At 40.8% G+C, this 288,358-nt stretch overlaps 3 protein-coding genes, 2 non-coding genes and 1 pseudogene across 16 annotated transcripts; 3 read left to right on the top strand and 3 right to left on the bottom strand.

The window, feature by feature from the left end:
* Positions 1-16,960: 16,960 nt before the first annotated feature.
* Positions 16,961-18,322, bottom strand: TRH (thyrotropin releasing hormone). Its single transcript, XM_036267610.1, has 2 exons — positions 18,109-18,322; positions 16,961-17,481 (listed from the first exon to the last, which is right to left on the bottom strand). The coding sequence occupies exons 1-2, from the start codon at positions 18,320-18,322 to the stop codon at positions 16,961-16,963; spliced, it is 735 nt and encodes a 244-aa protein (XP_036123503.1).
* A 35,301-nt stretch (positions 18,323-53,623) lies between these two features.
* LOC118633698 lies at positions 53,624-53,729 on the top strand. The gene has a single exon (XR_004960241.1). It is a non-coding gene; the product is annotated as a U6 spliceosomal RNA (small nuclear RNA).
* Positions 53,730-68,411: 14,682 nt separating this feature from the next.
* On the bottom strand, positions 68,412-68,771 carry LOC118633352 (40S ribosomal protein S20-like). Its single transcript, XM_036267190.1, is given in 1 exon segment — positions 68,412-68,771. A coding segment is annotated over 1 exon segment (360 nt).
* A 4,751-nt stretch (positions 68,772-73,522) lies between these two features.
* TMCC1 (transmembrane and coiled-coil domain family 1) lies at positions 73,523-280,350 on the top strand. 12 transcript variants are annotated; one of them, XM_036266467.1, is made up of 9 exons: positions 73,523-73,626; positions 82,548-82,662; positions 108,916-109,161; positions 117,056-117,177; positions 126,761-126,821; positions 130,975-131,246; positions 250,269-251,203; positions 266,964-267,099; positions 279,080-280,350. In XM_036266467.1, the coding sequence occupies exons 6-9, from the start codon at positions 131,016-131,018 to the stop codon at positions 279,392-279,394; spliced, it is 1,617 nt and encodes a 538-aa protein (XP_036122360.1). In that variant the 5' UTR covers positions 73,523-73,626; positions 82,548-82,662; positions 108,916-109,161; positions 117,056-117,177; positions 126,761-126,821; positions 130,975-131,015; the 3' UTR covers positions 279,395-280,350. The 12 variants fall into 12 exon arrangements, with proteins under 12 accessions (XP_036122360.1, XP_036122358.1, XP_036122359.1 ...); XM_036266465.1 differs by having other exon boundaries at positions 130,547-131,246; XM_036266466.1 differs by lacking the exon at positions 117,056-117,177.
* On the bottom strand, positions 142,165-142,268 carry LOC118633710. Its single transcript, XR_004960250.1, has one exon. It is a non-coding gene; the product is annotated as a U6 spliceosomal RNA (small nuclear RNA).
* Positions 235,178-236,957, top strand: LOC118633480 (annotated as a pseudogene).
* Positions 280,351-288,358: the final 8,008 nt, after the last annotated feature.

Genomic DNA, 288,358 nt, shown 5'->3' with positions numbered 1-288,358 from the left:
CTAACCACTGAGAAAACCGGCTAGGGTTATATAAATTTTTTTTTTTTTTAATTCCTTACCTGAGGATATTTTTCTATTTATCATTAGCTAGAGTGGGAGGGAGGGAGAGAGAGACAGAGAGAAACATCAGTGTGATAGAACCACATCAACTGGTTGCCTCCCACATGACCCAACCAGGGCTAGGTCGAACCACATCCGAGGTACGTGCACTTGACCAGAATTAAACCTGCAACACATTGGTCCACGGGGCCGACGCTCTAACCTCTGAGCCAAACCGGCAAGGGCAGTGTTACATAAATTTTTTATGATATTCTATTAATGTATTACTTGACTAAATTTAAAATATTAAAAATAATATGCTTGAGGGGAAAAAAAGAAAGAACAAGGCAAACTAAGTCAACACTGCTTTGGCTGTGGGGTAGGTGAGGGCTGTCTAATCGGAGGAGAATCCGATTTCAGAAAACATTTGGACAACTGAGACCTCCACAGCTTTCTGAACCACCCTGGCAGGGTGCTAGGCAAGAGAAGAGGAGAAAAGAAGTATTTTTCTGGACAATACTTTGTGTGTCTGTGAGGAGCCACATAAAATTTACAACTTTCCTGAAGAGGCTGATGACCAGTAGTTTGATTTTCAAGCCCAGCAGGCCCCAGCCTGGCAGGTTTGGGATAGATGAGAGGTTGATGAGAAATAAATGAGACAGGTACTGAAATTTCTTATTTGCCAATAAAAGAAAGTTACAATTTGAAATTGGTTAAGTGCCTCCAAGAAGTGGAAGAAGAAGATGTAATGGGGAAAATTCTTGACTGTAACAGCTCCATCAGCTGCAGGCACCCAGGGGAGCCAACCACTCATCTGGGACCCTCCCTTCTGAGCAGGTGTTGGAGTTGGGACCATGTGGCAGTTGATATAATGAGGCACTTTATTTTTTTATTTTATCCTCACCCGAGGACATTTTTGCATTTATCTTCAGATAGAGCGGGAGGGAGAGAGAGGAAGAGAGAGAGAGAGAGAAACATTGAAGAAAGAGACACATTGACTGGTTGCCATTCACACAACCCCAACTGGGGCCGGGGACAAACTGCAACCAAGGTATACATGTCCTTAGCGGGAGCTGAACCCGGGATTCTCTGGTCCACAGGCCGACGCTCTAACCTCTGAGCCCAACTGGCTAGGGCTAATGAGGCACTTTACACGCAGAAATCTAGCATGGTTCCAGAGATTAGACTGGTGGTTCTCAAACTTGAGTGTCAGAACTTCCTGGAGGGCTTTTTACAACACTGGGTTCCCAGCCCAGATCCAGTAGGTCTGGGGTGTAGGGGACAAGAATTTGTATTTCTCACAAATTTCCAGATGATGCTGGATCACACTGAGATTCACCGCTCTAGATGAACCCCAGGATTCTGGAGCTAGGTTCATCCAGCTCTTGTTGGTGGGAATCCCAGAGGAGTTGTCTGGTATAATTTGGGAGATCACAGAAGACTTCCTGAAAGAGGAGGTACCTAAATTAAGTCTAAAGCTGGGATTTTCCAGGACAAAAATAGAGATAGGAAGAATTCCAGGCAAAAAGGAAGTATTGTGTTGGCTAAGAAGAGAAATAGTTTAGTCTGCACAGTGTGACTGGAGGGGGTGGGTGATGGGAGCACTGGGCGCCAGGAGCACTGGGCAGCCTCCATTCCACAAAGGCAGACCAAGGAACTTGGCCTTTGTCCTGCGTGCTGGGGAGTGCTGCTGAGGGATGTCAGCCCGAGGGTGGCATGATCAGGCTGACTTTTGAAATGATTTCTCTGCAAGGTAGGGGAGTAGGGCTTCAAGTATGATTGTCTATCCCCTCCTTAGAGATGAGGAAACTAGATATAGAGAGTAGAAATAATTTGCCTAACACCATGGCTTCATAATGGCAGAGCTAGGACCCACCCTGGATTGCCTGACACCAAGTGTGCACTTCTGCTCACCACCCTATAAGGGTTTGGAGCACAGAGACCCGGAGGTCTTAATCTTGGCTCTGCCCAAGCTCCATGGGGTCTCATGTTCTGATCCTCCCTCTCTGGGCCACTAGGAGGACCAACTAGTAAAGAATTACAGGTAGTTGCCCTGACAGGTTTGGTTCAGCAGTTAAAGCGTCGGCCCGTGGACCGGAGAGACTTGGGTTCGGATCCCACTAAGGGCATCCTACCTCGGTTACAGTTTGTCCCCGGCCCCTGTTGGGGTCGTGTGGGTGGCAACCAGTTGATGCGTCTCTCTCACACTGATGTTTCTCTCTCTCTCTCTTCCTCCCTCTCTCCCTCCTGCTCTATCTGAAGACAAATGCAAAAAAATGTCCTCAGGTGAGGATTAAAAAAAAAGAATTACAGGTAGTTTATTATAAATGCAGCTCAGAAAGAGGGCTGGGGCTTGGGGCTGGGGAATCATGGAGGGGCGGAGGGAGAATGGTGCTAGCCCAGAGGGCCAATGCCGCAGCTTTGCATTGACAACACTATCTTCAGAAGGGTCATCAGGCCCAGACACAAAGGAGCTGCAGCCCCTGCCAACCCCGTCAGAGCTGCCATTTCTCTCTGCCCTAAAGAGGGGCGTTCTCAGGAGAGGCAGCAGGAGCCCCACTTGCTGGCTGTGCTCTCAGCCAGTGCTAATGCGTTTGGAGAGTCCTGAGGTCAATGGGATCCAGCGCCTTCAGGGAGGGATGATAAAGGGGGAACTCATCATGGTAAGATTCGGGCATCAGGTACCCTGATCCCACAGCGGAGTCAAGCACCTGGTGCTCTCCTGGCAGACTATACAAAACCAAGATGTACACACTTATCATGATATCCCCACACCAGAGGGCAGGCCCACCGCTCCTTTTATTCCCAAACCTTTTATGATAAGTGGTTCTTAGCCTTCCTGTATCATAGACCCCTTTGAGAATTTAATGAAAGCAAAACTCTTCCCCCAACAAGAATTAAGCCCGGCCTGTGTGGCTCAGTGCCGGTTGAGCATCGTTCCAAGGACTGAGAGGTCCCAGTTCAATTCCTGGTCAGGGCACATGCTTGGGTTGGGGGGTTCAATCCCCAGTAGGGGGCGTGCAGGAGGCAGCCAATGATTGACTCTCACATAGATGTTTCTTTTTTTTTTTTTTTTTTTATCCTCATTCGAGGACACTTTTCCATTTTTTGTACAGACAGAGTGGGAGGGAGAGAGAGGAAGAGAGAGAGAGGGAAACATCGATGTGAAAGGGACACATCGAGTGGCTGCCACCCGCATGACCGACCAGGGCCGGGGACAAACTGCAACTGAGATACGTGCCCCTAGCGGGAACCGAACCCGGGTCTCTCTGTACCGAAGGCCGAGGCTCCAACCGCTGAGCCAAACCGGCCAGGGCTCACATAGATGTTTCTATCTCTCTCTCCCTTCCTCTCTCTCTAAAACATCAATAAAAATTATTTTATTAAAAAATTTTTTCTATTGATTTTAGAGAGAGAGGAAGGGAGAGGGAGAGAGAGAGAGAAATATCGATGAGAGAGAACATCGATTGGCCGCCTCCTGCATGTCCCCCACTGGGGATTTGGCATGCAACCTGGGCATGTGCCCTGACCAGGAATTGAACCGCTGACCTCTTGGTGCATGGGTCAATGCTCAACCACTGAGCCACACAGGTCGGGCTAAAAACATTTCTAAAAAAGAATTAAATGCAAACTAATAAAAGAATAATCCCAAGAAAGGGCATTTATAAATAATTGACTATGTGCCTGGCATTGAGTTAAATGGTTCACATACCTCATCTCATTTAATCTTCACAATGTCCTAAGTTTAGCTCTCTCTCCCTCGCAGGTGGGGGACTGAGACACAGAGAGGTTGTTAGTTGTTGAAGTCCACACAGCTAGTTAGTGGTTGAGCTCAGACTCAGACCGCGGTCTGTTGGATTCCAAAACCTACTTTTTAACCTGCTCACTTTACCACACAAATACACATGAGCGAACTTTGGAGGCAATTTCAGGACATGACATACTCACAAAGGACTTGAGAAGCATCCTTCCTGAGTGCTAGGGACATAACCCTGCCCCTCAACAATCTCTCAGTTCAGTGGGGGAAAGACATGCTTCTGATGTTTGGTATTGTAAAGGGGGAGCTGGAAGCTTAGAGGAGGGTCATTCAACCCAACCAGGGGTATTGGCAAGGATATCCCAAAGGCACTAATATGATTGAGTCACGGGATTTTAAAGAATAAGTGGGAAAAGGTACTAATTCTGCCTATTCCTAATAGACAGAATGGTGGGGGCAAAAATGATAGAAGCCAGAAAGAGTATAACATGTTTGGGGACAGTGCACAGTTAAGAGAAGTGGCAGCAGAGAGTGGGGAGTATGAAAGCTGGGAGGTGGCAGATAACAAGAATGAAATGTCAGGTTCTATAGCAGGTAGAATGCTTTTGGCCACAAGTAACAGAAACCCAACTCATTGCTTTAAACAATGAGTCATTTTTTGTTTTCCACATAACAAGATGTCCAGAGGTGGGGTAGCTTAAAGGTTGATTGATTCTGTGTGATTCAATGATATTGTCAAGGACTCAGATGTAATCTATCTTTCTGCTCTGCCTTCCCCAGTGGGTTGACTTCTGTCTCAGGCTTGTGCCCTCATGGTCACAAAATGGCTGCCAGAGTTCCAGATATCACTTAAGAACATTATGACATTAAGTAGAAGAGGAAGGATTATTTATTCCCATGGTGCCTTTGTTTTATCAGTAAGGAAATCTTTCCCCAAAGTCTCCATCTTTTCCCACTGACATCCCATATTTTACTGGATGACACAAACATCCCTAAACAGATCACTGGCAAGAGAATGAAATGTTCATGATTGGTTTAGATCCATTGAGATTCACCTCTCTAGAGATGCATGGCTGCTTGATACCTAAACAAAACCAAGAAGAAATGGGAACAATGTTTGTTGAAAAGGCAACTAACAATGTCTGCCATGGGTCCTAAACATGAAAAACTCTTATCAAGAAGGAATTAAGAGTCATCAGGGGTTTCAAGCAGGGAATCATAGTAAAATTCATGTTTTAAAAAATCACCTTGATAGCCAAAAAGAAGGATATTCAAAAGTCAAGAGACGTGATGGGGAAATAGAAATAGTAACAAACCAGGTAGGGAGAAGGAAGAACTTCCCTTGATTTAAGGCTGGGGCAATGGGATGGAAAAAAGGTAGGTAAATTTCTAAGGTGTTTGGTGCTCCCATTTTTAATTTCCAAGTTTTTCTTGTTCCCTGACTGATTCAATTCTATATCATCTTGTACTCGTTTTATGGATGCTATATTTGATCTTATCTGCCTGAAGATATCAATTAGAAAGTATTTTCTTTCTTCTGTTTTTTTAAACATCTATTTCTGTTTTCAGAATCATCTGTTTCCTCTGGGGCCTTTTTTCCCCTCTTTATCTTAGTCTCTTGTTTGGGTTTCAAGTTTTCCCAAAATGTCCTTGATTGTTCATTCAGAAAGAAGAAGAGATAACCATGTGTGATCAATCAGCCCTTTTCAACCAGAAATCTCCTGAAATATTTAAAATATAGAATCAGTTACTGGGTTAGAGAGAAGCACAGATGCACAAGCTCTGAAGAGAGAAGCACCCAGGCTGTCTCTAAAACGAAACTGAGTTATTAACACTTTTGCAGTACTTGACCCTCTCCACAGAGCCCTTTAGGTAGAAGACTTCAAACACACAAGACCTCGTGAGGCACATGAACAGAGACAGCCTATTCCTGGTGACTGTACCTCTAGGAACTGCTTCCTCAGCTGTGACTCACTAGGAAACTATGTCTACATAGTGGTTGAACCTCTTAGAAGTCAAATATATGGTGTTAGAAAGACTAGAGACACGAGTCATCCCTGGGTTGCTTGGACACGGTTTTGAGCTCAGTTTCCCCATCTATAAAATGGGATAACTGTAGTACCTAAATTGCCTAGCTTCTTGTGAGAATAAAATGAAACACTGCATGTAAGTTGCCTAGCAGGGGCATTGTATGTGATCAATTCACGTAAGCATTACTATTCTTGTGGTTAATGTTAAGGCACGGCTCTTTCCTCAGATAAAGACTGAGCCCTGTTGAGAAGGCAAGCTTTGGGGTCATGAGAGGAACAGAAGGGACATGGAGAGGAGCCCTCTCTCCTTCCAGAGGTTGCCCTGGGCTTGGGTTTGAGAGGCTCACATGGGAGCAGGAGCTGGTGCTGTGGAGAAAGAGGAAGGCTCTGTTAAGAAGCAATACCAAGTGATAATAGAAAAGCTGCTGGGAAGGCAAGACCGAAGAAGAACTTAAGTCTCCAACTGGTCCAGCCAGTGTGGCTCAGCGGTTGAGCGTTGACCCATGCACCAGGAGGTCACCGATTCGATTCCCAGTCAGGACATATGCCCAGGTTGTGGGCCTGATTCCTGGTGATGGGCATGCAAGAGGCGGCCAATCGATATTCTCTACCATCGATGTTTCTCTCGCTCTCTCCTTCCTCTCTCTCTCAAATCAATAAAGGAAAAAAATGTTAAAAATAAAATAAAATTAATCTCAAACTGAAGTTAGACTCTGGACTCTGTCACACAATCTGTAGTGTAGTGGTTAAAAGCCTGGGTTTTGAGATCATATAAAACTGGGTTTTAATCTTGGCTTAGCAACTCACTAGCTGTGTGATCTTCGGCAAGTGTCTTCTCATCTCCGAATCTCAGTAAAATGGTAATAATCTCAATACTTAATTGACAAAATCATTGCAGGGATTACATGTGATAAAGATGTAAAGTTCTGCCCTGGCCAGTTTGGCTCAGCGGTTAGAACATCAGCCTGCGGTCCTGAGAGACCCGGGTTTGGTTCCCGCTAAGGGCAAGTACCTCGGTTGCAGTTTGTCCCTGGCCCTAGTTGGTCATGCGGGTGGCAGCCACTCGATGTGTCCTTTTCACATTGATGTTTCTCTCTCTCCCTTCCTCTCTCTCCCTCCTACTCTGTCTGAACCAAAAATGGAAAAATGTCCTCAGGTGAGGATAAAAAAAAAAAAGATGTAAAGTTCTGAGTTCAGTGGACAGCACAGAGTGAGTGCTCAGTAAATGTAGCTGCTATGATAATATTTCCCCTTGGTATTAATGGAGATAAGGAGGCTATTAAAGTCTTCCACTATTCCGAAAGCCAGACTGGCCTCTGTCTTCACTTTGGTACTGTTCTTATGATACTAGTAAGGCTGTATCCATCAGGGCCGTGGCAGGAAACAGCTTCCCACTCAAGGGTTACCTAAAGAGAGCTTAATGATGGGACTTTTTATCCTGGGAGGGCAGAGGTAAGAGAAGCACATGAGACAGGGCAGCACCCCAAGGCGAGGAACAGTGAGGAGCCTTGCAGGCCGAGGGCAAGGAAGAGGACAGTGTTGCCAGAACCCAGAGAAGGCTGGGGCTTTGGGGATGGGCAGCCCCACAGGAGCTGTGGCTTAGGAGGAATGAAGCCCAAACTTCAGCAGGGAAGGAGAGGAGCAGAAGCACCCCAGCCGTCCTCTCCCCCCTGCCTCTGATCTCTTGAACCACACCGGAATCTGGAGGAACAGGGAACCTACATGGAGCCGTCTGTAGAGATCAGACTGCTGGATGCGGACAGGGCAGAGAAGGGGTCTGGAGGGCAAACAGGAAATTCCAAAAGCCAAGGAAGGCAGTATCTGGAGCTTATCAAGCAACGACCAGAGGTAGAAAAGTGCCCAACTGGACCTTAAGAAATGTTAGTTATTGACAAGAGCAGTTATGGCTTTGGAGGAAAGGGTGACAGGGAAACTATACTACACAGTGATTGGAGCCCTCCCCAACATACCTCTATAACCTGGGCAGCGACCTCAGCAAATAGTTGGCAGGAGGAGGCAGGGTGAGAGAATGGAAGGAATATTCCCCAGTTGAAAATATGCTAAAATAGTGTGACATGTATAGACTGTGTGAAAACTTGTGTTATATTAGAAAAAAACACAAATGACTTGAGTAAAAGTGGAATTTATTGGCTCATTTCACTGAAAGGCTAAAGGTATCATGTATGACTGGATCTATATGCTCAAAGTCACCAAACATCCGCCTCTCTCTTTCCATCTCCTGATTATCTTCTGGTTGGTTTCATTCTGAACTAGGTTCTTTTCCTGCACTAGCACTTGCAATGGCCTCTAGCAGCTCCAGGCTGACATCCTACCAGTGTGACATCCTACCAGTGTAGCATCCCAAGGAAAGGAAAGAGAGAACCTCTTGCTAAAAATTTCAACAGAAGTCTTGGAGCTGACACTCATTGGCCTGGCTTAGCCCACACCTGAGCCAATAACGTTGGCAGGGGTTGGGAGGTGGCGCCTGGGTCCAGCTTTGAGCTGGTGAGTAAGGAGCCCCCATCCTTGCTTAGTGATCTGGGCAAAGCACCACATCTCTCTGTGCAGAAATGACCTTATCATGGGCAACTTAGGATGATGCCATCAAAACAGGTAAGCTATTAGCTCAGATGCCTCCCAGTAAGTAGGGAGTAGAAGTAGGGTGCTGCCTAGAAGTAGGGTGTAGAACCTTGGCTAAGAGAACAGGCCTCTAGCTCTACCCAGTGTGGCTCAGTGGTTAGAGTGTCGGCACAGGCATCAAAAGGTTGCAAGTTTGATTCCTGGTCAAGGGCACGTACCTGGGTTGCAAGTTTGATTCTCAGCCTTGGTCTGGCTACTTGTGAGAGGCAACCAGTCAATGTGTCTCTCTCACGTTGAAATCTCTGTCACTGTCTCTCCCTCCCTCCCTTCTTTCCACTCTCTCTGGAAATCAAGGTATCCTGGAGTGAGGATTAACAAGAAAAAAAAAAGAGGACAGGCTCCAGAACCTGGAGGCATGGGCTGGTGGCTGAGCTCTGCCATGTCCCAGCTGTATGGCTTTGGCCAAGAGACTTAACTTCTTCATGCCTTTGTTTCCTTGTGGGATAATTATAATGGTTACTTCCTGGTGTGAAGACTAAATACGTCAAAATACATAAGGCACTTAGAAGAGTGCCAAGCACACAGGAATGCTAACTATCTGTTCTTATGATAGTGTATAGCAACACTTCTCAATCTTGATCTCTTTATGCTTTTAAAAAATGTGTCTGTTGGTATTTGCCATATTAGAAATTAAAATGAGAATTTTAAAAATATTTATTTGTTCATTAAATAGTAACTAATTAATCCAGTATATGCTAAGATAAGTAAGATCTTTTTATGAAAAATATAATTTCCAAAAAAGAAAACAATTTAGAGAGAAGAGTTGGTTTACATATTTACAAATTTTTTAAATGTCTGACAATAGAAGACATCTGGATTTTCTCTCTCTCTCTCTCTTTCTCTTTTGTTAATCCTCATCTGAGGATATTTTCTCTATTGATTTTTAGAGAAAGTGGAAGGGATTTTTAAAGAGAGTGGAAGGGAGGGGGTGGGAGAGAGAGAAAAAAACCCAAAACATTGATGTGAGAGAAACACATCAATTGGTTGCCTCCCACTTGCATCCTGACAGAGCCAGGCCGGAGATCAAACCCGTGATCCTTTGGTATGCAAGCCGATGCTCTATCCACTGAGTCACACTGGCCAGGGTGACACCTGGATGCTCTTATCAGCTTCTGTATTTAATCAACAGATTCTATTTTGGTTGAAGTAGATGAAGAAAACCTGGCCTCACGCAGATATGTAGTTAGTAAAGTGAAGATCTTATAGATCCCCTAGAATGGTCTTAGGATCCTAGGGATCTTCAGAGCACTTGGGAAGCACCAGTGTACATAAAGCATGGAAGCCAGCACTCTATAGCTATTCAACTGTCTGAAGGTAAACCTCAAATGTGTGCGCAAATCACCTAACCTCTCTGTGCCTCGGTTTCCTCCTAGAAAGGTCTGAATGACTTGCTTCCTGTGGAGTGGTTAGAGCAGTGCATGGCACATAGTAAGTGTTCAGTAAACACCCACTGTTATGATAATTAGGTCTGAGTCTGGCACTACTAGGGGCTCCCTTTTCTTCCTAAGCCAGGCATCCCTTCAGAGACAATATTCAACCACTCAAGAATGGCCTGAGACCCTATGCATCTCCGAAGGGAAACTAGGTTGAGCCCAGTGTGTGCCCTGTGCCATCTCTCCAGCCACAGGCCCAAAGCAATTGTGCCCATGGGTGCCTGCCAGCCTCTGGTGCCTCCTCTGGGTATACCACATTGGTGCCGGGAAGCGCTCCTCCCCAGCAGCTGGTGATTAGGAAGTCACTCTTCATAATGGACGAGGCCTAATCAGCCTGCCAATAATTACCAGGCTCAGAACGTGGCCATGATTCAGGGAAGCTGATACCCGAAGACAAGAGTCACTTAAATTCTGGCATTGACCACGGGTCCCCTTGGTAACCCGTAACTCTCAGAACAATTTCACCGCTCAGCTAATTGATGTTCTCCAAGGCAGTCAGCTCATATCGGCCAATCGAAATGGGCTCTAATTGCCAACATCCTTCAGGTAAGAAGCCCTACATGTTCTCATGCCACCCAAGAGGCCCAAGCAGGAACTGAGTCTCTTGGCAAACCAGTCCTCTGATTGCATTTAATTAATCAAAATACGGTTTGTAGAAAGGATTAATTAAAGAGACTATTAGAGGAAGTTGTGATATTGGGATATTTTATAGCAAAGCAGAACAGGCTGCTTCACTGGATTCATGAGAAGCAGTTCCTTAAAGAAATGTTTCCCAGCTTTTTAAAGCTGCCTGAGTCAGGAATAGCAGGAGTAGAGGAAAGACCACTGGACTTGGAGTCTTACAGAACCAGAGTAAGACCAGTGGTGCTATCCACGCAAGACGTTCAGCTTTAGGAAAGTCTCTTCACTTCCCTAAGAAATAAAGTGGGGGTACCAATGGAGGGTGGAGAGTGCCTTGCACAGGGTCCTACACATAGTGGGTTCTAGGTGATACTGTGCAGAGATGAAAACTGGCACCTGAAGAGGGCCATTTGGTGACCTCTGAAGTATTTTAAAAGGCAGAGTATTGGGTAGATGTTACTCTGGGTTGCAACATTAACTGTCAGCTCCGTGGCCTTCTTTGGGGCCAGCTTCGCAGGTTTTTAGTGACTGCATAGCGCCCTACAACTCTTGGGTTTGCCACACCACCTCCCTCTCAGGCCCGGCGATTAAGGAAGCCCTAGTTGCAAATCTCAGCTCCACCTTCACTCATGTGGCCTTCATTCATACACCCAACACTGTTTACTGTCCTCAGTGCCAGGGGTAGCAGTGGTCGGCTTCATGGAGCACAGAGTTTGGTGAAGGAGGAGCCATTTATGAAAAAATAGCCCAAGAAGACTGTGGCAGATGCTGCTGGTACCTTACTCTGTCCCCTCCACTGTCACCTTTGCGGTACACACAATGTTATCGGGAAATCCTTCACCTAAGGGCCTACTTGTGGTCACGGCACAGGGCAGGCTGGAAGTGCCAGGGCGTTCACATCCCCAGGAGCAGCCCTCAGCTCCTGATCGATGGAAATCAAAAGAAATGTCCAGTTTCCTCACCCTGTGGAGCGGGGCAACTCTGAGGCCTGTTCTACAATTTCCCAAGGAAAACCTGCTCTCTAATGCATGCTCTGTTCACTTCTTTCCCTTCCCTGAATCACTCCCCCACTCCCAGACCAGTGCTTCCTGGGATCACTCTAGTAAACTACTTGCACTCAAATCCTGTCTCACTCAGGGTCTGCTGCTTGGTGAACCCAACCTAAAACAGACATGTTTCCAAACTGGGACAGCTGCAAGGAAGGAGCGGGATGCAGTGCCACACCCCACGAAGTGTTGTGTGAAGTAACAACTAAGGAGGAGGAGGAGTCACCTAGTGTGAGTCATCAGGATCCAGCAGAGCAAACAGAAACCATTTTGGAAATATTAAATGAAAAGGGTGAACACAGCAAGTATTTAGCTCCTTGTACTGCTGTGGCCTCACAGGTGTGTCAGAATCCATCTATCCTGACGGACATGTGATCTGATGGGCTGATAGCTGTGTTGTACCAGTTTTTGAATATTTTGACTATTGCTCTTGGAATTAGACACTTATAAAATTATCAAAGGGCTTGGGGAGCAGACCTGTAGAATGACACCCAGAAGCAAACTGCCAGGGAAGCTGTTTCTCTGCTTCCAATGAGGACGGTGGGATAAGAGGAGGCTGCATAGGGAGTACTGAGTTCAGAAGCTCACTACCTGGAATACACCAATAAAAAGGAACAAACTACTAAAACATGATGCTACATCATGAACGATTCTTTTCTTTTTTCTTTTTTTCTTTCATCCTCACCCGAGAACTTTTTGCATTTATCTTTTGATAGAGCAGGAAGAGAGAAAGAGAAACATCGACATGAGAGAGAGACACACTGACTAGCTGCCACCCACACGACCCCAACCAGGGCCGGGAACAAACTGCAACCGAGATACGTGCCCTTAGCGGGAACTGAACCCAGGTCTCTCTGGTCCGCGGGCCGACACTCTAACCACTGAGCCAAACTGACCAGGGCATGAATGAATCTTAAGACATTATGCTAATTGGCAGAAGACAGGACAAGAAACCGCATATTATATGATTCTATTTGTATAAAAGGACTAGAAAAGGCAAAAACTTTTAAAATCTGCACCTGAGGATTATTTTTATTGATTTTTATTGTTTAAATGTTTTTATTGATTTTTAGAGAAAGTAGAAGGGAGAGAGAGAGAAAAAGACATCCATGTGAGAAAGAAACATCAATTGGTTGCCCCCCATACATGCCCCGTCTAGGAGTGAAACCCTAAACCTAGGCATGTGCCCTGACCAGGAATTAAACCCACAAACATTTGGTGCACGGGATGACGCTTCAACCAACTAAGCAACCCGGCCAGGGATAAAAAGCAAATTTATATAGAGAATATAGTTGGTGGTTGCCTGGGGCAGACAGTGAGGAGAAAGAGTAATTGTAAATGGGCAAATGGGGTTCTGAAAATGTTCTAAAACTGATTTATGGTCATGGTTATAATACTAGGTAAATTTACTGAAAATTATTGAATTGTATACCTGAAATGAATAAATATTATAATATAGAAAATAAAGTTTTTAAATAATAAAAATAAGTTGCTTAAAAAGAAAAGAAATAAAAGGGGACATACTACAGTAGCTGTGAAGCTGGCCAGAAAGCTGTTATTAGCAACTGACTCTAGATATTCCCAGAGTTGGACACCAGAAAACTGCTGCAGAAACACCACGCAGCAGAAACAGTCAAAGCAGCCTTCTGTTTTATTTTTTAATTTTATTTTTGTTACAGATGTTTCTCCTTTTTTACCCCATTGACACCCTCCTCTTCATCCCCCACCCCCACCCCATCCCCGGTTTTGTTGTCCATGTCCATTGGTTATGCATACATGCATATATGTTCTGTGGTTTATCTCTTCCTACCCTCCACCACCCCCTTTTCTGAGGGTTGTCAGTCTCAAAGCAGCCTTCTAAGTCTCACATGAGAGTGTCTAGCTGCAAGAGAGTATGGGAAATGTAGTCTTTGCTTTCCAACCTCCACAATACAGAAAACCACCTTAGCAGGCACTGTGGGGAATATGAGAAGTAGGAGAAAAGAGGGCTTTAGGCAGAGGGAATAACATGAACAAAGACCCTAAGATCTGTTCAGGAAACAAAAAAGAGGCCCCTTACCCTGGCCGGTTTGGCTCAACGGTTAGAGCATCGGCCTGCGGTCCCGAGAGACCTGGGTTCGGTTCCCTCTAGGGGCATGTACCTCGGTTGCAGTTTGTCCCCGGCCCTGGTTGGGTTGTGTGGGTGGCAACTATTCGATGTGTCCCTTTCACATCGATGTTTCTCTCTCTCTCTCTCTCTCTCCCTCCCACTCTATCTGAACAAAATATCCAAAAAAAAAAAAAAAAAAGAGGCCCCTTGGGTGGGCCATGGGAAGGAGTTTGAATTTTATCCTAGGTGAAATGGAAGCCACTGAGAGGCCTTAAGCAGGATGGTTGCCATGGTCAGATTTGTATCTCAAGAAGGTCCCTCTGGCTGTGCAGGACAACAGTGGAAGCCAGAGACAGTGAAAAGGCCACTGTAGTCTTTTCTTTTTTCTTTTTCTTTTTTTTTATTGATTTTAGAGAGAGGAAGGGAGAAGGACAGAGAGATAGAAACATCGAAGAGAGAGAACATCGATTGGCCGCCTCCTGCATGCCCCCCACTTGGGATTTGGCCCACAGCCTGGGCATGTGCCCTGACTGGAAATCGAACCAGCAACCTCTTGGTGCATGGGTCGACGCTCAGCCACTGAGCCACACCAGTCGGGTAGGCCACTGTAGTCTTGAGATGAAGGATGATGGTGTCCAGGAGCAGGGTGGTGGCAGAGGACCTGGAAGTAAATGGGTAGATTTGAGGTGTGTCTAGGACATGGTAAAAATTGGATGATAGGAGATCAGAGGCATAGTTTCTGACTCTTGAGCTTAGAAAAGTCGCCTTACTTCTTTTTTAGTTACTTTTCTATAAACTGGGGATGACTATAATGGGTAAATTCATTCATTCAACAGATAGTCACAAATTACCTACTATGTGCAGTGGATGTAAAAGTGCTTTTCCCGATGTCTGGCCCCAGAAGAAATACTTGGGAATTTTTTTTTTTCTTTTATCCTTCAAAACTAACCCAAGTGTTCCTTTCCCCAGAAAGGCGTCCTCAGTTCCACCTCAAAACCCACTTTTTTAATGCTTCTAGGCTGTGACAATTAGAGTGACTGTGTGGGATCTGGACTGAACCAGGATGAGGGGGAGAACAGGATAAGGCACAATACCTGGTCTAAACAACGGGGTGGTGGGAAGTGGTGGGGAGGGAGGGTCCACAACACGCCAAATTTCAAATGTTAGCAACTCCAAGATCGTGTTATTTCTTTCCATGGGGCCTTTGTTAATGCTCTTTCCTTCTGCTCAAAATGTTTTTCCTCGTATTTATCCTTTGGTTCAACTTGGATGTTTCCTCCTCCAGAAAGCCTACTTTGCCCAACCATCCCTCATCCATGTTTTCCTTGTGTGCTTTGCTCACCAAAATCAATACTTCTCACACTAATTGGCCATCATCTGTTTACTTCTCTGTCTCCCCACTGGATGGGGACTCCCTTAAGGGGAGGGAGCCTGGAGAAGTCAGGCTAGGGAACTAAAATAGAAGTGACTTGAAGCTTTCAACATCCATTCAACAAATATTTATGGAGCACCTACTTTGTGCCAGGCCCTGACCTAGGCAGCTTTGATGAAGGCAGAAACATATGCAAAGAGAAAGATGAGAAGGACTTTAATGGAAAGAGAACAATTTATGTTAGTCAGAATTGGCCAAGTTTAGCTACAATAACAAATAAACCCTTTAATCCCAGTGACTTAATACAATACAAGTTTATTTCTTGCACATAAGAAGGCTGACGTGTGTGAACAGGGCCTAACTTCTGTCTGGTGATTCCAGGGTCTGGAATCCCTCTGCCATTTCAACATGTGGTCTCCCAGGCTTTGGTGGCAGGAAGAAAAGGGTAAAGAAAGTTCATGGATTCTAATGGTCTCAGCCCAGGAGTGACACCCGTCCCTTCACAGCCCATTGGCTAGGGCTAGTCATATGACTCCACCCCAACTGTGAGGGAGGCCGGGAAATATAGGGAAACACATAGACCATCTCTGCCACAGCATCTTAGTCTGAGCAAAAGTCATGTGTGTGAGAGGGGATACAGGGAGCAGCACATAGGCTTAAGAATAAAGCCATAATGCCTGGCATTGACTCACAATAAAGCCCCAGTAACTGGAATTTTGTTGTTGGTTTTGTTTTTTATTTTTCTGCGATTGAATTTAAGTGCCTTTAGATGACCTATTCAGTTTGCCCCAGTCCCCACTACTCCTTCTTGTCCTGCACCCAGCCTGCCTCCCTCCCTGGCCCCAGAAGTCCCCTGGTTTGAGTCAAATGGGTTTCAGAGTCCCTGTTCACCTCCCAAGCTTGTTCTGAGATGGGGGCAGTGGAGAGGACTTTTCATCCCCAGGGTCCTTAGTTCCCTTCTTAGCAGAGCTGGGGAGCTCTAGTCCTGCCCCCTCCCCCCCCTTTATTGATTTTAGAGAGAAAGAGGAAGTAATAGGGAGGGAGAGAGAGATAGAAACATCAATGAGGGAGAACATCGATTGGCCCCTCTTGATGCTGAAGAGAAACCCCACATCAGCTGAGACAGAACCACAACCACAGAGCTCCATGATTATCTAGATGTGTGTTTTATTATCTTTAGGATAATTGTTATTGACAAGGAGAAGGTGTCTAGCAGGTTATATACAAGCCATAACATCCAGGATGATATTTACATATTCCCCCACACACATTTATCCCACAACTTCCAGGGTGATGTTTACATATCCCCCACACACATTTATTCCACAGCTACCGCACAACACAGCACCACAGGGGATCTCCACCTAAAATGCTTCTCACAAGCAGAACACAGCTGTGGATCAGGTGCTCACACACACACACACATGCACACACACACACACACACCCATTCAAGAAACCCAAGAAGGAGAGGAGATCCTGGGTTCTGGGGGCAAGTTTACATGTGGTGAATTCTGACACATGGGGTGGGGGATGGAAGCTAGATTTGGACATCACTGCTTCAATTCACCCCTCCTTGCTTGCCCCAAAGGCATTCTGCCCCTCTCTGGGAATCCCTTAGAAGACACAGAAGGGTCATCTTAGCCAGGGCTAAGGCAGGGGAGCAGGCCTGCGGGGTGGGAGAGGGTCTCTGGGATCTGACCCCTTGCCAGTGATGCAAAGTGGAGTAATATGGGGTTTTAACTCATGGGATGGCTTTCTCATGTCCCTGAAGGAGAGGAGCAAGGCCAGGGATTTGGGTGTGTGCATACAGGGGGGCTCAGGTCTATGATCAGGGATCTAAGAAGGAGGAAAAGAAGGATCACAAAGGGATAGGGCACACAAGGGCTCAAGACATTCTCAGACCCCAAACTCAACTTAATGAAAAACTGGGCTCACTTTTCCAGGGGCTCCCTGGCCCAGGCCACCCGCCGCCCAGGGTGCTGCCGCTTCTCTTCTGACCCCTGGCTCCTGCCCAGGTCATCCAGGAGCCCCAGCAGGAGGCTGGCTTGACCACAGGCTCCCTGGAGCCCACATGGGCCTCCCAAGGCTCTCTTGCCAGGATGCTGGCGTTTCTCAGGCATCAGCTCTCCCTCCTGCTCCTCTTCTTCTTCCTCCTCCTCCTCTTCCCAGTTCCTTTGGGCCTTGGGATCCACTAGCCTTCTGCCTGGGTGCTGCCTCTTGGTGAAAGTATACTCCAGCCAGGAGGAGCGCCGGCCAGGGTGCTGCCGTTTCTGTTGGGTAACATCCACTGACCACATAGCTGCATCCTCCCGCCGGCCTGGGTGCTGCCGTTTGTGGGGCCCCACAGCCCCTCCCTCTTCCTCCTCCTCTTCAACTCCCTCTTCTGCCTCCTCCTCTCTTTTGCCTGGATGCTGACGCTTGGAGAGCCAGTTGGACTGAAAGACCTGGGACTCTGTGGAAGGAAAGAGGCCAGTGATGGACCCCCTGACCCCTGAGTGCCTAATCCAGCTTTCCTCCCAGTCAAGGTAGAAATTCCTGCAGCACTCACCCAGGGGTATGGCCTTGCATCTGTCTCTGAGGACTCACAGACACACTCACACAGATGGTCAAAGACATGACTTCTAGTTCCAATCCAACTCTGCCACTCTGCTTAAGTGACCATAAAGCAACTTACTCAAACTCTCTGAGCCTCAGTTTTCTTCTGTGTAAAATGAGGATAATGACAGTACCTGTCTATAAGTTTGTTAGGAAGATCAAATAGTGTGACAAGGTGTTTGAAGTGTTTAGAACAGTGAGTACCTGGCATATATTTGTCTCATAAGTAGTAAACACTCAGACTCTCTCTCCCCAGCACAGAATCTTCCCCACCGAAAGTATGCTTTCTGTGAAATATTCCCCGACTGAGATGCAAGAGGAATCTGGTCCCAGTAAAGGGTCAACCAAGGACCCTGCGGAGGGTGTGGCCAATAAGAGTTTCTGAGCAACAGGTTAGATTACCAAGTCGCCCCCTCTCTTCTGCTCTGGGTTCCCCCCAGCCCTCTCCTCAGCCTCATCTCACTCGGACAGCCCCGCCTCTCACCTGACTCACGATTTCCCTGGTCCCCTCGCAGCCGCTGGAGGTCCTCCCGGAGAAGGAGGAGGCGCTCAGTCTGACGCAGGAGGGCGTCCAGGCCAGGGTGTTCTGCAGCCACCGCAGCCTCCTGCTGGTCCATCTCGGGCTGTGCGCGGCCTCCAGGGACACCGGTCAGGGTCAGGGTCAAAGCTATGGCGAGCAGCAACCAAGGGCCAGGCATCGTGGCGTCTGGGGTCGGGAGGACAGACAGCATAAGCGCGCTGAGCCCCCCTCCCAGTCCGCTGCATCTCCTTCTCTCCTGTCTCAGCGGGTCCCTGAGACCAGAGTAACAAACCCTTTAAACTATACCTTTCGGGAGCAGGGCCACCTGCCACCAGGGAGTAGAGGGGCTGGGGCAGAGGGAGGATCTGACTCCAGCTCTAGGTGTCCTCACCCATAGAGAAGCTTGGAGCGCCTGCCCGCGCCCAGTTCTGCCTGCACCAGCCAGGAGGCTGTGGGAACCCGGTTGCCACCGCCACTGCTCAGTGTTCCTCGGAGCTGGGGCAGACCTTGCAGGAGTATAACCAAGTCTGCAGCGCCAGGATGCTCACTGCCGCGCCTCAGGCTAAGGTTCTTCCCAAGGTTCCCAAAGCTACATTCTAATTCCAACACTCCTTCGCCAACGTTCTAATTCCAACGCTAAGATCCTATTTCTAATGCTAAAATTCTATGACTAAATTAGGAATCGAATTCTGACGCTAAGATCCTAATTTCAAAGTTAATTACAACGCTAATTTCTGGCGCAGACACTGAGATTCTAAAGTCAAATTCGATTCTAAATTCGATTCGAAAATTCAGTTTCTAACGTCGGGATTCGAATTCGAATTCCCGGGCTCTCACGCTGCCGCCCTGACTGCCGAGTTGCGACTCAGGGTCCCGGCGCGGACCTGCTGCTGGCTGCCAGGCAGTGCTGGGTTAGCAAATCTTTCATGCGACGCCCAGATGCCGGGACGTGAGTGCAAGGCAGCGACTGCCACTAGTGTACCAGAGACAAGGAAGACCGGTACGAACGCAGCGCCCCACCTGCGTGCAGATGCAGCGGCTTCTCCTGGGACGCACTGGAGAGGGAGAGGAGGGGGCCCCCTTTCCCGGACCCCGCCTGCAGGAGGAGAGGGACGAAGGTGGTTACCTGCGGGGCGAGAGCTCCGCGGGACCGGTCCGGGATCCTGGGGTGGCTAGTCCCAAGTTTCAGGGTATGGAGGCTGCGGGTCAGGAGTTCCAGAGCGCTGGCAGGACCGCGGACACCAGCGCCCGCTGCTCCGCGGGACGCTGCTTATATCCGCTCCAGGCAGCGGAACGGGTGAGGTCAGCGGGGAGGGGTCGCGGCCACCGGGAAGGGGTGCTGACGGCAACCAGCTCCGCTAGTACCCCGCCCGCCGGCCCGCCTGCCTTCGGGCTCCACCGGAAATCTGGGGCGGGGGTGGTGAGGAGGGAGGGAGAGTGAGCTGACACAAGCTGCAGGATGGGGCGCTGGTGCGGGGTCACTTCTGTACCCAGCTCTGAAGGTCGGTTGTCTAAGAGAACATTCGTGTAGCGGACAAAGAGTCAGAGAGACACAGAGTCACACAATCAAAAAGAGATACATGGGAGAGAATAGGAGATCAAGACTGAGAGATGCATACAGAGAGAAACAGAGAGATACAGAGCAGATACACATCAAAGAGACAGAAAGACACAGAGATGGAGACAGAAAGGGAGAAAAGGAGGAAGAAAGAGGTAGAGTGAGAGAGGGAGAAACTAGGGGACAAGTAGGATCTGGGTTCTGATCTTAACTGCGTCACCTCTAGCAAATGCCTCCCGCTCTCTGGGCCTCAGTTTCCTCATCTGTACCGTGGGGGAGGAGGACAGTTTTCAGAAAGCCAAAACTGGTAATCTGTGGGTCACCACCAGTTTACAGATTGTTTTGTATGACTCTACAGTTTTTGTTGTTTTTTTAAACTCTGAATAACCAACATTTAAAAACCAGGAGAACTCAAGAAAAATGTAGATTTATGACTTTTCCTTTTTTTTATTATTAATTAATTTATTTATTTTTGTTACAGATGTTTCTCCCTTTTTCCCCCTTGGTTCCCCCCACCTTCTCCCTCCCCGCCCTGTGCCCAGCTTTGTTGTCCATGTCCATTGTTCATGCATACTGCATATAAGTTCTGTGGTTTACCTCTCCCCCACCATCCCCTCTTCTGGGGATTGTCAGTCTGTATTCCACTTCCATGTCTCTGGGACTACTCCATTCTTCAGACTGTTATGTTCATTATATTCCACAACTAAGTGAGATCATATGATATTTGTCTTTCTCTGCTTGGCTTGTTTTGCTTAGCATAATACTCTCCAGGTCCCTCCCTGTCGTCTCAAAGGATAAGAGATCTTTCTTTCTTATAGCTGCATAGTACTCCATTGTGTATATGTACCACAGTTTTTTTTTTTATCCATTTGTCTACTGATGGACATTTGGGCTGTTTCCAGATCTTAGCTATTGTAAATAGTGCTACTACGAACATGGGGGTACATATATTCTTTCTGATTGGTGTTTCAGGTTTCTTAGGGTATATGATTTATGACTTTTCTTGAAAAACTATTAGAAAAGAGTGGACCTACACTTACTCCTGACAACAGCCAGCTGGAGCTGAGCCTGGCTGCCCCTGGTCACCACACTCTCCACCACTCCTTACTGTCTCCCAGTGTGTTGCCCCAATCACCAAGAAAGGACATTGGAGTTTGTGGTGGACTCTGGACCAGAAATCTGTTGGGGTCCACCTTACCCCAAGCAGAGAAGCAGGAATGTTGACAGAAGGAAAACACAGAAGCCAGGGAATGGAGCTTGTTCCCCAGTACTCCCCAAAGTTATAGGATACCTTGGAAGAGAACTCTTCCACATCTAGTCCTGGTCACAGCCTCCAATCTGAAGCATTTAATGGCTCCCTTGTCAGTTTTTGAGACACAGAAGTTAGCCAAGCCCACTTAGAGGGAACCACGTTTTAAACAGAATAGTATCTGTGAAGGTGTCTCCTACCTCTGGAAAATTCTAACATTATTTTGTCTCCACACCAGCCTAATACTTTCAGTATCTATTGTATGCCCAGACCATGCTAGTGGTCTAGCAAGGGATTCCAAAAAGTTTAATTATTATACCTTCCCTTGGTAGAGCACCCAACCTTCCTGGCACGTCCACTATCTCATTGCATTCTCACATCACCTGGCAAGATAAACAAGGTCAAGACTATTAGTCCCACTTTACAGATAGAGACACAGAGGCCTGGGAAGGCAGAAAGATTTTTTTTTATCCTCACCCAAGGACATTTTTCCATTTTTTGTTCAAATAGAGTGGGAAGGAGAGAGAGGAAGAGAGAGAGAGAAACATCGACGTGAAGGGAGACATCGAGTGGTTGCCTCCTGCATGACCCAACCAAGGCCGGGGACAAACTGCACCCGAGACACGTGCCCCTAGCGGGAACCAAATCCGGGTCTCTCTGGACCGCAGGCCAGCGCTCAAACCGCTGAACCAAACTGGCCAGGGCAGCAGAAAGATTTTGAAGGGTAGAAGGGAACTTTCAGATTACCAGCTAGAGTCCTCTCCTCATTTTTTTGATTAAGAAACTAAGGCCTGGAGAGATGGCCTGAGTGGCTTCCCAACTTCCAGACACTTTTTGCCCCCAAGTTCAGATGGTTGACTGGGGTAGATTACAAACCTGAAACCCCAGGCTTGCTCTTCCAGCCAGACTCCATAATTTGAAGAATTGCCAAACTAGCTAAGCATTTAGTCAGACCGACAAACAGACCTGTTATCTTACACATACAATGGTGGAAGTGGGAATTGATACAACCTCTTTGAGTGGCAACCTGAAAATTTAAACACATAGGTACCTTCCATAAGACAATTCTATTTCTCAGAATTCATCCCATAGACACCCACACCTGTGCCTGAGGTTGTGCACCCAGGGTATATTCAGTGCAGCATGGTTTACAGAAGCCCATACTAGAAACAGCTTGGGTGTCTGTCCACCAGGAGATGTCTGCTTCAATCAACTAGGGCCCATACAAAACTGTGGGGTACTATTGTAACTTTAGAAGAATGCAGCTGTTCCATGTGTACAGATATGGAACAAGCTCCAGGAAAAAAGTGAGAAAAGCAGAGCGGAGAACAATGTGTACATTATGTACATCTGTGTGGTGGTGCAGGAGATGGGCCGGTGTGTTGTAATACAGGGACTCTGTTGGGGTGCACAAGCACAGTGCAGAAGGGGAGCTGGGGAGCCCAGGCAGAGGAGGATAGTGCAGAGGGGCTTGCTTAATGCTGTTTGAATTTTTTCTCTGTGCAGCATTACCTAATCATAAACCAACAAATAGCACCCCAAAAAAACTCTCCCTGAGACTGAGGCTTGGGAGTGATAAGTGTGGATGGATAGAAAAGTTGCCTGGTAGAGAGTGTGGTGGCGGGAACATCGCCCCCTGGTGCGCCCATTTGATGCATTTATATAATCAGGGATTTGAGCTGCCTGTAAGGAGAGTTCCTAGACAGCTGGGGAAGGGAAAGGGAGTTCCCACATAGCTCAAGGGGCCAGAGAAGATGATACAGGCATCTGAAGTGTCCTCAGCAAGCCAACTCTCTCCCTCCCTCCCTCTTTCCCCCTTTTCCCTCTCTTCCTCTGTCCCTTGTCAAATATTCACTAGTAGGTAACAGGACCTGTTCTAGACCTTGGGTACTGTATTGACCATGTGTTTTGGATGCTTTGACCTCTGGGGTCTTGCCAACTCTGGAGAGACTGCCTATCCCAGAGTTAGCCAATTCCTAGAGATAAGAACTCACCTGGAAGTACCTTACATATTCAAACAAACCAATCCAGAGTCCATAGCCCTACCAATCTCTAGGCTACTATCTTCTTGCCCTAATCACCCAGGGCCAGGTATTAGGCAACTAGGGAAAGCCCCTATGCCCCAGAGCTCTCTGAAATTACAGAAACTAGCCAATTCTAAACCGTCTGACCCCATCTGGTCCATTCCTTCCTGCAGAAACCGCAGTAAAGGATCTTGCCCATCTTTCTCCCCACTCCCTGATCCCCATATGGCCCAGCATGGTATGGTTTGCACCCTCCTCTTAGGAACAATGAGTAATAAACTATCTTTCCAATAGCAGTCATCTTCTGATCCATTGGCCTCACCATGTCTGAATAATAATAAAATCTACATTAAAAACAGGGAGCTGAGCCCTAGCCAGGTGGCTCAGTTGTATTGGAGTGTTGTCCTGTACACCAAAATGTTGCAGGTTTGATCTCTGGTCAGTCAGGGTGCATATAGGAGGCAATCAATAGATATTTTTCTCTCACTTTCTCTCGCTCTTTCTCTTCCCCCCTCTAAAAAAATCAATAAAAGCATATCTTTAGGTGAGGATTAAAAAAAACAAACAGGGAACTGAGAGTCCAGTCATTATGTTGCATATTTTATACTTCTTTTTTTCCTCTGACAATACAAATATGTTTGTACTGTAGTTGCTTATCAGATTAATACGGCTATGCTTTTGAAAATAAATAATGGGATAATTTAACGGCGAGTTTGTGCACTATTTTTAACTCCCAGTGCCCATCCCCACCACAACACACACCACACACACACACACACACACACACACACACACACACACCTTCCTGCAGGAGGAGTGTTGAGTTTCTGGGTGGGCTCTGATGTTTCAGACCCAGCTTCCCCTAAATTCTCTCTCAAAGCCCCTCTGCTCCCTGTTCAGAAATGTCCCTCAGATTATTTTAGGATCTTTATTAACCCTGAGCTACAGAAGGGCCTGGAGCAGCCCCTCTCAGCTTACCTTTCAATTTAAAAAATGTTTGTATTGATTTTAGAGAGAGAGGAAGAGAGAGGGAGAGGGAGAGAGAAATGTCGATATGCTGCTTCCCCCACGAACCTGCAACCCAGGCACGTATTCTGACCAGAATCGAACCAGTGACCCCCAGTGCACCAAGTGAGTCACACCTGGCAGGGGCATATCTCGGGCATATCTCTCTCTCTCTCTCTCTCTCTCTCTCTCTCTCTCATCTCTCTCTTGGTACGTGTTCCTAGTGGGAACTGAACCTGGGACTTTCTGGTCTGCAGGCCAACGTTCTAACCACTGAACCAAACTGGCCAGGGCTCTCTTTCTTTTTTTAATGGGTTTTTTTTTTTGGTTTGGTTTGGTTTTTCAATCCTCACCCGAGGATATTTTCCCATCTATCTTCAGACAGGGTGGCAAGGAGAGAGAGAGAGAGAGAAACACCAGTGTGACACATCGACTGGCTGCCTCCCGCATAGCCTCGACCGGGTCCAGGGACCAAACTGCAACAGAGGTACATGCCCTTGACCAGAATGGAACCCACAACTCTTCGGTCTGCAGGCTAACTGCTGAGCCAAACTGGCCAGGGCTTTTATGGTGTTTTATAAAATTAAACTTTCTACTTTGAGATCATTATAAATTCACATGGAATTGTAAGAAATAATACAAAGAGATCGTGGGTACCTTTCACCCAGTTCTCCTAATGGTAACATCTTGCAAAACTATATAGTACAATATCACAATCAGGATGTTGACACTAATACAATCCTTTGATCTTATTCAGATCACCCTAGTTTTTACCTGTACTCATTTGTGTGTGTGTGTGTACGTGTGTGTGTATATGCACACACACATGTATGCGGTTTGTTCTATGGAACTTTATCATGTGTAGTTTTGTGTATATACCACATGGTGGCTTTTTAATTACAAAAACCGGTATCTTTTATATACTCAGTTCTGTCCTTTACAGTCGTTTTTATTGTCAAAATAAAGAAAGCCTTCTTTCTTCCAAGATCATACAACTATCTCAGGAATTCAAGAAGATGAATCCATTTCGTGTCTGCCCTTTCTCTATCGAAACCTGCTCCAGGTATCTCTCTAATCCAGATTCCCTCTTACCTATCAACTGTGTTGATGCTGAATCCACTGGAAACTTTGCAGTTCTCATTTCAATCACTGATTTATTTCTTGATTCAACAAGTATTTTCAGTATATGCACAGGTGTCAAGTATGGTTCTAAACCTGGGGTGCACAAATGGTGTAGGTTGGGGGTAGTTACAAGATTAGAAAAAGGATTCTAGCCAGTTTGGCTCAGTGGTTAAAGCATCAGCCGGCAGACCAAACAGTCGGGAGTTCGATTCCCAGGCAAGGGCACATGCTGGGTTGCCAGTTTGATTCCCTGTCCCCATCAGGGTCATGCAGGAGGCAACCAATTGATGTGTCTCTCTCACATCAATGTTTCTATATATATATTCCCCTCCCTCCCTTCCACTCTATCTAAAATAGAAGTCAATGGAAAAAATCCTCGGGTAAGGATTTAAAAAAAGAAGAAGAAAAAGGTAGGAAGGGATCAGATCTTATGGGGACTTGTTGACATGGAGAGTAAGGAGTTTGGTTTATTCTCAAGACAATGGGAAAATAGAGGGTTTAAGGCAGAAGAGAGATGTGATCTGATTTAATCTCTCAGACCATCCTTCTGGCTGCTCCATCCCTCTGGCTGCTTGGTGAATGATACAGGGGTAAGAGGGAAATACCCAAGCCAAGTGAGAAGTCTCCAGGAAACCTTTGCCCCTGCCTCCCTCACCCTTTTCTGTTCACCTCTCCTCTTGGGCTCTCCTACTCTGCCTGCCTGGGAAGTGAGTGTGCTCCACCAGGCTCTCACCCCATGCACCTCCCCCAGGTCTCTTTGTCCCCTACACTGTGCTTGGCCATATGCAGATGCCTCTCAAATCAGCTTCTCCATAGAAAACTGCACAGTCTTCAGAAAGAGCCCCCTCCCTGGGAGAGTTCCCTTACCAGCTGCAAATAAGAGAAAACACAACCTAAACTGGCATAAGCAAAATAAAAAGGGGATATAATGCTACATGTAACCAACAGCATAGACTTAGGACTAATTGCAGGTATGCCAGGATCCTAAGGCTTGAGTGGCGCCATGAGTAGTCTGTCCCTTTTTTTTTTCATTTGTTATCTCTACTTTCCTCTAGGTGGTTTCATTCTCAGGTTGACTGTTCTCAAAGGTGAAGTGGCCATAGGCATTCCCAGGATCACATTTTCCCAGCAGAGTTACCCTAAAAGCAAAAGGTTCCAGGGTCAGCTCTCCTTGGTCCAGTGAGTCACATGCTCATCCCTAGACAGGTCCCTAAAATTCAGATTGGCCAACCCTAGGGCTGGGGGGCGGGGGAGGGTGGCACGGTGTATAGAGTCAATCTCATCTGAACAGCATGGACTGAGGAGCTCCTCCAAAGGCATATTGGGGTTCACCTTCTAAAAGAGGAGCTGAATGCCGAGCTGGTACAACAGCACAAGTGTCCTATGTACCCATGGCATGGATGAGGAAACCAAGACTCAGAGAAGGGATAGCCTTGCCTGCGTCCCTCAATGAATTAGCAACAACCTCAAGACCAGTGCCCTACCCAATGTCATTTCTTCACACTGCCTGGGTCAAGATTTACTCTAAAAAAACTAAAAGTCACCAAACTCTGGCTAGAAAAGCGGGTTCTACCTTTCACCCCACATCCCATCCCTGTCCCCAGGATCTTGTTCTGGTCTTGGTGGCCATAAATTGCCATTAAGAAAGTATCATCTTTTCTGGAAACTTTGGTGAATCTTTCCCCCAAATGACATTAAGCCTCTGAGAAACAACCCTCTAATGGAGAGATTTCAGACACTGTGATGGGCAGGATTTACTATTTGGATCCCAAGAGGACACCTGGCAACTGCTACTTTGATTACATGTAGGCCACCCTTGGTCACTGTCCAGGTGCCAGCAAAGAAGAGCTGACTCAGTCTATTCTCTCCAGGAGCCTTCAATCCACACATGTTTTTTAAGGGCCAACTACGGCCCTGGCCGGTTTGGCTCAGCGGTTGGAGCGTCGGCCTGCGGTACAGAGAGACCCGGGTTCGGTTCCCGCTAAGGGCACGTACCTCGGTTGCAGTTTGTCCCCGGCCCTGGTTGGTCGTGTGGGTGGCAGCCACTCGATGTGTCCCTTCACATTGATGTTTCTCTCTCTCTCTCTTCCTCTCTCTCCCTCACGCTCTATCTGAACAAAAAATGGAAAAATGTCCTCGGGTGAGGATAAAAAAAAAAAAAAAAAAAAAAAAAAGGGCCAACTACGTTCAGGAAATGCAATCAGTGTCATAAAATACAGGGGGAGCAAACCTTGTATGATTCCATGCTGCTTGTAGGATGAAATCCTTAACCGGACATTCAAGACCCTTTATAATTTGGGCACAATCTAGGCTTCTTTCCTGACAGCTCTCCCCTGACTCCATGTCCAGATCCCTCCCAACATCAACCAATGAAATCCATTTTACAGCCATTCTGTGCAATTCCACACCTCCTTGTTTTTGCCTCTCTCCTTAACCCCTGCCACCCGTGAGCCACTTACTCATTGTTTTGTTTTGTTTTTAATCTTAACCTGAGGATACTTTTTTCCTTCAGGTAGAGTGGAAGGGAGGGGGAGAGAGAGAGAGAGAGACATCGATGCGAAGGGGCACATCGACTGGCTGCCTCCCACAAGACCCCAACCAGGGCCAGGGACGAACTGCAACCAAGGTACGTGACCTTGACTGGAATTGAACTCGCGACTCTTTGGTCCATGGGCCGACACTCTAACCACTGACCCAAACCGGCCAGGGCCTACTTACTCATTCTTTTAATTTATATATCTTTCTTTAATTTATATGTTGATTTTAGAGAGAGAGGAAGGGAGAGGGAGAGAGAGGTAGAAATATCAATGAGAGAGAGCATCAACTGGCCACATTCTGCATGCCCCCCACTGGGGACTGGGCTCACAACCTGGGCATGTGCACTGACCAGGAATCGAACCCGCGACCTCTTAATGCATGGGTCGTCGCTCAACCCACTGATCCACACCAGCCAGGCTATACTTACTCATTCTTAAGAGCCTATTGCAAATGTCCATTAATTAATTAGTTCATTTATCCTTTCATTTGTTCATTCAATAAACATTCCCTGAGAAGATAATGTGTTGAGTTTTAGGCTCACTGAGAGGATCCAGACAGGAACACTGCTGTAAAGATGTGAGCAGTCCTGCCTGGCCAGTGTAGATCAGTGGATTGACTATCGTCCCATAGACTGAGAGGTCCCAGTTCAATTCCTGGTCAGGCACATGCCTTGGTTGCAGGCTCAATCCCCAATAGAGGGCATGCAGGAGGCAGCCAATCTATGTTTCTCTCTCACATTGATGTTTCTCTCTCTCTCTTCCTCTCTAAAAAAAAATAAATAAATAAATAAAAATGTATTTAAAAAAAAGATGTTAGCAGTCTGGGAAGGGAGAAGGATTGTTCACATAAATCACATTACAGTGTACCATGTGCTCAAAGGCCCTGGGGCGGGGCAGTGGGCATAGATCCAGCCTGTGGGGTCAGGAATGACTTGTTGGACAAGTCTTGGAGTTACTTTGGATGAAAGGGCACGCCGGGAGGGATAGGTGCCCATCACATTTTCTCTATTTCCCCAGCCTTTATCAAGTACAACTGGGTATATCCCTATTCCTTATTTGTTATCTACCTTCCACACCAGAACTTCAGCTTCATGTGGAGAGCTGCTTGTTCCCTACTATTTCTCCAGTTCCTGGCACATAGATGACACTTAATAAGGAGTTGTTAAATGATGACTGTCATAAATAAATGCATTTAGCCTAGAGCAAGTGAGCACAAGCTGCCTGGCCCTGTCTTTTGAGGTGAGAGAGCACAAGAGTAGACTCCCCCTATCACCTCTAGACAACACATTAGAGTCAAGATGTTAACCAGATGGAGAAATAGACAAACTAGGGAGAAGTCTTGGAGGTGTTCAAGGAGAGACCTGAAGGCCAGAGCAATCAAAGAAAGCTTCTTGGAGGCAGAGGGGCAGAAGTCAGGCCCTGTAGTATGGGGAGAGTCAAGACAAGCAGAATTGGAAGCAGATGAAGTCAATCAGATCGACTTTCCTAAGCAGAGCTGCCTGGTCCCCTGCCCCTCCTCCCTAGAGCAGTGTGGTCCAGAGATAGATAATGTCCAGAGACTGTTGTGGCTGCTGCTCACTCACTGTGAGATTCCAGGCAGAGTCTGCCCCTGTCTGGGCTCAGGGCCAAGCCAGGCTTCCACACTCAGTCTAGACTGACAAGCCGAAGCCATGAACCCCCACCAACCCAGAACCTGTACCCACCATGAGTTCTTACATTCACGCTGAGAGGACAATTTCAGGTCAGTGTGGGCCAGATTGCTTCCAAAGAGCAATTTTCTGCCCAGCTGGAGATTGCTAAGAGGAGCTCATGCTCAGGGTGGGCACTGGGGGCTGCAGGGACACTGCCCTGTCACAGGGCTGGCACGGAGCTGGATGAAAGGAGAGATTTCTGAAGTGTGTTGTCTGATGTATTCAGCTGGCATGGACAGGTACATATATGTGTTTGTGCACATATCTCTGCTTGTGTGTTCCTATGCACAGTTTATGTGTATGGTGTACACACATTCATACATATCTATGCCTTGTGTGTACATGTGTACATGTGTATATGCCTGTGTAGTATGCACGTGTGCAATGCATGTGTGTTTGTGCCCATGTATACAGGTCAGTGTGTACATGTGTGGCACATGTATCTGTGGCTTAGTTTGGGGCAGGGTCTAGTGATCATCTTCAGTCTAGTTGGTCACCAGTGACCCTATCTAGTTAGGAAACATGGCTCTAGGTCTAATGTTCCACCTGTGAGTAGGACACCTTCACTGCCTCCTTCAAAACTTACCTGTTTGCTCTTCCATTCCCTGTTCTCTGTAAATTAATTTCATTAACTTACCAGTTAGTCTGGTAAATTAATATGCTACCACAACAGAAGGAATCTCCTTGAGGACAGACTAGGTGTGTGTTCATCTGCCACAGAGCTTAGCACACAGTGGGTGCTGAGGAGAAGATGAACACTGGAGAGGGACAACAGAGGACTGGTGTACAGAAACCAACTCCTGGATGCCCTAAACACATTTTCTCAATTCACACAGCCCTATGAAGTCACAATGACCCTGCTTATTTAAAGAAACAAAGGCATGTAACAGAGTTATACACTTGGAATCTATATAATCTTATTAACCATTGTCACCCAATAGATTTAATTTTAAAATAATAATAAATAAATTTTATTTTCCAATTACAAAATAAATAAAGAAAATAAAGAAACAAAGGCTCAGAGAGGTGAACTAACTTATTCAAAGTTACACAGCCAGAAAATAGAGGAACTTACTTGGATTTGAACTCAAGTATGTGTTACTGCAAAGTTTTGTTCCCTCTACCCCACTGGAACAGAATATACTCAGATGAAGATAACTAATGTGTCAAAATGATGATGACTACAGAGAATTTTTTTCCTTTTGTAAAATTCTCTTTATGTTTTGGTTATATCTTCTCACTAAATTAACGAAACTTTTATTTTTAATAGAAAGTATTTTGAAGGAACAAATATCTGAAGCCACCCTTCAACCCAGTAGCTGATGTCTTAAAGCCCATAATAAAGAAAGTGAGACTCTGACTTTTGAAATATCATGATGCTTATCTTTGGATCATCTCCAGAGGATATATGCTAATTCTAACGAGGACGGAAGTGCTTTGGGTGGGCTGGGGTAGGGGTGGGTGATAGATGGCTTGCTGCCTATGAGCTGTAGTCACTGGTGGATCAGACACCTCCTCATCCATCAGACCCACTAGAGATAACAAGTCCCCACCCCTTCTATCGCCTCTCTTGTTACAGAAGAAAAATGATAACCAACTCCAAATCTCCTTGCTCATTTAGACATATTTATCTCGTTGTCAGCCACAAGTAAGCTCTATACCAATGTCCTGAGCTAATTAGAGCTTGTTCTCAGAATAAATGGAGTCCACACCCTGAATATTGCAAGTGGGGAAGTAGTTATTAATCTGCTACTAACACTGGGACATGAGTCAGGTGACAACAGGTGGAGGGGAAGCAGCCCAGTGAGTGCTGACAGAAACCTTCAGTTTGGCCCAGCAAGATGCCTGCTGCCTCTCCTGAGAATCCAACTGTTCCTTCTCATTGTCCCCTGAGAACTACTTCTTGGTGTGGAGTGAACGCCATAGTCCTTTGGCTGCCTGCATCCACCTTTGGACTTCCAGTCAGCAGAAGGACCCCTCTTTCCTTCTGGGGAATAACCTCATCCCTACCCTGTGTGGCCTCGATGGGATGCCAGTCACACTGCCCACCTACCAGTACAAAGGATCAGCGTGTGGTCCAAGTTTCACCTAGGGAACCCACTCTTTCCTGGGACTTAGACTCTGGGTGGAGAGATGCCAGAGTCGTTGGGAGAACATTTGTGCCAGTAGCAGCAACAACACTGGGAAAAAATGGTTGAAAAGTGCCTGCTGCCTGGACCCTTGCAAGGCCTTCCTATTGGCCTCAAGCCTTTGGTCTTCCTGGGGAGCAATAAATCCCTTTTCAGCTAAGTTAGATAGAGTTGGGTTCTGTTGTTTGCAATTCTGACTGATAAGACCTGCTCCTTTGTACTGTGATCTCATGAGATCTCCTGGCTGTGATTTCAGGAAAGAGAGACAGAGGGAGGAAAGTGGTTGGAAGGGGAATGCTGCGGACTGGGGAGGGGAAGGAGGTACAATTGGGGCAAATGGATGTCAAGGACAACAAGAAAAAATATCCCACTTAGGGGCCCAAAGGTACCAGAAATGTTCTCTACAGGATCATAAATTATCACACAAGAAACTTGGAAGAAAGTCTCCTTATTCCTGTTTGTATTTTTGTCTGGTCAGCCTCAAGCACCCTCTCTTCTTATAACAGGAACCTTGGTTTATAAAGGAGAACCTGTTGGTGTGGGGGGGGCTGGCACCACCTTGGGACCAAGGCCTGGCCAGTCAGGGTGTGAGTCTCCCCAGCTACACAGATTGGTTCAAGGACAAATATCTGGCCAAGCTGGACCAATAATACTCAAACATGAAACGTTTACTGAACCTATGTGGGAAGAGGTGTTCTTTTCATGCTGCGGTTGTGGAATGTAGGCCCAAAACCACTGGGGGTCATTTTTGCCACCTCATGGAAAGATTCTGCTTGTGAACATTGTCACCACAAAGTTAATTGAACCAGGAAACAGAAAGTAACTGGTATTTCATGACATTGTTTGGACATATCACTGGATGGAGCTATGTTTAAGTCAGTTTGGGCTGTTCTTTCTGTTACTTGAAACCTGATGACGAACAGATGGAACTCAAATTGGTGAAGGGATCCCAGAGTTGGGCTATGCCTTATCCCATGCCAGGGTGGGGAAGAAGGACCACATAACAAAGCAAATTCCCCTCCTTTAGCCTATGCTCAAACTCTGAAGTCCTGTGTGTGAGTACGAGTACCAGTTCAGCCACTAGTTCACTGGGGGCCTTAGGTACAGTGTTTAACATCTCTAGGGCTCAGTTTTCCTTTTGTAAATTGAGAATGATAATAATGCTTCAACATTAATAATAAGTTTTCAACCAACCAATTGTTTTTTTGTTTGTTTGTTTTGTTTTGTTTTCTATACTCACCCAAGGACATATTTATTGATTTTTAGAGAGAGAAAGGGAGAGAAAGAGAGAGAGAAACATCAGTGTGAGAGAGAAACATTGATCGATTGCCTCCTGTACGACTGACAGGGGATCAAACCTGCAACTTAGGTAATGTGTCCTGACCGGAAATCAAACCTGCCGTCCTTTGGTATATGGGATGATGCTCCAACCAATTATTTACCACATGCTAGTTTGTATACAAAGTGTTTTCCGTGCATTATTACATTAAATCCTCATTAAAATTGAGTGATGTAAGTATTATGGTTATTCTCATTTTACAGAAGAGAAAGCTGAGACCCAGAAGGTTGGAAAACTTGTCCAAGGTCACCAGGTGAAAGACCAAGTCTTTGACTCTTAACCACAATGTTACACAGCCTCTCAGATGTTGAAAATGCAGCTAGCCATGAGGGAGCAGGGTGCAGGCAGCTTTGCTCTGCCTGCGGGCTCACTAAGACCCATCTGCTTTTTGAGCTATTGTACACCTTACAGGGGGAGCTCCAATTCCACCTGAGAAGTGTCCTTATGAGGAAGTGACCCAAAGTCTCATGAGTGTCTGAGAGGACAAAGCAAAGTCAAGGTCATTGTAAGGTTAGTGTCATGGGATTCATCCTGGCCCTGTGGATGACATCTGAACTGGATTTTCAAAAGATGGGTCATTTTCCCTGGTCCATATATGGCCAAAGGGAGTTTAGAAAGAGGAAGGGAGAGAGAGATAGAAACATCGATGTGAGAGAGAAACATCGATTGGCTGCTTCCTGCATGCCCACTACTGGGGATCAAGCCAGCAACCCAGGCATGTGCCCTGACCGGGAATCGAACTGGAACCTCTCAGTCCATGGGCTGATGCCACACCAGCCAGGCTTTTTGTTTGTTTGTTTTTAATATAGAAAGCTTTTAAGAATAATAACACTTGAAGGGATTAATTGAATGAATGAGTCAAAGAGTGAGTAAATAAGTGATTAAATCTATTAATGAGTAAGTGAATCAATGAGTGACTGAGATAGAAGTCAACATATGTTTCTCCATAGAGCTCCAGGGCAGCTGGGAGACAAGGCAAAAACAATATAAACAACTAGAAAATAGTTATGTGCCAAAATACATATCATGTGTCATGTAGGAGGATGTCTCTATGAACTGGAGATGTCTAGTCAAAAACTTGAAGTGGGGCTGGTCAGGACCCTAAATAATGGGTAATATCAGAACAGCTGGAGAAGAGGGGTGCATAGGGCTCTCAGGAGGGAGCACCGTGCGCAGGTGGAGGAGTGGAGCTGGCCAAGGGTAAGACTCACTTCCTCCCTGCGGATACACCTATCACTCACCATTTCTGATGCCTCCATATCATTTAGCCAGGATTCACTTGTGGGCACAGATCTAGGACACAGATTCTGGGGGGAGAAATCACAAGTAAGGGCTGCTCTTAACTCTAGCCCACAGCTGGGGCAGAGAGGTGAGCCAAAGCCATCTATCACAAGCATCATGAGTCTGGCCATGCCAAAGGCCGAAACTGGGTACATCTCCAGGGCTACTCTGAGGGCCCATCTGGCTACAGCAAATAGATTTTCCTTTATTGGTTTTGGGGCCAGAGAGCTATTCAGGACAATCATGAATGATGCTCAGATAAGCAAGGGCTTTTGAGGATGGGGACAGGGCCACAGAAAGGACTCTGGAATCTCACAGACCTGGTTTTCACTCCTAGGCCCACTACTACCTTGATATGTGACTGTGGGCAACTAAATGTCTCCTCGGAACCACAGGGGCAGTGAGACATACCTGACAGGATGTTGCAAAGAAATTTGGAATATGCCTCACATCATGCTTGCCTGTAACAGTAGGTATTATAAATGACTGTTTGTTTGTTTGTTTTTTGGTTAATCTGTGGACATTTTTCTATTGATTTTTTAGATAGAATGGAAAGGATGCAGGGGGAGAGAGAGAAAGAGATACATCAGTGTGAGAGAGACACATCAATTGGTTGCCTCCCACGCGACCCTGAATGGGGCTGGGGATTGGACTTGAAACCTAGGGACATGTCCTTGATTGGGAATTGAACTTGCGACTCTTCGGTCCGTGGATTGATGCTCTAACTGCTGAGCCAAATGACAGCTTTTTATTTTCTGACTTTTCTCCAATGGGCACTTTTGTCATCAGACACAAATATCATTAATTAAAAAAATAAAACAAAACAACAAGAGTGTGTCTCCTTATGGTCTAGGGAGAAAGTGTATTGGTGAGAGTCCTGCCAGGAAATACATGGCACCCTCGAATAGTTTGAGGATGATTTAATAAAAGGGCTATTTATAAAAGTATGTGCAGGGTGCACAGGGATAGTGCAGTACCCAGGAAAGGGTGAGAGGAGACTTGTTGCACCTCAAGAGGAAGCAGCAGTTACCATAACCCAGAGTAAGAGGGGGCTGGATGGAAAGGGTCTTGACAGAAGCTGTAGCCTCCTCCACAGAGAAGGAGCCAGGGAATTAAATACTACTACAGCCTCTTTTTTCTCCCACCTTCTGATCTCCTCTGAGAATCACTATTGATTGAACCCAACAAAAAACCAGGGGCTAAAGGAGCCATTGATAAATGTTGTCTTGCCCTGGTCAGTTTGGCTCAGCAGCTGGAGCATTGGCCCATGGACCAAAGAGTCACGGGTTCGATTCTGGTCAAGGGCACATACCTTGGTTGCAGTTCAGTCCCTGGCCCTGGCCAGTCGATGTGTCTCTTTCACATCAATGTTTCTCTCTCTCTCTCTCTCTCTCTCTCTCTCTCTCTCTCCACCTCCCACTCTACCTGAAGATAAATGGAAAAAGATATCCTTGGGTGAGGATTAAGAAAAAAAGTTGTCTTTCCAGGCCTGGAGCAGGGTGGGGAAGGTGCGAGAGTGGATCTAGGGAGGTCAGATAGATCTAGCACAAAGAGTTTCTAAATGCCTTGTTCATAATAAACTTGAAGACCATTCCTTGTAAACATGCTCTCAAGCACCCTCTGCCACAATATAAGCCCAGCAATTACAACCAATGTTCCACAGTGCAGAGAGTAATGCAGTGATGACAACATTCTGATGAACAATGAACTTGATCTTTTCAGGTACGCAGCCTGGGGTGGGTATGGGACATTAAGACGCCCGCCGCCTGTTCTAAGGGGAAGGGTGTGGCTGGATGATGTGTGACAATACTGAGGATGCAATTCACACTGAAGATGCCCCATGATTGATGAGCCAGTGACTTCAACAGGGAAATTAAAAGAAATTAAAAAAAGAACGTTTAATAAATTCTAGCTGGAGTTATGCAGAGAGACAAGCCCTCCCTACATTATTACTGACAGTCATTTTTCAGTTTGTATCCAGAAAAGTCACAAATGGATTCACTGCAACTGTCAGGATGATAGGAATTCAGGTTTGAAGCACCCTTTACAAAGTCCTGACACATTCACTCTGGACTTGGGATGGAGGGCTGAGTGCCGAGCTGCCTTGGCCAGGTCATAGCTACCAGGCTGGTCCATGCTGGACAGAAGCCAGGTTGCCATCTCCTAAGAGGGAGTAAAGTAAGCAAGACATGGGGTGCTGGAAAGATGGTGAAAATGTCACATATTCAGCATACACAGATGTATACATGTGGAGACTAATATGGGTACTCAGATACACACAAGGACACATATAAAGATACCAAAGATATATAGATACACATGGAGACATACAGAAACACAAGACAGACACACAAAAACATACAAGGTTACACGTGGATGCACAGAGTCCCAGATAAAGAGGTAAACGCATTCAAAGACACGCGGAGGGCCATGAGGACTGAATGGGACAATGACATCAAGTTCCAAGTAAGGGGTTTGATGGGCAGGACATCTACTGTCTGTTGCTTCTCTATATCAAAAAGGCAGGGAAGTCCATTAACAACATAATGAACTATATTTTATTTTATTTTATTTTTTTAATCCTCACCCAAGGACACTTTTGTTTTTTTGCATTTATCTTCAGACAGAGTGGAAGAGAGAGAGGAAGGAAGAGAGAGAGAGAAACATCGATGTGAGAGAGACACATCGAGTGGCTGCCACCCACACGACCCCAACCAGGGCCAGGGACAAACTTTAACTGAGGTACATGCCCTTAGCAGAAACTGAACCCAGAACTCTCTGGTCCGCGGGCCGACGCTCTAACCGCTGAGCCAAAACACCCAGGGCATGAACTATATTTTAAACAAAAGAATGGCTAGTGGTCCAGAAGGGACTACCCCGGGTCTCAGCCAATTGAACAAGAGTCGAGCTCAAAGTGGGGCCACACTTACAACTCGCTGACCACCTCTGTCTCCAGGCCCAGAATTCAGTTTTTGTGGTCAAGCCCCTCAATCCCACTCTACCTCATCTCTAGCACTCCTCCCCCAATATTTCAACTCCAGTCCTACAGTTTGCCCAATTTCCTAGACATGCATGTTGTTCCTGCCACCAAGCCTTTATCTGTGCCATCCTTTCCACTGAGGATGCTTATTTCTTCCCTCTGCCTCTACAAATCATATACCTCCTTCCAGCACTTGAGTCCTACTTGTCCAGGAAGCTCTCCCTGATAGCACTGACCCCTCTCTGTCCTGCTCTATAAATTCATGAGTTTTCCTATCCTTCCTTCACACCTGAGGCTCAGAGAGGTGAAGTGACTTGCCTAGGATCACACAACTCAAAAGTGGTAGAGCTGGGATCTGAACCTAGGTTTAACTGAATCCAAAGCCTGGCCTCTTTCTACCATACTCTCTAAGGCCTGAGAGTGGAGGCTACACTTCATGCATATTTAAATAGTTTCCAGTGTTTCATGATTATAAATACTGCAATAATCTTCACACTTTAGATTATGTCTTTAGTATGAATTCTCAGAAGTAAAATTAATGGTCAAGGTATGTCTTAGTCTTCTTAAGCGGCTATAATAAAATACCATAGACTGGGTAGCTTATAAACAACAGAAATTTATTCCCCACCGTTCTGGAGACTGGAAGTCTGAGATCATGGTGCCAGTATGGTCAGGTGAGGGTGCTCTTTTAGATTGCAGACTTCTCACTGGGTCCGCACATGATGGAAGGAGGCAATGGAACTCTGCAGGGGTCTCTTTTTTAAGACACCTTCTGTTGAAGGACTCCACAGAGAAAGAGCCAGGGAATTAAATACTACAGCCTCTTTTTTTTCTCCCACCCTCTGATCTCCTCTGAGAATCACCATTGGCCGAACGCAACAGAAAACCAGAGGCTAAAGGGGCCATTGGTAAATGTTGTCTTCCCAGGCCTGGAGCAGAGTAGGGAAGGTGGGAGAGTGAATCTAGAGAGGTCAGACAGATCTAGCACAAGGAGATTTTAACTGCCCTGCTCATTTTAAACTTGAAGACCATTCTTCGTAAACATGCTCTCAAACCCCCTCTGCCACAAATAGGCCCAGCGGTTACAGCCAATGTTCCACAGTGCAGAGAGGAATGCAGTGATGACAACATTCTGATGAACAATGAGCTTGATCTTTTAAGGTACATATCCTGGGGTGGATATGAGACAATTTCATTCGTGACAGCTCCACCCTCATGACCTAATTACCTCCCAAAGGGCCCGTCTTCTAATACCATCACATTGGGCATTAGGATTTCAACATAAGAGTTGAGGAGGGGCACAAATATTCAGACTATAGCAAGGTGTATGAGTGTTTGTTCATCTAACAGATATTTTTCATCACTTCCATTGTTACCAGTCTGGTCCATACCATCATTATTGTACACCTGGATGTCTGCAGAGATCTCTTAATGGGTTATATTAACTCCCCACTTTCTCTGGTGGTAATTGAGAATTGGTTCCAATTCTCCACCCTTTCCTCCACCACACCCTTGCCAAGACTTCATCATGGATGAAATGGGTTTCCCTGTCCCTTAACTTTGGCCTTGGCCATTGACTTGCGTTGGCCAATGGAACAGAGCAAAGTGGGCCAGTTCTAAGCCTGAGACTTGCCTTCTTATGCCTCTGCCATGACCATGGAAACATGCCTTAACTTATCCACTGCTCTTGGGAGAAGGATGAGAGACATGTGGATCAGAACCACCCCAACTGCACACCTGCAAACATAATCATGTTTTAAGCCACTGAGTTTTGGGGTGGTTTGTTATATAGCATTATTGTGGCAAAAGCTAACAGATATACCCCCTTCTAATCTATTCTCTGGATACTTCCAGAATTCTTTTTAATCTTTTCTTTCATATAATTTGTGTTTTGTGTGCTAACCTTTTACCATTAATCTGCCTATCCACACCAAAGCCTTGCCACTCGATGCCCCAGGACCCCAGGACCCTAGGAATGAACTGAGGATACAGAATGAAGAGGTGACTAATCTGACCACAGTATTCCCAGATCTCTTCCAAGTTCATTAGGGTGGACCATGGCCAATGTGCCTACAAGGAGGAAGTGAAAGAAGCCTGAAACTCTCACAGAAATGGGAAGAGGATGAGCCAGTCCATACCACTTGCCAGATCTCATTTTATCCTCCCAAATATCTCACTATGGGTTCACTGTCCCCATTCACTCAGGAAGAAACAGGCTCAGAGAGGTGCTGTGACTTGCCCAGGGTTGCAAGGTGAGAGCATGGCAGTAGTGGGATTAGCACTCTGGCTGGTCTGTTGTCAAAGCAGTTCTCACCCTCCAACCTTGCTGGCCCAGACCCTGGCTTATCAGGTGAGACCTTCACCCATGACCACCCTTTCTGCTTCTGAGTATCCCACAGATATGGCTACTTACTGGCTGTGTGACCTCAGAGAAGTGACAGCACCTTTCTGGGCCATTAGATTGTAACCTCTGTGAGGGTAGGGCCTTCCTTTTGCTTATTGCTCTATCCCTTCATCTGAAACTTAATAGGTTCTCAGTGAACAAATGAATAGATTTGTTTGCCTATCTCTTCATCAGAACCACAGGATATTTTATGGAGCACTGGACAAGATGGTGCTTGAATTTGGAGGCTATTTTAATAGCCCTTGAATGTAGGGAGCCCTGGGAGTCAGGCTGGCCTGATTCCAGCCCAACTGCACCCCAGGAAAAGTTATTTATTTGCTCCTCAGTTTCTCCTCTACCAAACTGACCTTATTATAGGGCCCACCTCAGGGATCTGGTTGGGATCATCTGAAATGGATGTGTAAATTGTCTGGTCAGTGCACAATCAGTGCTAATAAATGGGTCATTGTTATCTGGACTAATGATAATTGTTTAGGCTAACTGAGCAGCTTTAGAGGTGACCGACCAAAAGCCTCAAAACCCCGTAGAGAGTAAGGCCTGTGTCTCCATCCAGGCCCTGCCCTGTCAGAGGGGTCAGTATGAGCAGCCAGGTGTCCTGCTCTGGGTGGGGGATGGGATTAGAGCAGATTTCTGGTTGCTTTATTCCTGCCCTGAATTAAGTACCTGCTGAGCTGTCCTTGGAAAAGAGGTGGCAGGAACTTTATAATGAGCAGAGAGCTCATCCAGGCAGGGCTGGCCATTGGTCACCTGGCTTCTGGCTCATTCCAGCACCAAGGAAGGAGGGAGGGAGAGCATATGTGTCCCCAGGAGCTGTATACACGTGTTCAGGTGTCAGAAAGACCCTGGCGTAGAGATGAAGGATGGCAGGGGAGATGGCCAGGGTGTTCCCCTCTGTGCTCAGCCATGAGGGAGGGCAGCGGTTAAAACACAAGGAGCACCACACCGCAAGGGGGAGGCTTACCCCTATCAAGATGGAAGCTCAGAGAGGAAAAGTAATTTGCTTAAGGTCACACTGCTGGCATAAAACATGACTTTCAGACTAAAAGCCAAATATGCAAAATTGTGACTTTCTAGATTGAAATTTCATTTCTATCCCAAGTTCCCTTTCTGCCAAGAAGTGAAAACTTAACTTGATCATTTCAGAATCTCCCCATCCCTACTACTCAATCCCCACCTGGAGTTCCCATCTGTGCTGGTTTTCTACTGTTGCATAAGGAATCACCCCAAAACTTGGTGGCTTAAAACAATAACAATCTATTATTCTCTTGGCCAATTCTGGGGGCCGACAAGATTCAACTAGGTGGTTCTTGCTCAGGGTCTCCTGTGCTGTTACAGTCGGACGGTGTCTGAGGTTGGAGGTATCTTGAAGGCTTCTTCAGTCAGCAACTGATGCTTGCTGTTGGTTAGGACCTTAGCTGGGACTCTGGCCTGGAACACCTAGCTACACGTGGCCTTTCCAAGTCACCTGGGCTCTCTTACCACAGAGATCTTCAACAGGTGTGCAAAAGAATTTTTAAAACATGCAATACCTGACTGTTTGGTCAGGGGCACTGACCTCTTTTCCCTTAGATTGCCAAATAAAAAAATGACAACAGCAACATCACAACAGCTATCTGGTGTGAATATCCTGTCTTGAACCATAAATATATGGTCATATAATAGAGTTGCATCTTATTGGTCATGTCACATAATAAGGTTGCATCTGATTGGTTAATTCTTGGTACAAGAAATCTTTATATACAAGTATAGGTAGGTACCTGATTTTTTTAAAAGTCCCTTTGGCCCTCCCAGAGTGGCTCAGTGGATTGAGGGTTGTCCCATGGCTGAGAGGTCCAGTTCAATTCCTGGTCAGAGCACATGGTTGTGGGCTCAGTCTCCAATAGAGGGCAGGCAGGAGGCAGCCGATTGATGTTTATCTCTCACATTGATGTTTCTATCTCTCTCTCTCCCTTCCTCTCACTCTAAAATATCAATAAAAACATATTTACAAAAATAAAAAATCGCCCTGGCTGGTTTGTTTCAGCGGTAGAGCGTTGGCCCCTGGACCAATGAGCCATGGGTTCAATTCCGGCCAAGGGCATGTACCTCGGTTGCAGTTCGTCCCTGGCCCTGGTCGGGGTCATGTGGGAGGCAACCAGTTGATGTGTCCTTTCATGTCGATGTTTCTCTCTTTCTCCCTTTCTCTCTCTCTCCCCCACCCACTCTGTCTGAAGATAAATAGAAAAATATTTTTGGCCAATGTTTCTCAGTGGTTAGAGCACTGGCCCGCGCACTTTAGGTTGCAGGTTCCACACCCAACCCCAGATGGGCATGTGTGGGAGACAACCAATCAATGTGTCTCTCCCACATTGATCTCTCTCTCTCTCTCTTTTTCTCTCTCTCTCTCCCCCTCCCTCCCTCCCTCCCTTCCACTCTCTAAAAAAAAAAAATCAATGAAAAAAATATCCTTGGGTAAGGATTAACAACAACACAAGCCAAAAGGGTAGGCAATAACTATTATTATTTTTTGAAAATGAATCAAAATTATACCTATTTTTTGCTGTGCTACAGAATTTTAGTAATTAGTTTGAGTGTGCCATGAGATGAAAAAGGTTGAAAATTGCTGCGTTGCAGCATGGTGGCTGGGTTCCAAGAGCAAGTGATCCAAAAGAAGCAGGCTAAAGCTGTGTCACTTTTTGCAATGGCCTTAGAAGTCACGTAGCACCCTCGAGCCATAGTCACCTGCCACACTCAATGGAGGGAACTTAAGTCCTACCTCTCAATGAAAGGAGTGGCAACATCTCTTTGTAATACGAGCCTGTGTGATGGGACAGCTTGTGGCCTTCTTGCAAATACAATCTGCCACACTATCTCTCCCCTGAGCTGGCCTTGTGCCTGCACACTCTGCAGTCATGGTGTGCGGGGTCTGTGAGCCCTGTGCCCTCACTGCAACATTCCCTTGCCTGGGCCTCTGGGCCACATCTATGTCTCTAGGAAAATGAGGATCATTTTCCTGCTCCTTACACCAAACTGAGCACCCAGGGACCTCATAAGGCTACCTCAGAGTCCACCCCACCCCACCCACATTTCTTCCACTTCCTCTCCAGGCTGCAAAGAGTGGGATATGGGGCCTATAGCAGTGAGGGTTAAGATAGGTAACAGATGGTCCAAAATATAGTAAGTACTCCATAAATGTTACCTTCTGTTCATATAATTATGATAAGTTATTGTGGGACACAGGGGAGGGAGAAACCACTTCTGCCCAAAGTGTAGGAATAGTTAGGGCAAGTCTTACAGAAGAGGCAACATGAATTGCATTTTATCAGCTGGAGAAATGAGAGGAGGGAGAGTCAAGAGACAGAAGACTAAAAGTGCAAAAGGTGTGGGGTATGAGGGTGCACAGAACTCCCATCTATGAAACTCAGCCAGGGAGGGGCCAGAGCCTGCAGGCTGGGGGCTGGTTGGGAAGGCCCCACCTACCAGGTCATCACCGGTGTGTGAGCCCAAAGCAGGGAACAAAGGCAGGCTGGAGAAGAAGCTCTTTATGCAGGTCCATTTTTGACCCTGCACCCTGTCACCATCCCAACTCTCCCAGGGCGGGGCATTGGAAACTCTAGTATCTTGGTGAAATGAAGCAGGTAGGTGCTCTATGGAGCCCTTCTGGCAGGGTGAGGGTGGACCACAAAGAGTGTTCTCGGTGCCTCCCAGATTGGCTGAGTCAATTAGAGGCTTTACTAGGAGGTAGTGGAGCATGTAATGACTCTGTTGTTTTGTTAGAAGCACTGTGTTTCATTTAAATAATTTGACTGCTTGGCAAAGGAGGAAACTACAGCCCTGGGGGTTGGTGAAAGACATGTCTATTCAGTTTTGACAGAGTCCCACTATCTGGGCACCAGTGTACGCCCTGCCCATCACCAGTGCCTCCCATTCTCTGAACTGTCTGCAGACCGGGCTCCTCAAACTCCCTGAGATTCTGACTCATTAGGTCCGGGTGATTCTGGTGCAGGTGACCCAAAAACATACTTGAGAAGCCCGGACGAAGGTTAGGGCAGTCAGGGTAAGGTCTCAAAGGACCTCGAATGTCACTTAAAAAAGTTCTACTTGTCTAACTCTAGTCCACTTGATTTGTACTGGCTGAATGTGGGGGTTTGTCTTGGCAAAACACATTTGTTCTTCCAACAAATGTTCATCAACACCTGCTCAGGACCAGGCCTTGTTCTGAGAACCCTGAAGGGGACAGACACGGGAACAGGAAGCTGATCTGTGACAGAGAGCTGCTCTCCATGCTGCCAGAGCCCAGGAAATGCAAGAAAGAACTCTGCTTCTCAGGGGTGTGGTCCTTTGGGCTGAGCCTTGAAGAACAAATGAGAGTTCACCAGGGAAGCCAACAGGAGCGTGAGGATGGGGTGGAGGGAGGCAGTTTGGACTTGATTCTTTTCCCACAGGGTATGGTTTATCCTAGTATGGTGCCCTCTTCATACTTCTATTTCACAGAGCCCCATGGTGGCCCAGGGACCCTCTTTTCTCCTGGCTCCCTGGGCTCATCCATTGCCATGTCCCGTCTCCCCTCACATACATTCAAAGGCCTTGGGTCACTGGGCAGAGTGAATATCAGGGTGACAGCCTTTCTCATTGTCACACAATTAAGGTTTCCAGCTACTGTAGAGTCATGTAAAGGGACTTTTTTTCTTCCTTGGGCTTTATAATTTTTTTTTCCATCTCTAGCTCTATTATTCTCACATTTAATTAACGTTCCACTTGACTAATAAGATATAACAGAAGCAGCTGGGATTGCCTGGAGGCTGGGGACCAGGATAATTGCACATCTCAGGACGGAGGGGAGAGCTTCAGGGGCCGCAGCCTTCCGGTGGCGGTGGCGGAGGTTAGATGTGGATGGGGGCTCAGCCACACTGCTGGGAAGAAACCCAGGAGGGTGAGCTCAGCCCACTCTGCACCTTTTCCCTGGCTGTACTCCTCTTAGAGCTGCTTTCCCTCCTCTTCAATTCCCACCACCTCTGTGGTCTCCTCATCCTCCACCTCCCAGTACAGTTTGGCAGTGGTTCTCATAACTGAGCAGGGGACAGAGACACCTGGGTGTGTCCTTAAAAATGCAAGCTCCTGCCTGGCCAGTGTGGCTCACTGGTTGAGTGTCGACCCACGCACCAAGAAGTCACCGGTTCAATTCCCCATCAGGGCACATGCCCAGGTTGTGGACCCGATCCCCAGTGTGTGGGGCATGCAGGAGGCGGCCAACCGATGTTCTCGCCAATGTTTCTATTTCTCTCTCCATCTCCCTTCCTTTCTCTCTAAACCTCTCTCAATAAAGAAAAAATAAATTCAGGTCCCTGGCCCCGCTCCAGGAAGCCAGTAGGTAGAAGCCCAGGAATCTGCATTTGGCTGGTCCAAGTGCTTCTGATACAGGCCGAACTTGAACAATCTTTGGGAAATCATAATTTGGACAATGAGCCTTGATTTGCCTCTTTTATCAAAGGAGAACAATCAAAGCATCACCCTATAGCCATTATAAGGATCAAGATCAGGGTCTGTCCACTGTTAGTATTCAATAAGCATTAGCTGCCAAAATCACTGTCATTGGTTCCGCAGGACCATGTCTGTCTGGCTCCTGCTGTCCCAGTGCCTGGCTCCAAGTGAGTGATCAAGAAGCATTTGGAGCTTCAGGAGGCAAAGTGGGCGAGAAGCTGAACGTTATTACCTCACCCTCCTGTGTTTGAATGTTTTAACGTGAACCTGAAAAGTACTATCTTTTATCATTTAAAAAATTTGTTTAATTTTGTATTAATTTGTTACGTGACCAAAATAACCTTCTTGAAGATTTGGATAGATAAAATGTTCTCTTCATAAGGTTTTTGAATTAAGAGCAGAGAGTACAGAATCGAATTCAACAAGGCCTATGGACACTGCCCACCACCATCCCCTGGGAATTTCTTTAACTGCAGGTTCCTGAGCCCCACCCTAGGCCTCTTGAATCAGAATTCCTGGGGCTGGCACTGGTCTTGCTAACAAGCTCCCCAGCCATTGTGTTGCAGGTGGTCTGTACCCACAAATGCTGAGAGAAACGCTGCCTCGAGGCTAGAAGCAGGTATCTGACACCCTCAGGGCAGAGACAAACATCCCCTCCCTCTCTTGTACCTGCCCCAGCCTCCAACTCCAGTCTAGGAACGCACTTGGGAACTCAGAAAAGACTCATTGATCAATTAAAAGTGCACTGAGGCCTCCCCTGGCCGGTTTGGCGCGGAGGTTAAAGCCCCAGCCCGAGGACCAAAGAGTTGTGGGTTCGATTTCGGTCAAGAACACATACCTCAGTTGTGGTTTGATCACCGGCCCTGGTCAGGGTCATGCGGGAGGCAACCAGTGGGTCGATGTGTCTCTATCACATCGATGTTTCTCCCGCCCTTCCCTCCCACTCTGTCTGAAAACGGGTGGAAAAATATCCTTGGGTGAGGATTAAAAAAAAAGTGCATTGAGGCCCAAAGAGGAACAGTGACCTCCCTGAAGCCACACAGCAAGCAAATGGAAGGTAACAGAGGAGAATAGTTAAGACTTAGGCTTAGAGCTAGACATGCCCCGGTTTAAAACAAACAAACAAACAAAAAATAGCCCTCCCTTTGATCAAGCATTTCATCCTTCACAGCCCAATGGCCCATTTATAAAATGGAGCCATACACCCCTATCTCAGAGAGCTGAAATGAAATAAAGTAGGTATAAAAAGGAAATTTGCACCACACCTGGCTCCTGCTAACGTGCAATACATGGAAGCTGCTATTGTTACTATGGATACCATAGCGTCAACATCTTTATCACTGAGAGGCTCCACAGCAGGGACTAAACACACAGGCCCTGGAACTACTGACCCAACTTATTATTTGCGTGAACTTGGACAAGTCATTTCACTTCTCTGGGCCTCTGTGGCCCCCTCTGTAAAGTGAGGACAAGGATAACCATGCCTACCTCATAGAGCTGTTGTGAGTTGATACTGGTAAAGCTCTGAGGGTGGCGCCTGGCACAGAGCGAACCCGAAGTGAATGCTGGCTGTTATTTCAGCAGCCTGGATGCGAAGCCTTTTGCACCTGGGGGTGAGGAGTGCCTGCTTGCTTCACTCCTCATCCCCAATCCCTCTGGAAGTCCCAATAAACGCTGTCTCCATAATGAATGTACCTCTCAGCCAAGCACGGCTGTGATCACACCGCTCTGTGTGACGAACGAGGCCTTGGCGGCAGCACCAACATCCATACAATTAAGCAGCTTGATGGTGCTGGGGAGGTGGATGACAGCTGACTGACTAGTCTCGATTTCCTGGTGGGACCACAGCCCAGGCCAGACAGAGGCTTCTGCTGAGACGAGAGACAGTGAGCAGAGCCAGAACCAGGGGAGGGGGCTGGAGTTGAAACCTCCCAGGCCAGGGTATCCTAGAGGCCTGGGCAAAGAAGTCCCTTTCCCTCCGGAATGGCCACATACATGGCCATGTTTCATGATTACGTTGGTGTAACAGAGGAGCTCACTTTTTAAAAAAATATATGTTTTTATCAATTTTTTTTTTTTTAGAGAGAGAGATAGAAGCATCAATGTGAGAGAGAAACATCAACAGACTGCCTCCTGCACGCCCCCTACTGAGAATCAGGCCCACAACCAGAGCATGTGACCTGACCAGGAGTCAAACTGGGACCTCTCAGCCCTTGGGACGACGCTCAATCCACTGAGCCACACTGGCAGAGCAGGAGCTCACATTTAATAATCAGTTAGAAAGCATCACTTAATGTTCAACCATAGATGCAATGACAACCCATTTTATAGACAAGGAACTGAGGCCTAGACAGGAAGAGGTACTGATGCAAGGTCACTCAGCTGGGATTCAAGCCCAAGTCTGTCTAATTCCAAAATCTTTCTCTTAACCACCATTTGCCTCTCATTTATTACTTGAGTAATTTTCTTGCTGGGACTCAGTTTCCCCATCTGTGAAATGGTCATGGAGGACTGGAGGGCTCATTCCACATTTTTGCTTACGGTAAATAAACTCTTCTGGGGTTTTTGGTGTCAGCCAGAAGGATGAGTAGGGACCAATCTGTGAACTGAGCATGAACCATGCTACTTCTCAGACTCTGTCAGAGCCACCAGAGCTCAAAAATAAGCTAACATTTCCAAAGCACTTACATGTATCAGGCGATGTTCTAAGAATATGAATTATTTTATTTCTTACCTCTCCCTAATGTAGGCACTCTATCACTCTTATTTTCCAAATGAGAAAACTGAGGCATAGAGAGGTTGAAAAATTTGCCTGTCCAGATGCTATGGGTACTTCACCCAGGTCCCCTACACTGGGCCATTGCACCCATCCCCCAGCTGCTGTGAGTGTTGGCTGCTAAAGAGCACAGCTGCCCGCTTCTCACAACTGTCTTTGGCTGATGGGAGCCACTTCACCCCAAAAGGAACAACCTTTGGGCAATGATTGTCCATTGCTACAAGGAACCTGTTATGGGTTGAACTGTGTCCCTCCAAAAAGGATATATTGAAGTACTAAGCCCCAATATCTCAGAATATGACCTTATTTGGAAATAAGATAGTTGCTAATGTATTTAGTTAAGATGAAGTCATATTGGAAGACAGTGCACCCTTAATCTAGCATGAGTGGTGTTCTTATAAGAAGGGGAGAGGAGCCCGGTGGTGTGGTTCATTGGATTGGGTGTCGTCCCAAGGACTGAGAGGTCCCAATTCAATTCCTGGTCAGGGCTCATGCCCAGGTTGTGGGTTCTATCCTCGGTGGGGGGGTGTGCAGGAAGCAGCTGATTGACGTTTCTCTTTCACATCAATGTTTCTATCTCTCTCTCCCTTCCTCTCTCTCTAAAAAAATCCATAAAAACATTAGAAAAGGGCGGGGGGACACAGAAACTGAGACACACAGGGAGATGGCCATGTGACAGTGGAGGCAGACTTGGAGAGAGAACAGCTACAAGCCAAGGATTGCTGGCCACCACCAGAAGCTAGAAGAGGCAAGAAGGATCCCTGCCCACCCCCTCACCTCCACACCAGTTTCAGAGGGAACATGGCTCTGCTGACACCTGGTTTTCAGACTTCTGGCCTCCAGAATCGTAAGACAATACACTTCTGTTGCTTTAGCCACTCTGTTTGTGGTACTTTGTTATGGCTGCCGTAAGAAACTAATACAGAGCCCTTGGAGCCCCTTGCCACAAGGTGGCACAACTCCATAGTGTCATGCTTCGGAGTGTTCCCCCACTCTCCCCCAGGGATCAGGCTGAAGCTAACCTGCTGTCAAACTGACATCTTTGCCCAGCTTCTTCCCCTGTCCTGTTGTTTTCTTCAGCTCCTTCTAGATGCCTCCTGAGAGCTCATCCTCCCCAATTCAAGCTCTGCTTCTAAGAATTTCACATGGCTCGAGGTCATCCAGTTGGCAAGGAGCAGATGTGGGCTTTGAACCAAGGTAGTCTGGCTCTAGAGACAAAGCTTTTCAAAACCACAATGCTCTGCCTCTGAAATGAGCAGGATAAGATGGCTGGTGACATTGCTACCCCCTCTATGACCCCAGGCTTGAGAGGTGCCCATGCCTGTCACCTCTCTGCCTCTAGAACTGGACCCTGGCTCTCCTTGGGAAGACCCCTCTTCCATAATGAGTTCCTGCATTTCCTGAGGCCTGACTGAGGTGGGTACATAGCCCAGGCCTGGTCAATCATAAAGCTCCACCACCCCACCCTCACAATGATTGGCTCAGGGATGAGTACATAACCCAAGTCCATCCAATGAGCTTCAACTTCAGGACTAACTTTTAAAGTGTTGGGAATGCTCAGGGTGTGGCTCAGTGGACTGAGCGTTGTCCCATGGACTGAGCGTTGTCCCATGGACTGAGAAGTCCATTTTCGATTCCCGGTCAGGGCACATGCCCAGGTTGCAGGCTCTACCCCCAGTAGGAGGCAGCTGATCAATGTTTCTCTCTCACATCAATGTTTCTATCTCACTCTCCATTCCTCTCTCTCTCAAAAATCAATAAAAATGTACTTAAAAAAAAAATGGAAACAGCCCTGGCCGGTTGGGCTCAGCGGTTAGAGCGTTAGCCCCTGGACCAATGAGTCATGGGTTCGATTCCAGTCAAGGGCATGTACCTCAGATGCAGTTCATCCCCGGCCCTGGTCAGGTAGTGCGGGAGGCAACCAGTAGGTGTGTCTCTATTACATTGATGTTTCTCTCTGTCTCTCTCTCTCCCTCCCTCCCACTCTATCTAATGACAAATGGAAAAATATCCTCGGGTGAGGAATTAAAAAAAAGTATTGGAAAGAACTTTCTTTCCTCCCTCTGAGGTTACAGAGTGGGCAGGAATGAACCTGAAGATGCCTTTGTGTCATTGGGAGGAAGGAAGGCCTGAGAAACAGAGAGGGATTCCTGAGGATGTCCAGAGCGGCCATTTTGAAGTTTAGGTCACTAAACTCTTCTGCCTTCCTTCTGCGGCTCCCCATCGTACCCAGAGTAAAACTCAAAGTCTTTACCAGGACACCAAGAGCCCACAGAATCCAACCCTATTACTCTGCTCCTCCTGTTTCTCACTCACTTGTCTCCAGCACACCACCTCCTGCTCCAGTCTCAGAACCATCACACCCACTATTCCCTCCACCCAGACGCTAGACTACTCCATGGCTCACTCCCTCTGTTCACTCCAACCTCAGCTCAGATGTCACGGCCCTAGAGAGGCCTCCCTGGGCCACCCAAACTAAACTAGCAGCCCCCATCACTTGCTTTCCCCTTAGCTGGCTTTATTTTTCTTCATAGCACCTATCATTATTGACACTGTTAATCGCCATAGGCAAGACTTCTTGGTTCTAGTTCGATTCTTATCCTCATCCTGAGTAATAGGCATGCATTAAGCACCTGCTGGATACAGGCCCTACTGATGGCTAGCGATATAATCAGATCACAATACTGTGTCTTTGGATTACTTTCACAACTTTGTGTACGTGCCTAGCACCCCACGGGAGAGCACAGCAGGGACTCAGTCCATGCTCTCCACATACATGAGGCTCCATGTTGCTGTAGTGAGCTGAGTTCCTTCCTCTTCAGAAGTGCATGCCTTGGCCACCCTCCTCCTTCTCAGATTTTTTGAATGAGACAGAAGACACAGAAACTTCCAGAGAAGTGGGTCATGTAAGTTCTGAAAAGTTCTGGAAATTGATAGCTGTGGATTTGATTTCTGACTGTGCCCTTTGTTAGCTGTAGAAAAGGGGTCTGTTTCAGTTATTTATTCCCGAGTAACAAATCCCCTCAAACTTCTTGGCTTAAAATGAAAATGACTATTTTATTATTTGCTCCTAAGGGTTGGCTGAGTTTAGCAAAGGGGGGGGGGGTCTTGCTTAGGGTTTCTCATGTAGCTGCTATTTGAGAGCTTGATTTATTTTAAAAGCACCCTTATGCTTACATAAGTTCATATACCTTGTTGTTGGGCCGTTGTTGGGCGTTGCCTGAGAACTCAGCTGGAGCCACACGTGTCCTCTCCATGTTGCTTGAGCTTCCTCACAGCATAGAGGCCGAGTTCAAAGGACAAGTGTCCTGAGAGAACCAGGTGGAAGCTGTGTCACCTTCTATTACCTAGCCTTGAAATCACATAGCATCCCTTATGCTATAGTCACAGGTCAACGCTGATTCAAGGGCAGAAGACATGGACCCCACCTCCCGGTGGGAAGGCTGCCTGTGCATGCCACGTTGCAAGAAGAGCACATGGAGTGGGAGATGTAGTTGTGGCCACCTTGGAAAACATCATCTGCCACAGTGCCTTTAGGAGCTAAGCTATAAAGAGAAATGTGGAAAGCTAGGTGGTATTTTATTATTATTATATTTATTATTTTAATATGTTTTTATTGATTTCAGATAGAGGAAGGGAGAGAGAGAGAGAGAGATAGAAGCATTGATGAGAGAGAAACATCCATCGGCTGCCTCCTGCATGCCCCACACTGGGGATGGAGCCCACAACCTGGACATGTGCCCTGACCGGGAATTGAACCAGTGGCCTTTGGTTCATGGGACAACACTCAACCAATGAGGCCACAGTGGGTAGGCTATGTGGTATTTTTATTTAATGTGAGACGTGGTAAGGTCTCTGGCCCCCCTGGAGATGTGTGCCCCCTTCTAAGAACAGTCAGATTAGAGAAGCCACAATATCCACTAAATAAAACAAATCTATGGCTGGCCTTAGCAAAAGGTCATGAGTTTGAAACTCCTGTCCTGGTAACTCACTATAGGGAAGGAGATTCTCACCTCCTGAGCAACTTCTAAAGGCCAGGGACTGTGCTGGACCCTTCGCGTGTGCCACGATGATTGTGACGTCCATCTCCCAGCTGAGGAAACTGGGGCATCGAATCTGACAAGTCTTGCCCAGAGTAAGAGGGTTAGGAAGTGATAAAGCTAGGCTTCTGCCCTGGTGTGTCTTTCCCCTAAAGAACACACTTTCCTGGGCTGTGAAATGGGTGGGTGGATGGTGCCAATTGTAAAGTCCAGTGCGCACATTGGGTGTCATTCAACTCGAAGATTTAGGGAGAAGGATTGAGATGACCAAGAGTTTGTTTTGTTTTGTTTTGTTTTGAGGATGGAGAGGTGAAAAGCAGACTTGGGGCTGCAGGATGATGTGAGGGTGGGAGCCCCTCCCTGCTACCCTAGAAAAAGCTTTGGAAAGTCACAGCCGGAGGGACAGGCTGCATTGGTAGGCGAGGGCTCTGGACCAACAGGATATTAGCAAGAGTGGGTGGCTCCCGAGGCAATAGAATACCCGGAGATGGAGCTGATTGTAGGGAAATGAAGGGTGATGTGGCAATTAGCGGCAGAGTGACAGTCACTGATGCAGTGGCAGGGGCTAGGGGTTGAGAGTTCCTGGATGCAGTGCCTAACCAGCCCCTGGAGAAGGATGGTGATGCTGCTGTGTCCTAATGTGCCTCTCACATTAGGTTAGTTTCCTGTCCCTATTCCTCTGTCCAAACTCTTCCAGGTGAGCATCACCATCTCCTACCGCAAAGCCTTCAGCAACTTCCTTGCTGGCATCCCCATTCCCTCTGTCCCTGACGATCTGCTCTACGTGACAGCCAGGGTCCTAAAGCAGATCCTGCTGAAAACCCTCCAGTGGCCCAGCTAGTGTGGCGCAGTAGTTGAGCATTGACCCATGCACCAAGAGGTGGCCAGTTTGATTCTGGGTCAGGGCACATGCCCAGGTTGTGGGCCTGATCCCCAGTGGGGGGCATGCAGGAGGCGGCCAGTTGATGTTCTCTCTCATCTATGTTTCTACCTCTCTCTCCCTCTCCCTTCCTCTCTCTTTCTCTAAAAATCAATAAAAACACACACACACACACACACACACACAAAAAACAGCCCTGGCAGGTTTGGCTCAGCATTAGAGTGTCAGCCTGCGGTCCACAGAGACCCGGGTTCGGTTTCCGCTAAGGGCATGTACCTTGGCTGCAGTTCGACCCTGGCCCTGGTTGGGTCGTGCGGGTGGCGCCCACTTGATGTGTCCTTTTCACGTCGATGTTTCTCTCTCTCTCTTCCTCTCTCTCCCTCCAGCTCTATCTGAATAAAAAATGGAAAAATGTTCTTGGGTGAGGATAAAAACAAAAACAAAAAAACAAAACCCTCCAGTGGTTTCTGGTTACTCTTACAATAACATGCAGACTCCTGTGACCCTGTTCTAATCTTCTGTGGTCTTCTAATCCCTGTGGTCTTCCTACTACCTGGTATCTTCTCATGTACTTACTTGTTTAGTGGTTATTCTCTGTCTCTCTTGCCTAGCTCCAGAACAAGGTTGGCTTGGTCACAGGCCAACTCCTGGACATAGTGGGTTCTCAATATATGGGGACTGCTCCTCTTTCAGTCTTTCTGTCTCTGAAAAGACAACTCTATCTTAATAGTTGCTCAGGCAAAACAAAACTTTGGGGTCACTATTGATTCTTCTCTTTCTCTTATACCCCATGACCAATCCATCAGCAAATCCTATTGGCTCATCCTTCAAAATATATTCAGAATCTCACCTTTTCCCCCACCATCACCCTGGTCCAACCACCACCGCCTCTCACCCAAAGAGGTCAACTGCAACAGCCTCCCACCAGTCACCCTGCTTTCACTCTTGTTCCTGGTGACCTATTTCCTATCTGGCTGCCAGGTGTTCTTTCAAAACCAAAGTCAATGCTCACTTCGGTAGCACATATACTAAAATCGGAACCATACCGAGAAGATTAGCATGCCCCTGTGCAAAGATGACACACAAATTCGTGAAGTATTCAGTATTTTTGGCCAGTGTTCCTGCTCATTGATGTTTCTCTCTCTCTCTCTCTCCCTCTCACTTCCTCTCTCTCTGAAATCAATAAAGGAAAAAGTAATAATAAAGTGGATGTCTCTTTAAAAAAACAAAAAAACAAACCAAAGTCAGATCATGTTCCTCCACTTCTCAGAACCCGCCAGTGGCTCCTTGTTTCAGGGAGTAAAAGCCAAAGTCCTTAGAGTAGCCCACAGACCCTTCATCTCCTGCCTCTGGCTCCTCTACTGAGAGCCAGGAGGACTTTTGTTATTCCTTGAAAACATCAACCTCTTTACCGCCTCGGGGCCTTTGCACTTGCTATTCCCTCTGCCTGGAATGCTTACCTCAGATCTCAGCTTGGCTCACTCCTCATCTCCTTCAGATCCTCCTGCTGACTATCCTGTATGGAATATCACACGTGCACATACACATGCACCCATCGCCCTGCCCTTATCTTGCTTTATTTTTCTTCACAGCATTTAATAATCATCACAGGGCACATTATGTATTTAGTTGTCTCCTTGTTTTTATCCATCTGTCCCAACAGATTATAAACTCTAGGAAAGCAAAGACGTTATCCCTTATTCATTGCTATGCCCTCAGCTTCTAGCACGGCACCTAGCCCGTGGTAAACGTCACCAGCTAGTTATTAAATGAATGAGTTCAGGCTGCAGCTGTCTAAGTAAAGTACATTGGAGGTCTGGCCAGGATGGAAGCCATAGACGTGGCTTTAAAACAACCATTCATACATTCACATTTAATAAGCAAAACAAACAAATAAACAGACAACAACAATAAACCCACCCTTTGCTACCCCACAATTTTTTATTTACCATCCCTGAGATAAGAACCTAGTATAAAGACCCCTCCTCTTTTTGTCTACCTGGCACCTGTGGTCCCATCTTCTGAAAAGAACATCTCATCTTGCTTTTCTTTTGGAGACCACCCTCTCTCCCAATATCAGTCCAAGGAGTTGGGTGAACAGATCCACCCTTCATGCCAGGGGTGGTCTGTGACTCAGACTATGTCAACCAGAGTTATAGCAACTAGTTTCTGGATGGGCATATGACACAGTCCAGGCCAATCAGAGTAACCCCAGACGTCTGATGCAATTACTGTCTAGGATGTTTTAGGGGGTCTGTATGGAACTTCCAGTAGCCATCTTGCCACCAGGAGAAGGAAGTTGCCTGAGAAAAAAAACCACCACGGAGAGAGGCAGAGCCAACAGATGGAGAGCTGCTGGGGCAGTGATATCATGTGAGTCCCTGGATGCAGCCGTGCCTAAAGGCTGCCTTCTCCTGGACTTTTTAGTTACGTGAGAGAATAATTTTCTTAAGTCAATTTAAGGTGGGTTTCTGTCACTAATATCCATGAATAATGACTAAAACAATGGCTTGAGGTATTTCAGAATTTCTGACATTGTCATACTGCCTCAAGCCAGGCTACATCCCCTGTGCAAATCCATTCCTCCCTCTATGCCTTTGCTCAAGTCATACCTTCCTCCTTGAAGGCCCTTCTTTACTGTCCAAATCCTGCCTGTCTTGAAGGCCTGATTCAAGGAGTCTCCTTTCCAGGAGCCTTCTCTGATCACACCCACTACAACCTTTCTCCCTCTGGCCTCCTCTTCTTGTTGGACAGAGTCAGGCACAGTGCTCAGCTCCTCCCTCCTTCTTTCAGCTTCCTTCCCCTCCTCAGCTCCAGGCCCTCTTAGTCCCCCCTGACCCCTAGGTCCTAGCTGAGGACTGATCCTGGACCTGGAAGACTCAAGTCAATTTTGCAGTTCTGCTGCCCCCTGGTGGTAAAAATCAGAATTGCATTTAAACTTGTGGTCCTTGAGGCCAGGCTCCTGGAAGGGGCAAATGCCCAGTCTAGCCTGGAGTTTTATTTGCTAAATTTGGCAATCCTACCCGACCTCCTGAAATCATTTTTCACAGAAACTTATATTTTTGAAACAAGCCTTTGGAGTTGCATAGGTTGAGCCCCTGATGGTGACAGGAAACCTTTAAAGGAGGTAGCCACAACTTTGCCCAGCCAATCACAGCTGTGAGGGAATCAGGACAGGCTTCCTGGAGGGGGATGAGGCGTGTCTGGGCCTAGTGTTGGGGAAGGAATTGAGTTTTCCAGATAAAGGGAGTGTTGGTGGGGAAGGAAGGGAGATGGAGGAGAACAAGGGCAACGTCTGTGTGAGCAGTGGGGTGTCTATGTGGGGGGGTTATGGATTGAATTGTGTCACCTCCAAAATTCATGTTGTAGTCCTAACACCCAGTACTGTAGAACGCGACCTAATTTGGAAATAGAATCATTGCAGATGTATCTTTTGACTACCTTCCTCCAATTCTCCCACTTCCCTATCTCCCCACCTCTGGTAACCACAAATCTAATTTCTTTTTCTATATTTTGTTTTTTAATATTTCACATATAAATGAGATCATACAATATTTGTCTTTCTCTGTCTGACTTATTTCACTTAGCATAATGTCCTCAAGATCCATCCACATTGTTGCAAATGCAGAATTTTCTTCTTTTTTATGGTTGAATGATATTCCATTATATATATCACATTCTCTTTGTTCATTCATCTGTTGGTGGATGCTTAGGTTGTTTCACATCTTGGCTGTTCTAAATATTGCTGCAATGAACATAGGGATGAAGATATTGCTTCAACATAGTGATTTCATTTCTTTCAGATTGTTGACTCATATGGTAGTTCAATTTTTAATTTTTTGAGGGCCCTTCATGTTGTTTTCCATAGGGACTATACCAATGTACATTCCTGCTAACAGTACACAAAGGTTCCCTTTCTCCAAGTTCTTGCCAGCATTTGTTATCTTTTGTCTTTAAAAAATTTTTTTTTATCCTCACCCAAGGACATTTTTTGCATCTGTTGAGCAGGAGGGAGAAAGAGAAACATTGATGTGAGAGAGACACATCAACTGGCTACCACCCACATGACCCCAACAAGGACCAGGGACAAACTGCAACTGAGGTATGTGCCCTTAGCGGGAACTGAACCTGGGACTCTCTGGTCCGCGGCCGACTCTCTACCCGCTGAGCAAAACTGTCCAGGGCTCTTTTGTCTTTTTTTTTTTAATCCTCACCCAAGGACATTTTTCCATTTTTTGTTCAGATAGAGTGGGAGGGAGAGAGAGAGAGAGAACGAAACATCGACATGAAAGGGGCACATCGAGTGGTTGCCACCCACACGACCCAACCAGGGCTGGGGACAAACCAGCCAGGGCTCTTTTATCTTTTTGATGCTCAATCTTAATTATTTAAAAATATGCAGTCGAGTTCCTGCATATTTTTATGCAGGGGGCACATGCCTTGGTTGCAGTTTGTCCCTGGTCCTGGTTGGGTCGTGCGGGTGGCGACCACTCGATGTGTCCCTTTCACATCGATATCTCTCTCTCTCTCTCCCCCTCCCACTCTATCTGAACAAAGAATGGAAAAATGTCCTTGGGTGAGGATTAAAAAAAAAATGCAGGCAAAAACATATAACAAAGTAAAAATGTAAGTCAGTAGCATTAAGTACATTCATAATGTGTGTAGTCATCACCACTATCTATTTCCAGAAAATTTCTTCATTCCAAGCAAAAACTCCATATTCATTAAGCAATAACCCTCCATTCTTTTTCCTCCCCATGTCCCTGATAACTACTAATCTTTGTCTCTATGAGTTTGCCTATTCTGGATATTTTATGTTGGTGGAATAATACAATACTTGTCCTTTGCATCTGGCTTATTTCACTCAGTATAATGTCTTCAAGTTTCATTCATGGTGTAGCATGTGTCAGCAGTTCATTCCTTTTAGGGTTGAATAAAAGTCCATTGTATGTATATTGCATTTTTGTTTATCCAGTCATCTGTTGATAGACATTTGGGTTGTTTCTTTTGACTAATGTAAATAATAGTTCTATGAACACTGATACATGTATCTGTTTGTCTCCCTGCTTTCAACTCTTTCATGTACACATCCAGAAGTGGAATTGCTGGATCATATGGAAATTCTATACTTTGGGGAACTGCCAGACTGTTTTCCATGTAAAATGGCTGCATCATTTTACATTCCCACCAGTAATGGGTCCCAATTTCTCCACATCCTCACAAACATTAGTTGTTTGTTTCATTATGGTTTTGATTTGAATTTCCCTAATGATTAATAATTTTTTGTTTGTTGCTATGAGCACAAACTGGTTTGTTGGGTTCACTGTTGAGCAGCTTTTCATTTGCTTGCTGGCCATTTGTGTGTGTGTGTGTGTGTGCATCTATATATCTATATCTGTATCATCTATATATTTTTGAAATGTCCAGGGAGGAGTCTTTTCTAGTTGAGAGATGATGTCAACGCAGACCAGAGTAAGAGGAGGAAAGGTAGTGTGAAGTGGTCAAATTCTAGAGAGCTTTCAAAGATGGAGCAGACAGGGTTTGCTGATGGACTAGACATAGGACACTAGACATGGGAGAAAGAGAGAAGACAAAGACTTCTCCAGGGTGACTTTAGTGTTTAGGGCTGGAGCAATTCCTGGTATGGGGAAGGCTTCGGGGGAAGCAGGCTTAAAGGGAGGGAAGGGAATTTGGTTGGAGTCTGAGACCCTTGGAACCTGAGAATTGAAGCCTTGGGAGGAATTTAATGCTTCAAGAAAGTGAACAAAGGGAGAAGAGAGGTTTCCTCATCAGGTTGCTTGTCAGAATCCTCTGTAATCACTCCCTCATTTTATAAATTCCTGAACAGCTGGGTTCCCCCCAATCCCATTCCTTGCTTGTTCCTGGGGTGTAGATCCATTCAGAGCCTGTAGGTGACAGTATAGGTCCAGAAATAGTCAGAACCCTGTGATTGTGTAGACTGGGAACCCAGATCCAAGAATTGGAGTTTTCAAATCATTGAATTGTGTACACTTCTAAAATCTAAGCGCCAGTGAATTTGAAAATTTAGGACAGCAAACACCACACCTGAACTTTGCAAAGAGAAGGTCTCTGTGGGTAGCTAGTTCCAAGAGGTATTTATTTCTGTGGCATATACATGAGTACATTCATTGTCAGAACAGTTATTCATTGAGCACCTGCTACATGTCACATGCCATGAGCTGTATTACATGCTGTGGATTCAGGTAAGACCAGAGTACTTAGTACTTGCCTCAGAGGAGTTTGGAGGTGGAAACAACAAACTAATAAAAGAATAAGATAATTACAGATTGTGTTATCAAGGAAATACACAGGATTATGTGATGAAGATAATGAAGGGAGGGAACGAGGTGAAGTTCGTGTGGAGGCCTGAAGGATGAGAATAGGGCTGCCACCCCTCCAGCTGGGGTTGAGAGGGGACTCTCTTGGTTTCCATGGTTGCACAGCTAACCACTCCCAGGATCACTACTTGAAGTCAGGTCTGTCTGATTGCATGGGGCTTACTACTGGCTTTAGGGAGGATTGGGTGAGGTAATATATGGGCAAAGCCCTCAACATAGTGTCTAGTTCTAAAACATGGGAGCTACCCTGTCACTCCTCAAATAGGAGCAGGGTTTTAAAAGCAACCTCGCCCTAGCTGGTGTGGCTCAGTTGGTTGGGCATCATTCCGTGCACCAAAGGCTTGCCGGTTTGATTCCCAGTCAAGGGCACGTGCCCTGGTTACAGGCTCGATCCCCAGTGGGGGCTGGGGGGTGCAGAATGCAGTGTATCAATAGATAAATATTATTAATATCTCTCTCTCTCCCTCTAAAAATCAATAAACTATTCTTCAAAAATTAAAATAAAATAAAAGCAACCTCCACAACATACCTGCCTTTTGCAATGAAGCCAACGGGATAAGTTTAATGGTGCCAGTAAAACATGCTCTACCTACATTACCAAGACAGCAAACTTGGGGGCAAAGGTGAGATGTAAACTCCAGGCTTCTTGGATTCTCGACTCTCGACTCTCAAGAAGACAAGGCACAGCCAAAAGACCATCCAGGAAGCCCTACCCTGCCCCCCAGGAGTGTGAGTGATGGGGGAGCAGGAGGTCAGGGCCCTTAGAGCCCAGTAGAGGCACTGGTACCATGTGGAGACACCTGCCCTCTGTATCTCAGGGGAGAACAAGGACTTCTTCTCCAAGCTGTGACTGAGCACTTGCTAGCCTCTCCAGACCTCCAGATACCCTCTGCACCTACACTCACACACTCACATACACACTCATACATGTGTACACTCAGGCTCATGTACTCATACACATATACATGTGCTCATATCTTACACACTCAAATATTTATATCCTCATACTATTATACTCACTTATTTACTCACCTTCATATAGTTACACATATGCAAACATACATATTCGTATAGTCAGTTATTCTTACATACTCATATTTAAATGCACACTCAATAATGTAGTCATACACTAATGCGCCTCATACACTCAAACATATATATTAAATCTGCTCATACATACAATCCAGTATTTATACATATTCCCACTCATACCCATATTCATTCATACACAATACTTAATGCACAAACTCAAACATTTACACATGCAGATATATTTGTGCACACTGACATACATTTAATTAACACACACTCATAAACTTGCACATACACTTAAATATTCACACACACATGTGCACTCACAACACGCTTATACTTTCGCATGCATTCACACACCCACAATGTGTCGAAATAAGAAAGTCCAAACCTATAGAAAACTGTGTAAGAGTGTATTAGAGCCAAACTGAGGACATGTCCAGAAGCAAGATCTCACAGAACTGAGAAAATGCTCTGGAGAATAGCAGTTTTGCAGTTCATTTTATGCATTTGGAGTGAAAGGAGGGAAATAAGGAGGATTACATGAACACCATTGATGGTAAATTAAGGAGATGGGAGAAGGAAAGGTGGGTAAATCACTATGACTGGGTAAGAAGTAAAATGGAGAGATACATACTTTGGGTGCAGGATAGTTACCATTCAACATTTCGGATGGTAAACAAGGACCAAGATCATTTGTTCCCTTGATGGCTGTTGTGCCTCTAGGGGTCTGAAAGAGGATTACTCTGACATTTCTAAGGTGTGTTAACCTAGATGCATAAAAACTATGGACAGGGCTTGCTTAAGACAAAGATGAACTTTTTTTTTCTTTATTGATTTTAGAAAGAGAGGAATGGAGAGGGAGAGAGAGATAGAAACATCGATGAGAAAGAACATCAATTGGCCGCCTCCTGAATGCCCCCCACTGAGGATTGAGCCCACAACCTGGGCATGTGCCCTGACCAGAAACCGAACTTGTGACCTCTTGGTGCATGGGTCGACACTCAAACAGTGAGCCACACCAGCTGGGCAACAAAGATAAACTTTTCACTAGAGGAGTTATAGGCCTGAGTCATGACTGCCCACCATGACCTTGCCCAGTCAGGAATTTATGATCAGATCACCCTGTGAGGTTATGTTTGGTCACTGAGCTTGTCAGATTTACTACATAGACCCTTTTTAATTCAGGATGGCATTCTCTTACACACATGTATTTCACACAGTCATACACATGCATAAACATTCATACACACATTTACATACTTACCAATATGTTTTCTTACACACACAGCCATACACTTATACACACTCAAACATTCACATATACTCATACGACATATTTACACATACAAACCTAGGCGCATATACTCAAACATTTACTTACTCATACTCACATACACTCACACAAACATTCATGCTCACACACTCAAACATTTATACAGTCACATATTCACTCATAAACCAGGAAGATGTGCTCAGTCTAAGCCAGTGATTTTCAACCTTTTTCATCTCGTGGCACACATAAACTAATTACTAAAATTCTGTGACACAACAAAAAAAATATTAAATTTTTGCCAATCTGACAAAAAAAATAGATAATTTTTTTCTTTTTTTTTTTCCCTTTATTTTTTTAGAGAGAGAGAAAGTGAGAGGGAGAGAGAGATAGAAACGTCAATAGAGAGAACATCAATTAGCCACCTCCTGCATGCCCCCCATTGTGGATTTGGCCTACAACCTGGGCATGTACCCTTGACCGGATATCGATCCAGCGACCTCTTGGTGCATGGGTCAACGCTCAACCACTGAGCCACATCAGCCGGGCAATAGATAAATTTTTTATTCATTTACACCAAGTGGTTATTGTTGTATTGGCTGTTGTCATTTTTTTTTATATGATAGTCTAAGGGGAAAGAGGTCAGTGCCCCTGACTAAATAGTCAAGTATTGCTTGTTTTCAAAATTCTTGCAACACACCAGTGTGCCACAGCACACTGGTTGAAAATCGCTGGACTAAGCAATCAGTAGCATCCAAAGGACACCTCCTTCTGTGCCACCCGTATCACAGGGTCAGTGTGCTGATCGAATGATGAGAAACTGCCAAGAAAGGCTGCTGGACTCTGCAAGGCTCTGTACCCACTCCATCTCCCTGAACAGTGTTCTTCTCAGGGACAGTCCCCTCATTGTCCACCTCAGGGGACCTGAGAAAAACCTTGGATGAGAGGTCATAGAGCAGGAACCAGACCCACTGGAAATGGCCATAATGGTCACAAATCCTGGCCAAGGGCTGGGCATGTGGTCTGATAAGCAGGAAGGGACAGAAGAGAAAGTCACAACCAAAATATCATAGGGAATCTTGGGACCACATTCTGTGAAATCATTGTTTAATGCCCATTCCCAATTGTTACAGCTTTCCACAAATAAATTAACATCTTTAGAGGGCTTCTTTTTGGGGTCAGAGACCATAAATCTGATGGCCCACACACCATTTCAATCTACAGAATCTTTTTTTTTTTAATCTTTACCAAAGGACATTTTTCTATTTATCTTCAGTTAGAGTGGGAGGGAAGGAGAGAGAGGGAGAGAAAGAAACATCAACGTGAGAGGGACACATTTATTGGTTGCCTCCAACACGACCCTGACCAGGGCTGGGGACCAAACCGCAACTGAGATATGTGCCCTTGACTGGAATTGAACCTGTGACTCATTGGCCCAGGGGCCAACGCTATAACCACTGAGCCAAACTGGTCAGGGCTACAGACTCTTTTTATTTTATTTTTTTATTGATTGATCGATTGATTTAGATAGAGAGAGTGGAAGGGAGAGAGAGAGAGGGAGAAATATTGATTTGTTGTTCCACTTCTTTATGCATTCATTGTTTGCTTCTGTTATGTGCTCTGACCTGGGATCAAACCCTCAACTGGGCATGTGCCCTGACTGAGAATCAAACCTATGGCCCTTTGGTGCATAGGATAACACTTGAACCACCTGAGCTACACTGGCCAGGGTTGGGTTGCACATTTAAAATTTTTGAATTTTGAAGTCTTGGGGGGAGAGGAGAATGGTGGGGTAAGGACTGCTGAACTTTCACTGCTCCATAAATCCAATGAGAACACTGGCAAAATTATCAAATGAACTTTTTATGTAGTCTGAAAATTAACCAAAGGCTCATAACATCCAAGGAACATTTATTTAAAAGACAAGAGAAAAGATGGACTCTCAGAACTACAAGCTTTGTGTCATTCTAACTTATTCTATCCTATTTTCCTTGTCCCAGCTCTGCAACAGCCTTGAAAACCAGGAGTTTTACAATTATGATAGCCAGACACTTAGCAGCCACTGGAGGGGGAAGAAGGGTTTGGGGCTCCTTAAAAAGTCCTATCTTCGTAGAGTTGCCATTATTTGACCTGTCTGGAAGGTCCTTGGAAATATCCACTCCCAGAGTTTGCCTTTATTTGACCTGACTCAGCTCAGTCAGTGTGAATGGCCTTTTCCCTGGAGGCATTTGTCAAAAAAATAAAAAATAATCAGCAATAATAGTTTTACACAGAAGCTGCCCGAGGCAGTGATAACAGATGGGACAAAAATGAAGCTGACCACAAATTTTAAAAGAAAAGCTGGGAACAGAAAAAGACAAATACCACATGATCTCACTTATTTGTGGAATATAATGAACATAACAGTCTGAGGAACAGGGTAGACCCAGAGACGTGGAAGTAGAGTACAGACTGACAACCCTCAGAAGAGGGGGTGGGAGGGGAGGGAAGAGATAAACCACAGAACTTACATGCATGTACGCATAACCAATGGATACGGACAACAAAGCTGGGGATGGGATGGGGAGGATGGGAAGGAGGGTGTCAATGGGGGAAAAAAAGGAGAAACATCAGAAACAAAAATAAAATTTAAAAAAAAAGAAAAGAAAAGCTGGGGAATGAGATATACACAGAGGGTTTTGAAAAGCTCCAACATATTTCAGGGGCTCCAGAAGGCCATGCATATGGAAAGAGCTGTACACTTGTCCAGAAAATGCCTGAAAAAGCCCTAATCTCTCACCTCTAGCTGACCTTGAGGTATTGCTTTAGCAGAAAATGAAAGCTAAAGTAGTGCTGTAAACTGCCTGATGGAACATTAGAAGCATGCCCCAACACACGGAGAGCCTCTCATCAAAGGCTAGGAGACATATGCCCTGGTTAAGTAGCTCATTTGGTTAGAGTATCATCCCAATACACCAAGGTTGCAGGTTCAATCCCTGGTCAGGGCACATACAATAATCAATCAATGAACGCATAAACAAGTGGAACAACAAATCTATGTTTCTCAGATACATTTTTTTTAATTTAATTAATTAATTTATTTTTGTTACAGATGTTTCTCCTTTTCCCCCCAATTGATTCCTCCCTCCTCTCCCTCCCCACCCTGTACCCAGCTTTGTTGTCCATGTCCATTGTTCATGCATACATGCATATAAGTTCTGTGGTTTATCAGATATATATATATTTAAAGCTAAGAGATTTATGGTTCAAGGCATTTAAAGAAATCTCTGTATAATTATTAACTGACCAACTAGACATAGACTTTAGTGGCCACATAGGATAAAGATGTTACAGAATTTGTTTAGGAAAGTCACTAAACAAACAAACAATAAACAGCAACAACAAGTCCTGGAGGTGAGGGAGATCTGGTTTCTAGAATTACCACAATATATTATTTTAAATGTTAAATTTTCAACAAAATTACAACACACAAGGAATAGGAAAGTATGACCCACACACAGGGAGAAAAAGCAGCCAATAGATACTGTCCTTGAGGAAGAGCAAGGACTTACTAAACAAAGACTTTAAATCAGCTATTTTAAATATGTTTAAAGAACTAAAGGAAACCTGTGTTGATGGGCTTATAATGTATAAAGATGTAATTTGTGTGCCAATACTGGACCAATAAGGGAAGAGAACAGACCTGTATAGGGGTCCTGAACACATAGGTTGGCGATCCCAGCCAACCCCAGAGCCTGACTGAGGCGCTGGCTCCCTATTCAGTCATTTGAACTGTATTAGTCACCTACTCTGGGAGCTCTATTGGTAACCAAGGCACACCCAGCTGTCCCTGCCTTGCAGAACTCTAAGACCCACAGCAGGGATCAGATGGCATGGCTCAGCATCTGCTCACAGGTCTGGAACCTGCTTGTGAGTTTTAGAATTTTGTCAGGTTTCAGTGGTAGGGAGACAGTTTTTAAGGTGTCAGGCCATCTTTCACCATCTTCTGCACTGCACTTTCCCCCTTGTTTCTGTTCTCCCTCCCCTACCATTACCTTTCATATATTTTGTTATACAAAGCAGTTTCTCTCTCCCCTGGCTGGTTTGGCTCAGCAGTTAAAGCATCAGCCTGTGGACCAGAGTCCTGGGTTCGGTTCCCGCTAAGGGCACATACCTCGTTTGCAGTTTGTCCCCGGCCCTGGTTGGGGTCGTGTGGGTGGCAACCACTTGATGTGTCTCTCTCACATCGATGTTTCTCTCTCTCCTCCTCCTCCCTCTCTTCCTCCGACTCTATCTGAGGTTAGATGCATAAGTATCTTTGGGTGAGGATAAAAACAAACAAACAACAAAGCATTTTCTTTAACCTTTTTCAGTGACCTGAGAGCACAGGGGTTGGGCAGGGGGAGTAGGGCTGGAAAATTATAAAAGAGTGGAATGGGAAAGGAGAGGGCACTAGAATGAGAAAGTCCAGAGCCTCAACATTTATTCCCAAGCCAGCTCTCCAGTCTGCTCCCTGTCCAGACATACACAGAACTCTCCCCACAAAAATTCAGTGGTATATCTGTTCTCTATCTCTTTGCACATATAATTGTGTGTGTAACAGGATGTTAAATTGCAACTTGCTAAGGATTCACCAAAATAATATAGATAAGACATTCCAAACCAAGATGCAGATGTTCAAAGGAAATAAAAACTTGTTATAAGACCCTAAACTATTTCACATGCTTCGAGACCCTAATGCTCTAATTATTGGAGATTTAAAAAATTGCGAGAACTTCTTTAGAGAGAGTAGAACTTTGACTCCCCCCACCCTCAGTCCCATCCCACCCACGGGGAGAACTGAGGGTGTCCTTAGGCCAGATGAGAAGCCCCAACAGGACCACTTGGAAGCTAAATATGGGCCCCTCACGGGATGAGGGATACTGGACCCAGTCTCTGATTCTCACTTCAGCAATCTAAAGGATGGGAGAAAGGAGCCTCAGAGAGGTGGCTGAGCAGGAAGGAGGCCTCCCTCCCTGAAGATGTCAGAGGAATGAGCAACCAGTTTCTCAGTTCTAGATGTCAGGGTCTCAGATGTGGGCCCTCAGGAGAGCTGGCCTGATCATGCCCCAGAGGACACCTAGAGAAGTGATGTGACACCTGCACAGAGTCTGTGTGGTTTGTGCACCATTGTGGGCAGGGAAAAATAAAAGTAGGAGCTGAGGCCCTGGTTGGTTTGGCTCAGCAGTTAGAGCATCCACCCATGGATCAAAGAGCTGTGGGTTCAATTCCAGTCAAGAACACATACCTCAGTTGTAGTTTGGTCACTGGCCCTGGTCAGGTTTATGCGGGAGGCAACCAATCGATGTGTTTCTCTCACATTGGTGTTTTTCTCTCTCTCCCCTTCCCTCCCACTCTATCTGAAAATAAATGGAAAAATATCCTTGGGTGAGGATTTAAAAAAAAAAGAAAAGGAGCTGAGGAGACAGACGGGTAAATGTTCCTCACATCAGAAAGAGAAAATGGGATGTTCTTTGGGTCTCCAGAATCTATGAAAGCACTCCTGAGAGGGATCAGCTTAATACATAGGTCACATCATCCTGCAGCAGTATCAGTCAAGTAAGGGCTTTCCTGCTCCTCAACATCTCCTCCCTACCTCCTGCCCCAACCATGCCAGGGGTTAGAAACCATCCGAGCAAGATGGAGGGGGAGGCTTTAAGGTAAGGAAAGAGAAAGAAGGATTCACTCTCACTCTATTATGGGGAGGGGCCAACTGCAACTTTTCATTTTTTATGTTATTTTATTTTTTTAGGGTTAAATCTTTTCTTTTTTTCTTTTTATCCTCACTCGAGGACCTTTTTGCATTTTTTCAGATAGAGCGGGAGGGAGGGAGGGAGGAAGAGAGAAAGAGAAACATCAATATGATAGAGACACATCAACTGGTTGCCACCCACACAACCCCAACCGGTCCCGGGGACAAACTGCAACCTAGGTACGTGCCCTTAGCGGGAACCGAACCCAGGACTCTCTGGTTCGCAGGCCAATGTTCTAAACGCTGAGCCAAACCGGCCACGACTATTTTCAATTATATATATATATAAATAAAACAGGATTTCTTTTATGTTTTTATTTATGTATTTTCTTTTTAAACTTATCTTTATTGCTGAAAGTATTACAGATGTCCCTCCTTCCATCCCCCTTGACCTCCTTCTCCCCACTCCCTCCCCCTTGCCTTCCCCACACTATTGTTTGTATCTATTGGTTATGCATATATGCATATAAGTTCTTTGGTTACTCTCTTCCCATCCCACCTCCCCCCTTCCCTTTGAGGTTCATCAGTTTAACAACCAATTTGTACGTCTTAATACCTTCATCTTTTTCACCCAACCCCCTTCCCATCTGGCAGCCAAAAAAATTTTTTCTGTATCTATGAGTTTGATTTTGTTCTGCGTGCTCATTTTATTTATAGATTCAATTGTTGATAAATACGTATTGATTGCTATTTATTTTATTGTTCAAATTTTTTTATCTTCTTCAAGAAGATAAAAAAACATTCCATATAATGCTGGTTTGGTGGTGATGAACTCCTTTAACTTTTTCTTGTCTGGGAAACTCTTTAAAGGGCCATCAATTCTAAATGATAGCTTTGCAGGATAGAGTAATCTTAGTTGTAGGACTTTGCTTTTCATCACTTTAAATATTTCTTGCTACTCCCTTCTGGCCTGCAAAGTTTCTTTTGAGAAATTGACTGAAAGTCTTATGGGAGCTCCTTTGTAGGTAACTAATGGCTGTTCTCTTAAGATTCTCTCTTTATCTTTAACCTTTTGCATTTTGATTATGATGTGTCTTGGTGTGGGCCTCTTTGGGTTCATCTTGTTTTGAACTCGTTGTGCTTCCTGGACTTGTATGTCTGTTTCCTTCACCAAGTCAGGGAAGTTTTCTGTCATTATTTTTTCAAATAAGTTTTCAATTTCTTGCTCTCTTTCTTCTTCTTCTACCATCCTCATGATGCGAATGTTGGTATGCTTGAAGTTGTCCCAGAGGCTCCTTACACTAGCCTCATTTTTTTGGACTCTTTTTATTTTGCTGTTCAGATTTAGTGTGTTTTGCTTCTTCTTCTTTTTTTTTTTTTTTTCAGCAACTGATAGTCAATTTATTTAAAAGTTTGATTTAAGCATCTGCAATGGTGACTTCAACCTCAATTCCTGGTTCAATACTGAAGGAAGTAATCTGCTTAACAATATCGGAAGGGCTGTGCAAGTCAATGAGTCGCTTGTAGATCCTCATCTAAAATCAGTCCCAAGTTTTAGAACCCTCCCCACAGGGAGTTTTCCTTGTAGTGATTCTCAGAGTCTTGGTAGGCATCCGAACTGGTCCTCTCACCTTGAGATTCTTCTCTTTTGCGCCTCGTATCAAGTCAGCACACACCTTCTCCAGAGACTTGACTTTGCTGCTGGTCAGAGTAATTCTAATCCGGTGGATGGCCACCTCCGGCTCCATGGGTGTCTTTCCAGTGTCTTTAAAAACCATGGCTGCTGCGTGGCTTCCTGATCCACTTGTCCCTCGGCGAGAGCGAACAGCAGTGACTCAGAAGCAGGAGCGGGCGGGACGCAGCTGCACTACAGCAGCAACCAGGTCTTCCTCAAAGAGCTGTTTTGCTTCTTTATATTGTAAATTGATGGTTTGTTTCTTGGCTTCGCCTACTCTTACTATTGATTCCCTGTAAATTATTTTTTATTTCAGCTAATGAATCCTTTATTTCTGACTGGTCCTTTTTTATGCCCTTGAAGTCTTCACTAAGTTCTTTAATATTCTCACTAAGTTAATTGAGCATCCTTATAAGCAGTGTTTTGAACTCTGCATCTGTTAAATTGCTTATCTCCATTTTGTTTAGTTCTTTTCCTGGAGTTTTGTTCTGTTCTTTCCTTTGGGATGTGTTTCTTTGTCTCATTGTTTTGGCTGCCTCCCTGTGTTTATTTCTATGTATTAGGTAGAGTTGCTATGTCTCCTAGGCTTCCTAGGGTGACCTGTTGTAGTAGGTGTCCTGTAGGGTCCAGTGGTACAGCCTCCCTGGTCACCCAGCTGGGCCTTTGAGGTGCACCCCTCATGTAGACTTTATACCTTTCTGTTGTAATTGAGTCTTGATTGCTGGTGGCATGTCAATGGGAGGATTTTACTCAGGCTGATCAGCTGCAAGGACTGACTGTGCCCACCAACCACTGACTTCTGACTACCTTGGAGGATCAGCTGTGTGGGGCCCACCACACAGAGCAAGACTTACTTCAACAGGGCTCTGGCACCCACTGAGTCCAGTCCATTCCTTGAGTGTGTCCCTTGTGGAGGTGGTTGGATGATGGTGTTTTGATATGGTCTGAAGCTTTACACTGGGTGTGCTGGCTCTGGGGCAAAGTTAGCCACTGCCTGTGTTCTACCCAGAGCCACCAGGCACAAGCTACAAAGCGATCTGCCAATGGTTGCTTCTTGTGCTGAGCTTGGAGGTGCCCAGACAAAGCCAACCTGTGAACCTAGGCTGGCTGCTTCTGGTGCCGGGGTTGGGGCCACCTAGCAACAGGTTTGGGGCTCACTGTGGCCAGATGCTGCTTGTTTGAGAGAATTTAGGAAAATCTGAGGCAGGAGTCCAAACAGGCCAATCCTGTGGTAAAGCCACTGGAAGAGCTTGGGTGGACCCAAAAGTTGGGTGGGGCAAGGTCTCGGGAAATCACCAAGGCAGGGCAGTGTGAGCAGGTTGCTGGAGTTCCACATATAGTGGCCATCTGCTGGCCTCATGGGAGAGGGGCTCACCAAAGGAACAACGGCCTCCACCAGCACATCTGTCTGGGAGAAAGCTGCCGCTCCAGCCCTTGCCCTGATGCCAAACAACTCAGTTCTTTCCTGTATGTCTCTGGTGCCTTTCAAGCTACCTCCCATCTGATCTGGAGCTCAGAGGGAGAGGGTCTGAGTGAGTTCATGCACGGGCTCTTTTAGAGGAACTGCCTGGGACTTCAGAAGCCTCAGCTTCCCTCAGCCTCAGTTCCCACTGGATTTTACAGTCAGAAGTGATGGGGACTTCTAACATCCTGGCACTGGAATCGTGAGCTGGTGTGGGATGGGGATCCCTCACCCACAGGGAGGGCCTTCCCAGCTGAAGTGTCCTCCTGATTTTTATCCACCACACGTGGGTGTGGAACCAGCCTGTCCACACCTCCATTCCTCCTACCAGTCTCGATGTGGCTGCTTCTTTAATTTCGTAGGACTTCTATTCAGCTTGATTTCAGGTGGTTCTGAAGGATGTTGTTCTGTAATTTAGTTGTAATTTTGATGTGGTTGTGGGAGGAGGCAAGTACCGTGTATACATACCTACACCGACATCTTGACTGAAGTTCCGTCTGTAACTTTTTAAAAAGTTAGAAGCTTTGGTTGCTCCCCAGACTGGATTTTTAAACTTCTGAACTGAGGCTGAGTTTAGGAACCTAAAATAGAGTTTTTATTTGTTTGTTTGTTTGTTATTAACCTGGCATATTTGTCAGGACTCTCCAGAGAAACAGAACCAATAGGATGTATATACATACAGTCATGTGTTAACAACAGGGTTACATTCTGAGAAATACATCAATAGATGATTTCATCATTGTGCAAACATCTTAGAGTGCACGTACACAAACCTAGATGGTATAGCCTACTGCTTCTGTACAGCATGTTACTGTACTGAATACTGTAGACAATTATAACACAATGGTAAATATTTGTGTATCTAAACATATCTAAACACAGAAAAGTTACACTAAAAATATGGTGTAAAAGATAAAGTGTGTGTATGCATGTGCATTATGGGGGAAAGGGGGGGTGGGCTGTGGAGGGAAGTGCCAGTTGGAGAGAGAGTAAAGGTCAGGAGAATGGAGGGAGAACGTGAAGGAAGGAAAGTAAGTTTATACTTATGAGTGTGTATACCTGTGCTGGTGTACAGATGGCTGTACAGTGGATGGACAGCATGCTTTATTTAAAAACCACCCAGAACTAGCAGTAAATTCAACATTGTAGTCAAATCTAGCCTTTTCTTTTAATATTGCAAACACATTTTTTTTGCTTATAATCCATTATAATCTTATGAGATCACTGGCGTACATGCAGTCTGTCATTGTTATATATGGCATAGACTATATATCTATATAAATGTAGTATATATATGTATTAGATAGATGATAGATAGATAGATAGATAGATAGATAGATAGATAGATAGATAGATAGATAGAAAAGTATTTATCATAAGCAACTGGCTCTGGCTCATGCAGTCATGGAAGCTGGCAAGGCTAAAATCTGTAAGCTGGGCTGGCAGGCTGGAGACCCAGGAGAACTGAAGTTCCAGTTTCAGTCTGAAGGCCATCTGCTGCAGAACCAGGAAGGGCTGACGTTGCAGATAAAGACCAAAGGCCATCCGCTGGAGAATTTTCTCTCGCTCAGGGGAAGCTGCTCTTTTTGTTCTATTTAGGCCTTCAGATGATTGGGTGAGGCCCAACCACATTATGAGGACAATCCACTCTCATCAAAGTCCACCAATTTATTTATTTATTTGTTTATTTGTTTATTTATTTAGGTATGTGCCCCTAGTGGGAACCGAATCCGGGACTCTCTGGTCCGCAGGCCGAGGCTCCAACCGCTGAGCCAAACTGGCCAGGGCAAAGTCCACCAATTTAAATGTTAATCTCACCCAAAACACTCTCACATAAAGACCCAGAATAGTGTTTGAGCAAATATCTGAACACCCCATGGCCCAGCCAAGTTGACACATAAAATGAACCATCACACCTGGGGATAATCTGATCCAAGTTTTCATCCAGGGACAGAGGTAGAGCCTCCTCCACTGGATGCATTTAAAAAAGATAATGGAGACAAAATAAGGTTTTATGATTATATTTGTAAAACAAACTCAAATGATCTGGAGGCTTTGGCTAGAAATAAATGATAAAGATTTATTCAAGGGTCTTAGGGTTTGCAAGCAGGAAACACACCTCGACAATACCCAGAATATTCCTAAGAAGAAAGGAAAGCTGAGAGTTCTTCTAGTAAAAAGTACATTCTTCAGAAGAATCAGTCCTGCATTCTTAGCCTATGGATGGTCCGAGATGGTAATCCTCTAGATGACTGGTGGCCTGGACAATGAATGGATACCAGGTGGTCTGGATATGTGAGCATTCTTTCTTTAGTCCTTCAGGGATAGTCAGAGGGTTATCTGGAGGTTTGATGTATATCCAGGCATTGATGCAGGACTGGAAAGTTCAAAAGTATAAGTTCCCAAGCTATTAAAACAAGAATAAAATAGTTTCCTCATGCCTCAACCTATTGATTGGTTGACAATTGCAGCTTGACTGTAGTGACTCCATTTTATTTCTTCACTCTATTCCTCATACCACAGTAGTATATTGCTCAGTATTCAGCTGTTACTTATGTTTTTATCAGGAAATGGAGAGGGAGAGCTGTTCTCAATAGGAGCTCATTTTCCCCTGGTGGCTTAATTTATCTCTTCATCCATGTTTATTTATTTTTAATCCTCACCCAAGGGTACTTTTCCATTGATTTTTAGATAGAGTGGAAGGGAGGGAGAGAGAGACAGAGAAACGTCACTGTGAGAGACACACATGGACTAGTTGCCTCCTGAACTCCCCACCAGGGCTGCAACCCAGGCATGTGCCCTTGAAAGGGAATCTAACCCGAGACCCTTTGGTTCTCTGGCAGGCCCTCTAACCAGCCAGGGCTCCCTTCATCTCTAAAATCAATACAAAGCATATCCTCGGATGAGGATTTGAAAAAAAATAGTAATAATAAGAGCCCATTTCTTTGTTGACACTAGAGTTACCCTTTGGGCAAAGATTGCTCTTTTGTTTGGACAAGCACTTCACAGGGACCTCTGTTATCTAAGATAAAGTGAAAGCCCTCTTCTGGAAGGAAGAAACCTTGGCCTCAGGAACCAAATGTTAATTGCTGTGTTCTGAGGGAGCAGGGAAATGGCAATATTCAAACCAAGAGTCTGCAGGTTGTTCCTTTAGTTTACCTGCTCTGGCTGGGGCATGGCTTAGGAAGTAAATCTGAGGATTCCCAGGCTCTGGGGAGAGAACAAGGGACTCCATGTCAGGGCCTCTAACTAAAATGAGAGGCAAAGGGCTGAGGAAAGAAGCAACCAGAAGGGGCCCCCAGGGCACAGGCATGGCCAGTGCAGAGATAGCTGCTGACTGGGTTTCACTTTTCCTTTCACTCCCTCAGACTTTTGGCAAAACTGTTTAAGAACTTCAGCCTGGACTCGGATTACTTGGGGGAATTCAGCGAGAAAGTGCGAGAAGGTCCCTGAGCCTCTGGCAGGGCAGCCCAGAGCAGCAGGTCAGAGGCAGCGGGTGAGTGGGGTGGACAAGAAATTCCTCTCTTAATAATGATTCTGGGACAATATTTTCCACTGTATGTGGGCAACCTTCGCTATCATGGGGACTAGGGGGCTGTTGGGGCTACTTCAGAAGAGTGGTGCCAGGTGTCCTGTAGCACGGAAGGGTGCCAGACTTTGGAGAAGTGACATAGCATGGAGGTTAAGTTTATTCTCTGGAGCCAGACTGCCTGGTTTGAATCCTGACTCCGCTTCCCATGGCCACAGGCGGGTTAATCAATCTCTGTGACCTCAATTTGCTCATCTGTGAAAGTGAGGCTGCTGGAGAATTAAACGAATCGATATTAAACAATGCTGAGAGTAGAGCCTGGAATGTAAATGTTTGTTAAGTAATAATCAGTGGTGCCGAGTTAGAGTGGATTTGAGCAGTGTGGCCAGCCAGTTTGAGAGGGTGAATGGGAGGAAATTCCTGGTCCCAAATGTGGTATTTGCAGGAGTGCCAACCCGGTCAGGGGTCCTGGCTTTGCTCCTACCTGCTGAGAAAAGAGGGAGTAAAATAGACCAAAGGCTGTTTAGCTTCTTCTCAAAGTATTTTCTTCCCTTTGGTGGAGTTGTCAGGCCAAGCAAAGGTTGTTTCATTTTTGTGTTTCTGTAATCTGCTTCCAGCCCAGGGGCAAGAGCACAGAGGCCTAAAAATACCCTGAGCCGCCAGGTTAGATCACTTCAACCTCTGGCCAGCAGGCTGCCTGTCCCCGTGCTCAGCACTCTGTCCTTGGGCTTCACTCACTAGCAGCTCTTGGGCAACCCCATCTCTCCTCTGAGACTGCAGGTGGGATTTGGAGGACAGGGCCTAAGATATAGGGGGTGAGGCCCTGCCGATGGCCTCAGAACGCAGGGATGGACAGTCTTTCTGAGGTCACCTTACCCAGCACTCCCCTTTGTACTGATGCAAATACTGAGTCCAGAAAGTAGAGACTTTGTGGTTTTCTAATCTGAACTGCCTGCCCCTCTCCCTCCTTCCCAACCCTCTTCAAAGCTCTTATCTTGAAGAAAAGGTTCCAAAGATCCGAGGAGAAAAGGCCCTGGGCTGGGAGTCCAAAGTCCTGGCTCTAGTCACCTAGGAGGAGTGGTGGGCCAGTCGCTCCCCTCTGGAACTCAGACCTTCATCTGTAAAATTGAGAGATGCAGCCTTGAGGTGTTCTGTAAAGATTTGAGGGAGGGTGGCAAGAAAGCTGGGGAGCACTAAGTCCCCCTGAGAACCATCCCCATTTCACTCCTCTGCTTTCATCTAGTTTCTGTTCTAGGTTTTGTCTGAAAAAGAGTTCTGTTACTAAAATAAAGGTTTCAAGGGTGTGAAGGTTCCATCTGGTCCCCATGGTCTGTGAGAAGCTTCAGCTGCTATCACACCCCAAGTTACACTCTATGATTGTCTGCTGTTCCTTCAGTCTGACTCATCCCCAGGCTTTTGCACATGATCCCTGCTCTCCTCCACGTTCTTCACCTGGTCACCCAGTACACTTCTACTCATCCTCTAAGTCACAGCTCAGGTACCATCTCCTGAAAGCCTTCCAGACCTGCCTGAGACCTGCCCAAAGACCTCTGTAGGGCTGCCACAAATTCCAGACTCTCTCCTATCATAGCATTTAGTCCCTTTGTAATTGCCTGTATACTTGTCTGTCTATTTGAATTTAAATTCCAAATCTGCCACTTCCCAGCTGGTGACTTAACCTCTCTGTGCTTGTTTCCACATCTCTAAAATAGTATCGGCAAACACGCAATGCTTGCTATGTGCCAGTCTCTGTCTTATGTGTTTACTCATTTATTCCATATAACATTTCTGTGAGATTGGTATAAAAAAAACATTTATTTTCATTTACTTTTTAACAAATGAGAAAACTGAGGCACAGAGAGGTTAAATAATGTGCCTAAAGTCACACAGCTTATAAGTAACAATGGCAATATTCAAACCATATAGTCCAAATGCAGAGCAGTTCTAATGCCTCTCTGAAGCTATCTATCTCAGAGGGTGTTGTGAAGGTGATATGAGTAAAATACATGTAAAGTTGCTTGACACATGCAGGTGGGGCAAAAGTAGGTTTACAGTTGTTCACATGGAAAATATTATAGTAATTAGTCAATAATAATACAAAAATAAACTCTGTTTCAGCATACTCAGAACTGTAAACCTACTTTGCCCCACTCCAGAGTAAGTACTTAATAAATGTTCATTATCTATGTTTCCCAGTGTTCCCTTCTCTGTCAGTCTATGCTTGGGGATTTAAATCTAGGGAAACAAGGCATATTTTTATATGTTTTTTATTGTGCTCTCCCATTTATTATCATAGGATCATTGCATGCCAGAACTAGATAGGACATGTGAAATAATTATAATAATCATAATAATGAGCACTTAAGATGAATACTTATTATGTGTCATTGTGCTAATACAGCTTTAAAATAGATTTTATTTTTGCCTTGGCTGGGTAGCTCAGTTGGTTAGAATGTCGTCCTGATACACCAAGGTTGTGGGTTGGATCCCTGGTCAGAGCACATACAAGAATTACCCAGTGAAGTCTGGCCAGTGTGGCGCAGTGGATCGAGCGTTGTTCCATAGACTGAGAGGTCCTGGTTCAATTCCCAGTCAGGGCACGTGCCCCAGTTGTGAAATCAATCCCTAGTGGGAGTCTTGTAGGGGGCAGCTGATCAATGTATCTCTCTCACATTGATATTTCTATCTCTCTCTCCCCTTCCTCTCTCTCTCTCTTAAAAAAAAAGAATCAAGCCCTGGCCGGTTTGGCTCAGCGGTTAGAGCGTCGGCCTGCGGTCTGGAGAGACCCGGGTTCGGTTCCCGCTAGGGGCACGTACTTCGGTTGCAGTTTGTCCCCGGCCCTGGTTGGTCGTGCGGGTGGCAGCCACTCGATGTGTCCCTTCACGTCGATGTTTCTCTCTCTCTCTCCCTTCCTCTCTCTCCCTCCCACTCTATCTGTACAAAAAATGGAAAAATACCCTCGGGTGAGGATAAAAAAAAAAAGAAGAAAAAAAGAATCAACCAGTGAATGCATAAATAAGTGGAACAACAAATTGATGTTTTTCTCTCTCTCTCAAATTAAATTAATTTTAAAAATTTAAATAAATGTTATTATTATTTTTATTTTTTATCCTCACCCGAAGGCATTTTTCCATTTTTTTGTTCAGGTAGAGTGGGAGGGAGAGAGAGAAACATTGACGTGAAAGGGACACATCGAGTGGCTGCCACCCGCCTGACCAACTGCAAGCCCACCAACCAGGTCCGGACAAACTGCAAACGAGGTACGCGCCCTTAGCGGAACCGAACCCGGGTCTCTCAGGACTGCAGGCCAACGCTCTAACCGCTGAGCCCAACGGGCCAAGGCTAAATGTTATTTTTTAAAGCAGTTTTAGGTTCACAGCAAAACTGAGCAAATGTTACAGAAATTTCCCATATACCTTCTATCCCTACCCCCACCCCAAACCAACCCCGCTATCAACATCACCTACCAGAGTGGTATGTTTATTAAAACTGATAAGCCTACATTGACACATCATTATCACCCAAAGTCTATAGTTCACATTAAGGTTCATTCTTGGGGGTTGTACTATCTGTGGGTTTTGACAAATGTATAATGACATGGATCCATCATTATAGTATAATATATTTTCACTGCCCTAAAAATCCTCTGGGTTTTGCAGATTCATTCCTTCTTGCCTTTAACCCCCAGCACCCACTGATCTTTTACTGTCTCCATAGTTTTGCCTTTTTCATAAAGTCATGTAGTTGGACTCATACAATTATATAACCTATTAAGATTGGCTTCTTACACTTAATAATATTCATTTGAGGTTTCTCTATTTATTTTCATGGCTTGTTAGCTCATTTATTTTTAGCCTTGAAAAATATTTCATTGTCTAGATATACTACAGTTTATCTATTCACCTCTACCCCCAAAATGATACAACACAATATCCTAGTTGGGGATGCATTACCTGAATTATGTCATGAGGAAACATCAGAAAAACCCACATTGAGATACTTTCTTTAAAATAATTGGTCTGTATTCTTCAGTAATGACAATGTCATTAGAAATAAGGAAAGACTGAGGAACTGTTCCTCTCTAAAAAGAGGCTAAAGAGACCTGACAACTCTAACCTAAAAATAAAAATGCCTTTCAAAGTGAGAGGCAAAGAAGTATTTATTTGAGATCAATAAGAATAGCTATTCTGGAGTTATTAATTTAGGCCTAATCCCAAATAATGTTCTGATCAGGAGACAAAGCAATGGAGATTTATGAGCAAGGGAAGGAGAACTATTGATGTAATAGTTAGAAAGGCATTTCTATTGGTGCAGATAACATAACATAGTGATGTTAATTCTAAATAATGTTTTGAATTTTCAGTCCAGTAGTCATCATCAATCTGGTAATCATAATAACTGCTTTCTTGTTATCTTTGTAAACAGTGTTTTGGGAAACAAGTTTGCTTAGGCCAAGTCCATAGACTATTTTGTCCTGTTTTAACATTCCAAGATTTGAGACATGAGATGTGCAAAGCAGTTCCTCAGTCATAGCAGTTCTGGCTCCATTTGAAAGTGACTCCATTTATGTTATTGTTTATACAACTAGGTGCTATTCCTGCTTCTGGGCTGGAGTCGGTACTGGATGGGAAAAATCTGTAGGCATACTGAGACATTTGGCAACAGTGGAATGTAAACTGCTGATTAGGAAGTATTGTATCAAAGTTAAATTTACTGAATTTGATAACTGTATTGTGCTTATGTAAGAAAAAAATCCCTGTTCTTAGGAAACAACTGTGAAGAATAGAGGAGCAGAGTGAAGAGTAAAATGTATGCAAGGTATTCTCCAATGGTTCAGAAAGAAGAAAGTGACTAAATAAATATGCCGACATGTTAGAAATTATTGAATTTGGATTCTGGGTATACAGGAGTTCTTTGACTTATTCTTGAAAATATTCTGTAATTTTGAAATTATTTTCAAAATAAAAAGTTATCATCATCATTATCATCCTTAAGAATACACAGTTGCTAAGGGTAGAGCTGAGATTTAAATCCAGATTGTTTGGGCATTCAGGGACTCTGCTGACAATCAGGGGGTGGGATGTCTGGCCCTTGGGCCATATAAGGCCCGAGAAATCAATACCAGCTAACATCACACACCTTACCACATTTGTCTGACCAAATATAGCTGGCTAATGTTTAAATTGATAATTTTGTATGGCCCGCGAATAATATTATAAATATTCAAATGGTCCTTGGCAGAGAAAAGTTTCCCCACCCCTGACTCCATCACTCCCATTTTATAGAGGAAGTCACTGAGGCCCAGATAAGGGAGAGGATTTATACTTGGTAGTAGCTTGAGTTGATTGCACTTAAGGACCTATCTCTGGGGTCCCAGCCTGTTGAGTTTCTATTGCTCTTCTGCATCTGTCCTGTTGATAGAGCTGTGTTCTGCCTTGAGAAAGGACCAGTGTTTCTCAGGAATATCTTTGACCACTTGCTGAGCTGGTTGGATCTCAAAGGTAGGACCCTGCTGGCCTCATCTCTGGATCCATGGAGAATGGGGACTGAGAAAGTTATGTTTAATTAGCAGAGTAACCAGACCAGGCTTCATGGATTAAGTTTTGTCCCTCTCTGTTACAACATTGTTCACCCTGCTTATCACTGCTTCTTCTTACCTTCTTTGGGGCTTTATTTCTTTCTACTTTCTAACTACCATGTGGTTCTGCTGGATGTTGTCAATCATGATGTCCCATCCTTATGGCCGCAGATGACTGGTCTGGGGGCGAGGGGTGGGGGTTGGAATCAAACTGAGCCGACCAGAGCCTTCCCTTGAGATTTGTCTGTACTGGATCTAAGGGAAGCAGGATGTAGGCTTTCTGGTGTGAGGCTATCATGTGCGGGGCTCAGCAACTGATGGCAGCCACATTTTCCATTATGAGGAGAAAGAGTCTGATACAATAAAGCTATGAGGAGCAGCGAGGAGAAAAAGAGCCACAGGGTCCAGGTGTCTCTGAGGTCCTGCCATTTCCATGGTTATGTTTTACAAATATCAGCATCCTTCCAATAAATTGCTCTGATTTTACAGAAGCCTGTTTGCTTTGGATTTCTATCACTTGAAACCAAAATAGACCAATACACCTGAGATCCTGACCACTAGCAATCCTGAGCATGAGGCCTCAGCATAGAGTTTATCAGAGTTCTGTTCCCCTGGAACTGACTACACTCTTGGCTCTGCCTGGATGTGGTGGGGACCAGAGGAGTTTGCACCAAGGCCTTATTTCACTGGCAAGCAACATCTGATTCCCAGGGAGGGCCATGGTCCTGACACCATGGATAGAGCCATTTATATTCACACTCCCACCTTACTTGCTGGGCATCCTGGAATGTGGTCTTGTTCTACCCATTTCAAGGTTAAGTCCAGGTCAGTGAAAGGAATATGGTTTATTGGGTATCAACAGAAAGAAACAAGGGGCAAGGGAGATATTAAAATTCATCGATGCTTGCCCGGCTGTTATGGCTCAGTGGTTGAGCATCGATCCATGCACCGAGAGGTCACCGGTTTGATTCCAGGTCAGGGCATATGCCCAGGATGTGGGCCTGATACCTGGTGGGGGGCATGCAGGAGGCAGCCAATTGATGTTCTCTCTCATCAACGTCTCTACTTCTCTCCCTTTCCCTACTTCTCTCTCTAAAATCAATAAAGAAAAATTATAAAAAAATAAAATAGGAAGGCAGGAGTTGGGTGGGAGTGGAAAGGAGGGGGTCAATGGAAAAAAAGGGGGGTGTCTGTAATACTTTCAACAATAAAAAAATGATAATAAGCCCTGGCCGGTTTGGCTCAGCGGTTAGAGCGTCGGCCTGCGGTCTGGAGAGACCCGGGTTCGGTTCCCGCTAAGGGCACGTACTTCGGTTGCAGTTTGTCCCCGGCCCTGGTTGGTCGTGCGGGTGGCAGCCACTCGATGTGTCCCTTCACGTCGATGTTTCTCTCTCTCTCTCCCTTCCTCTCTCTCCCTCCCACTCTATCTGTACAAAATATGGAAAAATATCCTCGGGTGAGGGAAAAAAAAAAAAAAAATGATAATAAAATAAAACTCATCAGGGCTCCCCTTTGAGAGTTTTTTTTTTTAATTCCTCACCCAAGGATATTTTTCCATTGATTTTTTTTTTTTTCAGATAGAATGCAAAAGAGGGAGAGAGAGAAAGAAACATCAATGTGAGAGAGACACATTGATTGGTTGCCTCCTATGCAACCCTGACCAGGGCCAGGGATCAAACCCGCAAACCAGATACACCATGCCCTTGACTGAGAATTGAACCTGCAACTCTTTGGTCCTCAGGCTAACTAATGCTCTAACCACTGAGCATAACTGGCCAGGGCCCCTCTGAGGTTCTTAGTAGGAGGCAGAGAAGGACTTGGGGGAAGTCTTCTATGCCAAGAGGAGATGGGTCACAAGTTCTTACTCCTGCCTAAAACTTCAAGTGAGGTATAAATTACATAAAGTTAAGCACACAAAACTTAAAAATATTTTTTATTCACTGTGTAACCATCATCCAGATAAAGATACAGAACATTTCCAGTACGCAGGAAGATTGCTGTGTATACCTTCCCAGTCAATATGCTGCCCCCATACCAAGACCCTTCCATTCTGATCTACTTCTATTATCATAGGTTAGTTTTGCCTGTGCTTGAACTTCCTGTAATGGAATCACACAGTATGTAGTGTTTTGGGTCTGGCTTCATTTTCATTCAACATAATATTGAGGATACCTCATCTTTAATATTGGCCCCAATACTCTTAATCTTCATGGTACTCCTATATAATAGCCAACCTTTGTTAAGTGCCAGGCACTGTTCAAAGTGCTTACTTGTATATATATCATTGACCCTTGGAAAACGCAAGCTTGAACTACACGAGTCCACTTATACATGGATTTTTAAAAATAAATATACAGTCGACTTTTTGTATCCTCAGGTTTTACATCCTTGGATTTCCAACTGTAGATTGAAAGTATTGTTTTCAATATGCAGTTGAGCCCTGGCCGGTTTGGTTCAGCGGTTAGAGCGTCGGCCTGCGGTCCTGAGAGACCCGGGTTCGGTTCCCGCTAAGGGCATGTACCTCGGTTGCAGATTGTCCCCGGCCCTGGTTGGTCGTGAGGGTGGCAGCCACTCGATGTGTCCCTTCACATCGATGTTTCTCTCTCTCTCTCTTCCTCTCTCTCCCTCCCACTCTATCTGAACAAAAAAAAAAAAAAAAAAAAAAAAAAAAATATGCAGTTGATTGACTCTGTGGATGTGGCAGGCTGACTGTATACATTGTTCTATGCCACTTTATATAAGCAACTTGAGAATCTATGGATCTTGGTATATGCAGGGAGTCCTGGGACCAATTCCCTTTGGATACCATGGGATGATTGTAGTTAAATGTTTGGAAAGTCAAAAGTTATATGTAAATTTTCTAATTTACATATAAAATGGGGGGGATTGGCACCCCAAATCCCTGCATTGTTCAAGGATCAACTGTATTCATTTACTCCTCACAGTGTACATACGATGTTAAGTACAAATGAGGGAACTGGGGCACAGTGGGGTGAGATAACTAGCCCACAACATAGGTCTGAAGTGGCAGAGTTAGGACTAGAAGGCAAGCATGCCGTCTGTAGCCTGTGCTTTTATCTAAGAGATGGGAGATCTCATATGCATTTTAAGGTCTGAGAGAGGCTAACTAGGTAGATCTGGGTCTTTGGAAGTTCAAACAGGATAACAGAAGTAAAAAGGTGTTAAGAATAAAGGGCTGTATAAATATAAGGCAGGGTCATGCTTCATTTAATGTGTATAGAATAATCATTTATTCATTTTTAATCCAATAAACATTTATAGGCATTCCTCATTTTATTGTGCTTCACAGATGTTGCACCACAAATCTGCCACAAGCAAAAAGATTACAACTTGCTTTATTGTAGTGGTCTGGAACCGAACTTGCAATATCTTCGAGGTATACCTGTACTGAGCAACCTAAAAAGGTGAGTTGTTTCAGAACAACAGAGGCAAACTCCTTGCACCATGGGACTCACAGTCTAAAGAGGAAAGCAGATGTTTAAAGGGAAGTTACATGTATGCTAGGCTAAGAAACGGAAACCACAGGATGCTTTGAGTGTTTGATGGGAGAAGATGACCTTTCTGTGGGGTCAGGGAAGGCCTTACTGAGGAAATGGTATTTCAGCTGAGACAGAAAGGTCGACAGAGTTGAAAAGGAAGGTGTACCAGGCACCAGAAATAGCAGAAACAAAGGTCTCAAGGTAAGAGAGAGAAACTAGCACAATAGTTAGAAATTCAAAGTCACTAGCATGTGATAAATTGTTACACAATTACTTGTCTTGCTTTCATGGAGATAAAATTCCCTACGATAGTTTCAATGATTACTTGCTCCAATATGTCATTGTCACTACATTACAGTATTTTTTGCTCACTCTAGAGCTTAAAATTTGTACCAAACTTTAATTTTGTGAATCTACATTTTTTCCTGGTTATTTGTAGCAGCAAAATTAAACACATACTGAGAGACAGAGATTATTTGGAAATGTGATAAATTATTGCTACAAAGATATCACAATACTTTAACAGAAGTTATGTTAGATTTTACCAAACAACTTAAGGTTTTTAGTTCCTCTGCATTCATTTTATTTTTTTAATGATTTTTTTTAAATCCTCACCCGAGGATATTTTTCTATTTATCTTCAGATAGAATTGGAGGGAGAGGGAGAGAAAGAGAGAGAGAGAGAAACATCAGTAAAAGAGGGACACATCAACTGGTTGCCTCTTGCACAATCCTGACCAGGCCTGGAGATGAAGCGCAACCGAGGTCCATGCCCTTGGCCGCAATTGAACCCGTGACTCATAGGTCCATGGGCCTATGCTCTACCCACTGAGCCAAACTGGCCAGGGCACTGAATCCACTTTCCATTAATATTATCACTAATATTTGTTAATCAATTTTAAATGTAAATTTTAACAGTTGTTGCAGTTCATATTCATTTTTTTGTAAATCTTCAAATTACATATGTCATCTGGTCCAGTGCTTTTCAAATTATAATATTCATACAAATTGCCTGCAGGTTATGTTATATAATAAAGACTTTGATTAAGGTGATCTGGAGCAGGGCTGAGATTCTACACTTTTTTTTTTAATCCTCACCCGAGGACATTTTTGCATTTATCTTCAGATAGAGCAGGAGGGAGAGAGAAAGAGGAAGAGAGAGAGAGAAAATCGATGTGAGAGAGACACACATCGACTGGCTGCCACCCACACGACCTCAACCAGGGCCGGGGGACAAACTGCAACCGAGGTACGTGCCCCTAGTGGGAACCGAACCCGGGACTCTCTGGGTTGCGGGCTGACGCTCTAACCGCTGAGCCAAACCGGCCAGGGCAAGATTCTACATTTTTAACAAACTCCCAAGTAATGCTGATGCTGCTGGTCTAAGGACCACATTTTGAATAATAAAAATATAGATTACAAGACTAAAAAGATCATTATTTTCTTTCAGAACTATAAACTTTAATTTTAAAAATGACATTGTAATTTCCAATATAGGATTAAAAAATTGATTTTAAAATTTAGTTTTGGATCCTAGATGGGTTGTGGGATTTGCAACTGAAATCTTCTAATATTTTCTATGTTGAAGAAATTGAAACCAAATGTCAAGAGACTCTTTAACTAATGTAATTTATTTAATAAATTAATTTTTTTTTAATCCTCACCTGAGGACATTTTTGCATTTATCTTCAGACAGAGCGGGAGAGAGAGGGAGGAAGAGAGAGAAACATTGATGTGAGAGAGACACATCAAGTAGTTACCACCCACATGCCCCCAACCGGAACTGGGGACAAACTGCAACCAAGGTATATGTGCCCTTAGCAGGAAATGAACCCAGGACTGTCTGGTTCACGGGCCGATGCTCTAACCACTGAGCACCGGCCAGGGCTAATAATTAATTTTTAATGAATTATAGTTGACTTGCACTATTATATTAGTTTCAGATGTGCAGCACAGTGATTCAATATTTTCATACAGTATAAAATGATCACCATGATAAACCTAGTTTTATCTATCACCACACAAAGTTATCACAATATTATCGACTATATTCCCTGTGCTATACATTACATCCCTGTGCCTTATTTATTTTATAACTGGAAGTTTGTACCTCTTAATACCCTTCACCTATTTTGCCTGTCCCCCCAACCCCCTTCCCTCTGGCAACCACCAGTTTGTTCTTTGTATCTATGAGTATGTTTTTGTTTGTTCATTTGTTTTGTTTTTTTAGAATCCACATATAAGTGAACTCATGCAGTATTTGTATTTCTCTGTCTGACTTATTTCTACTTAGCATGATACCCTCTACATCCATCCTTGTTGTTGCAAATGGTAACATTTCATTCTTTCTTATGGCTGAATAATATTTCATTTTATAGGTATTCTGCAAATTATCTTAAAATTAATAAGCTATTTTTAAAGAATCATCCAGTTTTACTTCAAAGAATTTTTTATTTCCATCTTGGCCGGTTTGGTTCAGCGATTAGAGTGTCAGCCTGTGGACCAGAGAGTCCCAGGTTTGTTTCCCACTAAGGGCACATACCTCAGCTGCAGTTTGTCTCCAGCCCCTGTTGGGGTTGTGTGGGTGGCAGCCAGTGAATGTGTCTCTCTCACATCAATGTTTCTCTCTCTCCCCACCCCCTCCCTCCTGTTCTGTCTGAAGATAAATGCAAAAAATGTCCTCAGGTGAGGATTAAGAAATAAAAAAATTAAAAAAAAAGAATTTCTTATTCCTTTTAAGTTTTTTGAGAGCATTATATACATCAATATATTTTTTTGTACATTGAATTTTCTGTATCATTTTTCTTAAACTAATAATTTTATTTAAAGCATCATGCCAAGTCAGTACACTAAGCTAATAAATTTAGAAAAAGCAGAACTTTGGCTGGTACTTTGGAAACTATTTTCTTTATTAATATCATTATAAAAATACCAACATTTTAATAAATGAGTTTTGTATTTCATCCCCTGAGTAATGTGTAATAATTTTTTGTGTGTTGGTATTTGATTTTGGCATAAATGTTTTGTCATAATATATACACCCAAGTGAATAAGATTCCAATTTTCACACTCTTAAAATTAATTGGTGTCTGAATGGTAGATGTTGCCTCACCGATAGAATCATTTATATATGTTTTCAATAAGAGCACACCAATATTTTTTCTATTTTATATGGTCTCTGTTCTGTAGCACTACCTTTCACTTTGTCCCATATATCTCTGATGTTCTTTTGTTTTCACTCTTTTTCTCTTTCTGTGCTTTAATCCAAATACTTTTTGCTGTCTGTCTTTCAGTTCGTTAATCCTCTGTTCTACTATTTTTAATCTGCTATGAATCCCAACAAATAAATTTTTTAACAACTTTACTAAGATAGACTATACATATACAATAAACTGTAACTATTTAAAGTATACAGTTTGACCCCACCAATGTGACTCAGTGGATTGAACACCATCCCATGGACTGAGAGGTCCCAGTTCGATTCCTGGTCAGGGCACATGCCTGGGTTGCAGGCTCAATCCTTAGTAGGGAGCGTGCAGGAGGCCATCAATGAATGTTGGGATGTTTCTTTCTCTCTCTCTAAAAAATCAATTTTAAAAAAAGTGTATATATATACTTTATATATAAATAAAGTATACAATTTGATGAGTTTTGACACATGTATACACCCATGAAATCACCACCATAATTAAGATTCAGATCATTACCCTCAAGAGTTTCTTTGTGCCTCTTCACCTCTTATCTCTTCTTACTTATCTGTTCCAAGGCAACCACTTATTTTCTGTCATGATATATCAGTTTGCCCTAGCCAGTTTGGCTCAGCGGTTAGAGCATCAGCCTGTGGTCCACAGAGACCCGGGTTCGGTTCCCGCTAAGGGCATGTACCACGGTTGCAATTTGTCCCTGGCTCTGGTTGGGTTGTGTGGGTGGCAGCCACTTGTTATGTCCCTTTCACGTCGATGTTTCTCTCTCTCTCCCTTCCTCTCTCTCCCTCGTACTCTATCTGAACAAAAAATGGAAAAATGTCCTCGGGTGAGGATTAAAATAATAATAATAATTTTTTAAAAAATGATATATCAGTTTGCATTTTCTACAATTTTATATAGAATTATACAATATGTATTCTTTTGTTTTCAGCTTCTGTTGCTCAGTATAATGATTTTGAGATTCATCCACATTGCTGAGTGTATTGGCAGATAGTTTGTTCCTTTTAATTGCTGAGTAGTGTTCCATTGTATGAATTTAACACATACTGTTCACCCATTCACCTATTGATAGGTATTTGAGTTGTTGTTAGTATTTTGATACTATGCATAAACTGCTATAGATTTTCTCGTACAAGTGTCGGTATGAACATATGTTTTCATTTCTTTTGGGTAAACACTTATGGATAGTCTTTCTGAGGTGTCAATTTGGCTACACTATAGTTACCAGTTATTTTAAATTATTCAAAACTAATCTAAGTGTTGCCTATGAAGGCATTTTTTTTGGAAGATATGGGAGATTATCCTAGATAATGTGGTTGGGCTTGATTCAATCAGTGGAAAGTCCTTAAAAGCAGAGTTAAGGCTCTCCTGAAGAAGAAATTCTGCCTTGGGACAGAGGTATTAGCTCCTGCCTGCAAATTCCAGCCTGCTCTTTCTATAATTTGCCCTTCTTATAGCCTATCCTATGGATTTCAAATGTGCTTAACCAGCTCTCCTTCCTACCCATAATTGCACAAACCAATTCCTTGAAATAATCTTTTTTTTTTAATCCTCACCCGAGGACATTTTTTCATTTTTTGTTCAGATAGAGTGGGAGGGAGAGAGAGGAAGAGAGAGAGAGAGAAACATCGAAGTGAAAGGTACACATCGAGTGGCTGCCACCCACATGACCCAACCAGGGCCAGGGACAAACTGCAACCGAGGTATGTGCCCTTAGCGGGAACCAAACCCGGGTCTCTCTGGACTGCAGGCCGATGCTCTAACCGCTGAGCCAAACCAGCCAGAGAGAAATAATCTTTTATTATATATTTCATACTGGTTCTGCTTTTCTGTTTGAACCTTGACTAACAGATTTTGATACTGGAAGTGGTTCTAGAGGAACAGAATCTTAAGGATCAGTTTTTGGAATTGGTTCTGGGTTTTCTTGAACTGGTTCTCTAATCTTGTTTAAAGTCACTAATGGCCCTGGCTGGTTTGGCTCAGAGGTTAGAGCATGGGCCTGCGGACCAGAGTCGCGGGTTCAATTCCGACCAAGGGCACGTACCTCAGTTGCTGTTTGTCCCGGTTCCGGTCAGGGTCGTGTGGGAGGCAACTAATCGATGTGTCTCTCTCACATCGATGTCTCTCTCTCTCTCTTTCTCCCCACTCCTACTCTATCTGAAGATAAATGGAAAAATATCCTCAGGTGAGGATTAAAAAAAAGTCACTAATAACTCAATTTCCAGTGGTAAAGAGGGCACTGGTATTCCATAGCATGATGAAGCATTGGAGACTCCTAATCAAATGCCTATAGAAAGCAAGATCCTGAGTGACCATGTTTTTGAATATTTTAGTCTAACTAAGGAATATAATGGGATTGGTAGGTTTCCCCTAACTGCACTGAAGAAAGTGGTGGAAAAAAAGGATGAGATCAGGGCTTCAAAATCTCAGCTCAAGCTGTGCATAGATGACCTGAAAGCTTCTATTTCTGCTTTGAAAGAAACCTTTAGTGCCATGATTTTTGAAAACAACACCCAGAGCCTCACTCTGCAAGTGTCTAAAGAGATTCTATTTCAAGTCTTTGGCAGGCCCCTAAAGGTGAATCACAGTACAGACACTTAAGATTTTGGAGCAAAGCCCTGCCATTCTCTGTGATAACTACTCTCCTTTTGAGAAACAGCTTTTGGCTTGTTACTGAGCCTTAGTAGATACAGAACTCTGAACCACAGGTCATCAAGTTACCATGTGACCTGAGCTACCCATCATGAACTGGGTGTTGTCTGATCCATGAAGCTATAAAGTTGTGCACATGCAGCAGCAATCCATTATCAATGAAACAATGAGACTGGTCTTGAATGAGCCCTGAAGGCATAAGTAAGTTGTATGATGAAGTAGCTCAAATGCCCATGACCCCTACTCCTGCTATATTATCTTCTCTCTCTCTCTCAGCCCACACATATAATCTCATGGGGCAGTCCTTATGACTGGGGAAGGGAAAATCTAGTCTTGGTTAACAGCATGGTTTATGATGGTTCTACACAATATTCAGGCACTGGGTGAAAATGGACTGTTGCAGTACTATTGTCCCTTTCTGGGATATTCTTGAAGAAAAATAGTGAAGGAAAAGCCTCCCTGTTGGCAGAACTGCAAGCAGCGCATCTGCTTGTTCATTTTGCCTGGAAAGAGAAATGTCCAGCAGAAAAAGCTCTGCTGGTCTAGAGTTCTTAGTTCCAAAAGAAGAAATATTTCCAACAGGAGACACAACAATGTTTCTGCTAAATTGGAATTTGAGACTGTCACCTGGTCACTTGGGGGCATCTCATGCCTTTGAGAAGGCAAAAAAAAGGAGTTACTGTACTGGCTGGTGTGACTGATCCTAATTACCAAGGGGGGAATTGGATTGTTACTATACAATGGACATGTATTAATAATAGTTAATTTCACAGCACAGTATAAGTTATAGGATGTCAAAATCAGAAAGAAAACATCACTTTGCATCTTTTGGGGGGGGAAAGTGTTAAGCGTTTTTGTGTTTAGATTAATTGTATCATGTTAGGTGGAAGTATGACTTTATTATTGTCTTTATTTGGAGTTAAGTACAGTTAAGGAAATGCATAGGAGTGGGACTGCTGGGTCATCAGTCTTTTTAATTTTAGCTATCCTAAGGAGGCTGTAGTGGTATATCATTGTGGTTTTAAATTGCAAATCTTTGGATGACTAAATATGTTGAGCATGTTTTTGTTGCTTATTAGCCATTTTTATATCTTCTTTGGTGAAGTGTTTACTAAACCTTTTGCCCATTGTTTTATTGGATTGTTTTCTTTGTGTGTGTGTATGTGTGTGTGTGTGTATGTGTGGTTTTTATTTTTTAATTTTATCCTCACCCGAGGACATTTTTCGATATTTTGTTCAGATAGAGTGGGAGGGAGAGAGAGAGAGAAACATCAACGTGAAAGAGACACATCAAGTAGTTGCCACCCACAGGACCCAACCAGGGCCGGGATCAAACTACAACCGAGGTACGTGCCCTTAGCAGTAACCAAACCCGGGTCTCTCCAGACCGCAGGCCAACGCTCTAACTACTGAGCCAAACCGGCCAGAACTTATTTTTTAATTTTTTAATTAATTATGTTTGCTACAGATGTTTCTCCTTTTTCCCCCGAGACACCCTCCTCCCTTTCCACCCTCCACCCCAAGCATTGTTGTCTACGTCCATTGGTTACCCACACATGCATATAAGTTCTTTGGTTTATCTCATCCTTCACCCCTGCCTCCCTCCTCTGAAGTCTGCCAGTCTGAACTATATTCCTTTCTATGTCTCTGGGTCTGTTTTGTTCATCAGCTTTTTTTGTTCATTATATTCCCCAAATAAGTGAGATCATATAGTATTTGTCTTTTTCTGATTGGCTTATTACGCTTAGCATAAAACTGCTCTCCAGGTCTCTCCACGTTGTCTCAAAGGATAAGAGATCTTTCTTTCTTATAGCTGCATAGTGTTCCATTGTGTACATGTACCACAGATTTTTTATCCACTCATCTATTGATGGATACTTGGGCTGCTTGTTCACTTATCACTCAGTTATAAGAGTTCTTTATATATCCTAGATACAAGTCTTTTGTCAGATATATTGTTTTGCAGATTTCTTCCTCTTAGCTGTGCCTTGCCTTTTTATTTTCCTCATGTGTCTTTCAAAGAACAAGAGTTTTAAATATTGATAAAGTTAAACTTATTAATTATTTCCTTCATGGTTCATGCTTTTTGTGTCCTAAGAAATCTTTGCCAATCTCAAGATCACAAAATGTTTCTACGTTTTCTACAAGAAATTTACTTACAGTTTTAGCTTTTAAGTTTATCATCCATTTTTAGTTACTTTTCTCAGGAGCCTTCTTCAGTGCTCTTGGGATCTATAACTGCATCCCCCACCAACCTCAAATGTAAGGGTCAAAATTGCCACCTCCCTGGCCTTTATCCAATAGATTATTATGTCCTGTGAAATTTACTCCCCCAAAAGCAATCTTCTCTATCACCACCATTTTACCTTGCCTTATATCTCAAATCCTTACCTTAATTTTTGTCTTCCAACTCTCACACTCTACTCCACATTCAGTGGTCTTCCAGCACCCCTTTCCGTCCATGCCAAGCTCTCATCTCTTGCATCTAACTAATTTCTTCCAAGTCAGCCCTCAGATTTCAGCCTGAACATCCATGACCAAATTGAACTTCACCGCCCTACTCCCACCTCCCATACCGGTTCTCTTAGCACCATGTACTTCTCAGAAAAGATTTTACTAATTTCAATTTTTAATTTTGTGTGATTCTTCCTTTAACGTTTTCCTTCTCCATCAGATCTTTTTCATGAGGTCAGGGATTCTGTTTGATCCCCACATTGTACTCGCAGCAACTCGAACAGGGCCTAGCACAGGGAGGAAGCTTCAATACAGAAGTGATGAATGAATAAATGAATTAGGAAAATGAAATAATAAAGCAGCTGATAGCTGCTTGTGGTCCCTTCAGTGGCAATACCAGACGCGAAATAGTAACAGTCTTTGCCCTTTTCCTAGCAGCAGACGAAAACCTGCCAGATCTGAGTAGGAAGGAAGGCGGTTCAATTCAAGGTAGGAAGAACAGGTATATGATCCAGAGTGGCGGCCAGAAATCCGCTCAGACCTGCACTGCTTCGGGCCTTCCCTCCCGAGAAAGAGGGGCCGGACCAGAGGAGCTTGGTTCCTGGAGCTTTGGCCGGGAGGAGTCCACCTGTAGGAGCCCAGCGACACCTGCAGCGGCCCAATTCAACCTGCCCAGCTCAACGAACCCGGCGCACGGGTTGAAGGCGGGGCCACACCTTGGGGACCTGTTCCCGCCCCCTGCTGCGTGCGCGCGCCCGTCGCGGCCTCGCGCGTGCGCTGCCGGCCGGGGGCGGAGGTTGTGGGCGGTGGCGGCGGGCGCACGCGCTCTCGCCTACTAGAGCCGCTTCACGCTCCCGCGCAGGGGCTGAAGCGGCGGTGGTGGCTGCAGCGGCGACCGCGGTGGCTGCAGCGGCTGAGGCGGCTGAGGTGGCGTGGGGGGAGGGTCAGGAGGGGAGTTGGCTGGGGGGGATGGACCGGGCGCGGCGGCTGCAGCGGCAGGAGCCGGTGCCTGAGCTCGAGGGACGGTGCTGGCGGAGACGCCGGCTGCTCCTCCCCTCCCCGCCGGTGAGTGAGTGCCCCCACCCCGAGCTCTGGTGGCGGCCGCGGCCCCTCACGGCCCCTTCGCCCCCGGCGAGAGTCGTTTGGGGAGTGTGGCCTGGCGGCGCTGCCGACGCGGGCCCGGCCTCCCCCTCGCGGCCTGGAGGGGCTCGGACCCTCGGTCGCCCCCGTTCGAGGCTTAAGCCCCGGGCCTAGGACTCCACCCCCAGCATCCCACCGTGCCGTTTTCTTTCCGGCTGGTTCCGCTGTCATTTTGACCCTGGGTTTCTCTCCCCAGCCCTCTCGCCTCGCCCCCTTCCCAGCACCCATCTCCCGGGCTGCGGGGAGGGAGGGGCGTGTGCGGAGTTGGGCCGAGGCCGAGGGACTGTTTGGGACCTGGCTCGGGTGTGTGGGTGTGTGGGGGGTCTGAGGTCCTGCGAGCCCTAGCTCACCCTGGCGTCCCAGAAGTTGGCCACTAGGGCTCAGCCATTGTCACCTGAAACCAGTTTTTACCTTTTGTTTTGATTTTGAACTTGTCGTTTAAGGGGAGGAGGGAACCTGCTGTACTGGGATCGCGGGAATAGGTGTTGCAAGGTGGGAAGCTAGGCTGGCTGGGTTCGGAGTGCTTTTTATTAGTCCTGTTAGAAAGGGAAAATGGGCTCATCTTCCCTAAAGGGCAGAAATCCATTTACAGCTTGCAAACCCCCTTTTTTTCCGCGTAAGCAAGGTGTGTGTACCTTGTCCAGCGGTTGGTTTGGTTCATTCCTTAGCATCGGTGGTGAGGCTCCCCCAGGTGAACCTGTAGCAGAGTTTCTTGAAGCAGCCCTCTTGAACTGTTGGCCAGTCCACCCTTTGTGGTGACACCTTACACTTTTGTCTTGGTAGATCCCAACCCAATGCTTTGGTAGGCTGCCTTTTCAACCTGACTTGTTATTAGAGGAAAGGAAGATGAACACATAGACACTAATCCAAAATGGATGCTGTAAGTCCGACATACTCATCAGAGGTACCTGTACCATAAGCATGTCTATGAAAGATCTGAATTCCTAAACTAGCTGACTATTTTTTTTTTAAGGCATCCAGGGCTTAAAAAGCAGGTAGCTGCTTTAAAATAAAACGAAACTTTTATTTCTGACCAGTATTTTACATTTTGGAAGTGATTAATTAACTAAATCCTTGACTTTAAAGTACCCGTGTATAGATATTGTTGCAAAGCCTGGAGGAAAGAACCTTATGAAAATGTTAATATGTTACAGACAAGATTCTTTCAGGAGGTAGATACAGTTTTTTCTCCACTGTATATTAGAAAAGTGAGACCCCAATGGGTGAAAAAGGTGAAGGGATAAGAAGTACAAGTTGGTAGTTACAAAATAGTTATGAGGATGTAAAGATCAGCATAGGGAATACAGTCAGTAATAATTGTAATTACTATGTATGGTGCCAGGTGGGTAATTGAATTATCGGGGGATCATTTTGTAAGTTGTCTAACCACTATGCTGTATACCTGGAACTAATATAAAATAATACTGAAAAATAAAAAAAGTGAGACTCCAATTGTGAGTAGGTGGTAGTTTTACTAGTGTCATGTAACAAAAGATGCTTACAGCTACGATTTTAACTCAACAATACCTTGTCCTCCACCAACAGAGTTGAATTGTATTTTTTGAAATCACACACCTACTCTCCGGCTAGTATAGAAAGATTAAAAAGTTGCTTCTGGTCTGTGGGTGGTAACCTTTTGATTTCTAAAGAATAGATTGCTGATCAGCAGCATAGGAAAAATTTAGATACTAAAAATTCATTACTATGTGATCCAGGTCTGTTACAAGTATGAGCATTTATTAAGATTTGGCATGGTGGCCCTGGCCGGTTTGGCTCAGCGGTTAGAGCGGCTGCCTGTGGTCCGGAGAGTGTCGGCCTGCGGTCCTGAGAGACCCGGGTTCGGTTCACGCTAGGGGCGCGTACCTCGGTTGCAGTTTGTCCCCAGCCCTGGTCGGTTGTGCGGGTGGCAGCCACTCGATGTGTTCCTTTCACGTCGATGTTTCTCTCTCTCTCTCTGTTCCTCTCCCTCCCACTCTACCTGAACAAAAAATGGAAAGATGTCCTCGGGTGAGGATTAAAAAAAAAAAAAAAAAAGATTTGGCATGGTGTAGGTACCATATACTATTAGTAGGAAATGAGATTTCTCATATTTGCATTTTAAGATAAACAGAAACACAGAATGTTGTGATACTTTGAAGTAGTTGAAAGAATTTTTTATGAGACTTCCGGTCAAGATGGCGACGTAGGTAAACGCAGTATCGCGTTCTCCCACAACCACATCCAAGTTACAACAAAACTACAGAACAACCATCATCCAAAACCGCCTGAAATCAAGCTGAATGGAAGTCCTACAACTACGGAATTAAAAAAAAAAGGCAGATACATCCAGACTGGTAGGAGGGGCGGCGGCGCGAGGGGCGGCGGCAGCGGCACGGCGGCGGCGCGACGGGCTGGTCCCACACCCAAGTGTGGCGGATAAAAATCAGGAGGCTCCCGAGGCTGGGAAGGTCCTTCCTGAGGACTGAGGGGTCCCCGTCCCACACCAGGTGCCCCGCTCAGGTTTCCAGTGCCAGGAAGAGAAGTCCCCATAACTTCTGGCTGGAAAAACCAGCAGAAACTGAGGCTCAGGGAAGCTGACCTGGCTGGAGCCACAGGCAGCTCCCTAAAGGGCCCGCGCACGGACTAATCGGACTCTCTCCCTCTAAGCTCGGAGGGGAGGCAGCTCCAGGGGCACCAGAGAAATACAGGGAGGAACTGAGCTGTTTGGCACTGGAGCGAGGGCTGGAGAGGGGGCTTTCTCGGGGACAAACGTGCTGTCAGAGGCCTTTGTTCCTTTGGTGAGCCCTTCCCTGGGGCGGCAGACAGTCGCCGTATCTGGGACTCCAGCAACCAGGCTCACACTGGTTGCCCCGCCCTGCTGACTCCCTGAGGCCCCGCCCCACCCAACTTTCAGGCCCACCCAAGCTGTTGCTACTTGCTTAACCATAGGATAGACCTGTCTTGGATCCTGCTTCAGGTTTTTCCTAAATTCTTTCAAACGAGCAGCATCGGGTCTCAGCGAGCCCCATACCTCTCATTAAGTAATACACAGAAACAAACACAGGGAGGCAGCAAAATGAGGAGACAAAGAAGCAGGTCCCAAATGACAGAACAGAACAAAACCCCAAGAAAAGAACTAAGCGAAATGGAGATAAGCAACCTAACAGATGCTGAGTTCAAAATACTGCTTATAAGGACGCTCAATGAACTCAGTGAGGGCCTCAAGAGCATAAAAAAGTACCAGTCAGAAACGATCGCTGCACAGTTAGAAACGAAGGAGGCTTTAACTGAAATAAAGAATAATTTACATAGCTTCAATAATAGAGTACGTAAATCCAAGGAGCAAACCATCGATTTGGAATATAAGGAAGCAAAAAACGCCCAAGCAGAACAGCAAAAAGAAAAAAGAATCCAAAAAAATGAGGATAGTGTAAGGAGCCTCTGGGACAACTTCAAGCGTGCCAACATTCGCATCTTGGGGGTGCCGGAAGGAGAAGAGAGAGAACAAGAAATCGAAAACCTGTTTGAAACAATAATGGCAGAAAACTTTCCTAACTTGGTGAAGGAAACAGACATACAAGTCCAGGAAGCACAGAGAGTCCCAAACAAGATGAACCCCAAGAGGCCCACACCAAGACACATCATCATCAAAATGCAAAAGGTTCAAGACAAAGAGAGAATCCTAAAAGCAGCAAGAGAAAGGCAGCTAGTTACCTACAAGGGAGTTCCCATTAGGCTGTCAGCTGATTTCTCAAGGGAAACTTTGCAGGCCAGAAGGGAGTGGCAAGAAATATTCAGAGTGATGAAAACCAAGAACCTACAACCAAAATTACTCTATCCTGCAAAGCTGTCATTTAGAATCGATGGACATATAAAAACTTTCCCAGACAAGAAAAAGTTAAAGGAGTTCATCACTACCAAACCGTTATTATATGAAATGATGAAGGGTCTTTTTAAAGAAAAAGATAAAATGTAGGAACAAACAAAATGGCAATGAATACATATCTATCAACAATGGAATCTACAAACAAAATGAACAGGAAGAACAGGAACATTTTCATAGATACAGAGAACATTTTGTTGGTTGCCAGTTGGGAAAGGGGTTGGGGGAATGGGTGAAAAAGGTGAAGGGATTAAGAAGCACAAATTCATTGCTAGACTGACAAACCTCAAAGGGAAAGGGGTTGGGGGGGTGGGAAGAAATAAACCAAAGAACTTATATGCATAACCAATGGACACAGACAATAGTGTGGGAAAAGGTGGGAGGGGGGTGGGAGTGGGGAGGAGGGGGTCAATGGGGGAAAACTGTGGAACATCTATAATACATTTTACATCCAACAATAAAGATGTGGGAAAAAAAAAAAAAAAAAAAAAAAAAAAAAAAAAAAGAATTTTTTATGAGCACATGCGCACCCCCCCCCCACACACACAAACAAACTGCATGATTTGATGAAGAAACCCAGTGACCTGGACTAGTTGGTGACCACCATTATTCTGAGCTATTTTGTACAAGAATATTTCCCTTTTCTGCAAGAGTTTTTTATGCCTATCTTATATGTACAAAACCTGTCATGGCTGAGGACTTAAGTTTAAACTCCTCGGTGTGGCGTTTATGGATCACTCATTAATTTAGTCATCAAATATTTATTGAGCCCTTATTTTGTTCCAGGATTTCTTCTAAGTACTGGGCTACAGTGGGGTAACAAAGAAGACAAAGGTCCCAGCCCTCACTGAGCTTTATTCTGTGTATATGAGAATGAGGATAACAATAAGCAAATAGACAAGAGAATTTAAGGTAATGCTAAAAATCAGCTTTGTAAAGGACCAGAATGTAAATATTTATGGGCTCAACAGTCTCTGTTGAAGCTATTCAGCTGTTGTTTTAGTGCAGAAATGGCCACAGGCAGTATGTAAACAAGCTTGTCTATGTTCTGCTTAAACTTTGGACACTGAAATTTGAATTTCATATAATTTTCTCATGTCACAAAATATTTCTTTTGATTTTTTTCAACTGTTTAAAAATGTAAAAGCCATTCTTATCTCATAGGCCATACAAAAACATGGGGCAAGCTGGATTTGGCCTGCAGGCTGTAGTCTGACCCTTTGTAGAAAAGTTTGTTGCCCTGGCCAATGTGGCTCAGTTGGTTGAGTGTTGTCCCGTGCATTGAAATGTTGCCAGTTTAATTCCTGGTTAGGGAATCATACCCAGGTTTCAGGTTTGATTACCCCTTCAGGACGGGAGGCAGTGTTTCTCTCTCACATTGATGTTTCTCTCTCCCACTCCCTCTCCCTTCCTCTCTCTCTAAAATCAATAAAAATATATATTAAAAAAAAAAAAAAAGTTTGCTGACTCCTGACGTGAACTATGAAGAAAATAGAACAAGCTAATGTGACAAGTGAGTGACTGGTTGGGGTGTTGGGGAGGTCTCTCTAAGGAGAAGATATTTGAGTTGTGGCCTAAAAGATGCAAGAGCTTTCCTGGCAAATGGAACAGAAAGTGCAAAGATCCGCAAGTGGAAATGAGCTTCTCATTCCTGCCTTTGTGTCTTTTTTCATTGTGTTGTTCTTAACCAGGTTATCCTCTTCCTGTCAGGTTTTTATTTATTTATTTATTTTTTATCCTCACCCGAGGACATTTTTTGATATTTTGTTCAGATAGAGTGGGAGGGAGGGAGGGAGGGAGGGAGGGAGAGAGAGAGAGAGAGAGAGAGAGAGAGAGAGAGAGAAACATTGACGTGAAAGGGACACATCGAGTGGTTGCCACCCGCACAACCCAACCAGGGCTGGGGACAAACTGCAACCGAGGTACGTGCCCTTAGCGGGAACCGAACCCGGGTCTCTCCGGACCGCAGGCCGACGCTCTAACTGCTGAGCCAAACTGGCCAGGGCATTCCTGTCAGGTTTTTAAAGTCCACTCATTCTAGCCTGGCCGGTGAGGCTCAGTGGTTGAGCATCGACCCATGCACCAAGAGGTTGCCAGTTCGATTTCCGGTCAGGGTACATGCCCAGGTTGTGGGCCAATCCCCAGTGGGGGGCATGCAGGAGGCGGCCAGTGGATGTTCTCACTCATCAATGTTCCTCTCTCTCTTTCCCTCTCCCTTCCTTTCTCTCTTAAAAAAAAAATAAATAAATAAATAAATAAATAAATAAATAAATAAATAAAGTTCACCAATTCTAGATATATCTAAGACTTGGAAGAGATCTTAACTTCTTACCCAATTGCTCTCCTAAAATGTTCTCAGTGATTTTTTAGCCTCTGTTTGAACACCTTTGATGATACAAAATTCATTACTTTGAGATAGTCTGTGCTGTTTTTATTTTTATTTTATTTTTTATTTATTTATTTTTTTTAATCCTCACCCGAGGACATTTTTCGATTTTTTGTTCAGGTAGAGTGGGAGGGAGAGAGAGGAACAGAGAGAGAGAGAGAAACATCGATGTGAAAGGAACACATCGAGTGGCTGCCACCCGCACAACCGACCAGGGCCGGGGACAAACTGCAACCGAGGTACGGGCCCTTAGCGGGAACCGAACCCGGGTCTCTCAGGACCGCAGGCCGACGCTCTAACCGCTGAGCCAAACCGGCCAGGGCGTCTGTGCTGTTTTTAGATAGCTCTAATTGTTAGAGTGTTCTTCATGTTGTAATAGGATTCATCCTCTCTGCCTCCTTTCCATGGTGCTGCCTTACATGGAGTAAGCCTGCACTGGGGTTGCACTTTATTCCCAGGGTTTGATGCTAAAGTCAGGGCATGAGATAAAAATCACATAAGATGAAAGTGATACTTGAAAATTTCTTACATTGCTTAAAAAGTATAGTTTGCATGTTTTTGTATATATAATTGTACATGATTCTTATGCACCCTACAAACAGAGAGCCACTGAGCTTGACTGAAGGAAGGAGCAAGAGGAAATAAATTATGTAGAAATGTAGGCCTTCAGACATTTTTGCTTTTTAAAACAGCTGTCAAATCCTTATCAGTAGGGGAGGGTAGATTATTTTAATGTGTTCCTGCTTCCTTGCAGGGTTTATTTTATTGTTTTTTACACTAAGCCTCTATCACATTAATACATTTTTATAGATGTATTGTGAATATTAAATGAGATACTATATAAGGAAACACCTGGCACATGGTAAGTGGTTAATAAATGCAAGATTTGAATCTAAATGTTTGCTTCATTGGGCTCACATGCATATTGTCCTTTGAAAAGTTGTAGAGAAGAACTAGGCCACCTGCTTCCTGTCTTTCCAAATTGGCATTTCCTGTTGTGGCTCTACTGAACAGCTGTCACTCTCTATATCCTTGAGTGTTGGTCACATTTTACCAGAGGTCAGTTAGTAAGTTAAATGGGTATATGATGTAACTCTTAGTTCTGCTACATGACCCTTCAAGTATTTGAACACCGCTATTAGAACTCCCATTTAACTTCACTTTTCTCAGGGCTAAATATTTTCATTTCTTTTTTTTTTTTTTTTTTCTTATTTCTTTACCTTTTCGGTTGTTGTAACTGTTTCAATTTATTGTTCTTTTTACATCAGTACTCTGAAGTCCATTTAAGATACACACTCAAGTTTTATCTCCCTGATGAAGCCTTTCCTCATAATTCTAGACCTCTATATTTCTAATATATTTTTATTTCTGCATCTCAATTTAATATTTTCTTATTTTTATATTTTATTTTATTCTTATTTTATACTTGTTTCATGAGCATTTGTCTTACAATGAGACAACAAACTTCTTGAGTGACAAGACCATGTTTTAGACATCTTTTATGTCCCAGATATACTAAGTAAAATTTCAGGCATGCAACAGAGCATAAATACTTAAAAAATTTTTTTTTCTTTATTTTACTTTTTTAGAGAGAGAGAGGGAGAGAGAGATAGAAACATCAATGAGAGAGAACATCGATTGGCCGCTTCCTACATGCCCCCAACTGGGGATTGGGCCCACAACTTGGGTATGTGCCCTGACCAGGAATCAAATCGGTGACCTCTTGGTGCATGGATTGATGCTCAGCCACTAAGCCACACTGGTTGGGCAGAGCATAAATATTTTATAATTTAAAAAAATAAACTTAATTTTAGAACAGTATTAGACTTACTGAATTATTGTGAAGATAGTACAGAGTTCTTGTTTCTTTCATACTCAGTTCCCCTTATTATTAACATCTTTAGTGTGGAACAATGTCATAATTAGTGACCAATATTGATAAATTATTGCTAAGTCTATATTGATTCAGAGTTCCACAGTTTTTTCCTTAATGTCCTTTTTTTGTGTTCCACAATCCCATTCAGGGTGCCACAGTACATTTAATAATCATTTCTCCTTAGCTTCTCTTGGTTCTGACAATTTCTCAGACTTTCCTTGATTTTAATGACATTGGCAATTTTGAAAATAACTAATCGGGAGATTTTGTACAATGTCCTTCAATTGAGATTTGTGTAATGTTTTTCTAAGGGTTAGGCTCATATGATGTGAGTTTCAAAGGAAGACCACAGGGATAAAGTGTCATTTTTATCACATATCAAGAGTACATATTGATATGATTTATCAGTGTTAATGTTAACCTTGATCACCTAGGTTGAGGTAGTATTTTCTTCACTGTAAAGTTACCCTTTTGTTCTTCCCTTTCTGTACTCTAGAAGAAAGTCACTATGCATAGCCTACACTAAATGAGTGATGAGTTATGCTTCATCTTAAGGGTGGAGTATCTACATACATTTCTTTGCTCAAATTGTTCCAGCCTTGGTCATTGGGAGCTTTTTCATTTGACTCCTATATCCCATTTTTTTTCTTTTTTTTTTGGTACATGCCCCTAGCAGGAACCGAACCCGGAGCTTTTTCATTTGACTCCTGTATCCCATTCTTTTTTTTTTTGGTACATGCCACTAGCGGGAACCGAACCCAGGACTCTCTGGTCCGCAGGCCAGCGCTCCAGCCGCTGAGCCAAACTGGCCAGGGCTGTATCTTGTTCTTTTGACGTACTCAGATGATTATGTGTTTGTGAGCACTTTTCTTTCTGACAAAAAAATGCTTCAGGCTCATCTTTTATATGTCATGCTCCAATCTTATAATTGGTTATTTTTCCAAGAAGTCCTAGTTCCTTTTATTGGAAATGGTATTAGAAACCAAGATCTGGGTGCTAAATGTGCTAGTTGTTACTAGAGTATTGTTGCTTCTAGGCCCTCTCAGTGAGGTAGCAAGGAGATATATGTGTATATATTAATCTATCTATAAATAGTTCTGTAAGTAACCATTGCTAAATATGAATTCACACTGATGTCTCTAACTGTAATCCCTTAACACATTGACCACTCTGACATCTTCCACTTTACCAGTAAGAAGTTTAGCCATTCATTTACTTAATTCTTCAATTATAGTATACAGTATCATATAGAATAGCGTCACTGCTCTAAAAAGTTTGTGCCTCACCGCTCTGGCTGGTTTGGCTCAGCAGTTAGAGCGTGGGCCCACGGACCAATGAGTCTCCGTTTCGGTTCCAGTCAGGGACACGTTCCTTTGTTGCAATTGGTCCCTGGCTCTGATTGGGGTTGTGTGGGGGGCAACCACTTGATGTATCCCTCTCACATCCATGTTTCCCTCTCTCCCCCTCCCTCCCTCCCACTCTATCTGAACAAAAGTGGAAAAATGTCCTCTGGTGAGGTTAAAAAAAAGTTTGTGCTTCACCTATTTACCCCCATTCCAGCCCCTGGCAACCACTGATCTGTTGATTGTCTCTACAATTTTGCCTTTTCCAGAATATTAAATTTTATTTTATTTTTTAATTTATTGATTTGAGAGCGAGAGAGAGAAACATTGTTTTGTTGTTCCACTCATTCATGTATTTGCTAGTTTCCTTTATGTGCCCTGACCAGGAATCAAAATCCACAACCTTGGCATATCAGGACGATGCTCTAACCAATTGACCTAGCTGGCCACAGCCCAGAATATTAACTTTTAAAAAGTTCTTTTGAATGATTTTTATGAACACAGCATTTTGTTAAGTAGTGGGAGATACAGCTACTAGATAACGAACACTTGGAAACTTTTTTTTTTTTGTATTGAGGTAAAATTCACATAACACAAAATTTATAATTTTAACCATTTAAAATGTACAGTTCAGAGGCTTTTAGTTCATTTGGAATGTGGTGCAACTGCCACCACTATCTAATTTTACAGAACATTTTCATCACTCTTAAAAGAAACCCAGTATCCATTAAACAGTCTTCTCAAAGCCTTGCAATCACTAGTCTGATTTTTTCCCCTGTAGATTTACCTATTCTGTACATTTAATTTAAATGGGGTCACATAATATATGACCTTTGTTTCTGGCTTCTTTTACTTAATATTTTTAAGGTTTCTCCATGTTGTAGCATGTTCTTGTGGTTGAATAATAACCCATTGTATGGATATACCACATTTTGTTCATCCATTCATCAGTTGATGGACATTTGAGTTATTTTTACTTTTTGGCTATTATGGATAATGCTGCTGTGAACATTCAGGTATCAGTTTTTGTTGAGCATATGTTTTAAATTATCTTGGGTATATAAGTAATGCATTTTCTTTTTGATAAGTTTTATTTTGTGTTGAAAGTTACCCAGTGGCTTATTTGGGGTAAAGTGGGTAAAGAATGCTACTTTGTCTCGGCATAGTATTCAACGGTGAATACTGAAATCACATAATTTTCCTGTTGTCATTATGGAGTAAAGAATTTTGGTCCAGGTAGGGTAATAGTAGGTAGTCTTCCCTGTAATTCTGTTAGAAAAATATCCTGAATTATGTTGTGCACCATTTGGTTACCTTTCTGAGAGTAGCAAGTAGTCTTTCACTATGAAGTTAGATTATAACATCTGCTTGTGGTCTTAAGGAATCTGAGTATATGAATTATGTTTAACATTATGTATTCAGAAGGGGTAGCAGGCAGGATTCCCATTCTGTAACCTATTTGGCATCAGTGATATTACAGAGGTTTTATTCTTACTAACCACATTCCCTCTGAGATTTGGACTATAATAGAATGGCATTAAATATTAGTGTTTTCTTTTTCTTATTTCAGCACCCAACCCCAAAGCTTTGTTTTGCAGTTATTGCTCTGACACCTTTGCTTTGATAAATTCATTTTCCTTGGGAAGACTTGGCAAAAGTTTTCTTCTCTTGCAAATTTAACCTGACCCAATTCATTGAAACCCAATGTTTTTCAGACTTCTTGAAAGGACGGAACAGTCTTTGCTGTCTTTATAGCTTACTTCTAAGTGACTTTGGGGTTCCCAGGAGGCAGTGGAAAATAGATAAGTTATCTATTAACCACCATTATACTTCATCCCAAGGAACTTCACTGTAGCCAAGCCCATTAAAAGGGTTTGTGTAATAAACCCTGGACTGGAACAAAGATGATTTTAATTTTACTTCTCTAAAAGACTTACTATTATTGGACAAATAGTTTTGTACCTTGGGACTTTATTTCTCCTCACTAGAGGATCTTTTTCTATTCAATGTTAGAGTGGAAGGAAGAGAGAGAGAGAAAAAAAAACATTGATGTGAGAGAGAGAGACATTGATTGGTTGCCTCCCACATGACCCCGACTGTGGCCAGGGTTCGAACCTGCAACCCAGGTACATCCCCTTGACTGGAATCGAACCCGAGACCCTTTAGTTCGCAGGCTTATGCTCTAGCTGCTGAGCCAAATCAGCCAGGGTGGGACTTCTATTTATAAAAAAAATATGATCGACTAATTTTTGGGAAGATGTATGTATGATGAAAATTCTTGTTATTGCTTTTTCCCCCTTTATTTTAATAATGTAGATGCATCCACTATCTCATTATAATAAAAGCCTCTGTCAATTACTGTATGTGTATTTACCATTTTCAGTGCTCTTTATTTTTTCGTATAGTTCCAGATTTATATGTGGTACATTTTCCTTCTGAATGAAGGAATTTCTTTTAACATTGCTGTGGTGCAGGTTTGCTGGTGATGAATCCTTTCAGCATTTCATGTCTGAAAAAGTCTAATTTGTCTTGATTTACAGAAGGTATTTTTACTGGTTATAGAACTCTAAGTTGATAGTATTTTTCTTTAAATTCTGTCTTCTGTCTTCTTGTTTCCAATGAGAAGTTGACTGTCATTCTTATCTTTATCTTTCTATACATAATGTGTGGTTGCTTTCTTTTGGCTGCCTTTTATTTTTCTTTCAGTTTCTTAAAATTTTGGTATACATACAACATAAAATTTATCATCTTGACCATTTTTTTGTTTGTTTGTTAATTCTCACCTGAGGATATTTTTTCTACTGATTTTAAGAAAGAGTGGAAGGGAGGGAGGAAGGGGGAGAAAAACATTGATTGCTTGCCTTCCTGCACGTTGCCCCCACTGGGGCTGGGGATTGGGGCTGGAGACCGAACCTGCAACCCAGGTACGTGCTCTTGACTGGGAATCAAACTGGTGACCTTTTGGTGTGTGGGCTGACGCTCTAACCACTGAGCAACACTGGCCATGGCTCATCGTGACCGTTTTTATTTTATTATATTTTATTTTTTAATCCTTACCTGAGGATATTTTTCCATCGATTTTTTGTTGTTGTTAGATAGAGTGGGAGGGGTGAATGGAGGGAGAGAGAGAGATAGACACACAGACAGATAGACACATCGATGTGAGAAAGACACATCAATTGATTGCTTCCTGCACAACCCTGACTGGGGCTAAGATCGAAACTGCAACCGAGGTCTGTGCCATTGACCAGGAATCGAACCCGAGACTCTTCCATCATTCTAACAGCTGAGCCAAACCAACCAGGGCTCATCTTGACCATTTTTAATTGTACTGTTAAGTGATATCAAGTACATTTTTATCATTGTGCAAACATCACAACCATCTATCTCTAGAACTCTTCATATTGCCGAACTGAAATTCTGTTTCTATTAAACAAAAACTCCTTATTTCTCCTAACCCCCCACCCCCTGGTAACCACCATTCTACTTTCTGGCTCTATGAATTTGACTGCTCTAGGTACCACATGTAAGTGTAATCATACAGTTATTTGTCTTTTAGTGACTGGCTTATTTCACTTAACAAGTTTTGCTGAGGTTTATCCATGTTGTAGCATATGTAATTTCCTTTTTAAGGCTGAATAATATTCCGTTGTATGTATATACCATATTTTGCTTATCCATTTATCTGTTGGTGGACATTTAGGTTGTTTCCACATTTTAGCTATTGTGAATAATGCTGCTGTTAACTTAGGTATACAAATCTCTCTTAAAGATCCTGCTTTCAAGTCTTTTGACTATACCCACAAGTGGAATTGCTGGATCATATGGTAACTCTATGTTTAACTTTGAGTAACTGCCAGTACTGTTTTCCACAGCAGCTGTACCATTTTACATTTCCATCAACAATGCATGAGGATTTCAATTTCTCCACATTCTTGCCAACATTGTTATTTATTTTTTAATAGTAGCCATCCCTATGAGTATGAGATTGGTATTTCATTTTGATTTTTGACTTGCATTTCCTTAATAAATAGTTATGTTGAGAGTCTTTCATGTGCTAATTGGCCATTCATATATCTTCTTTGGACAAATGTTTATTCAAGTCTTTTGCCCATTTTTGAATTGGGTTGTTCATTTTTTTGTGGTTGAATTATAGGACTCTTTCCATATTATGGATAATAATTACTTATCAAATATATGATTTGCAAATATTTTCTCTCATTCTGTATTCCTTTGGCTGTTCTTTTTTTTCCTTATTGATATTAGAGAGAGGAAGGGAGAGGGAGAGAGAGATAAACACATCGATGAGAGAGAACATCAGTTGGCCGCTTCCTGCACGCCCCCCACTGGGGATCGGGTCACAACCTGGGCATGTGCCCTGACTGGGAATTGAACCGGGGACTTCTTAGTGCATGGGTCGAAGCTCAGCCACTGAGCCACACCAGCCAGGCTCCTTTGGCTGTTTTTAAGATTTTTTTTTCTTATCTCTGGTATTAAGCAATTTGATTTTGATTACTCCTTGGTGGAGTATTAAGTTTCTTCAGGCTTCTTGTGCTTGGTGTGTTTTGAGCTTCTTGGATCTATGAATTTATAGTTTTCATCAAATTTGAATTTTTTAGATATTATTTTTTCAAATCCTGTCCCCCTCCCCTCAAGATTCCAGTCACACACATATTATTTACTCCTTGAGGTTGTCCCATAGCTTGCTGAAGGCTCTGCTTTTTTTCTGAGACTTCTATTCCAGATTTCATTTTGGATAGTTTCCATTCTTATGTGTTTACATTCACTCATTTTTCTTCTGAATTGTCTAATCTGCTGTTATTCATTTTATTTCATTGTATTTCTTTTTTTTATTTTTGCATTTATCTTCAGATAGAGCGGGAGAGAGAGAGTGAGGAAGAGAGAGAGAGAAACACTGATGTGAGAGAGACACATCGACTGGCTGCCACCCACACAACCCCAACCGGGGCCAGGAACAAACTGCACCTGAGGTATGTGCCCTTAGCGGGAACCGAACCTGGGTCTCTGGTCCGTGGGCCAATGCTCCAACAGCTGGGCCATACCTGCCAGGGCCCATTTATTGTATTTCATTTCAGTTCACTACATACAGTGTTGGGCAAAAGCAGATTTATAGTTGTGAGTATGTGAAACAGTTTATTTTTATATTATTAATTATTGTATTATTTTTCTTAAAAAAATTTTTTTTTCTTTTATTGATTTTAGGGAGAGAGAAGGAAGGGGATGAGAGGGAGAGAAAGATAGAAACATCAAAGAGAGAGAACATCGATTGGCCACCTCCTGCATGTTCCCCACTGGGAAACATGCCCACAACCTGGGCATGTGCCCTGACCAGGAATCGAATCAGTGACCTCTTGGTGCACGGGTCAACGCTCAACTACTGAACCACACTGGCCAGGCTAATTATTGTATTATTTTTCATATGAACACCTGTAAACCTACTTTTGTCCCACTCTGTAGATTCTATAATTTGTAGTTTGATGGAAATGCAGTGATTTGGCAGATATCAAGAAATATTGCTTTAATTTGCTGCCAAAATATAATAGATTATTAATTCTGTAAGATATCTAACAAGGATACACAAAACCACCCAGTGTGTCAAATTAACTTTGATGTCCCTTCCTTTCTGCATTAACTTTGTTTTTTTGCCAGACCTTACATTCACTCATTTTTCTTCTGAAATGTCTAATCTGCTGTTAATCCCAGTCATTGTATTTCTTTTCTTTTTTTATCCTCACCTGAGGACATATTTTTTGCATGATTATTCTATATACTATGCTGACATGGACATCTTCATTAGTCACTATATAATATTTGTTTTATAAGGCACCAGAGTGCTTTTTGCCAGACAACCTGATATTATTTGTTTTTGGTTGTATGATATGATTATCATCTTGCTATGAAAAACATGAAATAGCCCAGCCGGTGTGGCTCAGTGGATTGATTGAGTGTTGTCCCATGGACTGAGAGGTCCTAGTTCAATTCCTGGTCAGGACACTTAGTTGGGTTACTGACTTAATTCCCAGTGGGAGGAGTGCAGGAGGCAGCTGATTGATGTTTCTCTTTCACATTGATGTTTTTTTTGTTGTTGTTTTGTTTTTTTTTGGTACATGCCCCTAGTGGGAACCAAACCTGGGACTCTCTGGTCTCAGGCCAATGCTCCAACCGCTCTACACAATCAATACAATTAAAAAATAAAATAGATTTTTATATTTTGTTTATTATTTATTTATTTATTTTAATCCTCACCCAAGGATATTTTTCCATTGATTTTTAGAGAGAATGGAAGTGATGCAGAGAGGTGGTGGGGGGAGAGAGAGAACGAGAGAAAGAAACATCGATGTGAGTGAGACACATGGATTGGCTGCCTCTGGCATGCACTTTAATGGGGCTAGGGATCTCACCTGTAACCCAGGAAGTTATGTGCCCTTGGCTGGAATCAAACCCGAGATTCTTTGGTTCACAGGCCGATGCTCCAACCACTGAGCCAAACCAGTCAGGGCTATTATTATTATTTTTAATCCTCACCCGAGGATATTTTTCCACTGATTTTCAGCCAGAGCGAGGGGAGGGAGAGGGAGAGAGCGCGATACAACGATGTGAGAGAGACACACTGGTTGGTTGCCTCCCATACTACCCCAACCAGGGCCGGGGATCGAACAGCAACCCTTGACCGGAATCGAACCCAAGACTCTGGTCCACGGGACAACACTCTGACAGCTAAGCCAAACCGGCCAGGGCTGCTTCTTATTATTAATCTGAGAGTTGGATCATCTGCTGAAGTGTACTTTTTGTTTTTAAATTTTATTTATTTAAATTTAGCTTTATTGTTGAAAGTATTACAGATGTCCCCTATTAAAATATTATTTATTTATTTTAGAGAGAGAGAGGAAGGGAGAGAGAGAAACATTGATTTGTTGTTCCACTCATTTATGTATTCTTTATTTGCTTCTTGTATGTGCCCTGACCAGAGATTGAAATTGGCAACTTGGCTTATTGGAACAACACTCTAACCAAGTGAGCCACCCAGCCAGGGCTGAAGTGTACCTTTGATTGCTGCTGTCATTGATAATCCCACTGTCAGTTGGCTTGCCCACTTGTATTTATCTCCATTTGCTCTTTTAATGTTCCCTAATACCAACTTGAAAAATTTTGAGACTAATGACTGTTAATTTTTTGCCAGCCAGTCATTTGCATTCAATAGTATTTCTTTCTCCTTCTCTTGCTCTTTTGTCTCAGCAGGTATTACTCTCTCCAGAAGACACAACCACAGTTAGCACTTGCTTCAGATGCTGACACTTGGTAAACAGCTGCTCTTGATTACAAGGTTTAGAAGACATAATCTTCATCCTCCAGATTGGATCTCCTATGGATCATCTATTTCTATGTCTTTTTAAAATATAACTTTTTGGGAAACATTTTGGATTACAACTTTTCATCCTCATCTATGCAAAGAAAGGACAGCTGTTGTGCTGGGATTTTGAGGAGGTATGTCTTTTCTTTTATTACAAAATTGTGTCACTCAGAGCAATATACAATAATGATATAACCTTGACTCTTTCCTCTGTAGAGCTCAGTTCTCAATTCACTTGTTCCATCTTCATTTCTACCATTCTCTCTTTTTTCTAGCAATTGTCATAGCTTAATAAGAATTTCCTTGATGTGCATTATAACAACTAATTTCTTAAATTCTTCCTAAATGTCATTGAACTCTGGGTTATAATTATAAGCAACAAGAAGCACTTTGAATTCTTATTCCTCAAGTTGAGATGGTGACTTTATTTAACTGAGTTTGTTTGTTCCCATTCTTCATAGACACTGAGTGGTTTGGGAAAGCTTAGTATATTCAGCAAAATGTATGACTATGTGATTTTTGTAGTCTGTTTCAATATCATTTGCAAGAGGAGGATGATATTGTAGAAATCAAGACACTTCAGTCTCAGTTTTGACATTAGTGTCATGCTTTGAGGGTTAAAGCATGTTTTCTCACCTCTAAAATGGGCTTTTCGTTATTTGCGTTACACAGACCTCAAAGGATTGTTGAGGATCAGATAAGAAAATTTGTGTGGAAGACTATTTTGTTGATATAAAGCAGTGGTTTTTAACTGGTGTGCCACAAGAATTTTTTTTTATCCTCACCTGAGGACATTTTTGCATTCATCTTCAGATAGAGTAGGAGAGAGAGAGGGAGGAAGAGAGAGAGAAACATCGATGTGAGAGAGACACATCGAGTGGTTGCCACCCACACGACCCCAGTCAAGGCTGGGGACAAACTGCAACCAAGGTACATGTCCCTAGCGGGAACCAAACCCAGGACTCTCTGGTCTGCAGGCCCATGCTCTAACCGCTGAGCCAGACCGGCCAGGGCCACAAGAATTTTTGAAACATACCTGACTATGTAGTCAGGGGCACTGACCTCTTTCCCTTTATATTATCAAATTTAGAAAAGACAACAGCCCTGGCCAGTTTGGCTCAGCAGTTAGAGCTTCGGCCTGCAGACCAATGAGTTGCTGGTTCGATCCTTGTCAACGGCACATACCTGGGTTGAGGTTTGTCCCTGGCCCTGATCAGGGTCACGTGGGAGGCAACCAGTTGATTTGTCCTTCTCACATAGATGTTTCTCTCCTTCCTTCCCTCCCACTCCATCTGAAGATAAATAGAAAAATATCCTCGGGTGAGGATTAAAAGAAGAAAAAAAATGACAATAGCGAGCACAACAATAGCCATCTAACAAAAACTAATAAAAAATTTTTTTAAAAATTTAATTTTTATCTTAATAGTTAAACATAACATAAATTAAAATAAAAAACAAAACAAAACAATAACCAACTGATGTGAATGCCCTGTCTTGAACCATAAATATATAGGTCATATAATAGAGTTGCATCTTATTGGTCATGTCACATAATAAGGTTGCATCTGATTGGTTAATTCTTGGTACCAGAAATCCTTATATACAAGTATAGGCAACTGATTTTTTAAAAAGTCACTTTGGAGCAAAAAGTAGGTAATTACTATTATTTTTGGTAAATAAATCAAAATTATACCTATTTCTTTTTTGTCAGATCGGCAAAAAATATATTTTCTGGTGTGCTGCAGAATTTTAGTAATTAGTTTATGTGTGCTATGGATGGAAAAGGTTGAAAATTGCTGATATATAAAAGAATGAACCACAATGGAGGTATGTGCCCTTGACTAGAATCGAACCCACAGCTCTTTGGTCTGTGGGCTGACGTTCTAACTGCTGAGCCAAACCAGCCAGGGCTATTTCTGCATACCTTTTGATGATACAGTCCCGTCATGAATTGTGAAGCAGATTTTTAAATTTCTGTGCTTAATCATGGATGAACAGTAGTGTTTACAGTGCCTAATTACATAGTAGGGGTGCAATATATTTTAAAAAGTAGATTTGTTTTGCTTGGTCGGTGTGGCTCAGTGTTTGAGCATCAACCCATGCACCAAGAGGTCACTGGTTCAATTCCCCATCAGGGGACATGCCCAGGTTGTGGGCCAAATCCCCAGTGGGGAGCATGCGGGAGATGGCCAATCGATGTTCTCTCTCATTGATGTTTCTATCTTTCTCTCCCTTCCTCTCTCTAAAATCAATAAAGAAAAAAAAAAGATTTGTTTTATGTGATGCTGAGAAAACATCAATTTGCATTTTACACGATTTATTGGATAGTGTTTTGAAGAGAAACCTTATTTTTTACTTTATGCATTTAAAAATAATTGAGTGGTACTGTGTTCTGGGCACTGGGGAAGAAAACCAACAAAAATGTATGCCTTCATACAGCTTATTTTATAAATTATATGGGGAGATAGTCTAGACAAGATAAATAAGTAAAAATGTAGTTTTTTAACCTATGATGACAACTTCTAATGAGAAAAGTAAAAGCAGGAAAGAGGAATAGGGCATATTGAGGGGAAGGATTTAGTATTCTCAGATAAGGTGACATTTCTTTTTTTTTTTTTTTTTTTTTTTTATCCTCACCCGAGGACATTTTTCCATTTTTTGTACAGACAGAGTGGGAGGGAGAGAGAGGAAGAGAGAGAGTGAGAAACATCGATGTGAAAGGGACACATCGAGTGGCTGCCACCCGCACGACCAACCAGGGCCGGGGACAAACTGCAACCAAGGTACATGCCCCTAGCGGGAACCGAACCCGGGTCTCTCCGGACCGCAGGCGGGCACTCTAACCGCTGAGCCAAACCGGCCAGGGCTAAGGTGACATTTCAATGAACACTTGAAAGAGGTGAGAGTATATAAGAGAAAAGCATTCCAGCCATAGTAAATGACAAGTGCAAATGTCCTGAGACAGAAGCTTGCCTGAGGAATGGCAACGGTTGGGGAGGGTAGGTGCTTATATTATGGTGCCTTATGCAGATATTTTTCAAACTTTAATGTGCACATGAATTACCTAGGGTATTCTTAAATTCAGATTGTAATTTTGTAGATCTGAGGTGGGGCCATTTCTAATAAGCTCCCAGTTGCTTCTGGTCCTATTGCTGCTGGTCCTGTTGGTCCTTTTCAGAACTTAAGTTTTTACGCTGAGTGAAATGGGGTCTTTAAAAAAAATGTTTTTATTTCCTTGATTGATTTTTAGAGAGGAAGGAAGGGAGAGGGAGAGAGAAATAGAAACATCAATGAGAGAGAACATGGATTGGCCACCTCCTGCATGTCCCCTACTAAGCACTGAGCCCACAACCTGGGCATGTGCCCTGACTGGGAATCAAACCAGCAACCTCTTGGTACATGGGTTGATGCTTAACCACTGAGCCACACTGGCTGGGCTGAAATGGGAAGTCTTTGTAGGGTTTTGGGCAGTGGGATGATATGATCTGATTTCCATTTTGACATTATTATTACTCTGGCTTCTGTGTTGGTAATAGACTGGTGGTGGATTGAGCATGGGCGAAAGCAGAAATAGCAGATAGGAGGTTATTGCTGGAATCCAAGTGAGAGAAGATCACAGTTTGCACTAGGGGTAGGTAGCAGTGAATATGGTAATACATGGTCTGGTTCTGGATATATTTCTCAAGTAAACACAACTAGCTTTGCTGATTGATTGGGTGTGTGCAGGGAAGGAAAGGAAAGAGTTAAGGATGACTCCAAGGTTTCTGTTCTGAGTTCCTGGAAGGATGCCTTTGCCATTTATTGAGATGAGGAAGCCTGAAAGAGGAATAAATGTGGAGGGAAAGAACAATAGCTCAATTTTGGACATATTACATTATAGATGCCTGTTAGACTTAGTAAGGTATTGATTGGTAGTTGGGTTTATGACTCTGGAATTCAGGAGAAAGGATCGGAGGTGTACCTTTGGGTGTTGTTAAATAGATTGTATTTAAAGCCAGGAGCCTGGATGAGATCACTAAGGGAGTGAGTAGAAACAACAAAAAAGAAGAGATTGAAGAATTTAGTTAACTCTAGATTAGATCAGAATTTAGAGGTCTTATATTATTGTTTTTCAACAGAGCATCTCTTAAGACAAGTCTTTCAAGGGCATAATTTGGGATATGTTATCCTCAAGGATTGTTAGAGAGTTTATAATATATATATTTTTTTTATCCTCACCTGAGGACATTTTTCCATTTTTTGTTCAGATAGAGCGGGAGGGAGAGAGAGGAAGAGAGAGAGAGAGAAACATCGATGTGAAGGGACACATCGAGTGGCTGCCACCCGCACGACCAACCAGGGCCGGGTACAAACTGCAACCGAGGTACGTGCCTTTAGTGGGAACCGAACCCAGGTCTCTCTGTACCGCAGGCCGACAGAGTTTATAATTTTATACAAATAATAAAAAGTAAAGCTTGCTATAATGTAGAAGGCAGGAATTTGTGTTTTTTTTTTTTTCATTATTGCTTTTAGAGAAAGAGGAAGGGGGAGAGAGAGAAACATCGATGAGAGAGAACATCGATCGGCTGCCTCCTGCATGCCCTCCACTGGGGATCAGGCCCACAATCTGGGCATGTGCCCTGACTGGGAACCAAACTGGTAACTTCTTGGTGCATAGGTGGACACTCAACCACTGAGCCACACTGGCTGGGCAAGAATTTGTTAAAATTAGCTTTAGTCTTTAGCTGTGCCACTTGTTGTGTGCAGTGGGAAATTTAATGAGATTTAATTTTCACATCTGCTGTTGGGGACAGTATCTACATTTTAGAGTTGTATATACTGGAAAATACTAAGCTTAATGCCTGGCACAAAGATGACGCATAGTTTTCATAAAATTAATGCTAATTATTAGTAGTAACTATTCTGACAACATTGCTTAAATTTTGGGGTCTTCACATATGTGCAGCAAGGTAAACTTGTGCTGGCATGTTTATAACCCCATAATTGATGATTGGTAAATTATTGTGCTCCTCCATAATTGATTGGGAAAGTCACTGTATGCCTTCTAGCTGAACCTGTTTAGTAAAAAATAACCTCAGTAAATTGGAACACTCTCTGAACCAAGAAATTGTTGGAAGCCGGCTACGTGTCTGACAGAGTCCACGGAGCCTGGAGGTCCTGAGTCAGAGATTCGACCTCCCCCACAATCTCAAGGAATCAGGCTTGCATTGTGTTTGTGAAGCTCGGGGCTAAGCCCCCCAAGAGTCACCTCATTAGCATCAACTCAAGGTACATTGGTACCTTGAAATACCTGAAATACCTGGGTGTTCTTGGTGTTCCTGGGTGTGCCTGGGTGTTCCTAGGTATTCCTCTTATCTGTAAGGCAAACTAATTCTATACAGCATTGCTGTGGCCCTGGCCATTATATCAAGAAGATCCTATTTTCTGTAAGATATAAAAGGCATGTAATAAAGCATATCAGGGCTGATTCCGAAGACTGTCACATGGGCGTTCAGAATCAGACGCCGGTCGGCTAATAAATGGCTCTTATTTAGACTTCAATTCTCTAATGGTCTTTCTTTGACTGTGTCACGCCACAACAGTTGGAGACCCCAGGGCTTGTCTCCAAGAACTCAGGATCAGTAACCAGCCGGCTTTGCTCTCTATTTGGCTTTAATTTAGCTCTGGTGGTCTCTTGGTTCTCTTGTGCCACAACAAACTGAGATTATATCAACAAATCCATTTGTGTCTCCAAGCTTTACAAATGTGGACTAGGAATGAACTACTAGTGTGTTTGTTTTTTTCCACTCCACAACTGTTGTTACTATAATTAGCTAGTTTAATATTAATAAAGAGAAGTCAGACATTGTATGCATTATCACCTGGGAAGTTTCACCAGGAAGCTACAACTTCACATAGTATTGTTCCTCCAAGGGGATTAACACCCTTCCCTTCCCCCATTCGGTACTGGATCACTGAGGGGCTGGGGAGAATGGGGAGATAGCCACACAGGGGAGATGCTTGCCTGTCAGTCTAGCCTGGGAAACAATGGATTGGCTGGGGGGTGTACCCCATCAGAAGCATGTGAAATCTTGGAAAGTCCATTGGTTAGTTTGAAGAAGCTCCTGGTTAAAAATCCCCAGAGTCAAAGAGTTTCTTCTTTCTTTTTTTTTTTTTTTTTTTTTTTTGATCCTCACCCGAGGGTATTTTTCCATTTTTTGTACAGATAGAGTGGGAGGGAGAGAGAGAGAGAAACATCGACGTGAAGGGACACATCGAGTGGCTGCCACCCGCACGACCAACCAGGGCCGGGGACAAACTGCAACCGAAGTACGTGCCCTTAGCGGGAACCGAACCCGGGTCTCTCCGGACCGCAGGCCGACGCTCTAACCGCTGAGCCAAACTGGCCAGGGCTCTTCTTTCTTGTTCTCTCTTGCTTCTGACTACTCCACTGTGAGTTTGCATGTTCTCTCTCCATAGCCATGTGGCCTTAGCAGATGCATGCCCCATGGCTTTGTGAACTCCACACACAGGATGCTGATCTGGATTGTACTTTGTTTTATTTATTTATCCTCACCCAAGGACATTTTTCAATTTTTTGATCAGCTAGAGCAAGAGGGAGAGAGAGGAAGACAGAGAGAGAAACATTGACATGAAAAGGACACATCGAGTGGCTGCCACCTGCAGGACCCAACTAGGGCCAGGGACAGACTGTAACCGAGGTACATGCCCTTAGTGGGAATCCAACCTGGGTCTCTCTGGACCGCAGGCCGACGCTCTAACCGCTGAGCCAAACCGGCCAGGGCTGGACTGTACTTTATTTATTTATTTATTTTTTGTTGTTGTTTTTGTTTTTTTCTTTTTTATCCTCACCTGAGGACACTTTTTTGATATTTTGTTCAGATAGAGTGGGAGGGAGAGAGAGAGAAACATCGACGTGAAAGGGACACATCGAGTGGTCACCACCCACACGACCCAATCAGGGCCGGGGACAAACTGCAACCGAGGTACGTGCCCTTAGCGGGAACTGAACCTGGATCTCTCCAGACCGCAGGCTGACGCTCCAACCGCTGAGCCAAACCGGCCAGGGCTGGACTGTACTTTAATACGGAGCAGAAACTATGGGCAGTGGCCTTTATTCTGGCCCTGCTGAAGACACGATTGGACTTTTTCCATGGCGGCATGGAGGGAGATGGGACATTAAAAACCCAGGGGTTTGTTTCCACCCAAATAGATATTTCCACCAAGAACACAACCAGTTGTCCAGTTCTGTAACACCAACTGAGTGTCCAACAATTCAGTACAATTCTGACTCTATCTATATGTACTTAGTGTCAGATCCTGCAAGTTAAAGGGCTCAGTTCCACAAGGATGCCCCCATTGTAGATGCCAGTTGCAAGTCCTGGGCCACCTGTACTTCACAACAAATTCTGGCCTCACTACAAATTTGGGGGGTTCTCATGACCCCCTCCTCAGGTTTGATAATACCCTGAGATGACTCACAAAACTTGGGAAAAACACTTTACTTATGCTTACAGGTTTTTTTTTTTATAAAGGATACAACTCACAAACAGCCAAATACAAGATGTGCAGCCCTGACCGGTTTGGCTCAGCGGTTGGAGCGTCGGCCTGTGGTACAGAGAGACCCGGGTTCGGTTCCCGCTAAGGGTTCGGCACGTACCTCGGTTGCAGTTTGTCCCCGGCCCTGGTTGGTCGTGCGGGTGGCAGCCACTCGATGTGTCCCTTCACATCGATGTTTCTCTCTCTCTCTCTCTTCCTCTCTCTCTCTCCTGCTCTATCTGAACAAAAAATGGAAAAATGTCCTCAGGTGAGGATAAAAAAAAAAAAGATGTGCATAGGGCAAGGTACAGGAAGCTTCCATGCGCTGCTGGGCCCACCATCCTCCAGTACCTTGGAGTGCTCATCATCCAGAAGTTCTTTGAACTCCTTGTGTAGTGGTTTTTGTGGAGGTTCCATTACCTAGGAATGATTATTTAAATCATCGGCATTGGTGATTAACTCAGTCTCCAGCCTCTCTTTCTTTCCCAGATTGGAGGGAGGGCATGAAAGTTCCAACCTTCTATTCACATGCTTGGTTCCTGTGGCAACCAGCTTCCATTCTGAAGCTGTCTTGGAGCCCCCCAAGAGTCACCTCATTAGCATCAACTCAGGTATGGTTCTGTTACCAATAACAAGAGACTTATTTCTCAGGAAATTCCAAGGGTTTAGCTCTGTACCAGGAACTAGGGACAAAGACCAAATATATATTTCTTATTACACCACACTGCTGTTACATAAAACTAGATCTTGCTTTCTAGAGCAGAGAGCTGATTTCAGAATATCAATATTGAATTTCCTCTAGGTCACTGATATGTTTTTTTTATTGGGCCATGGTGTCATGGTTTTGATTCTTGGTAATGTAAATAACATTTGTTTTGAGATCCTTAGATGAAAGGTGTCATTGAAACAGCTAAATGCCATATTCCTGAGGGGTCTTTATCAAATTTCAGTATTGTTTTTTTTCTGCCTAGACTTTTGTCCTTAGGTGGCTGTACTTTAATCCTGTGACAGAGCTAATTCTTGAGTGTGATGTGACAAAAACAGGTTATTTCCCCAACAGGATAAGGCTCATTTTTCTTAAACTATTGGCTCATGAGATTTGGGTAGACATGTCTTTTGATGGTGTTACTCTTTTTAATGGTAAACAACAGCATGTGCAATTTTATAACCAGGACAGGAAGGGTAAATTGGAATTCCAAATTCTTTTCTATTTTAAAGTTTTTTTCTCTGCCTGCTTATTTCAACATGCTTGTTGGAGATATGGACATTGTCTTGTCCTAATTTAGAAATTTTCTTAGATAAAATGTAAGTTTTAAATGCTTTTGAACATCTTAGGAAGTATCATGATATGCAAGAGTGGGTACTGGTCTAACATAGTGCCTAGTACTCAGTAAATATCTGTTGCTATTCTAGGAATTAGAACCTTCAGTTCTAGCTTTTGCAACCAATATCTGTGTGACCTAATTAGATCTCATTTCTCATCTTTAAAATCATTAGAATCCCTTCTAGCTCTGATTCACTGATTTAGTTCATTCTTTTTGTTTTTTAAATTTAGTTTCAGTGTGGCCTTGAAGTCAGTTTCTTGAAAACTAGCACAAAATCACCCAGTGGACTGAATTGGCAAATTTTGTTGTGAATTAATCTTTTCCTGGCTTCAGTTATTTGCTTGGTCATGTGTTATTTCTTTACTCTGGTAGAGTTTCCTTAGATTTTTCTATTCATACTAGCTTGGGACTAGATAACTTAACAAGCACATTTCTTAGCACCTACCCAAAGAGGATGAAGGGGGAGTGAAACTGGAAAAGTCAATGTTCCTGCTACCTGTCACTACTAGAACCAATAAGTAGAGAAAAGAATTGCTTCTTTTTTAAAAAAATATTTTTTTCTTTATTGATTTTAGAGAGAGAGGAAGAGAGAGATTAAAACATTGATGAGAGAGAACATCGATTGGCCACCTCCTGCATGCCCCCGACTGAGGATTGGGCCCACAACCTGGGCAGGTGCCCTGACTGGGAATCAAACCAGTGACCTCTTGGTGCATGGGTCGACGCTCAACCAGTGAGCCACACTGGCCGGGCAGGATTGACTCTTTATGGGCACTTTATTCAAATGGCTGGCAATCTGAGAGGCTGGTGGTTATGTATCCTAAAAACTATGTTATGCCCTGCCCGGTGTGGCTCACTGGTTAGATTGTCGGCCTGAAGGGTTTCAGGTTTGATTCCTGGTCAAGGGCACATATCTGAGTTGCAGGTTCCATCCTCGGTCCTGGTCTGGGTAGGGCGGGAGGCAACCAGTCAATGTGTCTATCTCACATCGATGTTTCTCTCTCTCTTTCTCAATCTAAAAATCTATGGAAAAATATCCTTGCGTGAGGATTAACAATAACAAAAAAGACCGATTTATATCTCATCTCAAGTCAACCTTTTTTATAAGGAGAAGAAAGGTGTAGGTAAAGAGTTTGGAATTCTGGAAAAAGTAGGTAATGGGTTTGGAATTCAGGGAAAATGTTAATCAGATAAAAGCTGCAGTCCAGTGATATTCCTACCATCCCTTCCTTTATCTGGTGACTGGTGATTTTTTTTTTTTTTTTTTGCTTAATCCTCACCCAAGGATATTTTTTCCATTGATTTTTTTTTAGAGTGGAAGGGAGGGGAATGATAGAGAGAGACACGTTAATTGGTTGCCTCCTTCATGACCCTGACCAGGGCTAGAGATCTACCCTGCAATACAGGTACGTGCTCTTGACTTGAACCCAAGACCCTCTGGTCTACAGGCCTATGCTCTAACTGCTGAGCCAAACTGGCCAGGGCTGACGGTAAGGTGATTTTTTATCTGTGTTCTAGGGAAGAATGTTGTCTCTCTGAAGCACAGTGGCTCAAACACCATCTTGATTGCTTGCAGTCCTCCTGGGGCACAAAGGTTCCTGGAACAATAGCTTTCTACATGCATTAATTACCAAGTCAATTAACTATATAACTAAAGCTAAAAAATTTTAACTTCTTGATTTCTCTATCAGGAGCTTCATGGAGTGACTGGTTATTTTTCCAATCATATATATCCCTAAATATGGTATATGTACAGTATAGTTCAGGTTCAGGAAAATACTATTTAAGCTGTTGTTTTTTAAAACGATTTTTCTTAATTGATTTTTAGAGAGAGAGAAAGGGAGAGGGAGAGAGAGAGACAGAAACATCAATGAGAGAGAACATTGATTGGCCGCCTCCTGCATGCCCCCCCACTGGGGATTTGGCCCACAGCCTGGGCATGTACCCTGACTGGGAATTGAACCGGCAACCCCTTAGTATGTGGGGTGACGCTCAACCACTGAGCCACACTGGCTGGGCCAAGTTGTTGTTGTTTTTTATCCTCACCCGAGGACATTTTTCCATTTTTTATTCAGATAGAGCGGGAGGGAGAGAGAGGAAGAGAAGAGAGAGAAACATTGGCATGAAAGGGACACATTGAGTGGCTGCCATCCGCATGACCCAACCAGGGCTGGGGACAAACTTCAGCCATGGTACATGCCCTTAGCGGGAACTGAACCCGGGTCTCTGTGGACCACAGGCTGACACTCTAACCGCTGAGCCAAACTGGCCAGGATCAAGTTGTTGTTTTTTTAAAAATTGTTTTCTTGAGATAAGTTTTTACAAAATATGGCCAGTTGATGAAACTTTTTTAAGTGTTCATTTATTTTCACTATGTTTTAAGTAGTAAGTCATGTTTAGACAGTGAGTATAAGTATACTGAGGAAGTGTACTGTTATGATTGTCAATTTTCTAATCTTATTTAGATTGCTTAATTTCTTTCTGTACCTAGAGAATTTGCATTGCTCTTTCAAGTAACAATTGCCTTTTTCTCTTTCACTTTGTAAAAATAACTGTTTCTTTTTAGTGTTTTAGTAATTAGGCTTTTCTTCCTGAAATGAGATGATAGACTTGGCCATTTAAAGAGTAAAATAGCCCTGGTTGGTTTTGCTCAGTGGTTAGAGAGTTGGCCTGCGGACCAGAGAGTCTTTGGTTCAGTTCCTCTCAAGGGTACGTACCTCAGTTGCAGTTTGTCCCTGCCCTGAGTTGGGGTCATGTGGGTGGCAGCCAGTCAATGTGTCTCTCACATCGATGTTTCTCTCTCCCTCTTCCTCCCTCTTTCCCTCCTGCTCTATCTGAAGATAAATGCAAAAATGTCCTCGGGTGAGGATAAAAATAAATAAAGAGTAAATAAATGTAAATTTAAGATTGTTGTCAATGTTTACTGGCCCCCCCAATTTTTCTAGGTGGTAAAATGCTAGTAAAATGAAAAAAAATGACACCACCACCCCCGCCCTGGTATATGGCAATGTAGAGGCAGAGGATGATCAGAAAGCTAAAAATCTAAGATACATATTCAGACCTATCATTGAGTTAGTAAGTATTCATTGAATGCCAACTATGTGTTCATTATTTACGGATTTGATATGACACCTCTCTTCAGGAAGCTTGCTTTCCAACATAGAGGAAAACAGCTACCTTTTTTTTTTTTAATCCTCACCCGAGGACATTTTTCCATTTTTTGTACAGATAGAGTGGGAGGGAGAGAGAGGAAGAGTGAGAGAGAGAAACATCGATGCGAAAGGGACACATCGAGTGGCCGCCACCCGCAGGACCATCCAGGGCCGGGGACAAACTGCAACCGAGGTACATGACCTTAGCGGAAACCGAACCCGGGTCTCTCTGGACCGCAGGCAGACGCTCTAACCGCTGAGCCAAACTGGCCAGGGCAAAACAGCTAACTTTTGAGGGCCACTCAATTTGTATTATGTAAATTCAAAGAAAGGAGACAGTAGGTGAGTGTTGAAGAGGTTAGAGGAGGATTTGATCTGTGAACTCTATTTGGATAAATGTTGGAAAAAGAGATAACATTGCGGGTATGAAAAATAACATGAATGAAATCATGGAGATAAATTAATCTTATATTGTGTGTTTCTGCCTAATCCATTTGTTGATGTTTTGAGCTTAGTTTGGTGTAAGATCAGTTTAAGATATAAAGGATGAATTTTGGGAGGTAGAGGTGAAACAAAATAGGAAGGTTGCTCCCCTCCCCCCACCCCACCCCCCGGATTCGTAGGTACGATGAGTTGGAAGGGGAAGAGACTTGTATGTGAAGACTGTTAGAAGTATCTTGTTGTAATTCTGGATTAAGAGAAAAAAATATCCCAAAATAACTTTCCTTGTCCTAGTGTGAGAATAAACATCGGTAAAAACATTGTCTATTGATAAAGAGTGCTCTATCAAAACATTGGTTTTATCAAAAGTATTTCAAGTTTCAAACCAAAACTTTAAAAAGTCACTAGTATGTGGCAAATCATTATTTTATGAGTTTTTCAGCGAATAATACTGATTTAAACCAGTATATAAATTTTGTATGTTTATGGTAAATAATGCAAAGTATATTGAATTTCTGATCTTCCTTGGATCTGTGAGCCCAGAATTCTGTCTGTTGCACATAGTGAAAATAAACTGTGGACCTTCATATCTTGTTAGAAAGCAAATGAAGGATGACTCAAAAGCATAATCTATGTTTAAAAAATCAGTGGGGCAAAGATCAGGTTAGGGTCTCAAGGTACCGGAATTCTGGGTGTATGTCATTTTGACTTGCATATCCTATTCTGCTATTGATTAAGAGCATGAGAATCCATAAACTATGGTGTGTGGTAGCTCTGATCTTTTTATAAGCTTCATATGGTTACTCCTAAATCTGCATCTCCAGTGTAGACTCCCTACTGATTCTTGAAATTTAATATCTTTCACCAAATTCTTTAGCATTTTGCCGTGATCTCTTTGCATTTCCATATACCTATTCTCACACTAGTTTTACTTATCTTGATTGATGGCTTATCATTTACTTAGCCAACTAAACCATGAAACTTGAGGTTATCTTTGATTTCTTTTTTTTTTTCATTTTGTTTTTGTTTTATTTTATTTATTTAATTGATTAATTTATTTTTGTTACAGATGTTTCTCCTTTTTCCCCCACTGATACCCCCTCCCCCACCCTCCCCGCCTTGTCCCCAGCTTTGTTGTCCATGTCCATTGTTCATGCGTACATGCATATAAGTTCTGTGGTTTATCTCTCGCCCCACCCCCTCTTCTGGGGATTGTCAGTCTGTACCCCACTTCCACGTCTCTCAGACTACCCCATTCCTCAGACTGTTATGTTCATTATATTCCACAAATAAGTGAGATCATGTGATATTTGTCTTTCTCTGCTTGGCTTGTTTCGCTTAGGATAATACTCTCCAGGTCCCTCCATGTCATCTCAAAGGATAAGAGATCTTTCTTTCTTACAGCTGCATAGTACTCCATTGTGTATATGTACCACAATTTTTTTATCCATTCGTCTACTGATGGACACTTGGGCTGTTTACAGATCTTAGCTATTGTAAATAGTGCTGCTATGAACATGGGGGTAAATACATTCTTTCTGATTGGTGTTTCAGGCTTCTTAGGGTATAATCCTAAAAGTTGGATCACTGGGTCAAATGGCAGTTCCATTTTTAATTTTTTGAGGTAACTCCCTATTGTTTTCCATAGTGGCCTCACCAGTCTGCATTCCCACCAGCAGTGTACTAGAGTCCCCTTTTCCCTACAACCTTGCCAACCCTTGTTGTTTGATGATTTGTTGATGGTGACCATTCTGACAGGTGTGAGGTGATATATCTTTGATTTCTTAATGTTCCTTGCCTTTGTGTTGATCAGCAAATGTATATTTTACTCCTGAAATGTTTCTACTTCATTGAGCCTTTAGGATATTCATTTGTTCACTCATTCACTCTTTCATTTATTCTGACACATTTATTGAATTTTTAATATGTGCTAGGCACTGTACAAAATACCAGAATATACAGGTACAACCCAAACTTTCTGTTTTTGTTTTTTTTTATTTTTATTTTTTCTTTACTGATTTCAGAGAGGAAGGGAAAGGGAGAGAGAGAGAGAGAGAAACATCAATGTGAGAGAACATCGATTGGCCGCCTCCTGCATGCCCCCCCCCACTGGGGATTTGCCCACAACCTGGGCATGTGCTCTGACCGGGAATCAAACTGGCGACCTCTTGCTGCATGGGTCGATGCTCAACCACTGAACCACACCAGTGAGGCTAACCAAAACTATCTAACACATCACTTAGCCTTTACTCCCTTTCCTATCTATTACAAATGCTACTGGACATATCCTAAGTACTAAAAACATTTACATAAGAGTGTATATAAAATGAAAGATTACAATTATAAATGATCCTTAAGGTCCTGTTATTCTTTGATTTGTTCTATTTTTTTTTTTTTATCCTTACCCAAGGACATTTTTCCATTTTCTGTTCTGATAGAGTGGGAGGGAGAGAGAGGAAGAGAAAGAGAGAGGGAAACATTGATGTGAAAGGGACACATCGAGTGGCTGCCACCTGCACAACCCAACCAGGGCCGGGGACAAACTGCAACCGAGGTACACGCCCTTAACAGGAACCAAACCCGGGTCTCTCCGGACTACAGGCCGACGCTCTAACTGCTGAGCAAAACTGGCCAGGGCTGATTTGTTCTAATTTTTAAATATGTCTTGAAGCTGTTAATGGTTTGCTGAGATATGGAGGATGGTTTGTTTTCAGAAAATTGTAGTTTTAGCATTTTAAAACTTATCCCCATTTAGAGAGGCAGCTGTGGTAGAGTAGTCTGAAGGTTTAAGTTCCAGCTCTTCTACTTGCTGGCTGAGTGACCTTCAGCATGTCACTTAAGCCTCATTTCCTCATCTATAAAATGTGAAGTAATAGCAAGGACCTCATAGGAGTGTTGAGAGATCAAATGGCATGATGTGTTAAGAAGTACTTTGAGTCCATTGGTGTGGCCCAGTGATTGAGTGTCAACCCATGCACCAAGAGGTTGCAGGTTCCATTCCCAGCCAGGGCACATGCCCAGGTTGTGGACCAAATCCCCAGTGGGGGGCATGCAGGAGGCGGCCGATCAATGCTCTCTCTCTCATTGATGTTTTTCTCTCTTTCTTCTTCTCCCTTCCTCTCTCTAAAATCAATAAAAAATTAAAAAAAAAAAAAGAAGTACTTTGAAACTATAACATGCTATACAGATATGAGGTGGTGCTATTAGAGATCTCTAAATCTATAAAGAACAGTAGTTTCATATTAGTATTAGCTTTTGTCTTCAATTTACTGACTCTTCCTACTTGTAAATTTGTTTATAGTTAGGCTCAATTGGTGATTTCCTTTTCTTACCATATTGAGCCAAAAACTATGAGTGGCAAGAACCTCCCACATGGAAGTTAAGATTGTACCAGGGTAATGAGAAACATCTGCTGCAGCATACTGAATGGGAACCAGAGTACTGCCACCATTGCCTATATAGGTCCTGGCATTTCCTAAAATAAGTGTTTTATGTTGTGCTTATTGCATACCAGGCCCTGTTCTGAGTGATTTATATATATATCATGATTTATATATATATACAAATAATTTTTTTTCCTTTTTTTTAATTTATTTTTTTATCCTCACCCGAGGATATTTTTCCATTTTTTGTACAGATAGAGTGGAAGGGAGAGAGAGGAAGGGGGAGAGAGAGAGAAACATCGACGTGAAGGGACACATCGAGTGGCTGCCACCCGCACGACCAACCAGGGCCGGGGACAAACTGCAACCGAAGTACGTGCCCTTAGCGGGAACCGAACCCAGGTCTCTCCGGACCGCAGGCCGACGCTCTAACCGCTGAGCCAAACTGGCCAGGGTTTTTTTTCCTTCTTTATTGATTTTAGAGGGAGAGAGAGATAGAAACATAAATGAGAGAGAGAACATTGATTGGCCGCCTCCTGCACGCCCCCCAGTGGGGATTTGGCCTACAACCTGGGCATGCGCCCTGACTGGGAATGGAACCAGCAACCTCTTGGTGCATGGGTTGTCACTCAACCATTGAGCCACACTGGATAGGCCATTTTGCTATTTATATGTCTTGCTGTTTGGTGATTGTGCTTTCCCTCTTTTTTTTCTTTTTGCATTTATTTGGGTATTTTAATTCTATTTTTTCTATTAGCATAACAGTTATATACTCTTTTACTATTTTTTAAATGTTTACCCTAGAAATTAAAACATGTATTTTCTTTCTTTTTTGAAATGTGGAAGTTTAGTTTTTAAATATATAATATAGTCATAAGGTACAAAATTCAAAATATATGGAAGGTTATATGATAGAAAGTCCTCTCTCACATCTGCTCATTGGCTGCCCAGCTCTCCAGGTGACTCAGATATGTATCCACTATCTGGCCTCTTTATTGGCCCCCAAACATACTATATTTATTGCTCTCTAAGCTGGAAATCTTGGTTTATATCTTCCTGTTTATTCATCTTCTCATCCTTTAAAGCTCAGTTAAAGTCTCTCTCTCTTTCATGAAATTTTTCCAAACAAATCTAATCCTAACAAATTTTCTGGACTTCTGATGGTAATTGCAGTTTTCCTCACACATTTTAGCACTTAATTGTGTTGTTTTGGGCTATTTTGTTTAAGTATGCAAACCTTACTTTCAATGCTAGATTGTGTGTTCCTTCAGGGCAGGAAAATATGCCGTATTTGGTCTATATAATGCTGAGCACATAGCAGATGTCCCCAAAATACTTGTCTAATTAAATTGCTTCTCTGGTAATGGCTGTCACAAGTTGGTTTTCCAGGAAAATTTTAATTTTGGTGCATCTTGAATCTCAGTTGTACATGGTAGATACAGTTTTTAGAGTTGCCTTTTAATGCAAAATTACAAATACAGAATTGGAAGCTACTTGAAAAAATATTTGCTTATAAAATTGTGTTGTTTTCATGTATATGCGTTTCATGTTACTTTAAGATTAGAATTAATGGCCTATCCATTTCTAATTCCAGATCATAGTGTAAAAATACTCATTGCTACTTATGACATGTGCCACTTTCTTTTAAGTATTGATAAGTTAATTTTTTTCCAAAATATCTTTTTTGATTACAATTTTTCTTGATTACAATTTTATATTTTTGAATAATTAGAAAATAATGAAAAATATTGGAGAAAATGTACACTATTTCTACCAGTGAGAGAGAAACGTTAATATTTTATGTATATATTCACTTGTTTTCTGTTAGTATATAATAGATAAGTTCTCCCCTCTTAAGTTTCTCACTTTGTAATTTTAATATTTGCTTTTCAGCTTTTCCTAAAAAGAATTCCTGTATTCTTTAGACATGCTTGAGGAAGAGTGATAAAGACAAGTGAGTATCCAACTCTTTATAGTCAGTGAAATAACTTGGTTCATCAGCAAATCAAAACGTTTCGGTCACCATATCTATCAAAAACAAACAAACAAACAAAAATGAAAAAGAATTTGTATATAATTTAGAGTGGTTTTATCTTGAGCACTCTCATAAACATTTGACAGATTTAAAAAACATACTTTTTAAACTTATTTCCGATACTAATTCAGAACAGCTTGCTTCTTGAATGGGAACTAATGGCATACTGTCTTTGGCAAAACTGTTGTAGAAAAATTGTTAAAAATTCTGAGAATTTAACAAAGTTATCTTAAATGCCTGGTCTGTAGGTGGCCTTTTCTCCTCTTTCCTGATTTTCACTCCTTCACCCTGTTCCCTTTCAGCCATGTCCTTCTGTTCCTTTTTTCCCCCCTACTTTCTCTGGTTTACATACAAGAATTCTACTTTTCCGAGAAGCTGAGTGAACAAAAGAGAAGCCAACATTTCCTTCTTACAAAAGCACACTTACTTTGCAGTTGAACTTGTGTTAAACAGGGATCTCAGTATAATTATTTGGGGAATTTTATAAACTGAGTAACAGTTTTTATTTATTTATTTATTTTTTTTTTTTTTATCCTCACCCGAGGACATTTTTCCATTTTTTGTACAGATAGAGTGGGAGGGAGAGAGAGGAAGAGATAGAGAGAGAGAAACATCGATGTGAAAGGGACACATCGAGTGGCTGCCACCGCACGACCAACCAGGGTCAGGGACAAACTGCAACCGAAATACGTGCCCTTAGCGGGAACCGAACCCGGGTCTCTCCGGACCGCAGGTCAACGCTCTAACCGCTGAGCCAAACCGGCCAGGGCGAGTAACAGTTTTTATTTATTTGATTTTTACAGAAGGAAATAGGGATTTCTAAAAAACTTTGCCACTGCTGAATTTCTTTAATGCTTGCATTCTTGCTGTTAGCAATTTTATAGTTAATTATTACATTACTGTCTTTTGGTATTTTTGACACAGCATTTGGCCTTCCTTAATATTTGGCTTTTATTGAAGGGTGGCCTTACAGATTTTCTGTTGGCATACAGAAAATTTTAGCAAATGTCAAAATTTTGACCGTATTTCTTGTTTGTTGATATCACAGCAATAATGCAGATGATAGTTGCAAGTGTAAGTACCAGATTACATTTTATCATCAATGCAATAGGTTGTTTTTCAAAATTTTTATCCTACTACTTGATGTTTAATGCTCAATTTAGGGTGCCATGTTAGGTAAGCCTCTGCCTTTAGAAATTCTAGAATCTATTACTGAACTATTACATACTCATTGCATTTATGTAGATAACCTGTGCAAACTTTGGCTTGGAGATTGACATCCTATTTCTAGATTTTCCTAGGAATACTGGCATTTTCTTGTAATCAGTCAATCATCACTTTGAATTATATGAAAGTAAATGATGTCCATATGCTAGTGAAATCTCATATGAAGTTACTGACATATAAAATGTACCATATTTTTCATTAAAAAAGAGAAGCAGATGGCCACTTGATTCGTTTATAACACTGCCCAAAGGAACAGATTTGCTGAGTAATAAATTCTTTATACCTTTATATAGAAAACAAGTAGGTTTTCCAGCTAACCTTGACATCATCATTCCTTTATTCATGGTACCTTTTACTTTCATGGGAGAAATTTATTTTATCTATTTTGCTTTCAAAACCAACAAGAAAATCATTTGTATTATTTAGGTAATGAGATACAAACGGGAAAAAGTAAATTACTATTTCATTATCAGCCTGCTGCTTTCACATTCTCCTATTTTCTCAGGGTCTAAATAGCCCAGTGCAAGAAGAAAGATGAGTTGATGTACAGTGTTATTGGATTATTTTGGTAAATTTTCTCTGAGAAGCTCAGTGCTTTGCAGAGTGGAAATAATTCAACTATTAGTCTGCCCTACAAACTCATGGTGAGGATAATTAAATACATACACTATGGCAACATTTTTGCCCATAAGGAGCTCCAGAAAACTCCAGTAGAGGCTAAGACAGTCATTAATCTAATAAGGATTAAAGTTTTCTTCTTGCTTTCTCAAAGTAAAAACAGAAGCAATGTACAGTCAGGAAAAGGGTGTGGCAAGATTTTAGTGTGGCCACAAAGAATTTGAGTGAAAGGCAATGCAATTTCCCGTTCTTGTGTCTGTTACTCATTTGCCTAGTTTGGGAGCAAAGAATTTTGTGGTATTTAGAAAGAGAAATATACTAGTGAGAGACACTGTCTTTTACCTCGTCACATTATTTCTGTTCTGAGTCATGAAGAAGTCAGGAGATGTGGAAGAAATAGGCATGAAAGAATATGAACAGCAGAGCCACAATGACAGTGCCCATATACATAGTAAGATCTTCTGAAAGTAATTAACAGGAAGAAAACTCTAATGGGTTTACATTCCTGTCCCTCTGGACTCTAGTAGCCTTGAGTTCATAGTGAACTCTTATTATATCCAGCTAATTTATGCCTTCTAGATTACTACTTGGTGGCAAGGAGTCTTCATTTCCCCAGAACATGCCCACCATAGTGCTTCATTGATGGTAACTTAGACTGTTAAAAGCACTTGGTAGTGCAGGGAGTTTTAAAGCACTTTGAACAAAAAATTGAAGGAAAATATGGACATAAAGAACTTCTTCCTACATTATATTTTGTCCTCTCTAGCACATTCTGTGCATTAATGAAATTTTGTTTTATATATTTGCAACTTGGTATAAAAATAAACACTTTCTATTATGAAAAATCTCATGCCTACCATCTCCCCCCCTCTATTTGTGCATGTGATTTCCGTAACCATGGAAGTTGTGCTGATCTTACATTTCTTAGTTTCAGCTTCCTTTTAATTTCTTGCATTTAATATTGGTGTGTGGTTGCTGTTTGACCTTTCTTGTGTTATATCCCAGTTACTGTGCTACTTCTTTGCTTTTGAATTTTTGTGGATGTATGGGAAGCTTCTGTCAGGGATGATACTATTCAGAGAAAGGGAGTTCTTAGTATATCTTTTCTTGATAGCTGGCTGAGCAAAGCTCTAGTCTCTCTGAAAATAGATTGTCTGGATCATTCACTCATGTGGTACCCCAAGGTCATTTGTGCTTCAACAGATAATTCAACTTACAAGATTTTCATTTCTGTTTTCTTCTTAAAAGTTATCAGTGACCTTGAATGTGAATGGTAACAAGAACTTCCTCTTTTCCATTAAAATCCACACATAATTAGGTTGGGATATCTACTTATTATTATTACTATTTGAATTTACTGAGTTTCAGCATATGAATAATTAACTGTGGTAATGAATGAGAGGAATTAAATTGCTTCAGCAAGACTATACCTATTGAATGTTCTGTGCTTTCTTGATTTCCCAAGCAATGGCTGTTTGTCAACTGTTATTGTGGTTTGCATTCCAAGATGACTACTCTAGTATTCAATTCTTCATATATTAAAACCTGTAGGGATTGTTTTTTAACATTGCTGTTTTCATTTCCTATGTACTTATTTCTGAGCCTTTTTTTTCTATTCTAGAAAATAATCATTACCCACTATCTAGAAAACTGTCTTTTAATCTTCTGATTAAAGATTGCTTAATGATAGTGCCCATTTGTTTGACTAGTGGCATGTTTTTCTTTGTTTTAACACTGGAGTTTCTGCATGGATTTATAATATGAAGTTCTTTTTTTTTTTTTTTTTTTTTAAACATTAGATAGGCATGAAGCCTTCATCTCACAGCTGCATGTGTAGTTACTATTGAAGCAAATGCCTACCTAATTTGACAGTCTTGGTGTGTGTAAGATTTTTTGAGTTTGCAAATAAGCGTATTAAGTCTACTGATGGAGCCTTCAGGCAGTGAACAATTATATGAGGACCCTGATCCTGGAGGCAAATCCCAAGATGCAGAGGCCAGAAAGCAGACAGAATCAGAACAAAAGTTGTCTAAAATGACCCACAATGCTTTGGAGAACATTAATGTGATTGGCCAAGGCTTGAAGCATCTCTTCCAGCACCAGCGCAGGAGGTCATCTGTGTCTCCACACGATGTGCAACAAATTCAGGCAGATCCAGAACCTGAAATGGATCTGGAAAGCCAGAACGCATGCGCAGAGATTGATGGTGTCCCCACCCACCCCACAGCTCTGAATCGTGTCCTGCAACAGATCCGAGTGCCACCCAAGATGAAGAGAGGGACGAGCTTGCATAGTAGGCGGGGCAAGCCAGAGGCCCCAAAGGGAAGTCCCCAAATCAACAGGAAATCTGGCCAGGAGATGGCAACTGTTATGCAGTCTGGCCGACCCAGGTCTTCATCCACTACTGACGCTCCTACCAGCTCTGCTATGATGGAAATAGCTTGTGCTGCTGCTGCTGCTGCTGCATGTCTACCAGGGGATGAGGCAACTGTAGAGAGGGTAAGTCTGTTAGAGTTTCTTTTTCTGTTAACTTATTGTTCTTTGTATCTAGGATTCTTCAGACTTTTCTTTGGTAACTAAAAAGAGATATCTCAGGAAGAGATATCTCAAAGTTGTGGTAAAAGATAGTTTTCATTTTGTTAAATAAAAGAGATGAATAATAATAATTGCAGCTAATAAGTGTATGCTTATAGTTATATTCCTATTTGCTTCCTAACATGTTGCTGTATTTTGTTTATTTTACACTTTTGCTGCTTCAGTATACTTTATATCTTTTTTTGTTGTTGTTAGTCTTACTAGGGGATGTTTTTTCATTGATATTTTTAGATAGAGTGGAAGGGAGGAGGGAGAGAGAGAAAAAACATTGATGTTAGAGAGACACACTGATCGGTTGCCTCCCACATGACCCTGACCAAAACCAGGGATCAAACCTGCAGCCCAGGTATGTGCCCTTGACTGGGAATTGAACCTGTGACTCTGGTCCGAGGGCCAGTGCTCCAAGTGCTGAGCCCAACCGGCCAGGGCTGTGCTCTTTATATCTTAAAAGTCTCAGTTTTATAGTAGAGGAACAAAGATACTTTGTTGTTGTTGGTTTGGTTTTGCATATGAATTGGCTTTCTTACATTAATAAAGGTAATGAATAAAGTTCTAGAATTTGGGTGTGTCTATGCTTAGCTTGGAAATATAAATTGCTTATAATTTTCATACACACTTACCATTCAGTATACATTTTACTTTCTGTAGTAGAGCATATGCATTCTTTTAATTTACTCTTAATAAACAGTTTTTGTGGGGTTTACCTGGATGGGAGAACTAGACACAATAAATTTGGGAGAACTCCTTTCATATAACTCTCACTTCACTTCTCAGTTGTTAGTTGAGGCACATAGAAGAGATAGTTCTGTTAGGATTCGAAAACTCAGGTATGTGTAGCCAGGCAGGTAGTGAAAATGAGTCAACTCAAGTGTCATGGGACTTGGAGAAACAGAAGAGTACATGCCTTGTCTAAAGGGACAGTATCTTAGCTTTAGCAGATTGTTTTAATTCAGGATTGTGAGCCCAGTCTTGCCAGGGCTTCTAATTTTTCAAGAGAAACTGGAAAGCTTAAATGAGTCATCTCTTGATTTTTGGACAAGCCACACAGAACACATTTGTGGGTCAGGTCTGCCCCATAAGTCACCATCTTGCTATCTTTTGGCTTTACTTTTATGTATTCCTTAAGAGTTTTATGATAGTCACTTTCATTCTGTGTTGTTTCTTTCTCAGGTAAGTTTTATTTTACTGGATATTTAGTCTGGAAATGTAATCTTTAAATTTCTCTTACCTAATTATGACATTAAAAATAAAAGGTAAGCCCTGGCCGGTTTGGCTCAGCGGTTAGAGCGTCCACCTGCGGTCCGGAGAGACCCGGGTTCGGTTCCCGCTAAGGGCATGTACCTCGGTTGCAGTTTGTCCCCGGCCCTGGTTGGTCGTGTGGGTGGCAGCCACTCGATGTGTCCCTTTCACATCGATGTTTCCCTCTCTCTCTCTCTTCCTCTCTCTCCCTCCCACTCTATCTGTATAAAAAATGGAAAAATGTCCTCAGGTGAGGATTAAAAAAAAATAATAATAAAATAAAAGGTAATGGGCAGTAAATCACTTTAAGAAGTTAAATCTGTCAGAATAACAGATTCATCAGAATAACAAAATCATCAGATTAATGATTCACATCATTAAAAATTAAAAGTATAAATGAAGAAAAGTAGCATGTATTTATGTGCATAATGGTTATCTTTGAAATAAAAAGGATATTTGGTCACGTATTACACAATCTGGTTGGGAATAAAACTAACAATGCAACTATGTGATTTGTTCTAATCTGTACCAGAGAACATTAAGTGTCTTTGGGATTATAGACTCTTATGTTAAAAAGAAAAATATATATGTAAAGTATATTTTATGCATTTATATTGTTTGTTTTGGAAAACTAGAGAAAGAGAGCCAAGGGAGAACATTTTTTTCATAAAATTGTTTCTTTAATGTTCTGTTAACTTTACTGACAATAAAACTCACCAATTTTAAATGTACAATTTGATTAATTTTAAAAAATGTATAGTCATGTAAAGTAATCATGATACAGAACATTTCCATCATCCCAGAATTATTTCTTATACCCCTTTGCTGCACTCAGTCCTCTTCTCCAACCCTTGGCCTCTGGCAACCAGTTAGCTTTCCCATCACTATTATTTTACCTTTTCTAGAATTTAATATAAATGGGATTACACAGCATAGTCTGTTTTGTCGCACTGTTCCTTTTTCTTGCCGAGTAGTATTCCATTGTGTATCTATTTGTTTATCCATTTACTGGCTGATGGATGTTTGGATTATTTTTGTTTTCTGGCTGTTATGAACTAAACTGCTGTGAAATTTTGTATATAGGTCTTACAGACATTTTCATTTCTCTGATTTATATGGTAAATGGGTATGTGCCCTGGGAATCAAACCTGGGACCCTTTGGTGCACAGGATGACACTCCAACCAACTGAGCCACACCAACCAGGGTAGTGGTGTCATTATATTTAAACTTAGCCATGCTAATGTGTATATAGTGATATTGCATTGGGGTTCTTAATTTGTGTTTCTCTAATGACATGAAAATATTATTGGCAGCATTTTTTTTTTTTTTCCAATCCTCACCCAAGGATATTTTTCTATTTATTTTTATTTATTTTTGATATTTTGTTCAGATAGAGTGGGAGGGAGAGAGAGAGAAACATCGACGTGAAAGGGACACAGGTCGCTACCCACACGACCCAACCAGGGCTGGGGACAAACTCCAACCGAGGTATGTGCCCTTAGCGGGAACCAAACCTGGGTCTCTCTGGACCGGAGGCTGACGCTCTAACCACTGAGCAAAACTGGCCAGGGCTCAAGTTTTTGCATTACTGTAATTGTTTATGATGAATTAAACTTTTAAACACTCAGATTACTTCTAACATTATAAAGTCAAATTTTATACTTCACCCTCGAATGGAAAATAGTTGTTTCATTAAAATTTACTTGATTATATAGCTTTGGCCAGTGGCTCAGCTGGTTGGAGCATCTGTACACCAAAAGGTAGCAGGTTTGATTTGCGGTTGGGTTACACACCTAGGTCTCAGGTTTGATCCCCGGTTGGGGCCTGTACGGGAGGCAACCCATTGATGTTTCTCTCTCACTTGGATATTTCTCTCTCTCTTTCAGTCTTCTCTCTCACCCTTCTTCCCTCCCTTTCTCTCTCAAAAAAAAAAAAAAATCAGCAGAAACATATCCTTGGGTGAGGATCAAAAAAGAATTTGTTTGATTATAATGGAAAACAGTTTTTTTAAAAAGGGGTTTTATTCTGGATTATCCATTTATTAACTGAGTGATTTAACTACTTACCTGATCTTTAGTGTACCTGCCAACTTTGTTCTTTGAGTCTGTGATGTGGAATATGAAAAATTGGTCTCTAGGTGAAAGTGCAAATTTGGTTAAGCGTAATGAAAGCTTTCATGGTTTACATACTCTTCTGTTATATCTTTGATAAATCACCGTGGGATCAGAAATGTCACCCCCACCCCAGTGTTTGTTTTTTCACACATTTGTTTAATAATGTTTATTGAGTGTTTGATCTAGCATTGTTTTTGGTCAGGGATTTGCAGACCTTTTCCGTAAACAGTAAATATTTTTGTCCATATGATTTCTTTTTTTTTTTTATCCTCACCCGAGGACATTTTTGCATTTATCTTCAGATAGAGGCAGGAGGGAGAGAGGGAGAAAGAGAGAGAGACATCGATGTGAGAGAGACACATCAAGTGATTGCCACCCACACGACCCAACCAGGGCCGGGGACAAACTGCAACCGAGGTATGTGCCCTTAGCAGGAACTGAACCCAAGACTCTCCAGTCCACAGGCCTACACTCTAACCTCTAAGCCAAACCAGCCAGGGTGACCATATAATTTCTTGCAACTACCCAACTCTGCATCAGAAGCATGAAAGCAGTTATCCACAATATGTAAATGGAAGGGCATGCTTTGGTTTTGCTCTGCTAGATAGTATCTGAGCCATAGCCCATACTTTCCCACCTCACTTTTAAGTTAGAGCTACATACATATAAATCATGTTACAGCCTTATTCTCAAAAATCTTACAGTCTTGTTGGAGTGGCAGGATTTACATATGTGGCAATTAAAGAAGCAGTGTGGTAAAATGAAGTGCAGAAGCCAGGATCCTGCAGTTTTAGATTCTTAGAATGTCTTTTATCTGTTATCAATATCAGGGTGACCTTAAACAAATAAAATTTTCTATATTTCATTTCCAACTTTCTTCTTTCATTTCCTGAGGTCATTGTACTAAATAATATTTAATGTTACTTCTAATTTGAAAATGCCACAAATTAAACTTGCTGTACTTCCCAATCTTTTTCATGGCACACACAGAAAATTAAAATATCTGTACAGCCCAGCAGGGTTAAGTGATAAGTTCACAGTAAGGTAGTTGATTCTATTATTCTAGGCTCTGCTCAGCTACCTGGAGGGCTGAAATGATCCATATCTACAGCATACTTATATTCATTCTTAGCAGTTAAAAACTTTGATAGAGAACAACATATAATCACATGTTACTGAAATTAAGGGCAATAGAAGTTCATAAAAGGGAGAGCTAAGTAGGTCAATTTATTGACAGGGGCTTTATAGAGAAAATGCTCCTTGGAAGATATCTTAGGAGTATGGGGCACAGTCAATATAGATCTCCACTGAAAGACAACACAATACATGCAAATTTCAAGTTTCAAAATAGCTTATATTTGCATTAAAAAGATAGAAGAAACAAAACAAAAGAAAACCCCAACTGTGAGACCCTGGAGATCTAGGACCGTGTGCCAGTTCTCTTTATTTATATCTCACATAGAACCCTAGAGCCTAACCAATCAGGGCACACTTACCCAGGTTTCGGGTTTGATCCTGGTCAAGGTGTGTACTGGAGGCAAATGATCCATGTTTCTCTCTCTCCCTCTCTCTAAAATCAATAAAAACATATCCTCCAATGAGGATATTTTTAAAAAAGAGAAAGTTTTAAGATTGAATTAGTTGAATTACTCATTTTCTGTGAGCAAAACCAGAAAGCCCAGGTGTACTGTTCTCTCAAGGGGGAAGAAATAAAGTGGTGGGAAGGATAGGTCCTGTTGCTGACCACCAGGTGGTGTCCTAGGCCAGCATCTAAGTAGGTGGAAGGGAGGGTATGACTCCTGTTGAAAGGACATAGATAAATAAGGGAGTATAACTTGAAAAGTAACTAGTACTAGAGATCATTACGATTCAGTACAGTAACTATGATATAAGTAGTACAGCAATTTTCAACCCTTTTCATCTCACGACACACATAAACTAATGACTAAAATTCTGCAGCACACCAAATATATTTTTTGCCGATGTCACCAAAAGAAAATAGGTATAAGTTTGATTCATGTACACCAGATGGCTGCTGTTGTGTTGGCTGTCATTTTTTTTCTAACAATCTAAGGAAAAGATGTCAGATATTTCATGTTTTAAAAATTGGCACACTGGTTGAAAATTGTTGTAGTAGTAGTAGGTGCTCTTGTAAATATTGAACTAAATTGGTAACTATGGGTATGGAGTAGAAAATAGAAGAGTAGGTAGAATTTATTGACAGTGTTAGAATAAAAAATAAAGGTAAACAAAATTTAAAACCTAAAGATTTGCTTGGGAGATCTAGTAAAATAATGTTCATTTTCCCACAGAACAGTTGAAAATTTGTATTTTTTATAATATATTTTTATTGATTTTTTTTTTTTTTTTTTTTAGAGAGAGAGAGGAAAGGAGAGACAGATAGAAACATCGATGTGAGAGAGAAACATCAATTGGCTGCCTCCTGCAGGCCCTGCACTGGCGATCGAGTCTGTAACCGTGGGCATGTGCCATGACCAGGAATCGAACCAGGACTTCTCTCAATCCACTGAACCACACCAGTTGGGCGAAAAATTGCATTTTTTAATGAAAACCAAAAGATATCTTTATTTTTTATATATTCATTGTCAGTTACGTAGCTGCCAATTTCAAGGGAATATTTTATTTCCTGTCAAGGGAATAATGTAAGACTGGAAAAGTGGGAATAAGTCAGAGGTGAAGATGTATTTTTGGCTTTTTAGTTCTCTGTTAAAGGTGCTTTATAGAACAAAATGTGGTTGCCAAGGCATGTGACTTTTAGATTTATTGACTCTACCTCAGAGGTCCAGAATGTGTATTTCTTTTAATATAGTATATGTTGTGGCCTAAAAGATGTTATGATTATCCGTAATGATCTTATGTTGACATTTAATGTGGCTGTGTTAAAAGTAAAATTGAACTTAAAAATAGGGGGTTCTTGACCTTGGTAAATTTGTCACGTAAAATTGATAATCATAGGGATGCTTCTTACATTTTTTTTTTTAAATCTGAGTTACATTTCTTTTGTTCCAACCAGCCTTATGATTAAGGCTAAACATAATGCAAAGTCAAGTTTACTCTTTAAATTTAATATCCTTTTTCTTTATATTGTGCAATAGATATAGACTTTAGAATAATTAGACCTCTAAAGGAATATAGTGTGTGCTTTCCCCTTCTAGTCACAAGAGATTTGGGTACTTTATCAAGTAGTCTTGACTCTTAGGAATGAGGGAGGAGAATTTTGGCATCCAAAGTATTTATATACAGCATTTTATCTCAAGAAAAGCGAGGCAACTTTCACAAGTTAGCACAAGTGGGCTTAGTAAGTATCTATTAAAAACTGACTTATTTTGCTTGGCCAGTGTGGCTCAGTGGTTGAATGTCAACCCATGCACCAAGAGGTCGCTGGCTCAATTCCCAGTCAGGGCACATGCCTAGGTTGTGGGCCAAATCCAAAGTGGGGGGCATGCAGGAAGTGGCCAATCGATGTTCTCTCTCATTGATGTTTCTGTCTCTCTCTCTCTCTCTCTCTCCTCCTCTCCCGTCCTCTTTCTCTAAAAATCAGTACAGAAAAAAAATTTTTTTAATTGACTTATTTTGATATTACATCTTGACCTGTGATCTTGTCAGTCAGAGGGAGCAGACTAGATTTCTCTTTCAAATTTTCATACTTCAGAGTCTTTGTATGTGTGTGTGTGTATAAAATGCATATATATATGCATTAATTTATATCTCTCATTTTATATATAAGTAGATTTTTGGAAATGCCTTTTTCTTTAATAGAATCACTTTACATATATAGAAGATGTTTGATGTTTAAAATTAATATTATGACAAATCTCTTTGTAAAAAGAATTAACAAGGATTTGTTGGTTTATAGATTATAAAAATATTCATATTTCCACCCAAAGATCAAGTCAAATATATACTAAGAACTGTCAAGTACATTTTATTTTATCATAGTGACATCTTGCTAAGATAAGGAGCCCAGACACAGATGTCAACATTTGTAATAATGAGGAAGTTGAGAATTAAGAAACCTTGGGTTATAAAATGAGTCCTTTGCAACACAAATGATTTTCAGCCAATAGATCACTGGCTGTTGCCGAGTGATTAGCAAAAACTCAGGGATAATCCAATCAAATTCCTCATTGTACAGGTTTAGAGATGCTAAAACCTGCCTGAGGTTGTACAGCTAATTTTGAGTGCTACCACAGATCCCTGGGTTACTTCTGACTCTGTGTTCAGCATTTTTGCCTCTTTACCTGTTGACCATTTCAGAGAATCAAAAGATCACTATTTTTGTCAAGTAGGGGACAAGAAAAGGGAGAAAAAAAAGTTTTTCTTTTTTTCAAATATTGGTAACTAGATCAGCTTGTTTTAATGAAGGCAGAAATCTAAGAGCAGTAACAAAGGCCGATTTCATTACTACCCCTGTTTGGTTTCTTTTTTGTTTGCTTGTTTGTTTTTTGTTTTTTTTTAAATCCTCACCCGAGGACATTTTTTGATATTTTGTTCAGATAGAGTGGGAGGGGGGAGAGAGAGAGAGAGAGAAACATCGATGTGAAAGAGACACATGGAGTGGCTGCCACCCACACGACCCAATCAGGGCCGGGGACAAACTGCAACCGAGGTACATGCCCTTAGCGGGAACCGAACCTGGGTCTCTTCAGACCACAGGCCAATGCTCTAACCGCTGAGCCAAACCGGCCAGGGCTGTTTGTTTGTTTCTTATGTTATAACTTCTAAATAACTTATCTTTTTCCGATGAGTAGCAGTGGAAATAAAATACTGTAATGATTCCCTGGAGTTATTTTAATACTGTTCATCATTAAAATATAAGCAATGACATTTTGGATTCTCAGATATCTAAACAAAATAAGAAAAAAGAGTAATTATTTACGGTATCTAAGATACGACCTCTTCTGTTTAGTGAGATAGCCAGTTAAATAAACAATCTTCATGGAGCCATTTCTGCATTGTAAGGTCGAAGGTGGGGTGGAAAAGAGAGCTCAAATTAAAGTTGCACTTCAATCACGACATAATGTTGCATAATTATGGTTAAGAAACGGGGGTCCGGCCAGTGTGGCTTACTTGTTGAGCATCGACCCATGCACCAAGAGGTTGCAGCTTCGATTCCCGGTCAGGGCACATGCCCAGATTGTGAGCCCTATCCCCAGTGGGGGGCATGTAGGAGGTGACCAATCGCTGTTCTCTTTCATTGATGTTTCTAGCTCTCTGTTCTCCCTTTCTCTCTCTCTAAAATTAACAAAAAAAAAATATTAAAAAGAAAAAGAAGGGGGGGATGAAGGTGAGAACCATTTCAGTATTGTCTTTCTTATTACCATAGAACACCAAAACACCTGCCTTTAGAATACTTAATTTTAATGACTCATTTAGTAATTGAGACTCTTTTCCATGTACTTGGTAGTGGAAGTGAATTTATATGGGATTATACTCAGCTCATTGAGTATATATAGTGTATGCAAGACCTTATATATAAGGTAATTAGGGCTTAGGGAAAATTTAAAATTTACCTAAGACCCAGAAAACTAATACATGGCTGAGTCTAAGTTTTTGTTCATTCTACTATGGCACAGATGCCTCAGTATTGTACATTTTTATCATGTATTTAGTGGGGAAAGCCAAAGGCAGAGAATGTAGGAGATCTTAGGATGACCTAAGACTGACAAAAAGTTGGTAACCTGCCAACTGGTTGGAAGGTACATCTAATTAGACTAATTTTTCTAAAACACCTAAGAAAAATTAAAGTTTATCTTATCAATTAAAGCAAGATTTGAAGCCCAAAAACTAACTCTTGTAGTAGAAATGAATAAAGTTGAAATTAGATAAAAGAAAGAAGTTAGTTTCCTATTGCTTTCCATATCTATTGTCAAAAGGCCACAATCAAATTTAGAAGTCCAGAAATCACCACAGTCTTCCTGACCTACAAAGTCTTTTAAAGGAGGAAAAGAGAGGTAATTGGCTAATTTGTCCTTTCTTTCAGGTAATCTGACTGGCAGGTAATCTGGCAGTTGGTAGCACTGATTATATTTCAGTTCTGTGTTTTTAGTTATTTTTCCCCTGCCACGTTGATATAGCCACCTGGAAGGGTAAGACAAGTGCTGGAGCATTGTCCTAAGAAAGTTCTACTTTTCTTTTTGAGCCTTTGTTAACACAATTTCTTAGATTGGGAGGGACTTCTATAATAATTTTGTTCAGTTCTGTAACATTCTCCCCAACTGGTTATCTCAGAATCTCTCAAAGAAGACCATTCTGCTTGTGGGTGTGTCTGTTGGACAAATCCAACATATTCAATCGAAATCTGGGTCCCTGTATTTTTCCAGTTAAAGCCAATCAGATGAAAAGCTTTCACAATGTGTATATCTGAATAGTTCCTTTTCTAGGCTAATAATCCCTAGTCCTTGGGGTATTCTTTTTTTTATTTTTAATTCAATAAATATTTATTGATCCAGGCATCCTAAGTATTAGAATGCAGTAGTGAATCCTCACTAAAAACACTGTACTGGGAAGTATTACTATCGAAAAAATTAGTCTGTAAGCGAGGAAACAGAAAATTGAGGTTGAAGTAACTTGTTAAGTTCACCCAATAAGTAAGAAGTTTACTGTATGTCAGAACAAGTCTTTCTAACTCCAAAAGTAAAGATTTGACCACTGTTCTTTGCTACTGTGAGTCTTGCCAAGATAATCTCGTAGCTATCAGGTCGGCCTGGAGTAGATAGTGCAAGGACAAAGCTAACCTACAGAATGGGTTAAATTTGCCCTGGTCGGTTTGGCTCAGTGGTTGGAGCATCGGCCCGCAAACTGAAGGGTTTGTGGGTTCAATTTCCTGTCAAGGGCATGTACTTCGGTTGCAGGTTTGATCCCTGGCCCCAGTTGGGATAGTATAAGAGGCAACCAATCAATGTGTCATCAGTCACATAGATGTTTCTCTTTCTCTCTCTCTCCCTTCCTTCTACTCTGTCTAGAAGATCAATGGAAAAATATTCTCAGCCCTGGCCATTTTGGCTCAGCAGTTAGAGCGTCGGCCTGCGGTCCAGAGAGACCCGGGTTCGGTTCCCATTAAGGGCGCGTACCTTGGTTGCAGTTTGTCCCCAGCCCTGGTTGGTCGTGCAGGTGGCAGCCACTCGATGAGTCCCTTTCACGTTGATGTTTCTCTTTCTCGCTTCCTCTTTCTCCCTCCCACTCTATCTGAACAAAAAGTGGAAAAATGTTCTTGGGTGAGGATAAAAAGAAAAAAATTCTCAGGTGAGGATTAACAAAACAACAACAACAAAAACACAGAATGGCTTAAATGACCTTCTAGCTATGAGATTTTGGGGTTCCTTGAAATACTAAATGAATTAGGAGCCTAGTTTCTACCAGGAAACTTCAAATAAAATAGATTGTTGGCAGTCACAGATTTAAATTTATGGTTTCAGCAATTCACTAAGGATGCCACAGGTCCATAAAAAATATGGAAAGCTTTACAAATTTGAATGTCATCCTCATGTAGGGGCCAAGCTAATCTCCATATTTTTCCAATTTTAGTATATATGCTGCTGAAGAAAGCACTGGTGTGTTCTTTCACATCATAATTTTGAATATTTAATCATACTGGTACATCAACTCTTTTTTTTTTTTATCCTCACCCAAGGACATTTTTGCATTTATCTTCAGATAGAGCAGGAGGGAGAGAGGAAGGGAGAGAGAAACATCGATGTGAGAGAGACACATCATCTGGTTGTCACCCCCATGACCCCAACCAGAGACAGGGACAAATTACAACCGAGGTATGTGCTCTTAGTGGGAACCAAACCCAGGACTCTCTGTTCCACTGGCTGACATTCAAACCGCTGAGCCAGGCAGGCCAGGGTGGTACATCAACTCTTAATGATTATGTTCCAGTTCTTCAGTATTCCTCTTAAATTGTGGTCTCCAAAACAGAATACAATGCCCAGATATGGTTACAGTGGTAACTAGAGCTCAACTCTCACTTTTCCTAATTCTAACTACTATACATGTCTTTTAATATGCAACTTCATTATAAAGTTGTTTTTCCTTTTTGCTTATTTTCATATCTTTAATTTTCATTTTGTGTAAGTCATAGAATTTAATTTGGAGCAATTGAAATTTTTATAGATAGTGCTTTAAAATACAGATTTTTAGTAATTTGAAAATGTTATAAAGACTCTTCTAGAGAACGTATCTCTTGTTTCTAACATATTTGCTTTTAAGAGGGAAATGCTTTCACATTCTACCTCCTTTTGATATAATGTTAAAGATGAAGCATAATGTCACTTAATATTTTCTGCTTCCAATACTACATGCTTTAGTACCTAATTGTCCCTACTTTATACTTATAGTACTGTTTAATGTATAGCCATGTTCTTCAGAATAATTGAGAAGACAGTTCTGTGGCATGTTTAAGAATCCTGTCATTGCCCTGGCCGGTGTGGCTCAGTGGTTGAGCTTCTGGGTTGTGCAGGAGGCAACCAGTTGATGTTTCTCTCTCACATCGATGTTTCTCTCTCTCCCTCTCTCCCACTCTATTTGAAGATAAGGGAAAAATATCCTGGGGTGAGGATTAAAAAAAAACAAAAAACTTACTCCACCCAACTATAGAATAAACTTTCTTTTAAAAAAGTGCTGCTGAAGTACTATTTACAATAGCTAAGATCTGGAAACAGCCCAAATGTCCATCAGTAGACAAATGGATAAAAAAGCTGTGGTACATATACATGATGGAGCACTATGCAGCTGGGGACGCAGGGGGTGGGTGGGGGGATGGGGAGGAGGGTGTCAATAAAAATAAAATTAAAAAAAAAAAATACCACTAAGCATATTAGGTCCCTGCCATTAAGGAACATGTTCTGATGAGGAGAATGCAGACAAGGAAAATACAATACAGTGTATTAAGGAAAAATCAGTTGTTAAGGTGGAGAAAGGAGTTGGTGAGGGTTGATAGAGGCTTTCCTGAAGGAACAGAAATCTAAGCTGAGATTTGGAGTTAAGTTGCAAGCAGTGAGGTGTCTAGAGAGGGAAAGTGGAGATCAGCACATGAAACACCTTTTAAACTATTTTAAGGACTTGCTATTATAGTGTTCAAATATTTTGTATATATTATGTTAGTTGTTAGGCACCTGGTAGGCACATAATATATTTTCTTTCCATGTCTCTTCTCTCTTTCTTTCTCTCCTTTGTACGTATTCGCTGAATGTGATGCATGGCATGAGTTTTTTTGTTTGTTTGTTTTTTTGAGGGAAATTAATGCAAGCCCTAAAACGTTGCTGACATAAAAGGAGGCAAACTTAATTTAGCTTCTTTGAAAGAGTCATGTCCAGTTTACCAAAATAAAAATGTTATTTGACATGGTTCGCTGTTCTTTAAATCAAGCAACCATGAGTTTATGATGAGTTAATTATGAAATTGAATATGATGTAATATTCAAATTTTTTTATATCAACAACTTTTAACTTTTTACTACTTACTAATTGTACTTACGTTCATGGGAATTTATATGGACAGGGGCTTGGACTTTGGTAAAGAACTACACAAGTTACTTCATCTTCGTAGATAAAATGTGGTATCTTTAATGTTATCAATTGTGGGATTCTCAAAAAAATTTGTTTTTGCAAGACAGAAATCTCATCTCATTTAAAGGACCTGAATTGCCACAAGGAATCTTGAAACTGGCAGCACTATTTACTAAACTTTTTGAAAATGGATTTCTTCTGTCCTTGCTTTAAAGGTAGACAATAATTAAAAGAATCAAAACTTCTGTAGAGAGAGAACCTATTATATTATTTATAAATGATGGACTATTCCCCTTTGGACAGTTAATAGAAAAATAGTTAACAGGTGTAATTTAGAATGGAGAAATAAATGAATTTTGTTATAATCTACATTCCTATTCCACAAACAAAATACTATTCTGAACACTCCAGGCTTATGACATGTCTCATTAATGTAAAAAAAAACACTAAATTTTACTTACCTCTTGATTCACACCTGTGTATTTAATTTGTGTTTTTTTCCCCCCACTGCATGGAATGCTTTTCTCCCTTTTTTGTCTATTTGCAGAATTCCTATTCAACCTTAAAGACTCCAACTACAAGACTTTTCTTGTCCCACAGAAAGTTCATCACTTCCTCCTTTATGCCACTACTGTCTTTGCTATTAAAGCACTTGCCACATTGTATTATCACTGCTACTATAGCACTTGCCACATTATGACAATTGTTTAAGTTTTCTGTTTTCTGACTAGATTGTCACATCCTTAAGTAAAGGGAATGTTTTTTTCCATATTGAGCATCTGGTGTTGAAAATGCTTGTTTAGCATGAAAGAAAGGGGGCTTTCTGAAGTGATGTGGTGTTGCATGATGAAAGCCTATTAAAGGTCAAAGGCTTATAGTTTTATTGATTGACTGGTAGTTGGCGCTACACAGTTCTTTCTACTGGGTTATCACAGGAAACTTTTTAAAACCCACAGGGAGCCCTGGCCAGTTTGGCTCAGCGGTAGAGCATCGGCCTGCAGTCCAGAGAGACCCGGGTTCGGTTCCTGCTAAGGGCATGTACCTCGGTTGCAGTTTGTCCCTGGCCCTGGTTGGGTCGTGTGGGTGGCAACCACTCGATGTGTCCCTTTCATGTCGATGTTTCTCTCTCTCTCTCTCCCCCTCCCCACTCTTATCTGAACAAAAAATGGAAAAATGTCCTCGGTTGAGGATAAAAATAAAAAAAAATAAAAAACCCACAGGGATGTTTGAACAGTAAGATTTATTTATTGTTACTGTTACAAGACTGGATACCAAAGAGATAAGGGAGGAACTATAAGCATATTAGATGTACCAGGCTGAGGGGAAACTCACTCATAATTTACAGTGTAAAGGTTCAAGTTTTTCAAATGGAATAATTATTCAGTTTACAGAAAAATTTATTAGTATTTTAAGTAGTGTTCTTTTTTTTCAGTGCATTTTAAATTACTAAAAAATAGGAGGAAGCATAATGTAATGGAAAAAGCAGTGTAATCTGAGTAGTTGGTGTTCTAGTCCCCACTCTAATATTAATTCTGTGATTTGTTTTTCTTCTTTGTAAAAATGTAGTTTGTATTGCGTGGTATTTAATAATACAAAAATTTAGCCCTGTCCAGGTGGCTCAGTTGGTTGAAGTGCCATCCCTTACCAAAGGGTTGCAGATTTGATTCTCGTTAAGGGTACATACCTAGGTTTTGGGTTTGATCCCTGATTGGGGTGCATACAGGAGGGAATTGATCAATGTTTCTCTCTCACATCCATATTTCTCTCTCTATATCTTCTCTCTCTCTCTCTCTCTCTCAAATCAATGAAAACATATTCTCGGGTGAGGGTTTAAAAAGAAATACAAAACTTTAATGTCAATTTATTTTAAAAATGTGTTTATAGAGAATTTTAAGAGTGAAGCTAGAACAAATGGAGTTTTGTGTATAAAAAACCAGCTAAGCCCTGGCCGGTTTGGCTCAGCGGTTAGAGCGTCAGCCTGCGGTCTGGAGAGACCCGGGTTCGGTTCCCACTAAAGGCACGTGCCTCGGTTGCAGTTTGTCCCCGGCTCTGGTCAGTCGTGCGGGTGGCAGCCACTCAGTGTGTCCCTTCACGTCGATGTTTCTCTCTCTCTCTGTTCCTCTCTCCCCCTCCTGCTCTACCTGAACAAAAAATGGAAAAGTGTCCTCGGGTGAGGATAAAAAAAAAAAAAACCAGCTAAATTGGGATGATTGTTTAAATTTTTTGTATTTATCCAAGGTACTTGTGATCTGTTTTTTGTTTTTTTAAGCGATAAACCAGAAAACAGTATAGTCTTAGTTTTGTGAAACAAGCAAACATAGAGGAAACCATACAGAAAGATAATGTATTAATGTTATCTCTAGTATGGAGTTATATATGATGGATAAAACAAGGAGAATGATCCAGCTGTTGTGGCTCAGTGGTTGAGCATCGACCCATGCACCAAGAGGTCGCCTGTTCAATTCTCGGTCAGGGTACATGCCCAAGTTGTGGGCCTGATCCCCAGTGGGGGGCATGCAGGAGGCGGCCAGTGTTCTCTCTTATTGATATTTCTATCTCTCTCCCTTCCCTCTTTGTCAAATCAATAAAGAAAAAAAATTAAAAAAGAAAAAAAAAGAAGAAAATAATATTTTCTTTTTTTCTACACAATGAAGAAAAACTAAAACACACTTAAAAGACCACTTCATAGTTCAGGCTGATTTGTCTCAGCAGTTAGAGCACCGGCCTGTGAACCAGAGAGTCCCTGGTTTAGTTCCCACTAAAGACACGTGCCTCGGTTGCAGTTTGTCCCCACCCCAGTTGGGATCATTTCGGTGGCAACCACTCGATGTGTCTCTCTCATGTCGATGTTTCTCTCTCTCTCTTCCCCTCTCTCTCCCTCCCACTCTATCTGAAGATAAATGCAAAAATGTCCTTGGGTGAGGATTAAAAAAAAAAAGAAGACCCCTTCATAGATATTTAGAAGTAGATTATTATTTTATATACACATAAAGAAAATGTATTGGGGTTGGGGTCAACATGTCAAAGACAGGCTTTTTTTATTTCCCAGTTTTACTAAGAACTGTTACCTATAGTGGGAAGCAGAAGACAAGATCACTTAGTGATTGATGTTCAGTTCTTCTGTAGTCATGACCATAACAAATTTCTTAATATGGCATTTATGGATGAACTCTAGGGGATCCATGGATCATTTGGAATTGTATCAAAAATACTGTATATGTCACTCCAGTGACTGAGTCCATAGCTTTTAACAGATTGACAAAGAGTGCATGATCCAAAAAGGACTAAAGAACACCACAGACAGTTCTTTTTTGCCTCTTCTACATAGGGTATAAGAATATGATGTGGATTTTCAGTCACAGCCTAAGAGACTGATTGCAGAGTTGTTGATTTTTCTCTAGGTTATGAATTTCTATCTTTCCTGCTATTCTTTTGAAACCTTTGATCTTGGCATACTTTTTTCATCCAAAAAACTGCCATACTCCACAAAATAGGGAAAAAAGGATCTTTTCAGTTTTTTATCAAATGATTTTTAGCAGGTTTTGTATCATTTAGACAGTTAGAATTTTAACTTTATTTTAATACTCAGAAGATCAGGATGTTCCTTATAGAATTAAAATACCATCCTTTTAATCCATAAGTATTTTTATGTTTATCTGGAACTTTGAGGATTTATACCCTATTTAGTTCATGATTGATATTTAATGTGTACTGGGTCTGGAGACTTCTGACATTTTTTTTCTAATACCTTTTATCTTCCCCTTTCTTTTTGGGGAGAGCGCAGTTAGAAAAAATCAACAACAATCTTGGATTCTAGTTACTTATATCAGAAATATTTCATGTTTATATTTAAAGATGGTATGTCTTTTCTGTAAGGAATTGCATTATTTCCACAACAGCATCTCATTGATTCTTCCTGTACTCCCAGGAGAACTTTTCTGAGTACTTGGTTTTGTTCAGTGTAGGAGAAAAATGGAGGTGTGCTGGTACTCTTACTATTTAAAAAACAAACAAAAAACTCCACAAACTCAGATTCTCTGCCAACTTACTTGTCACATGGAATAAATTTCAATCAGTTTAAATATTAGGTTGCATCTCATACTCTGAACCTAAATGTAAAGGAGTCTTCACTTCCAGTTATAGTTTTTGATCTAAAATTTTTTTTTTTTTTTTAATCCTCACCCGAGGATATTTTTCCATTTTTTGTACAGATAGAGTGGGAGGGAGAGAGAGGAAGGGAGAGAGAGAGAGAGAAACATTGACGTGAAAGGGACACATCGAGTGGCTGCCACCCGCACGACCAACCAGGGCCGGGGACAAACTGCAACCGAAGTACATGCCCTTAGCGGGAACCGAACCCGGGTCTCTCCGGACCGCAGGCCGACGCTCTAACCGCTGAGCCAAACTGGCCAGGGCTCTAAAAATTTTTTTAGCTTTGAAATTTCATTAAAAAGTTTAGTTAAAAATATGTTCAATCTTTTTCCATTGAAGGTTTTTGGAATAAAACTTTTATATACTTATTTTGATTAGAATAATTTTTTGTAGCCTTGGCATCCTATTGAATCTGGTATATCTTTTCTATCTTCCTAAGGCAGTGTGAAATAAGTGTGTAATATTTCAGGTGAATTAAAAAAATGTATATCATGTTTGGTGATCATTGGAAACTGTTAGCATGTGATATAAGCTAGTTGGGAATAACCATTGCAGGAAGATCTTTTCTTTTTTTCCCCAGTTCCTTTTTTACTTTTCTTGCCTGAATAAAAAAAATTAGTAACACTGTGGTTTACTCATAATAATATTGAGGTTTTAGAGAGAAGATTCTTTCTTTACTTATCTGAACAGTTGGGATATTGATATTTATTTCACAGGGTTGTTTGAGAAATCAATGGGATAATACATGTGAAATGCCTAACATAGCAACTGCACAATAGTAGGTTTCATTCCACCAAAGGTTGTATGCAGCATAAGATGTAATCATGCCTATAGGGAATTGAGAGTCACTGGAGCAGGAAAAAATTAACAAATGCCAATATGTTCTGCTCCGGTCAGTTATTAAATTTATTCAGAAGTAATGAACAATTCAGAGAGGAGCATGTAGAGTGAAAAGTTTCATTAAAGTGAAGCTTTATCCTTACATTGGTTGTCTGGAAGCAGAACCAAATAGAAAGAGACTGGCAAATGATAACAAAAAATTTTTTTTCCTTTGGAACTGCCCTCAAAATTGCCATTTTTCATACCTCTTTACCTGCATTAATTCACTCTGAGCTGTTCCTTTTGTGTAGATTTTTTTTCTTAATTACATTGTTCTTATGACAGAGGACAGCTTTACTATGTTGAACTTCCTAATGAATTTGAAGTCACCCTTGGAGTATGCCTCTCTGCACCTGACATTCCTTCCCTGGGCAGAACCCCTCCCTGTGAATAAGAGGAAAGGCTTGGCCAATTACCATAGACAAAGCCGGACAGCTGCCGAGCCCAAGTGGGAGGAGTTTCCTTCTCTGAGCAGAGCTGAGGTGGGGGTGGCGGGGGGTGTTTGCTGTTGCCAAGTCCTTCTATTCACACTTTCTTACCCACTGGATTACCTGACTTGGAGGTTGAGAAAGGGGTATTTCTCTTTGCAAGGGGACCCCTCCCCCCATACATACCTCCACTGGAAACACTTTAGGGTGGGAGGAATTGTAATTGCCACTTTTCTACTAGAGGCAGAAGCTTTCTGAGCCTGGTGCGGCACTCCTCCTAACACAGACGAGAACAGTCAGGTCCGTCGTCCCGGAGTCTCAGGTGGCACCACAGCGGCATCCTAGGCTAATGGTTTGGTGGAAAAGGAAGGGGTGGTCCTTCTGTCTGGACCCCCTCATGGCTGACTCACAGGAAGTGCTAGCAGAGCTTGGCACTGGGCGAAGCCAATCCAGGATTCTGCCCCTCCCTGCCTCGGTCCACCCGTCCTGTCTGACAGAGGCTTTGCAGTATCTCCCCATAGAATAATGAAGTGGTTCCAAGTTTGCTAAGACTCCCAAAGAAATTCTTTGGACTACTATGACAGTCTTCAAAATGTTTTGCCACCGACTTTTCCAAGAAGCTGTTTTGTAACAAACTTGTCCCTTCGTGGATTGCTTTGTCTGAAGATTGCTCAGGGTGACCATGGTCCAGCGCTTTAGCCTCAGGAGGCAGCTATCCAAGGTGGGTAGCTTGGGTAGCTTTGTGTGTGTGTGTTAAAGGGGAAACTCTCACTAGCTCAGCATGCCTTCCTTTTTCTCTAGAACTGTTCTGTCAAGCCTGCCTTCCTCCAGCGCTAAGGAGAGACTGGGGGAGGAAGCACTGCCTTTTGTTCTTTCCTCTGACAGACACAAAGGTTTAAGGCTGACTGCACTGGCAACCTCAGATTGTGTTCCCCTAATACTAGAACTGTCATCTTTGAATACGGAGGAAGTTGTAATTTGCTTCTCAGATAAAATTTCCGGGGGGTATATGTGAAAAAGGGAATAGTGGGTAAACAGTGCATATTTAAATTAGCAATTAATCTAAGCAGCTTGTTGACCAAGATGAGAAAACCTTATTGATCTGTGGAATCAGTGTTTTCATACTAAATTTAGTATTAAACTGAGAGAACAACCATAAAATAGTTCAATAAGCAAGACCTGCATGAAAATGTTAAAATGAATGGTTGTGTTAAGAAATTCGCATACTTAATGAAGGAGTGTGTGAAAAGCAGTAACCAGAGACTCAGAAATAAAATTTTACAGACTTCTGCTTGAAAAACAGGTTTCCTGTGTGCAACTGGGGGTGGGGGTGGGGGATGGGGGAACTGTGTATGTCTTAATCTAAGAAAATCAAACATTAAAAAAAGAGAGAGAGAAGCCCTTTTGAAGAGGGACTGCTGACTTTATTTTTATTTTTAAAAATTTTTTATTTATTAATTTGTTTTGTTGCAGATGTTTCTCATTTTCCCCCCGTTGACACCCTCCTCCTCTCCCCCCCCTCCCATCCCCAGCTTTGTTGTCTATGTTCATTGGTCATGCACACAACTTTATGTATCAGCCCTGACAGTGCCCAGCTTTCTCTTGACTCGGTCATTGAACTCTCTTTTTAGCAAGTGCAGAAACTAGTTTGGAAAGAGTTGTGCTGAGAATTGAGATTTATTTCAAAAACAATTTTGTTCAGCAATTGTGTCCTAGTTCATTACCTACAGACAGAAGCTTAAACAAATAGTAAATCAGTAGGCATTCTTTTTTTTTTTGGTACATGCCCCTAGCGGAAACTGAATCCAGGACTCTGGTCCGCAGGCCGACACTCCAACCACTGAGCCAAACCAGCCAGGGCTCAGTAGACATTCTGAACTTCTTTGGTTGTTCGTCAGAATTGTTAAATCCTGTAATGTTATTATCTAAGGGAAAACCTTTAATTCCTCACAGCTGACCTGGTGTAGAATGTGTGCATTCAAGCAAAAATGAACAAAGCTCTTGCCTCCATCCCCATGTCAAATTGCATCTCTTTTCTTGGATCTCCAAGCCTAGCAGGGACTTCTTAGGTGTGTTAAAATAAATGTCCCTCCCTAGCCGGAGTAGCTAAGTGGTTGGAGCATTGGCCTACGGACCAGAGAGTCCTGGGTTTGGTTCCCGCTAGGGGCATGTACCAAAAAATAAATAAATAGATAGATAAATAAATAAATTTTCCTTCTCTTCTTCTCCCCTTTCCAAGTAGAAGAGGGATAGGAATGCCCCAAAATTCTTTTAAACAATAAAAATATTTTTTGTTTCTACTTCAGCAATCTCTAATTCATGTATTTTCAAAAATATGTAATATATTTAAAAAGCAGAAGATGTGTTGATTGTCAACATAGTAACATTTCTGCACAAGAATGTCTGAAATAGTTAGGAGCCAGGTGATAATTTTCTAATTAGAAAATAACTGCATTCTAGGTATTTTACTACCAATATTTTTCTCCCAATTATTTTTTTAACTTTACTCTTTTTACTCTCTACTCTGTGTATTACTGTGATGTATAGAAAAGACACTTTTGGGGGAATTAGGAACACATCTTCTCTACAACATGAAGAAATAAAAGGTACATTATATAAGAAGACAGGTAACCTCTTTTTAGTTTCTTATAACACCCTCCTCCATTTAAGGGTGGTCTCTGGCTCCTATAGTGGATGATCAGGACCAAATCTAGGGAAATATGTTTTCTATCAAATGCCCTTAACATAGTATATGCTCAGTAATGAATTGAAAAAATAATATTCTTAATTGTTTCAGTTTGTATGGCACTAAAATTTGAAGGAGAAACCAAATAGTTAATGTCAATAAGTTTTTTTTTTTAATTGCAGTGAAAGCACCGTGCCTCTATTCTGTCTTTTCAGCTAAATCCATTGATTACCTAAAAACAGAGGACCTGTCGTACCCCACTGTATGGTATTTCTGACACACATTGAACACTCAGAGTGAAATTGTTTTTTTGTAGGTCAATAATAGTTGAACAGTGGCAATTTCATATGATTCCAACTTTAGTGACAAGTATTTTTGCCAATAAGAAATAATCTTCCACAGTATAGAGTGATCTTAAGATGATCTCATATTTTGACAAAAAGAAGTATTCATGTGGTCATCTTTAAATTCTGTTGGAAATTTTCTGAAAGAAAAGATTTATAAATGTCTCCAGTGATTTTAAACCTGGTGTCTAATTTAGATTCTTTTTAGCTTAAATTTGATAGTCATGTTTACTTACACTGGATATTTTCCCTAGAATAGTCTAATGATTCTTCTAGCCCAGCAATTTTCAAACAGTGCGCTTGCAAGAATTTAAAAATATGCAATACCTGAGCCTGGCCAGTGTGGCTCAATGGTTGAGTGTCGACCCATGAACCAAGAGGTCACCCATTTGATTCCTGGTCAGGGCACATGCCCAGGTTGTGGGCCGGATCCCCAGTGGGAGACATGCAGGAGGTGGCCAGTTGATGTTCTCTCTCATCGACATTTCTTTCTCTCTCTCTGTCTCTCTCTCTCTCGTCCTCTCCCTTTCTCTCTAAAATCAATAAAGAAAAAATATTAAAAAATATATATGTACACAATACCTGACTGTTTAGTCAGGGGCACTGACCTCTTTTCCCTTCAAATGAAAATAGCCAACACAACAGTAGCTGTCCAGTGTGAATGAATAAAAATTATACCTTTATTTTATGATTGGCAAAAAATATATTTTTAGTATGCCACAAAATTTTACTAATTAGCTTATGTGTTCCATGAAATGAAAAGGTTGAAAATTGCTGTTCTAGGCTAATGGATGTTCACATCTGAAACAAGTAAAAAGGAGGAAGTAAATTAAATAAATGAAAGTAAAACTTTTTATTTTAATAGAGAGATGCTTATTCTCTTTGACTAAATCCTAGTTACCTGACTCCCAAAAAAGCTTTCTTTTTTCCTTGTCATTTTAAATTATTTTCTTCCTTTATTGTTTTCCTACATGTGACTTCAAAAATATTCACTAAGGAAAGCTTTCTCTTCCTGCCCTAAGTCCTCTGCATGAGCTAGTCAAAATAGTCTGCAACCTGACAATGTGGACATTTCATTTAATTCTCCTAGTGATCCTTCAAGTTAGATGGTTGTCAGCTTCATTTTGTCATTAAAGAAACAGGTTCAGAAGAATTAAGTTTTTTTGCCCAAGATCAGCAGGAGGTAAAGAATCAGGTTCAAACTTAGGTCTAACTCCAAACCCATTTTGTTTCCCCATACCAGTTTCTTCCATAAGCTACTAATCATTCTCTGACACTGCTCCATATGTTTATTCATAGTTATAGAAAACAATATAGTAAATAACTTGGGTAACTTCCTTAGAACAGCCCTTTCCCAGAGAGTTGAAATTAGTATCTGATAAGGTTTATTTTTTTTCAATCAGACTTATTTCCCACAATTAAAGTTGTTTTCTTTGGCTACAGAAGCATTGATAGGAATAAGATAATTGATTTAAAAAGCCATATTAAATTTAGTTGAAGCTTAACTGCATGCATTTATATGAAACTTGAAACTGTACTGCCTCTTAAAACATTCCTAAGAAGAAAAATTTACTGTAGAGTTTCTGTAATAATGTTCTAAGGGATGAAATAAAATGTTAGACATTCAGAAAGTTTTGTCTTTGTTCACTCTAGCTCTACCCCCGCCCCAAGTGTTTTTTTAAGAAAATATGAAATTCTTTTCTTTTTAATTAATTATTATTTTAAAAATATGTTTTTATTTTTTTAGAGAGAGGGGGAAAAGAAGAGGGAGATAGAAACATAGATGTAAGAGAGAAACATTGATTGGCCACCTCCTGCATGCCCCCCACTAGGGATCAGGCCTACAACCTGGGCATGTGCCCTGACCGGGAATCAAATCAGTGACCCCCTGGTACATGGGTCGATGCTCAACCAGTGAGCTACACTGGCAGGGCTCTTTTTTTTTTTTTTTTAATCTTCACCTGAGGATATTTTTACATTTATCTTCAGACAGAGTGGGAGGGAGGGAGGGAGGGAGGGAGAGAGAGAGAGAGAGAGAGAGAGAGAGAGAGAGAGAGAGAGAGAGAGAAACATCCATGTGAGAGAAACTCATCGATTGGTTGGCACCTGCACGACCCCAACTGGAGCTGGGGACTAATAGCAACCGAGATACATGCCCTTGGCTGGAATTGAACCCGGGACTCTTTGGTCCACAGACCGACGCTCTAACTGCTGAGCCAAACTGGCCAGGGCAAATATTACATCCTTTTATTTTACTGTTGAATGGCAATCATTTCCATAGTTCAAAAATTAAAAATTACATAATTGAAATCTTGCTTCCAACCATGCCTTTTCAGTTAGTTCATATCCCTCTTTGCATAGGTAATCAGTTTCTTGTTTTTCCTTCCATTGTTTGTTTATATATATGTAAGAAAACGTGAATATATCTTTTCTGACCTTTCTAAAATGAAAGATAAATGATATACAATTTGTTCTAAGAAAAGAGCTTGAACCTTAATTTTCTAGATATGGATCTGAATAATTATCTCAGTTTGGGGTTCACATTTATTTTTACATTTTCTTGGAAGGCTTACTTTCTTTAGGATAGCTATAGCCACACAGACTTCACTTTCTATATCAAAGATAATTAAAATAACAACAAATCAATGATAGCTTAATTCTTTTTCAGTCATCCCACATTTTCTTGTCTATTCAGTTTTGCTATATTAAAATTTTTCATATGGTGAAAAAACATACAAGATAAAAATTGTGCTTGTATATCCTGGGTTGGCCTGTGAGGATATTAAATGGCCAAGAAATTGGAATTGTGGGTTTTCCCCCTAGTTCTGTTGTTGATTTATTGAAATCATTTAATCCCGACTTGTAGAGCACTTGAAAATATTTTTGTTTAAAAATGTTATTCTTGCCCTGGCTGGTTTGGCTCAGCAGTTGGAGCGTTGGCCTGCGGTCCAGATAGTCCCGGGTTTGGTTCCCGCTAAGGGCACATACCTCGGTTGCAGTTTGTCCCCGGCCCTGGTTGGGTTGCGTGGGTGGCAACCACTCGATGTGTCCCTTTCACGTCGATGTTTGTCTCTCTCTCCCCCTCCTAACTCTATCTGAACAAAAAATGGAAAAATGTCCTCGGGTGAGGATTAAAAAAAAATGTTATTCTTGCTCTTTCTATAGTTGACAGTATCCTGTTATTTTTAATCGCACTTTGGTATCAAGAAACATAAGATAGAGAAGTGTTCATCATAATTTGAATTTTTTTTTTTAATTTTATTTTTGTTACAGATGTTTTTCCTTTTTTACCCCATTGACACCCTCCTCCCCATCCCCCCGCCCCGTCCCCAGCTTTGTTGTCCATGTCCATTGGTTATGCGTACATGCATATAAGTTCTGTGGTTTATCTCTTCCCACCCCCACCAACCCCTCTTCTGAGGGTTGTCAGTCTGTACCCTACTTCCGTGTTTCTGGGTCTACCCTATTCCTCAGACTGTTATATTCATTCATTATATTCCATATATAAGTGAGATCATGTGGTATTTGTCTTTCTCTGCTTGGCTTGTTTCACTTAGGATAATACTTTCCAGGTCCCTCCATGTCGTCTCAAAGGATAAGAGATCTTTCTTTCTTACAGCTGCATAGTACTCCATTGTGTATATGTACCACTGCTTTTTTATCCATTCATCTACTGATGGACACTTGGGCTGTTTCCAGATCTTAGCTATTGTAAATAGTGCTGCTATGAACATGGGGGTACCTATAATCTTTCTGATTGGTGTTTCAGGCTTCTTAGGGTATATTCCTAGAAGCGGGATCACTGGGTCAAATGGAAGTTCAATTTTTAATTTTTTGAGGTAACACCATATTGTTTTCCATAGTGGCTGTACCAGTCTGCATTCCCACCAGCAGTGCACTAGAGTTCCCTTTTCTCCACACCCTCGCCAACACTTGTTTGATGATTTGTTGATGGTGGCCATTCTGACAGGTGTGAGGTGATACCTCATTGTTGTTTTAATTTGCATATAATTTGAATTCTTAATTATAACTGCTATTTTTCCAAAAGTAGTTTGCTTTGAATTTCTACCTGATTTCTTTTGAGTTTATGACCTGTGAGAATATATGATTGGCCTAATCTTTCTGTGAATATAAAGGGTGGGTCAAAAGTAGGTTTACAGTTGTTAGTATAGAAAATAATAATAAATAATAATACAAGAATAAACTCTGTTTCATGTACTCAAAATTCTAAACCTACTTTTACCCTGCCCTGTATTTGTATTAATAAAAGGAATATTAATTTCCATCTTAATATTACTTATTTCCATCTTAAGTAAATTAACTAGGGTCTTTTAAAAATATTTTGATGGCTAAAGTGGTAAATTTATGTATGTTTTACCACAATTTTTAAAAAGTATTTTGAATTTTTTTAATGATAAGCATGTATGGGTACAGGGAAGTACTATTATATGTGATTAACTCACACACATAGGCAAGTGAGTCAGTACTAGATGGATACTTTTAAATAATAAAAATGTTTACACCATCTCTTTTTTTATGCTGTTTTATTTAATTCATTTTCTCAAAGTCACTTCAGATATCGACTAGCTTCATACTTGGAAATATAATGTTTTATATTTATGTTTTGCTAATAGTTAAATATTGCATATACCTGTTAATCATTAAGCCAGTTTTAGGAGGCTTAAATTAGGTAGTGGTGTCATCAGCATTATAGAATCATTCTGCTGTATTACATAACCAAATAAGGAAACTGATGCTCTTCTTTTATATGAAATGAGACCTGTAGTAAGATAAATTGTCATATATTGTAGATGTGGTAGAATAGGTAAAGAATAGAGAATGGCTTTTCTATTCAAATATATTGGCAGTAATTGGTTAAAATAGGGAAACCAATTTAGAAATGTGTATATTATAACTCTGAAGTATGTTTGTGATACTGATACCAGTTTAAATTTTAAAAAAGTAAGTTACTGACAGTAGATCTGAGAGTAGAATATGCTACTGAGAGAAGATAGTTAAATTTCCTTGGAAGTGCGTTACTTTTTTGTTTTTTAAGTACACAACTATTATTTGGTGTTTATTGAGTAACATTTTCTTGAGAGAGATGACTTTATTAAATAACTCAAGTGATTCTTATTTTATTTTATTTATTTATTTTATTTTTGTTACAAATGTTTCTCCTTTTTCCCCCTATTGACCCCTTTCTCCCCATCCCGCCCCCGCATCAGATGATTCTTTGAAGTTGGAATATATTTACTAAAGGTTATTAGTTTTGAAAATCAACAAGCTTACACATTTGAAAATACTTTGAAAATTGTAAGTCACTATATTAAGAATTTAAAGTGATGGTATTTTCATTATTATGTCATAAGTATTTTTTAAAAGAAGTGATTGTTTTAAAAACTATTTTGTTAAACACACACATACATAGGCTATCTTTGGATAGGTAACAGCAATTGCCTCTGGAAGAGGATCTGGGATATCTGGTTTAGAAGTGGTAAGGAGACTTGATTTTTATTAAAACTTCACAGTGTAGAAGTGAATTTTAGGCTCATTATTCTTCAGTGAAAACCATCACCAATAATTTACTTAAAGGTTAATGACTGAAAGGTGATGTTCTGAGCTTGGTTCTTTCTCCCAGCCATCCATTTTATTCACAGATTGAAGATAACCTTTGTGTGTAACACATAAGTTTGTAGTATAGAATTACTGATTCTTTAAGTGAACCTCTTTAGAGCAAGTTAACACTACTACTCTGAGAGCATGTTTTGGGAATGGTGTGTAAAGGCAGGAATACATTTCACTTGTTATATCTATATATAGAAGTCATATGTAATACTAATATGAAGTCTTCTGATTTGTTCTTAATCATTTTGGTTTACATAAGAAAATGAAAATAATCTGTTGCCTAACCACTGTGGCTCAGTGGATTGAGCGTTGGCCCATGTACTGAGAGGTCCCAGTTTGATTCCTGGTCAGGGCGCACATGCCTAGGTTGTGGGCTCGATCCCCAGTCGGGGGTGAGCAGGTGGCAGCCAATCAATGTTTCTCTCTCACATCCATGTTTCTATCTCTCTCTTCCTCTCTCTCCAAAAAATCAATAAAAACATTTTTAAAAATCTCAGTTCTAGTAAATGTTTTATAAGAAGCAGATCACTTTGTCTTTACCTGAAGTTTAGTGTTTGAAAAGAATCCATCTTAAAGTCAGTGGTATCTAAAATTCAAAGGTAGCACATATAATAATCATTTCAAACTTTTTTTTTTTCATTTAATAAAATTTATCTCAAAAGTGTTTGTCACTGAAATTAAATAGCTGGATATATCACTGGACAAGTAATTTGACCTCTCTGAAGCTTTCTCTGCATTTGAAAAGTGTTAATCTGTTAATGGAGGAGAGAGGGCCTGGTCTCCCTGGTTACTAGTGGGGGTGGATTTTTTTGCTGTAGCCGAAGAACAGGAATTTTCTGAGACTCGCACAGGAAGATGAGATATAGTAGAAAGCTTTATTTTCATGGAATTAAATCCTTGAGGTTTCAAAATCACATTTCCTCTTGCCCAGTCATAGAAGTGTAGCTGGGGCATGGAGCCTGGTCCAGTCTAGCATCAGGCTACCTTAGCTTGTGTTTCCCGCTGCAATCCATTTGTCCGTTGAGTGTGGGGTCTGTAGGTGAATGCAAGACAGCCAAGAGTGAAGAGCCACATGAGCAACAAGAGTCAAAGCCAAGCGTGCCAAGAGAGAGAACTCCTTTGTTTAGGAGATTATGTATTCCCAATTTTTTGTGCGCTTGCAGTGGCTGTGCCCATTCTGGCCAATGATTGCTGATCCCAGGTGTAACTGATAGGCAAGTACCCTTCTGTATGTCACCCCAACTTTACTGGGCATGTGTCTATTCCCCCCTTGTCCAGTCCCCTTCCCCGAATGTTTTTCAGGGAATAGGCTGGTGGTTCTCTGGGGAGTGCAAAGCTGCAGCTTCCTGGTGAAGCTGCCCAAATGACATGCCTATAATGTCTGGCCTTCCCTTTGTTTCTTTTCTATTATTAATAATTAGCTAATTACAATGGTATCACTAGGATCCCTTAGAAATGTAAAATTATGTGATGATCTGTTGTGTGCAAGCCAGGTTATAGTTCTAACAAAAAGGAATTTAGATAGAAAATGCTAGAGAAAACATGCATTAAAAATTTTTTTTTCTTTATTAATTTTAGAGAGTAAGGGAGAGTGGGGAGGAGGGAGGGAGGGAGAAAGGGAGGGAGAAAGAGAGAGAGAGAGAGAAGAGAGAGAGAGAGAGAAAGATAGAAACATGGATGAGCAAGAACATCAATTGGCTGATTCTTGCACGACCCCGTACTGAGGATTTGGCCTACAACTTGGGCATGTGCCCTGACCGGGAATCAAACTGGCAACCTCATGGTGCATGGGTTGACGCTCAACCACTGAGGCACACCGACCGGGTGAAAACATCCATTTTTATACCAGGAGGGATCTAATTTTATACAGTTCTTAGCAAAAATAAATAAATAAATTTAAGACTCTAATAGGCTTAGAGTTTAGTTTCTAGCCAGTTCTGATAATTCAAATTTGAAAATAACAAACTAACTTAGCAAGTTAGTCGTATACTTACATATTAGAGTCCAGGTGCTGAGAACATATACATTTCTTCTACCTCCTTTTTAGGAGAAAATTAGAAATTTCTTTATGAAAAGAGAAATTCTTCTCAATGGAAATTTACCATATGATTAAGTTTTTCTCCATGTGATATCTATCATATTAGAACCCAAGTCCTTTTCTTAGACAAAAAGCACTCCTCTTAAGGAAAAGTCTGTAACTGGGCAGATAAGACAGTTAAAAACTAAAATATAAACTAAGCTTTTTATGAAATAAGTAATACACATTTTGAAGAGGGAATGAACTCTTTGAACCTGAGATGGGCTTGAAAAGCCCTGTAGAGGAAGTAGGATTTTAGCTGGACCTAAAGAATTTGGATCAGTGGTTCTCAATTTTTCCTTCCTCTGGTACTCCCCAATATACCTCAAGAATGTGACTTAACGCCCTGGCCGGTTTGGCTCAGCGGTTAGAGCTTTGGCCTGCGGTCTGGAGAGACCCGGGTTCGGTTCCCGCTAAGGGCACGAACCTCAGTTGCAGTTTGTCCCCGGCCCTGGTTAGGTTGTGTGGGTGGCAACTACTCGATGTGTCCCTTTCACGTCGATGTTTCTCTCTCTCCCCCCCCCCCCCCACTCTATCTGAACAAAATATCGAAAAATGTCCTCAGGTGAGGTTAAAAAAAAAAAAAAGAATGTGACTTAGGCTCCAGGTAGTAATCATTTGGGAGGTGACTTCAAAAATTTCTCACAGTCTGATGTATACTCCTGTAGGAACCCTATTCCTTTGCAAATCATTGATACGGTTGGAGGACATGAGGAAAATATTCCAGGAAGGGGCAAGATTACCAGATATGATTTTGTTGAGAGGGAGAGGCATGTCACATTTAATATCACATTTAGGGAGTTCTAATATGAACATCCTTTCAAAATTTAAGAGTTAGTTTATATATATATATATATATATATATATATATATATATATATATATATATTTATCTTCTTTTTATTGATTTTAGAGAGAGAGAAAAACATTGATGAGAGAGAACATTGATTGGCCGCCTCCTGCATGGGGATTGGGCCCACAACCTGGGTATGTGCCCTGACCGGGAATCGAACCTGCGACCTCTTGGTGAATGGGTCGACACTCAACCACTGAGCCACACCAGCTGGACTAGTTTATATTTTTTATGGGGAAATTCAATAAGGTCATGGGGTTGCCACACTAAATGCCTTAACTTCTGTAAAGTGAACAGAGGGATTAATCTAGGAAACACTCTTGTAGGTTGTTTAATATTACTTCTTACTACATGGAATTTTAACTGCACAGTCTTTTTTTTTTTTTTTTTATTATCCTCACCCAAGGACATTTTCCATTTTTTGTTCAGGTAGAGTAGGAGGGGGAGAGAGGAACAGAGAGAGAGAGAAACATCGACGTGAAAGGACACATCGAGTGGCTGCCACCCGCACGACTGACCAGAGCCGGGGACAAACTGCAACCGAGGTACATGCCCTTAGCGGGAACCGAACCCAGGTCTCTCAGGACCGCAGGCCAACGTTCTAACCGCTGAGCCAAACCGGCCAGGGCTAACTGCACAGTCTTAACATACTTATCTAACATTCTTTCCCTGTCTTCTAATCATTTGGAGATAGGTATTGAAATGATGCAAACAACACCTGCATATAATTGCCCTGTTCTCTTTTTTAGTGCAGTGTGTGTATATATTGAGACTTAGGAAACTGGTCACAAAGATTGGTCTCAGTTAACAAAGTCTCTTTGGACACAATTGGAAATCTGACCCAGTCTTTAGTATCTATTCAATGGTGAATGATTATTTGAGTTTTGAGTTTCATGAAGTGATGTTATTGATCATTGTATTCAAATAACACCAACCATTGGGACTTCAAGACATTTTAAAGCGTATAATATAAAGTCTATATATATTCTAACTTGGAGAGAGTTGAAACATAGAAATGAAGGTAGTAGGCTGTATATAAAGATAAATACATTATCTACTTTATTTCTTACTACTCTTTTTTTTTTCTCTTTTTTTGTGTGTGTGTTCAGATAGAGTGGGAGGGGGAGAGAGGAGAAACATCGACGTAAAAGGGACACATCGAATGGCTGCCACCCACATGACCAACCAGGGTCGGGGACAAACTGCAACCGTGGTACATGCCCTTAGCGGGAACCGAACCTGGGTCTCTCTGGACCGCAGACCAATGCTCTAACCGCTGAGCCCAACTGGCCAGGGCACTACTATTTTTCTTTATCATACCACTCAAACTGGACCCCTTTCTTGTTGTTTTTCAAGTGTATCACAGTTCTGCCTCGGATCTTTTGCATGTGTTCTTCCTCTGCCTTTTTCTCCCAAGTATCTGCATAGATTGCTCTCATATATCCTCAAGGTCTTAGCTCAGAGGTCTCCTATTAAGCAAGGTTTTGACTGACTGACTACTTTAAAATAGTGAAACCATTCCCTACACACACATTTCCCCCAGCATCCATTATCTCTCTTCTCAGTTTCTTTTCTTTTCCCCCTCCAGTGTATTTATCATCATCTGATATACTATACATTTTTCTTATTTTTTTGTCCCTTGTTCCTGTCCCCATTGTAAACCTTATGAAAAGGACATTTATCTCTTTTGTTAATTTCTGTATCCAGGAACATAGAATAGTGTCTGGTACCTGGTAAGTGCTAAATAAATATTTGTTTCATGAATGAATTTGAGTATAAAGAATAATTAAAAAATACCTAATTTCCTTGTCTACTTTCTTCCATCTGTTCCCATACTACCTACTGCCACTATCCTAACCTCCGACTACTTCTAATCCTGCCTTCCTTCTGCTACAGAGTAATCTTATGTCTGATAAAACTGGCCACTTAATAAACACCAAATAAATATTTTTTGAATCTCTGCTAATATTATCTTTTTTCCTAGATATCAGACAAATCTAAAAATCAGAAGTGGCAGTAAATTGGCAACCTCACTCTGGTTCTTGAATTGCAAGTATCCATATTTCTAAATGAATCTTTTTGCTGTGATGAAAAAAGCCCAGAAGTAGAAACACAGAGTTTGTCTATTCTTTGTGATTTTAAACAAATATTTCTCTGCTTTTCGTTCCTGAATCTTAAAGTGGCATAATGATATTTACTCTTATTATCTCTCAAAGGAACAAGTAAACAATAGATGTGAATACATTTGGAATGGTATTTAAAACTCATAATTATAAGATAATATTCCAGTACATTTTACAACTATCAAGTACTTTTATTTTATTTTTTGTTTGTTTTGTTTTGTTAATCGGACCCAAGGATATTTTTCCATTGAGTTTTAGATAGAGTGAAAGGGGAGGTGGGGGAGGGAGAGAGAGGGAAAAACATCGAAGTGAGAGAAGCACATTGATTGGTTGCCTCCTGATAACCCCAACCGAGGCTGGGATCAAACCTGGACCCAGGTGTGTGCCCATGACCAGGAATCAAACCTGCACGCAACCAGTTGGTTCAAAGGCTGGCACTATAACCCCTGAGCAAACCGGTCGGGGCATTAAGTACTTTTAAATAGTCAAGTCCACTAAGTGGCTTTCAGTCCTTTTTTCTGTTTGGATGCATGTTGGAAAGTAGAGTTCCACCCCCACCTCAAATACACACTCCAATTAAATAAAGCTCTATGTCAAGGGATGATAACTTACCACCTTTAATAAGTGCTATATCATGTGAAAAACGTATCACAAAATAAATACTAGAGCTGTAGTAACTTGGAAAGTATTCTGTATTCTGACTGCATTTTTCCTAGACTTTGAGATTTAGGAAATTATTTCTCTATTGATTTTGTCATTTAGACTCCTACATCAATATCACTGTTTAAAAACATCCTAATAATTGCCTTGGCTGGGTAGCTCAGTTGGTTAGAGCATTGTTCCAATATGCCAAGGTTTCAGGTTTGACCCTTGGTCAGGGCACATACAATAATCAACCAGTGAGGGGATGGGAGTGGGAAGAAGGGAGTCAATGGGAGAAAAAGAAGAAACATCTGTAACAAAAATTAATTAATTAATAAATTAGAAAAAAGAATCAACCAATGAATGCATAAATGGAACAACAAATTGATATGTGTGTGTGTGTGTGTCTTTCTCTCTTAAAAAGCAATCCTAGTAAATTTCCTTTCTCTGTTATTCAATTGAGAAAATACATATAGATATTTAGATAATATAGAGACTATTAGGGATCTGCCATCTTTCAGAATCTTGCTGAACTGAGAAAAGGGCTCATACTTCATTCATCTGAAGAGAAGAGTGACACAATACTTGAGTTGTCACTGGAGTTGACAAACCTAAACCAGCTATTAAATTAACAACAAAAACACATTTGTGTTTGACTTGGTGAATATGTATAGTGGCTTCAAAAGCCACCTTACCTATTTTTCAATTTAAGGGAAAGGGTAAAAGGCTGCTATAAAATACCTTATCTTTCTTAACGGATAGTTTAAGTGGAATTCCCATTTCTGGTTTCTAAATTAGCTAAGTGTTTAAATAACTTTTCATCTTCTACCATTACAGTTGTCGGAATAGTGCTTTAGCTGATAAATGTAAGCTCTCTACCACTAGCTTCCAATTATTTCTTCTGTCTGTCTTCAAATAAAACAAAAAAGGAAACACCATGCCACAACTCATATAATAAACAAATAATATTCAACAACCACTTGAAAAATCATAGAAAAGATAATGGCACACATGCCCAAGAGATGCTCCTCTCCCTGTTTTCCAGTTCCTTCTACTCCAGTAAAAGTGTTCCCCATAAGAGTCAAGAAAAGGAGTAAGCAGTTATAGAGACTGTTACGTCTGTTGAGTACTACTCTAATTCTTGAGCTTTGAAGACCTGAAAATATAGACCCTCACTTTGGTAGTGATGTTGCTAGTTTTACCTATGTAGTGCCACTGCTCTACATATGCTTTGCCAAGGTCTCCGGTGTCCTCTATGTTGCTAAATCCAATGATGAGTTCTTAGTTCTCATCTTATTTTTCAGCAACATTTGGCATGTTGGTCTCTATCCTTAGTGAAACACTGAATTTCTGGTATCCTCTCCCATCCCTGGTTCTCTTAGTTTTCCCCTTCTCAATTCAAGGCACCTCTATCCTTCAGCCTCAAATCTTTGAGCCATCTTTGATGCCTCTTTTTCACTCCCAATGTATCAGCAGGTTCTCTTGGTCCACTTTTAAATATATCTTAAATTTGCCTATTTCTGGACTTTGCTACCATCCTCTTTCACCCGTATTTTTGTATTAACCTTCTAATTCTCAGCATCTTATCTTAGCCTACTAGAATTTATTCTTATCAAAAGAAACAGAAGTCAGATGATGACATTCCGATGATCAAAACCCTCCAGTGTTTTCCTTTTACTTTCACATGGTCTTTAGGGCCCTACATAGTCTATCTCTCCATGAACTGTTCTGACCTCCTAGTCTAGTGCCCCCCTTGTTCATTCTACTCCAGCCATACTGACCCCCTTGCTGTTCCTGGAATATGCCAAGCATATTCCTTCCTCAGAACCTTTGTCCTCTGCCTGGAATGCTCTTTCTCCACATAATTATATCACTCATTTGTTCATTGCTTTCAAGTCTTTGCTTAAATGTCTTCTTCTCAGGTCTTTTTAGTGAGACTTTCCCTGAGCACTCTAAAATATAAAATTACAGTATCCCCTTACTTTATTTTATTTTTTATCCTCAGCATTTATTACCTTCTAATGTATTATAACTCTAATATATTATAATATAATTTAGTTTGTTTGTTCACTCTTCATACCTCAGCCCTTGGAGAGTTTTTGTCTGTTTTGTTTATTAGTGTATCCATAGAACCTAGAATATAGTGGGTGCTTAGTTCCTATTTATTGAATGCATGAATGAATCATTTATTTGAAAAAAAAAAATAGAAGGTAATAAAAGAGCCATCCTGAGTTAAGAATAAAATATTTCATGAAACGTATTTTATTATCAAACAGGAATCTTAGTGTTTAACTATTTTGAAGTTATTTCATCATTTCCCTTGTGCGTAATAATAACAAAACCCCCACAAGAAAAGAACCCTAATCTTTTGCCTAGTCTTTATTTTTAGCTTTTTAAAAATAAATAATAAATGCATGGAGATTTCTTCTTACCAAAAAGAAAAATTAAAGTTATTCACATCTCTTTTTTAGCTTGATCTTATGAAATAGATGGAACAAATGTTTTTGTTCCAGTTTGTGTAAGATTTCAGTATTTCTTATAACTGTGATTTTAGTTCAATTCAATAGACATTAACACAGAATTATCTCCTGTTTTGGTAGCAAGTATCAATTCTTTAAGTAGCTTAAATTTTATTTGGGAAGTAAAGCACAAAAAAGACAAAACTATGTTCTATTTAATTGTATTGAAATGTAGGCTTTATACTAGTGCTCTGAGAACTTAAAGAGGGAAAGTAAAGCTAGGAGAACTTAAAGAAATTGGGATTTGAAAGATATATAGGCAGAGGGCTCGTGATAGGAGAGGAAAACAAAGACTAAGTCCAAAATTGTCTGTTTTCTTCTCAGCAGTATCCCTGGAACCTGAAAGTATCTCACACATAGTTTGTTTATTTATCAAATGAATGAATATGATAATATGAGCATAGTGCCCTACATGACCATGAAAACAAGTAGTCCAACAGAATGTGTTGGCAAAGAAAATATGTGACGATATTTGGTGAAGCCAAGTCTGTAGGGTTTCAATGCCAGGATAGAGGCTTTCAGACTAGTTTGGTTAAGTGTTTGCAGTCCAGCCCATGTTTTTAAATAGAGGGAAACCCATGATGTAAATAGTGTGCTAAGAAGTTTTGTTTAAGATTATAGCTCCTTCAGTAGATCTTTATGCAAGGATGAGAATGTTTCTGCGTCTGTACTGTTGTCTAGTATAATAGTCACCAGTCACATGTGGCTCTTGAGCACTTGAACTGTAGCTAGTATGACTGAAAAACTAAATTTTAAATTTAATTTAATTTAAATAGCTATCTGTAGTTAGTGGCTACCATACTGAACAGTACAAGATAATACTGGATGTTTTGGAGAGTGAACAGACAAGGATTGAGAGAACAAATAGTAAGGTTTTAGAGTAAGCTAGCCATGAATGATACAATTTAAAAATGAATAATATCCATTATTTAGAAGGAGAAATCAACAGAATTTAATAAAAATAAGGTGAAAGATTTGCATTTTAAGCCAAGACTGTGGGTAATAAGGAATAGAATTGTTGGGGAATATTTGGAGCAAGCTAAAGAACAGTGGTGTATTAGTTTGGATATAACTTCAACTTTGGGTATATTATGTCTTTGATGAAGATAAAATGGCTAAGTAGAGAGATTTTTGTAGTTGGAAATAGAGAATTTGGGGTTAGGTCATGGTGGTAATAGCTTAGAGATAATACTTGAAGTCATGAGTGGAAGAGTTTTGAGCAAGTAATAGAGGAGTGAGTGAAGGTGGTGATTAGTGTCAAATGCCAAAGAGAAATTAAAGATGAAGACTGAATTTACAGCTATAGATTTAGTAGAGGATTGTCATCTAATCCATTCATTTTACTAATGAAGAAAGTGTTGCTCAGTCATGTGACGTGAAATGCTTAAATATAAACGACTTGTAAATGTCAGATTGAGGGTTTGAACCAAAATTCTCTGCTGACCACTTCAATTTACTGCTTTTCCCATTATGTTGACAAAACAATAAAATCTTATTGAGAAATATAATTTCAATAAAGTAGGGCGGAAGCTAGATAGAGTGATTAGAAAGTAGAATATACAATGGAGAAGTGGAAATGTTAAGTGTGGGCAGCTTCATTTGAGAAGCCTGACAGTGAAAAGGGGAGAATGAAATGGGATACAATTGGAAGAGGCAGTAAAATCAAACCGAAGTTTTTTTGGTTCAAGAAATACCATTCAATAAACTATTATTGTATGACAAGCAGGGATAAAAGTGACAAAGTGTTATTATCTTCCTCTTATGCTGCCTAGGAAGATAAAGTAATTAACTCAAGATTGTAGGGTATATCATCGGTGCAGCCAGAAATAGTCCTTAGATCTACTGAAATACTTAACAACCAAACTTTCTGATACAGAAAGAGTCATGTCTTAACTGCACATTTTTCTCTTTTGGTTTAAGATGTAGGTTATTGTGTAATTGGCATTTTACTTGAAAATATATGACTTTATAATATTTTCTGTTCTTCAGGCCATTTGATTTGCTAAGATCTAAAAGGAATTTAAAATCTTCCTTTAGCAGGAAGACTTTAAGTATGTTCTTTTTATAACTTTTAATTGTCTACCACTTCTTGAGGACGTTTATCATAATATTAAAGAACTGCCCTGGCCGGTTTGGCTCAGCGGTTAGAGCGTCAGCCTGTGGTCCACAGAGACCCGGGTTTGGTTCCCGCTAAGGGCATGTACCTTGGCTGCAGTTTGTCCCTGACCCTGGTTGGGTCGTGTGGGTGGCGGCCACTCGATGTGTCCCTTTCACATCGATGTTTCTCTCTCCTCCTCTCTCTCCTTCCCGCTCTATCTGAGTAGGAAATGGAAAAATGTCCTCGGATGAGGATAAAAAAAAATAAAAATAAAAAAAATAATATTAAAGAACCATCTGCTTTGTAAGTTAAATGTGCCGTAATGTATCAGTTACATCTCAATAAAGTTGGAGTAAGGGAGAGGGAGAAATTTCTGTTTCCTCCCCCCAAAGGTACCAGAGATTATACTTTTTTACATCTTTAAGTTAGAATGTGATATTGGAAAGAGATTTTTAGTGATATGGTAAGCACAGGTGATAAGAATGAAACTTGGATAAAGAGAAAAAAATTAAGATTGTTAAGGACCTGGAAGATTGTTTTATATTATGGTTGTTATTAGAAAAAAATCATTTTAAGAGATTTCCTTGGCTTTAGCCCTAGATGAAAAACTAAATGTGAAAATATAAGAGATCTTTTAATTTTGCAGTGATGCCTTAGAAATAAAATCAGACAAAGGAGCCCCGCCAGTGTGGCTCAGCAATTGAGCGTCGACCCCATGCACCAAGAGGTTGCTGGTTCAATTCCTGGTCAGTGCACTTGCCCAGGTTATGGGCCTGAACCCCACTGGAGGGTGCATGCAGCAGGCGGCAATCGGTGTTTCTATCTCTCTCCCTCTCACTTCCTCTCTCTCTAAAATCAATAAAGAAAAAAAAAATCAGACAAAGGAGTTTAAGTTTAAAGCTGGAAATTATGTCTTGATTTTTAATTTCTGCTACCAGCTAATTTATTCTGAGAACACATGAGCACTCTAAGTTGATTTGCTGCTACTAGATAGTCTCTGTATATTATGATGGAGAATATTATGCTTCTGTTTTAAGTTATTGAATTCCAAATGAATTGCCAAATCAAGATACAGTTGTTTGCCCAGTGGGTGTGGCTCAGTAGTTGAGTGTCGACCCATGCACCAAGAGATTGCTGGTTCGATTCCCAGTCAGGTCACATGCCCAGGTTGTGGGCCAGATCCCCAGTGTGGGGCATGCAGGAGATTGGCCAATCGATGTTCTTTCTCATTGACGTTTCTCTCTCTCTAAAATCAATAAAGAAAAAAATTTCAAAAGATACAGTTATTTGATGCAAGATTCTCAGAAGAAAAAAAACACACCTGTAAAGTATAAAACAAAACCCTATTAGGATAGAGTTAAGCTGTTTTATTTTTTTTTTTAAGAAGCATATTGCCTTGAGAAAGTAGTTTACTTCTGACAATTATGCTATGTTACATGAAAATCAGATATTATGAAATTCAACCTATATTGAAGGCAGAAAAGAGGAGAGTATCTTTAGCCTTATTTCATGAAAGAGTAAACAAAGGCACAAGCACAATTGCATACTAATAAAAATCATGATTAGGGTATCTGTCTCTTGCTTTCCAGATTCATTTTCTTTTGGCCTTAATATTAAATGAAAATGTTGCTCCATGTTTAAATTTTGAATTGGTTAGTTTTTATTCCAGACCCCAGTCTTTTCATACTCTGGTAAATAGACTGTTCACCTAAGCATATTCAGAAATTTAAATGCTATAGTTTGTTTTTAGAATATTTCAGCCTAGAAGGAAGAATGTGTCTTGTTTACTTTTTGCATGCTAAATATGTGTGACTAGTAGGCCTTTAGCTGTGCTGCTCACGTGGTTTGGCCAAAGAACTAGTCTGTTAGGAAGAACAAAAGAGAAGCAAGAAAAATAATTTTCCTTTGGCCAGAAGACATCACTGGAGCCTTGATGGTTAGGGTTTAGGCAACAACTAAAGTAGAGGGAAATCAATGGAAAGTTGTGTATGCTGATCTGGTGGGGAAAAAGGCATTTGGTTGGGGTTTAGATTGCATGACATGAATAGAAAAGTTTCTATTGGTTAGTGGTATTTCAGCCTCATGTTCCCAATTGAAATTTAAGTGAGAAATATTCTGGCATTTTTCTCTTGTTTAGTGTATCTGAAAAATCAGTATTCTTTCAGCTCCATTTACTTTTGTTCTTTTTTTTTTTTTATCCTCACCCGAGGATATTTTTCCATTTTTTGTACAGATAGAGTGGGAGGGAGAGAGAGGAAGGGAGAGAGAGAGAGAGAAACATCGACGAGAAGGGACACATCAAGTGGCTGCCACCCGCACGACCAACCAGGGCCGGGGACAAACTGCAACGGAAGTACGTGCCCTTAGCGGGAACCGAACCCAGGTCTCTCCGGACCTCAGGCCGACGCTCTAACCGCTGAGCCAAACTGGCCAGGGCTACTTTTGTTCTTTATTTAAAAACATGCAAACCTCTTGGCTTTTATGGGGATAACCACATAATATAATCTGACAAAATAAAAACACAAAAAATGAGATATAACTGGTCTGTGATACTGTACTTTTCCTTCTAACCTGTCTAGTTTTAGAAGAGTCAGGAAATCTTGTTCTAGAATAAGATAAGCCAAGAAGTTTGTGTTTTGAGAGGGAAGCAGGTATGTGTATGTGGTCTTTCTCTGAGTTATATTTGTTGGGGAGGAGGACTAAAAGAGCTTTGCACTGAAGTGAGTCTGTTGACCTACTTTTCTTTTTTATCCTCACTTGAGGGCATTTTTCTATTTTTTGTTCAGATAGAGTGGGAGGGAAAGAGAGGAAGACAGAGAAAGAGAAAATGTGAAAGGGACACATTGAGTGGCTGCCACCCGCACGACCCACCAGGGCCGGGGACAAACTGCAACCAAGTATGCACCCTTAGCGGGAACCGAACCCAGGTCTCTCTGGACCGCAGGCCGACTCTCTAACCGCTGAGCCAAACCTCCTACTCTTAAGTAAGGTAAATGCTTCTGTGCCTGTGCTGAAACCAAACTGGAATCTTGGGGGGAGGGGAATCCTTGAGATGTTACCTTTCTTTCATTAGTTTCCCCATAATGAATTCTGTCCCTTTGCTTGTTTTAGTATTCTCAGAATAGATATTAATTTTTAAAATCAAATGATTCCCCTAGGAAGATTACTATAAATTGCTTTATAGTGTGCTGTTGTTATTTTTTTTTTTTCGTCAGTGAGGGGGGAAGATAATTTTATAGTAGTAGCTGTGATTTATTGGGCGCCTATTGTGTTACAGATATTGTACTCAGCACTTTATAAACAAGATCTCATTTAATCCTCTCAGTTGTCATCATTTAGATTCAGATTGAGACTTGTTCATAGCACACTTAGAGAAGATTGTATTAGTCTTTGAACATTCATTAGTGTTTGATCTGTTTTCTTGTTTAAGTTTATGTCCCATCTCCTAACATAGTTCCTGACACTGGTAGGTACTAATAAATGTTTTATAAAGAATGCTCTTCTATAACATCTAGTACTTTGAGAATATATTCTGGTTTTCTTCCTTTTTCTCTGGCTCTTCCTTTTTGGGTGCCTCTCTTCTTCTGCTCATCCTTTTAATGTTGATGTTCCTCTTGGCACTGTTTTAAGCCCTCTTTTATTCTCTTGCTATACTTTCCATGGATAATATCTATTTCCTTGGCATCATTTGTCATTCACATGTGGAAGACGTGAATCAATATCTCTAGCTGAGATTTTCCTTCTGAGCTGAGCTTCAATTCCATTCATTTCATTCATTTACTTATTCGTTAATTCATTCAGTAAACATTGAAGATCAATTCTGTACCTTCTAAACAAAGTATAGCAGTGAAAAAGATAAACAAGATTTCAATTCTTAGGGAGCTTATATTATAGGGTATAGATAAACAAGATTACAGATTGTAGTGTTATAAAGACAGTAAGTCAAGGCAATGTGATAAAAGTGGTTAGAAAATGACTGTCTGAGGTGATGTAATATTTGAGATGAGATCTTTTTTTGTTGTTAATCCTCACTTGAGAATATTTTTTCCATTGATTTTTTTTTTTTTTTTTTAGATAGAGTGGAATGGAGGGAGGGGGAAAGAGAGAGAGAGAAACATCAATGTGAAAGACATCAATTGTTGCCTCCCGCATGACTCCGCCCTTGACCAGGAATTGAACCAAGACCCTTTGGTCAGGGGCCGACACCCTAACTGCTGAGCCAAACTGGTCAGGGCTGAGATGAGATCTTAAAAGCAGGGGAGAATTTGCCAGTTTGGGTAAGGTGATTGTTAAATATAAATAAGGGTGCATATCATGGAGAAAGCTTTTGGCTATGGTAAGGGATTTAATTTAATTCTAAAATTCAGTAGGAAGCCCTTCAAGGGTTGACATGATCTGATTTATATTTTTTAAAAGATCACTCTGGCTATAGTATGGAGACTAGGTAATAGAACATAACGCTGTTTTGCAGTAGGGTGATTAACAGTGGAGAAATGGACAGATTTGTGCCATATTTTGAAGGTGGATTTGACAGGAATTGGGGATGGATTGAATATGGGAAATGAGAAAAACAGCCAGTTGCCCACTTCTGGGATGTATCACAGATGCCCAGTATTTAACATGGTCGAAATTGAACTCATCTTCCCCTTCCTTCTCTTTTCCTAAACCTTATTAAATGTCACCCCCTATTTACCCAGTTGCTTAAGACAGAAGCCTAGGAATTATCTTCAATCTCTTTTTCCTTTTATAACCCCCACCCAACCAATAAAAGTCATTACTTCTATTTCCTAAATATCTCTCAAATAGCAAGTATTTGAATGCACATGTCTGTCCCCAGTGTCACACCTGGATTCCTGTAGCAGTCTTCTAACTGGTCTCCTTCCCTCCTGTATCATTCCCCCTATCTAATCCATTCTGGATGCTGCAAAGTGATTTAATTAAGGCTTTTCTCTCCTGAGAATTCTTTATTGGCTCCCTCAGGATAAAATTAAAACTCCCCTAACATGATCTGCAGAGATTCTTTGTGGCTGGCCTCTGCTTACTTCTTTAGCCTCATCTTTTACCCTTCCCACCATTCCTATTCACCACCCACACTAAATTACTATTTGTTCTTCAGTGAGTCATGCTCTAGCTATTTTTGCACTTGTTCCCTTTTTCTAATCCTCTTGCTGCCCTTTCCCTACTAATCTGCAACAAACAAGTGAATATACAAAAACTCCTGAATGTCCTTGGGTTTCAGCCCAGACTTGATTTCTCCAGAGAGACTTTCTGACCCACCAGCTCTAAGTTATTGCCCATTTTTATGTTCTCTTAGCACCCTGAACTGCCTTCGACTAGGGCACTATCTCATTATTATTATTTTTTCAATTTTTATTAATTTACTTTTGTTACAGATGTTTCTCCTTTTTTCCCCCAGACACTCTCCTCCCCATCTATCTCATTATTTTAAATTGTCATTGTTTTCCACTAGACTATAAGTTTCACTCTATCTTCCATTATACTTTCATATTTTAAACTCTTTTTTTTTTTTTAATTGTTGAAAGTATTACAGATGTCACCCTTTTTTTTCCTTAGTGACCCCTTCCTCCCTGCTCCTACCCTTCCTGCTTTCCTCAAACTATTATCTGTGTTCTTTGGTTGTGCATATATGCATATAAGTTCTTTGGTTTACCTCTTCCCAACTCCCCCACTCCCTTTCCTTCTGAGGTTTGTCAGTCTGTTCCCTTCTTCCATGTCTCTGGATCTATTTTGATTGACAGCTTATTTTGTTCATGATATTCCATAAATAAGTGAGATCATGTGGTACTTGTCTTTCTCTGACTGGCTTATTTTGCTCAGCATAATACTCCTTTCTTTCTTAGAGCTGCTTAGTATTCCATTGTGTAAATAAATGTACCACAGCTTTTTTATCTACTCATCTACTGGTAGATAGTTGGGTTGTTTCCAGATCTTAGCTATTGTAAATAGTGCTGCTGTGAACATAGGGGTGCATATATTCTTTCTGATTGGTGTTTCAAGCTTCTTAGGATATATTCCTAGAAGTGGAATTACTGGGTTAAATGGCAATTCTATTTTTAATTTTTTGAGGAAACACCATATTGTTTTCCATAGTGGCTGCACCAGTCTGCATCTCAACCAGTATTGTACTAGAGTCCCCTTTTCTCCACATCCTCACCAGCAGTTGTTGTGTGAAGATTTGTTGATGGCAGCCATTTTGGCAGGTGTGAGGTTATATCTCATAGTCATTTTCATATGCGTCTCTCTGATGATTGGTCATGTTGAGCATTTTTTTTCATGTCTCCTGGCCATTTGTATATCCTCTTTGGAGAAGTGTCTATTCAGGTCTTTGCCCATTTTTTAAATGAATTATTTGTCTTCCTTTTGTTGAGTTATATGAGTACTCTATATACTTTGGATATTAATTAACCTCTTATCTGATGTATCATGGACAAATATGTTCTCCCGGAGGCTGGGTTCCCTTTTCATTTTGATGCTAGTTTCTTTTGCTTTGCGAAGATTTTTGGTTTGATGTAGTCCCATTTAATTTTTTTCCTTTGTTTCTCTTGCCCTAGGTGATGTATCGGTGAAAATTCTGCTATGTGTGATGTCTGAGATGTTTCTGCCTACATTTTCTTCTAGGATTTTGTTTTTTTTTAATCCTCACCTGAGGATATTTTTCCATTTATCTTCAGATAAATTGTGAGGGGTGAGGCAGAAAGAGAGAAGCATCGATGTGAGAGAGACACATTGATTGGTTGCCTCCCACATGACCCTGACCAGGGCCGGGTACCAAAGTGCAACTGAAGTATGTGCCCTTGACTGGATTCAAACTCGAGACTCTTTGTTCCCTGGGCTGATGCTCTAACCACTGAGCAAAACTGCTCAGGGCTCATCTAGGTTTTTTATGGCTTCATGACTTATATTTAAGTCTCTTATCTATTTTGAGTTTATTCTTGTGTATGGTGTAAGTTGGTGGTCTAGTTTCATTTTTTTGCATGTACCTGTCCAATTTTCCTAACACTATTGAAGAGACTGTCTTGACTCCAATGTATGCTCTTGCCTCCTTTGTTGAATATTAATTGCGCATAATGCCTCGGGCTGATTTCTGGGTTCTCTATTCTATTCCATTGATATGTATGCCTGTTCTTGTGCCACTGCCAGGTTGTTTTGATTACTATGGTTTTGTATTATAACTTGATATCTGGTATTGTGATCCCTCCCACTTTGTTCTTTTTTTTTTTTTTTCAAGATTGTTGTGGCTATTTGGGGTGTTTTTTGGTTCCATATAAACTTTTGGAGTATTTGTTCTAGATCTGTGAAATATACCATTGGTATGTTAATAGGGATTGCATTGAATCTGTAGATTGCTTTGGGTAGAATGGATATTTTAATGATGTTGATTCTTCCAATCCATGAACATGGTATATGTTTCCACTTTTTTATATTTTCCTCTATTTCTTTTTTCAATATCCTGTAGTTTTCTGAGAACAGGTCATTTACCTCCTTGGTTAAGTTTATTCCTAGGTATCTAGATATTCTTAATATACATTTGTATATTAAGGTGATCTGTAGTAAGAAAGATAGTATATTAATAAAACATTCATAGTATTTTTAGATATGATAATTCAGCCTACTGATATTTTTATAGGAAGAATATTTAATATGTGTAGTTCATCAATAAACATACCATTGGATAAATAACAAACTGATCAGTTCCCTAATTAAGTTATTTCCGAAATTGTGATTTCTGTAGACTTTCTGACATGACCCCAGAAGTTCTTTTATAATCACAAAAGCCAAGAAACTTTTTTTTTTCCTCCACTCCTAGAATCAGCTGTGTTCTATCTACCAAGGAGCCCAGGTTCCTTTTAGGAAAAAATAGTATTTAGAGATCATTTTGAGCACTATGTTAGCTCATTGCTACAGTGTTGTATTAATATGATAACTGAAACAGTTTAATATTCTTCGTAGTTCTAAGATACAAATTATAGTAAAAATATGTTTTAAAGTCACTTGAAATAATTCTGTTTGCTAATTTACCAACTTGATATTGACGGGCTTGTTTCATTTCACTTTTTACACTGAGATTTTTTTTTTCCATTCTGATTTAATAATTACATAAAACATTTTCATGGTTCTTAAGTAAAATCTGCAAAACAAGATACTTTCAAAGATTCTTTCCTTGTACTTTCCACCTATCTCTTTCTTCCCTCCCCTCCGTGGGTAATTTAGGAGAAGGAGGAGTTCTTGCTTTCTAGTTTTTAAAGCATAAATAATATTCTTATTCTCTCTCTTTCTCTTGCTCTCTAGCTCTCATACATATACATTCCTTAGGGAAAAAACGTCAATACACTATTCTAGTGCACTTAAAAAAAAATTGATGCATATTCTGGAAATCTCACTATATAGTGATAATCTGTAAAGTTGCATGGAATTGTGTTATGGGATTAGACCCTAGTTTTTTCTACCAGCTTCCCTTTTTAAGACATTTAAGTTGTTTCCAGTCTTGTGCTATTACAAATACTGTTGCAGTGAATAGGCTTGTTTATATATCTTTTTATATTCTTTACCAGTGTTTCTTTGGGCTGAGTTGCTAGAAGTGAGAATAACTTTGCTAGATTCTACAATATTTTCTTCTAAAGCAGTTTTACTTGTTTGCATTCCCACAAACAATATCTGAGAATGCCTGTTTCCTCACTGTTTTACCAACATAGTTGGTTATAACTTTCTAATTTGTGTCAGCCTGATAGGTTAAAAAAATGGTATATTGCCCTGGCCAGTTTGGGACCAGAGAGTTCCAGGTTCGGTTTCTGCTAGGGGCACGTACCACCAAAAAAATAAAAAAAGGTATCTTTATTATGAGCAATCCTTTCATATGTTTATAGGCTACTTGTGTTTCTTTTTCTGTGAATATTTGTTTATCTCTAGGGTTGTGAGTATTTTCTTTATGTAGAAAGGATAATAGCCATTTTTACTTTTAAATTAATTGCAAATGTTCTTTACATTTTTAATATTTTTTTGTCTTCTTTGTCTCTCATACTTGAGTTTTTCTCATTTTATAATTAAAATGTCTTGTAAATCTGTACTTTCTTATTTGTTCCCAATACCACTAGCCTAGTTTAGGCCAGCATCACTTCTCACAAGACAGTTGCAATAAATTTTTAACTATTTGCCCCCTCCATCTCCAACTTTGCCTTTCTCTGATCTGTTTCGCCCATACACCACATAAATCTTTCTAAACTATTGTTTCTTATACTCTTTCTCTTGCCATGCAGCCTTCAATTGCTCCCTCTGTACTCAGTGAAATTTAGATTGCTCAGCTTATTGTTTAAGCCCCTTCATGATTTAGCACTAATTAGCCTAACTTCATCCAGTCATCCTAATGTCTAGCCAAATCTAAGTGTTCATTGTTTCCTATACAGGCTCCATAATTGTTCACTCTGTTTTTCACCTAGGTTTTTCTTATAGCCTGGATCACTTTATTCTCCCTTTTCCACCCCAGACCACCTCCAATCACCTTATTCAAATCTTATCCATTTTTTAAGCCAAGAATAGATGCTTCCTTCCTATGATACCTCTCCTTTATTATTTCCACAATTCTCACTAAGATCAAGTTGATTTCTGAAAGTATTCTAGTTGGGGATCATTAGAATTAAGGAAATACTAGAGAGATAGCCATCAGAGATCCAGAGATTTTGAAAAATTATATTCTGTTAGTATCCCATTGACAGAAAACTCATAGCACACACATTTTCTTAATTGATTCAACTAATTTTCCAAGGGCAGTGTCAGTGCTATTTCTGTTGTCCACATTTTTTTGTTTTTACTAGGGTAGTAATTATGACTGCTTAATGGACCCGAAATTTAATTTAAAAAAATTTTTAATTGGTCTTAGAGAAAGGGAGAGCCCCCTCATGCCCTCTGACTGAGGATGGAACCCCCAACCTGAGTATGTGCCCTGACCAGGAATCGAACAAGCCACCTGTTGGTGTATAGAATAATGCTCCAGCCAACTGAGCCACACTGGCCAGGGACAAAAATTTAATTTTAGTTTTAACTATACTCTGTCTTTTTCTTCAACTGTACAAATTGCATTTGCAAATTCAGTTTTGCTATGTAGTATTCCTAAACCCAAATTCAAAGTGTGTTTTCTTTTTTTTTTTTTTTAAATAGTTGGGAGATTTTATTTATTTATTTGTGTGTGTGTGTGTGTTTTTTCCACATCTTTATTGTTGGATGTAAAATGTATTACAGATGTTCCACATTTTTCCCCCATTGACCCCCTCCTCCCCCCTCCCGCCCCCCTCCCACCTTTTCCCAAACTATTGTCCGTGTCCATTGGTTATGCATATAAGTTCTTTGGTTTATCTCTTCCCACCCCCCCAACCCCTTTCCCTTTGAGGTTTGTCAGTCTAGCAATGAATTGTGCTTCTTAATCCCTTCACCTTTTTCATCCATTCCCACAACCCCCTTCCCAACTGGCAACCAACAAAATGTTCTCTGTATCTATGAGAATGTTCCTGTTCTTCCTGTTCATTTTGTTTGTAGATTCCATTGTTGATAGATATGTATTCATTGCCATTTTGTTTGTTCATACATTTTATCTTTTTCTTTAAAAAGACCCTTCATCATTTCATATAATAACGGTTTGGTAGTGATGAACTCCTTTAACTTTTTCTTGTCTGGGAAAGTTTTTATATGTCCATCGATTCTAAATGACAGCTTTGCAGGATAGAGTAATTTTGGTTGTAGGTTCTTGGTTTTCATCACTCTGAATATTTCTTGCCACTCCCTTCTGGCCTGCAAAGTTCCTTTTGAGAAATCAGCTGACAGCCTAATGGGAACTCCCTTGTAGGTAACTAGCTGCCTTTCTCTTGCTGCTTTTAAGATTCTCTCTTTGTCTTGAACCTTTTGCATTTTGATGATGATGTGTCTTGGTGTGGGCCTCTTGGGGTTCATCTTGTTTGGGACTCTCTGTGCTTCCTGGACTTGTATGTCTGTTTCCTTCACCAAGTTAGGAAAGTTTTCTGCCATTATTGTTTCAAACAGGTTTTCGATTTCTTGTTCTCTCTCTTCTCCTTCCGGCACCCCCAAGATGCGAATGTTGGCACACTTGAAGTTGTCCCAGAGGCTCCTTACACTATCCTCATTTTTTTGGATTCTTTTTTCTTTTTGCTGTTCTGATTGGGCGTTTTTTGCTTCCTTATATTCCAAATCGATGGTTTGCTCCTTGGATTTACGTACTCTATTATTGAATCTGTGTAAATTATTCTTTATTTCAGTTAAAGCCTCCTTCGTTTCTAACTGTGCAGCGATCATATCTGACTGGTCCTTTGTTATGCTCTTGAGGCCCTCACTGAGTTCATTGAGCATCCTTATAAGCAGTATTTTGAACTCAGCATCTGTTAGGTTGCTTATCTCCATTTCGCTTAGTTCTTTTCTTGGGGTTTTGTTCTGTTCTTTCATTTGGGACCTGTTTCTTTGTATCCTCATTTTGGCTGCCTCCCTGTGTTTGTTTCTGTGTATTACTTAATGAGAGGTATAGGGCTCGCTGAGACCCGATGCTGCTCGTTTGAAAGAATTTAGGAAAAACCTGAAGCAGGATCCAAGACAGGCCAATCCTATGGTTAAGCAAGTGGCAACAGCTTGGGTGGGCCTGAAAGTTGGGTGGGGCGGGGCGGCGCCTCAGGGAGTCAGCAGGGCGGGGCTACCAGTGTGAGCCAGGTTGCTGGAGTCCCAGGTATGGCGACTGTCTGCCGCCCCAGGGAAGGGCTCACCAAAGGAACAAAGGCCTCTTACAGCACGTTTGTCCCCGAGGAAGCCCCCTCTCCAGTCCTCGCTCCAGTGCCAAACAGCTCAGTTCTTCCCTGTATTTCTCTGGTGCCCCTTGAGCTGCCTTCCCTCCAAGCTTAGAGGGAGAGAGTCCGATAAGTTCGTGCGCCGGCCCTTTAGGGAGCTGCCTGTGGCTCCAGCCAGGTCAACTTCCCTGAGCCTCAGTTTCCGCTGGTTTTTCCAGCCAGAAGTTATGGGGACTTCTCTTCCTGGCACTGGAAACCTGAGCGGGGCACCTGGTGTGGGACGGGGACCCCTCAGTCCTCAGGGAGGACCTTCCCAGCCGCGGGAGCCTCCTGATTTTTATCCGCCACACTTGGGTGTGGGACCAGCCCGTCGCGCCGCCGCCCCTCCTACTGGTCTGGATGTAGCTGCTTTTTTTTTTTTTTAATTCCGTAGTTGTAGGACTTCCATTCAGCTTGATTTCAGGCGGTTTTGGATGATGGTTGTTCTGTACTTTTGTTGTAATTTGAATGTGGTTGTGGGAGAACGCGATACTGCGTTTCCCTACGCAGCCATCTTGACCGGAAGTCCCAAAGTGTGTTTTCTTTGGATGTGGGGAAATTTTCACTCCCTCTACATTCTCTAAATTGATGAGGTTTTAAAATTAAAATCTGTAGCTTAGGAGTGTTTTGATAGTGTTTAAAAATACGGTTGACCCTTGAACACCACAGGTTTGAACTGTGTGGATCCACTTATATTCAGATTATTTTCAATAAGTACTATAAATGTATTTTCTCTTTCTTATGATTTTCTTAATAACATTTGCTTTTTTCTAGCTTACTTTATTGTAAGAATACAGTATAGCCCTGGCTGGTTTGGCTCAGTGGCTGGAGCGTCGGCCCGGCCCGGACCAGAGAGACCTGGGTTCGGTTCCTGCTAAGGGCACGTGCCTCTGCTGCAATTTGTCCCCAGCCTCAGTTTGGGTCGTGTGGGTGGCAGCCAGTTGATGTGTCTCTCTTACATCGATACTTCTCTTTTTCTCTTCCTCCCTCTCTCCCTCCCACACTATCTGAAGATAAATGCAAAAATATCCTTGGGTGAGGAGGATAAAAAAAAAAAAAAAAGAATAATGCAGTATATAGTACATATAACATATGAAATATATGTTAATCAACTGTTTATGTAATTGATAAGTCTTCCAGTTAGCAGGAGGCTATTAGTAGTTAAATTTTGGGGAAGTCATTAAATTATAGTACCTGGATTTTTAACTACATGTCCCTAACCCACCTTGTGTTGTTCAAGGGTCAGCTGTATTGTATCAAACCTATGTTTTTAATGCCTAAATAAATACATCTATTTATCTGAATATAGTTTTAGTTTTTTTGTTTTTGTTTTTATCTTTCATTTAATTGGACTTGAGGTGATTAGAGAATGCCTTGGAGCCCCAAATAGTTACAACCTGGGACAAAACTGTGTGCGTGTCAATGAAAGAATGTTCCTCTTTAATAATATAAGGGAAATAAAAGTTCCATTTGCACTAAAAATATGCAGTGCAGGATGGGCCCATTTGAATTCATGACAAACATAATAAAATGAGAAAGTAAAGAATATGTTAGCAAAAATAATCCTTTGGTAATTATAATTTTAGAAAGACCTTTAATTGCTAAAGGAAAAGGTAGTCAAAATATTTTTCATTGCTACTTATCCCGGGATAGTTTGTAATTAATAATGAAGAGCATTTAAAAAATAAATTTTGTAATTTTTACCCTTTTTAAAATTAATATAGCTTATGTGCCATAAGAAAAAAATATCTGGTTTAATTCTTGGTTCATTTTTCCCCTGGTCAAGAATGAAAATGTGAAACTTTGTGTTATTTCCAGATGTTAGTGTAAGAACGTAAGTGTATGAAGTCCTACCCAGATTGCTTTATGAAATAATCAGATTTGACAGAGATACAAAGGACTTAAAAGAAGAAAGGACAACATTCCTAGCTCTTACCCCCTTACCTTCTCATGGCTCTGTGTCTAACTCTTTGTCTGGTCCATTACTATTCACTCATCTTTCCTCCCCCACTAGACTGTTAACTCTGTGAGGTCAGAGCTAAGTCTGACTTATCACTATATCCCCAGTGAATGCAGGGACAAATCAAGAGTCTAACCCTAGGGATGCTGACAAGCATCTCTTTTAGCCCCAGGCAAGTCATAGTATAGCTCTTATGCCAATTTTCAAAAGGATTGAAGTGAAAATCATAGTCTCTTAGAGATGGAAGAGACCTTAAAGATTACATAATACAACACCTTGTTTTATGGATAAAGAAACCTTGCTTGCCTGGCTCTTCTAAATGTGAGACTAGAAATAGATAGAACTAAATAAATAGCCGTATTATATTTTCTCCTATAGGATAGATTAATTTTATTTGAGACTACAGTGTAAAGTCTTAAACCAGGTCCATGTTTTTCATTACAGTTTAGTTTTCCAATCTTACTCATGAGCTAGAAAAATAATGGATGGTTTAAGTTTCTCATGTCAGATGACAGTAGGAGGGGAAAAGAAACATCTAATCTATGGGATTTATGATAAATAGAAACAAATACCTAGATTGAGTTGCTTAAATCATTTCTCTCACCAGGCACTTATCACTAAATTAGTTTTTGTTTTATAATAAACTCATGGATACATTAAAGTCTCTATCTAAATATGTGGGCATTTTAAAAAAATGATTTTTAGACGTTATTTGGATCTGAGACTTACATTTTTTATTATTTATTTTTAAAAAATATTTTTCTTTATTGATTTTAGAAAGGAAGGGAGGGGGAGAGAGAGATAGAAACATCCATAAGAGAGAATATCGATTAGCCAGCTCCTGCATGCCTCCCACTGGAATTGGCCCACAACCTGGGTGTGTGCCCTGACCAGGAATCAAACTGGTGACCTCTTGGTGCATGGGTCGATGCTCCACCACTGAGTCACACCAGCAGGGCAAAAATTTTTATTATTTTTAGCTCTGTGCAAAGTCATGTTTTGGTAGGTGCTCAAACTCTTTAAAAATTTTTTTTTTCTCAATTACAGTTTACATTAAATGTTATTTTGTATTGGTTTCAGGTGTACAACATACTGGTTAGACAGTCATATATTTTAGAAAGTGTTCCCCTTATATTTCTAGTACCCAACTGACCCAAGTGACACCATATGTAGTTATTACAATATTATTGACTACATTTCCTATGCTGTACTTTATATCCCTGTGACTATTCTGTAACTACCAATCTGTACTTATCAATCCTTTTACCTTTTTTTTTTACTTTATTTTATTTTATTCATGTTTACTCCATTTATTTTTATCTATGCTGAAATATTTTAAAACAAACCCTAGACATAATGGAATTATACCTCTAAATATTCCAGCATGCATTAAAAAATAGGAACATATTTCTTATACAGCAAAAATATCATTATCACACTTTACCAAATTAAAATAATTCCTTAATTATTAATTTATTCCATATTCACATTTTCCCAATTTCAGTGAATTCTTAATTTTATTTTCTTTTTTATTTTCTTTTTGTTACAGATGTTTTTCCTTTTTTACCCCATTGACACCCTCCTCCCCATCCCCCCCGCCCCATCCCCAGCTTTGTTGTCCATGTCCATTGGTTATGCATACATGCATATAAGTTCTGTGGTTTATCTCTTCCCACCCCCCACCACTCCCTCTTCTGAGGGTTGTCAGTCTGTACCCTACTTCCGTGTTTCTGGGTCTACCCTATTCCTCAGACTGTTATATTCATTCATTATATTCCATATATAAGTGAGATCATGTGGTATTTGTCTTTCTCTGCTTGGCTTGTTTCACTTAGGATAATACTTTCCAGGTCCCTCCATGTCATCTCAAAGGATAAGAGATCTTTCTTTCTTACAGCTGCATAGTACTCCATTGTGTATATGTACCACTGCTTTTTTATCCATTCATCTACTGATGGACACTTGGGCTGTTTCCAGATCTTAGCTATTGTAAATAGTGCTGCTATGAACATGGGGGTACCTATAATCTTTCTGATTGGTGTTTCAGGCTTCTTAGGATATATTCCTAGAATATATTCACTGGGTCAAATGGAAGTTCAATTTTTAATTTTTTGAGGTAACACCATATTGTTTTCCATAGTGGCTGTACCAGTCTGCATTCCCACCAGCAGTGCACTAGAGTCCTCTTTTCTCCACACCCTCGCCAACACTTGTTTGATGATTTGTTGATGGTGGCCATTCTGACAGGTGTGAGGTGATATCTCGTTGTTTTAATTTGCATCTCTCTGATGATTAGTGATGTTGAGCATTTCTTCATATGTCTCTTGGCCATTTGTATGTCCTATTTGGAGAGGTGTCTATTCAGCTCCTCTGCCCATTTTTTAATTGGGTTTATCTTCCTTTTGTTGAGTTGTATGAGTACTTTATATATTTTGGAAATTAACCCCTTATCTGATGTATCATTGGCAATGATGTTTTCCCATACAGTGGGTTGCCTTTCCATTTTGATGGTTGTTTCTTTAGCTGTGCAGAAGCTTTTTAGTTTGATGTAGTCCCGTGTGTTCATTTTTCCTTTGTTTCTGTTGCCTTAGGTGATGTATCAGTGAAAATTCTGCTGCGTATGATGTTCGAAATTTTGTTGCCTACATTTTCTTCTAGAATTTTTATGGATTCATGGGTTGCATTTAAGTCTTTTATTCATTTTGAGTTTATATTTGTGTATGGTATAAGTTGATGGTCTAGTTTAATTTTTTTTGCATGTAGCTGTCCAATTTTCCCAACACCATTTATTAAAGAGGCTGTCTTTACTCCACTGTATGTTCTTGCCACCTTTGTCAAATATTAATTGAGCATATTGCCTTGGGTCCATTTCTGGATTCTCTATTCTGTTCCACTGGTCAAAAATTTTTATTTTTTAATAAAATACTTTCAAAAAATAAAATACTTTTATGAGGGAAAGCTGTGTGCTGCCACCTATTAGAAATATAATACCTCAAGCAAACTGAAATATTTACTTATTTTTAAAATTAAGCATGATTATTTGCTTTTCAAAAGAAGCTGTACTTTTAAAAACATCCAAATGGAGTACTTAAATGTGCTGCAAGAAAGAATCTTAAAAATATGTTAAGTGAAAAAAGCCAATCACAAAAGACCACATATTATATGATTCCATTTATGTGAAGTATCCAAAATAGGTAAGTCTGTAGATTATGGTTACTTAGGTCCAGGAAGGTATGGAGGAATAGGAGGATGACAGCTAAGGGGTACAGGGTTCATTTTCGAGATGGTTGATTGTGGTGACGGTTGCACATTTCTGTGATTATACTAAAAGCTATTGAATTGTGCACTTTTAAATGGGTGAACTATGTGATGTGTGAATTGTATCTCAATAAAGCTGTTTTTAAAAAAACATTTATCATAATTGTTTAGCGAACATTTTATGTCATTTAAATTACCATTTGATTTTTTTATAATAGTGGCTAACATTTGTTGATTTCTTATTATGTGCAAGGCATTGTGCTAAATTCTTTAAAGCCTACATTTTCTTACATTAGGCATTAGTTTCCATGAAGCTTTTCAGCAACACAGTCATCTTTGTATTCTCCAAGCATAGTAGCACAGAGCCTTACTAATGCCAAAAACTCAAAATATTTGAATGAATGTCTGTGTGTATGAATGAATGAATTCAGCACTCTGCCATGGTATCTCACCTTTTCAGGGCATTGCTTTCTCCTTATCTTTGTATCAGTCTACTCAGACCTAGTAAGTAATTCTAGCTTTCATAGGGATTAGTGATTGTATCAAGCAGAATTTTTCTGACTTGGTTTTGCCATTTCCATAGACATAAGGAAAGAAGGAACAGGAGGGCATTTATTATATTGTTTTCCTTCTCTTTGCTCCTTATTTCAAGTAGTCAGCAACTCATCTTTAGCTTTCAATCTTTATATTTATTCCTGGTGGGAGTGATTTAATATTCTTGCAGGTCTTCTAAAGAGAACACTAGCCCAAGAAATTTGACTTTAAGTAATATTTGCAATAGCCAAGAGGTAGAAACAAACCAAGTGTCCGTTGTCAGATGAGTGAACAAAATGTGATCTACACATACAAGGGAATATTATCCAGCCTTTAAAAGGAAGAACATTCTGACACCTGCTACAATATGGTTAAAACTTGAGAACATTATGGTAAATGAAAAAGCCAGTCACAATAGGAAAAAAAACTGCATGATTCCACTTAATATGAGCTCCATAAAGCAGTCAAATTTATATAGAGACAGAAGTAGAATAGTGGTTGCTAGGAGTTGAGGGGAGAGGAAAACAGAGAGTTGTTTAATGAGTACAGAGTTTCAGTTTTGCAAAATGAAAAAGTTCTGGAAATCTATTGCACAACAGCATGAATATACTTAATACTACTGAACTATACACTTAGAAATGATTAAGATGGTAAATTTTATGTTAGGAGTTTTTACCACAATTTTCAAAAACTGAAAAAACATTAAATCACATAGACACTAATAGATAAACTCAGCTAAATTAAAAACAAACAATTGAATAAACTGTAACACAACTCTAATTACATTTCAGAGAGGCTCACTAAGATAAACAAAATAAGCCATTGTCTTTTCAGTGAATCTAATTTATAGCCATGATTTTATGCTAATGGTACTGGGAAATCATTGTAGGTTTTTAAATTCTTTTCTTTTTTTTATCCTCACCCGAGGACATTTTTCCATTTTTTGTTTAGATAGAGTGGGAGGGAGAGAGAGGAAGAGAGAGAGAAACATTGACGTGAAAGGGACACATCAAGTGGCTGCCACCTGCATGACCCAACAAGGGACGGGGACAAACTGCAACCGAGGTACGCGCCCTTAGTAGGAACCGAATCTGGGTCTCTCTGGACTGCAGGCCGATGCTCTAACCACTGAGCAAACTGGCCAGGGCCATTGTAGGTTTTTAAGAGGGGGAATTTTGAAAATTATGTTCGAAGATGTTTACTAGAGGTCAGTAAGAAGAAAGGATTAGAGTTCATAGAGTATTCTGAGCTGGAGAAGCATCCATGAGGAGTCATTTGTAATGGTTCTTAAAAGATAGGCTGGAGAGGAGGTGATTGTATAGGTGGTTAGTGAGAGGTGACAGAGATAAGTGAGGTACAGCAGCTAAGTAAGAGAAAGTTCAAATGCCAAGATAAAAGGTTTAAATTTGATTTGGTAATCTTGAGAGATTCTAAATAATCATCATAATTAACAATTACAGAATACTGTCATGTTCATTATCCCATGTGAGCCTCAGAACCATGCAAGAAAAGCACTTCCACTTTACAGACAAGTAACCCGAAGTTCCTAGGCCTGCACACCAGATCATATTATGCTCATATAAGTTTTTGAGCAGTACTGTGATACATGCTCTAAAAAGTTCATTTTTGGTGGCTGTGTTTAGGATGGATTACAGGAAGAGAAGGACTGGAACCAAGGATACCAGTTAAAAAGCTTTTAGAGTTGTCTAGGTAGATCTAGAGTGGTGATTTTAGAAACAAACAAAATATTAGATTTGAATATTTAACAGAACCATAGATATTGTGCACTTTAAGAGATCTTCAAGGTCTTTTGATAAAATTCCCTAACATCAGGCTGGGTACACTCTTGTTAATTTTATTTATAGACGAAACAACTGAAGGGCAGAGGTTAAGTGAATTGGTTAAAGTGCTGATGTCTTCATCCTTTTGTTTATCATAACTTTTAGTGTCTATAGTTTGTTCCTCTTTTCATTTGTTAAAGTCTTGCTAACCTGAAAGGATCCTTCCCATTGTAAGACACCAACAAAACGTGCCCTATTCTACTACTTCCACACCCCCAGACATAAGTATTATTTATTTTTCTATCCCAAATACCTAACAGTTTTTAATTTTGATGAAGTCTGATTTATCAGGTTTTTTTTAAATGGGTTGTGCTTTTGTTGTTTTATGTAAAACCTTATTCCAAACCCATGGTCATGTACATTTTTCCCCCTATACATATTTTAGAAGTTTTATAGAATTATATTTAATATTTAGGCCTATAAGCCATTTTGAGTTAATTTTTATATAAGATATAAAGTATATGTTGAGGTTCTTTTAAATATTTTTTCCAGTACCATTTTTTTTTAAAGACCATTCTTTCTTCATTAACTTCCTTTGTTTCCTTCATTGACTTCCTTTGCAACTTTGGGAAAATTTAGTTGACTATGTTTGTGAGGTTCTGTTTTTAGTTCCTTATTCTGTTCCATTGATTTATGTGTCTATCCTTTTACCAGTAGCATACTGTCTTGAGAGAAAGAGAGAAAGATCGATGTGAGAGAAAGAGACATTAATTGGTTGCTTCCCACATGACCTCAAATGGGTATAGGGATTGAACCTGCAACCAGGTATGTGCCCTTGACTGGGAATTGAACCTGAGACCCTTTGGTCTGTGGGCTGATGCTTTAACCGTTGAGCAAAACCAGCCAGGGCAAGGTCACTATTCTTTTGGTGGTTAATGATAGGATCTGTAATGAAAATAATAATATATTGTTCAGGGTGAAGAGATGTTTTCATTATCCAAAAAGAATCCATGGTGCAATGTAGTATAACAGCTTTATAAGTATTTTTAATTTCTGGTATCAATCATATGTACTCCATAGTGCCATCTGTGTAATGTGACTACAGCTTTGTTTTTGCATTTCATGACTTAATTTTTTGCTCTGAATATTTCCCATGAATATATAGAGGAGTAGCTGCTTATTCCACATATTCAGTAAGCAGATACCGTGGAGTACAGATGACACTTTGTATAGAAGTCTTTTATAGAAATGTTTAAGTCCTGCCCTGGCCAGTTTGGCTCAGCGGTTAGAGCGTCGGCCTACAGTCCAGAGAGACCCAGGTTCGGTGTCCGCTAAGGGCGCATACCTCGGTTGCAGTTTGTCCCCGGCCCTGGTTGGTTGTGTGGGTGGCAGCCACTCGATGTGTCCCTTTCACGTCAATGTTTCTCTCTCTTTTCCTCTCTCTCCCTCTCTCTCCCTCCCACTCTATCTGAACAAAAAATGGAAAAATGTCCTTGGGTGAGAATAAAAAAAAAAAAAGAAAGAAAAAGAAATGTTTAATTCCTTCCTTATTCCTTATTCCAGCTCCCCCCACCACCATAAATTTGAATCTGTATAAATTACAAGCTCTTTCTAAGAGAGGTGAGTATGCCAAGAATTTTCTCTTAAGAGGTTTTATTTATTTAAAATAAATTTTTTTTTATTGATTTTAGAGAGAGGGAGGGAGAGGGAGGGAGAGATGGAAACATCAGTAAGAGAGAACATCGATTGTCTGCCTCCTGCATGCCCCACACTGGGGATTAGGCCCACAACCTGGGCATGTACCCTGACTGGGAATCGAACTGGCCACCTCTTGGTGCGTGGGTCGATGCTCAACCACTGAGCCACACTGGCCTGGCTATCATAAGAGGTTTTATAGTTAAGGAAAACAGGGGCTTAGTGAGACTTGTCTCCATAGGTAATTGGTGCCCAAACTGGGATTCGGTCTATGTTTTCTTTTCTCCTTGACTAAGACTCTTTCTTTAGAATATACCATCTGTCTCTTATCAAGTATATCTATGTAGTAAACCTGTACTGAAGAGTTGGGGTGGCTGAGGAGAAAAGTTCTGTTAGAAATATTACATGGAGAAGTGATTTTTTAAGTTTTAACAGCTTCTTGCAATATAATTCACATACTATACAATTCACCTATTGAAATTGAACAATTCTGTGATTTTTAGTATATTTATAGAGTTCTACAACCATCACCACAATTAATTTTATTTTTTTTAATCTTCACCTGAGGACATTTTTGCATCTTGAGATAGAGCGGAAGGGAGAGAGGGAGGGAGAGAGAGACAGAGAAACATCGATGTGAGAGAGAGACATCGACTGGTTGCCACCCACACAACCCCCGCTTCCAACCGGGGCAGGAACAAACTGCAACCGAGGTACATGCCCTTAGCGGGAACTGAAGCCGAGCCTCTCTGGTCCAAGGGCCAATGCTCTAACCTCTGAGCCAAACCGGCCAGGGCACCACAATTAATTTTAAAACATTTTATTACAAAAAGAAACCCCACTCATCTTAGCTATCATTGCCTAATCTCCCCTTTGACCCCCAGCATGAGGCAACAAGTAATCTAGTTTCTGTCTCTCTAGATTTTGTATGTTCTGGGCATTTTATGTAAATGGAATCATACAATATGTGGTATTTTTATAACTAGCTTCTTTCATTTAACACACTGTTTTCAAGAGTCATTGGTATTGTAGTTTATCAGTATTCCCTTCTTGTTTAAAAACATTTTTTTCCCATTGATTTTTTATTTTTTAGAGAGAGTGGAAGGGAGGGAGGGAGGGAGAGAGAGAGAGAGAGGGAGGGAGAAAGAATCATCGATGTTGAGAGAGACACATCAGTTGGTTGCCTTCCACACAGCCCTGGTCAGGGCAGGGGAAACCTATAGCTGAGGCACGTGCCCTTGACTGAAATTGAACCCATGACCCTTTGGTCTACAGGCTGATGCTCTGACCACTGAGAAAAACTGTCCAAGGCGGTATTCTCTTCTTATTGCCAAATAATATTCCATTGTATGGATATACTGCATTTATTTAACCATTCATCAGTTGATGGACCTATGAGTTGGTTCCACTTTTTGATATTATGAATAATGCTGTTGTGAATATCTGTGTACAAGTTTTTGTGTGGACATGTGTCTTCACTTCTCTTTGATCTGTACCTAAGAGTGGAATTGTTAGGTCATATGTTAACTATGTGTAATCATGTGAGGAGCTGCCAGACAGTTTACCCAAGGGACTACATCATTTTACATTCCTACCAGCAGTTAACAAGGTTCCATTTTCTTCACACTCTCACCAACTCTTGTTATTATCTGTCTTTTGTGTTATGGCCATCCTAGTGGGTATGAAGTGGTATCTTATTCTTATGATTTGCATTTCCCTAATGGCTAATGATATTGAGCATCTTTTCATGTGCTCATTGGCCATTAGTGTATCTTCTTTTGAGAATTGTCTATTCCGGTCTTTTTCCCATTTTTAAATTGGGTTTTCTTTTTAATATTGAGTTGTAACAGTTCTTTATATATTCTCTGTACAAGTCCCTTACAAGATAAATTATTTGCAGAATTTTTTCCCCATTCCGTGGGGTTGTTTTTCCACTTTCTTAATAGTGTTCTTTGAAGTTTGATCGCCTACTTTATCTATTTTTTTGTTGTTGTTGCTTATGCTTTTGGTGTCATATCTAAGAACCCATTGACTAAACCCAAGGTAACAAAGAAAATCCGTGTTTTCTTCTAAGGGTTTTATAGTTTTAGCTTTTAAATTTAGATCTTTGATTTTTTTTTTTTAATCCTCACCCAAGGATATGTTTTTCATTGATTTTGAAGAGAGAGAGGGAGAGAGGAAGGGGAGGGAAAGAGGAAGAAGGGAGAGAAAGAGAGAGAGGATCAGTTTTTTTTCATATGGTAACCTAGGTATGTGCCCTGAGTGGAAATCAAACCTTCCACATTTTGGTATATAAGACGACACTCCAACCAACTGAACCACACTCTTTGATTCATTTTGAGTTAATTTTTGTATATGGTATGAGGAAGGGTCAGCATTATCCTTTTGCATGTTAATAGCCACTTTTCTCAGTACCATTTGTTGAAAGACTATTCTTTTCTCCACTGAGTTGTCTTGGCAAAGGAAATGATTCTTAACCATTGTTGTTTTTTAGTCCTCACCAAAGGATGTGTTTGTTTGTGTTTAATCCTTATTGGAGGACATGCTTAGAGAGAGGAATGGGGAGAGGGAGAGAGAAAAGCATCAATTGGTTGCTTGCTCCAAATGGATGAAACCCACAACCTAGGTATGTGCCTTGACCAGGAATTGAACCCGCAACCATGCTCCAAACAACTGAGCACCTGGCCAGTGCCATAACCATGTTTTCAAAGGAGAGATATAAATGGCAGAATTGAAAGTATTCTAAGTAAATTACGTTGAGAGGGTGAGGTCAAGATATTTAGACCAGAGAGTCCTTTGCCTATGGCTGACAGTTGGAAACCATAAGTAATAGATGAAACATCTGCTGAGAAGGAATTACAATACGGAATGAGAAAGTGAAGTTGTAGTGGTAGATGCCTATCATGAAATGACCTGATGGTCTCAACCTTTTCTGTTGAATTAAGTCATGGAATCTTCAGTGAATAGGATGGGTATATTAGAGAAACTTTGAGAGAAATTTAGTATGAAAAAACCGCTGTAAATTTATAAGATAAAGAAAGCTAATATAGTCCAGCCAGAGTGGCTCAATTGGTTGGAGGGAGTGTTGTCTCATTCACCGAAAGGTTACCAGTTCGATTCCCAGTCAGGGCTGTGGATGAAAAGTGGCCACATGCTGTCCTGGCTGGTTTGGCTCAGCAGTTAGAACATCGGCCTATGGACCAAAGGGTCACAGGTTCGATCCCCGGCCCTGGTTGGGGTCATGTGGGAGGCAACCAATCAGTGTGTCTTTCTCACATCAATGTTTCTCTCTTTCTCTCTCTCTTTTTCTCTTTCTTCCCCTCCCTCAGTCCCTCCCTCCCTCTAACTCTATCTAAAAAAAAAAAAAAAGTGGAAAAATATCCTAAGGTGAGGATTAACAAAAAAAAAAAAAAGAAGGAAAGAAAAGGGGCCACATGCTAGCCTGACAGGCTCAGGGAAGGCCTGTGTGGTGGCCTTGCAAACTCAGAGACCTAATGTAACCACAAAGGATGGTGTGAAGTAAAACCTTTTTAACTAAAAGCAGTTTATGGTAGGTAGTCATGTCCTAGGTTAGAATCTTCCCTGACAAAAGTCATTCTTGACCTTAATTAATCCTGTTTATTGTCTTTTGCATATGTGATAACATTCCTTTGGAATGTCAAGGTAACTCCCCTTTTTCCAGACCCCTCAGGGCACAACCAGTGCACCATAAATCCTCTCATTATTTTTGTTATCATGTTAGTTGTTGACTGTTAATTGTCCTGTACTCACTCACCGATGTAAAAGATGTACCCTGTCTCCCTGGCCAGTTTGGCTCAGCAGTTAGAGCGTCGGCCTGCAGTCCAGAGAGACCGGGGTTCGGTTTCTGCTAGGGGCATGTACCTCAGTTGCAGTTTGTTCCCGGCCCTGGTTGGGTCGTGCGGGTGGCAGCCACTTGATGTGTCCCTTTCACATCGATGTTTCTCTCTCTCTCCCTCTCTCTCCCTCCCACTCTATCTGAACAAAAAATGGATAAAAATGTCCTCGGGTGAGGATAAAAAAAAAAAGATGTATGTGTCTATCATTCTACTTTTCATCCAAACCAGATGTTTTCCCCCCTTTGCTTTCTCCTACTTCTTTAATCTATCACCAGTGGATTTTATGTAATTTACTTTCATCTTCTCCTTTGATTATAATGTGTAAAATAAGGTGCAAAACTGCCATTCTGTGGAGCATTATCCCAATCAGTTGAGATTTTGGTTCCTGCCAATTGTCAACAGTTTGGCTCAAATAAACTCACAAAAATTCTCTATAGATTTGAATGTTTTTTATGTTGACAAAGCACATACTTGGGTTGCAGGACGCCTAGAGAAGACAACCAATAGATATTTCTCAATCGCATCATTGTTTCTCTCTCTCTCTCTCTCTCTGCTTCCCTCCTTCTCTCCCTCCTTTCCTCTCTCTAAGCATGTCCTTAGGTGAGGATTTGGAGATGGTGGGGGGGGGGGGGCAATATAAAAAGAATGTGGCTCAACTGTCTCTCTCTTCCCCTGCCTTTCCTCCTCTCCTTGCTCTAGGTGTGTTTTCTTTGCCCCCCCGCAAGCTCCAAGGGCCCTTCTAAAAAATTTAAAAATAAAAATAAAGAATGTGGTTTGAGATAGAGCATGAGAAATATGTTATAATTTTATTTTCTCCAAATAAGCACAGAAGCAGTGTAGGCAATGAACTGAATGGCAAAATACTGGAAAGAATGTTAGTGAAGAGTCAGAATTCCTTCATTCTGATCCTAATCTACACTAGGTGTGTAACCTTGAATAAGTTACTTACCCTTAGAATAGTATTTGACATTTTCTGAGGCCCTACCATAGTCAAGACTTTGTGCAGGCTTCAGTTTCCTCTCTTGTAAAATGGAGATGATGTCAGATTAATTACTTTGAAAACTTTTGAAAGAACTATATACAAAGAAGGGATTATTATGCTTGAAATTTGAAAATTCAATGTAGTAGTAGTAGGAACAGCTGATAGTATGTGTGTCTATGCTCAAAAGAATTCTGAAAGGTATGTCAAATCCTTATTTTGATAATGAAGAAACTGATGTTCAGTAGTTATGAAAGTTGTACAGTCAGTAAGCAGTAGAACAGTTATTCTAATCCAGTTCTACATGATTTCTTTGTACCACCTTGACTTTGGCTTGAAAGATCCTAATGCGTGAAGGGAGATGGTGTGGAGGGAATAGGGTAGCACCAATGAGATTTAAATTAGACATATGTAAGCTTAAGATGTAATTCCAAAGGGTCAATGAGTCCTAAGATTGATGATCTCAGAGGTGAGGTGGAACAGTATCATATGTTAAGGTCAAAGGTACATCCCATTTGATTAACTTGTAAGTCCCAGAAAGAGCTAGATGTTATGAAGTACAGTTGTTCATCCTTGTGCCTGCCGGAATCTTGGAAATTTTTACCCAGGAGACGGAGGAAGACAGAACACCAGTGAGATAATGAAGTCAAGATGGAAAGCAGAGGTAAATACAAAAGCCAAAATAATACTGCAGCTTGTGGAGATAGGTAGACTTTGCCTTGAGCCATGAGGCAGTCACTTCTTAGAATTAATTCTCATGTTTATAACCTTTTAAAAATTTTTATCCTCACCTGAGGATATTTTTCTATCATCAGATAGAGTGGGGAGGAAGGGAGAGAGAGGGAGAGAGAAGAACATTGACATGAGAAACACACATCTACTGGTTGCCCCTACACAACCCAACCAAGGCTGGGGATGAACCACAATGGAGGTACATACCCCTGACCGGAATCGAACCCGGGACTCATTGGTCCACAGGTCAATGCTCTAACCGCTGAGCAAAACTGGCCAGGGCTCATATTCATATCCTTTGAAGATCCTTTTCATCTCACCAATAAGGTGCCTGTGGTTAATTTCTAAATGTCATGTAGCTAAGCATCTCTTGAATATTTCATCTCTGATTTTCTCAGCCCCTTGCACTCTTCTTAACCTTTTCATGGTTGGATTGAGAAACATGATTATTTGGGAATAGAAAACCAATAGACCAGAAAAAGAATACAGAAAAGAGTACAAGAAAGGAACAGAACAATTTTTATTCTTTGATTTATCCTGTGCCATTATCTTCTTAATAGCAGGTACAAAGTTCAAGCTTTTTTTTTTTTTCTTTTAATCCTCACCCAAAGATATTTTTCCATTGTTTAGATAGGGTGGAAGGTGGGGGGAGAGCGAGACATCAATTTGTTGCCTCCTGCACCACCCCAACTGGGGCTGAGGATCAGACCTGCAACCCAGGTATATGCCCTTAACCAGTAATCAAACCCACAACCCTTTGGTCCATGGGTCGATGCTCTAACCACTGAGCAAAAACAGCCAGGGCCATAGACATGCTTCTTTATGATGGAGTTTAGATGTTGGAGATGTCGTCAACTGGCACAAGGGAAGCAGGGAACTTTGAACTCCAATTCTGATTTGCAAACTTTCAGTTTCTGCATAGAAATCTATGCTTGATGTTTGTGAGAACAGATGTGTGGTGGAAATATATACTTATAGCAAAGGTAACTAATGTACAGGATGGGCAAAAGGAGATTTACAGTTGTAAGTGAAACACAGAATTTAATCTTTGATTATTATTTATTTATTTTTCTTTATTGAATTTTAGAGAGAGAGGAAGGGGGAGGAGTGGGAGATAGAAACATCGATGAGAGAGCATCAACTTCCTGCCTCCCAAGTGGGAATTTGCCCCACAACCCGGACATGTGCCCTGACCGGGAATCGAACCAGTGACCTCTTGGTGCATGGGTCGATGCTCAACCAACAAGCCACACCAGCCGGGCTATTATTTATTAATTACTGTATTATTTTCCATATGAACAACTGTAAATCTACTTTTCCCCACCTTGTATATTGAGTCCATGCTTTATGTGAAACAGTCTGAAGCACTTGAAGATGAAGTAAGAGTTTCAGAGGTCTGAGAGGCCTTAGCTGTTTTTGTTTATACTGTTCTGCTTCCCAGAAATGGCAGAACTGGGATTCGGAAAAAAGAACAGTTGACTTGAGAATCATTATTTAAGAGAAGGTAATGCTGTGTGCTAATTTTGCATACACATGTGTGTACTGGGGTATTTAATAAATGATGGGGAGTAGGAAAAGAGGGAACCAAACATATGATTATTTTTTGTTGTTGTTATTAATCCTAACCCGAGGATGTTTTTACATTGATTTTAGAGAGAGAGGAAGGGAGAGAGAGAAACAACCTGATTTGAGAGAGAAACATTCATCAATTACCTCCCAGACACACCCGACCAGGGATTGAACCTGCAACCTAGATAGGTACCCTTAACTAGGAATTAAACCCGCAACCTTTTGGTGTATATGACAATGCTCCAACCAACTGAACCATCCCGCCAGGGCTCCATAGAATTTTAAGATGACCTACAATCTCATAACAGTGTTCAGAATGTCCAGCGTACAATAAATTACTTGACATTTGAAAAAAAAAAAAATCAGAAAAATGAATGCATATGGAAAGTAGGTCAAAGATACTAGTACCAAGAAACTACAGACATAAATATTATATGACAAAGACTCTAAAGCAGTTACTATAAAACTGTTCTAGCAAGTAAGGGTAAACACTGTTGAAATGAACAGAAAGAAATAAAGTCTCAACAAAGAAATAAAGGAGAAAAAGAACAAAATGGGAATTTTAGATTTGAAAAATACAGTAACTGCAAAAGAATTCACTGGATGAGATCAGTTGCAGAAAATGACAGAAGAAAGAGTCAGTGAATATGAAAATAGATAAATAGAAATGATCCAATCTAAAGAAAAACAAAAAATGAAAAAATAATTGAAGAGAAACTTAGAGACTTGTGGGGCAACGACAAAGGTCTAACATGTCATCAGAGTTACAGAATGAGGTGAAGGAGTGGTACAGAAAATTGATTTGAAGAAAAAACGCCTGGAAACTCCCCAAATTTGGCAAATGACCTAAGCCTATAGATCAGTAGTTCTCAACCTGTGGGTCGCAACCCCTTTGGGGGTCAAACGACAGGGGTCGCCTAAGACATAACAGTAGCAAAAGTATAGTTATGAAGTAGCAACGAAAATAATTTTATGGTTGTGGCTCACCACAACATGAGAAACTGTATTAAAGGGTATTAGGAAGGGTGAAAACCACTGCTAGAGATTCAAGAAGCTCAGGAAAACCTAAACAGGATAAATACAAAGAAACCCATACCCAAACATATTGTAACTCAAATGATCATAACACCAAAACTAAAGACAAAGAAAAAAATGAAAACAGCGAAAAAATGATACAGTGCTTACAGAGGAACAACAATTAAAATAATTGCATATTTGCCTAGCCGGTGTGGCTCAGTGGTTGAGCATCAACCCATATACCAAGAGGTCACCGGTTCAATTCCCGGTCAGGGCACATGCCCAGGTTGTGGTCCTGATCCCCAGTCGGGGGCTTGCAGGAGGCGGCCAGTCAATGTTCTCTGTCACTGATGTTTCTATCTCTCTCTCCCTCTCCCTTCCTCTCTCTAAAAATCAGTAAAGAAAAACATTTTTTAAATAAAATAATTGCATATTTTTTATCAGAGATCTTGGAAGATGAAAGGAAGTGGAATTACATTTTTAAAGTGCTGGGAGGAGTGGACAGAAGGACATCAACATAGGTTTTATATCCAGCAAAAATTTCATTTAGGGATGAGGGTAAAATAAAGAAATTCTCCAATGAAGGGAAAACTAAAATAATTTGTGGCCAATAGACCCTGCTGTAAATTGCTAAAGAAAGTTCTTAGGACAGAAGGAAAATTAGAGCATCAGGAATGAAGGAAAAGCAACAGAAATGGTTTATACCTGGGTGAATATTTATACTTCCTTTGAACTCTTCAACTAACAACAAAACATTATAAAATTGCATGATAGGATTTTCATTGTATATAGATATGATACATAAGTAGGGAGGGTTGGTTTGTATCTTCCAGTTGAAGTTGTAAAATATTGAATTTAAGAAGTCTTTGAAAAGTTACACATGTATTTTGTGATCCCTAAAGCAATCACTTAAAAAATCTTTACAAAAAAATATAGTCATAAACACAATAGATAAATTAAAATGAAATCCTAAAAAAGTGTTCAAATAACCCAGCAGAGGCAGGAAAGGAGAAAAGAATGGAATGGAAAAACAAATAATAAAACAGGAGATCTGAATTCAAACATATCAGTAATTTACATTAAATGTAAATGGTGTCAACATGGCAATTAAATGACAGATTGTCAGAATGGATTTTTAAGCACAGTCTGATTATCTTTTGTTTATTAAAAAATCCATTTCAATTATAAATGATATAAGTAAATTACAAGAAAAAGAATGGAAAAAGATATGCCATGAAAACACAAATCAAAAGAAAGATAGAGTGGCTATTAATGTCAGATAAAATAGACTTTAAAGCAAAGGAATAAAGATAATACATAATGATTAAAAAGTAATTTCACTAAGAAAACAATAGTCTTTAAACTCTTTTAATTTTTTTTTTTTTTTTTTTAGAGAAGAAAGGAAAGAGAGCGAAACATCAATGTGAGAGCAAAACATTGATCAGCTGCCTTCTGCGCACACCCTCTACCAGGAATTGAGCCCAAAACCTGGTCATGTGCTCTGACTGAATTGAACTGGTAACCTCTCAGTGCACAGGACGATGCCCAACCAACTAAGCCACACCAGCCAGGGCAAAAGCTTTTAAAATGTATTAAATGCTTTCTTAACAACAGAGATTCAGTATAGTGGAAGGAAAATGGGCAGAACTGAAAAGAGAAATGAATCCATAATTATAATTAGGGACTTCAGCACTCCTCTCACAATGATCTATAGAACCTAGTAGGCAAAAAATCAGTAAGGATATTAGGAGAACTAAACAGCATCTTCCACCAACTGAATTTTTTTGTATGGAACACTTCAAAGAGTGGCACAATGCATATTTTTTTTTCAAGTATCCATGAAATATTCATCAAGGTAGGTCATATCATGGGTCATAAAATTAACCCCAAATAAATGTAAAAGAATTGAAATAAAGTATGTTCTTGAACCATAGGAGAGTTACATTAGGAAACAACAGTAACAAAGATAACAGGAAAATATCCAAACATTTAGAAATTAAACAACATACTTTTAAATAATCCATGGGTCAAAGAGGAAGTCTCAAGGGAAATCAGGAAATATTTTGAGCTATGAAAATATATAAAAATTTAGAGGATGTTTAGCTAAAGTAGTGCTTAGAGGGAAATTTGTAACACTGAATCCTTATATTAGAAAAGAAAGGTATCAATTCAATAACATAAACATCAGTCTTAACACACTAAAAAAGAAGAGTAAAATAAACCCAAAACAAGCAAGAAGGAAGGAAATAATAAAGATAAGAGCAGAGTTAATGAAACCTAAAATAGGGAAACAGCAGAGAAAAACAGTGAAAACAAAAGCTGATTCAGAGAAAAGATTAATAAATTGAGAAATTTCTAGCAAAATGATAAAATAGAAGACACAAATTACTAATGTTGAGAATGAAACGAGAATATCACTACAAACCCCACAGACATTGAAAGGATAATGAGCCACTATTGACAACTCTACAAACATAAATCAACAACTTAGACGAAGAAGACCAATTCTCAAACAATAAACTACTAAACCGGCCAGGGCGAAACTTTTCATTTTAAGATTGGAAAGAAGACAAGAATCTCCTCTTAACAAAAAATGGAAAAATGTCCTCAGGTGAGGATATATATATATATATATATATATATATATATATATATATATAAAATAAAAGAATCTCCTTTTAGTCTACTCCTATTTAACATTGTACTTGAAGTCCTAGCGAGTACAAAAAGGCAAGAAAAAGAAATCAAAGGCATACAAACTGCCCCTACTAAAGCTACATGACTGTCTACATAGGAAATCCCAAGGAATCCACAAAACACTCCTAGAACTAGTAAGTGAGTTTAGCAAGGTTGAAAGACAATGTCAGCCTACACAAACTAGTTGAGCTTTTATATTCTTTGCACTAAAAGATTGGGGTGGGGTTACTATTTATAAAAGCAGCAAGATGGAAATACTAAGTGTAATAATATAAAAATCATATACAGGATGATCTGTATGTTGAAATGCTAAAGCACTGATGAAAGATATTAAAGAAGGTGTAAATAAATACAGAAATATATTCGGGGATTGGCAGATTCAGCATAGTAAATATGTCATTTCTCTCCAGTTGTCACATAGATTTAATGTAATTCCAATAAAAATCTCAGCAAGATTTTTTGTTAATTATAGGCTAACTTATTCTTAAATATATATGGAACTAGAATTGTCAAACCAATCTTAGAAAAGAAGAGTAAAGTTGAGTGAATTATTCTACACAGTTTTAAGACTTTTATAAAGCTACAGTAATTAAGATGGTATCATATTAACCAAGGATAGATACATAGATTAATGGAACAGAACAAAGTCCAGAAATAGAACCACATATATATTTCCATTTCTTTTTTTTTTTTTTTTTCCTTTATTGATTTCAAAGAGGAAGGTAGAGGGAGAGAGAGATAGAAACATTGATGAGAGAGAACATCGAATGGCTGCCTCCTTCATGCCCCCCACTGGGGATTTGGCCCACAACCTGGGCATGTGCCCTGACCAGGAATGGAACTGGTGACCTCTTGGTGCATTGGTCGATGCTTAACCACTGAGTCACACAGGCTGAGCTCCAATTCATTTTTTATAAAAATGCAGACAATTCAAAGGAGAAAGGTTAGTGTTTTCCCAAAAAGGTGTTGGAAAATTCAACATTCCTGTGCATAAACATGAACCTCCACCTAGACCTCATACCATATACAAAAATTAGGACAAAGTAGATAATAAATTTATGTGTAAAACATAAAACTTTAGAAGAACTCATAGAAAATGAGTTGGATTTGACCATGGATAAGACAAAAAGCATGCTACAGCCTAGAAGAAAAATTTGTAAATCACATATCAGACAAAGGTCATATATTTAGAATATATTTTAAAAAAAAATTTGTCAAGACACCCTGGCCAGTTTTGCTCAGTGGTTAGAGTGTCGGCCTGCAGTCTAGAGAGACCTGGGTTTGGTTCCCACTAAGGGCATGTACCTCAGTTGCAGTTTGTCCCTGGCCCTGGTTGGGTTGTGTGGGTGGCAGCCACTCGATGTGTCCCTTTCATGTTAATGTTCCTCTCTCTCCCTCCTATTCTGTCTGAACAAAAAATGGAAAAATGTCCTCAGGTGAGGATAAAAAAAAAATCTGTCAAGACTGACCAGTAAAAAGACAACCCAATTAAAAAATAATAAAAAATTTTAAATAGTCCCTTTTCCAAAGAGGATGTATAACAGCAAATGCAAATTAAAACCATGATGAGATACCTCTAAATAAGTGGCTAAAATGAAAACTGACAATTCCAAATGTTGACAGTGATACAAGAATAACTGGAGCTCTTATTCATTGCTTATAGGAAAGGAAAAGGGTACAACTACTCTGAAAAACAGTTTGGTGATTATCTTTTTAAGTTAAATATACATTGACCAGGTGACCAACAAATCCATCCCAGGGTTTTGTTTTGTTTTTTTAATCCTCACCCAAAGACATTTTTGTATTCATCTTTAGGTAGAGCAGGAGGGAGAGAGGGAGGAAGAGAGAGAGAGAGAGAAACATTGACGTGAGAGAGACACATCAACTGGTTGCCACCCACACGTCCCCAACCAGGGCCGGGGACAAACTGCAACCAAGGTAGATACGTGCCCCTAGCGGGAACTGAACCCGGGTCTCTCTGGTCCGCGGGCCGACACTCTAACCACTGAGCCAAACCAGCCAGTGCCATCCCAGGTTTTTAACTTACAGAAATGAAACTTATATTTCCACAAAATCTTTTACGCTAATGTTTAGAGCAGCTTTATTTATAATTGCCCCCAAATAAACCATTCAAATAAATGCCCTTCAGCAAGTGAATGGGTAAACAAACTGTGGTACATCCATACAATGAATTACTACTTAGCAATACAAAGAAATGAACCATTGATACATAAAACATAGTGGATACATTTCAGAGGCATTATGCTGAGTGAAAGAAATCATCTCAAAAAGTCGTATACTGCATGATTCTGTTTATATCATATTCTCAAAATGACAAAACTGGTGGAGAGAATGGGTTATGGATTAGCAATGGTGTTAGGTATGACTACACAAGGGTCTTTTCATTTGTTTGTTTGTTTTAATCCTCACCTGAGGACATTTTTTTATTTATCTTCAGATAGAGTGGGAGGGAGGGAGAGAGAGAAACATCGACATGAGAGGGACACATTGACTGGTCACCTCCCGCACAACCCCTACCTGGGCTGGGGATGAACAGCAACCCAAGTACGTACCTTTGACCAGAATTGAACCCGCTACTCATTGGTCCGTGGGCTAATGCTCTAACCACTGAGCAAAACCAGCCAGGGCCAAGGGGGATCTTTTATTTTATTTTTTTATTCTCACCCAAGGACTTTTTTTGTTTGTTTTTTGTTCAGATAGAGAGAGAGAAACATCGACGGTGAAAGGGACACATTGAGTGGTTGCCACCCACATGACCCAACCAGGGCCGTGGACAAATTGCAACCAAGATACATACCCTTAGCGGGAACCAAACCCGGGTCTCTCTGGACCGCAGGCTGACGCTCTAACTGCTGAGCCAAACCAGCCAGGGCCAACGTGGTCTTTTAGAGTGATGGAATGTCTCTGTATCCTGATTGTGCTGGTGGTTATGTGAATCTGTGCATGTTTTAAAATTCATAGAACTGTACACATTTTTAAGCAATCAGTTTTGTGTTAATTTAAAACATTTTTTAAAACTTACTGGCATAAAGTAACAACTCATTTTTTCATGAGTCTGTGAACTGACCAGGTGGTTCTGTTTTACATTGTGTTGGGTGGGATATTGGGATGCCTGTAAGATAATGGCCTCACTCCCGTGGTTAGCAGTATTAGCCACTGACTCAAGAGTTCAGCTATAGCTCTTGACCAGGGACCTTGATTCTCTTACTTTTAGTACTTTCTACTTGGTTGGGCTTTTTTGCAGTATGGCAACTGGGTTCTGAGGAATGTTCATAAAGAACACTTACCAAGCACTTATCAAGTCTCTGTATCTGAAGATGAGGCTTGATAAAGCTTCATTTGCTATAGTTAGTCGCATGGCCAAAGGCCGGGATCAGTGTGGAAAGAAGACTGCACAGGGCATGAACACCAGGGGTGTTGGCTCATTAGGGACCTCCAAATTACTGTGTATCACAGATGATGAGTAATTTTTGTTTTATATTTTCTTACAACTTTCCTTCAGGATTATCTATATTACTTCAAAAAAAATTAAGAGACTTCAGTATCTAAGAAGGAGTAATTGAAGAAGACTGCTTATTATTTTAAAAGATGTAAACATAATTATTTTAAATATGTTGAAGATACATTGTTTTCTCTGAGTTGATTATTATAGACCCACATCTTTATAAAAATTTCAGTTCATCCTTTGTGTACCTGATTGGTTTTCCTCATAATTTTTTCTGCCACTTACTGAGCCACAATACACAGAATGGGGCTCAAAAAGCTCACATATGAAAGGTGCTAAGAGAGTAGATCTTTAAAAATTCCCATCATAGCCCCGCCTGTGTGGCTCATTGGGTTGAGCATTGCCCCATGGACTGAAAGGTCCTGTTTGATTCCTGTGTCAGAGCACATGCCAGGGTTTCAGGCTTGATCCCCAGTAAGGGGTGTGCAGGAGGCAGCTGATTGATGTTTCTCACATCGATGTTTCCGCCTCTCCCTTTCTCTCTAAAAAAAAATCAATAAAAACATTTTTTAAAAATTAATACATATTTTTTTAAGAAGCTCCCATCACAAGAAAAAACTTTTTTTGTAACTGTGGTGATGGATGTTAACTAAACTTATGGTAGTAATCATTTCATAATATACAGTATACATGTATCAAATCATTATGTTATGCTAATATATGTCACATATTATGTATAACTAATATATGTCAATTATATCTCAATTTTTAAAAATATACAAAAGATCTCATGTAGCACTGCAGACAATCTCAGGATTAATTCTGGGGCTGGAAAAAGGAATCTTGTTGATCATTTAGTCAAATAGCATCCAAAGAAATAATTTGTCTCAAAAGAAAAAAAAAGTTTTATATAGTAAAGTATACCAAACCATGTGGATCCTACAAAATTAGTACATTACAGAAATTGGGGGTGTTTTGTTTTTTGCTCATTTCTTTGTTCCTTTGTTTTTAAGCAGTGGTAAACATGAGAAACCAAATTGTTATGACATGAATGAATGATGAAGTTGAAGTAGGAAAAATTTGGTAGGAGTGCAACAACATGGTATAGTAGAAAGGACACAGATGGAGAATCAGAAAACATGAACTCTTAAATCTGATAGGGTCCCAACTGCATTCTTCACCTCTCTTTTCAAAGCCTTGGGTTTCACACTACAGAATGTGTATTTGATCTGAAGTATTTGAATCTAAACAGTGCTTCTTAACATCCTTGGGAGCTCTAGATAACAGAATCTCTGATGAGATGTATGATTTTGGGGGGGGGGGGGGCGGTAGAGTCAGTGTAATTCTTGTTTTCAAAATATGAACTTCAGAATGCAAAACATAATAAAAGATTCCAGGCTGGTAAGCTACATAGAACATAAAATGAGAAGGTACTGAAGAAAATATGAATTTTTTTTAATGTTGATAAATAATAGTCTAGAAAATACAAATAATCTAAAATCAATAGACAGTAACATCTACTTATCTTATTAATTTTTTTTTTTATCTCTGAATGCCAGAAACAGTATGTGGCACATACAATACTTATTGAATAAATTAATACAGGGTACCTCCACTTAGAACATTGTATCTTGGACTTTGAAGAAAATAATTTAGAGGGGTAAAAGTTTCATCACATTGTTCAGTCTTACCTTTCCTTTATAGATGAGCTATGACTATCTTCTCTTTTTGTCCCCATCGAATGCCTGTTCAGTTTTGGTCTAAAGTCTATAGCTGATAGTGCTGTATCTAACTGTATAGATTTATATAATTTATCAGATGTCCCCTTCTTTTCGTATTCTGGTTCATAGAAGGAAGTAAAAAACATTGTCTCCTAGCTTTAAAACCCATACACCCAAGGAATGTTTTACTTCCCTCAGAAATTTGACTTCTGTAGGTCTTGCATTATGATCGTAAGAAAGAATCTCAGAACTCAAAAATGTAATTATTCATTTTCACTTGATAACTGTGTATCCTAAAACAGGAACCAAAATTTATTTTGATAGTCTGGATATCAACACAACAAATTTGTGTTCAGAGTAAATTATTCTTTCAGAAGTCCTGATGAAATGACCTAAAGCAAAACGTATTAAATATAGGAAACTGCATATCCAGTATTTATTTACTTATTTATTTATTTATTTATTTATTTAATCCTCACCTGAGGACATTTTTCTATTTTTTGTTCAGGTAGAGTGGGAGGGGGAGAGAGGAAGAGAGAGAGAAACATCGATGTGAAAGGGACACATTGAGTGGCTGCCACCCGCACGACCAACCAGGGCCGGGGACAGACTGCAACCGAGGTACATGCCCTTAGCGGGAACCGAACCCGGGTCTCTCAGGACCGCAGGCCAACGCTCTAACCACTGAGCCAAACCGGCCAGGGCTATTTTATTTATTTTTTAATCTCACCCGAGGACATTCCTCTATTTTTTTGTTCATATAGAGTGGGAGGAAGAAAGGGAGAGAGAGAGAAAAACATCGACATGAAAGGGACACATCAAGTGGCTGCCTCCTGCACGACCTAACCAGGGCTGGGACCAAACTGCAACTGAGGTACACGCCCCTAGCGGAAACCGAACCCGGGTCTCTCTAGACCGCAGGCCAACGCTCTAACCACTGAGCCAAACCAGCCAGGGCCATATCCAGTATTTAAAAACTACCTGTTTTGAAACTACTCAGTAACATTTTTGTTTCTATTTGTTTCCTAGACTTAAGAAAAAAAAAAAAGATGCTGGGTTATATCTTAATTTAGATTCTTAAAGTGTGGGAAAATTGTATTAGAAATTGTAAGATTATCTATTAGGTGTTTAGATTTCAATATAGATCCCCAAAAACTTTATCAGAAATTTGGAAATCTGCACATTATCAAATTATGTATGCCTCCTTTTTAAATCTAACAGTGAACTAATATTTATAAAATTAAAGCTAGTGCCCAGCTGGTGTGGCTCAGTGATTGAGTGTCAACCCCCATGCACCAAGAGATCACTGGTTTGATTCCTGGTCAGATTGTGGGCCAAATCCCCGGTGGGGGGTGTGCAGGAGGTGACCAGTGATGTTCTCTCTCAACAATGTTTCTATCTCTCTCTCCCTCTCCCTTCCTCGCTAACATCAATAAAGAAAAAAAAATTAAAGCTAGTGTACCTTGTAAATGAAAAGCCTTTCTTTTTTTGTTTTTGTTTCTCTCTTATCCCTCCCTGCCCCACTTACATTATGTATTAACAGACCCTTTTTTTGCTCCCTCAGTGTATGTCAGATAACATGTACTAGGTACTTGTTGTCAGCTGTCTTGCATGGACTATACTGTAATAGCCTCCAAAGTTCTCTTTATACATCTGCTCTGTCCCTTACACACTCCAGCATTGTCTGTTAGCGTGACCTGTTAAAATCTAAATCAGATCCTATTCCTACTCTGCTCAAGACTTTTAGTGACTTTCTTATAGTAGCTACAATATCTTGCACAAGTCTGACCTGGCGGCTACCACCAGACCTCTGTGTCCTTATTTTCTGTCTTTCCCTCCCTTGTTCATTCAACCTCCTTGGCGTGTCTTGTGCACACCAATCCCATTCCTATCTTGCGGCTCTTAAACTTGATATCTCTCCTGGAACACCGTTTCCCAGATATCCGCATGGTTTTATTCAGATCTCTGTTCAGATGTTATTTTATCAGAGAGGTCCCATCATCCTCTATCCCTTTTATTCTGCTTTCTTTTTCTTTATAGCATTTATCACCAGTGAATATATTATATATTTATTATATTTGTTTATTGGCTGTCTTCCCCAGCAAGAATGCAGGCATAATCTGTTTGTTCTCTGCTGTTTCTCTAGAGCCCAGAACAGTGCCTTAAATGTTTGAATGAACAGCTCAGCTCAGGTTCTACTTCTAAATTTGAAGCTTTTGTCCAGCACATAGTGATACACTTTCCTTGCTTTTTTCTGAACGTCATTAGGTGCTTGTGTTCTGTCTCCACTGATTCTTTAAAGACTAAGTGCTTATCGAGTGCAAAGTCATAACTGTACAGTGTGGCTTTATTTTATTATTATTATTATTTTTCTTTATCCTCACCCGAGGACAATTTTGCATTTTTTTGTTCAGACAGAGCGGGAGGGAGAAAGAGGAGGAGAGAGAGAGAGAAACATCGATTTGAAGGGACACATCGAGTGGTTGCCACCCGCACGACCAACCAGGGCCGGGGACAAACTGCAACCGAGGTACGTGCCCTTAGCGGGAACCGAACCCGGGTCTCTCTGTACCGCAGGCCGACGCTCCAACCGCTGAGCCAAACCGGCCAGGGCTGTACAGTGTGGCTTTAAATCTCAGCCCTGCCATATAGCCATATAACTCTAGCTAAGTTGCTTACCTCTCTATTATTCCATTTCCCTGCATGTAAAATGGCAATAATGGATAGTACAATGACTGGAAAACAGAGGAGATGGGATGAGAACAGTAGGCAGGGACCTGATCATCACTTTCTTTGTGTTACATAGCTGTTTGGACTTTTTCATGTAAGTAACAGAGAGCTTTGACAGATTTTTTAAGTTTTTGTGTTATTTTTTTATCCTCACCCGAGGACATTTTTCCATTTTTTGTATAGATAGAGTGGGAGGGAGAAAGAGGAAGAGAGAGAGAAACATCGACGTGAAAGGGACACATCGAGTGGCTGCCACCCGCACGACCAACCAGGGCTGGGGACAAACTGCAACCGAGGTACGCGCCCTTAGCGGGAACCGAACCCGGGTCTCTCCAGACTGCAGGCCGATGCTCTAACCGCTGAGCCAAACCGGCCAGGGCTGACAGATTTTTTAAAAAGTGATTATATGACAGGATAAATTTTTAATTCATTTAAAATTTTAAGTTCATTTAATCAGTGCTAATTCTGAACTATTGAAGAACTTCTTACAAATTTACTCCTATTTGTACTGTCATGTAGTTTTTATTTTCATCTCCATGTCCTGTGTTTGTTGCTGTTACCAGGCTAAATTTTATTTGTTAAAAAGATTTGGTCATTTTTGGTCTGGAGTTGAACATTCATAATGTAAGGGAAAACCACAAATGTCAAGGAGTTACCTACATTGCCCTATCTTTTCTCTTGACAGAAATTCCATGCTCTGGCTCCTTTTCCTATTTAAGACCTTTCTAGTGTTTCCCAGGATTTCTAATAGTAAACTTACATGTTTTCTTGGTGACCTAAAAAGAAACAATAATGTACATAATGTTTGTAGCAACCTTTGCCATTTGGGTACATGTGAGAAATGAGATTACTTACCATATTATCTTCAGTTCTGGCATATATCTGTTACCAAAAATATATTTTCAGAATATTCTCCCTACTCTTTTGTAAAGACACAGAGAAGGTTTGGAGTTCTTTAGCTAGGTCACAGTGTCCAGAAGACTGTGTCTCGTCTCAGATTAGATACAAATCAAATTAACCAATTGTTCTTCAAATTTTTTATTTCCTCCAGATATAAAATAGGTTCAGGAAGAAAAGTTCTTTCCTAACTTTATTATTTTGAGCTACTAGTGTTTGGGATTCAAAGTATTTTTGGTGCTTATTGCTTAACTGTGCTGAAGATGATCTCATGTGACAGCAGAGATCTCTTCTTTTGGAATGGCCATTACTTTCTAGAACAGCCACTCTGTACAGCAGCCAACATGCCCTGGATCCTTCTGCTTCATATTACAGTGATACTGCTTTGTCAGGGTAGAATTCAGCCTCACAGGGCTGGAGTCAGTCTCTGCTGACCTCATGCCACAGTACAGCATGTTCAAATCTGGAAGAAACCCGAGGGTTATTCGGCATATTCCTCCTCCTTCACAAGCATGGAACCCTCACTCTCCTCGGAAACCGTATGTTGTATATGTGTGTGTATCTGTCTTTTTAAAAATCTCTTTCCTTAATTCTATAATTCTACAGCTTTAAGTGGGGGCTGGTTGAATAAACAGACACAGGAAATGCTTTGAGCTGCTGAAACTTAGCATTTTTCAGCAATAGATTTCAGCCATGGGCATTTGCTATTTTTGGACTGACTCGTGTGAAGTTGCAATAATCAAAAAGCATGTTACATGTTTCGTAGTGGTTCATTTTACCCATAGCTATGTGGGTAGAAAGTACAGAGTGCTCTTTGGCTGTATGGGAATGTTCAGATGACACTGGAGTGTCCTGACTCTCCTGTATGAAGGGCTGCTTCAGTGCAGAGTCAATGTTATCCTCACTCAGGTTAAATAGTTATCAGAAAATAAGTTTTCTTCAATGAACAGAAGAGTTTGGGTTGCCTTTTTGCAGCTTGGGAAAGCTTCGGTTAAATTTGAAGGTGCCAGGTATGCATAACAAATAAGAATATGGATTAGAGCCATTTGAAATATTTTTCACATTAAAAAAAGGTTCTCATCACTGAACTACTTGTTTTCAGTGTATTTTTCCAAAAGACTTGGCAGTTTTCTGAACTGTAAAGCAGTATGCACATATCTCAGTGCTAAGTTCATGTCTCCAGATCAGTAGAACAGGTCTCTGAGATACAACTGGATAGGAGGATGATCCAGCTTTATGCAACACAGCCACCATTTTCATATTTCATCCATATTATTGAGTAGAAAATAGCCTAAAGCTTGATTTTACCATGCTTTTTTTTAGTTTATTTTATAAATGATAAATAGATATTTCAAAGAGATAAATGCTAAAGCAGAGCAAATTTGTTATAGTTTTATTGTTTCTAAAGTTAATATTACTATTGTTGTTGAGCCATTGGATTTAAGATCTGAACAGATTTTCACTCTGAAGTTTGATATTAAATTACTCTCTTAACCCTTATGGTGGATCATTTAAATATCAGCTTTGTTAACAGATTTGTGCCTCTGAGCTGTACCTTTTTTTTTTTTTTTTTATTCTGTTTGTTCTGTATCTTGGATTTTAAAACCCTGGCACATCTTTGCTTATTCTGAGGTTATAGAAAATCTGTTTACTAATCTGTGTTTTATTAAGAATGCTAACCCAGGTTGAATGGGGTGGTCAGAAAGAAAGAATTCTTAGAAGAGCCCTAAAAGGATATGGAGTAGAGATTGATAGTAAAACAGAAGTTTTGACAGTCCAAGGGGAGGAGAGGAATGTAAATCATTCTTTAAGCATTCTTAGTTGTTTCTCCATTGATTTCATTAATTCATGACAAGAGAAAGTTTGATTTAAAAAAACCAGCTTAGTATCTGAGTAAATGATTATAAACTGTTTCCTTGCTTCCCTACCTATGTCTTTCTCTTGCTCAAACTGATATCAACTCTGATGAACTAAAATACTCTCATTTAAATGAGGTACTTGTTCTAGCATCTGGAATTCATTTTTTTGCTTTGTTTTGTTAATCCTTACCCGAGGATTCTTTTCTGTTGGTTTTTAGATAGAGTGGAGGGAAAGAAGGAGAGAAAGAAAAACATCTGTGTGAGAGAGACACATTGACTGGTTGCTTCCCGCATGACTTCAACTGGGGATCAAACCTGTAACCGAGGTATGTGCCCCTGACCGGAATTGAACGCTCCAACCACTGAGCCAAACCAGCCGGGATGCATCTGGAATTCTTAATAAGATGATCTGGCATATCAAACTGCTGTACATTAAGGGTTCAACTATGACCTCTTTGTATGAAATTGCAACATGCTTTGTGAAGAGTTCATTCTAAATTACAGAATGAATATTTTGAAGAAACACTCAAGAAGGGAAAATGTATTTGATTCTAGGAAATGAGAGTTTTAGAAAAGTGGGACACTGTAGAACCCTTTCTATAAATGTTTAACATATCTATATTTTAAATACATAAGATTGTAATATCCCCAGATGATGACCAGTTCTAAAGAATAGTAATCCCCTTTTCCTTTCTTAATAACCCTACAACACTGCACATGTTAAAGTCATGTATGTAATGCAAATGTTTCAGACAATTCCTTAGCATTGTTGATATTGCCTCAGTTTTCTATACAAATTTTCAGAATTTACAATGGCAATTTAGAACATGCATGTGTAGTCACTGGTTATATATAGATGCAGTGTCTTTTGAATAAGTGTTATTTACATTGGGTTGTCACTATATTAAACAGTGAACTTTTGAAAGATAAAATAAAACTTCCCTTACATCTAAACCTTCAAACTGCTACTTGACCTAAATTTCATCATTCTATAGGGCTCAGAGTGCCACATAAAGGTCTGCAAGGGTCTGTCTACATTTTGTAATCGTAGTATTTATTTTTAATTGAGTTATATAAGAAATAATAGAATAGTGATTTGATGAGAATTATACAACACTGCATCAAGAGACTGTTTCAAGTTATGTTTTCCTACTCCCAGTGCTCAAGATGCCTTTGTCTTCTCTTTAAAATAGTGAACTGATGTGACTGTGTTATATCCCTAAAGACTGATGGAGGGAAAAAAGTCAAGAACTCCAACTTAAAGCTTAAAAACATTTGTCATAAATTATTTTAATTCATACCAAAAATGATTAAATGCCAGCTCCATTATATTCTATCTAGAACATAGGGGAATGTAAACCAAACATTTGTTAATTGAACAGTTATTGAGTCTGCTATGTGTCAGGGTTTAGAGTTTGAGATGAATTTGGGATATATCAGTGAACAATACAGATATATTCTCTGCCCTCATGCAGCTAACATTCTATTTGGGGAAGATGACAACAAACATAAGCCTAATAAATAAATTGTGGAATATTTATTAGAAAAGGATAGGCTATAAAAATAACAAAGCTGGGTAAGGGAGATTGGGAGTGCTAGGGGTAGACTGCCATTTTTAATGTGATAGTAAGTGTAAACCTCATTTAAAAAGAAACATTTGAGGAAAGGCTTGAAAGACAAATAAAACAGGAAAATTTGAGATGTATAAACTCAGGAAATATGATTAGAATGTCCTCTAATTCTCACTTGCTCATAATGAAAAGTGTAGAAGTTGTTTGAAGTAGAGTATACACGCTGTTTAGGTTGGTATTTGGGTGGAAGAAAGTATTTTATGTTCAGTGGAAATTTATGAGGGACAGTTTATAAAGAATCGTTTCTGGGGAATGTAGAAGCCTAATTCAAATTGGCTTTTCTTTTTCCTGGTGGTTTCTTATACATATTATCTAATTTGAAAAATCAAGACACATTTTAATTATGCTCCATTTCTCAGTTCAGGGAAGAGATTTTTATGAAGGTCCAGAAATATTTATGGTCAAGGTAACCCAGAATTAAAGGAATGAAATTGAGAATTAAAATGAATTCTTATTTTCACTTGTCAGATAAATTAAAATACAAAAGTTTGATACCTAGTGCTGGCATGGTCATTCACCTGCACTGTTGGTAATATAAATTGTTGTAATTTCTGGAGGGCACTTTGGTAATCTCTATCAAAGTGTAGAACATATGCACTCTCTGATACATTGCTAGGACTTTACAATGTCAGTATATTTACAGAAGTTCACCAAGATATACATAAATGTGTTGTGGTATTGTTTGTGATTTTAAAAATAGGAAGAATTTGGTTTTTGGTTTTTTATCCTCACATGAGGACTTTTTTATTTTTTTTATAATTTTTTTGCATTCATCTTCATATAGAGCGGAAGGGAGAAAGGGAGGAAGAGAGAGAGAAACATTGATGTGAAAGAGACACATCAAGTGGTCGCCACCCACACGACCCCAACTGGGGCCGGGGATAAACTGCAACCGAAGTACGTGTCCTTAGCGGAAACTGAACCCAGGACTCTCCTGTCCGCAGGCCGATGCTCTAACCGCTGAGCCGAACTGGCCAGGGCAGGAAGAATTTGTTTTGATGCCCAATTGAAGTTCAGCATTAAATATCTTTGACATTTTCCTCTTCCCAAAAGAGTAGAACCTTCTTGTTGAGGAACTGGATCATTCAATATTATTCTATTATGATTATCAGGTGGATTTGCTGGACATTTTTAATCTTTTCTAAAGATAAAGGCTTTTCATTTATTCTCTTAATGGCTATCACTGGAGATGAGGTGTTTAGAATGAAACAGCTAATATTCCAAGATGATTCTCACAAAAGAGATCTTAGGAACAGAATGGGCAACAGTAGGAAGCTATTCATTTGAAAACAAATCTTTAAGAAGTAGAGACTACCTGGATTCATATGTGAGAGTGTAATGGGGAGTGGATAGTCATGAGGAAACTCACCCTAACTCCACATCTTCAGATAATTGTTTTAATTTCTAAAAGCTTTATTTTCATTTTGAAGAACAGAACTGCCAACTAGGGCACAAAATTGAAGAGAGCAGCAGAGGAAGATGGGATTTTTTTACTACATACTTCTTCTTAAATGAATGCTGCTTTTACATTCTGCATCATTGTATTTACATTTATCATACATATTTTTATCAAAATAAGTTATTTTATGAAACAATCCAATTTTTGCCTATTTAATCTTATGTTTATCCTAGTACAATCTATGGTAAATTGTTTACATAATTTGACTTGGTGGTGTTCTCCATTGAATTAGTTATATGCCAGATTACCTCTGAGTTTTGGAGCTATATAAGGAGAAATAGAAATCCAGGAGGCATCTGTTCATACCTCAAACAGCTATGAACATGATCTAAAGAACTACACCCAATTAATTATTTCATTTAGGGCATGAAAGCAGTATTAGAGTAAGCAAAATGTTATTGGTCCTCACTGACCAGATGGTTGTGATTTCAGTTGATCTGAGGGAACATTTTCACCTTGGAGGCAAGGGCTATAAATTGCATTACCAGTGAAACCTCAGTTGTCTCTAAAAAGGTGAATAACATTAGCGAGAAACTGTGACTCAAGAAACCTGGTTTGTCATTACCACATCTAGTAGGAACTTGGGAATTTCAGTTAACATGCCAGAGCCTTTATTTCTCATCTACAAAATAGGGCTATTTCACAAAAATAACCTCTCAAGATCTTTAGATTTTAGGAGGCTTAGGTGAATGTCATGTACATATACAGAGATGTATAGGTTGGTTTTAAAAATAAAACTCATTTGCCCAGCTGGTGTAGTTCCGTGGATTGAGCATGGTCCCATGGACTGAGAGGTCCCAGTTTGATTTCCGGTCGGGGCACATGCCTAGGTTGAGGGCTCAATCCCCGGTAGGGAGTGTGCAGGAGACAGCCAGTTGATGTTTCCTTCATCATCAGTATTTCTATCTCTCCTTTCCTCTCTCTCTAAAATATCAATAAAATAAACATATTAGCCCGGCCAGTGTGGCTCAGTGGTTGAGTATCAACTCAAGCACCAAGAGGTCACTGGTTTGATTCCTGGTCAGGGTACATGCCTGGGTTGTGGGCTCGATCCCCAGTTGGGGTATGCAGGAGGTAGCCGATAGGTAGTTCTCCCTCACATCAATGAGTCTGTTTCTTTCTCCTTCTCCCTTCCTCTCTCTCCAAAAAAAAAAAAAAATCAATAAAAATATATAAAACATATTAATAAAATACATTACCAGGGAGGATCACTTTGTAAGTTATATAAATGTCTAACCACTATGCTGTACACCTGAAAGTAATATAAAAGGTGGATTCCATAGTCACCCCAGAGTCTGGTTTGGAAGATCTGGGCTAGAGCCTGTGCATTTCTCTCTCAGAAAGTCTCATGCTCAGGGAGCCTGAGGAATCACTGCTGTGCATGCTGTAGTATTTATTTACTTTTGAGCATAGCTAGTTGTACATGTGCTGCTCTTCTAGATCAGATAATATGTAAGAAACTGTTACTCATGCCCGGACGGTGTGTCTCAGTGGTTGAGCATAGCCCCATGCACCAAGAGGTCACCTGTTTGATTCCTGGTCAGGGCACATGCCCAGGTTGTGGGCCTGATTCCCAGTGAAGGGTATGCAGGAGGCAGCCAGTCTATATTCACTCTCATTGATCTCTCTCTCTTTCTCTCTCTCTCTCTCTCTCTCTCTCCCCCCCCTCCCTCCCTCTTCTTCTCTCTCTAAAATCAATGAAGAAAAAAAAATTTTTTTAAAGAAACTTTTACTCGCTTTTGAACATTCCCCCCCACTACCACCACATACACACTTACAGTATTTAAGAAATGTGTGTTGACTTGCCCACCTTCAGAAACTTTATTTCCACCAGAGGAAAGATTTTGTGATCAATTCCAGAGATTGATTGATAGGGAACTCCTTTATCACATTCAACTTAAATTCCTTACTCTTCAGGTTAAGTGTGGCTCATTCATCCAACATTTGTTTATTGAGCACCTGTTATGGTCTAGACACTGGGAATTTAAAAGTGAACTAAACAGATTAAAATCCCTGACCTCTGAATCTAAATTTGATCATCCCACCCTGTCACCCACCATTCTGAAAGGCTTTCTGAAGGGTGTTGACCATTGTGTTTCAGATTTCTCCTCTCAAAGATGAGGAAATCTAATTTACCCTTTTGGTCATTTCCAGTACATCCCTGATCCCAAGCCACTTATGAGCCTTTGGCTCTTCTCTGCCTCTCCTCCAAGTTCCCCTTCTTTCTACATGATGAATGGAACACAGTATTTTTGTGATAGCAGACACATGACATCATACATTTATCAAAACCATAACCTATGGACTTTTGATGATAATGATGTGTCATTGTTGTTCATCAATTATAACAAATGCACCACTATAGTGGGGATATTGATAGTGGTAGAGACTGCATGTGGCAGGCAGAGAATAATGAGAACTTTGCACTTTCTGTTCAGTTTTGCTGTGAACCTAAAACTCTAAAAAATAAAGTCTATATTTAAAAAATAGAAATAAAAAAAATAAAATACATTTGCCTGAGGCTTTCAGAAATGGACAGAGAATCAGGTCTTAAATTTTGCATACAGTCTGTTTCCAGTCAGTTACTAAATTTTAAAAAGCATTTTCTTAACTAATCATAATTTTTTAATTACAAACTATTTATAGAAGGTAAATGAGGGATTTTGCCTTACTTAAACTGGAGCTGCTAGTGTGTAGGAACATCTGGATTTATACAAAGTCATAATTTTGGGTAGGGTGTGTTAAGCAAAAAAATTTAACTTTGGCACTGGCTGGTTTGTCTCAGTGGTAGAGTGTCGGCCCTTGGACCAATGAGTCACGGGTTCAATTCTGGCCAAGGGCATGTACCTTGGTTGTGATTCATCCCCAGCCCTGGTTGTAGTCATGTGGGGGACAACCAGTTGATGTTTGTCTCTCACATCGATGTTTCTCTCTCTCTCCCTTTCTCCCTCTATCTGCAAATAAATAGGAAAATATCCTTGGGTGAGGATTTAAAAAAATTTTTTTTAACTTTGGCCAGAGTGGCTCAGTACATTGAGCATCATCTCATGGACTGAGGTTCCGGTTCGATTCCCACTTGGGGCACATGCCTGGGTTGCAGGCTGGATCCCCAATGGGGGGTGTGCAGGAGGCAGCCGATTGATGTTTCTGTCTCTCTCTCTTTTCCTCTTTCTCTAAAACAATCAATAAAAATATATTTTTTAAAAGTTTTTAACTTTTACAGCTGAAAATCTTTTTGTGTTTTTTTTTAAAGCTATACCTCACAAACTTTGACCCAATTGTTTTTTTTCTTTAACTTTATTTATTTTTATAATCCTCACCCAAGAATATTTTTCTATTTATCTTCAGATAGAATGGGAGGGAGGGAGAGAGAAACATCCACTTGAGAGAGACACATCAACTGGTTGCCTCCCGCACAACCCTGACCAGGGCTAGGGACGAACCACAACCGAGGTATGTGCCCTTGACCGGAATTGAACCCTCGACTCATTGATCCTCAGGCCGATGCTCTAACAGCTGAGCCAAATCGGCCAGAGCCTGAAAGTCTTTTTAAAAGAAAGGGTTTATTAAGTCATTGCTAGGGAATAAAAAAAGGATCAGTCTTGGGGCATAGAGTCTAAACCACCAGCAGTATGGCTAGGTAAGGAAAGACATGTTTGTTTGTCCTGGAGTTTAGCAAGCATTTTTATACATGAAGTAGGGGGAAGAAAGATTTCTGAAAGGATTTACATTCATCCTTTAGGGGATGGGAGAAAGAGAAGAGGGGCTAGTTCTGGGATACTTGCATCAGTTATCAGAGTCCCCAAGTTTCCACTCCTGTGGATTAGCAGTAGCAGATTGGAAAGTTCATGTGTAAATAAGCAAAGTCTCCTGGGGTTCTATAGCACCTGGCTATTCTCTCTCTTAGGTAATCGAAGAAATAGCTACCTGTAAATTAATATTAAATTCCAACAGATATACAGGAATGTGAGCAGGTCTTTGTCAGAGCTGGTCCATGCTATTAACAGACCAACTGTTCTGTCTCTTTTCCCAATTTAATTTAGAACATCTTAGAACTTTTTTTCTTGGCAGGTGATTATTTGCTTTCAAAAGCATTCATTCTAGGACTCCTTTAAGTAGGCTTTTTTTTTTCTTATTTATGCTCACTCGAGGACATTTTTCCATTTTTGTTGTTGTTGTTGTTCAGATAGAGTGGGAGGGAGGGAGGGAGAGAGAGAGCGAGAAAGAGAGAGAGAGAGAGAGAGAAACATTGACGTGAAAGGGACACATCGAGTGGTTGCCACCTACATGACCCAACCAGGCCTGGGGACAAACTGCAACTGAGGTACTTGCCCTTAGCGGGGACCAAACCCGTGTTTCTCTAGACTGCAGGCCGACTCTCTAACCGCTGAGCCAAACCGGCAGGGCTAAGTAGCCATTTTTAAGTCCAGTTATGATATTATTAAATATAATTTATTTATATGTCAATCTTTAATTTACATATTATTTTACAGAAACAAAATCTGCTTTAAGTAAGAGTAGCATCTTAATGTAGATGATTAATCTTTTTTTCTTTAATTTATTTATTTTTTATTAATTAATTTTTGTTACAGATGTTTCTCCTTTTCCCCCCTAGATGATTAATCTTTATGGCCTGCCAATTAAATTAGAATTTGAAATCAGTACAAAATGTACAGTGAAATGGATATTACTATATGGTATATATGTGTACTTTTAACATTTACTTTATAACAAGTTTCTGAAACATTACTCAGTTTCTGAATCTTAAGGTAAAACTATAATATTTTAGTTTGTTTTTGTTTTATTTTTTTTAGTTAATGTTAAAATTAGCTGTGGAAAAGTATTTTCTAGGTATTGTTAATTCTTTGGAAAACACACATTTTCAGTCTCTTTAGCACCAAAATGTTACCATTAAAGACCAGTGGTGCCCTGGCTGGTTTGGCTGAGTGGTTAGAGCATTGGCTTGCGGACCAATGAGTTGCGGCTTTGATTCCGGGCAAGGGCACGTACCCTTGGTTGTGATTCGTCCCCGACCCTGGTTGGGGTCGTGCAGGAGGCAGCCACTTAGTATGTCCCTTTCATGTCGATATTTCTCTCTCTCTCTCCCTCCCACTCTATCTGAACCAAAAAATGGAAAAATGTCCTCGGGTGAGGATAAAAAATTAAAATAAATTAATAAATACCAGTGGTGTTAGGAATGCATAAATAAGTACTTTATAAAAGAAGCCCTAATTACTAAAGTGTTAAATAAATTTTCTAAATTTAAGTTATTCCAGACTAAACTCATTTCCTTTTTAATAGGACTATTACACTAATGGATGAGAAGTACTCTGAAGAGATGATATCTAGATTTTAGCAGTGCATTTAACAGAGTTTTTTATTCTATCTTTAGGGGAAAATTATAAGTGGTTATTCATAACTGAGTAAGTGTATGAATGAATAAAAAGAGTACTAACTCAGATAAATATCAGCCTGGAACAAGGTTTCAGATGGTTTGCTGCAAGATACTTTCCGTCCTGTTCAACCTCTTCATTAATTCAGTACCACAAAAACTGTGCTGTACATAATGTAAAGATTCAAATGGGAAAATAATGAGCATCTGTGAATAATGAGTTGTCATTTTTTTTTATAATCTTCAATGGCAAGTAACCCAATAGCCTGATTACCAGAGACATCTGTGATTGTTCTATTGAATAGTCCTGCAGTCTTTTTTTTTCTTAAGTTAACAATTATCCAGTTTTAGAAGAGACTTTAAAGCCATTGCTTGGTACTTATGTCATGTTGTAATCTAGTTTATTTTATGTAAAATGTATACTGAATGCTTTCCTTTTTTATACCTGCCTTAAATAATTCGGCAATCAGAATTTAAAATATTTTTTTATTTAAAAACAAACATATACTTGATCAGAGTTGAAGATGTCAAACAACTGAAAAAAATAATTAAAAATTTGAGCCATAGAATTGGAATCCAGTGGTGGTCTCAAATGAAAAGCAGAAGTCAGCACATTATGTGGTTTATGGAAAGGGCAACTATTCTTCTTTTATTTTTTTATTGCAGTTGACATTTAATATTACGTCAGTTTCAGGCATACATCTTGGTGGTTAGACATTTGTGATCCCTTCAGTAAGTCTAGTAGCTACCTGGCACCATACATAGTTAATACAATTCTACTGACTATATACTCCATGCTGTACTTCACATCTCTGTGACTCTTTTGTAATTGCCAATTTGTACTTCTTAATCCCTTCACCTTTTTCACCAAGTCCCCCAGTCTCCCTCCTGTCTGGCAACCATCAGTTTGTTCTGTGTATCTTTGAGCCTGTTTATGTTTTGTTTGTTCATTTATTTTGTTTTTTTTAGATTCCACATGTAAGTGAAATCATATGCTATTTGTCTTTCTCTCTCTGACTTATCTCACTCAGTATAATACCCTCTAGGTTCATCCATATTTTCACAAATGGTAAAGATTTTATTCTATTTATTTATTTATTTATTTATTTATTTATTTATTTTTTAGATGGAAAGGAAGGAGGGACGGGAGGGGGGAGGGAGAGAGGGACAAACTGGGTAGACCACCACCACCAGCAGCCAAGATTTCATTCTTTTTAATGGTCAAGGAATATTCCATTATATATATAGTATCATAATTTCTTTATACACTTTTTAAAAAATAATGTTTTTATTGATTTTAGAGAGAAGAATGGAGAGGGAGGGAGGGAGGGAAGGATAGAGAGGGAGGGAGGGAGAGAGAGAGAGGGAGGGAGGGAGAGAGAGAGAGAGAGAGAAAGAAAAAGAAAGAAAAGAAAAGAAAGATAGATCAGTGTGAAAGAGAAACATCAGATCAGCTTCCTCCCACATACTCCCCAACCAAGGATTTAGCCCAAAACCAGGCATGTGCCCTGACTGAGAATCGAACTAGCGACCTTTCAGTGCAAGGGACAGTGCTCAGCCAACTGACCCACACTGGCCAGGGCTAGGGCTACCCAATCATCTTTTTCTTTTTTTAAAAATTTTTTAAAAATTGATTTTAGAGAAGGAGAGAGAGAGAAACATCGATGAGAGAGAACATCGATTGGCCGCCTCCTGCATGCCCCTCAGTGGGAATCGGGCCCACAACCTGGGCATGTGCCCTGACTGGGAATTGAACTGGTGACCTCTTAATGCAGGGGTCGATGCTCAACCACTGAGCTATACCGTCCAGGCAACCCCAATCATGTTTTGATGGACACTTAGGTTAATTCCATATCTTGGCTATTATAAATAATGCTGCAGTGAACATAGGGATGAATATATATTTTTGGATTAGTGTTTTAGATTTCTTCAGATAAATGCCCAGAATTGGAATTGCTGAGTCATAAGTAGTTCTATTTTAATTATTTTGAGGAACTTCCATACTGTTTTCCATAGTGGCTGAACCAGTGTATGAGGTTTCCTTTTTTTCCACATCCTCCCCTGTTATTTGCTTATTTATTGATGCTAACCATTCTGATAGGTGTGGTTTTAATTTACATTTCTCTGCTGATTAGTGATCTTAAGCATCTTTTCATGTTTATTGGCTATCTGTAGGTCCTTGTTGGAGAAATGTCTGTTCAGGTCCTCTGTCCATTTTTTAATTGGATTGGTTTTGTTTTGTTTGGTTTTTTTTGGGTTTTTTTGGTGTTAAGTTGTGTGAGTTCTTTATATATTTTGAATGTTAACCCCTTATCAAATGTATGATTGGCGAATATCTTCTCCAGTTCAGTAGGTTGTCTTTTTGTTTTATCAATTTCCATTGGGCCTTTGGAAATTGTGACAGCAACTTGACTCTTTTTTGGACCTGAGGTTGGAGACCACTATTCTATATTCTGTCTCATGACATTAAAAAGACTCTTTTGTTATACTATTTAATTTTATTAATTCTGTTTTATATGATTCTGCAATTGCTTTGCAGGTGGTACTTAGGGTTTACCTGGCCTTTCCTTGAGTAAGGGGGTGGTATTCCTGCTATGGTTTTATGGTACTTTGCAGTTGTCAAACAGTTCCCTGTGGCACCTTTGAGCCCCTTGGGTGATAAATGACATCATGGTACATTATTCCTTTGAGGTAGGCAAAGTCTAAATAAGCAACTTTCATTGCTTATTGTACTTATTCAGTTAAGTGTCTCAAATATCCCAGATAATAGAACAGGTAATTTAGCTAGTTTCAAAAGAAGGTCAGTGCCTATATTCTTCCTTCCTAAAACCTCATACTTCTGATATTAGTTTTGGCATTAAGCAAAAACCTCTGTTGCTCTCCTTTCTCTGGACCATAGGCCGACGCTCTAACCGCTAAGCCAAACCGGCCAAGGCTCTCCTTTCTGAATTAATTTGTTCTAAGCAGTAAAAGAAAGTGCTTGCCTTATTTAGAGGATCATATGACCATATTAATCTCAAAAGATTTAAAAACCTTTTCTAGTTCCTTGCTTTGTCATTTTTCTGCTCCCTCACCCACTGGCTGGTTATGGGGATTTATTTATTCATAAAGACAACTGCTGAAGTAAAAATTGAATCCTAGTGGGAGATAAATGCAGTTAGGGACTCTTTAGCTGAATTGGTTGCCATGTAGAAGAGTGCAGGAGAAGAAACTCCTTGAGGAATGCCCAGCTAACTGATGTGATACATTTTGTTTATTTATTCTTTTTGTTACTCCTCACCTGAGGATATTTTTCCCATTGAGTTTTTAGAGAGAATGGAAGGGAGAAGGGGAGGGAGAGAGGGAGGGACAGAGATATCAATGTGAGAGAAACATTGATTGGCTGCTTCTCACATGTGCCTTAATGGGACCGGGAAGCGAACCTGTGACCCTTCGGTTCGTGGGCCAACGCTCTAACCACTGAGAACACCAACCAGGACCTGATGCAACATATTTTAATTTTAGTGTCTTCCTACAGATAGCAATTGATTTGTTAAATTTATTCTTTCTTCCTTTACTCCAATTTAGTTTGCCCATCTTTTGCCACTTTGGGAAAAATTTATCTAGTCATTCATAAAGCATCAACATCATAATGGTCAATCTGTAGAAACAGAACAAGTTCCATGGTCTTTGAACATTTTTCTCCAGTGGATCCTTCATGAATATAATATAGTAAAGGATGAAAGAGAGGAAGAACATTAGGCATTTTTCCGAAAAATAAAGTAGTATTCATGAAGTCTGACAGCTGAGATAGGCTTTAATAATATGGGAAAGCCTCTGGAATTAGCCTTGGGTTTTGTAAAGAAAATCTTTTGTCTTAGATTTGCTTCCAAATAATTGCAGGGGAGGGGAGCACGGGCCATCAGTTAAGCTGGATGAAGACTTTTAAGGATTCTTTACCTTCTCTGATTTATATATGTTAATAAACAAGTTTTTAAAGGCATCTCTCCCCAGGAATTTTGGAAAGATAAAATCTGTTTCCTTATGAAATTTTCATCTCTGACATTCAGCAGTGTTGAACACAATAAAGATACTATTGTAGGTTTGTATTACTGAGGGAAAAAATATTTTCTTCTCAAGAAATAATTCTGAATTTAGTAGGTCATTTTTTTTATGTTATTGTTCAGATTGTGTTGTATTTATTAAGTAGCCTATTTTCTCAGTCTGGGTCCTAACTTGCCTTTGCTGCTAAAATGCTGACTTGAGTATATCAATCTCTTCTGTATTGTTAGGTTGATCACTCATATTAAGATATCAGTTCTGCCCTGGCAAGTGTTTCTCAGTGGTTAGAGCGTCAGCCCGAACACTGAAAAGTCTCAGGTTCATTCCCTGTCAAGGGCACGTACCTGGGTTGTAGGTTCAATCCCCAGCCCTAATTGGGGCTCATGTGTGAGGCAACCAATCTGTGTGTCTTTCACATCAATGTTTCTCTCTCTCTCTCTTTCTTTCTCTCTCTCTCCACCCACCTCCCCACCTCCCCCACCTCACTTCCACTCTCTCTAAAAATCAATGGAAAAAATATCCTCAGGTGAGGATTAACACACACACAAAAGATATTGATGCCATTTGAGATACTATAACTTTATTCATTTTTTAAATCCTCACCTGAGGATGTTTTTCCATTTATCTTCAGATACAGTGAGAGGGAGTGGGGGGGGGGAGAGAAACATCGATGTGAGAGAGACACATCGACTGGTTGCCTCCCTCACGACCCCAACCAGGGCCCGGGACCAACTGCAACCAATGTACATGCCCTTGACTGGAATTGAACCTGCGACTCTTTGGTCCACAGTCCAATGCTCTAACCACTGAGCAAAGAGTCCAGGACAAAGATACTATACCTTTATTTATTTATTTATTTATTTAATCCTCACCCGAGGACATTTTTCCATTTTTTGTTTTGTTCAGATAGAGTAGGAGGGGGAGAGAGAGAGAGAAACATCAACATGAAAGGGATACATCGAGTGGCTGCTACCCACACAACCCAACCAGGGCTGGCGACAAACTCAACCGAGGTACATGCCCTTAGCAGGAACTGAACCTGGGTCTTTCTGGACCACAGGCCGATGCTTTAACCACTGAGCCAAACTGGCCAGGGCAAGAGATACTATAACTTTAAAGCAAGTATTGGCAAATTTATTTTTTTGAGGGTCATGTGTACTCTGTTACAAAGTCTTCTTTGGTTTTTTTCTTTACAATTCTTCAAAAATAGTTGTTAGCTCTTTTCTAAGAGCTTTTAAAAAATAGAAGGTTAACTTCAACTACACAATTGTTTTTTAGTTAGATGCTTTGAAAAATAAAAGGTAAGTATACAAACATTTTTAAAAGAAAATTGAAGACTCTCATACAAAATGAACACATGTCAAATATTTTATTTAACTCACTAATTAACCAGTTATTAGGAACCAATAAGATGTTAAATTGTTCCAAATGATAATTGGACTTAAGGAAGTTTATGTTCTCTACGAGACAAAATGTATTTGCATTTTATCACCAACACTATCCATGAGGTAATTTCCCTCTCTAAAGAGCTGTGAAATAATCTAGCCAAAAACTAAGAGCAAGACCTTTACATGATCATATAACCCAGAGAATTCACTAGACAACACTGGGCAGTCCCTTGACAAGACAAAATCTTTTACCATTTTAGTTTTTCACAATTTTTGCTGACACTCTTCCATCCTTCTAGTGATCATAAATAATCTCCAAAGATTATTCTTGATCACAAAATGATTGATCTCATTAGGTTTGACTTGATGATTTACATAAGTGCAGTAAGAATGTTAATCATACAGACATCCTTAAATTTTCTTTGCAAATCCAGAGCCATACAGTTTTGAGCAATTTTTTTTTTTTGAGAGAGAGAGAGAGAAACATTGATGTGAGAGAAGCATCGATCAGTTGCCTCCCATGCCCCGGATAGGGATCAAACTCACAATCTAGCTATACTCTGACTGGAATCAAACCTGTAACCTTTTGATGTACTAACAATGCTCTAACCAACTGAGCCACCTGGCCAGGGCTTGAACAGTTATTAAGGCTACAAGATTAACTGCTATATGGAAGTTTTCATAAGGAATCTTAGATCAGACTTTTAAATACCTCTATTGTTTACTATTCCAAGGTTAGAAAACCGTGCCTAAGAAACTCTCTCACTAGATTTCACTTGCAGTACTAATAAATTTGGGTGGGTTAATCTCACCTTCAAGTTCCCAACATTTGCTGAGGCTTGCCAGGGACCCTGTAAATCAGGTATCAGGTCAGTTTTCCCAGGAGGACTTTTTTATAGATATTGGTTCTCTGTATAAAGTCAACTATTGTTCCTTATTAATATGGTTCTCATTGGTTTCTCACCCAACAGAAAATAAATATTTATCATTTTTCAACAGAGACCATCAAATGGTCAACCATAAAAATCCAATTCTCAATCAGTGCTGTCATCTGTGAAGAGTAACTTATCAACTGTGCATAAACCAGAAACATAAACAAAATCAGCATGAGAAAAAAATTTTTTGAGAGAACCAGAAAGTCAGCAAAATTAAAGTTCTGTTGCCACATGAGATTTACTTTGGTAACCAAAAAGAGTTATACCCAGGCTAATGTAGCCAATGAGAGACACTTCTCCGGCAACTCGTAAATCCATTGTCATCTCAGTGGAACCTCAAAAACTGTTTCTAGGGTAATTTTTAAAAGATAAATCATGGCCCTGGCCTGTTTGGCTCAGCCGTTAGAGCGTCGACCCATGGACCAGAGAGACCTGGTTTTGGTTCCCACTAAAGGCACGTACTTCCCTTGCAGTTTGTCCCTGGCCCCGGTTGGGGTTGTGGGGGTGGCAGCCAGCTGATGTCTCTCTGTCACTTTGATGTTTCTCTCTCTCTCTCTTCCTCCCTTTCTCCCTCCCGTTCTATCTGAAGATAAATGCAAAAATGTCCTCGGGTGAGAATTTAAAAAAAAGATAAATCATGGCTCTCTCACAAATATACAATGAACATTTCTCATACGCAGGGTCTGCTTGAGACCCGGGTAACTCTCTGCTGTCTTCTATATGGTAGCTCATCCAATCAGGGCAGTTTTGATCTTACAGCACTTTGTCTCAACACATGCTTCATTGATCTTAGTGGTAGGGAAAGAGGATAAAAGAACCTCATAACAGTGTCTGTTTTGACTTTCTGTGTGTGGTGATATTACAAATTTTTACTTTCTTTTATGCCCATTTATGTTTTCTACAATGAATATGAATGTCTTAAAAGAAGATGTATTAAAAATGCTAATAAACAGAATTAAGCAAACATCACTTAGTGTTGATGCTAGTGGTGCAGGATTTTTTTTTTTTGTCATTGTTTTTATAGAAACAAATAGTTGCTCTGTTGAAAGCAAAGACAAAACTTGTATTAAGTCACAAGTTTTTTTATTTGTTCTGGAGAGTCAAGATCAGAGTTCTGTTCCTCTAGAGCAGTGGTTCTCAACCTTCCTAATGCTGCAACCCTTTAATACAGTTCCTCATGTTGATGTGGGCGTATCTGCATGTGGGCGGACCTGCCTGGAGACGGATAGAGGAGCGGTGTCTGGGTTCCTAAGACCATCGGAAATACGTGTTTTCCGATGGTCTTAGGCGACCCCTGTGAACGGGTCATTTGACCTCCAAAGGGGTAGCGACCCACAGGTTGAGAACTGCTGCTCTAGAGAGAGAAGAGGAATTTCTGGAACCATGGTTTCAACCCAGAATTGTCTTTCGATTCATTTAAGGTGGTTTGGATTTCATTCAGAGAGCTTTATCTGATTTAAATGAAAGAATGCTATATGAAGCTGATGAATGCCGTCTGGAAAGACCTTCTTTGACCTTTCAATACTGTGATAGCCTGAGCTTCCAGCCCCATACTTAACTTGAACAGAAATTATCACAGCTTTAGGCTCAAAGAAAGGACTAACTATTCTGTACTGTCTCAAACTGTTTTTATGTCTGATTCCTTTCTGCATTTTAACCAGATAGAAATGTTACTAGATAATATACATTGTACATGCTACACCATATTTTCTAATCATTTAAATTCTTCCTATGTGCATTACCCAAAACTGTTTTTACAGTTGAAGAAATAAAGCTCAGGTTTGATAGCTTGCCTAAATCCCAAAGTGAGATTTTCAGGGCAGTAATAGTATCCTTAAAATGTTCAGTTCTTTCATGCAATATTGTAAATATTCAGTAAGTAGTATGTGATGGCACAGGGACTGAGCCTGGGTTTACAGTTGTGGTGTTTTAATCTGTTAATTATACTGCACAGAATTCCAATGCCTTTCATTCAGAGAGGTTTTTTACTTTGTCCATAATAAGACTTTAGGGTCTTGTGGCTCAATTTTCATTTAAGTTATTTTGTGAACCTAATGTGAAAAGTAAGACAAGAAACATTAGGAAAGCATGGAATAAATCTGTTCTGGGCAGTCTTTTATTAGTCCTTTATCAAAACATGGATAGATTTTCTTTGTTTTTTAAAAATATTTTTTCTTTATTAATTTTAGAGAGAGAGGAAGGGAGAGGGAGAGAGAGATAGGAACATCGATGAGAGAGAACATCAAATGGCCACCTCCTGCATGTCCCCCACTGGAGATCGGGCCCACAACCTGGCCATGTGTCCTGACTGGGAATCGAACCGGCGACCTCTTGGTGCATGGATCGAAGTTCAACCACTGAGCCACACCAGCCGGGCAGTTATTTTTTCTTTGTATTTATTAAACCAAGCTACCTAAATGGTGTTACTTTATTTAGAATGTTTTTAACCTCTTTAAGTTATTATCTGTATCTTACTTGGTTTTAAATGAGAAGACAAATAATGTTGAATTAATGTCCTGTAGCTTTAAATTCAATCAGTTCAATGCCTTTGTCTTTTATAAAAGATGCTCACAGCTCAAGAAGAGAGGCAGAGACTGTGATCTCCATTCTCGGAGTCAAACCTCATTTGCATTAGCAGCTATAGCAAACTAACACACACACACACACACACACACACACACGCACGCTTCTTTGGCAAAGCTTTCTGTTTATTCAGCACAGAGTCTTCCCAGGCTCCCAGATGTAGAAAGCTCTAAGAATTGGTGCAGGACACAAAACCGGAACTGTACGTAGGCTGAGGGTGGGCATTGCGGAGGATTGGCTATGCGGGATGTTGATGTGGTGCGGCTGTACCTGCCTGTTCTGTGAAAGGCCTTTCTCTGAGTCTGTGAAGGTGAGAGGCCCAGGGATCCACTAGAAGCTTCGTTTCATCTGGCTCTTTGGTGGGGGAATGCATTCCCAGTGGTCCTCATTTACAGCGTTATTCTCAGAAACCAAGTACATGCAGCCGTGACAGACTATGCCACAGCTCCTCTGCAGTTTGGATGCTGGGACAAATGGAAAGAGCTTATAGCGAAAAGAGGTTGTGATTTGTTTTAACAATCCAAGCTTGCTCTGGCGGTGCACAAATGAAGGATGAGCTTTTTGGCAAGCAAAATCAGCAGAGTGCCTGACAGGGGGTTTTGGTAAGATAAATGTGTTGCTTGTGTTTTTGGTTTTGTTTTTTCTTGTTTTTGTTTGCTTTACTTTTTCTCTGTCAGCTACATAGAATTGCGTCTTGGCAATAATTAAAACATTTTACAGATTCACATTTGATAGAAAGGGATGGCTAAGGGAACCATTTATAAAGGAAAACATTATTTCTGGTCATTCACTTGTGACCTTCAGAGATAATTATCAGGTTTTCTCAGATATCCATGAACAGGCAGAAGCCAAGAATTTACAGAGCAAAGAATGCTGTCAAACAGATATTTTTACCCTTCTTTGAACAATCATCCTGCCCTCCCCCTGCACGCTTTTTCCTGTGGCCTGAAGTGGAGAAGGAAAAATAAAGGCTTTCTCCTCTTACTGAGTTGTTGTCACTGGAACAGTAATAGGCTGAGAACATAAGTATTGAGGTAGAAGAAGGCAGGATGAGGAGTCTACTATTTTCATAGCTGTGTGTTGGTGGGTGTTTGTCTTGGATTTATTATCATTGCAGTTTAATACCAAGTGGTTGTTAGTCCTGTATGTCTTTTCCTATACTGTGATTTAATCCCTTCTGTGTTCTATTTTGTACATTTTTGTTTACCAGACCCAGTCCTATCATTATGAAGTCTTTTTTGTTGCTATTAATACATATTAGCTTTTATTAGACTAAAGATAGTTGTAGGAAGTTGTCCTGAAATATTTGTGGATCCCAAAAAATAATTTTCTCCTTAAAATCTAGGTTATGCTTTCAGCACCTTTTGGAGTCTTGATTTTGGAATCTTTAATAGGCATTTTATTACATGTTAAAGAAATGTGTAACATCAGACCTGTGAAATCTTATCAGAATCAACTTGCTCTAATCTGCTTTAAATTGGATCCTGTTTCTTATGTTTTGCTAAGTATGATGGTTTTAATTTTTCTCTTGCTAACTTAGGCAAGTATTGCTGGAAGGTATGGTAACTTTTATTAGGCTGCCTCAGATCTTATTCTCAGGCCCCTTGTCTCACTAGTATAGTGCCAAGCTTCCTAGATGTTTAGAGTGGACACAGAAAAGATCCTGTGCCCTGACTTTTTGCTGACTCATTGGTTATGTAAGCCTTGTAAAATGCAACTATCCATATACTACATTAGATTACTGGGCAGGTAGGTGGTCCCCTTCCTGATTACTGACCTTTTCCTCTCTCAGCATCCTTAACCTTTTTGGTAACACTTTCACCAAGTGAATTCTCAGAAGCAGTGAACAGACAAATGCTTTTTCTTTTATCTTTTCTTAATTGCCATGTTAACTATATTTTCATCTTGATTATGATAAAATTCCAAATTCTGTATTCTCTTGAGTCATGTAACATACAGTAATAATACTCTTTTTGTCATTTATGACCTGGTTAAAGTAACAATTTCCTCTTCTATCTTTGAGAGCTCGAGTTCAAATACCCCTGTTCAAAGAATTCTTCTATGACCTCCCAATCTAAAGTAGATTTCCCTCCCTTACTTTAGTCCTTTTCTTGCAGCACTTTGTTTTTTTCTTCATAGCACTTTTCAACAATTATTATTATCATTATTATTTTTTTTTTATCCTAACCAGAGGACATTTTTGCATTTATCCTCAGATAGAGTGGGAGGGAGAGAGGGGGGAAGAGAGAGAGAAACATCAATGTGAGAAAGACACCTCGACTGGTTGCCACCTGCATGACCCCAACCGGGGTGGGGACAAACTGCAACCAAGGTACATGCCCTTAGGGAGAACCAAACCTGGGACTCTCTGGTCCGTAGGCCGACCTCTAACCGCTGAATCAAACTGGCCAGGGCCAATTTTTATTATTTAATTATTGATTTTTCTGTCTCTGCCACTTTTCCTCACTCAGCCCTAAACCTCATGAAAACAGAGACTTTGTTTTGTTCATCAGTATATGCCCAAGTACCTAGCAAAATGCATGGCTGAGAGTTGAAGAAAGGACAAGTAGGCAGTATTGCATGTGCAAAAGCCTTATGGTGAAAAGAAACAGGATGAGCAGGACGGGCTAAAAAACACCAATGTGACCAGAATAGGGAAAGCATGTTCTAAGATGAAGCTAGAGAGAGATCCAGAGCCTAATCACGTAGGACTGACTTTATAGACCTTGTTCAGATTCTTGTTCTTAATATTTTAAGAGTTGTGAGAAGCTACTAAAATAATTTATGCATTGGGTGATTTAGGACTTCTTTTTTTAAAAAAAAAAAAATTCTCCATCTTAGCCTGGCTGGTGTGGCTCAGTTGGCTTGAGCATCATCCCATGAACTGAGAGGTCCCAGTTCAATTCCTGGTCAGGGCACATGCCCAGGTTATGGGCCAAATCCCTGGTGGGGGTGTGCAGGAGGAGGCCAGTCAGTGTTATCACTCATCGATGTTTCTGTCTCTCTCTCCCTCTACCTTCCTCTCTCTCTCAAATCAATAAAGGAAAAAAAAAAAAGAATGGTCCCTGGGCTTTGGTTTTGGCTTATGTAACCTGATAGATAATGGTGCTTTTCCTAAGACATAGAACACTATAAAAGAACCAGGGTTAGAAGAAAATCATGGCATTTGGTTTAGACATGAAGATTTTAATATGGTCAAGTAGCCTTTTGGGGCTATAAGTCTAGATTTCAAAGAAGATTATGCAGATCTTACCATTGGGAACCTTCAGAGCTCATATCCCAACAAAGCCCTCTCCTATGCCATACTTCAATAGCCTTATGAACCATTCAGTTACCTTGAAGATGTTATTAACATTTCCTCTTTCAGGCCTTTCCTCATACTTAGCTGTCAACCCGAAATGTCTTTTCTTACTTCTCTTTTTATAAAAAACATCTTCCTTCAAGCTTCATTTCATTTTTCACCTCCTCTAAGAAGCCTTCTCTGTTCCCTTTCCCTTCTTCTGAATATATATGTTCGAGAAGTACTTTGCCTTTATATCTACTATATCCTTTATTTAATTGGACCTGTGTTTCAGTTTATTATTTCCATGTCTCACTATTGAGGTCATGTTTCTTGAGAGCAGGGTTTCTACCTTAATTCAGTGGTTTTTATATGGAAAACAGAATAATTGCACAATGAGTTATAGTAGAAGCCTCCACTTTTCTACAGTCTGCTTCCTTAATATAACAACATGATGTCCTTACCCTTCTGCTCCTAATTTTCTCTAGGCTATACTACATTTTTACCCTGTACATATAGATATCTGGATACATAATAGAAATATTCTTTCATATGCAAAATCCCTGAACTAGTCATTTTCAAAAGATACTTTTCTGCCTTTACTTTATTTGTAATTTATTGGAAAAACTGAAATCTTGCTGTTACTCATCACATGTGAAAAAATTAGCCAAGCCCTGGCTGGTTTGGCTTAGCGGTTAGAGCGTCAGCCTGCGGTCCAGAGAGACCTGGGTTCGGTTCCCGTAAGGGCACATACCTCGGTTGCAGTTTGTCCCGCCCTGGTTGGGTCGTGCAGGAGGCAGCCACTTGATGTGTCCCTTTCACGTCAATGTTTCTCTCTCCCTCTCTCTCTCTTCCTCTCTCTCCCTCCCGCTCTATCTGAACAAAAAATAGAAAAATGTCCTCGGGTGAGGATAAAAAAAAAAAAATAGCCACAATAGGGAGGACCAGCATCTGTAGCTGATGTTATTCTCTGTGTCTCCTCTTTTCCAGTTCTCTGGAATAATTCCAGAATTCATACAGTAGTTTTTCAGTAAGGTCCCTATTGGCATTTAAGACTGGATAATAGAGGGAATGCCTAGAGTATTTTCTAGTGTTCCCTGATAGGATAGTACTGCCCCTAGTGGAGCTCCCTCCTATATCCTCCCAATAGAGTGTAGAAATGCAGAAATAAGTTATGAAGGTTGGTTCTTTCCCATTTAAGTAACTTCTTCACAAAGGCTTAAGCATTCAATTTGCCTTTCCAGAACTCTGAATAGTTGAATTTCCTTCTTACTATCTCAGCTAACCTTGATATGCATTGATTCCCATTATTTTGGGGTGTGATTTCTTACCCCTTTTAGGAGTTATAGATAACTCCACTTAAAAGCCCAAGAAACACTTGGACTATCATCTGAAATTCATACCAGTCACATATTGATGCCAATTATTCATAGATGTGTTTAATTTAGTCCTTATTCATAGATGTGTTTAATTTAGTCCTTTTTTTAGTCACAAGTTGTCCCGTTGTAACTTGAAAGTATAAACCAGATTATATCCTTTACATTCTGTTTTGAGAAAATTGGTTTATATACCATATTTTGTCGTTATGGATCTTAAATGAGAGAAATCTAAGCAAATCTAAACATTATAATTGCAAAAGAATGAAGAGAAATATTTATTTATTCATTTATTTATTTATTTAGAGATGGAAACATCATTGTGAGAGAGACACATCCATAGGATGCCTCTGCACTACCCCTACTGGGGATCAAGCAGACAACTGGGCATGTGCCCTGAGCAATAATCGAATGGACCTCTGAGTTCATGGGATGATGCTCAATCCACTAAGCCACACTGGCCTGGCCAAAGAGAAATTTATTTAAACAGAAAGAACAGATCATTACTATACTCTTGATAAATTCTTCTCAATAGATCAAGTGTCTGTTCATTAAAAAATATAAAATCTTGGACAAGTGATACTTTAGACTATTATCTGTCTTAGAATCTTTGATTTTGAGAATATGTCTGCTTTTTGGTACAATAGAATAAAGCAGATACACCTATAAAGTTGATGTAAATGCCTGCTATGTATACTCTTTCTCTAATACTGAAGAGTCATAAGTTGTGTGTTTGTGTGTGTGTGTGTGTGTGTTGTTGTTGTTGTTTTTATCCTCACCCGAGGACATTTTTCCTTTTTCTTTTTCTTTTTTTATATTATCCTCACCCAAGGACATTTTTCCATTTTTTATTCAGGTAGAGTGGGAGGGAGAGAGAGGAACAGAGAGAGAGAGAGAAACGTCGACGTGAAAGTGACACATCGAGTGGCTGCCACCCACCCGACCAACCAGGGCTGGGGACAAACTGCAACCAAGGTACACGCCCCTAGCGGGAACCGAACCCCGGTCTCTCAGGACCACAGGCCAGTGCTCTAACCGCTGAGCAAAACCGGCCAGGGCCATTTTTCCATTTTTTATTCAGATAGAGTGGGAGAGAGAGAGAGGAGGAGAGAGCAAGAAACATCAACATGAAAGGGATACATCGAGTGGCTGCCACCCACACAACCCAGCCAGGGCCGGGGACAAACTGCAGCCGAGGTACATGCCCTTAGTGGGAACCGAACCCGGGTCTCTGTGGACCACAGGCCAACACTCTAACCGCTGAGCCCAACTGGCCAGGGTAAGAGTCATAAGTTTTTAAAGGTACTAAAAATGTTAAATTACTTCTTGCCTATACTTCTCATTATATATAAGCTGCTTTTGGACAGTGCCATAATACTGCCACCTTCATATCTCCTGTAGTACCTCACTTCAATATATATCACTCTGAACAATCTATCTCCATTCACTTAGGATCTCAGTTAAGCTGGATAATTTGTTTAATTTTTTATTTTTAATCCTCACCCGAGGATATTTTTACTTTAATCTTCGGATAAAGCTGGAGGAGGTGGGGGGGGGGGGACATCGATGTGAGAGGGACATATCGATTGGTTGCCACCCATACAACCCCAACTGGGCCCGGGGACAAACTGCAACCGAGGTACACGCCCTTGGCTGGAATCAAACCCGGGACTCTTTGGTCCGCCGGCAACGCTCTTACTGCTGAGCCATACTGGCCAGGGCTGGAGAATTTGTTTTAAAAATAAGTCCTAAATCACCCAATGCTTAAATTCTTTTAGTAGCTTCCCAGAGTCTAACTTTGTAGAAATCATCAATGCCTCCTTTTTTCTGTTACTCCAAGTGGTGATGGTCATGGCTGTTTTGAGAAGCATTGTATTGAATTATTTAAGAGCAAGGACTCTGAAGCCAAATCCTATGGGTTTAAATTCTGGCTCTGCTGTTTACTTTTTATGTGACCTTAGGCAAGTTCCTTAACTTCTCCTGACTCAGTTTTCTCAGCTGTAAAATGGGGATTATAATAGTTTGTATTTCCTAAGATTATTTAGAGGGTTAACTAAGAAAATATAAGGAAAGTACTTACAATAATATATAGTAAACACTCGATTACTTCTACTTTTGCTACTGCCATCATAATTATCAGCAGATTGATCCTTGAGTTTTCATAGCCTCAAAATATGTCCATTGGAGGAGTAAGCTTAGTAAGACAATCCTGGAAATATTTAAATAGTTCTCATAGGAAAGTAATAATGTTGGGCATTTAACTCACATTTTGAATAAAACAAGACAGGGGATACTAATGTGTATTGGTGTGATGCATATAAATTAACCTAGAGTTTAAAACTACTCAAAGCTTTTTAAAATTAAGAACTATCTGATTTTTGAGCCAAATATTGCAATAGTCCAAGCAAGAGCTGACAGTGGCTTAGACCAAGGTAGCAGCAGTGGAGATTCAGTGAAAAGTGGTCAGGCTCTCTGCTTCTTTTTAGCAGGTATAGCTCAAAACATTTGTTGAGGCAATATAGTGTACATAGAAGGTAACAACGCAGACTCTGTAGCTAGACTGTTGGGGTTAAAATGTTGTCTTTGCCGCTTCTTTACTTTGTGATCTTGGACAACTTAAATTCTTTATGCTTCAACATTTTCTTTGTAATGTATGAAGGTAAGATATTTCAAGGATTATTACAAATCACTTCTGATTTAATAACACAAATAAACTTATAAATAACCTTGTTAAGACCCATTGGTAATACACTAAACAAACACGTAAGATTATAATGAAAAAGATTTGCAAATGGCCAGACCCCAAAATATCTTCTGAATAGATAAGTGAATAGGAAATACTTTTTATTCATTCAACAAATGATTGAACACAATTTTAGATAGTAGAGAAACAGAGGTTTTTAGGTGTTAGACAAAACACAAATCAATACTTTTATGGACCTTACAGTTTATAGTTTTGTTTTTTTGTCCTCACCTGATATTTTTCTATTGATTTTTTTTTTTTTTTTTTTTTAGATAGTGCGGAAGAGAGAGAGAAACATCTATGTGAGAGGCACATCAAGGCACATCGATTGGTTGCCTCCCACACAACCCTGACAGGGGCGGGGGATCGAACCTGTGACCCTTTGGTCCATGGGCTGACACTCTATTACTGTTGAGCCAAACAGCCAGGGCTACATTCTAGTTTTTGATGGTAGACATAAGAATATATGTCAGAAGGTTCAAAGTAGAAAAATAAATCCAGAAAGGAGAATAGGGAATTTATAATGGAAGTGGAGGTTGCAATTTTAAATAGGGTGTCAGAGGAGTCTTTGCTACTAAGGTGACATTGGAATAAAGATTTAAAGGAGACGAAGGCCTAAGCCATGGTGTCTGGGAAAGAGCATTCCAGGAACAAAGAACACTACCTAGCCTTTTACCTCTTTGCTTCAGAGATAGCAAGTTGAGTCACTAGCAACTCCACTGGAGCCATCTGAGAAAATTCAGCCTGGGTTCTTGGTCTTGCTGCACCTGCTCAAACCAGCACAGTATGACCCGGAAATACGGCCTTAATATGTGCCGACTGTGTTTCCATCAGTACTCGAAGAATATAGGCTTCATTAAATTGAACTACATGAACTTCTAAGAATGGCTCATTTAAGACATCTACCTTACCACAGAATGCCATCTCTTTGTACATTAAAAAAAAAAAAATTCAAAAATAAAAAGAACACTAAGTAAAACAGCTTTGAACTGGGTGCATGCCTGCCACATTTCAGGAACAGCAAGGAAGCCCTTGCAGCTGGTGGTAATGGAGTAAAGGGATTAGTGGTAGGAGATACAGTCAGGGAGGGTAATGGATGTGGTGCAGGTGCCAGATCATGGTCATTTAAGCCATAGTAAGGACTTTGGCTTTTATAAAATGCTGATTGAGATAGGGAGCCACTGGAAAGTTTTAGGTGTGAAAGTCTGTTGTGATCTGACTTATGTTTTAAAAGGACCACTCTGGCTGCTCTGGAGATAACTGATTATAAAATATTACTGCATTAATAGTTAGGAGATTATTGCAGTAGTTCAGGCAAGAGCTGACAGTGGCTTAGACCAGGGTAGCATCAGTGGAGATTCAGTGAAAAGTGGTCAGATTCTCTGCTTCTCTTTAGCAAGTAGAGTTCAAAGCATTTGTTGAGGCAGTATAGTGTACATAGAAGGTAACAACACAGACTCTGTAGCCAGATTGTTTGGGTTAAAATGTTGTCTTTGCCACTCTACTTTGTGATCTTGGACAACTTAAATTCTTCATGCTTCCGTTTTCTTACCTATAAAATAGAGATGATAATAATACCCATCTTGTAGTATTGTTGTAAGAATTAAACAACTTAGTAAACATACAAAGAATTTAGAACAGTGTCTGGCACACAGTAAGTACTATACTATATGTATTAGCAGCTATGAATTATTAATGTTGTTGTTAACTGGATAGAGTATGTGTGAGAAAGAGGAATAAAAAATGACTCCAAGTTTGATCTGAGCATGGGAATCAGTGAAATAGCCATTAGCTGAGATGAGAACGACTGCACTAGGAGCAGGTTTGGGGCAAGGGGGCGCGTATCGGAAGTCAGTTTTGTACATAGTAAATTTTTTAATGTGTTTTTATTGATTTTAGAGAGAGAGGGAGGGAAAGTGAGAGAGAGCACGAGAAACATTGATTGGCTGCTTCGTACGTGCCCAAACTGAGGCTCAAACCTGCAACCTGGGTATGTGCCCTGATTGGGAATCGAACCCATGACCTTTCAGTGCACGGGATGACATTCAACCAACTGAGCCACACTGGCCAGGGCTGTACATAGTAAATTTGAAATGACTATTAGACATCTATGTGAAGATATTGAATAGATACAACTAAGGGAAGTATGGGTTGGAGGTATACATTTGGAAGCTGTTAGCAAACAAATGATATTTATGACCCCTTTAAGAGAAAGGATTAATGACACCCTAAAATGAGATTGGGGTTGTATAGTGTGGACAGGTCCTCCTTAGAGCTTCTACTCTTCAAAAGCTACCTAATAAGCCTAACAATAGCCAGTTCAAAGAGAACCAGATTATCACAGACCTCACTGAGCATTCCAAATTCTTTCATTGCTTTAGAATTTTATTTTATCAAAATTGCTTGAAATAAATAGGATTAACTGGGTCTTAGAAATCTTTTGTCTTAATGAGACTTGTGTCATAAAGTACTTGTAGGGAGTTAATTTGTAAAGGGGAACTCATTGGTGGTAGTTTTTAAAATGGGCTTACCTTCATATGGATTTTATATGTTATTTATTTATTTTAATCCTCACCTGAGGATATGCTTTTCATTGATTCTAGAGAGAGAGGAGGGTGGAGGGAGAGAAAGAGAGAGGGAGAGACATCAGTGTAAAAGAGAAACATTGATTGGTTGCCCTCCAGTACATGCCCCAACCAGGGAATGAACCAGCAACCTGAATATGTGCTCTGACCGGGAATCGAACCCTCGACCCTGCTATGCACAGGACAACACTCCAACCAACTGAGCCACACTGGCCAGGGCATTTTATATGTATTTTAAAATAATCAGCAGTAAAAACATATTTCTTTGTCACCTCTTTTACTGGTGAGCACATACTCAGAAAATAGAAACTAAATTTAGCATTAGCAGACATGTGTGCTTCAGACTATCATTCTTCATTTTGAAGTTGTGTAAGAATGTTTTTTAATAATCCATAGCCCTAGTCACTATTGTTTTAAAAACAAAAATTATAATCTTAACATTAGAAGGCAACTTGGATCATTGATCTGTTCCATCCGTCGATCAGTATATCCTCATATTATATTCTTAACATGCCGGCATGAGGTATGCACTTGGATACTTATATTAGCATATGGAAACTATCTCTTTATTTCAGTATATATCATTTATTTAATTTTTTTTTTTTATTTTTAGGTGTCAGGGAGAGGTCTTTCTCCTAAAAATCTTTTACTCATCTATAAAATAAATTTTCTTAACTGGATGACCTCTTAGTTTCCTTCCTATAAGCTCAAAGAATCTGTGCATATAAAAATAACACTGGTCCTGGCTGGTTTAGTTCAGTGGTTAGAGTGTTGGCCCATGGGCCGAAGGGTCATGGGTTCAATTCTTGGTCAAGAGCATGTACCTGGGTTGCAGGTTCGATTCCTGGCCCCAGTTGGGGTTGTGCAGGGGGCAGCCAATCAATGTGACATCAGTATCTGTCTGTCTGTCTCTCTCTCTCTCCTTCTCTCTTCCCTCCCTCCCTTCCAACTCTGTCTAAAAATCAACGGAGTCTGGTCTGGTGTGGCTCAGTGGATTGAGCATCGTCCCATGGACTGAGAGGTCCTGGTTCCATTCCCAGTCAGGGCAGATGCCGGGGTTGTGAGCTTGATCCCCAGTAGGGGGCCTGCGAGAGGCAGTCAGTGGATGTTTCTCACATTGATGTTTCTCTCTAAAAAAAAACCCAAAAAAACAATAAAAACATATTTGTAAAAATCAATGGAAAAATACCCTCTGGTGAGGATTAACAAAAATAAAATAAAATAAAAATAACACTGAACCATAACAAAACATGTTAGGATTGCAGGCTCCTAAAGAGCTTTTGTGGGGGGAGGGTACCTCAAATGCTTTGTGCAAATCATCTAGCCAGGCTCACATGGATGCAGTAAGTCCAAACATCAGTCCTGAAATATATCTGATAATCCTCAATGATGTCTTTCACAAAAGCTGGAAATCAGTCCTCCAGTGACAAGGCAGTTCTGAGCAGCTCTAGATCTCATAAATGGATATTTTGCAGTTGGGTTGGAGCAAGGTGGGCCAGATAGAATGTTAATGACCTAAACTGATTCTCAACCCGGTCAGTAGTTTTTACTCAGCAGTCCTGGAAGGGTGAGTATCATCTGTTGGAAGCTATTTTTCTTAGAAAAATTCTGGTGTTTGTTCCATTCATGGTAACAGACTCAGTCATTGCATGGCATATGAGATCTAGAAGGATCATGTTAAGGAGATGCTGGTGAGCATTTATATTAAACAGATATTCACTGTGTGTCTTCTTTGTACAAGGCATTGTGCTAGCTTCTTGGGGTCCAAAGATGAATGTGACTTGACTCCTGCCCTCAGGAACTTGTCAGTGGAGGCAAGACACCCAAACAGTCATTTCAGCATAATATGATAAGAACAGTGATACAGATGTATATATAGATATATGGGAATATATAGGAAGAGCCATTAATCCAGCTGGGAGAGTGGTTGTCAGGAAGTTACACCTAAACTGGGTCTTGAAGGATGAATAGTAGTTAACTAGAAAAGAGAAGAAAAACATGCCCTGGACTGGCTGAGGAAACTGTATGGCCAAAAGCTTAGAGGTGTGAAACAACATGCCTGTCAGAAAAAACAAATTACAGTTGTGACTTTTAGCATATAAAAATTTAAGTTTAAGGTTTCCATTATTCCTAAGTGATCCATGATATAATTTTGTTTAATTTTGGGGGTGGAGGGTGTCATTTTGCTGAAGCATATATGTAGGATCTTTAGTTACAAAGCTGGTGAGCAGACCCCATTAGAATTCACATTTCAACAAGCATGTTCTCTACTTATTATCACATATTAAATATCACCCATGAAATGATTTTAAGACTGTTTTTTATGAAGATAGACCTGGAAAGTGCTGGTGCTAGAAAAGAGAGTAGAGCTTTAAGTGGTTCTTAGTAGAAAATTAAGTTTAAGACAAACTAGACTGTAGTTCCAAATTCTTAAGTGACCAGAATTATTATGAGTATTATTTGTATATCAGTGATTTTTAAAATGTTTTAAAATTAAGCAATAAAACTTTATTTTATTTTTCTAAGCAAAATTTCCCCAGCATATCCATATAAAATAGATGAAAACAGAGATAATCAGGAACCCTATTCACTGGCTCCACTATTCCCATTTGTGGTGGTCCAGACACATCTCCATAGAAGCTAGTGTTGTTCCATGTACCAAAGTTCTATGGAAGAGTGATTCCTAGGACTTACAGGCAACATTCCAGTCTGTACAAGAATTCTTTATCAAGTGAGAAAAAATTTTTGTGACAACTAAAAAGGCCTGTTTTTTAGACTACGCTGAATCTTGATTTTAGCTCCAGTGTGAAATATGGAATACTTAGAGAAAAAAACTTTCTGTCTGTGGACTAGTGGAACTTAGGTCATTAAAAAAAAATGTTGTTATTGATTTCAGAGAGAGGAAGGGAGAGGTAGAAAGAGATAGAAACATTGATGATGAGGGAAATATCGATTGGCTGCCTCCTGCACACCACCTACTGGGGATCAAGCCTGCAACACAGGCATGCACCCTAACTGGGAATTGAACCAGGGACCTCCTGGTGCACAGGTCAATGCTCAACCCCTGAGCCACACCAGCTGGGCAAACTCAGCCCATTTTTATTTTCCACTACCCCCACTTGAGATCTCTTCATTCCATAGCACAGCAAACTAAATGTCAGAATTGTACATGAAAGAATTGCTCAACAGAGTGAGAAGGGAAGAGCATATCATTTCTACAGTGAGACAGTGGAGATAGGTGAAAAATATTGTCATGATTAAGATTTACCTTTTGCACAAAATGCTTAATAGACTGGGATTTCTTTTCTTACGGATGAGGTGTGGGGGAGTTGTCAAGGCAAACTTCAAAGAGATAACACAAAATTCAAACCCAAAGCTATATAACTCCTATATAACACAAAATTCAAACCCAAAGCTATATAACTCCTAAGGCAGTACTCTTTCCTTTGTTTTACTTCCTCAACACAATCTGCCTGGCAGAAGAAGAAAAGCTTCTAAGACCAACCAGAGCTTCTTCAGGTTTATTATTGATTAGAAGAAGATTCCTGTGTGGTTCTTCGGGCCAAGATTATGAATCTCTAGGGATTACTATTTGTATTGGGTTTAGAGGGTAGGTGTCCCCAGAATCAAACATTCTATTCTATTGCCCCCACTAAGTGCACTTGAAGTGAACCACATACTCCCAGTTTTGTTTCAAAAACATGGTCAGAGTATCTCTGAGATAAAATTTTTAGCATAACAATGGACTGGGTCTGCATCATTAGTTTACATAGCCCATTCTGTGAAGTAGGCCTTGGAAAAGATCCACTTTCAGAAAAACCAAAATAGTCAAGCTTCTATTTGTTTTTAGATTAATTACAAAGGTTTCTCCGCTGTCCAGCCCCTTCTTTTACTCTAAAATGCCTCCTTCATTTTCTTCTGTTTTTTAATCCTCACCCAAGGACACTTTTCCACTAATTTTCAGATAGAGTGGGAGGGAGGGAAAGAGAGAGAAACATGAATTCAAAAGAGACACACCAACTGGTTGCCTCCCTCACGACCCCAACCAGGGCCGGGGAATCGAACTGCAACCAGGGTACATGCCCTTGACCAGAATCAAACCCATGACCTTTGATCTGAGGGCCCACACTCTTAACTGCTCAAATTGTCCAGGGCTGCCTTCTTCATTTTCTAAGAAATGATGTGGACTGTTTAGTGTGCAGAATAGGAAATTTCCTGAAGAAGAGCTAATACTCTGTAAAGCATAGATAAAATGACTCGTCACACTAAGTAGGGGCTATCAGCTTTTGAAGATAGTAATGTCAAGTCAGGGATTTCTGAATCTTTTCTAGCTACAAATTTGGATTTTGAGAAATGAACCAGGTAAGGAATAGAAAAAGATAACTTCTTGAATGCTTATCATGTTTGGCAGGCATGATTGATTTAACACACATTTAACATCTTTTCAGGTAGTCTCATGAGACAGTGTTAACTCCATTGTGTAGATGAGAAAATTTAGACTCAAAGAGATTAAGTAGGTGGCCCAAAGACACAGCTAATAAGGTGACACAAAGGCAGGTTTGAATCTAGGTCCTTTTGCTCTTGTCCATGCTTTTTGCACCATGATCGTTCTCAAAGCCAAGTGCAGCCATGTTCTGACACTTTCATTTGCTTAGAAAAGGTAGATTTTTAATATGTTTGCAAATGAAAATTATAAGCTATTTTAAAGCTTATCTAATAATCTGCCCTAGATGGCTCTACTCTGCCCCTGATTAATTAGTGTTTTGAGATGTCTGTTCAAATGTTCTCTTATGCTGTTTTTTGCTCAACTGATTTAAATTAATTACTAGATCATTTGAGCTTGGCAAATGAATTCTTAATAGTAAGAGACAGTGCAAACAAAGTAGATACGAATCATAGCTTTGTAGCATATTGCGTAGCTTATAAGTAGTCAAAATATATTTGACTGAATTTTGGTTCTAGCTTTTTTCTATACAAATTAAGTCTAACCTCAGCCTGAAGTGTCTTTGACTTGCTACACTGATGAATATGATCACACGTGTTGGCCCTCAGGATATCTGGGGCAGCCCTATTGAGTATACTGTTGCTGCTGTTGTCCAACTGCCTTGTGGTAAGGTCGCAGGAGGCACCTCAGCAGTCAGTTCATTTGTAAATTAGTGATAAAAATGTCTACTTTTTTAGGTTGTTGTGAGGACTGGAAGATTAGGTAACTAGCTACCCAGCCACAAGACCAACTAGTCAGAAATGTGACTATTATTATTATTATACCTGAATTACATTATTCCTTTGGTTCAGACTCTCTACATATATATGCCTTGTTTGTATCTAAAATGTGGAAGGTCTTAGAAGGAAGTATATTGTGGAATCTTTTTTTTTTTTTAAATGTTGATTTTTTAACAGAGAGAGGAAGGGAGAGAGAGAGAAACATCAATGTGAGAAACATCGATTGGCTGCCTCCTGCACACCCTCTACTGGGGGTCAAGCCTCCAACCTAGGCATGTGCCCTGACCAGGAATCAAACTGGGACCTCTGAGTCCATGGGGCGATGCTCAGTCCACTGAGCCACACTAGATGGGCTATTCTGGAATCTTTCAATATTTGAATTTTTTAAAAGAACCATTTAAATGATACAAAAGTAATAGACAGTAATAACCGCTTATTTTGTGTCTTAGCACTGTTATGTTTATTGACTCGTTTTATCCTCACAGCAGTTTTCTGAAGTGAGCATTAATATTATCATTTTGCCTGGCGGGTATGGCTCAGTGGATTGAGCATTGTCTCATGGACTGAGAGGTCCCGGTTTGATTCCTGGTCAGGGCACACACCTGGGTTGCAGCTGGATCCCCAGTAGGGGATGCGCAGGAGGCAGCTGAACAATGTTTCTCACATCGATATTTCTATCTCTCTAAAAAATTAATTTAAAAAACATTTTTAAAAAATGGTTGCCCATTTTAGGCAGCCAGTTGATATGTGTCTCTCACATCGGTGTTTCTCTCTTTCTCTCCCCTCCTCCCTCCTACTCTAGCTGAAGATAAATGGGAAAAAAAAAATCCTCAGGTGAGGATTTTAAAAAAACATAAATACACACACACACACACACATCATTATCCCTATTTTACCATTGATGAAACTAATACAGAGGTTAAGTAACTTGCCCAAGGTCACGTGGCTAGTAAGTAGCAAAGCCAGATTTGAACCCAAGCACTTTATGCCAGAGTCCATGCTTCACCATTGCACTACATGTAGCTAGATTCAATATTCTTGTATTTCTGATCTGTGACTTTTTGAGTATGTTTAAAAAAATTCTCGCCCTGGCCAGTTTGCTCAGTGGTTAGAGCATCGACCCACAGACTAAAATCATGAGTTTGATTCTTAGTCAAGGGCATGTACCTTGGTTGTAGGTTTGATCCCTGGCCCTGGTCCAGGTCGTGCAGGAGGCAACAAACTAATCAATGCATCTCTCTCACATGGGTGTTTTCTCTTTCTCTCTCTCTCCCTCCCTCTTCCTTTTTCCCTCCCACTCTATCTAAAAATCAATGGGAAAAAAATCCTCTGGTGAGAATTTAAATAAAAGGAAAGAGCCCGGCCAGTGTGCCTCAGTGGTTGAGCATCGACCCATGCACCAAGAGGTGGCCAGTTCGATATCCAGTCAGGGCACATGCCCAGGTTGTGGGCCAAATCCCCAGTGGGGGCCATGCAGGAGATGGCCAATTGATGTTCTCTCCCATCGATGTTTTTATCTCTTCCTTCCTCTATCTCTAAAAATCAATAAAGAAAAGAATAGGAAAGAAAGAAAATCCTTCTCTATTTTCCAATACTGCCTTCTAAAAGGTTTAAATTTTGCTTTTTGCATTTGCAATTTAATTGGCTGTCTGGAGTGAGGTAGGAATCTAATTTTATGTTATATATTGGAGGGGACCAAAGTTCTACCACTCCAAATGTGCCTTTTGGGATATTGATTTTAAGCTGGTTATTATGAAACAAAAGGCTCAGAAAGAACCTTTGACCATTCACTTTAAGGGTTTTCACTTTAGCCTATCTGAATTAAGTTTGGTAGATAGGAAGGATCCAAGCAGGAACATGTTAGCTAGAGTCCCCTAAATCCCATTGTTTCTGGGTTGCCTAGCAGGAATTTGCCAGCATGTGTGTTTCACTTTTTCTAAACTACCTGTAAATTGCCTATCTCCTCTTCAAAATCCCAAACCCCTGCCCCCTTTTCTCCTTTGTCTGTCTCTACAGCCCAGTGCATTTCAGGACTCATTATACCCCCGATAATAAATCTTGGACCTTTCCTCCTCTTAATCTGTCTCTGTTATTTTGATTATTAACCCAGCCAGAAGAACTTAGGTGGGAGGAAAATTATTTTTTTAGCCCTCACAATATAGATAACCTAAACAAAAGCTGTTGGAAAAAAGAACCTCTTTTTAGTTGGTGTATTCATAACTCAAGGCTAAATCAGGCCCTTCCAGTGCTAAGTATTTGTACCTCTAAGGACTTTGTTCATAGCTGACCTGTAATTCAATAGTTCAATATATCTTCCTCTTTTCTTCTCCACTCCTCTTCCCCTCTCCCAATATAGATAACCTAAACAAAAGCTGTTGGAAAAAAGAACCTCTTTTTAGTTGGTGTATTCATAACTCATGGCTAAATCAGGCCCTTCCAGTGCTAAGTATTTGTACCTCTAAGGACTTTGTTCATAGCTGACCTGTAATTCAATAGTTCAATATATCTTCCTCTTTTCTTCTCCACTCCTCTTCCCCTCTCCTCTCTTCCCCTCCACTCCCTTCCTCTTGCAATTTCTCCCTTTCTTCTCTCTCTCTCTCCCCTTCCTTTTTGAGGATAGTGCCTGCCAAAATTGGGAGTAGTTATTGAGTAATCCAGTGACTCATGGTTTCAGGTGTTAAACTACCCTCCTGCTGAAGCTGTGGGTTAGTTTTCTTTGTAAGCTGAGGACAGTGGGTTCTGTCAGCTGAGTTCTTACCAGGGAGCCATGTACTGGAAGGACATAGCCCAGGTAGGAGAGAAGTCAGATTAAAGATAGTCTGGTTTCTATCTTTAGTTATTGTGTAGAGAAATAAATTCACATCTAAGCTGATCATTTATAAATAATTATATTAAAAGTTGTTTTTTTTCAGTTCTTGAGATGTAATCAAAACTTTTTTTTTTATTTTTTATCCTCACCCGAGGATATTTTTCCATTTTTTGTACAGATAGAGTGGGAGGGAGAGAGAGGAAGGGAGAAAGAGAGAGAGAAACATCGACGTGAAGGGACACATCGAGTGGCTGCCACCCGCACGACCAACCAGGGCCGGGGACAAACTGCAACCGAAATACGTGCCCTTAGCGGAAACTGAACCCGGGTCTCTCTGTACCGCAGGCTGACGCTCTAACCGCTGAGCCAAACCGGCCAGGGCTGTAATCAAATCTTGATTTCAGTCTCAAAGCCATCTTTTCACCAGTGTGATCAGTTTTTATCCTCTCAGAGTAATAGTTAAACTTGATTTCCATATCTGTATTTCTTTAGACAGCAGATTGCTTATAAATTGATAGTCCAATGAACAACAACCTAAGAAAACTAGACCATACTTAAGCTGGTAGTCTTGGATCTAATAGTATGTATGTATGTATGTATGTATGTATGTATGTATGTATTGTTTAAAGTTTAGTAACGTTTTATTTTATTTTATTTTATTTTTTTAATTATTATTTTTATCCTCACCCAAGGACATTTTTGCATTTACCTTCAGATAGAGTGGAAGGAAGAGAGAGAAGCATTGATGTGAGAGAGAGACATCGAGTGGCTGCCACCCACACAACCCCAACTGGGGCCAGGGACAAACTGCAACTGAGATATGTGCCCTTAGTGGGAACTGAACCCGGGACTCTCTGATCTGCGAGCCAACGCTTCAACCACTGAGCCAAACCGGCCAGGGCGGATCTAATAGTATTTAATATTTGCTTTACTTTTATACTGTGATAGATTTTGAACTATTAAACACAGTCAGGGTCATATTGTTATCTGTTATCAGTGGAAGTGGGATTCTTGGGGTATACTGGAATAAGCATTTCCAGAGGCCCCCGACAGGAGGATGAGATATGGTAGAAAGCTTTATTTCTTTGCAATTACACCCCTGGTTTCCAAAGTCCCATTTCTCTTAGTCCAGTCATAGAAGAAGTGTAGCTGGGGTTTCAGCAAAGCTAGAAGCAAAGCCAATGTCCGGAGTTTCCTTTCCATTTTGGAACCAGGTGCAGTACAGCATCAGGCTAGCTGCAGTCCATTAGTCCATTGTGTGTGGAGTCCACATGGCTATGGGCCATGTGGGCAAAATGCAGGAAAGCAGGAGCAACAGAGTCCAACAAGCCTAAATTCAGACTAATCCCAAGAGAACCAAGAGCACAAGAGAACAAGTTTCTTTGTTCAAGGAATGAAGTATCCCAAATCTTCTCGCACTTGCAGTGGTCATGCCCATTCTGGCTAACCATCTCTGTCCCCGGGTGTAATTGACAGACAAGTATCTTCCCTATGTTATCTCAACTTGACTGGACATGTGTATATCTTTCCTTTGTCCAGTCCCCTTCCCCCAGTGTTTTGTAGGGAACATGCCTATAATGTCTGGCCTTCCCTTTGCTCCTTTCCTATTATTAATTACTAGTTAATTACAACGTTATCAATATTACATAGTGTAGTTATGGGTTCTGAAATCCCATTCAGAAAGAAAATCACACAGTGAGAACCCTGTACAACCTAAGAGAATGAATCTAAGGCACAGAAAGAGTAGGTTTCCAGGCACTTCTGTTGAAACTGTTGGCAACTTGATTATCTGGAACTTTGGCTCATCCTCCCTTCTGCGGCCTTCCTCTGGTCCTTTCACTGCTAGTTAGCATGTACCTAAAGATGATGGGGCAGGTGAAAGAAGTGATACAAAACGGTTATTGCACTAGCCCCTAACTATTATGGATATTCTTTTTTATTAGTGGAGCATAATGTCATTTTATTTATTTTGGCTTTAAATTATTTTTTTATTTTATTTAAAGGCACAATATTTATGTGTTTGTCTAAAAAGAAAATAATGGGTTTTTCTGTTTGTTTGTTTGTTTGTTTGTTTGTTTGTTTTTTGTATGTGCCCCTAGTGAGAACCAAACCCAGGACTCTCTGTCCACAGGCTGATGCTCCAACTGCTGAGCCAAACTGGCCAGGGTGAAAATAATATGTTTTTATTCATATCACTAGTTCTATGTTGAATCCAGTAATGAACTAAATGTGTTTTAGTGTTAGAGAGCAGCATAATTTCTGTTCAGCGAGCAACCTAAGGAGGTACAACCAATAGAAAAAGAATACATGTCTAGACTGGCAAGTTAATTATTAGCATTTCATGAACATTTCAGAATTGGTATATTATTGTCATCACAGAAATGTAATTCAACCTTTTTTAATATAAGGGTAACCTATATACAGTTCTTTCTAACAAATTGCTATTGATGACAGATTAGGGATGGGAAGCAAGGGAAAGGGTGTGCTCTTAAATCTCCAGGATGGTAAATTTGTAATTTGACTTGATTATTGGAAATTTTTTTATGACCTGGGGTGGTTATTTAATTATTTATTTCTGTTACTGCTCAATAGAGGACAGTTTATAAAGCATTCTTGCATAGACCCTACTCTAATTCACTACCACCAGCCATACCCAGTGACACCTTCTTGAAGGACTTTTTCTCCCGAGTTAGATAAACTAATCTGTTCCCTGCTTAGGCTAATGGCTTAAAGTATGATGGTTTAAGTTTTCAGATCTGAGCAGCATGTCTTTTTCTTCAGCTCTTTTGAATGGTTGCTCTCCTAAATGAAAAGATAGTCATTGTATATGTTTTGGAGTCCCTTGCCTAATAAAAATTGTTTCCTGGTTAGAACTCACAAAATTTGGCCTCCAAAAGGTCTGAACTTGGTCATTGACTTGTTTAATTACTTACCTTTACTGTCTGTGTCCCCAATGTTCACATAATGTTGCCCAAGTTTATCACAGTTACTTATATTTTGGAGTGTACCATATTCATCCTTACCACTTTCAGCAGTACCTTCTTATTCTTACCAGCACCTGTATCCTGCTACCAATAAGTGTCACTATTAGAATAGAGAGAATGATTCTGTCACCCATGACATGACTTGGACATAAAAACAAAAATACTGTGATAACAACTGGGTTTTTATACCTAACCAGTAAAATACCTATTCTCACCAACATTTTCAGATGACCGTAATCTGAAAACGTGGGTGGGAAGTACAGTGATGTCTGAATACTTAAATCATTTTTATTTATATAATTAAATTGAAATGTAGATGTACCTTGTTTTACATAGATATGCTTCTAAGCAAAAGTGTGTGTGAAGAATATAATTAAATTTATGCTTTAAACTCACTGGAGGAATTTTATTTCACGATAAACTGTACAAAATCTTCTAACAAGGGAAAAATACCCTAGTTTACATCTTGTGCAATTTTTTTTTTCATACGTCTGTTTTTGCTTAAAGCAAAATATACTTGGTTGACCCATTGTTTCTGGAAAAATAGTCTTCTGGGGCTCCTTTTAACATCCATCTCTTGCTTTTATGTTAGATCGAGCGGTTGGAAGTAAGCAGCCTCGCCCAGACTTCCAGTGCAGTGGCCTCCAGTACTGATGGCAGCATCCACACTGACTCTGTGGATGGAACACCAGACCCTCAGCGTACAAAGGCTGCTATTGCTCACCTGCAGCAGAAGATCCTGAAGCTCACAGAACAGATCAAAATTGCACAAACAGCCCGGGACGACAACGTTGCTGAGTACTTGAAGCTTGCCAACAGCGCAGATAAGCAGCAGGCTGCCCGCATCAAGCAGGTCTTTGAGAAGAAGAACCAGAAATCTGCCCAAACCATCCTCCAGCTACAAAAGAAGCTTGAGCATTACCACAGGAAGCTCCGAGAAGTGGAACAGAATGGGATTCCCCGGCAGCCAAAGGATGTCTTCAGGGACATGCACCAGGGTTTGAAGGATGTGGGAGCAAAGGTAACTGGCTTCAGTGAAGGTGTGGTAGACAGTGTCAAAGGTGGACTTTCCAGCTTCTCCCAAGCAACCCATTCAGCAGCTGGGGCCGTGGTCTCAAAGCCCAGAGAGATCGCCTCACTAATTCGGAATAAATTTGGCAGTGCAGACAACATCCCTAACCTGAAGGACTCTTTAGAAGAAGGGCAGGTGGATGATGGGGGAAAGGCTTTGGGAGTAATTTCAAACTTTCAGTCGAGCCCAAAATATGGTAGTGAAGAAGACTGTTCTAGTGCCACTTCAGGCTCAGTAGGAGCCAACAGCACCACTGGAGGCATCGCTGTAGGAGCATCTAGCTCCAAAACAAACACTCTGGACATGCAGAGCTCAGGATTTGATGCATTACTACATGAGATTCAGGAGATCCGGGAAACCCAGGCCAGACTAGAGGAATCCTTTGAGACCCTCAAGGAACATTATCAGAGGGATTATTCATTAATAATGCAGGCCTTACAAGAAGAGCGATACAGGTAAGTTATATGGAATTAAAATCCTAAATTACTTATGTTTGGGGTTCCCTTCCCTTTGGCTATGGACTGCTGACTTTTCAAGACCTTCATAGAATGTCTTTCCCTGGAATGTCCAGAGCACTTTAGATATGTAATATGACAACTACATGAGTTCCTATCATAGAGTGCAAAAGAGAGGCACAGCAAAATTAAATGACTCCCAAGGTTACACACCAGTGAAGTGTTATAGTCGAGGGATGACAATTACTGTAGCACTCTGGTCTTCCATTCCGGTTTAAGATTTTCAAATGAAACCCAAGCTTTCTGAGGCATTTGACCTATTTATTTGTAATCAAGAATCACAAGTCATTGCAGCCTATAGCTAATACTACATTGAATTCAAAAGATTTGTTATTACCCTCTGAACTCTGTATAAATCAAAGATATAGCCTGGCCAAAATGTAATGAACCCTGTAGATATTTGACCTTAAGTGTAGATAAGCACACTTATCTAGGCAGTTGGTGTAGAAAGATTAGACTGGAAATAAATCCACATAGGCATGTCTGTTACCTTTACTGTGAATTGGCAAGTATTTGAATGGGATTGGATTTAAACATGTGAAATGAAATGTTTCTACAGTAGTTAGAGAATTCATAAAGGGCTAAATGCTTTGAGTTACAATCTGTGCTAATACCTTTTTTGTTTCATATTATACTCCATGTTCGTATTAGACCACTCATAGTTGATCTTCAAATATGTGTCTTTTCCTCTTGTTTCCATCACATGCAGATAGAAATAATATCCCTCATGGAAGTACTTATTCAGATCCAAACTTTGTCAACCAGTGACAGACTACCTCACTGATACAGATTAAGGGCTAGTCTTATGGGAGCCACAGGTTGAGTTAGGCCTTGAAAGATGTGAGTTCTGGTCTTGTCCTAGTTACTAACGAGAGGGAATCCTCAGTAATCCTACTATATCAAGGGTTGAACAGACAATTTTTAAAAGTATTTTTCACCTTTTTTTTTTTTTAAGTTTGCTTTTATGAGATAATTTCAGGACCTGAAATAAATTATTCACGTGTATCAGTAGGCTGTGAGAAAAGTTACAACAGCAAGCTCTTTTACATGGTGAAAATGCTAACCAGTAATTCAGTCCTGCCTGTTATCTTCACTCTTCTCTCCTTCAATTCTAACTTAAGACTTTATGGAAAAAGAAAAAAATGAGTGTGGGAGAGAGAAATGAAGTTCTAAAAGCAAATACATTACTATTCTTAATTCAGTGTTTTATGTATTCTTTAATATACTTAGAAGACAGTATCTAAAGCAATGAGCAATCTGATAAATATTCAAATTGACTCAAAATAAAACACCTGGTCCTTTGTACCATATTACACTTAAGTCTTACATTCAAATTCCAGTCTGCCACTTACTAATCTTAAAAATTAGGCAAGTGTCTTAACGTTCCTAAGTCTTGGTTTCCACATCTGTTTGTTTGTTTGTTTTTATCCTCACCCGAGGATATTTTTCCATTTTTTGTACAGATAGAGTGGGAGGGAGAGAGAGGAAGGGAGAGAGAGAGAGAGAAACATCGACGTGAAGGGACACATCGAGTGGCTGCCACCCGCACGACCAACCAGGGCCGGGGACAAACTGCAACCGAAGTACGTGCCCTTAGCGGGAACCAAACCCGGGTCTCTCCGGACCGCAGGCCAACGCTCTAACCGCTGAGCCAAACTGGCCAGGGCGGTTTCCACATCTGTAACATAGGAAAAATAATAGTCCTTCATAAGGTTACTGTGACATTTAAATGAAATAATTTATGTAAAGCACATAGGTCAGTGCCTGGCCCAGTAAATGTTCTGTTGATGTTAAGGAGCAGCTGCTACTGCTGCTGTTAAAATATACCCCTCTGGCCCGGCTGGTGTGGCTGAGTGGATTGAGTGTTGTCTGATGGACTAAGAAGTCCCAGTTCGATTCCCGGTCAGGGCACATGCCCAGGTTGTGGGCTCAGTCCCCAGTGTGGGGACATGCAGGAGGCAGCGATCAATGTTTCTCTCACTTTGATATTTCTGTCTCTCTCTTTTAAAAACAAAACATTAAAATATACCCCTCTGAACCATGGAGACCTGGGTGTTCCATAGTCATTTGCTCAAAAAACCAACTGGCTGCTTTGACCCTTTTATTTTTTATTATTATTATTATTATTATTATTATTATTTCTTAATCCTTACCTGAGGATATTTTTTCATTTGTCTTAGGATAGAGTGGGAGGGAGGGAGAGAGACAGAGAGGGAGAGAAAAACATTGACATGAGAGAGACAGACACATCGACTGGTTGCCTCCTGCACAACCCGAACCAGGGCCGGGGACCACAGTGTAACCACGGTACGTGCTCTTGACCCACAACTTTTTGGCCCATAGGCTGAGCCAAACCAGCCAGGGCATGAACCTTTTATTTTAAATGGATAGCAAAACATTTCAGTTTTTAAATTCTTCCAGAGTTTAAAATTCATATGGAGTTGTTGTGTCTTCGAGTCAGATGTAGGCCACTCTGAGAATATCAGAGAGGAAAAACAGGTCTCCCAAGGTCCACCTTTGTATTTATTTAAAATAATTCAGAGATAGGACAGAACTTTAGCTCCATCCCTAGTCTACTTCTATCCTAGACAAAAAGCCAAGCCTACAGGAGAGTACAAATAGACATTAGTAGAGAGAGACTCCTGTAGGCTTGGCTTTTTGTCTGGAAAGGAAGTAGGCTGGGGATGGACTTAAGGGATTCTTCTCTGACCAAGAACCAGTTAATGCATAAGTGGCTGTTCTAGATGCATTTCTGGTTATTTTCTATGCTTTCATTTATTTACTAGTTATCTCAGTTGACAGGAGGAAGGTCATGCACAGTAATGTGCTTGTCACATAAGTGATGAGGAGGAGGACACTACCACTGACAGCATTTACTAAACTCCTATGATGTGCAGAATGCTAGGTGTTTTACATATATTTGCTAATCCCCACAATAGCTCTGCAGGTGGATTGTATTATCCTTTTTTTACAGATAAGGAAATTGAGCCCAGTGGGGTTTTAAAATTTGCCAAAGGTTGGTCACGTGGTAAGTGGTAAAGCCAGGAATCAAACCCAGTTTATCTGACTCCAGAGCCAGTGTTCTTTTCATTCCAAGCCAAGTTTTTATTTTCTAAACTCAACTCTAAAATCTTGACGATTAAAAGACTAGTTATAGTCTATCTCTAAGAAGCCTGGACTGCATTGGCAATGGGTATTGGACCTTTTCCAGGTCAAAGTGTGTGTTTCACTAAAAGTTGAGTCACTATTTTTAACATATTTTGGAAAATTCTGTCAAGACATAAACTCTGGAAATTTTACTCAAACTGGTACAACAGTATAGGTATGCAATAGGGGGAATACTTAAGAAAACCTCCAGCCCTGGCTGGTTTGGCTCAGCGGTTAGAGCGTCAGCCTGCGGTCCACAGAGGCCCGGGTTCAGTTCCCACTAAGGGCATGTACCTTGGCTGCAGTTTATCCCCGGCCCTGATTGGGTCGTGTGGGTGGCGGCCACTCGATGAGTCCCTTTCACATTGATGTTTCTCTCTCTCTCTTCCTCTCTCTCCCTCCCGCTCTCTATCTGAATAAAAAAATGGAAAAATGTCCTCGGGTGAGGATTTTTCCCTTTTCAGAGTCCCTTCTTAATAATGTCACTCACTTAATGTGCTTCCTATTGCTCTCTACCACAGTGAGTAGTGCCAGGTCAAGATTTTTGCTCAAAACCATTTACTTACTCTGGAATATTAGAAGCATTAAGGAGCCTGTGGAGTACAGTCTTTCTCTCTCTCTTCACCCACATATTGTGCCATGACTGAATAGTACTTCAGCCACCCACATGCGCTTGGTTCTGGAAGCCATTGTAGCAGAGCTTGGATCTAAACTCCACTCTACCTTTTGACTAGTAACTAGAAGTTTAGACTTTGAGCTTTGCTTTAGGCACTCAGATGTGAGTGAGATTATGTGTTTGGGGAAGCTAGGAGGCAAGGTTTAGACTTTTTTTTTTAGTGATGGGATCAGTACTGACTTCAGAGTCTTCTTGCCTTGCTAGTCTCTTCATCCCATTCCAGTATTATTGCAGATTTGTTAGTGGCAGTGGGGGTTCACTTATTACCTCAGAGCCCTTAGATAATCTAGTTTACTCTTATTCTACAAATGAGTACACTGAGGCCTAGAAAGATAAAGGACTTTTGCCAGGTCACATAGTAAAATGGTTTAACATATTTAATTTGCTGTTTAAAAACTGGAGAACTAGCCCTGGCTAGTTTGGCTCAGCAGTTAGAGCATGGACCCATGGACCAAAGGGTCAAGAGTTTGATTCCAGTCAAGGATACGTTGTACCTGGGTTGCAGGTTTGATCCCTGGCCCCAGCTGGGGTCGTGGGTGACGAAACCAATCGATGTTTCTCTTTCTCTCTCTCTCTCTCTCTCTCTCTCCCCCCCCCTTTCCCTCTCCCTCTCCCTCTTCCCCTCCCCCCTTCCTCTCTCCCTTCCATTCTCTCTAAAAATCAATGGAAAAATATCCTTGAGTGAAGATTAACAAAATACAGTAAAATAAAATAAAAACTGAAGGACTAGTCCTGTTTGCATAGTAAGTATAATATATTAATTAGTTATTGTAGGAAAAAAATTCAGCTGTGGCAAAATGTGTTGAAAACAGGAGAGAACTAGGGAAACAATTTATGAGCAGTTGTACAGGTTCCTTTTGTAGTTTTTCCCTTAGGGGATCTGGCCCAAAATCCTATTCAGCTACTGCCTCTATTAAGTGGTATCATGTAGGGCAGGCTAAAATCCCTCCTGGTGTTGATGAAAGCTTCTATTTTAAGAGTATTACTGTCCTTTAGAAATTGGCTTCTGAGATTCTATTAGGCCCAGAGATATTTTAAATTGCACTGAGTCATAAGAGCAAAAATACAGAAGAAGGCAGTCACCATGAGCAGACATCACATGTAATAAAACAATAACTAGGCTAACCCAATTAGGCATAAGCCATTGGAGTTCTAACTAAACAAATTGTTGTTCAAATATAATTTTACTTAAAATAAACTAATTCTCACTGGACATAAGATAAATATAGCTATGTTGGCCCCTTTATTCCAGGTTTTAGCCCTGTTTGTCCTCTAGTAAATTGGTCAGAGAATCTCCAGAGGATATCTAGACTAGGTTTGGCCAACAAATTTGAAATAGAAACTGAGAATATTGGATCAGATTAGCTCTTTTTTTCCTAAGAGAAAAAAGCCCAATTAGGAGATGCTCTTAGGAAGGGTAAGACTTTTTATAAAAGAGATTTACAGATGAATTCTTCCAGTTTAGCCACTGAAGAGGTAATGAAGGGAAAATGGGAAGGAAGGAGGCAGGAAGGTTAGAGTAGGGAAGAAAGGGAGAGAAAATAAATTAACTTCATTAATTGAGGTTGGAGGAGGAATTTGCTTGCCAGCTCAGACACTAATTAGCTGTGACCTTATGTAATTCATCTAAGCCTCAGTTTCCTCTATAAAAACATGATGATATCTGCCCTGGCCAGTTTGGTTCAGTGGTTAGCGCTTGGGCCCGTGGACCAGAAAGTCCTGGGTTCAGTTCCCGCTAAGGCATGTACCTCAGTTGCAGTTTGTCCCCGGCCCTAGTTGGGGTCGTGTGGGTGGCAACAACTCGATGTGTCTCTCTCACATCTATGTTTCTCTCTCTTCCGTCTCTCTCCCTCCCACTCTGTCTGAAGATAAATGCAAAAATGTCCTGGGTTAGGATTTTAAAAAAATACTATGATGATATCTGTTGTACAGGGTTGTTGAGATTATGAAATGATAACGTGTGTGGAATCAACTAGTATGGTCTGGGGTGTGCCAGGATGTTAGAAAGCTGTCATTACCAAGTCTCGGAATTGCCCAGCAAGCCTCTCTAGCTTTTATTTATTCCCTCTATCCTTTATGTATCTGCTGTCTCTTGTCTTTAAGATAATGCACTGCGCTGAAAGTTTAGGGGAATGGGGACTGGTTCTGTACTTTTCCTTTTTAAAAAATTTATCGAGTATTATGTATGTGTGTGTATGTATGTATGTATTGTTGACGCTATTACAGATGTCCCCCATTTTCCCCACTTTGTCCAACCCCCGCCCCAGCCCCTGCCCCCTCACTCCCTGCCCCCTCACTCCCTCCAGCCCTCACCACACTGTTGTATATATCCATGAGCCATGCATATATGTTCTTTGGCTAATCTCTTCCTTTTTAACTGAAGGCTAGTTCAGTGTATCTGAGCCTCTTTTTGGGCTTCAACACAAATGAGGTTACAAAAGGTAAGGAGGCAAAATCCACTTTCCACAATTCAGAAAAGAATGTATTCAAGCTCCCACCACATGTCATATCTCCTACCCCCTGCTATGTCTCTTCATTCTGGCCAAACACTATCAGAAGCTACCTCAGATCCCTGGTAAACATTTGGAAAATAATACAGTAGTTTGTTCCCATAGTTGCCTATCTGTGTCAGCCTTGGGACCTAGTTCTTCCTGTTTCTCTCAATACCTGCTCTACAAGATTCTTCAGCCATCCTGTCCTAGTAACCTATTGCCCAACTAGGTTAGCACTACTGTCAGTGCTCAGAGATGACTCCAAACTTTTGAGCCACACCGGAAGAGTGATGCATTAGTTGAAGCATTCCCAACCTGTATACCCACGCAGTTTCTCATTCTCAGGAATTAGACCCAAAAGAGCCCTGGTTATCTTTGATCTAGGAAGGTGACTACTGTGTTGATTAATCCAGTGGGTAAAACACTTTTCCAAGATCAGTATTCACTTATGAATTGTTCACCAATAACAAAACCTAGATGTGTTTTTGTACTTTGTAGGTAGAACAGGTTTTGCTACTGGGGTGGGGAAGAAGGAATTTTACCTGCCCACATCTGACATAACCTACTTTAAAAAAAAAAAAAAGATCCAACATGGTTAAGGCTTCTGTTTGCTGATCGTTATACTCAAACCATACTGAAATGTCTACGTTCCCTTTGCGTTGTAATGATTTACAAAGGACTTTTGAGGAAAAAGTATTAAAATGAGATTATTAATCTCATGCTACTTTGTGTTCCAGATGGAGTCATCAAAATCATATGCTAGTAGAATCAAAGTCCCCCTTTTTGCTCTGTTCCTAAAAGTAGCCAGAGGTGACCTCTGAAAATGGTTCGCTTTAAGAACATTCGTGAAACTGCCCAGACCATCAAGGGTATGCATATTCAAAAAGCCACCAAGTATCTGAAGGATGTCACTTTACAGAAGCAATGTGTTCCAGTTCCCTCATTACAAAGGTAGAGTTGGTAGGTGTGCCCAGGTCAAACAGTGGGACTGGACACAGAATCAGTGGCCCAAAAAGAGTGCTGAATTTTTGCTGCACATGCTTAAGAATGCAGAGAATAATGCTTAACCTAAGGGTTTAGATGTAGATTCTCTGATCATTTAGCACATCCAGGTGAACAAAGCTCCCAAGATGCAGTTAGAATTGACAGAGCTCATGAGTGGATTAACCCATACATGAGCTCTCTCTGCCACATTGAGATGGTCCTACTGAAAAAGAGCAGATTGTTCCTAAACCAGAAAAGGAAATTGCACAGAAAAATAATGGTATCTTAGCCCTGGCCGGTTTGGCTCAGCAGTCAGAGTATCAGCCTGCAGACCAAAGAGTCTCAGGTTTGATTCTGGTCAAGGGCATGTACCTTGGTTGCGGTTCTATCCCCAGCCTTGGTTGGGTCATGTGGGAGGCAACTGGTCGATGTGTCTCTCTCACATCAATGTTTCTCTCTCACTGTCTCCCCCTCTCTCCCTCTCTCTGTCCCCACCACTCTATCTGAAGATGAAAAATATCCTCGGGTGAGCATTTAAAAAAAAAAAAAGAAAAGAAAATGAAACCCTAGAGCAGCTGTTCTCAACCTTCCTAATTCCATGACCCTTTAATACAGTTCCTCATGTTGTATGTGGGCGTATCTGCATGTGGACAGACCTGCCTGGAGACAGATAGAGGAGCAATGTCTCAGTTCCTAAGACCATTGGAAATATGTGTTTTTCAGTGATCTTAGGCGACCCCTGTGAAAGGGTCGTTCGACCTCCAAAGGGGTCGCGACCCACAGATTGAGAACCACTGTCTTAGAGGAAACTGAAGAAACAAAAAATGCCCATCTGGTGTAGCTCAGTGGTTGAACGTCAACCCATGTACCAAGAGGTTGCTGGTTTGATTCCCAGTCAGGGCATATGCCCAGGTTGTGGGCCTGATCTCCAGTGGGGGGGCATGCAGGAGGTGACCAATAAATGTTTCTATTGCGCACTTTTTCTCTCCCCCTCTCCCTTCTTCTCTCTTAACATCAATAAAGAAAAAATAAATAAATAAAAAGAAACAAAAACCTATGGCCCAGGAGGTAAATTCAGCATAAAATAAATAATAATAAAAGTGGGGAAAAAAGAATCCCCCTTTTCATGCCAGAGAGCTTTAATTACTGTCAGATGAAGAGGTTAAAATTAAAATCCTTTACAGGGAGTTCTTGGTTTAAAAAAAATCACATATGAAAGACTGTACACAATTGATTTTCCCTTTTTTCTTCCTAGTCTTTGGTTTGGTATTAATGTTTAATGAGAAGATAGAAGTGTTCTTTATATGAATTCCCCTAGGTATCTGGCTTCTCCATTTTAGAATTCAGACTGAAAGTAAACACTAGCAAGTAAAGTAAGTAAAATAGGTTGTAATATTAATAATGGGAGTAGTAGGAAGTATGTGGGAACTAGAATATGGATGTTTTCTTCCTTTTTGTTGTTCTTCAAATTTTGCATTTGATTAATAGTACAGGAAAAAAGTTTTTTAAAAGCAACAATAAAAAAAAATCCACAAACAAAAAGCATGAACCAAGTGGTTCAGATCCTAACTACACCTCCCCTAACAAGGGAAAGTTACTGCATCTTTCTTGGGCTCCCATTTCTTAATTATAAATTGAAGATACCTCCTGAGGAAAAAGGAGGTGAGGATTAATGTAGAAATGTCCTCATGAATTTGAGTTCTTCAGAGGCAGACGCTACACATAAAACTGTGTGGTGGGAGGGTACTTATCATTGTTCTTGTTATTGGTGCTAGTGTTTTGATGTTTTGATGCTTATAGTGATTAAGGAGATTAGATTGAACCCTAAAATCCTCCCCACATGCACTCCTCCACCCAAAATAATACCACGTCATTTTTACTGGGTTCTTTGTGTCAGCCTGTTTTTGGACCATAATTTCACATGTGGGTTATGTAAGCCACCCTGAGGCTATTAGCAGTGAAAAAATGTTTAACTGGAATTGCTGAGCTTAATCAGGTTTGTGAAGTTGTGAAAAGAGCTAAAGAATAAAATTCCATGACCTGGGTGAACAAAATAGGGAAAGTGTTTTAATAAGGACAGGCCAATAATGTTTTCAAGTACTGAAACAACTCAGAAAACCTGCATTCCAAGACATCAAGGGCATCTCATCAACTTCTTTGCTCATCACATTTTGCAAAAGCCTCAAAGTTTATGGCTTTCTCAGTTTTTCCTCCCTGATGTTTTCTGCAGATTGGAGGTGTTTCCAAACACAACTGTTTGTGTAAGTGTAAGAGAATTTTAGTTCCACAATAATAGCTGTAACTTTTATTTCAGAAAGTCATCATTCTCTAGGTAATTCTTTTTTTTTTTTGTCCTCACCCGAGGACATTTTTCCATTTTTTGTTCAGATAGAGTGGGAGGGGGAGAGAGAGAGAGAAACATCGATGTGAAAGGGACACATCGAGTGGCTGCCACCCGCACGACCCAACCAGGGCCGGGGACAAACTGCAACCGAGGTACGTGCCCTTAGCGGGAACCGAACCTGGGTCTCTCTGGACCGCAGGCCGATGCTCTAACCGCTGAGCCAAACCGGCTAGGGCTCTAGGTAATTCTTATGACTTGAAGAGAGAAACAAATGCTGGTAGTTATTAATTAATGGAGCTGTTTCAACTGGACCCATGGTAGGTCTTGCTTCACCCTTGACTTCTGCAGTTTATAGGCAGGAACCAAGACTCAAAACACAAGTGTTCCTGGCTATAACACCTACAATCATTTTTTTCCAATGTTTACTATTTTTTTCTTTCAAACACACTGCAAACTTGAAAAAAAATTGTACAGTGAATACCCATACACTTACCTCTTAGAGTCTACATTTTACTATGTTGTTTTATCACATATCATTCCATCTACACATCCCACATCTGTCTTATTTTTAAATACATTGTGAAGTACATTACAGACATCCCTAATCTTTCTTAACAGCTTTATTGAAATATAATTCATAGACAATACAGTTTGCCCATTTGAAGTATAAAAATCAATGGTTTTTAGTATATTCACAGATAATATGCAACCATCACCATAATCAGTTTTAGAACATTTGCATCAACCTCCAGTCTTCCCAGCCATGCCCCAGTCTCTGGCAACCATTAATTTTTTTTTTTGTCTTTATAGATTTGTCTGTTCTGAACATTTCATATATGTGGACTCATGCAATTTTTGGTCCTTTCCGACTGGCATCTTTCACCTAGCATAGCATTTTCAAGGCTCATCCATATTGTAGCATGCGTCATTGCTTCATTTCTGTTAGGTGTGGGGGTGTGTGTGTGTGGGGGTGTGTGTGTGTGTGTGTGTTTTAGAGAGAGAGAGAGAGAAATGTCAATTTGTTGTTCCACTTATTTATGCATTAATTGGTTGATTCTTGTATGTGCCCTGAACAGGAATCTAACCCTCAACCTTGGCATATTGGGACAATGCTCTAACCAACTGAGCTGCTTGGCTAGGGTTCATTTCTTTTTCTTTCCAAATAATAATTTATGTTATGAATAAACCACATTTTATTTATTCATCCATCAGTTGATAGACATTAGGTTGTTTCCACTTTTTGGCCATTATGAACAGTGCTGCTATAAACATTCATGTATAAGCTTTTGCATGGAAATAAGTTTTTATTTCTCTTTGGTGTATACCTGGAGTAGAATTTCTGGGTCAGAAGTTTAGCTCTTTGAGGAACTGTCAAACTGTTTTCCAAAGCAATTGCACCATGTTACATTTCCACCAACAATACATAAGGGTTCAAATTTCTCCATACCTCACCAACACTTATTATCTTCTTTTTTATTCTAGATTTATGATCTTTTTATTACACCCTTCCTCCCATTGACTCTACCTTGCCATCAAGCTGTAAACCGTCATGTCAGTGCAATATTGTCCATCTCCCGTAGCTGTGTGATTTGGATCAGATTTCTTACTTATAAAGAGAGTTAGCATATCTGGGCTTCTTGAGTAGTTTCAAAGTGGCAACACAGTGCAGCGGTTAAAAACTTGGGTTTTAAAGTCAAACAAACCTGGTTTCAAATCCTTGCTCCCCTACTTAATTTCTTTGTGCCTTGGGCAAGTCACTTTACCTTATCTGTAAAGCGAAGATAATACCTACTACCTTCTTGGTGTTATGGAAATGAATTTGCATAGAAAGCACTGTGTAAATGGTAGCTCTGCTACTGCTGCTGCTATTACTTTTTAATCTCTTCTAATGGTACATGTGAGCCATGTTAATTATCAAATGAAGATTCCCTAACATTCCTGAAAGACTGCAATTTGTGGGCCAAGAGGGTGGGGCAGTAGTCTATGGAACATGCCAAAGATGTCACATGGGTCTGCTTTTATCAGCATGCAGGATGGTTGCTACCACCATGCTCCCCTCCCTGCCACCAACATTAATCCTTAGCGTAGGAGAGTTATTTTCTGATATGTGCCCAGTCTTTCTCTTAAATCACAAAGGACTGACACATTGGAATACTCATTTTATTCTCCCTTTTTATTTTGGTATGTGCCTCCAGTGGGAACCGAACCCAGGACTCTCTGGTCCGCAGGCCAACACTCCAACTGCTGAGCCAAACTGGCCAGGGCCTGGAACACCCATTTTAAAAAGCCCCTCTCTGGTGAGAAGAGAGAATGATGAAAATCATCAAACAATAAAAATACCATAAAACTGGGCTTAATTTTATAAAAAGGTAATATGTTAATTTTATGACACTTGGTTAACTTAAAATTTGGTACAGCCCTGGCCAGTTTGGCTCAGTGGTTAAAGTGTCGGTCCGCAGACTGAAGAGTTGCAGGTTTGATTCTGGTCAAGGGGCACATACCTCAGTTGCGATTTGGTCCCCAGCCCTGGTTGGGGACATGCGGGAGGCAACCAATTGATGTGCCTCTCTCACATCCATGTTTCTCTCTCTCTCTTTCTCTCTCCCCCCCTCCCTCCCTCCCTCCCTCTCCCTCCCTCCCTCCCTCCCTCTCACTCTATCTGAAAAAATAAAAATGGAAAAATATCCTCAGGTGAGGATTTAAAGAAAAAAGTGGTACAAAATCAATTCTAGAGGCGGCACCTGTTTTCGAACACATGCCCTGGGCAGAAGATAAAGTGAAAAGGCAGAGTCACAGAAAATATTGGCCATAGTTATAGTCAAAAGGTGGAAATGCTTTTTGAATACTCTGTTCAGTCTCTTAACAGAACTGTAGCATGAAAAGAAACAGTACAGATTCCTATCAAGTATAAAGGAAAACTAAATAGGATTCAGTCTAAATAGGATTCAGACTATGCCTTTTAAAAAAATCCTTGTTTCTTAGAAAAGGAATGAAGTCTAAGATGTAATTATTTATCATATAACTATTAGAAGGGAAAATATTGGTGATGCCTCAATGGTGTGGCTCAGTGGTTGGAGCATTGGCCCATGCACCAAAGGGTCGTGGGTTCGATTTCCGGTTGAGGGCACGTGCCTGGGTTGCAGGTTAGATCACTGCCCCAGTCAGGTCACTTGAGGAGGCAGCTGATCAATGTGTTTCTCTCACTTCAATCTCTCTCTTTCTCTCTCTACCCCCTCCCCCCTCCCTTCCACTCTCTAAAAAAATCAATAGAAAGAATATCATCAGGTGAGGATTAACAAAAAAAAAAAAATGTTTTTTAAGGAGGGAAGGGGAGGTAGTTGTAAATGTTTGAGTTTGTTCTGGCAATTTTATATTTTTAATACAGAGTCCTCTGAGGCTCACATGCTAGTGTGTTAGGTGTGTGCTTGACTGAGTAGTGCTCAGTGGTAGTATATTCTCCTGTTGGGATGAGCCCTCTGTCTGACAGAGAGGCTTCCATTTTATTCACCATAAGTTGGAGCTGTGTTTATTCTTTCCTTTCTAGTCTTTTAAAATGTGTAGTCTTCAACCTTTCTCCTACCTACGTAGCGCTTTGATTCTTGGGACTCCACACACAACCTACCCCAGTCTGTCTTCCTCACCTCTACCATATAACCTATTTCCTAAAACACTGTTTTCGCCCAGCCGGTGTTGCTCAGTGGTTGAGCATCAACCCATACATCAAGAGGTCACCGGTTCAATTCCCAATCGGGGCACATGCCCAGGTTGTGGACCCAATTCCCAGCTGGAGGCATGCAGGAGGTGGCCAATTGATGTTCTCCCTGATCGATGTTTCTCTCTTTCTCTTCCTCCCCTTTCTCTCTCTCTCTCTCTAAAATCAATAAAAAATAAATAAATAAATAAAACACTGTGTTCATTATGTCACCCTCTCCCACCCTCAGCAATGTTTTGGACCTATCTACTGTCTATTCCAGAATCCCCACTCACATGCCTACCTTTTAAGACCAAGTTTACCTTTTTTCCTCCAACATAGATTCTACTATTCCAAATATCCTAATACATTTCTGCCTCTTGTCATTTGCCCATGTTTTTTCTACCTGGAATGTCTAATCTTATTATTTAAACCTGTTTGAGTTCTATTGGACCTTAGATGCCATACCCAGGTTTCATCTTCATGTAGAATAAACATTCTTGTATGTAGTCGTAAGTGCTAGAGATACAAGGTGAATTAAAATCATCCTTACTCCCAAAGAATCTAATCTCCCTTCATTTTTTTCTCATTTTTACTTGGCTATAGTCACACAGGCCTATGTTCTGTCCTTCAGGCTTGGTTCCCATCTTGAGAACTTCATTCATTCATTCATTCATTCATTTAAATATTTTTTCTTTATTGATTTTTGAGAGAGAGAGAGATAGAAACATGGATGAGAGAGAACAATGATGGGCCACCTCCTGCATGCCCCCCCCCCCCCGAGGATTGGGCCCACAACCTGGGCATGTGCCCTGACTGGAATTAAACCTGCGACCTTTTGGTGCATGGGTCAATGCTCAACCATTGAGCCACTCCAACCAGGCCCTCTTGAGAACTTTATACTTGCTATTCCTTCTGCTTTAAGAATCCTTCCCTACCCCTCAACTCCCTGCACCCCTACCCCCAATCTTCACAGCACTTTTTCATATCATCATTCAACTTTCAGCTCTCATTGTTAAAGAGTGTTTAACAGGGAAGAGGCCTTTCCTGACCATTCCAGCTTAACCAACTGCCAGGCACTCTGCTGTATACCCTTAGTGATTGCATTTGGTTTACTTACTCCTATCTACAGATATCTTGGTTTTTCTTCCTCTTCTTCATCTCCTCAACCTCCCACTTTATTACTTTTTTTTTTTAATCCTCACCCGAGGACATTTTTCCATTTTTTGTTCAGGTAGAGTGGGAAGGAGAGAGAGGAAGAGAGAAAGAGAGAAACATTGACGTGAAAGGAACACATCAAGTGGCTGCCACCCGCACGACCAACCAGGGCCAGGGACAAACCGCAACCGAGGTACATGCCCTTAGCAGGAACCGAACCCGGGTCGTTCTGGACCGCAGGCCAATGCTCTAACCGCTGAGCCAAATTGTCCAGGACGTCAACCTCCCACTTTATTTTTTTTTTAATCCTCACCCGAGGATATTTTTCCTTTTTTTTTTTTTTTTTTTTTTTTTTAAAGATAGAGTGGGAGGGAGAGAGAGGAGAGAGAGAGAGAGAGAACATCGATGTGAAGGGACACATCAAGTGGCTGCCACCCGCATGACCAACCAGGGCCGGGGACAAACTGCAACCGAAGTACGTGCCCTTAGCGGGAACCGAACCCGGGTCTCTCCGGACCGCAGGCCGACGCTCTAACCGCTTAGCCAAACTGGCCAGGGCCAACCTCCCACTTTAGAATGTAAACTCTTGAGGGCAGTGTTTTTATCTTGCTTACCACTGCATTCCCAGTACTCTGAACATACCTGACATACTTTATCTTTTTTTTAAATATATTTTTATTGATTTTTTTTTTTTTTTAGAGAGGCAGTAGAGAGATGGGAGAACATCTGTTGGCTGCCTCCTGCCTGCCCCCTACTGAGGGTCGAGCCCACAACCTGGACATAATCCCTGACCAGGAATCAAACCAGCAACCTCTTGGTTCATGGGACAATGCTCAGTGCTGTTTATCTTTTAATGATACCTGCTTAATTGTACTCTAGTCTTTGCCTCTCCCATATGCTGCTCAGAACAGAATAAGAACTGCCTAATTTATTATAGGTACGCTAACCATAGCTGCTGGCATCACTGCAAATACCGTGTGTGAAGAAGAATATAGAAGAGCTATGTTGCCACTATGATACAGCATTGTGATAAGCTGCCCATTCCAGGGTACATGCTGTACCTACTGGGATACCCTGTTACCCCAGGCCATTCAATATCTTTGTGCTTTTATTTTCTTCCTTTGCAGAATGAATTTGGGGGATTGGATGTGAATAATACCAGGAAAAATACGGAATGCCTAAAATTTTAACTTTCTCCCTCTTTTTAGATGTGAACGATTAGAAGAACAGCTGAATGACCTAACAGAGCTCCACCAGAATGAAATCTTGAACTTGAAGCAGGAATTGGCCAGCATGGAAGAGAAAATTGCATATCAGTCCTATGAACGGGCCCGGGACATCCAGGTTAGCATGAAGGATCCAGGTGTAAAAGCAAAGGATTAAAAGTAGAATGGTTGTTGCCAAGGGCTAGGGGGTAAAGGGTGTGGAGGGATTGTTGTTTAATGGGTAGAGTTTCAGTTTTACAAGATGAGAAGAGCTGTAATATGGATGGTGGTGATGGTTGCATAACAGTATGAATGTATTTAATACCACTGAACTTTATACTTAAAAATGGTTAACATGATAAATCTTGTTATGTATATTTTACCACAATTAAAAAAAGGAATGAAGTACTGATACATTTTACAACATGGATGCATCTGAAAAACATTATATTCAGTCTGTACCCCACTTACACATCTCTGGGACTACCCCACTTCTCAGACTGTTATGTTCATTATATTCCACAAATAAGTGAGATCATGTGATATTTGTCTTTCTCTGCTTGGCTTGTTTTGCCTAACCCTAACCCCAGAAGAGGGTGTGGGGGGAGAGATAAACCACAGAACTTATATGCATGTATGCATGAACAATGGACACAGACAACAAAGCTGGGGACAGGGCGGGGAGGGAGGGTAGGGGGGTATCAGTGGGGGGAAAAGGAGAAACATCTGTAACAAAAATTAATTAATTAAAAAAATAAAAATAAATAAAAAACATTGTATTCAGTCGGAAAGAAACCAGTCACAAAAAGCCACATGTTGTTTGGTTGCATTTATATGAAATGTCCAGAATAGGCCAGTCAGTCTCTGAAGACAGAAAGTAAATTAGTGGTTGCCTGAGGCTATGGAAAAGGGGAAGAGGGAGTGATAGCTAAGGAGTAGGGGGTTTCTTTTTAGGGTGATGAGAACGTTCTGGAATTTTTATAGTAATTATGGTTGCACAACATTGTGAATTTACTAAATGTCATTAAATTATACACTTTAAAATGGTAAATTTTATATTATATGTATTTTACCAGAATAAAAAGAAGTTTAGGGGGAAAAGATGGGGAGTGTAGAGTATCAAAAGAAGCCAACACCAACTATAATACATACTTGCTCTTCAAATGGGGTGCATTTCTCAAAAACTATACCATTTGGAGGTGGTATGCTCACTTGGGTTCTTGGGAAATGTTTCTTAGGATCACAGTAGTCTCAGTCTGTGGAAAATGACATGCATTACATCTGTTAGTTACTGCTTCAAGAGCTACACTGACAAGTCTCATGGCCATGTTGCCCATCTTCTATAGCAAAGAGGACTTTTGCCTTAGCTGCCAATTTAAAACCTTTTACAGCCCTGGCTGGTTTGGCTCAGCAGTTAGAGTGTAGGCCTGTAGACCAATGAGTCGCAAATCCGATTCTGGTCAAGGGCACATACCTCGGTTGCCATTCATCTCTGGCCCTGGTTGGGGTCATGTGGGAGGCAGCGACTTGATGTGTCCTTTTCAGGTCAATGTTTCTCTCCCTCTCTCTTCCTCTCTCTCCCTCCCACTCTATCTGAACAAAAAGGGGAAAAAATGTACTTGGGTGAGGATTAAAAAATAACAATAATAAATAAAACCTTTTACAGAGGCTGGTTGGTGTGGCTCACTGGTTGAGCTTCGACCCATGCACCAAGAGGTCACCGGTTTGATTCCCGGTCAGGGCACATGCCCAGGTTGTGGACCCGATCCCCAGTTGGGGGGCATGCAGGTGATGGCCAATCGATGCTCTCTCTCATCAATGTTTCTATCTCTTCTTCTCTCTAAAAATCAGTAAAGAAAAAAAATTTTTTTTAACTGCTAGGCAGTTTGTGAGACTACTACAAGGCAGTAATGTTTAAGGCTAATAGTAACCCTCTGGTTAATTCTGTAGAAAAATAAAATATTTAACTTTTGCTCATCCCAGTTGGGAGGTGTTTCTTTTCTTTTTTCTTTCTTTTTTTAATTTATCTTTATTGTTGAATGTATTACAGATGTTCCTCATTTTTCCCCTATTGACCCCACTCCTCCCCAGTCTCGCCCCCCTCCTGCCTTTCCCCACACTGTTGTCTGTGTCCATTGGTTATGCGTATATACATATAAGTTCTTTGGTTTAACTCTCCCCACTCCCCACCCCTCCTTCCCTTTGAGTTTTGTCAGTCTAACAACCAATTTGTACTTAATCCCTTCATCCACCCCCCCACACACACACCTGGCAACCAACAAAATGTTCTCTGTATCTATGAGAATGCTTCTGTTCTGCCTGTTTATTTTGTTTGTAGGTTCAATTGTCGATAGACATGTATTCATTGACATTTTGTTTGTGCATGTTTTTTATCTTTTTCTTCAAGAAAACCCTTCAACACTTTATATAATAATCATTTGGTGGTGATGAACTCCTTTAGCTTTTTCTCATCTAAGAAACTCTTTATATGGCCATCGATTCTAAATGACAGCTTTGCAGGATAGAGTAATCTTGATTGTAGGTTCTTGCTCTTCATCACTCTTAATATTTCTACCTACTCCTTTCTGGCCTGCAAGGTTTCTTTTGAGAAATCAGCTGACAGTCTTATGGGAACTCCCTTGTAGCAGCTTTTCTCTTGCTGCTTTAAAGATTCTATCTGTCTTGAACCTTTTGCATTTTGATGATGATGTGTCTTGGTGTGGGCCTTTTGGGGTTCATCTTGTTTGGGACTCTCTGTGCTTCCTGAGCTTGTATATCTGTTTCCTTCACCAAGTTAGGGGAGTTTTCTTCCATTATTGTTTCAAATAGGTTTTCTTTTTTTTTTTTTTTTATTCCTCATCCGAGGACATTTTTCCATTTTTTTTTGTACAGACAGAGTGGGAGGGAGAGAGAAGAAGAAAGAGAGAGAGGGAAACATCGATGTCACATCGAGTGGCTGCCACCCGCACGACCAACCAGGGCTGGGGACAAACTGCAACCGAGGTACGTGCCCTTAGCGGGAACCGAACCTGGGTCTCTCCGGACCGCAGGTGGACGCTCTAACCACTGAGCCAAACCGGCCAGGGCTCAAATAGGTTTTCGATTTCTTGTTCTCTCTCTTCTTCTGGCACCCCCAAGATGTGAATGTTGGTACACTTGAAGTTGTCCCAGAGGCTCCTTACACTATCCTCATTTTTTGGGTTCTTTTTTGCCTCCTTATATTCCAAACTGATGGTTTGCTTCTTGGCTTTACCTACTCTACTATTGAACCTGTGTAAATTATTATTTATTTCAGTTAGTACCTCCTTCATTTCTGACTGTGCATCCTTCATTTCTGACTGGTCCTTTTTCATGCTCTTGAGGCCCTCACTAAGTTCATTGAGGTTCTCACTCAGTTCATTGAGCATCCTCATAACAGGGTTTTGAACTCTGCTTATCTCCATTTTGCTTAGTTGTTTTCCTGGAGTTTTGTTCTGTTCTTTCATTTGGAACCTTTTTCTTTGTCTCCTATTTTGGCTGCCTCCCTGTGTTTCTATGTATTGCTTAAGGAGAGGTGTGGGGCTAGCTGAGACCAGATTTACTTGTTTGAAGGAATTTAGGAAAACCTGAAGCAGGATCCAAGACAGGCCAATCCTATGGTAAAGCAACTGGCCACAGCTTAGGTGGGCCTGAAAGTTGGGTGGGGCAGAGCCTCAGGGAATCATCAGGGTGGGGCAACCAGTGTGAGCCAAGTTGCTAGAGTCCCAGATATGGCAGTTGTCTGCCGCCCCAGGGAAGGGCTCATCAGAGGAACAAAGGCCGCTGATAGCACTCTGTCCAGGAGAAAGCCGCCTCTCCAGCCCTGGCTCCAATGCCAAACAACTCAATTCTTCCCCATTTGTCTCTGGTGCCTTTCAAGCTGCTTCCCCTATGCTGGATCCTGGAAGGTGAGAGTCCGAGTAAGTCTGTACAAATCTGTGCTAAGAAGAGCTGCCTGGGGCTACAGCTGCCTCAGCCTCCCTCAGCCTCAGTTCCCACTGGTTTTTTCAGCCAGAAGTTATGGAGACTTCTCTTCCTGGCACTGGAACCCTGAGCTGGGTGCCTGGTGTGGGACAGAGACCCCTTTGTCCTCAGGGAGGACCTTCCCAGCTGAGGTACCCTTCTAATTTTTTTCTGCCACATGTGGATGTGGGACCAGCCCATCCGCCTCCACCCCTACCAGTCTTGATGTGGCTGCTGCTTTAATTCCGTAGTTGTAGGACTTCCATTCAACTTGACTTCAGGCAGTTTTGAATGATGGTTGTTCTGTAGTTTAGTTGTAACTTTGATGTTGTTATGGGAGGAGGTGAGACCATGTTTACCTACACCACCATCTTGACTGGAAGTCCTCCAGTTGGGAAGTATTTCTAAGGGACCAGTTGGTGATTTCTTATGAAGGCATCTTGAAATTGGTCTTAAAGAAGGTCCAGGAAACTTGTATTAAGTAGCCTAAAAGAATCAAGAGAATGTCTACATTATTTGCCCAGCTATCATCTTCTCCAGGCTCCTGGAATTCTGTTTACTTTTTAGTTTTTTCCCCAAGATCAAAGTGGACTAGAGGTATCCATGGTTCATTCTCTAGCTAGCTTCAGTCTGAAGTTGCCTGACCTTTACTTCATATCCTAGGAAATCAGAACCCACTGAAACTTAAACCAGAAAAACCCGGGCTTCCACCACTTTAGAACTTTGTTTGTTTGTTTGTTTTTTATCCTCACCCGAGGACATTTTTCCATTTTTTTGTTCAGGTAGAGTGGGAGGGAGAGAGAGGAACAGAGAGAGAGAGAAACATCGATGCGAAAGGAACACATCGAGTGGCTGCCACCCGCACGACCAACCAGGGCCGGGGACAAACTGCAACCGAGGTACGTGCCCTTAGCGGGAACCGAACCCGGGTCTCTCCAGACCGCAGGCCGACGCCCTAACCGCTGAGCCAAACCGGCCAGGGCTAGAACTTTGAAGGATATCTGACCATAGCTAAGGGAATAGGTTCTATCCTCTGAGTTATGGTAAATTTTATAAAAATCTCATGGTGAAGCCCTGGCCGGTTTGGCGCAGCGGTTGGAGCGTCGGCCTGCGGTACTGAGAGACCCGGGTTCGGTTCCCGCTAAGGGCACGTACCTCGGTTGCAGTTTGTCCCCGGCCCTGGTTGGTCGTGCAGGTGGCAGCCACTTGATGTGTCCCTTCACATGATGTTTCTCTCTCTCTCTCTCTTCCTCTCTCTCCTTCCCGCTCTATCTGAACAAAAAATGGAAAAATGTCCTCGGGTGAGGATAAAAAAAAAAAAATCTCATGGTGAAGATTATGACCTTAAGGGGAGAAGATCACTTGTAATGTTTGGTCTAGTATTTCAGCAAATAATACTGTAATATTATTATATTCTTATATTAATATAGTATTATTACATTACATTAATAATATTAATAAATATTATTAAATAATAGTATTATTATTATTTTCGGTGTCCTCTATACAGAGATCAGCCAATCTTAAAAAGGGGAGTGTACTTAAAAGACAGAGCAGAGAGCTCTTCCACTGATATCAGGGATTTACTTGACTTAAAAAAAATACCAGGTAGGGTGGTGTATCTCCATTGTTATAGTGGAAGCATTGGAAATAACCTAAATGTCTTCCATACAAAGCTGGCTGACATATTTATACTATAAAATTACTATGTAGCAGTTAAAATGAATGAGGTGGCCCTGGCCAGTTTGGCTCAGTGGTTAGAGCATTGGCCTGCGGTCCAGAGAGACCTGGGTACGGTTCCCACTAAGGGTGTGTACCTTGGTTGCAGTTTGTCCCTGGCCCTGGTGGTTTGTGCGGGTGGCAGCCACTCGATGTGTCCCTTTCACGTCGATGTTTCTCTCCTTCTCTTTCTTCCTCTCTCTCCCTCCCACTCTATCTGAACAAAAAATGGAAAAATGTCCCCGGGTAAGGATTAAAAAAAAAGAATGAGGTGGATCTCTATGGAGAGATTGCCAAAACTCACTGTTGGTTGAAAAGGGCAAGTTGTGGACTAACCAGTTCCTATATTAAGATAGAAAGTAAAAATAATAATTCCATATATTTCCCTAGGCACACATATGTACACATTTAAACATAGGTGAAAGGATGAACACAAACCAAACTGACAGTATTACTTCAAGGGAAGGGGCTGGAATTGAGGAAAACATCAAGAGAGAGTATGTGTCCTATTTGAAATTTTTATGCTGAACAAGTAGGTATATCTTGTGCAACTTAATAATTTTTAGATGAAAAAGAAACAAAATTATTTATTTGAGATCTTATCAATAAAATGTTTGTCCAAATCTAATTATAGTCACTGCTGCTTGTGAGCCATCCCACAGGAGTGCAGTAGAAGACAGGTAGATGAAAATAGTATAGATTCTTTTTGTCACCTTGTATTTGACCCCCTTTACCCCCTTTGTTTTCCCCCCAACCACCTTCCTCTCTGGTAACCAGTTGTCAGTATCTATGAGTTTGTTTGTTTTGTTTATTCACTTGTTGCTTTTTATTTTATATCCCACATATGAATGAAATTATAGGTTCCTGTTCTTTTTTTTTTTAATATCCTCACCTGAGGATATTTTTCCATTTATCTTAGATAGAGTGGGAGGGAGAGAGAGAGAGAGAAACCTCAATGTGAGGGAGACAAATCAATTGGTTGCTTCCCTCACAACCTCAACTAGGGCCAGGGACCAAACCACAACTGAGGAAGTGCCCTTGACCAGAATCGAACCCGCAACTCTTTGGTCCAGAGGCCAAACCAGCCAGGGCTGGTTCTTGTTCTTTTCTGTCTGAATTATTTTACTTAGCATAAGACTCCCAAGATCCATCCATCCTGTCAGAAACATATTCCATTAAATATATATAGACCACAACTTTATTCAGTCGTCCATCAGAAACTTGTGTTGTTTGCATATCTTGGCTATTGTAAATAATGCTACATTGCACCCAGCTAGTGTGACCCCATGGATTGAGCGTCATCCCATGGACTGAGAGGTCCCAGTTCGATTCCTGGTTTTGGTAACAGGGTAATGTTGGCCTTGTAAAATGAGTTAGGAAGTAGTCCCTCCTTCCAATTTTTTGGAAGAGTGTGAGAATGATAGGTATTAAATCTTAGACTGTTTGGTGGAATTCACCAGTGAAGCCATCTGGTCTTGGACTTTTGTTTTCTGGGGCAGTTTTTTTATGATAGTTTCAATTTCCTTACTAGTGATCAAGCTATAGGTTTTCTAATTTTTCATGTCTCAGTCTTAGGAAGGTTATATATTTCTAAAACTTTGCCCTGGCCAGTTTGGCTCAGCAGTTAGAGCATCAGCCTATGGACCAGAGAGACCCAGGTTCAGTTCCTGCTAAGGACACATACCTCGGTTTCAGTTTGTCCCCGGCCCCAATACCCAGTCGATGTGTCTTTCTCACATCGATGTTTCTCTCTCTCCCTCCCCCTCTCCCTCCCCGCTCTATCTGAAGATGAATGCAAAAATGTCCTCAGGTGAGGAAAAGTAAGTAAATAAATAAATAAAATTTCTTTCTTCTAGGTTATTGAATTTGGTGCTGTATAGCCTTTCATAGTATTCTTGTATGATCCTTCGTATTTCTTTGGTGTCCATTTAATTCTCTTTCAGTTTTTATTTTATTTACTTGAGTCTTTTTTTTTTCCTTAGCAAGTCTAGCCAGAGATTTATCAATTTTACTTCTTTTCTAAGAACCAGCTCTTTGCTTCATTATTTTTTTCTATTATCTTTTTGTTTTCTATTTTATTTTTTTCTACTCTAATTTTTTATTACTTTCTTCTACTAACTTTGAGCTTCCTTTGTTTTTTTAGTTCTTTAAAGTTTAATGTTAGATGGTTTGAGATTTTTCTTGTTTCTTGAGATAGCCCTGTAATGCTGTAAACTTCCCTCTTAGTACTGCTTTTGCTGCATCCCCAAAATTTTGGTATGTCATATTTTTATTTTTGTCTCTATGTATCTTTTGATTTCTTCTTTTATCTATTCTTTGACCCAATAGTTATTCAGCAACATGTTTTATCTTCATATATTCATATATTTACCAGCTTTCTTCTTGTAGTTATTTTCCAGGTTCATACCACTGTGATCAGATAATATGCTTTGGTATGATTTCTATCTTCTTAAATTTATTGAGACTAGGTTTGTGCTACAACATGGTCTGTCCTTCAGAATGTTTCATGTACTCTTGAAAAGAATGTATATTCTGTCATTTTGGGATGGAAAGTTCTATAAATATCAAATATGTTCTTTGCTCTAATGCAGTGGTTCTCGACCTTCCTAATGCCATGACCCTTTAATACAGTTCTTCATGTTGTGGAGACCCCCAACCATAAAATTATTTTTGTTGCTACTTCATAACTAATTTTGCTACTGTTATGCATCACCATTGGAAATACGTGTTTTCCGATGGTCTTAGACGACCCTCGTGAAAGGGTCGTTCGACCCCCAAAGGGGTCGCGAACCACAGGTTGAGAACCGCTGATCTAATGTGTCATTTAGGTTTATATTCCTTGTTTACTTTCTATTTGGTGATCTACCCATTGCTGTCAAAGGGGTATTCAGGTCTCCTACTATAATTGTTTTTTGTCAGTTTCTCCCTTTAGGTCTGTTAATAACTTGTTATATATTTTGGTGCTCCCAGATTGGGTGCATATATATTAGAGTGTTATGTCTTGATCATGGTCCTCCTTATTTTTATGAAATGTCCATCTTTGTCTCTTGTTACTGTTTTTATCTTGAAATCTATTTTGTCTGATATAACTATGGCTACACCCGCTTTTCTCTGGATTGCATTTTCCTCCACCCCTTCACTTTGAACCTATGTTTGTCTTTGTAGCTGAGATGGGTCTCCTGAGGAAACATATAGTTGGGTCTTGTTTTTAATCCATTTCCACTGCTCTGCCTTTTGGTTGGTAAGTTTCATCTATTTACATTTGGGGTGATTATTGATATATGAGGACTTACTACAGCCCTTTTATCTTTTGTTTCCTGGTTGCTCTGTTTCTCCTTTGTTTCTTTTTCCTTGTGTTTCTATCTGCTGTTTTGGTTTGATAGTTTTCTATGATTTTTTCACCTGTTTCCTTCTTTTTTAATGTTACAAGTCTCAGTTCTAGAGTTTTCTTTTTGTATGTATGGTTACCACTAGGTTTATGTAAAAAAAAAAAAGTATCATACACAATACTTCTTTTTCTTCTGATTGTGTCTTATCTCTGTTCACCTGTACAAGTTCAGTTCTTTTTGTTTGTTTGTTTCTTTTTTATCCTCACCCAAAGATATGTTTACTGGTTTAGACAGAGAGGAAAGAAGAGAAAGAGAAATATCGATGTGAGAGAGAAACATCAATCAGTTGCCTCCTGTATGCACCCCAACTGGGGATCAAATCTACAACCTAGGTATATGCCCTGACCAAGAGTTGAAGCCACAACCTTTTGATGTTTGGGATGACACTCCAACCAACTGAGCCACCGGCCAGAGCCAAGTTCAGTTCTTTTCCTTCTCCCCTTTTTGTTTTTGTTATCACAAATTATTCCTAAGTGTTTTTTTCCTTCTTTACCCTTTATGCTATAATTAAGCGTTTAATACTGAATTCTGAAATAGAGTTGCAATTTCCTGTTTCTGTCTGTTATCTTACTCAGCATTTTATATTCTCTTTGTCTTTTTGTTTCAGATAGAAGAGTTCCTTAAAACATTTCTTGTAATGCAGGTTTTGTGGTAATTCCCTCCGTTTTTGTTTGTCTTGGAAAGCCTATATTTCTCCATATCTAAAGGGTAGCTTTGCTGGATATTTTATTCTTGGCTGGTGGTTTCTCTCTTTCAATATTTTGAATATTACATTTCACTCTTCGGGCTTGTAGGGTTTCTGCTGAAATATCTGATGATAATCTACTGGGGTTTCCTTTGTAGGTTACAGTCTTTTCTCCTGGCTACCTTACAAATTCTTCCTTTGTCATTAACTCTTGACAAGTTTAATATAATGTGTCTCTGAGATCTTTTTGCATTGAGATAATTAGGTGTTCTGTTAACTTCTTGAATTCAAAGGTCCAACTCTTCCCACAGGTTTGGGAAGTTCTCATTGATTATTTGTTTGAATAGGCTCTCTGTTCTCTTCTTCCTCTCTTCTCCTACTGATATACCTATTATCTTTATGTTGTTCTTTCTAATGGAGTCAGATCATTCTTGTTGATTTCTTTCTTTTTTTTTTTTCTTAGTTCTCTCTTCTTTCTTCTGGGTCATTTCTAGGTTTCTGTCTTTGACCTTACTAATTAATTCTCTCTTCCATGTGGTTTGCTCTGTTTCTAATGCTCTCTAATGCATTCCTCATGTCATTTTTTGAGTTCTTCAGCTCCAGAATTTTGTTTGGTCCTTTTTTATAGTTCCAGTCTCTTTGACAAAGTATTCTTTTTGTTCATTAATTTTCTACCTGAGCTCATTGACCTGCCTTTCTGAGTTCTCTTATTACCTCATTGAGCTTCTTCATAAATGCAATCTTAAATTATCTGTCATTTAAGTCATAGTCTTCCATTACTTTGAGTGTGGTTTCTGGAAGACTTCCTTTTCTTTCTGTGCTCCCATGTTACTTTGATTGTTCATGATATTTGATGGATTGTTTCTCTGAGGTAGTGAGCTCTTTTCTTGTTTAGATACTGTTTTGCTCTCAACAATTCAGCGATTGATAGGTAGGGTACTTGTTTTTGTTTTCTCTTACGTGCACTATTTGTGCCTCTGGGATCATGGTGAAGCAGTATCTCTTCGATTAAGGAGAATGCCGTGTACCCACTGGAATGGTGAGTGGTGTCCCCTCTGTGACCAGTTTGCCTTGGGTACAGGGCACTATCCATGGGGTGAGGTATTTGGCGGGTGGTAGGAAACTGGTTTTGTGAGCTCCCAGAGCTACCTCCTTTTTTTTTTTAATCCTCACCCAAGGATATGTTTATTGATTTTCAGAGAGAGAGAGAAACATCAATGTGAGAAACATCAATTGGCTGCCTGCCTCCCATACGCACCCCACTGGGGATCAAACCCACAACCTTTTGTTGCACAGGACAACACTCCAACCAACTGAACTACCTGACCAGAACCAGAGCTACCTCCTTTTTACTAGTGGTCACTGGCTCAACTATATTGATTTTTGTTTTTAAATATTTTTTCTTTATTGATATTTTAGAAAGAGGAAAGAAGAGGGAGAGAGAGAGATAGAAACATCGATGAGAAAGAACATCGATTGGCTACTTCCTGCATGCCCCCTCCCCCACTGGGAATTGGGCCTACACCTGGGCATGTGCCCTGACCGGGACTCAAACCAGTACATGAGCAAAACTACTGAGCCACACCAGCTAGGCCCCACTGTGTTTTTGGAGGTATCTCCAACTGCCTCTACCAGGGTGTCGGGGGAGTGGGCACGTTCATGATTTTGCAGTCCACCATATTGTTTAAGATGTCTCAGTTTTCGCTACCTGGCTCTGTCAGATTGAGTAGGGTAAGGGAGATAAGTTCATGATCTTATAGCTCCACCCAACTGCCAACAATGACTGTGGGCACCTCTGCATTGCCCTGGTCTTTTCAGCCTCTTTTGTAGGGCTCTTCATATGTTCTGATGTGTTGATCTTTTAGGCATATTTCTTTGTTTTGTTTCGTTTTTAGTTTTGTTTTATTTTTCCTTTATTGATGTTAGAGAGAGAGAGAGGAAGGGAGAGGGAGAGAGAGATAGAAACATCAATGAGAAAGAACATTGATTGGACACCTCCTGCATGCCCCCCACTGGGGATCAGGCCCACAACCTGGGCATGTGCCCTTGATTGGGAATCAAACTGGCGACCTCTTGGTGCATGAGTCAGTGCTCAACCATTGAGCCACACTGGCTGGACTAGTCATGTTTGTGTGTTAAGCAGGGGATCCTTTGTTGAGTTGCAGTTGTCCGACTTGTAAATTTAAGGGGACAAACAAAGGAGTCTTCTCGTTCCATCATGATGCTGTGGTCACTCTCTAGCATATTTAAAATCTCAAGATGCGTCTGGTTTACCCAAGGGTCAAGTCAGCTATTCAGATTACTTGTGAGCAAAAGGCTTAACTATTCCCTGTTCTGGCCCACAGGAGGCCCTGGAGGCGTGCCAGACCCGTATCTCCAAGATGGAGCTGCAGCAGCAGCAGCAGCAGGTGGTACAACTGGAAGGACTGGAGAATGCCACTGCCCGGAACCTTCTGGGCAAACTCATCAACATTCTTCTGGCTGTCATGGCAGTTCTTTTGGTCTTTGTCTCCACAGTAGCCAATTGCGTGGTTCCTCTTATGAAGACTCGCAATAGGACGTTCAGCACTTTATTCCTTGTGGTTTTCATTGCCTTTCTCTGGAAGCACTGGGATGCCCTCTTCAGCTATGTGGAACGGTTCTTTTCATCCCCCAGATGATGCTGGCAAAAGAAGGCAGTGCTCCCCTACCCAATGGCGAGTGCATGCAGCAAAGAATTAGACAGCAACTTACCTTCTCTGAAGTTTTCTACAACAACAAAAGAGTTGAGTGAATCTGTTTACATTTAGAATAATGTTTTTTTCTTCAAGAGACGCAATTGCAATAGTATTTTTTAGACTTTATCCAAGAAGTTTTTTGGGCAAAAATCTTGGATCATTTTTATGTAGCATGATTTTCCTTGGGATGCAGATCTTAAACAGTTATTTAACATGAACCAACAACCTGGAGCACACTGAAGGGCATCTAAATTGTGGCTTGAAGGACTGCACTAAAACCCACTAAAAATGCGAAAACCTGATTAGGGAAACCAGTTAAACCTAACACACCCTGCCTTGTCTGGGCTCACCACCTCTCTTCCTCCCAGACTAACTTTACTGTGAAATCCTACCACATTCCATGTCTGAATTTTTGGATTCAGGGTGGATTTTCCTTGTCTGTGGAAGAACACATGGATCTCCCTGGCTTTCTCACCCAAGTTGGCCACTCATGCTAATGCTGGAAGTACGGTAATTTTTTAACCTGGTCCCTTAACCTTTGCTAGGATACAGATGTGAGAGCATCATGCCCCACAGGATCACTGCACAGTCCTACTACCGTATTTTGAAATAGCCCTCCAAATACTTAATTTTAAGCAAAATCCCATGGCCGCACTTTTAAGGTGGTTTTTTTTTTTTAATATGTGTATAGTCACCAATTAAAAAATACACACAAAAATCTGAACAGCATACTTGAAGAATGTAATACTGAAACACTCAGTGCTTCCTTATGGTTTCTAATAGGATTTTTTATTATTGTTGTTATTATTACTGGGTTTTTTTGTTTGTTTTTTTTTTGAAAGGGTTGGGAGGATCTTTTATTTTTCCTTTGAAATAAAGAAGTGCTGTTTTTAAATGAAGAAATGTGTGAATATTTAAGTGTGCTGCTCCCTCTTTTCCTGAAGCAGTTTGAGTAAATGAAGACTTGCTATAAATGCTGCCCTTGACGCCCTTGTTTTGTGATGCAGCTTAAACTCCCTCGTCTGGCTGCTGCTATTGCTTTTTGGTGTTTGCTACCCCACCACCACCATCACCACCACTTCATGGGCCTGGCTTGGTTGGAGAGGAAAGGGGTGTGCCGGGAGAAGCTGTTTCCACAAACGAGCATGATAGGATAGAGATTTTTTTGCCCCATTAAAATGTTTACTCAGTGACTTTGGGCTGAGGTTGTCTTCAGAAAAAAATGCGACAATATTATGAAAGTCATAAATAATTCCTTGTGTTTCCTTAATTTATTTTTTAAAACCCCCTAATTACTGAAACCAAAGTGATTTTGAATCTTCTGTCTGCATTTTGGCCCCTGCATCCTTCATTTCAAAGCTTTATTTTGTCTGCCTGAGAGAATTGACTGAAGGTGATTCTCCCTAAAGAGCAGAGGAGATATCAGGTCAGAAGGACCCAAGTTTGGGGTGTAAAATGTTGTCAACTTCCTATTCATATAGCCTGACTTATTAACATAACTATGCTCAGTGGACTTTTATAGAGAGTTTAGAAAAATGAAGTGAGACTTTTTCTCCATCCTATATCCAGTTCCATCATCCTGGTAGAACTTGGGCTTTTAGAGCTTATCTAGAAAGCTTGGCTAATCTTTTCATATTTGTAATATTGAATCACAAAATGTTGTTCCCTCTTAGTCTCAGCTATGTGCAACCAACTGATGAGCAAGGGGCACCTGATGTGCCCCAAAAAGAGTAGCAGAACATTCTTTGCCTATTTCCCCCATCCCAGGAAATTCCTTTGAAACTAGATTAACATTGCCTTGTCTGTCTGAGAGCATGGTTTACATGACAGCTCCAGCTTCTGGTGGCTTTGGCAGGCCGGCCTTCTCAGAGTCAGCATGTTACCATAATCGTTTTGATATTTTAACTCAGGTACCCCAGTCTTCATTCTATCCTCAGATGATTGTAGCACATCTGTTAGCTCTGTTGACTTCTCAAAATTAGTGCCCAGAGCAGGGACCAGGGTTGTTTTTTGTTTTTGTTTTTTACTCACGGGGGTGATTTTTCTTTTAAAAAAATAATTGGAACCATTTCATGTTCAGGCCAAAAACAAATTATTCCTACGCCTATGTATTTAAAATGTTAACTTTGTCTAAAAATATTGCAGTGATTTTAGACAGGAGTGCCAAAGGACACCATGACCTTGTCAAACTAGCATAGTTTGTCCTTTTTGCTTTAGTTTAAGGCTCAGAGTAGAGAGCCCCACAAAGTTATTGAAAAGATGCTCTAGCCACAGTTTTCCAGTTTTTCTAAGATGGAACCTTTGAGTCCCCTAAACTGTGTAGAGGCTACCAGGTTTTGTGGGCACTGGAAGTCACTGTGATAGATGAATTTAAATTGTTCCTTATGCCTTGGAATGGTTTCTATCAAAGGAAGGTTTTCACCTTTGGAAAGCCCCCTAAGCTCCCAGCCAAACATACCTGTGCTAACTTTGCATCCTCTTCTCTCAAACTGTCCTAGGAAGGAGCTTCAGCTGGGTCAGGCACAGTAATGGCCTTCTTGCTCTCTTGTCTCTTGATTGTTTGCCAGGCCCAACAGTTGTCTGCATTTGATACTATTTGTAACCATTAATCTGTTTTGATGCCTTTCCCCATTTTCTGCTGCCGGTACATTACCTTTGAGTTTCTTTGCATTGTGACTGTTCTTGGATTCTCTTGTCTGTTCAAAGCTCTTCTATAACCTCGCTGTAATGGTTTAACAGTTGTTCTGTGGGTGAAAAATTCCCATAATTTTTAATGCTTCTTCTGTTTTAAAGACTCCATGCATTCCCTTTGAAATGAAGCATTCCTGGATTATTTGTTAGTGGTGGTGCCTGAGGCTGGCTGTGGTAGCCTGGTGACTGTTCGGGTTATAGAATGACTAATATTTTACCTTTTTTAATGATAATTGAAGGACATGTCTGTCTGCTCCAATTTCAGTTCCTTGTTATATACTCAATGCATCCTAGCAAGGAAGGCTTTCTATCCGCTGGCTCCTTAAGAAAAAGTAGGTTAAATTTTACACTTCACTGACTGGGGCCCTTTCTCTCTCCCCTGAACCCACTTCACCCAATTGAGGTAAAAATCTGGTACTGAGAAAAATACTGGGATTAAGCCTTCCTTCGCTAGCCATGTCCTAAGAGTGAGCATATATTCATGTGGTTTTCACTGCATTTGATTTTGTTTTAATTTCATATTCCTTTGAGGTACAATAAGATGAAATGCTGACTTCCAAGTGAGTTCCAGTACAGAGCTGCCTTTCAGCTTTGGAAAATATGCATCCAAAACAAAACCAAATATTATAATCAACAAATTTACAAAGGCAAAATTACAATTCCCGCCCCCAAATGAGACTGGGGATTTTGAATGTGGCTCTGAGAGTTAACATATCTGTTTGTGTGTTATGTATGCTAGGTGATACTCCCAGTAGGAATGATTACTAGACTGTGTGTTTTATCAAAGTGTGTAAGAATAAAAACTCACTTGCACGAATTGAAAAGTACAGAAATGACACTTGTGAACGTGTGAACGTTAACACTGTAGTTGATAGATCTTAAGCTGCTAATTGTTGAGAGAGAATTACATTTATGTTTTGTCTGGTTTGCTGCAGATTCTCAGCAGCACTTTTACTGTACATATAAATTGAAATAAAGACCTCAGCTATTAACGAGGTGTTTGGACTCGGGTTTGTTTTGCTCTTTATTTTTGCATATTTAGTTTCCATTGACAACTTTGTCAGTCTGAAAACTTTGCACTAGTTTGTGCATTAGAAACTGCATATGTGTGTATTTTGCTTGTGTGAGTGCGTGTATGTGTGTGTGTATGTTTAGCAAGTATCTTGAAACTGTAACTGATAGCTGGGTGGCTATCACTGTGTCCCTGGACTTTATACACATCATTTCAAATATGGCACTTTGCCACAGTCTCTTTAGACTGGTAAGTAAGACAGCCTTATAGTCTTTTGGAGGGAGTTTTTTAAAGGCACTGCCCCAAAATTCAGCATCTGAAGACCCCACAATGGGTATAATAGCCCCTGTCCATTCTTCCAAGGCTTTGTTGTTAATAAACAAATGTTATGATGGGTGTATAAACATACTTTGTAAAACATTTAACATTTAAACTTCTGTATACCTGTAAGGGGTATACAGAATTAGGCTAATAGGTTATAGCCTAATTCTATCTGTGATTTTGTTGTAGAGGCAGTAACTATTATTACAGATTTTCCTTTTTCATTTCTGGGAGGCCTCTGGAAATCCAGAAGCTTAATCTTGCTTTGACAGGGTAGCAAGCAGGGACCTGATGTCTTAGTCCTTCACAGCCCAATCTGCATTTCAAGATATTTGGGGCCACAATGTTGGCTTATTAGCTCTGTGCCTCCTACCACTTCTATAGACTAGAACTATCACACCCATCTTGATCCTACCTAGTAGATGTTGTGAAAATAGAGTCCTCTTGTGAAAGCTTTTAAAATTGCTGTGAGAATGCCCATGAGCTTTTTGAAACAGCTGTGCAGGTTGTACATTGCCCAATCCCAAGGGGCTTGGTAAGTAGGCCACACTGAAGGATAGATTCATCCTAGTGTTGTACATAGTGCATAATGGGCACACACAGCAGCCCTGATCATAGGTGACACATCATTTCAAAGCCTACTTTATTTTCATTCATTAAAAACTTTGGAGAGTGGAAGACTGATAACAAATCTGAGAAGCTGTAGTGTAGAAAAGAGATTGAAGAAGTAGAGGAGGGTATGGCCAACTAGAAAATGTATACCTCACCTAAAAGATTCAAATGTGTTACTTTTAAACTCTGTGAACTAAACTAAACACCTCAACAACTTGTGACCTCAAGACTAGGTAAAGAAGAGTAGTAACATCTGTTGCATACTTACTGAGTGATAGGCATAATGCTTGGTACTTGACATGCAGTTCTCAGTTCCCCCACACTGTCTCCCACAGGCAGTGTCTTCCTCATTGTGAAGGTCAGGATACTGAAGCTTGAGTTAAATGGCTTGCTCAAAGTTACGTGGGTAGGAAATGGTAAATGAATGTGATAAAAAAAAAATAGGTCTGTGCAGGATACATAACAAAAGATGGGTGTCCAGATGTGTCAATATAACAGTTAATACAAACCAAGAAGAAAAGTCAACTCAGTATAAAATAGACAAGGATTATGAAGAAATAGTTCACAGAAAAAGAAATGAATTACCAGTAAGCATTCAAAAGAAAATGTTCAGCCTTATGTATAAACCAGAACATTAAATGGAGGGGAATGCCAGTTGTGGAATTGTCTCCTTTTTATGTTTAAAATATTTTTGTGTAAATAAATATATATGTAAGAGTATAGAAACAAAACTGCATGGTAAACTGTCCCCAGTAGTTCCTTCTGGGAAACGGAGTGAGAGTAATGGTGGTGAAACAACTGTCATGCTTGACTCCTGTAAAATAGTAATATCTCATATGAATGTATCTGTGTTTTTTGTTTGTTTTTTTGGTACGTGCCCTTAGCAGGAACCGAACCCAGGACTCTCTGGTTCGCAGGCTGACGCTCCAACCGCTGAGCCAAACCGGCCAGGGCTGTATTTGTGTATTTTTTAAATTAAAAATATAAAAACTTCTTTAAAGAAAAGTAGTAAGTCCATTGAGGAGAGTTAAAAAAAAAAAGCAGGGGTGTTGGTGGTGGTGTTGATAGTATTCCTAAAGCTATCATAGACCATCTTTTTCGCTTTAAGATTGTTTTAGAAGACACTCTGGGCCAAGTTTGGACCACCCATAGGGCTTTCTTTCAGCCCTTGATTTCTGGGCTTGGTGGTCAAATGGATGCCGTGCTGCCAGAGGGCACAAGTAAAAGTGGTATGCTTGAAGCAGCTGGGATAGAGTATTCAATTCAGCCCTTCATTCATCCAACAGCATTTGAGAGCCATTCTGTGTACAAGACTGTGCTGTGGAGATATGCTAAATGAGGGAAAAAGAAATGTGACAGAAGAAGATACATGTTGTAATAGAGGCAGGAGATACATACATGTAATAGAGTCAGAAGCCATGTGTGGGAGTGAAGAGGAGGAAGCAATTCTGACGGGACAATTGGGAAAGGCTGAATGGAGGAGGGAGTGGTATCTGGGCTAAGAGGTGATGGGTTTTTGATTAGTGGAGATGAGTGAGGAGGGCATTTCACATTGAAGGAACAATATTAGCAAAACACAGAGGTGAAAAGGTCAAGATGAGTGGTTCAAGCAATGGATGTGAGCTTTGGATGGCTGGTAGGCTGCCTGGAAGAATGTGTGAATCAATAAAGACGATAGGGGAGGCAGGACAGGTTTCAAGGGATCTTGAATGCCATGCTAAGCTTTACCCTATGGTTACAAGAGAAGCCATTAAAGGTGTTGAGAGGTGTAATGACCTAGCCTTGTGTTTAAAGATAATTATAATCCTTTCCAAAGGAACCTGTAGCATTTTTCAAGTCATTTAAGTCAATTGGCTGGTTGAGCAATGTTGTCCAAGGTATTTGATCTTTTGCTTTTTGATCCTATAATGGGGGGTGGGGAGGCTGAACATTTTTGATATCTAGGAAATGAAGGTATAGGAAGCTCAGATTTACATTCTTATTACAAAAACAAACAATCACTGTCACCTTTGGTATTGAAATTCGTAAATGCTAGGGCAAAAGGACTTGACAAAATTTATTCAGGTTTCTGCCTCAATACTTAAACTGGCCAAAGGAATATTTTTTTAAAAGACTTCATTTCAATACTTATTGAGACTCCTAGTAAATGTACAGCAAACCATGATGAAAATAAATAACTACTATACTTTAAAAGAGAATATTCTGAGGATTAAGTGAAATAATTATACAGTGCCTTGCCCAGCACCTGACCTAGAGTAAGTGCTTCACAAATAGTATCAATTATTGATATTATTATTATTTTTTTTTTTAATCCTCACCCGAGGACATTTTTGCATTTATCTTCAGATTGAGAGGGAGAGAGAAACATCGATGTGAAAGAGACACATTGACTGGTTGCCACCCACACAACCCCAACTGGGACTGGGGACAAACTGCAACCGTGGTACATGCCCTTAGCAGGAACCAAACCCGGGTCTCTCTGGTCTGTGGACCAATGCTCTAACCACTGAGCAAAACAAGCCAGAGCGATTATTGATATTATCTTTTTTTTTTATCCTCACCTGGGAACATTTTCCATTTTTTGTTCAGGTAGAGTGGAAGGGAGAGAGAGGAAGAGAGAGAGAAACATCGATGTGAAAGGGACACATCGAGTGGCTGCCACCCGCATGACCAACCAGGGCCAGGGACAAACTGCAACCGAGGTACACGCCCTTAGCGGGAACCGAACCCGGGTCTCTCTGGACCGCAGGCCAACGCTCTAACCGCTGAGCCAAACTGGCCAGGGCCTAGTTCTCATTCTTAAAGGCACAGCACTCAGAAATCCTGTCACATAAAAAAGCAACGGAAAAAAAACTGGAGGGGCCCTGGCCAGTTTGGCTCAGCGGTTGGAGCGTTGGCCTGCAGTACAGAGAGACCTGGGTTCAGTTCCTGCTTAGGGCACGTACCTCGGTTCCGGTTTGTCCCCGGCCCTGGTTGGTCGTGCGGGTGGCAGCCACTCGATGTGTCCCTTCACGTGGATGTTTCTCTCTCTCTCTCTCCCTCCCTCTCTATCTGAACAAAAAATGGAAAGATGTCCTTGGGTGAGGATAAGAAAAAAAACTGGAGGGAATATGGAGCTGTGTCAGTCACGTGTTTTAACCCTCTTGAGTTTTATGCCAAAAATCAGTAGTAATCTATCATCAAGAATTATTTTTTGTTGCAACTGGGTGACAGGTAAATTAGGGTTCTTTATACTAGTTTTTCTACTTTTGTGTTTGTTTCCATTTTACATAGCAAAAGTTAAATTATGATTAATCTCTATTAGTTGACAAGAGGATTGGGCCCTCCTGCAATTTTGTTGCAAGTAAAAAATGGAAAGTGCTTGACTAGCTAAAGGATTTGTCTTTCAGCCTTTGGAGCCTCAGAGCCTTTCTTCCTCTCCAGACCAGAACAAGAGTTCCAACTGGCCTCTTGTCAGCTTCAGGCAGGCCAGGGTGTTTGCCTTTCTTTCCCAAAGCAAGAAGCTGCTTTCTCAAGGAGAGGGCCCATTTGAAGACTGGTGGGTGACAGTAACGGATCCCTTGGTCAAGAAGGAAAGAAAGACTATCTCAGAATGCAAGTGTATTTTCTGTCCCCTCCAGCCTGTCCCATGCCCCCTGCCCAGAACCAGGCACCTGTCAGTGGAGAGAACAAGGGACTGGCCCAGGGTCATGTGGTTAAGAAGGGTGAGGCTGGAACTCTTTACACTTTGCATCCATCTTTTGCAGGATATTTCAGCCCAGGAGAACTTAGCAAATTAATTTCTTCTTCTTTTTTTAAATCCTTACAGGAGGATATGTTTTTGTTTTTAATTGATTTCAGAGAGAAACATCGATCAATCGCCTCCTGTACACGCCTGGACTGGGGATCGAACCCACAACCTATGTATGTGCCCTGACTGGGACTTGAACCCTCAACCTTTATTTAAAAAAATTTTTTCCCTTTATTGATTTTAGAGAGAGAGAGTGAGGGAGAGATATAGAAACATCAATGAAAGAGAACATAAATTCACTGCCTCCTGCATGCCCCCCACTGGGGATCGGTCCCACAACCCAGGCATGTGTCCTGACTGAAAATCAAACTGATGACCTTTTGGTGCATGGATCGATGCTCAACCACTGAGCCACAATGGCTAGACTGAACCCTCAACCTTCTGATGTACCAGATGATGGTCTAACCAACTGAGCCACCAGGCCAGGGTACAAATTAATTTCGATTAAAATAAAAGCCACCCTGGCCAGTTTGGCTCAGCG

Source organism: Molossus molossus, unplaced genomic scaffold (assembly GCF_014108415.1).
Source record: "Molossus molossus isolate mMolMol1 unplaced genomic scaffold, mMolMol1.p scaffold_m16_p_18, whole genome shotgun sequence".
Lineage (NCBI taxonomy): Eukaryota > Metazoa > Chordata > Mammalia > Chiroptera > Molossidae > Molossus > Molossus molossus.
The sequence above is the reverse complement of the archived record's forward strand: the minus strand, read 5'-3'. Positions and strand labels throughout refer to the sequence as shown.

Excerpts from the sequence above, each read along its gene's own strand:
- TRH (XM_036267610.1), bottom strand. The coding sequence starts at position 18,322 with ATGCCTGGCCCTTGGTTGCTGCTCGCCATAGCTTTGACCCTGACCCTG. Across the intron at positions 17,482-18,108 it reads CCAGGGAAATCGTGAGTCAG|AGTCCCAGGTCTTTCAGTCC; the intron begins GTGAGAGGCGGG and ends TTCCTTCCACAG.
- TMCC1 (XM_036266459.1), top strand. The coding sequence starts at position 130,674 with ATGGAGCCTTCAGGCAGTGAACAATTATATGAGGACCCTGATCCTGGA. Across the intron at positions 131,247-250,268 it reads ATGAGGCAACTGTAGAGAGG|ATCGAGCGGTTGGAAGTAAG; the intron begins GTAAGTCTGTTA and ends CTTTTATGTTAG. Across the intron at positions 267,100-279,079 it reads AACGGGCCCGGGACATCCAG|GAGGCCCTGGAGGCGTGCCA; the intron begins GTTAGCATGAAG and ends TCTGGCCCACAG.